Below are 288,358 nucleotides of genomic sequence, written 5' to 3' on the forward strand. Positions count from 1 at the left end.
ATTCGTTTCAAGGTGTCGTAAAGTGTTGGAAAGTGCTGTGTAGTTCCTATTCGGTACAGAATAAAAATCATTGTTATAAAAATTGATTAAATAAATCTTGGTCTTTCGCTTATATTCGAGAACCTGAATGTTTGGGTTCCCTTCTGACAGATCCTTAATAGTACCGCCTGCCAATATCCTGATTCCAATAAAAAGGCCTCCCACTGCACGACCAAAAGCGGGCTTGGGTGCAATTACGCTAAAGCAATGATAGCCCTCTAAGTGTAAGTTCCCCACGGCCCATGTCTCTTGGAACATAACAATATCTTTACCATTCAATAGCTGGACCCATTGAGGGTCAGACAGTCTTGGTTTTAAACCGGCAACGTTCCAGCTAAGGATTGATAAATCAGAGCCGCTAGTGGAACCTAGAGGCTTATCCCCTACGCTCTGTTCAGGTTGAGTTGGTAAACCCATTTTGTCCTTGTACATAACTGAGGGTGGGACAATAGCATCATGTGCTACCATCGGCTTTGTAGTGTTGGTTTGTGTTAAATGTAGATGTTCCCCAGTGGCATCAGCCACCTCTGCGCATTCAGTGTTGCTTACAATGTTCCCCAGTCAATCCTGATCTTCTAGGTTTGAAAAGGCATATTCAAACCGATTGTGAGTTGGGATATTATACATATACCTCAACTCATTCTGCGTCATATTAGGGTTTTGGTTGATCCCTGCATGGGGCCTGTCCTTTAAAATATGCTGGGGTACAATAGGAAAAAATGGATGGCCAGTCCTATAGTTAGGGTTTTGATCCTGGTGGTACAATCGGCTGTCATTTCTAGTGTTAAAATTAGAATCCGAACGATATCCAAAGGGATTAATACCAAAATTAAAATTAGAGTCTATTAGGTGCCTGTAGAAGTATCCAAGAGGGAGGAGAGTAGTATTATATTCCCATGGTGAGGGTTGTGGGGCTTTTGCAAGCGTGGATTGTGCCCATTGCGCGGACCTAAAATTTATGATTATGCAGTCCCCCTCAAACTTTTTTCTCAGCGGGCCCACCCAACCCACTATTTGGGTATGAATTATCTCCCCTGCGCCTTCCATCGGAAAATAACAATTTCTAGATAACCAGTGGAGGGTTCTGTTTTTAAGAGTTGTGAAATTTTCCTCTTGGTCCTTCCTTAATTTAGGCACATTAACTAGAACCAGTACGTAGGGTCCACACTCTGGGGGCAATGATGCGGGCCGGGATCTGTCTTGTATTAATTAGTGTAGATTGATCCGGCTTAACTGAAGGGGAAGTTGGGCAGGTTCGATTGTCGGTACTGTCTTGTCTAAATTGTGCCTTTTTATTTTTAGTACCTTCAGGGGTGGCAGCCTTGGCTATTTTCGATTTAAGTACCCATTTGGCTAGAGATTCCGCATTTGATGGGTTTTTGTTTGTACTTAATTTGGTGAGGGCAAGGGGGCGCTGGTGTGGGCTTTGTTATTCGTATTAGCCACAATTATTAGAGATTTATCTACAGAGGTTGCCCCCAAATCTGATGTACATTTTTGACTGCGCCCTATGCCCAGTTTTGTTACATGGTCATCTAATGCTCTCAGCCTCTTTTCTATATTCAGGACTTGTTGATTTAAAGGCCCTAAAAGGGTAGTTATCAATGTCTCCATTCTCCCCCAAAAACCCTCGTCCCCTGACGCTGTGTTGACTTCTATAATTGGGGGGGACTATCTCACCAGGATGGCCGTTCCCCTTACCCTTATTTTGCTCTAAGGGGCAATATTCTTCCGAGATTGAATGTGTCCAACCTTATATTTATTTGGTGCTGGCTCTATGTGTTTTCGTTTGCTCTTAGCCTTTTGCCTCTTAGCCTTCTGCCCCCTGGTTTACATTGATACACTGGTGCTTTTATCCCCGTCTATGGCCAGTGCGTCAAAGTCAGCATCTAATCCTACCCCCCCTGAACATGTCTGGTTGTTAACTGGGGATAGCAAAAAGTCAGAGTCCCTATTCATGCTTGACCTTAACATGGTGGGAGTCGACGAAAGTCTGGTAGCCATAGACATATGACCTTGGGGGGCTACATCCTCGGCTGTACAGTTCTCATTATTGGCAGCACCAGGGAGTCTCACATAAGATGTAGCAAGCAAGGACTCCAAAGAATTTTCTTGGTGCATAAATAGAGGCAGACTTGATGGAAGCGATAGGCGCCTTTCAGTGTTCTGGATAGCCGTGGCGACAACGCCGATAGTCTTCTGTAACATTTTGTCTATGGCTGTCAGGCTAGGCAGTGGGGTAGTCGGGGTAGATACGGGTAATTTCTGTTTACCATTTCTTCTAGACACAGCTGGTATCCTTTTCCCCATGATAAAAGTTTCAACAGGTAGGCAAAACAACTAATCGACAATATCCAAGAGGCGCGTGTGGAATGGGAACATATAAACCAAAATCCTACCAGCACGATGTTGGGGAGTAGGCCCGACCCGACCTCAATCGTCCTCGTACGGCTTCAGACGGTCCCGCCCTTGTCCCGGGCTTAACCCGGCGCCGCCCGTGCTCGTCCCGCGGAGGAAGCCGCATTCTTTTGTGCGCCTCGGGGCGCGTGGGTGGCGTCGGCGGCCGCTATGAATCCTGGGAGCTGTAGTCTCCCCCTGCTCTCGGCCGCGAGATGGATTAGCGGCGGCAGGGGAGACACACAGCGTGAGGGGCCCAGGAGTGGCGGCGGCAGCGCAGGCAGAACAGGACAGCAGCGAGGTCCCCCAACAGGTGAGGCGAGCTTGGTTCCTCTGGTTATGGTTCCCGCTCCCCCGAGGGAGCCGCGTTCTTTTGTGCGCCTCTGGGCGCGTGGGTGGCGTCGGCGGCTGCTATAAATCCTGGGAGCTGTAGTCTCCCCCTGCTCTCGGCCGCGAGATGGAGTAGCGGCGGCAGGGGAGACACACAGCGTGAGGGGCCCAGGAGCGGCGGCGGCAGCGCAGGCAGAACAGGACAGCAGCGAGGTCCCCCAACAGGTGAGGCGAGCTTGGTTCCTCTGGTTATGGTTCTCATATCAAAATTATACCAGACATCATAAAATCTTAGGAGTAAAATAGAAAAATAAACGTAGCAAACTTCATGCGATACAATTGTGAGCACCTCATAAATATTACATCAAACAGTACATAATCACAATACATAGGCATAAAATCAGTGTTTGTTGCGAATCTTTAGAGTACCTAAAATATAGTTCAGAATGGTATATATAACTTCTGGGGTACCCAAATCATAAAGGTAGGCCAGTGCTTGTTCATGAGAACTTGTTCCTAATATTAAGAGCTAAGGGCTAAGAAACTGCCTTCTCTCTGGTGATATAAAGCGCTTAGTGCATTGCTATGCAAGAACATCACAGGGACAAGGAGAAGAGATAGGAACCAAGTATCCTGTTCTGGGAAGGCTACCAAGAAATGTAAGTTTGGAGGCAAAGCATCGTCAATAAAAAAGAGTTGCCTTTCGTTGACAATTATCTGTAAGTAAGGTGCCGGCCGAAGAGAGAAAGGTCAGGGGAGTTCTCTAGCTTCAATACTACTGGTTACCCCCGGAAAGGATTTACATGGTTATACAAAATTCTTTGAATTCAGCTAGATGAGACACATTCAAGACATCTTGAGTTGGAGAAATATCCTGAAACGCCCATTTTTGTGAAGCTAATGAAATACACTTCAGCCAAGGATTTTCTAGAAAATGTTTCGGGGCCAAGCAATCACTCAGAATTTGCCTATAGAAGTGCGCTTTGGGATTTTTCCAAATTTTAAGACAACGTAACAACGACTGCAGTTTTAAATGGTCTTTCATATTTGATTGTGGAACAGCCAGAAGCCTCCTTAAAAATGTATTTTTGATTATTTGAAAGGATTTACTACTGGTATAACCCCAGACACCAGCACCAAAGGAAACAATAGAAAGACATTTGCTTTTAAACACACAACAATTCTTCTATTGGCTTACTGTTAGACTTGGCATCCTTTGGCGTGTTTCCCTTGAGTTTTTTGCTTTCTGACCTCCCAATTTTGACTCTGTTTTTGTTGCCTTAGTGTCTTTGCGCACTTATCTCACTGCTGATCAGTGGTTAAGTACAAGTGCTCCTGTTGTAAACTGTGTTATGGATTGGTGTTTCCATGATTGGCATATTTGATTTACCTGTCAGTCCCTAGTATAGTGCACTGAGCGTGCCAGTGCCTGTAAATCATCAAATGCTGTTCGTGGGCTGCAGCACTGGATTGTGCCACCCACGCAAACAGCCTGTAAATGTAACTCTGGCCTGCCATTGCAGAGCATGTGTGCAGTCTGGGACTGCCATGTCGTCTTAGCAAGTGTGCCCACTTGCCAGGCCCTTACCGTCCCTTTTCTTACGTCAGTCACCCCTAAGGTAGGCCCAATGAACCCCTGTGGGCAGGGTGCAATGTGTATAAAAGGTAGGACATGCCCTGGTGTGTGTGGCATGTCCTGATAGTGAATGACTGCCAATCTCGTTTTTCACTATTGCAAGGCTCCCTGTTCCCATAGGTCGGAATGGGGAGTTGGTTTATAACATCTTGTAAACATAACTGGCCTTGGGAACTAGGTAGAAAGATAAAGTTTAGTACGCCTAAACTCAGAATCTAAAGATGCATGTTTTAGTGAAGGTGATTTTTACATTCTGTGTTTGAAAATACCACTTTTAGAAAGTAGGTATTTTCTAGCTCAGCCATCCAATAGGTCTCTGCTGGGTTGTGGATTGACTGTCTGGGTTTTGGATGACAGGGGCTGGGGAGGAGCCGTGGTTCCAGATAGTCTAGGTGGGTCAGGAAAGGGGTGAATAGACCTGGGCTGCATTTAGAGTATGGGGAGGAAATTTGCTTACACCTGAATGGGCCTGGTCTGCCTCTGACAATGCCATCTCCACCTCCTGCCAGGAAGCCACACCAGAGAGTGCATAACTGGTTCTGGCTGGACACAGACACTCTCTGCCTGAGAGGACAAAGGATCTTGGGCTATAAAAAGTAGGGCCCAAACCCCTGAACTTTAGAACTCATTTGGACCAAGAAGACTGCCAAGAAGAAGAGCTGGAGAAGCTGTGAGGAGGAACTACCACTTTGCTGTGTGCTTTGCTGTGTTGACCTGCAGTGGCTGCTTCTGTCTTGGGCAGTGGTGAAAGGACTGGACTGATCTTTCTGCCATCAATGTTTATGAGTTTCTCCACTGGCTTGAGGTAGAGTTTGCCCCCTACTCAATTAGTGTCAGGAACAGCAAATACTTCAAAGTTCTTCTGCACTCGGCACTGAGGACTGTGTGTTTTGTGCTGCAACAGAAGAAAAGCAACCCGACACTGCTGCCGACTCTGTGTCCTTAAGGCACTGCAGAGGGCACCGCCGCAATGCCGGATCGCAACCCTAGTCTCACCGACGATGCCTGCTGATGCCACTACCAAGTCGCTGCTTGCACCGCGACCTGTGGGCACCGCACTCCACACTGCCTCGTTTCACATCGTCGCCCTGGTATACCCGACGACGCCGATTCACAACAACATTGATGCTGCTGCTTGCACCGTGGTTTGAGGGCACTGCTCGTATGTAACACGACACACCGCCCTCATCCCACACCGCAGTTTTGGCCTACCGACACCATCAACTCCAGTTCATCAGCCAACGACAGCGCTTCAGTAATGACGATGCAGCTGCTTGCACCGTGACCTGCCAGCACCACAATGAGCACCGCATCATTTCGCACCGCAGCCCTGGTCTCACGACGCCGCTGGATGAGCATCACCGAGCCACTGTCTGCACTGCGATTAGAAGGCACCACATGCCGCACCGCAGCACCTGATGCCTGCCGACTCCGGTGCTCCTGACTTCAACCGCGATGTGCAAAGCATGTGACTTCAAGGGCCCAAAGACTCCTGCACCCAACTCCGGAACCGACGCCTGTGGATGCCGTGCTTTTGCAGTTCAACAAGAGGTTGCTGGTGCCCTGCATTTCTAAAGATACAGTTTAGCGGGTCTTACTGACACCGTAGCTGGCCCGAAACGCTGCGGTTCGCCAGCACTGTTTGGATTCATTTGTTCACGACGCCGTGATCGCCCCAGAGGGAACTATCAACTACAAGGAACTGTTTTTCAAGGTTATTTTGATAACTGAAGATTTCTAAGTACTGTATTGTGGATTTCTATTGGTTTTGGTCTTGTCTTGAGTATATAAATATAATGGATATTTTTCTAAACTGGTGTGGTGCCCTTTTGTAGTGTTTACACTGTATTACTGTTGGTTATGTGCAAATGCTTTACAAACTGCCTCTAAGATAAGCCTGACTGCTCATGCTAAGCTACCAAGGGGGTGAGCAGGGGTTATTTTAAGAGTGTAACTCCCTTGTCCTGACTAGGAAGAAGGGTCCCTACTTGAACAAATGTACCTACCTCTGCCAACTAGAGACCCCCATTTCTAACACTTACTCTCTAATCTTTTAGAAAATCTAGAAACAGTGTCAGTTGACCTTAACATTCAAGAGAAATTTCCAGTTAAAATCAACAGCCATAGGAACGCCTAAGTGAATATGTCTCTTTACACTGCGAGCAAATACCACGCGGTAGGTTACAACGTGGACGTTACATCTTCCGCGTTGTTACCACGCATGGCTTTACATCGCAAGCCGTTTCTACGACTTGCACTAGATGGCGCCCTGTACTTAGGAATAGTATAAATTACTATTCCTACTGCAGTTAGCGCAACAGCAGGGAATGTGTTGGATTTAAAATCCAACACATTCCCTGGTGTTACGTGCCATCTAGCGCAAGTCGTTGAAACGACTTGCGATGTAATGCCATGCGTGGTAACAACGTGGAAGTAACCTATCCGCGTGGCATTACCCACGTTGAAACCGCTGTTTCCCCGCATAAGTATGTGAAATGTGGAGTTTTTAAAAATGTCAGTACCCCTAAGGAAACTTTCTTTGTTTTGGCAAACTTTGGGCCACATTTGATTATGAACTATTTAGTGAGGTTTGTCTTAAGTCTCAAATGTCCCATAAAACTACTAAAGGCGTCAAGTAAAATTTGGAGTCCATTGGTAGTTCTGGCAATAAACAGTGTGCAACGTTGTAAAGAATGTCTCAGAAATGGTAAGATTTCCAAGTGCCCACAGGCCATTTATTCCACGGCACCCATACAGCTCTCTTTTTTAACTGCTGACACATCTTGAATCAATAGTCCACGCTCATGTCACATTACGATATAGAACCTAGCTACATCACACTTATCCTTTGTTAACCCCTTCGATGCTCATGACGGAACGGTTCCGTCATGAGCATCGGTTGGGCTGTGCTCATGACGGAACCGTTCCGTCATGAGGACAGCCCCTGGGGGAAGCGCTGGCGCTCCCCCCCTTGTGCCTCGATCTTGCCCCCCTTTACGGGGGTGGCAGCGGAAGAGCTTCCGCTGCCACCCCCGAGCCCCCCCGAGCCCCCCCACGCTTTCTGATGACGTCAGCGCGCACAGCGCGCGCCGGCGTCATCAGGAAGCGTTGGACGCGCTGGAATCCATTTCTTCCAGCGCGTCCAAGGCAGCAAGAGGTAGGTTCCCTTGTCCGGTGGGGGCCGCGGGGGTGATTTCTTTTGTATTGAGGCATCGGGGGAGAGGAAAGAGTATTTCCTCTCCCCCGATGTCTCAATACTGGGCATTCCTGCTCCACGATCGCGCACAGCGTCGCGATCGTGGAGTAGGGATGCCCCACTAGACACCAGGGATTTGTTTATGTTGAGTTTGGGAAGCGACCCCTTAGGCAAGGGTCGCTTCCTGGGGGGCAAAATTTTTCGAAGTCTTTTCTGCCCCCCCTGGGGGCAGATCGGTTCGCTTTCTGCGCGTTTCTGCCCCCAGGGGGGGCAGAAAAGCCCACTAGACACCAGGGATTTGTTTATTTGAATTTGGGAAGCGACCCCTTAGGCAAGGGTCGCTTCCTGGGGGGCAAAATTATTCGAAGTCTTTTCTGCCCCCCCTGGGGGCAGATCGGTCCGCTTTCTGCGCGTTTCTGCCCCCAGGGGGGGCAGAAAAGCCCACTAGACACCAGGGATGTTGTTTATGCTATGTAGGAAGCGACCCCTTAGGCAAGGGTCGCTTCCTTGGGGGGCCCAATAATTTCGAAGACTTTTCTGCCCCCCCTGGGGGCAGATCGGTCTTCTTTCTGCCCGTTTCTGCCCCCAGGGGGGGCAGAAAAGCCCACTAGACACCAGGGATGTCTATTTTGTTATGTAGGAAGCGACCCCTTGGGCAAGGGTCGCTTCCTTGGGGGGCAAAATAATTCGAAGACTTTTCTGCCCCCCCTGGGGGCATATCGGTCTTCTTTCTGCCCGTTTATGCCCCCAGGGGGGGCAGAAAAGCCCACTAGACACCAGGGATGTCTTTTATGTTATGTAGGAAGTGACCCCTTGGGCAAGGGTCACTTCCTAGGGTGGCAAAATAATTAGAAGACTTTTCTGCCCCCCCTGGGGGCAGATCGGTCGTCTTTCTGCCCGTTTCTGCCCCCAGGGGGGGGCAGAAAAGCCCACTAGACACCAGGGATATAAATATTATTGTAGGAAGCGACCCCTTGGGCAAGGGTCGCTTCCTTGGGCCCCTAAATTTTTTGAAGACTTTTCTGCCCCCTCTGGGGGCAGATCGGTTTTATTTTTTTGCCGTTTCTGCTCCCATTGGGGGCAGAAAAGCCCACTAGACACCAGGGAATTAGTTCAATTAGAAATAGAAGTGACCCCTCGCTTCCAGGGTGCAATTTGTTATATGTATTTGGCTCACCCGCCCCGGGACTGAGTAGCCTTTTTTTTCCTGCTGTTTTCTGCCCCACCTGGCACACAACCCGATTGACCATTTGGGTAGTGACATGGCATGTTATAATGTTTATTGTTATATTTTTTGTGATTTCCAATTGTAATGTTTTTTTTTTGTTTACTTTTTTGTTCTAGGTGAAGGCTTTTCTTCTTTTCACGTTGACGTTTTGGTACCGGTGGTTCTGCTGTTTGTGTAGTTTGGTAAGAGACTGTTTTTTTGTACAATGCAAATGTGTTTGATTTCTCTGCCTGTTTTTTTTTTGCAAATGGTGTAATAATAGCAGTATGTTTGGTTTTTGAGTGTCAAAAACTTTTTGCATTGGTGCTCAATGTGAATTTTGTTGTCTTGTAAGTAATTTGTTTTTTTTTCTTCTTTCTAGTTTGATATCGTTGGTCTTTGCTGTGTCACTGCAGAGTTTGTTTCTGGTGAGTGCAGCTGTCTCTTGTAATTGGATTGTATAGTTTTTGAGTACATTGATCTTTGTGATAAAAGGTACACATTTCTTTACTTACTTGGTTTGCACATTGTTGGTTGTTGTTGACTTGTTTGTGCAGTCTTCTATCTTAGTAAGAATAATGGCTAGCCGCAGGATGACTGCTCAGCAGGTTGTTGGTTTGCTGTTTGAGTCTTCCTCTGATATTGGGTCAGAGACTGACTCTGCTTCTGAGGGAGAGGAGGCAGGGGACGATTCTGGCAGTGAGTTTTCTCTCCGTATGGGGTCATCGGATGATGAAGATACTCTTAGTGCGGATGAAGTGCCTGTGTTAGAGGAGGAGACTGATGTGCCGATAGTGCGGCAAGAGGCATCTGGGCTGCAGCCTGCAGCTGCAAGGCTTCCCGTTGGTGTAGTGCGGCAAGAGACATCTGGGCTGCAGGCTGGGGCTGCAAGGCTTCCCGTTGGTGTAGTGCGGCAAGAGGCATCTGGGCTGCAGGCTGGGGCTGCAAGCCTTCCCGTTGGTGTAGTGCGGCAAGAGGCATCTGGGCTGCAGGCTGGGGCTGCAAGTCTTCCCGTTGAAAGTGATGACCTCTGGGTTGCCCCTGGCATGGTGCAGCCGGAATTTCCAGAGTTTACTGGTGTTCCAGGGTCTAGAGTGAATACTGAGAACTTTTTGCCTGTAAATTTTTTTCAGTTGTTTATGGACGATGTGTTTTTGGCAGAGATTGTTGAGCAGACTAATTTGTATGCCGAACAGTTTTTGAGGGACAACAGTGCCAGTCTTAAGCCACACTCTAGAGCTACCCGGTGGACTCCCACAAATGTTGAAGAGATGAAGAAGTTCTTGGGTTTAACTTTTTTGATGGGCTTGCTAAGGAAGCCATCATTGGCTTCATATTGGTCTAGCAGTCCCTTGATGGCAACGTCTATTTTTCCGGCAGTCATGACTCGTGACAGGTATTTGCTTCTGCTTCGGATGATGCACTTTGTTGATAATGGTTTAGCGTTGCCACGAGATCACCCTGATTGTGACCGTCTTTTTAAGATTAGGCCTGTCCTTGATCACTTTGTTGATCGATTTTCTGAGATTTATGCCCCTGGTAGAGAAATTGCAGTGGATGAGTCTTTGGTGTTGTTCAAGGGCCGCTTGGTTTTTAGGCAATACATTCCTAGTAAGAGGGCACGCTATGGAATAAAGCTGTATATGCTGTGTGACAGTAGGACTGGATATGTCTCTAATTTCAGGGTGTACACCGGTAAGGAATCTAGGTTTAACCTCCCTGGTTGTCCGTCCACTTTTGGAGTGACTGAGAAAATTGTTTGGGAACTTGGTAGAGGATTTTTTAACAAAGGCCACCATTTATATGTAGATAACTTCTACACTGGTGTGCGGTTGTTCAGGGAATTGGCCAAAGTGGACACTTTTGCTTGTGGCACAATCCGCTGTAACCGTAAAGGTTTTCCGAAAGAACTTGTTTGTCAAAAGCTTGTGCGGGGACAGTGCAGTGCGTTGCGTTGCCAGGAGCTTCTTGCTGTGAAGTTTACAGACAGGAGAGATGTCTACATGCTGACTTCGATCCATGACGAAAGCACTGCACCTGTGACTGTTTGGGGTCAGGTCGCTGAAGCGCGCAAACCTGTGTGCATTTTAGACTATAATAGGCACATGGGTGGTGTTGACAGAGTAGATCAGAGGTTGGAACCTTACACTGCTCTTCGTAAGGCTTACATTTGGTACAAGAAGTTGGCTATCCATCTTTTCCACATGGCAATGTTTAATGCCTTTGTTGTGTTCCAGGATTCTTGCCCTGAGTCAAAGATGACTTTTGCTAAGTTTCAGGAGTCTGTAATAGGCAGCCTTGTTGTAGTGGAACAGGCAAGTGTTCCTAGAGTTGGACTGGTGGAGGATGTTGCTAGATTGAAAGAACGCCACTTTCCAGATCACATTCCTCCCACACCCGCAAAAGATTTTCCCAGTAGGAGATGTAGAGTCTGTTGGCGAAGAGGTTTGCGGAAGGAGAGTCGTATGTACTGCCCCGATTGTCCCTCTCATCCTGCACTGTGTCTCTCTGCTTGTTTCAGAGCGTACCACACGCGTAAAAATTTCTGGGAACATTCATGAGTGGTAAAGTGAACTGCCTGGTCTGTATTCTTTGGAAAATATGATTCTGTTTCAAGGTTGGTGTTAGTGCAATGTATTTAGTTGCTGATTTTCTGTTAGAAGATTTGTATCTATTTGCAATTTGTTTGTGTTTTTATTTTTTTCTAAAAAAATCCAAAATGTGATGGTGGTGTGTGTAGGCTTGCGCTTGGCTGTTGGTCTGTGTGGACTGGCACTTGGTTGGTGGTGTGTGTGGAATGGTGCTTGGCTGACGGTGTGCGTGGACTGGCGGTGTGCGTGGACTGGTGCGTGGCTGGTGGTGTGCGTGGAATGGTGCTTGGCTGGCGGTGTGCGTGGAATGGTGCTTGGCTGGCGGTGTGCGTGGAATGGTGCTTGGCTGGCGGTGTGCGTGGAATGGTGCTTGGCTGGCGGTGTGCGTGGACTGGTACTTGGCTGGCGGTGTGTGTGGGCTGGTGGTGTGTGCGGACTGGTGTTTGGCTGGTGGTGTCCGTGGACTGGAGCTTGGCTGGTGGTGTCCGTGGACTGGAGCTTTTCTGGTGGTGTGCGTGGACTGGAGCTTGGCTGGCGGTGTGCGTGGAATGGTGCTTGGCTGGCGGTGTGCGTGGACTGGTACTTGGCTGGCGGTGTGCGTGGACTGGTGGTGTGTGCGGACTGGTGCTTGGCTGGTGGTGTCCGTGGACTGGAGCTTGGCTGGCGGTGTAGGTGGATTGGCGATTGGCTGCCGGTGTGCCTGGACTGGCGATTGGATGGCGGTGTGCCTGGACTGGCGCTTGGCTAGCGGCGTGCATGGACTGGCGTTTGGCTAGCGGTGTGTGTCGACTGGTGCTTGGCTGGCTGTGTGTGAGTAGTGACTTTCTGCTGGTCACTACACACACTGCTAGCTGAGTGCCACTCCACGCAATCCTTCAGCCTGTGTAGTTGCTGTGTCTGGATTGTGGGCGTGTGAAAGTGATGGGCCCTTGAATGGCGCTGTGTGCTGGTGTGAGTTTTGTTATGTGATGGGCCCGCGGCTGGCGGTGTGAATGGTTTTGTATGTCTCACACGTATGAAAGGTGTATGAATGGCCTGTAAAGAGGTTGGTGCCTTGTCGTGGCTTTACAGCTCACGAGCTGTGAGTCAATGGTTCAGTTTCTCGCCCTTTCAATTATTACCAGTGCATTTCATGTTTTGTGAAATCACTTGCTAATACAATTTTATCTACTGAACCATCACTCACCCTCGTGCCAAATCCAACCAGTATGTGTGTGTGCTTGCGGGTTAGATGGCTGTGCAGTAATATTTGTCTTTCTGAAGCAGGGTGTACCTTGTCCCTTTTTGGTGATTTTTGTACTGTGTTGCTTTTGTACCTGGTGGTGCGAATGGTCTTGTTTGTATCACGTATGAAAGGTGTGTGAATGGCCTGTAAAGTGGTTGGTGCCTTGACGTGGCTTTACAGCTCACGAGCTGCGAGTCATTGGTTTGGTTTTTTGTGAATTTAATTATTGACAGTGCATTTCATTTTTGTGAAATCTCTTGTTAATAAAATTTAATACACTGAACCATGACTCGCCCTCGTGCCAAATCCAACCAGTATGTGTGTGTGTTTGAGGAATAGATGGTTGTGCAGGAATCTTTGTCTTTAGTTTCTCTGCCAAGGTACACTTTCCATGTAAGAATAACCCACCAACTGTAGATATTGTCGAAAACCCTTGGGAGTTCATGGTGATGTCTCTCTAGTGAATTGAAAAATATTTTTTATCCCCATTGTCCTGTAAACCTCAAACTGTCTGCCACATTTTCTTTGCAGTATTATTCCTAAATTCTCACGCTGTAGTAACAATAGTTAATTTGGTTTTGCAAGGGGGGTTACTTTGGTTTTTTGCCCAGGGCTCGGCGGCCATCTAGGGAAACCTACCAAACCCACGCATTTCTGAAAACTAGACACCCTGCGGCTTCCAGGGAGGTACGGCTTGCGTGGATCCCCCAACGTTTCCTTACCCAGAATCCCCTGCAAATCTCAATTTTTGCTCAAAAAATCACTTTTTTCACACAATTTGGGGTGGGAAAGTAGTGGCATCACCGGGCTCACACAAATTTACCACCACCCAGCGTTCCCCCAGGTCTCCCGGTAAAAATGGTGCCTCACTTGTGCGGGAGGCCCAAGTACCCGCGGCAGGCAAGGGCCCAAAACGCAGTGAGGCGACATCAAAATGGCCTGTCGCCAAACCACCTGGTATTGCAAGGGGGGTCACTTTGGTTTTTGGCCCGGTGCGCGGCGGCCATCTAGGGAAACCTACCAAACCCACGCATTTCTGAAAACTAGACACCCGGCGGCTTCCAGGGAGGTATGGCTTGCGTGGATCCCCCAACGTTTCCTTACCCAGAATCCCCTGCAAACCTCAATTTTTGCTCAAAAAATCACTTTTTTCACACATTTTGGGGTGGGAAAGTAGTGGCATCACCGGGCTCACACAAATTTACCACCACCCAGCGTTCCCCCAGGTCTCCCGGTAAAAATGGTGCCTCACTTGTGTGGGAGGCCCAAGTACCCGCGGCATGCAAGGGCCCAAAACGTAGTGAGGCGACATGAAAATGGCCTATAGCCAAACCACCTGGTTTTGCAAGGGGGGTCACTTTGGTTTTTGGCCCGGTGCGCGGCGGCCATCTAGGGAAACCTACCAAACCCACGCATTTCTGAAAACTAGACACCCGGCGGCTTCCAGGGAGGTATGGCTTGCGTGGATCCCCCAACGTTTCCTTACCCAGAATCCCCTGCAAACCTCAATTTTTGCTCAAAAAATCACTCTTTTCACATATTTTGGGGTGGGAAAGTAGTGGCATCACCGGGCTCACACAAATTTACCACCACCCAGCGTTCCCCCAGGTCTCCCGGTAAAAATGGTGCCTCACTTGTGTGGGAGGCCCAAGTACCCGCGGCAGGCAAGGGCCCAAAACGTAGTGAGGCGACATCAAAATGGCCTATCGCCAAACCACCTGGTTTTGCAAGGGGGGTCACTTTGGTTTTTAGCCCGGTGCGCGGCGGCCATCTAGGGAAACCTAGCAAACCCACGCATTTCTGAAAACTAGACACCCGGCGGCTTCCAGGGAGGTATGGCTTGCGTGCATCCCCCAACGTTTCCTTACCCAGAATCCCCTGCAAACCTCAATTTTTGCTCAAAAAATCACTTTTTTCACACATTTTGGGGTGGGAAAGTAGTGGCATCACCGGGCTCACACAAATTTACCACCACCCAGCGTTCCCCCAGGTCTCCCGGTAAAAATGGTGCCTCACTTGTGTGAGAGGCCCAAGTACCCGCGGCAGGCAAGGACAACAAACGTAGTGAGGCGACATCAAAATGGCCTATCGCCAAACCACCTGGTTTTGCAAGGGGGGTCACTTTGGTTTTTGGCCCGGTGCGCGGCGGCCATCTAGGGAAACCTAGCAAACCCACGCATTTCTGAAAACTAGACACCCGGCGGCTTCCAGGGAGGTATGGCTTGCGTGGATCCCCCAACGTTTCCTTACCCAGAATCCCCTGCAAACCTCAATTTTTGCTTAAAAAATCACTTTTTTCACACATTTTGGGGTGGGAAAGTAGTGGCATCACCGGGCTCACACAAATTTACCACCACCCAGCGTTCCCCCAGGTCTCCCGGTAAAAATGGTGCCTCACTTGTGTGGGAGGCCCAAGTACCCGCGGCATGCAAGGGCCCAAAACGTAGTGAGGCGACATGAAAATGGCCTATAGCCACACCACCTGGTTTTGCAAGGGGGGTCACTTTGGTTTTTGGCCCGGTGCGCGGCGGCCATCAAGGGAAACCTACCAAACCCACGCATTTCTGAAAACTAGACACCCGGCGGCTTCCAGGGAGGTATGGCTTGCCTGGATCCCCCAACGTTTCCTTACCCAGAATCCCCTGCAAACCTCAATTTTTGCTCAAAAAATCACTTTTTTCACACATTTTGGGGTGGGAAAGTAGTGGCATCACCGGGCTCACACAAATTTACCACCACCCAGCGTTCCCCCAGGTCTCCCGGTAAAAATGGTGCCTCACTTGTGTGGGAGGCCCAAGTACCCGCGGCAGGCAAGGGCCCAAAACGTAGTGAGGCGACATCAAAATGGCCTATCGCCAAACCACCTGGTTTTGCAAGGGGGGTCACTTTGGTTTTTGGCCCGGTGCGCGGCGGCCATCTAGGGAAACCTAGCAAACCCACGCATTTCTGAAAACTAGACACCCGGCGGCTTCCAGGGAGGTATGGCTTGCGTGCATCCCCCAACGTTTCCTTACCCAGAATCCCCTGCAAACCTCAATTTTTGCTCAAAAAATCACTTTTTTCACACATTTTGGGGTGGGAAAGTAGTGGCATCACCGGGCTCAGACAAATTTACCACCACCCAGCGTTCCCCCAGGTCTCCCGGTAAAAATGGTGCCTCACTTGTGTGGGAGGCCCAAGTACCCGCGGCAGGCAAGGACAACAAACGTAGTGAGGCGACATCAAAATGGCCTATCGCCAAACCACCTGGTTTTGCAAGGGGGGTCACTTTGGTTTTTGGCCCGGTGCGCGGCGGCCATCTAGGGAAACCTAGCAAACCCACGCATTTCTGAAAACTAGACACCCGGTGGCTTCCAGGGAGGTATGGCTTGCGTGGATCCCCCAACGTTTCCTTACCCAGAATCCCCTGCAAACCTCAATTTTTGCTCAAAAAATCACTTTTTTCACACATTTTGGGGTGGGAAAGTAGTGGCATCACCGGGCTCACACAAATTTACCACCACCCAGCGTTCCCCCAGGTCTCCCGGTAAAAATGGTGCCTCACTTGTGTGGGAGGCCCAAGTACCCGCGGCAGGCAAGGCCAACAAACGTAGTGATGCGACATCAAAATGGCCTATCGCCAAACCACCTGGTTTTGCAAGGGGGGTCACTTTGGTTTTTGGCCCGGTGCGCGGCGGCCATCTAGGGAAACCTAGCAAACCCACGCATTTCTGAAAACTAGACACCCGGCGGCTTCCAGGGAGGTATGGCTTGCGTGGATCCCCCAACGTTTCCTTACCCAGAATCCCCTGCAAACCTCAATTTTTGCTCAAAAAATCACTTTTTTCACACATTTTGGGGTGGGAAAGTAGTGGCATCACCGGGCTCACACAAATTTACCACCACCCAGCGTTCCCCCAGGTCTCCCGGTAAAAATGGTGCCTCACTTGTGTGGGAGGCCCAAGTACCCGCGGCATGCAAGGGCCCAAAACGTAGTGAGGCGACATGAAAATGGCCTATAGCCAAACCACCTGGTTTTGCAAGGGGGGTCACTTTGGTTTTTGGCCCGGTGCGCGGCGGCCATCTAGGGAAACCTAGCAAACCCACGCATTTCTGAAAACTAGACACCCGGCGGCTTCCAGGGAGGTATGGCTTGCGTGGATCCCCCAACGTTTCCTTACCCAGAATCTCCTGCAAACCTCAATTTTTGCTCAAAAAATCACTTTTTTCACACATTTTGGGGTGGGAAAGTAGTGGCATCACCGGGCTCACACAAATTTACCACCACCCAGCGTTCCCCCAGGTCTCCCGGTAAAAATGGTGCCTCACTTGTGTGGGAGGCCCAAGTACCCGCGGCAGGCAAGGACAACAAACGTAGTGAGGCGACATCAAAATGGCCTATCGCCAAACCACCTGGTTTTGCAAGGGGGGTCACTTTGGTTTTTGGCCCGGTGCGCGGCGGCCATCTAGGGAAACCTAGCAAACCCACGCATTTCTGAAAACTAGACACCCAGTGGCTTCCAGGGAGGTATGGCTTGCGTGGATCCCCCAAAGTTTCCTTACCCAGAATCCCCTGCAAACCTCAATTTTTGCTCAAAAAATCACTATTTTCACACATTTTGGGGTGGGAAAGTAGTGGCATCACCGAGGTCACACAAATTTACCACCACCCAGCGTTCCCCCAGGTCTCCCGGTAAAAATGGTGCCTCACTTGTGTGGGAGGCCCAAGTACCCGCGGCAGGCAAGGCCAACAAACGTAGTGATGCGACATCAAAATGGCCTATCGCCAAACCACCTGGTTTTGCAAGGGGGGTCACTTTGGTTTTTGGCCCGGTGCGCGGCGGCCATCTAGGGAAACCTAGCAAACCCATGCATTTCTGAAAACTAGACACCCGGTGGCTTCCAGGGAGGTATGGCTTGTGTGGATCCCCCAACGTTTCCTTACCCAGAATCCCCTGCAAACCTCAATTTTTGCTTAAAAAATCACTTTTTTCACACATTTTGGGGTGGGAAAGTAGTGGCATCACCGGGCTCACACAAATTTACCACCACCCAGCGTTCCCCCAGGTCTCCCGGTAAAAATGGTGCCTCACTTGTGTGGGAGGCCCAAGTACCCGCGGCATGCAAGGGCCCAAAACGTAGTGAGGCGACATGAAAATGGCCTATAGCCAAACCACCTGGTTTTGCAAGGGGGGTCACTTTGGTTTTTGGCCCGGTGCGCGGCGGCCATCTAGGGAAACCTACCAAACCCACGCATTTCTGAAAACTAGACACCCGGCGGCTTCCACGGAGGTATGGCTTGCGTGGATCCCCCAACGTTTCCTTACCCAGAATCCCCTGCAAACCTCAATTTTTGCTCAAAAAATCACTTTTTTCACACATTTTGGGGTGGGAAAGTAGTGGCATCACCGGGCTCACACAAATTTACCACCACCCAGCGTTCCCCCAGGTCTCCCGGTAAAAATGGTGCCTCACTTGTGTGGGAGGCCCAAGTACCCGCGGCAGGCAAGGGCCCAAAACGTAGTGAGGCGACATCAAAATGGCCTATCGCCAAACCACCTGGTTTTGCAAGGGGGTCACTTTGGTTTTTGGCCCGGTGCGCGGCGGCCATCTAGGGAAACCTAGCAAACCCACGCATTTCTGAAAACTAGACACCCGGCGGCTTCCAGGGAGGTATGGCTTGCGTGCATCCCCCAACGTTTCCTTACCCAGAATCCCCTGCAAACCTCAATTTTTGCTCAAAAAATCACTTTTTTCACACATTTTGGGGTGGGAAAGTAGTGGCATCACCGGGCTCAGACAAATTTACCACCACCCAGCGTTCCCCCAGGTCTCCCGGTAAAAATGGTGCCTCACTTGTGTGGGAGGCCCAAGTACCCGCGGCAGGCAAGGACAACAAACGTAGTGAGGCGACATCAAAATGGCCTATCGCCAAACCACCTGGTTTTGCAAGGGGGGTCACTTTGGTTTTTGGCCCGGTGCGCGGCGGCCATCTAGGGAAACCTAGCAAACCCACGCATTTCTGAAAACTAGACACCCGGTGGCTTCCAGGGAGGTATGGCTTGCGTGGATCCCCCAACGTTTCCTTACCCAGAATCCCCTGCAAACCTCAATTTTTGCTCAAAAAATCACTTTTTTCACACATTTTGGGGTGGGAAAGTAGTGGCATCACCGGGCTCACACAAATTTACCACCACCCAGCGTTCCCCCAGGTCTCCCGGTAAAAATGGTGCCTCACTTGTGTGGGAGGCCCAAGTACCCGCGGCAGGCAAGGCCAACAAACGTAGTGATGCAACATCAAAATGGCCTATCGCCAAACCACCTGGTTTTGCAAGGGGGGTCACTTTGGTTTTTTGCCCGGTGCGCGGCGGCCATCTAGGGAAACCTAGCAAACCCACGCATTTCTGAAAACTAGACACCCGGCGGCTTCCAGGGAGGTATGGCTTGCGTGGATCCCCCAACGTTTCCTTACCCAGAATCCCCTGCAAACCTCAATTTTTGCTCAAAAAATCACTTTTTTCACACATTTTGGGGTGGGAAAGTAGTGGCATCACCGGGGTCACACAAATTTACCACCACCCAGCGTTTCCCCAGGTCTCCCGGTAAAAATGGTGCCTCACTTGTGTGGGAGGCCCAAGTACCCGCGGCATGCAAGGGCCCAAAACGTAGTGAGGCGACATGAAAATGGCCTATAGCCAAACCACCTGGTTTTGCAAGGGGGGTCACTTTGGTTTTTGGCCCGGTGCGCGGCGGCCATCTAGGGAAACCTAGCAAACCCACGCATTTCTGAAAACTAGACACCCGGCGGCTTCCAGGGAGGTATGGCTTGCGTGGATCCCCCAACGTTTCCTTACCCAGAATCTCCTGCAAACCTCAATTTTTGCTCAAAAAATCACTTTTTTCACACATTTTGGGGTGGGAAAGTAGTGGCATCACCGGGCTCACACAAATTTACCACCACCCAGCGTTCCCCCAGGTCTCCCGGTAAAAATGGTGCCTCACTTGTGTGGGAGGCCCAAGTACCCGTGGCAGGCAAGGCCAACAAACGTAGTGAGGCGACATGAAAATGGCCTATAGCCAAACCACCTGGTTTTGCAAGGGGGGTCACTTTGGTTTTTGGCCCGGTGCGCGGCGGCCATCTAGGGAAACCTAGCAAACCCACGCATTTCTGAAAACTAGACACCGGGCGGCTTCCAGGGAGGTATGGCTTGCGTGGATCCCCCAACGTTTCCTTACCCAGAATCCCCTGCAAACATCAATTTTTGCTCAAAAAATCACTTTTTTCACACATTTTGGGGTGGGAAAGTAGTGGCATCACCGGGCTCACACAAATTTACCACCACCCAGCATTCCCCCAGGTCTCCCGGTAAAAATGGTGCCTCACTTGTGTGGGAGGCCCAAGTACCCGCGGCATGCAAGGGCCCAAAACGTAGTGAGGCGACATGAAAATGGCCTATAGCCAAACCACCTGGTTTTGCAAGGGGGGTCCCTTTGGTTTTTGGCCCGGTGCGCGGCGGCCATCTAGGGAAACCTAGCAAACCCACGCATTTCTGAAAACTAGACACCCGGCGGCTTCCAGGGAGGTATGGCTTGCGTGGATCCCCCAACGTTTCCTTACCCAGAATCCCCTGATAACCTCAATTTTTGCTCCAAAAATCACTTTTTTCACACATTTTGGGGTGGGAAAGTAGTGGCATCACCGGGCTCACACAAATTTACCACCACCCAGCGTTCCCCCAGGTCTCCCGGTAAAAATGGTGCCTCACTTGTGTGGGAGGCCCAAGTACCCGCGGCAGGCAAGGCCAACAAACGTAGTGATGCAACATCAAAATGGCCTATCGCCAAACCACCTGGTTTTGCAAGGGGGGTCCCTTTGGTTTTTGGCCCGGTGCGCGGCGGCCATCTAGGGAAACCTAGCAAACCCACGCATTTCTGAAAACTAGACACCCGGCGGCTTCCAGGGAGGTATGGCTTGCGTGGATCCCCCAACGTTTCCTTACCCAGAATCTCCTGCAAACCTCAATTTTTGCTCAAAAAATCACTTTTTTCACACATTTTGGGGTGGGAAAGTAGTGGCATCACCGGGCTCACACAAATTTACCACCACCCAGCGTTCCCCCAGGTCTCCCGGTAAAAATGGTGCCTCACTTGTGTGGGAGGCCCAAGTACCCGTGGCAGGCAAGGCCAACAGACGTAGTGAGGCGACATGAAAATGGCCTATAGCCAAACCACCTGGTTTTGCAAGGGGGGTCACTTTGGTTTTTGGCCCGGTGCGCGGCGGCCATCCAGGGAAACCTAGCAAACCCACACATTTCTGAAAACTAGACACCGGGCGGCTTCCAGGGAGGTATGGCTTGCGTGGATCCCCCAACGTTTCCTTACCCAGAATCTCCTGCAAACATCAATTTTTGCTCAAAAAATCACTTTTTTCACACATTTTGGGGTGGGAAAGTAGTGGCATCACCGGGCTCACACAAATTTACCACCACCCAGCGTTCCCCCAGGTCTCCCGGTAAAAATGGTGCCTCACTTGTGTGGGAGGCCCAAGTACCCGCGGCATGCAAGGGCCCAAAACGTAGTGAGGCGACATGAAAATGGCCTATAGCCAAACCACCTGGTTTTGCAAGGGGGGTCCCTTTGGTTTTTGGCCCGGTGCGCGGCGGCCATCTAGGGAAACCTAGCAAACCCACGCATTTCTGAAAACTAGACACCCGGCGGCTTCCAGGGAGGTATGGCTTGCGTGGATCCCCCAACGTTTCCTTACCCAGAATCCCCTGCAAACCTCAATTTTTGCTCCAAAAATCACTTTTTTCACACATTTTGGGGTGGGAAAGTAGTGGCATCACCGGGCTCACACAAATTTACCACCACCCAGCGTTCCCCCAGGTCTCCCGGTAAAAATGGTGCCTCACTTGTGTGGGAGGCCCAAGTACCCGCGGCATGCAAGGGCCCAAAACGTAGTGAGGCGACATGAAAATGGCCTATAGCCAAACCACCTGGTTTTGCAAGGGGGGTCCCTTTGGTTTTTGGCCCGGTGCGCGGCGGCCATCTAGGGAAACCTAGCAAACCCACGCATTTCTGAAAACTAGACACCCGGCGGCTTCCAGGGAGGTATGGCTTGCGTGGATCCCCCAACGTTTCCTTACCCAGAATCCCCTGCAAACCTCAATTTTTGCTCCAAAAATCACTTTTTTCACACATTTTGGGGTGGGAAAGTAGTGGCATCACCGGGCTCACACAAATTTACCACCACCCAGCGTTCCCCCAGGTCTCCCGGTAAAAATGGTGCCTCACTTGTGTGGGAGGCCCAAGTACCCGCGGCATGCAAGGGCCCAAAACGTAGTGAGGCGACATGAAAATGGCCTATAGCCAAACCACCTGGTTTTGCAAGGGGGGTCACTTTGGTTTTTGGCCCGGTGCGCGGCGGCCATCGAGGGAAACCTAGCAAACCCACGCGACATCAACATTGCCTATCCCAAATGTCGCCTCACTACGTTTGTTGTCCTTGCCTGCCGCGGGTACTTGGGCCTCCCACACAAGTGAGGCACCATTTTTACCGGGAGACCTGGGGGAACGCTGGGTGGTGGTAAATTTGTGTGAGCCCGGTGATGCCACTACTTTCCCACCCCAAAATGTGTGAAAAAAGTGATTTTTTGAGCAAAAATTGAGGTTTGCAGGGGATTCTGGGTAAGGAAACGTTGGGGGATCCACGCAAGCCATACCTCCCTGGAAGCCGCCGGGTGTCTAGTTTTCAGAAATGTGTGGGTTTGCTAGGTTTCCCTAGATGGCCGCCGCGCACCGGGCCAAAAACCAAAGTGACCCCCCTTGCAAAACCAGGTGGTTTGGCGATAGGCCATTTTGATGTCGCCTCACTACGTTTGTTGTCCTTGCCTGCCGCGGGTACTTGGGCCTCCCACACAAGTGAGGCACCATTTTTACCGGGAGACCTGGGGGAACGCTGGGTGGTGGTAAATTTGTGTGAGCCCGGTGATGCCACTACTTTCCCACCCCAAAATGTGTGAAAAAAGTGATTTTTGGAGCAAAAATTGAGGTTTGCAGGGGATTCTGGGTAAGGAAACGTTGGGGGATCCACGCAAGCCATACCTCCCTGGAAGCCGCCGGGTGTCTAGTTTTCAGAAATGCGTGGGTTTGCTAGGTTTCCCTAGATGGCCGCCGCGCACCGGGCCAAAAACCAAAGGGACCCCCCTTGCAAAACCAGGTGGTTTGGCTATAGGCCATTTTCATGTCGCCTCACTACGTTTTCGGCCCTTGCATGCCGCGGGTACTTGGGCCTCCCACACAAGTGAGGCACCATTTTTACCGGGAGACCTGGGGGAACGCTGGGTGGTGGTAAATTTGTGTGAGCCCGGTGATGCCACTACTTTCCCACCCCAAAATGTGTGAAAAAAGTGATTTTTTGAGCAAAAATTGATGTTTGCAGGGGATTCTGGGTAAGGAAACGTTGGGGGATCCACGCAAGCCATACCTCCCTGGAAGCCGCCGGGTGCCTAGTTTTCAGAAATGCGTGGGTTTGCTAGGTTTCCCTAGATGGCCGCCGCGCACCGGGCCAAAAACCAAAGTGACCCCCCTTGCAAAACCAGGTGGTTTGGCTATAGGCCATTTTCATGTCGCCTCACTACGTTTGTTGGCCTTGCCTGCCGCGGGTACTTGGGCCTCCCACACAAGTGAGGCACCATTTTTACCGGGAGACCTGGGGGAACGCTGGGTGGTGGTAAATTTGTGTGAGCCCGGTGATGCCACTACTTTCCCACCCCAAAATGTGTGAAAAAAGTGATTTTTTGAGCAAAAATTGAGGTTTGCAGGGGATTCTGGGTAAGGAAACGTTGGGGGATCCACGCAAGCCATACCTCCCTGGAAGCCGCCGGGTGTCTAGTTTTCAGAAATGCGTGGGTTTGCTAGGTTTCCCTAGATGGCCGCCGCGCACCGGGCCAAAAACCAAAGTGACCCCCCTTGCAAAACCAGGTGGTTTGGCTATAGGCCATTTTCATGTCGCCTCACTACGTTTTGGGCCCTTGCATGCCGCGGGTACTTGGGCCTCCCACACAAGTGAGGCACCATTTTTACCGGGAGACCTGGGGGAACGCTGGGTGGTGGTAAATTTGTGTGAGCCCGGTGATGCCACTACTTTCCCACCCCAAAATGTGTGAAAAAAGTGATTTTTTAAGCAAAAATTGATGTTTGCAGGGGATTCTGGGTAAGGAAACGTTGGGGGTTCCACGCAAGCCATACCTCCCTGGAAGCCGCCGGGTGTCTAGTTTTCAGAAATGCATGGGTTTGCTAGGTTTCCCTAGATGGCCGCCGCGCACCGGGCCAAAAACCAAAGTGACCCCCCTTGCAAAACCAGGTGGTTTGGCTATAGGCCATTTTCATGTCGCCTCACTACGTTTGTTGGCCTTGCCTGCCGCGGGTACTTGGGCCTCCCACACAAGTGAGGCACCATTTTTACCGGGAGACCTGGGGAAACGCTGGGTGGTGGTAAATTTGTGTGAGCCCGGTGATGCCACTACTTTCCCACCCCAAAATGTGTGAAAAAAGTGATTTTTTGAGCAAAAATTGATGTTTGCAGGGGATTCTGGGTAAGGAAACGTTGGGGGATCCACGCAAGCCATACCTCCCTGGAAGCCGCCTGGTGTCTAGTTTTCAGAAATGCGTGGGTTTGCTAGGTTTCCCTAGATGGCCGCCGCGCACCGGGCCAAAAACCAAAGTGACCCCCCTTGCAAAACCAGGTGGTTTGGCTATAGGCCATTTTGATGTCGCCTCACTACGTTTGTTGTCCTTGCCTGCCGCGGGTACTTGGGCCTCCCACACAAGTGAGGCACCATTTTTACCAGGAGACCTGGGGAAACGCTGGGTGGTGGTAAATTTGTGTGAGCCCGGTGATGCCACTACTTTCCCACCCCAAAATGTGTGAAAAAAGTGATTTTTTGAGCAAAAATTGATGTTTGCAGGGGATTCTGGGTAAGGAAACGTTGGGGGATCCACGCAAGCCATACCTCCCTGGAAGCCGCCGGGTGTCTAGTTTTCAGAAATGCGTGGGTTTGCTAGGTTTCCCTAGATGGCCGCCGCGCACCGGGCCAAAAACCAAAGTGACCCCCCTTGCAAAACCAGGTGGTTTGGCTATAGGCCATTTTCATGTCGCCTCACTACGTTTTCGGCCCTTGCATGCCGCGGGTACTTGGGCCTCCCACACAAGTGAGGCACCATTTTTACCGGGAGACCTGGGGGAACGCTGGGTGGTGGTAAATTTGTGTGAGCCCGGTGATGCCACTACTTTCCCACCCCAAAATGTGTGAAAAAAGTGATTTTTTGAGCAAAAATTGATGTTTGCAGGGGATTCTGGGTAAGGAAACGTTGGGGGATCCACGCAAGCCATACCTCCCTGGAAGCCGCCGGGTGCCTAGTTTTCAGAAATGCGTGGGTTTGCTAGGTTTCCCTAGATGGCCGCCGCGCACCGGGCCAAAAACCAAAGTGACCCCCCTTGCAAAACCAGGTGGTTTGGCTATAGGCCATTTTCATGTCGCCTCACTACGTTTGTTGGCCTTGCCTGCCGCGGGTACTTGGGCCTCCCACACAAGTGAGGCACCATTTTTACCGGGAGACCTGGGGGAACGCTGGGTGGTGGTAAATTTGTGTGAGCCCGGTGATGCCACTACTTTCCCACCCCAAAATGTGTGAAAAAAGTGATTTTTTGAGCAAAAATTGAGGTTTGCAGGGGATTCTGGGTAAGGAAACGTTGGGGGATCCACGCAAGCCATACCTCCCTGGAAGCCGCCGGGTGTCTAGTTTTCAGAAATGCGTGGGTTTGCTAGGTTTCCCTAGATGGCCGCCGCGCACCGGGCCAAAAACCAAAGTGACCCCCCTTGCAAAACCAGGTGGTTTGGCTATAGGCCATTTTCATGTCGCCTCACTACGTTTTGGGCCCTTGCATGCCGCGGGTACTTGGGCCTCCCACACAAGTGAGGCACCATTTTTACCGGGAGACCTGGGGGAACGCTGGGTGGTGGTAAATTTGTGTGAGCCCGGTGATGCCACTACTTTCCCACCCCAAAATGTGTGAAAAAAGTGATTTTTTAAGCAAAAATTGATGTTTGCAGGGGATTCTGGGTAAGGAAACGTTGGGGGTTCCACGCAAGCCATACCTCCCTGGAAGCCGCCGGGTGTCTAGTTTTCAGAAATGCATGGGTTTGCTAGGTTTCCCTAGATGGCCGCCGCGCACCGGGCCAAAAACCAAAGTGACCCCCCTTGCAAAACCAGGTGGTTTGGCTATAGGCCATTTTCATGTCGCCTCACTACGTTTGTTGGCCTTGCCTGCCGCGGGTACTTGGGCCTCCCACACAAGTGAGGCACCATTTTTACCGGGAGACCTGGGGAAACGCTGGGTGGTGGTAAATTTGTGTGAGCCCGGTGATGCCACTACTTTCCCACCCCAAAATGTGTGAAAAAAGTGATTTTTTGAGCAAAAATTGATGTTTGCAGGGGATTCTGGGTAAGGAAACGTTGGGGGATCCACGCAAGCCATACCTCCCTGGAAGCCGCCTGGTGTCTAGTTTTCAGAAATGCGTGGGTTTGCTAGGTTTCCCTAGATGGCCGCCGCGCACCGGGCCAAAAACCAAAGTGACCCCCCTTGCAAAACCAGGTGGTTTGGCTATAGGCCATTTTCATGTCGCCTCACTACGTTTGTTGGCCTTGCCTGCCGCGGGTACTTGGGCCTCCCACACAAGTGAGGCACCATTTTTACCAGGAGACCTGGGGGAACGCTGGGTGGTGGTAAATTTGTGTGAGCCCGGTGATGCCACTACTTTCCCACCCCAAAATGTGTGAAAAAAGTGATTTTTTGAGCAAAAATTGAGGTTTGCAGGGGATTCTGGGTAAGGAAACGTTGGGGGATCCACGCAAGCCATACCTCCCTGGAAGCCGCCGGGTGTCTAGTTTTCAGAAATGCGTGGGTTTGCTAGGTTTCCCTAGATGACCGCCGCGCACCGGGCCAAAAACCAAAGTGACCCCCCTTGCAAAACCAGGTGGTTTGGCTATAGGCCATTTTCATGTCGCCTCACTACGTTTTGGGCCCTTGCATGCCGCGGGTACTTGGGCCTCCCACACAAGTGAGGCACCATTTTTACCGGGAGACCTGGGGGAACGCTGGGTGGTGGTAAATTTGTGTGAGCCCGGTGATGCCACTACTTTCCCACCCCAAAATGTGTGAAAAAAGTGATTTTTTGAGCAAAAACTGAGGTTTGCAGGGGATTCTGGGTAAGGAAACGTTGGGGGATCCACGCAAGCCATACCTCCCTGGAAGCCGCCGGGTGTCTAGTTTTCAGAAATGCATGGGTTTGCTAGGTTCCCCTAGATGGCCGCCGCGCACCGGGCCAAAAACCAAAGTGACCCCCCTTGCAAAACCAGGTGGTTTGGCTATAGGCCATTTTCATGTCGCCTCACTACGTTTTGGGCCCTTGCATGCCGCGGGTACTTGGGCCTCCCACACAAGTGAGGCACCATTTTTACCGGGAGACCTGGGGGAACGCTGGGTGGTGGTAAATTTGTGTGAGCCCGGTGATGCCACTACTTTCCCACCCCAAAATGTGTGAAAAAAGTGATTTTTTGAGCAAAAATTGATGTTTGCAGGGGATTCTGGGTAAGGAAACGTTGGGGGATCCACGCAAGCCATACCTCCCTGGAAGCCGCCGGGTGTCTAGTTTTCAGAAATGCGTGGGTTTGCTAGGTTTCCCTAGATGGCCGCCGCGCACCGGGCCAAAAACCAAAGTGACCCCCCTTGCAAAACCAGGTGGTTTGGCGATAGGCCATTTTGATGTCGCCTCACTACGTTTTGGGCCCTTGCCTGCCGCGGGTACTTGGGCCTCCCACACAAGTGAGGCACCATTTTTACCGGGAGACCTGGGGGAACGCTGGGTGGTGGCAAATTTGTGTGAGCCCGGTGATGCCACTACTTTCCCACCCCAAAATGTCTGAAAAAAGTGATTTTTTGAGCAAAAATTGATGTTTGCAGGGGATTCTGGGTAAGGAAACGTTGGGGGATCCACGCAAGCCATACCTCCCTGGAAGCCGCCGGGTGTCTAGTTTTCAGAAATGCGTGGGTTTGCTAGGTTTCCCTAGGTGCCGGCAGGGCTAGGGTTCAAAATCTACAGCTAGTCAATTTGCCAAAAAAAGGGTCATTTTTCACTGCAAAACCACGTTGCGTTTTGCGCCGTTTCCTGTCGCGGGCACTAGGCCGACCCGCACAAGTGAGGTACCATTTTTGTCGTAGGACTTTGGGGAAGGCGGGGTGGGTGGAAATTTGTGGATCCGCGCAGATTCCAGAACTTTCCAGCACAGAAATGTGGGGAAAATGTGTTTTTTTTGTCAATTTTTTAGGTTTGCAAGGGATTCTGGGTAACAGACCATGGTGGGAGGCAGTCAAGTCACCCCATCCTGGATTCCCCTGGGTGTCTAGTTTTCAAAAATGTATAGGTTTGCTAGGTTTCCCTAGGTGCCGGCAGGGCTAGGGTTCAAAATCTACAGCTAGTCACTTTGCCAAAAAAAGGGTCATTTTTCACTGCAAAACCACGTTGCGTTTTGCGCCGTTTCCTGTCGCGGGCACTAGGCCGACCCGCACAAGTGAGGTACCATTTTTCTCGTAGGTCTTTGGGGAAGGCGGGGTGGGTGGAAATTTGTGGATCCACGCAGATTCCAGAACTTTCCATCACAGAAATGTGGGGAAAATGTGTTTTTTTTGTCAATTTTTTAGGTTTGCAAGGGATTCTGGGTAACAGACCATGGTGGGAGGCAGTCAAGTCACCCCATCCTGGATTCCCCTGGGTGTCTAGTTTTCAAAAATGTATAGGTTTGCTAGGTTTCCCTAGGTGCCGGCAGGGCTAGGGTTCAAAATCTACAGCTAGTCACTTTGCCAAAAAAAGGGTCATTTTTCACTGCAAAACCACGTTGCGTTTTGCGCCGTTTCCTGTCGCGGGCACTAGGCCGACCCGCACAAGTGAGGTACCATTTTTCTCGTAGGACTTTGGGGAACGCGGGGTGGGTGGAAATTTGTGGATCCACGCAGATTCCAGAACTTTCCATCACAGAAATGTGGGGAAAATGTGTTTTTTTTGTCAATTTTTTAGGTTTGCAAAGGATTCTGGGTAACAGACCATGGTGGGAGGCAGTCAAGTCACCCCATCCTAGATTCCCCTGGGTGTCTAGTTTTCAAAAATGTATAGGTTTGCTAGGTTTCCCTAGGTGCCGGCAGGGCTAGGGTTCAAAATCTACAGCTAGTCACTTTGCCAAAAAAAGGGTCATTTTTCACTGCAAAACCACGTTGCGTTTTGCGCCGTTTCCTGTCGCGGGCACTATGCCGACCCGCACAAGTGAGGTACCATTTTTCTCGTAGGACTTTGGGGAACGCGGGGTGGGTGGAAATTTGTGGATCCACGCAGATTCCAGAACTTTCCATCACAGAAATGTGGGGAAAATGTGTTTTTTTTGTCAATTTTTTAGGTTTGCAAGGGATTCTGGGTAACAGACCATGGTGGGAGGCAGTCATGTCACCCCATCCTGGATTCCCCTGGGTGTCTAGTTTTCAAAAATGTATAGGTTTGCTAGGTTTCCCTAGGTGCCGGCAGGGCTAGGGTTCAAAATCTACAGCTAGTCACTTTGCCAAAAAAAGGGTCATTTTTCACTGCAAAACCACGTTGCGTTTTGCGCCGTTTCCTGTCGCGGGCACTAGGCCGACCCGCACAAGTGAGGTACCATTTTTCTCGTAGGACTTTGGGGAACGCGGGGTGGGTGGAAATTTGTGGATCCACGCAGATTCCAGAACTTTCCATCACAGAAATGTGGGGAAAATGTGTTTTTTTTGTCAATTTTTTAGGTTTGCAAGGGATTCTGGGTAACATACCATGGTGGGAGGCAGTCAAGTCACCCCATCCTGGATTCCCCTGGGTGTCTAGTTTTCAAAAATGTATAGGTTTGCTAGGTTTCCCTAGGTGCCGGCAGGGCTAGGGTTCAAAATCTACAGCTAGTCACTTTGCCAAAAAAAGGGTCATTTTTCACTGCAAAACCACGTTGCGTTTTGCGCCGTTTCCTGTCGCGGGCACTATGCCGACCCGCACAAGTGAGGTACCATTTTTCTCGTAGGACTTTGGGGAACGCGGGGTGGGTAGAAATTTGTGGATCCACGCAGATTCCAGAACTTTCCATCACAGAAATGTGGGGAAAATGTGTTTTTTTTGTCAATTTTTTAGGTTTGCAAGGGATTCTGGGTAACAGACCATGGTGGGAGGCAGGCAAGTCACCCCATCCTGGATTCCCCTGGGTGTCTAGTTTTCAAAAATGTATAGGTTTGCTAGGTTTCCCTAGGTGCCGGCAGGGCTAGGGTTCAAAATCTACAGCTAGTCACTTTGCCAAAAAAAGGGTCATTTTTCACTGCAAAACCACGTTGCGTTTTGCGCCGTTTCCTGTCGCGGGCACTAGGCCGACCCGCACAAGTGAGGTACCATTTTTCTCGTAGGACTTTGGGGAACGCGGGGTGGGTGGAAATTTGTGGATCCACGCAGATTCCAGAACTTTCCATCACAGAAATGTGGGGAAAATGTGTTTTTTTTGTCAATTTTTTAGGTTTGCAAAGGATTCTGGGTAACAGACCATGGTGGGAGGCAGTCAAGTCACCCCATCCTAGATTCCCCTGGGTGTCTAGTTTTCAAAAATGTATAGGTTTGCTAGGTTTCCCTAGGTGCCGGCAGGGCTAGGGTTCAAAATCTACAGCTAGTCACTTTGCCAAAAAAAGGGTCATTTTTCACTGCAAAACCACGTTGCGTTTTGCGCCGTTTCCTGTCGCGGGCACTATGCCGACCCGCACAAGTGAGGTACCATTTTTCTCGTAGGACTTTGGGGAACGCGGGGTGGGTGGAAATTTGTGGATCCACGCAGATTCCAGAACTTTCCATCACAGAAATGTGGGGAAAATGTGTTTTTTTTGTCAATTTTTTAGGTTTGCAAGGGATTCTGGGTAACAGACCATGGTGGGAGGCAGTCATGTCACCCCATCCTGGATTCCCCTGGGTGTCTAGTTTTCAAAAATGTATAGGTTTGCTAGGTTTCCCTAGGTGCCGGCAGGGCTAGGGTTCAAAATCTACAGCTAGTCACTTTGCCAAAAAAAGGGTCATTTTTCACTGCAAAACCACGTTGCGTTTTGCGCCGTTTCCTGTCGCGGGCACTAGGCCGACCCGCACAAGTGAGGTACCATTTTTCTCGTAGGACTTTGGGGAACGCGGGGTGGGTGGAAATTTGTGGATCCACGCAGATTCCAGAACTTTCCATCACAGAAATGTGGGGAAAATGTGTTTTTTTTGTCAATTTTTTAGGTTTGCAAGGGATTCTGGGTAACATACCATGGTGGGAGGCAGTCAAGTCACCCCATCCTGGATTCCCCTGGGTGTCTAGTTTTCAAAAATGTATAGGTTTGCTAGGTTTCCCTAGGTGCCGGCAGGGCTAGGGTTCAAAATCTACAGCTAGTCACTTTGCCAAAAAAAGGGTCATTTTTCACTGCAAAACCACGTTGCGTTTTGCGCCGTTTCCTGTCGCGGGCACTATGCCGACCCGCACAAGTGAGGTACCATTTTTCTCGTAGGACTTTGGGGAACGCGGGGTGGGTAGAAATTTGTGGATCCACGCAGATTCCAGAACTTTCCATCACAGAAATGTGGGGAAAATGTGTTTTTTTTGTCAATTTTTTAGGTTTGCAAGGGATTCTGGGTAACAGACCATGGTGGGAGGCAGGCAAGTCACCCCATCCTGGATTCCCCTGGGTGTCTAGTTTTCAAAAATGTATAGGTTTGCTAGGTTTCCCTAGGTGCCGGCAGAGCTAGGGTTCAAAATCTACAGCTAGTCACTTTGCCAAAAAAAGGGTCATTTTTCACTGCAAAACCACGTTGCGTTTTGCGCCGTTTCCTGTCGCGGGCACTAGGCCGACCCGCACAAGTGAGGTACCATTTTTCTCGTAGGACTTTGGGGAACGCGGGGTGGGTGGAAATTTGTGGATCCACGCAGATTCCAGAACTTTCCATCACAGAAATGTGGGGAAAATGTGTTTTTTTTGTCAATTTTTTAGGTTTGCAAGGGATTCTGGGTAACAGACCATGGTGGGAGGCAGTCAAGTCACCCCATCCTGGATTCCCCTGGGTGTCTAGTTTTCAAAAATGTATAGGTTTGCTAGGTTTCCCTAGGTGCCGGCAGGGCTAGGGTTCAAAATCTACAGCTAGTCACTTTGCCAAAAAAAGGGTCATTTTTCACTGCAAAACCACGTTGCGTTTTGCGCCGTTTCCTGTCGCGGGCACTAGGCCGACCCGCACAAGTGAGGTACCATTTTTCTCGTAGGACTTTGGGGAACGCGGGGTGGGTGGAAATTTGTGGATCCACGCAGATTCCAGAACTTTCCATCACAGAAATGTGGGGAAAATGTGTTTTTTTTGTCAATTTTTTAGGTTTGCAAAGGATTCTGGGTAACAGACCATGGTGGGAGGCAGTCAAGTCACCCCATCCTAGATTCCCCTGGGTGTCTAGTTTTCAAAAATGTATAGGTTTGCTAGGTTTCCCTAGGTGCCGGCAGGGCTAGGGTTCAAAATCTACAGCTAGTCACTTTGCCAAAAAAAGGGTCATTTTTCACTGCAAAACCACGTTGCGTTTTGCGCCGTTTCCTGTCGCGGGCACTATGCCGACCCGCACAAGTGAGGTACCATTTTTCTCGTAGGACTTTGGGGAACGCGGGGTGGGTGGAAATTTGTGGATCCACGCAGATTCCAGAACTTTCCATCACAGAAATGTGGGGAAAATGTGTTTTTTTTGTCAATTTTTTAGGTTTGCAAGGGATTCTGGGTAACAGACCATGGTGGGAGGCAGTCATGTCACCCCATCCTGGATTCCCCTGGGTGTCTAGTTTTCAAAAATGTATAGGTTTGCTAGGTTTCCCTAGGTGCCGGCAGGGCTAGGGTTCAAAATCTACAGCTAGTCACTTTGCCAAAAAAAGGGTCATTTTTCACTGCAAAACCACGTTGCGTTTTGCGCCGTTTCCTGTCGCGGGCACTAGGCCGACCCGCACAAGTGAGGTACCATTTTTCTCGTAGGACTTTGGGGAACGCGGGGTGGGTGGAAATTTGTGGATCCACGCAGATTCCAGAACTTTCCATCACAGAAATGTGGGGAAAATGTGTTTTTTTGTCAATTTTTTAGGTTTGCAAGGGATTCTGGGTAACATACCGTGGTGGGAGGCAGTCAAGTCACCCCATCCTGGATTCCCCTGGGTGTCTAGTTTTCAAAAATGTATAGGTTTGCTAGGTTTCCCTAGGTGCCGGCAGGGCTAGGGTTCAAAATCTACAGCTAGTCACTTTGCCAAAAAAAGGGTCATTTTTCACTGCAAAACCACGTTGCGTTTTGCGCCGTTTCCTGTCGCGGGCACTATGCCGACCCGCACAAGTGAGGTACCATTTTTCTCGTAGGACTTTGGGGAACGCGGGGTGGGTAGAAATTTGTGGATCCACGCAGATTCCAGAACTTTCCATCACAGAAATGTGGGGAAAATGTGTTTTTTTTGTCAATTTTTTAGGTTTGCAAGGGATTCTGGGTAACAGACCATGGTGGGAGGCAGGCAAGTCACCCCATCCTGGATTTCCCTGGGTGTCTAGTTTTCAAAAATGTATAGGTTTGCTAGGTTTCCCTAGGTGCCGGCAGAGCTAGGGTTCAAAATCTACAGCTAGTCACTTTGCCAAAAAAAGGGTCATTTTTCACTGCAAAACCACGTTGCGTTTTGCGCCGTTTCCTGTCGCGGGCACTAGGCCGACCCGCACAAGTGAGGTACCATTTTTCTCGTAGGACTTTGGGGAATGCGGGGTGGGTAGAAATTTGTGGATCCACGCAGATTCCAGAACTTTCCATCACAGAAATGTGGGGAAAATGTGTTTTTTTTGTCAATTTTTAAGGTTTGCAAGGGATTCTGGGTAACAGACCATGGTGGGAGGCAGGCAAGTCACCCCATCCTGGATTCCCCTGGGTGTCTAGTTTTCAAAAATGTATAGGTTTGCTAGGTTTCCCTAGGTGCCGGCAGAGCTAGGGTTCAAAATCTACAGCTAGTCACTTTGCCAAAAAAAGGGTCATTTTTCACTGCAAAACCACGTTGCGTTTTGCGCCGTTTCCTGTCGCGGGCACTAGGCCGACCCGCACAAGTGAGGTACCATTTTTCTCGTAGGACTTTGGGGAACGCGGGGTGGGTGGAAATTTGTGGATCCACGCAGATTCCAGAACTTTCCATCACAGAAATGTGGGGAAAATGTGTTTTTTTTGTCAATTTTTTAGGTTTGCAAGGGATTCTGGGTAACAGACCATGGTGGGAGGCAGTCAAGTCACCCCATCCTGGATTCCCCTGGGTGTCTAGTTTTCAAAAATGTATAGGTTTGCTAGGTTTCCCTAGGTGCCGGCAGGGCTAGGGTTCAAAATCTACAGCTAGTCACTTTGCCAAAAAAAGGGTCATTTTTCACTGCAAAACCACGTTGCGTTTTGCGCCGTTTCCTGTCGCGGGCACTAGGCCGACCCGCACAAGTGAGGTACCATTTTTCTCGTAGGACTTTGGGGAACGCGGGGTGGGTAGAAATTTGTGGATCCACGCAGATTCCAGAACTTTCCATCACAGAAATGTGGGGAAAATGTGTTTTTTTTGTCAATTTTTTAGGTTTGCAAGGGATTCTGGGTAACAGACCATGGTGGGAGGCAGGCAAGTCACCCCATCCTGGATTCCCCTGGGTGTCTAGTTTTCAAAAATGTATAGGTTTGCTAGGTTTCCCTAGGTGCCGGCAGAGCTAGGGTTCAAAATCTACAGCTAGTCACTTTGCCAAAAAAAGGGTCATTTTTCACTGCAAAACCACGTTGCGTTTTGCGCCGTTTCCTGTCGCGGGCACTAGGCCGACCCGCACAAGTGAGGTACCATTTTTCTCGTAGGTCTTTGGGGAAGGCGGGGTGGGTGGAAATTTGTGGATCCACGCAGATTCCAGAACTTTCCATCACAGAAATGTGGGGAAAATGTGTTTTTTTTGTCAATTTTTTAGGTTTGCAAGGGATTCTGGGTAACAGACCATGGTGGGAGGCAGTCAAGTCACCCCATCCTGGATTCCCCTGGGTGTCTAGTTTTCAAAAATGTATAGGTTTGCTAGGTTTCCCTAGGTGCCGGCAGGGCTAGGGTTCAAAATCTACAGCTAGTCACTTTGCCAAAAAAAGGGTCATTTTTCACTGCAAAACCACGTTGCGTTTTGCGCCGTTTCCTGTCGCGGGCACTAGGCCGACCCGCACAAGTGAGGTACCATTTTTCTCGTAGGACTTTGGGGAACGCGGGGTGGGTGGAAATTTGTGGATCCACGCAGATTCCAGAACTTTCCATCACAGAAATGTGGGGAAAATGTGTTTTTTTTGTCAATTTTTTAGGTTTGCAAAGGATTCTGGGTAACAGACCATGGTGGGAGGCAGTCAAGTCACCCCATCCTAGATTCCCCTGGGTGTCTAGTTTTCAAAAATGTATAGGTTTGCTAGGTTTCCCTAGGTGCCGGCAGGGCTAGGGTTCAAAATCTACAGCTAGTCACTTTGCCAAAAAAAGGGTCATTTTTCACTGCAAAACCACGTTGCGTTTTGCGCCGTTTCCTGTCGCGGGCACTATGCCGACCCGCACAAGTGAGGTACCATTTTTCTCGTAGGACTTTGGGGAACGCGGGGTGGGTGGAAATTTGTGGATCCACGCAGATTCCAGAACTTTCCATCACAGAAATGTGGGGAAAATGTGTTTTTTTTGTCAATTTTTTAGGTTTGCAAGGGATTCTGGGTAACAGACCATGGTGGGAGGCAGTCATGTCACCCCATCCTGGATTCCCCTGGGTGTCTAGTTTTCAAAAATGTATAGGTTTGCTAGGTTTCCCTAGGTGCCGGCAGGGCTAGGGTTCAAAATCTACAGCTAGTCACTTTGCCAAAAAAAGGGTCATTTTTCACTGCAAAACCACGTTGCGTTTTGCGCCGTTTCCTGTCGCGGGCACTAGGCCGACCCGCACAAGTGAGGTACCATTTTTCTCGTAGGACTTTGGGGAACGCGGGGTGGGTGGAAATTTGTGGATCCACGCAGATTCCAGAACTTTCCATCACAGAAATGTGGGGAAAATGTGTTTTTTTTGTCAATTTTTTAGGTTTGCAAGGGATTCTGGGTAACATACCGTGGTGGGAGGCAGTCAAGTCACCCCATCCTGGATTCCCCTGGGTGTCTAGTTTTCAAAAATGTATAGGTTTGCTAGGTTTCCCTAGGTGCCGGCAGGGCTAGGGTTCAAAATCTACAGCTAGTCACTTTGCCAAAAAAAGGGTCATTTTTCACTGCAAAACCACGTTGCGTTTTGCGCCGTTTCCTGTCGCGGGCACTATGCCGACCCGCACAAGTGAGGTACCATTTTTCTCGTAGGACTTTGGGGAACGCGGGGTGGGTAGAAATTTGTGGATCCACGCAGATTCCAGAACTTTCCATCACAGAAATGTGGGGAAAATGTGTTTTTTTTGTCAATTGTTTAGGTTTGCAAGGGATTCTGGGTAACAGACCATGGTGGGAGGCAGGCAAGTCACCCCATCCTGGATTTCCCTGGGTGTCTAGTTTTCAAAAATGTATAGGTTTGCTAGGTTTCCCTAGGTGCCGGCAGAGCTAGGGTTCAAAATCTACAGCTAGTCACTTTGCCAAAAAAAGGGTCATTTTTCACTGCAAAACCACGTTGCGTTTTGCGCCGTTTCCTGTCGCGGGCACTAGGCCGACCCGCACAAGTGAGGTACCATTTTTCTCGTAGGACTTTGGGGAACGCGGGGTGGGTGGAAATTTGTGGATCCACGCAGATTCCAGAACTTTCCATCACAGAAATGTGGGGAAAATGTGTTTTTTTTGTCAATTTTTTAGGTTTGCAAGGGATTCTGGGTAACAGACCATGGTGGGAGGCAGTCAAGTCACCCCATCCTGGATTCCCCTGGGTGTCTAGTTTTCAAAAATGTATAGGTTTGCTAGGTTTCCCTAGGTGCCGGCAGGGCTAGGGTTCAAAATCTACAGCTAGTCACTTTGCCAAAAAAAGGGTCATTTTTCACTGCAAAACCACGTTGCGTTTTGCGCCGTTTCCTGTCGCGGGCACTAGGCCGACCCGCACAAGTGAGGTACCATTTTTCTCGTAGGACTTTGGGGAACGCGGGGTGGGTGGAAATTTGTGGATCCACGCAGATTCCAGAACTTTCCATCACAGAAATGTGGGGAAAATGTGTTTTTTTTGTCATTTTTTTAGGTTTGCAAGGGATTCTGGGTAACAGACCATGGAGGAAGGCAGTCAAGTCACCCCATCCTGGATTCCCCTGGGTGTCCAGTTTTCAAAAATGTATAGGTTTGCTAGGTTTCCCTAGGTGCCGGCAGGGCTAGGGTTCAAAATCTACAGCTAGTCACTTTGCCAAAAAAAGGGTCATTTTTCACTGCAAAACCACGTTGCGTTTTGCGCCGTTTCCTGTCGCGGGCACTATGCCGACCCGCACAAGTGAGGTACCATTTTTCTCGTAGGACTTTGGGGAAGGCGGGGTGGGGGGAAATTTGTGGATCCACGCAGATTCCAGAACTTTCCATCACAGAAATGTGGGGAAAATGTGTTTTTTTTGTCAATTTTTTAGGTTTGCAAGGGATTCTGGGTAACAGACCATGGTGGGAGGCAGTCAAGTCACCCCATCCTGGATTCCCCTGGGTGTCTAGTTTTCAAAAATGTATAGGTTTGCTAGGTTTCCCTAGGTGCCGGCAGAGCTAGGGTTCAAAATCTACAGCTAGTCACTTTGCCAAAAAAAGGGTCATTTTTCACTGCAAAACCACGTTGCGTTTTGCGCCGTTTCCTGTCGCGGGCACTATGCCTACCCACACAAGTGAGGTACCATTTTTATTGGGAGACTTAGGGTAGTTCAAATTTGTAAAGCAACTGTTATTACCTATTGATTTTTGATGCATTTCTCCCTTCCAAATGAAAGACATTGTGCAAAAAAAAAGTCATTTTGAAAAATGACCAATAATTGTCATGCAAATATGAGTATTCCCAATTTCGAAAATGTGCAAATATGCACTGTTTCTAAACTCTGTAATTTGTTCCCATTTCAGAAATACATAGGTGACTTTCATACCGATTTTTCCATGTATACATTTTCCCACAATAATTGCTATATACCCGGACCAAAAAAAAAAAACATTACAAAATGCTGCTCAGTTTTCTACTCTGGGTTCGTTGGGCTCTTGGTGAACCTACAAGTCCTATATGTCCCCACAACCAGGAAGGTCTACCGGATGTAACGATACATTGCTTTCAAAGAGATGTCATAATTCGAAGAAGTTACAGGTGAAAACGTTGACTCAAAAGGCTGCTTTTTTCAACAAATTTTTAATTTTTCCTACATTTACCTGTAAATTTCTATAAAGAAACCTTGATGGATCTACACAAATGACCCCTTGCTGAATTCAGAATTTTGTCTACTTTTCAAAAATGTATAGCTTTCCAGGATCCATTATTGTTTTTGTACCCATTTCTACCGTTAACTGGAAGGAGGTTGAAAGCACAAAAAATAGCAAAAATAGGGTATGTCCCAGAAAAATGCCAAAACTGTGTAAAAAATGTTGGTTTTCTAACAAAATTCTGTCATTCCCTAAAAGCTGGAGAAATGGTGATTTCAGCCCCACAAACCCTTTTTTGATACCATTTGCAGAGAAAAACCCAGAAGCTTTCATTTGCAGCCCGTTTTTCCCATTTTTCACAAAAAAAAAAGAATATTTGCTGTATTTTGACTAATTTCTGGGAACCCTCTAGGACAATCCTCAAACCCTGGGTACCTTTAGAATCCCCAAGATGTTGGAAGAAAAGGACGCAAATTTGGCGTGGATACCTAATGTGGTCAAAAAGTTACAGAGGCCTAAGCGCGCACTACCCCAAATAGCCCAAAAAAGGCTTAGCACAGGAGGGGAAAAGGCCTAGCAGCGAAGGGGTTAAATAAATAAATATACATAAAGGTAGGCTCCTAACCCTCCCACATACAACAGTAATGCCACGCAATTAAATGGCAACTGAAAACATCAAATGAAAATTAACAGAAAGATCAAAGAATAAATACAGCTCCTAATGTAATCATTTAGATAAATAGGCAATTTGCAATCCTTCTTACTCCTTCTACCCTCTTCTTTTTATCCTGACTTCAAGAACACAATTGCTTTTATTATAGTAGACAATCTCCTTTCCGTATTACATTTTCTACATGTTGAGTATGCACCATTCGATTATGATTCTAAATTCTACCATCATCTGTCTTTACAGCATTTTTTAACAATTTCACAATTTATTTTTCTTTTATAAATTTGGACCACTTTGACACCCTACAGGTGCCTTGATTTTCACCCAATCTCCATTGTGAAAAGTTGCATTCTTAACACACTTATGAGCATCAAAATGCGTCGTTCTATTCTGTTGATGGTGGAGTTATTTCTCTCTAGTTCCATTATACTTCAAACCATTATCAAGAAACATCCACCCTCAAAGCTTGGTTTTGGCAGATCTCCCTTTGAACAACTCAAAGGGAGTTTTCCCCATGGTGGCATGAGATGACAACCTATAAGCAGTTATTCTCTTCTGTAACTCTTTTTTCCAGCTTAAACTGTTCATCCTTGCCAATTTTATTCCTTCCTTCCAAGTTTTGTTCAGTCTCTCAACTGCTCCATTAGACTCTGGATGATAAGGAGAACTCTTTTTATGACAGATACCACATTCCATTAAGTATTGCTCCATTTCCTGTGAACAAAATTGTGGACCATTGTCTGACACAATGTTACGAGGATAGCTCTCTCTTTCAAATTATTGTATACCTCAAAGTTTCAGGAGGGATTAATCTTTTACCCCTTGTTAACACACTATCATTTACCACCAATTCCTCCTTCAGAATTGACTATGTTTTTTCCAATTTTTCAGGCTTGCCTGACAACAATAACTCCACGATGTTGAGTAAAACCCTTTCTTTTCCTCTTTCAGTCTTCCATTCATTTATAGCACCAAGTGTGACCTCATAAACTTTTACACCCTGCTCACCCAAATCGTCCAACTCAACCAGGGGTCCCTGTGTTTCCACAAAATCAATAAAGCGTGACAAACCAGTCAGTCAAATACTTTATTATGATCACACATATCCACACAGTAGGAATTATATAAAACAATAAGAGATAAACAAAAACAGACCAGATGTTATCATAAAAGAAGATGCAGTGTTAAAACAGAACAATCCATTATAAGAGCAGTGCACAATTAAAATATATACAATAAAGAGGGTCCAAATATTAGTTCCACTAATCGCTACCTGCGTTATTTGCTCATGGGATCGGGCTGGTGACCACCCCGCAGCTACCACATTTTGTTGACACTTAGAGCAACTTATCCAGATTGCCATAAGATATTTTGCCACATCAAAGACATGGAGCTGGTGTGTACCAGTGCTCAAAATTTGAAAAGCAACCAGGTGGTTCCTAATACCTAGAGTCTTGCAAAGCGGTACAATCCACTTTTTCTAAATTTACTGTGCTGGTGGCAAAAGAACAAAACATGCAGGGCATTGGGCATCACCCTCTCTATCAGTAGACCAATTAGAAGTAAAAGATTTGACTAGGAGGATGCCATATCTGAACTGCAGATATAATTTACGCAACAGAGGGGGTTCAATTTCATCTATGGCTGCAGCCTCCCAATATAGATCTTTGCTCTAGACAGCTGGCAGAATTGCTCAGGGGAATACCAATATATATTTAGGCTCAAACTCTGCAAGAGTGTTTTAATAGCGTAGAACCATTGAATTTTTGATTCACCCGGGTACGCCATTAGATATCTAACACCTTCTCAATAGGATTCGATTACAACGGTCAACCACAGACGATACCAAAATAAAAACATTCTGCATTGAATTTTGTGCAGAATTTTCCTTTGTGCAAGGTCAATGTATAGGGGTACAAGAGGCGTGCTCATTGGGAGAGAGAACAGAGACATCATGAACCTATGCTAAGCCTTGGTAAAGCTGTTAGTGTTTTTGAGCCCCATATTTCAGCACCATACAACACAGGCCCCATACCTTTGACATTAGAAATCTACAGAACAGGAGGCAACCTCCTAGAGGAAGTTTTGCGGTGATCCTTCATCAGGTTTGAGGATGGCTGGATAAGGATCAAGTTTACCTTTTTGATCGGGGGGGTCTAACTCATATAGGGTGTCATACGTAAACCTTAGTAATCAAAGGTGGGCACCCGATCAATACACGTGTTTCCCACCCATATCTGTCTGCTACAATGGAAATCACTGGTTCTGGGGAAAAACATACATTTTGTTTTAGCGCCATTTAGCTCAAGGACCCTGTCTGCGCAAAACAGGTTGAAATTGTGCAGGAGCAATTGCAGTCACTGTGGTGTCCTAGAAATCAATGAGGTGTCATCGGTGAAGAGGAGGGCCGGGACCCTCCTCCCCGCTAGACTCTGCGCATCACACCCCTCTTTGCTAAGATGGTCAATATTGATATATGCATGAGAAGCAATCTGTTGCAAAGTTTTTAGGTTCAGGAATCAATTCCAGAGTAAAATCAAACTCTTAAACAGAGATGAGCCATCTTTCAGTTCTGGAAGAAATCAAATCCAATCCTTTTTTAAAAATATTTAACGGTTTGTGGTCAGATCTGACCCATACACATTCACCCAGTATACCTGATGCGCTGGGGTCAATTTCTTCATTCCATCAAATATTTATTTTTATGAATCCTTTTAGACATCCGTTAAATAACTAATCTCGATATCAACTTTCCTTCTATTTGGTCGATGGACCAATTAGTTGAATAGTTGATAGCAACGATGAATACTAACTTACTCTTGGTAAGGTTAATAGTAAAAATGTTATCTCAATTTAAAGGTAAATGCTCATCTGCATCAGGTCACAATTACAAACATCAAATCTCATGAGAGGAGAAATTATGCATTTTATACAGACTCATTATGCAATGACATTATGCTATGAAGGAGTGGATAGGGTAAGAGACAAAAGTTTAGCAAAAAGATCATGCCAGATAATAATATATCTAACGGAAGGATAGATGAAGGGACAATATGAAATATTTCAATCAATATCTTGTTGACGGAGTGGATAAGTGGAGAGACAAAAGATTCAGAGATAAACACATTAATGCTGAGATTCTGAGAACGATATAGGCTAAATACAAACCTATCGGTCTGTGGGAAAAACCACCCCCTGGACCCAGGAGATGATGGAGGTTCCCCAAAAAGAAATCAGAGAACAAAGGATATAAGGACAGAATAAGGACAGGAACAGCTAGGCCTCTCTTCAAACCGACAGACAACTACGCATCTCCCCTCTTCTCTCCTGTCAGCCTAAGCTTCTTGACCAAACTCTTAAAGGCACCCTAATTATAGTCTAAAATTTACATGTCCATCCCTCAAATGTTGCATTTTACCCTCTAACTCACACAGGGATTGGTGGGCTGGGAAGGTGGCGTTGTCACGCCACCATGACTTCACATTTATTCAACAATTGCATTGTAGAAAACAGTTCCCATGGTCCGAATCCGAGCTTATTCACATGTTCCCCACATAAGTTACAAATTCACATTCTTCTTCTTATGAATTATAGTTATTCGCAGACAACATCTCCGGTCCCACTCTCGGGTACAGTAGTTGGTAGGCGACTGACACACTTGTCTTCACTCCTTCATGTCATCTGTGGTGCACAGCACATCCTTTTCTCTTCATGGCAGAACAAACTTGCTCCTAACAGCTCTTCCCTCTCACCATAGCCAAGTTAAATAAAAGGGTGTCTTCATTCAGCACACTAAAGTAAATAGAAATGAACATATATTAATTGTGTGATAATAAAACCATCACTGTTTACCTCCCACCATTAACTACTTCCCATTAATGTTACCTAGCAAAAGTTTAGTGTTTATAGCGGCATTAATCATTACTTTATAGCATTATGCAATAGGCAAAATACAGGAGCACATGTGGCCTATTCATGCAATTTCATTTAAACCACAAAGTTATTTCATTATTATTCATTGACGTGTTAGTTCAAGCATGTGCAACGGCGTTTCCCCGTGTTTATGTTGGGTGTATTGTTAATTTTACTGCATCTACTTACTGTTAGTACATATTACGGGGTTCTCGATTCAAGCAGGTTACATTTTTGCGAAGCCCTGCCCATCAATTTCCCCCTACGATGGCTTTTAGGAGCCATCATAAAATACCATACCAAGTACCACTCTCATTTAGGTCTTCCATTAAGTCATAGTATTCTCCTTTCATCTCTTCTAACTCCATTTATTCTCTTTTTCTCTTTCTTGCTCTTCTTTTATTCTTACACTCTGTTATTTCCTTCTTCCACTTTTCCACATACAACATTTATATGTTGTTATCATTAATAGAACTGATTGCTATTGAGACTATTGGCATTATTATTTTTCCTAATAGACTACTTCCAAAGGTCGAAAACCATTTACTTATTGAGGAGAAACTCTTACCAAGTCTCTCCCAAACACCGTCATCCACCAGTTGGGTCAAATCTTCATTTAATTTTGTAATATTCTTTATATATCCCTCGATTCCTTTACTCTTATCAGGGATATAAGTGGAGCAATGTTGGACTTTCAACATACCACAGAAGTCGATTTTGCAAAACCATTAATCTGATTGCAATCATTTCTGTGTCAATCATCAAGAACCCACCAGCAGTATCCGTAGTTAAACGATCAACCACTGTGGACAATTTTTGAATTTTGTGTGAATTCAAAACGACTCCAACCGAGGGTATCAGTGCATCAAAAATATCACCCACCATTTCTGAGAAACTTGCTCTTTAGTTATGTGTTAGTCCTTTCTTTATTTCATTCAGTTTATGATTGCTTTGGTCTATATGATAAAGCCTTAGGAAAGACGATACCAAATAGCAACTTCAATACCAATGTGCAGGCAACCTATAATAGGCTTTCTTGCCACACACATAATAAATTCCCGGAAAGACAGGATCAGTTCCATCCTTCAATCCCCAACCTCCAGTAATTTGTAAGGTATGCTCACATTCATTAGATCCAATAAAGTAGTTATTATAGTTAGTCTTTTTTCTAAGCAGACAAATCTTCCCTTTCTGTGACCAGTCCAGAGACATTGCAGCATATTTTTCTCCCTTTTTATAATTTCCTTCTTTAAAGTCCCATGGTGCTATTCGGGACTTTTATTCAGCAGCTTTGTTTGGGAAATTACCTCTTTTATTTTCTACCATTTCTATGAAAATTTTCTATTCAACCCTTAAACTACAGGTTAAATTATTCTTATAAGCATATTCTATGTCTAAAGTTTTAGTAATATGGAAAAATTCTCTCATATATATCGTGCATTCTTACCACTTAACACCTTATTTAATTCTTTAATAACAGCAATTTTGGAAAATATTAAGTCTATATTGGAAAAGTGATACTCAAGTTTCCCTGTTACATAGAACAGGCTGGTAAGTATAGTACAAAACACACCATAGGTTAATGGAAGGTGGTGATAAGTCAACCCTTCAGAAGCAGATGAAGGTAATTGCATGCACACATACAAATTATTTACATTCATTGTTGCAACATACTCATAAAGTAACTTAGAAAAGACGTTTAACGAGAAATCACTAATTGATTTATCATGATGGAGTATGCTTCCATCGAAGGGTATTATTATAGTATTTGGGGTTTCGTCAGTGACATCATTCATTCTTTAACTTGTTACTTCATTAGTATTGTTTCTTTTGTCAGTAACCATTAGAATAGGTATAAGGACAGTTAATAGTATCCACATAAAGGTTAATAATAAGACACAAACAGCAAAAAGGAAGAGAACCGGTCAATATGTGAAGAAACTGGGAGTAAAAGAAAAGAAGATAAATACAGCCCACTAGGTTGAGATAAATCCCATCAGCCCACCGCTTTGGCGGAACATAATCATCTGGGAGTAAGGTGGATCAACTCAATGCAATGCCCCCTATTTAAAGGGAACCATCACTGTGTATATGCAATGAGTTTGCAACCTTCCAGAGAAAGAATCTCAAAATATAGTGGTGCTGAGAAAAGTGCGAAATGCAGTGCAAAACAGAAGAAAAGTGTGATAAAAATGGCTACTTGATAACACCACCCAACTTTATTCGGTGTCAAGAAAAGTGCCAAGATTAAAAAGGCATGTGGAAAATTGATAGTTTGAAAAAATAGCTATCTTATAGACATGTTTCAGCCAAAAGGTTACAGTTACCTGGCTTTCGTCAGGACCATTTATGGTGGAATGCTACTGCAGAAATGTGTATTTACAAAAAATACTTTAACAAGAACATCATTGTGACAATACCCTACCAAAATCAAACAGTCATTGATTTGTCCAGTTGTTTAAGGGATGTCAGAGTGTTCCTGAAAAGAAAAAATATGTGTTTATAATTTGTGAGATACAAATAATTCACTCTCAGTTTCAATACAACACTTTGCCTACATATCACAAAGGCTAATAGGTCCATAAATTCTGGATCCTCAAACACACGACATAAGCAAGCTTTAATACAACTATGTTTTAGACTAGGTTTTGGAAGTTCAGTCACTTCTGCTTCAGTCATTTTTCTTTCTATAAAAATAAAAATCTATTTATACCTTTAAATTTCTAAAAAAAAATAATCTAAAGGAAAAAAATAGTAGTGTAATCCTACATTTCAAGGCTTTCTTCTTCACCCCTTTCTTTTATTCTTTTCTTTTATCTGTTTTGAGTTTTTAATTTGTTTTTCTTTCAAACATCAAGGTTGCACCTTATATTGTCACAGTTCTTTAAAGGAGGTCTTAGTTTGCTTTCATCAACTTGCTCAGTGTCAGAATTTTCTTTTTCTTCACTTGGATCTGAACTTTTTAATTTCTTCCAGAATCACATAGGTCCATCCAGGTGCTCTGAATTTTCTACTTGGAATTCTTACTCATTGTGTCTTCAGTACTAATTATTTTCCTGACTCTTCTTGGTTTGTTTGACTGGAGAACTCATTACTTTGTTCTGGTCTTTTTCTTAACCTTCTTTTCACAAGAGTGTACTTTAGTATTTCCACTCCACTGGGCCAATTATCACCTTTTCTTGGTTTCTTTGCTTTGACCATGTTTTCACCTTCTACATCTGGTTCACAGCTTATTTTGCTTGCCCTTTCTTCTGGCTGGTTTTCTTCTTGATTTTCTGTTTCTGCTGGTTCTTCTGTTCCTACAATAACTTTTCTTTCAACTGTGAACTCACTTCCTTCTGGTTCAATTACAGTCTAACCTGTTTCAGGTGCAGCTGGAAGTTCACTTTCTTCTGGATCATCATTGGACTCACTTCATTCTTGTTCAACGACAGTCTTCGGAAACCTAGAATCTCTTGTCCACTCTACTCAAATTGTGCTTGGCTGTTCACCATCTGTTGGTTCGTTAGAATCTGTCACTGTAGATTCATCAGCTTCACACACTTCAGCCACTGACCTTTGATTTTGATTCACCAGTTGTGGCTCTTTCCGTCTTTCAGGTGGATCTACGGTTTGTTTGGTGTGGCTCACGTGAATCAAATTTGGTAAGCCAGCACACTTCACTGCTGTGGTCGTCACCAGGATGATTTGATAAGGTCCTTGTCACCTGGGGTCTAAACACGATTTTCTTACGTGTTTCTTGAGCTAAACCCTTTCACCAGGAGTCAGATCATGAGCTTGCTTTTGATGTATTGTTGCGGCATCTTCTCCAACCTGGTGGGACACAGAACTTACCAGTTCAGCCAATCCTCTGCAATAGTCAAGCCCCAGATCATCAGATATACTCATCAGTTTTTTCGCTGGTATATATGCCTGTCTCATTGCTCTTCCAATGAGGATTTCATGGGGACTCAATCCAGTCTTTTTGTCAGGAATGCTTCTCAGACTCATCAGCACAAGGGGTAAAGCATCAGGCCATTTCAGTGATGTGGATGCACACACTTTCCTTAACTTGGATTTTATAGTGCCATTTATTTGCTCGACTACCCCAGATGCTTCAGGTCGATAGGCACAGTGCAGCTTCTGTTCAGTTTTAAATGCTGCACACGTAGAATGTGGGGCAAATGGGTTGGGGTGGTGGAGGATTGACACTCCTAATGGGTGTTCGAGGACTGGAATGGGTGCAACAGTGTATTTGCCTTGTCTATTGGTCTAGCTATGCAGATGTGATCTTCTTTTGTAGATGTCTTGCACAACTTACTCTACGTACAGCTGGTGTTGATATCCCTTGATGGTCTCTCCTAAAATCAATAAAATTGGTTAAAATAAAAATAAAAGAAATGCTGCACAAATCAGCCGAATTATCTCATTATTAAAATGTGTTCCTCTATCTGTCTCCAGAGTGACTGGAATTCCAAACCTAGGGATCAGTTCTCTCAAAAGTAGCTTGGCTACTGTAAAGCTGTCATTTCTCCTGGTGGGGTAGGCTTCCACCCAGCGAGAGAATAAGCAAACAATGACTAGTACATATTTCAGCCCATTGCAAGGGGGAAGCTCAATAAAGTCAAGCTGAAGTTGAGTAAATGGACCTCCTGCTTTCCCAATTCATGACATATAATGCAACTCTGGCAAAGGCTCTCTGCAATGACCCTGAACTTAGGATTATACCATGTCTGCTTGAAGAGTCTGATCATTGCATCTCTTTCAATATGTGCATGTCCATGGTACACCCTGGCCATATGAGAAAGCAAGGAGTCTGGGAAAACTGGCCTTTCATCCTGATAAACCCATAGTTCATCATCTACTCTTTTTCTACAGCCTGTAAGTTTCCAAATTTCCTTTTCCTCCTCACTTGCCTTTTCCTGCATCTGTCTTACTTCATCCCAAGTCTCAAATGTTGCTGTAGTTATATACATAAGATGGCATTCGGTATTTCCTCTTTCAATTGATCTGTTTAAAGCCATTGTATTTTGGGCACAATAACGTGCAATTTGGTCTGCATATCTGTTGCTTTTTGTCACATAATCATCTCCTGATTGATGTGCGGCACATTTGACTACTGCAATTCTTTTGGGCAATTGTAAAGCATCCAATAGCTCTATCACGATTTTACCATTTCGAATAGGGGGAACCCAAAGAAGTCAGAAATCCCCTTTGCATCCATAGCTGGCCAAAATCGTGCACAATTCCGAATCCATATTGGCTATCTGTGAATATGGTTACTTTCAAACTTGTGGCAACTTTGCATGCTCTAGTCAGAGCTATCAGCTCAGGTATTGGGCGGAGTTTACTCCTTTCAGACAGGATGCTTCAATAACTCCTTCTAGGTGCTCTACAGAGACTGCTTCTCAATTTTATGAAAGCATCCATACCTTCATCATCTAAAACAATGGGATCTTTCACATCCTTTCGTGTCAACCTCTGTAGAGGTTTTGCAATCAGCATCCAACCATTCCCAAAAACATTCGCACCTCTTTCTGAGTTTCGGGTGGTCATCTGTTTAATCACACGGATTCTTTCTGGGGTTATTTTTCTAACTCCCTTTTCTATTGTGTGTCTAAGATACTGTACTTCCTGTTTACAAAATTGTAATTTTGCCGGGGACACCTTGTGTCCTCCCTTTGCCAAATGGTTCAATAGAGCAATTGTGTATGTTGCACATGCCTCTCGTGTCTTTGATGTCACCAGTAAGTCATCAATATAGAACCAAAATCGAATTTCCTGCCAGGACTAATGTCTCTAGGCATTTTTTCAAGATCTGATTAAAGATTGAGGGGCTCTCTGTGTACCCTTGAGGGACTCGGCACCATGCCAAAACACGGTCTGCGAACCGGAAAGCGAAAAAATACTGACCGTCCAGAAGCAAGAGAATCGAGAAGAATGCTTGGCACAAATCAATCACTGTGTACCATTCAGCATCACATGGGAATTGATAAAGAATTACTGCTGGATTTGGCACTACTGGGCAACAGGGCACTACAATTTTATTTATCTTGCGTAAATCCTGCACTATCCGGTACTTCCCACTGGGCTTTTTGATACCTATGATAGGCGAATTACAAGGACTGCTCATTATTTCTTTTAGGATTCCCTGTTCAATCATTTGGTCGATTGCTGGAGCCACTCCTGCAATCACTTCTGGACTCATTTTGCCTTTGGATACACAGCACCATTCTTCACTATTATCTGAATCGGATCTAATCTTGTCATTAGACCAATATCCTTTCCTGTAAAATCCCACACATCTGGATTCACCGCACTTTTTAATTCTTCAGGCAGATTGTCTTCAGTGAGAAGTGAAAACAATTCAACTCAAGGTGTCCCTCAAGGCTCTACTCTGTCCCCTACCCTCTTCAATCTCTACCTCAAACCATTAGCTGAAATTCTTCACACGACCAACATCTCCTTCCACATGTACGTTGATGATACTCAGATATCCATTAAAATCTCTTCTCTTGAGGAGATTACCCATCTGAATGCCGCCCTGAAACTGACAGTCCAATGGCTCGCCAATAACCAGCTCAAAATGAATGCCCAAAAAACAGAGTTCCTTCTCATCTCCCCTCCTAATAACTCCAATGTACGTTCACGCAGGTCTTTGAAAATTGAGTAATTCTGTTTATATACGCATTATGCACTTTAAAGCCTTATCTGCACAAATCCAATGCATTGTATCTGCTTTGCCCTTATAAAGCTAGTAGCTAACATTATTAACTTGCGGCCTAAAATTGTAGATGTTTAAACGTGTATTTTAAACTCAGGTTTCGTGCTTTTATGGATGTTTTTTTAAAATCCGAATAAAGACTATTTGAATTGAATTGAATTGAATAACTCCAATGATATCCTGGAATGGATTAACTCGATCACAGCACTCAACTGCACACCGACCATAGTGGATTCTGCCAAATCTCTCGGTATAACCTTGGACAGCAACCTGAATATGTGCGAACACATCAACTTAGTAGCCATAACGGCCAGGTTCCATCTGAGCTACTTGAGAAAACTAAAACCCTTCCTTGAAACTGCCGACCTAAAAACAGCAATTCAGGCAGTAGTTATCTCCAGAATTGAATACTGCTGCTCTACCCTATCTGGCCTACCAAAGACTTCCACGGCTCCTCTAAAAGCTTGCCTCAACACAGTAGCTAAACTCTTATCTGGCTCAAAAATATTTGACCACATTTCACCACATCTGAAGGCCTTGAACTGGCTTCCTCTTGAGGCCAGAATCCAGCTCAAGCTGGCCTGCATCTCACACAGAGCCCTGTACACGAACTCCCCAGCTTACCTCACCCAGAAAATTGTGGTATCTGGGAAATTGAGAAACTCCCGGTCCACCAGAGACCTTGTGCTCTAGCTACCGTGCTTCCACAAGGAAAAAACCTATAACCGTGCGTTTTCTGGGGCTGCACCAAGAATCTGGAACTCGCTACCATCCTCCATCAGAAGAATACATTCTCTGTCAATCTTCAAAAAGGAAGCTAAAACCTTCCTAGTGAGCATATTCCTCTAATAACACTCCTTTGTCGCACATACCGCCTTTTATCATGACTTTGTTTCTGTGCATAATCTCCTGTACTACTTGGCACTCTCTGTGTACCAATTCTCACTCCTTCAATTGTTCTGCCATTTCTCTCTGCCTTTTGCTATCATTTATCCCCTAGTATACATTTGCTGGTTTTTCCCTTTTTATCGCTGACATGTCGCTCGCTGATTCTGACACTGCCCTGATTATTGTATATAACTCTGGCTTTTGTCCTATTGTGTTCAATTCCATAACCCCCATTCTCTGTATTTTGCGTATGCCTAACCTGTACATAATATGTTTATCCCTGTAAAGCGCTCTGATACCCTAACGGGTCATATTCGAGCTCTATAAAACCTCAAATAAAATAAAATAAAAAAACTCATTCACTTCTGTCCCTTGCTTTGCTAACATCATCTTAAATTCAACATCTTCATCTGAGGTCTGAAATGCAATTCCATCTGGGGTGCAATAGATGGTGCAGTTCATATTGCACAAGAACTTAGATAGTTTCTCCCGAGAGGGGTAGGTTAGGAATTTCTGTTGCTCTCACAGCAGAACAGGTAGCACCAGTGTCCACTAAGAATGTAATATCATTACCTTCCACCTTACCGTCAACAAATGGACCTGACTGATCTACCGCTAAGGATGCACCAAGTACACACTCTTCCTCCCCCCTCAGGCACCGTCATTGAGATGAGTCTGACTCATTTCCATTACATTGCATCCAATACTGCTGACTCACACCTTGATTCTTACGAAGCGGGTCTCCTCCGTGATATCCGGTGTTCACATTGTACCTTAGCACTTGAGCATTCACATTATTTGATGGGGAGCTTGTGGCACCTTTAACTGTTGAGAACCTATCTGCTGCTGCTGCTGTTAATTTACACCCACCACATTCTGCATCTGTGAAATAAAATTTTGATTTCTCCCGTTATTCTTTTTAGCAGATCTACACTCATTTCTCCAATGTCCAAACTTTCCGCACGCATAACAAGGAAATTTCTTCATAGCTTCTTCCTTACTCATCTTTCCCTTCCCATTACCTCCACTGTCAGAGCACTACTACGTAAGCAAGTCTCAACCAATACTAGCGTGGCTCACACCAACCAACTAATCACAGCACAGTACACGCCCGCAGCCTGACCAATGTCAGCGCTGCTTTTTCTGACATCAGTATTACTCCTTCCATTGACCCTCCCTTTACAAAACTTTTTACGGCAATATTTTTCTGAGCTTTCTTAATCAAAATTATGTTAGTAACTACATAAAACAATGCTACTTTGTCCACTCCACCAAATAAAGAGATGGTTTTTACTCTTCAAGAGATTTTCTCACTATGGGTCCTAATAACGACCAGTGCTATTTTTACCCTTCAGACAAGCTCCAGGTTGACATATTACTCTTCTAGGGATAAAACCAAGATTTCACAAGAGGACTTTTTGGTGTGAAAAGGAGTCTTGCTATTTTACTTGAAATAAGGCTAGAATTTCAGAAGTGGACCCTTCACTATTCAAACATTCTTCATTTATACGAAATTCCCTAAATGTAACACCTACAGCCCTCCGTAGCTTTTAGGTATTATTTCAACAGACAAAGTACTTCTGTAGTGTGATTTCTTTACCACACTCTTCTTCTGCCTACTTCCAGCAGATTCCTTCCCGGGATTCCTCAGGTATCTCCGTACCAGTACTTATAGACAACATAGAACATGTCACTAATTTTTCTGGTTAAGAACATAGAATCAATCATTAATAATCATTACCAAACTAATCAATAATTAAACCATCTTCTGCTACCAAGAAACTGATCCAGCGCCTATACCAATAATTGATAGGGATCGATACTCAACAACATTACTACAATGGCCCATACACATTCACCCAGTATACCTGATGCGCTGGGGTCAATTTGTTCATTCCATCAAATATTTATTTTTATGAATCCTTTTAGACATCCGTTAAATAACTAATCTCAATATCAACTTTCCTTCTATTTGGTCGATGGACCAATTAGTTGAATAGTTGATGGCAATGATAAATGCTAACTTACTAACCATTAGTAAATTAATTACAGACTCTCTGTAAGGTTAATAATGAACATTTTATCTCAATTTAAAGGTAAATGCTCATTTGCATCAAGTTACAATTACAAACATCAAATCTCATGACAGGAGAAATTATGCATTTTATACAGACTCATTATGCAATGACATTATGCAATAAAGGAGTGGATAGAGTAAGAGACAAAAGTTTAGCAAAACGATCATGCCAGATAATAATATATCAAACGGAAGGATAGATGAAGATAGAATAGGCTGATCTAAAATATTTCATTCAATATCCTGTTGGTGGAGTGGATAGGTGGAGAGACAAAAGATTCAGAGATAAATACATTAATGCTGAGAGTCTGAGAATGATATAGGCTAAATACAAACCTATCAGTCTGTGGGAAAAACCACCCCCTGGACCCAGAAGATGATGGAGGTTCCCCAAAAAGGAATCAGGGAACAAATGATATAAGGATAGGAACAACTAGGCCTCTCTGCAAACCGACGGACAGCGACGCATCTCCCCTCTTCTCTTCTGTCAGCCTAAGCTTCTTGACCATACCCCTAAATGCACCCTAATTATAGTCTAAAATTGACATGTCCATCCCTCAAATGTTTAATTTTACCCTCTAACTAGCACAGGGATTGGTGGGCAGGGGAGGTGGCGTTGTCACACCACCATGACTTGACCTTTATTCAACAATTGCATTGTAGAAAACAGTTCCCATGGTCCGAATCTCAGCTTATTTACATGTTCCCCACATAAGTTACAAATTCACTTTCTTCTTATGAATTAAAGTTATTCTCAGAAACAATTTCCGGCCCCACGCTCAGGTACAGTAGTTGGCAGGCGACTGACACACGGGCCTTCACTCCTTCATGACATCTGCGGTGCACAGCACATCCTTTTTTCTTCATGGCAGAACAAACTCTCTCCTAACAGCTCCTCCCTCCCACCATAGCCAAGTTAAATAAAATGGCGTCTTCATTCAGCACACTAAAGTAAATAGAGATGAACATTTATTAATTATGTGATAATAAAACCATCACTGTTTACCTCCCACCATTCACTACTTCCCATTAATGTTACCTAGCAAAAGCTTAGTGCGTAAAGCGCCATTAATCATTACTTTATAGCATGATGCTTTAGGCAAAATACAGGAGCACATGTGGCTTATTTATGCAATTTCTTTTAAACCACAAAGTTATTACATTATTATTCATTGACGTGTTAGTTCAAGCATGCGCAACACAGTTTCCCCATGTCGGGTGTATTGTTGATTTTACCAAGACTACTTACTGTTAGCATGTATTATGGGGGTACTCGATTCGAGCAGGTTTCATTTTTGCGAAACCCTGCTCCATCACTGACCAGCAGGAAAATCAGGCGATAGCAGTGAGGTTGACTCTTGTCAACCTTGTGTGTGTGTGTGTATGTATATATATCTATATACATATCTATATATCTATATCTATATTCAGTGAAAAAACCATAGGTTTCACACATGTTATAGTTAGCTGGACATTTTACTCGTAAAAAACCAATGAAATTGCCCCGTTATAGTTAGTTCAGCTAACTATAACTCGCGCTCCCGCAATGCACTGCTGATGACGTCACATATTACATCACTCATGACATGGTCAGTGACATCACTCATGACATCACTGATGACATCTCAAATGACATCACTGATGACCTCACTGATGACATCATCCTTGTGATAGAGTGGCAGACCTCCTCTCACCCTAATATAACCTTTGACACACACATTCAAAAATAGACAGTAAAATTTTCAAAAACAATGGACATACCAATATCAGTTACAACAACCTATTCAGTAATTCTAAGATCCACATAAACATCCACTCATTCACCAACAGTCCAATACAGTCACTCATACATGTACTCACTCAACACATGTACTCATACACCTATACATCCTGTTACACAATGCCACTCATCCACAGAGTTACTCACACACATAGTCACTCATGCTAATAAAGAATCAAACATACATTTACTAGCATATACAGTTATACACACACCACCACACTTACTTCTACAGAAACTTACACATACTTAGTCTTTTAAACAATCACTTATAGAAACACATACTTATTCATACAGGAACTCTTTCAATCTCTCACATATACTCACATATATACACCAATAGTCACATATACTAGTTTTAAACATATGTAGTTACTCATAAAGACACTATTGAGACAGTCATTCACTCACTAACACACCCATACACACACTCATCCACCCATACAGTCCTGCACACATGCTTTGTTCAACACACACAAAGAGTGAATCATTCATTCATGCACCTATGCACTACATAATACCCCCCACCGAACCATACAGACACTCAGACTGATACTCAAAAAAACAACTAATAACCTATATAGACACCCATGTAGCTACTAACCAACCCATGCAACCACTTATACACAAAGTGAGAGACTGATACAGATATTTTCATATTTAAACATTACACAGTAAGCCATGTATTCACTATGATACACTTAATCAGTCAGTTACACAATAAATTTTTCAAAAACAAAGCATCCATTTAGACACTTATATACCCATTTATTCTTCCATTGACCTTGAGAAATACATATATAAAACATATTTAATTTTCAGAAAAACACACATTCACTGGATGATGTCATCAGTGAGGTCATCAGTGATGTCATTTGAGATGTCATCAGTGATGTCATGAGTGATGTCACTGACCATGTCATGAGTGATGTAATATGTGACGTCATCAGCAGTGCATTGCGGGAGCGCGAGTTATAGTTAGCTGAACTAACTATAACGGGGCAATTTCATTGGTTTTTTACGAGTAAAATGTCCAGCTAACTATAACATGTGTGAAACCTATGGTTTTTTCACTGAATTTCTAAGGTTTTTTAAATGCTAATTCCTAACTATAACGTGTGTGAAACCTATGGTTTTTTCACTGAATTTCTAAGGTTTTTTAAATGCTAATTCCTAACTATAACGTGTGTGAAACCCATGGTTTTTTCAGTGAATTTCTAAGGTTTTTTAAATGCTAATTCCTAACTATAACGTGTTTGAAACCCATGGTTTTTTTAGTGAATTTGCAAGGTTTTTTAAATGCTAATTTTTTTTTTATTCTTCAATTTTTTCTAACATATTTTTAATTTAATTTTCTTACCTTTTATAAAGACTATGCTTAAATTTTTAAAATTTTTTAATATGTTTTTTTTAATATATTTTTTAAAATAAACATGTAAAATTTATTTCCAGTTTTTTTTTTGTTTTTAAATTTTTGTTAGTACGCGTACCGTAAGCTCACGGTAAGCGTACGGTTTACGCAACGCCCGTAATCTTTCTACGCTGCTTGCGTATAGTTACGCACTTTGCGTAGCCGCACGTACTGCGCGTGGGACGCGTGCGCGCTTACGCCACGCGCGCACGTTACGCGGAAGTGTCGGGGAGTGACTGTTATGCGCATGCGCGCAAGCGCGTGTCTTTTTTACGCGCATGCGCACTTTTGCCGTAAGCGTACCGTAAGCGTACCGTAAGCGTACGGTTGGTCATGTGATCATGAAACACAACTTTTGATTGGTTGAAACTACTTTCAGTTCTAGAACTCTCCTACACCACACCCATTCCCCTCATTTCTGCTTGTGATCCCTTAGGAGAAGGAGCTGGTTTGTCTTTGGGATACGATGGCAGAACAGCAGAGCCCTTCTGAGAGTGAGGCTAGCACCAGCAGCACTGTCTTGAGGCAGAGAGCGAGGAAACAAAAGCCTTCTTATGTTTGGGATTATTTTACTTTTCCTGAAGGCCAGCAAAAGGTGAATGCACCCTTAGTTACTTGCAGGCTGTGTCAGCGTGTACTTTCTAGAGGTAATCCTGACAGTTAGTATTCCTTTGGGAATCACACCATGAAGAGACACCTCCAGGATGTACACAGAAGGACACATGGTCATCTTTTTGGAGGTAACTCTTCAGAAAGACGAGCCAGTACATCCACAGCAGCTCAGCCTGGACCATCATCTGCAGGGCTGACTCCTTCTTCTGCAGGTCAGGTGAGCCCTTCATCTGTGGGGGGAGAATCTCCTTTTGCTGGCCCTCTGGAAATTAACCCTCGGTTTGCGAGGGTTGAAGTACGGTGCGCCCATTGTCATGATCTAATTACTTATAGGGAGACCAGTGTTTCCCTGGTGAACAGTAAAATAGATCAGCACACTTGTCGTACCGTCTAATATTCCCAATCTTTCTTTCCTCTGTCCCTGCATGAACACAACGGTTCTTTTAAGAGCCAACCTTACCTTTCATCTATTTTTTATATATGTTTTTAAAAACTTTTTTTATTTTTTTTTACCGTACGCGTACGGTGCGCGTACTTTTTTTTTTTTTTTTTTAAAAACACTAAAAATCATTTATGACATTACATTGACCTTGAGAGACTACAATTATTATTATTGACTTACCATACTCACTGAAAAAATATTTATTCATTTCTTTTTTTAAAAAATAGTTTTAAAAATGTTTGTAGTTTTCGTAAATTTTCTATATCTATCTGGAAAAAAAGTAAAAAGTATTAATATTTTTAAAACTTTTTATAATACAGTACACATATTTACATTTTTTCCCAAAAAATATTTTTGCCTTATTTTTGCTGTTTTCAGAATATATTGCATTTCACTATAAATTGTGAAAGCAATTGCATTCATCATTTTACAGCGGGCAAAAAAAAATACAAATCACAAAGATTGTATTAAAAAAGCCCTGATTCTTTTTTTACTTAAACTTAACATTATAGAAATGCATAATATTGTAAAAAAATATCATCTAATACCAATACTTATTCCTTTAAAATACCATCTGATATGTTTGTTTCAGAAGTATAATCACAATATTATATCTCAAATAACTCCAAAAAACATCTGATTTCATTTCCTTTAGGCCAAATAGTAATTTTAAATTTTTGTTTGGATTAAATTACCAACGGTAATCCAATAAAATTCTAAAGTTTAATTTGTCCAGATCTCACAGATTCTCTGTAACATTTTGGTTCACGATAATTTTTTGATTAATTTATTTAGTCCACAATAGAATTGGTTACTTTTCCACATGGCCAAATAGTAATTTTTTAAAAAAATTGTGAAAAAATTTCCAATGGCAGTCCAATAACATTCCAAAATATAAAATGTGCAGAAGTTACCGATAATCTCAAAATTATTGGTTTTTCAAAATTTCATTAAAAATTAAAAAAGTCCACATTACAATTGGTTATCTTTCCATTAGGCCAAATGATAATTTAAAAAAAAATTTTTTTACAAAATTGCAATGGTAATCCAGTAAAATGGTAAAATTGTTTTGTCCAGATCTTGCCAAGTCTCTCTAAAATTTAGGTTTCAGGAAGATTAGATATGAATTTGCTAAATCAAAAGGCAAACGTTGTTTGAAAATCACTTTTACAGACTGACACATTATGAAACCTTTTTTTTTAATTTATTTAAATGCACATGTCCAAACTGTTTTTTCAGACCACCACCATGTGTATTCTCGGTGACTGCCTACACTCCAGCAAGGGCAACCAGCCTTAGTGATGCTGAATGTATTTGCATTACAGACTTAAACCTGAAAACCCCACTCGCTTGTAAATACTGTGCATGACTATACATGGCAAGCACATGGGTGTGTGCTAAGACTCTGCTTCTTCCCCCAAAAATTCGCTCCCCCTTTCCATCTAATGCAACTGTGAAATCACCAGAGCAAGACGCAATAAATCTCTGCCTATAATTCCTCTCTGCACACAGAGTCATGTTTTCACATTAGTCCCAAAACGAAATTTCTTTGCCAATTTGAAAGCACACTTACTGCTCTTTTTTTTTTCGGCGCAAGTGAAAATCACTTTTTACAATTGGAAATCACTTTTACAGACTGACACATTATGAAACTTTTTTTTTTGATTTATTTAAATGCACATGTCCAAGCTGTTTTTTCAGACCACCACCATGTGTATTCTCGGTGACTGCCTACACTCCAGCAAGGGCAACCAGCCTTAGTGATGCTGAATGTATTTGCATTACAGACTGAAACCTGAAAACCCCACTCGCTTGTAAATACTGTGCATGACTATACATGGCAAGCACATGGGTGTGTGCTAAGACTCTGCTTCTTCCCCCAAAAATTCGCTCCCCCTTTCCATCTAATGCAACTGTGAAATCACCAGAGCAAGACGCAATAAATCTCTGCCTATAATTCCTCTCTGCACACAGAGTCATTGTTGGAAGTCCCCCACTCCCACGCCTGAAGAGGTTGGTGGTAACGGGGAATTTCCGGGACACACTGTGGTAGCTTGGCTCGAGTGGTCAGGAAACAGGCACCGTGCTAAGCATACATTATACCCATACAATAACCATGCGTGCATCCATTCCAAAAACGACTCTACACCGTAAAAATTATGAAAATAGCTTTCTTTATCTTTTTCTCTTAGTTGCTGATTGGAAAAATAAATAAGACAATCACAATGTACAAGGCTTCTTAAATAGTGCAGGTCAAATAATTACTGGCTTACTGATTCAATAAATAGGGGAGATCATAAATACTAAGGACATAAATACAAGTGCAGTTAATACAGGCAATTAAATATTCTGAGGCAATAAATACTGTAACCAATAAATATTGTGCATCAACAAGTCCTGTGGACCAATAAATATAGTGAAGCAATAAATAGGTTAAACACAATAAATACAGTGCCCCCAATAAATAATTAAAAGCATACAGTGACACTCATATAATCAGATCACAGTTGAGATTACTATGGGCTAATTTGGCCCAGGCACAGCTTGGGGATGTGGAAGGCTTGAGGGTGCCTATCCCTGGCTTGGACAAGGCTGAGGCCTAAACTGAGGTAGAACAAGGGGGGAATACCAGAGACCTGGCTCTCTCACTCTACACAACCCCTTCAAAGTAGTCTCAGCTCACCCCTGGCACAGTCCAGCTGGTTCCAGCACCTCTCTAACCCCTAGAGTAGTCTCTGAGGATTCCACAGGGCCTTTGGCGCCCTCTACTCCACTTACTGCCCTTTTTCTGCTGTTCCGACGCCGCTGGAGTCGTGTCGACGCCGTGAGGCGGATCCGGTTCGACGTCGGCGGCCTCGGCACAATGTCAGTTCCTGACGACGCCGGTAGGCGGCTCCGGTTCGATGTCGGCGGCCTCGGCTCGATCTCGACCTCCGATTCGAAGGCGTCGGGCAGTCTTTACTCGATGTCGACCTCGGGCGGCTCCGGTCCGATGGCGCTCTCGGCTTCGATGACGTCGGCCGGCCTGGCCTCGATGTCGACTTCCGGCGACTCCGGAGTGCGATCCTCACTCCCGACCTCCGGTGCTCCTTTCCTCAGGTTTCCGGCGACTCCGGAGTGCGATCCTCACTCCCGACCTCCGGCACCCTTCACCTCTGTCTCCGACGACTCCGGAGGGCGGACTTCACTCCTCCGATGACGCCGCTCACTCGACCTTGGTTAACTTCCTCCTCGACCTCTGGTACTCTCCACGACCTCCATCGGCGCCCTCTCACGATCTCTGGCGGCTCTGGGCACGACGTCTGCTTCTCCAGTCAGCGCCGCTTCTCCACCTCAGGCACCAGGTATCCAGGCTACTCGACGTCCGGCTCCAGGGAAACCAGTATCCAGGTCAGGATCTTGCTGTTCTTTGGTTCTAAGGCCTGTTCCTGCTGTCCAGGTCCTTAGGATGGTTTTTCTGGCTTCTTCCCACACAGGGCTCCAGGCTGGGATCCGTCAGTAGGGACTAGTATCAAGGGTGGGTTTATGGACCCCACTCCAGGCACAAGTTTCCACCCCTGCTGCTTCACTCCTTCCTCCTCCAAGTTTCTGCTGCTCACTCTTCACCAGTCAGGTGCCAACTGCCAGCTCCAACTGCCAACTCTCTGTCTTAGCTTCCCAACATTCTAAACCGCCTCCAACGGTCACCGGGTTCTGGAATGTTCTGGAAGGTGCTAGTAGGTTCCAGTGGATGCTGGTGATGTCACAGGTGGCCACCATTTTGTGCTCCTGGCCCTCAGACAGAAGTTTCAGGGGTAGCTAAAATGGCTCCCTGAATCTGTAGCAACACGAAAAAGTCTGGTGGTTCCCAAAAAGGAAAAATTCAAACAGGGTTTGAGGCAAAAGTGGGACAAAATAAATAATGATGAGGAGGGACCACCCAAAGGGCTGACAGGTCTAACACGCGTCCCCCCCAGCTGAAAGTGGGGAGAGCTACCCAACCCCTTGGGAGTTCTCATCACTAAGGCGGAAATACCTTGAGAGACCGTCTGCATTGGCGTGGTCCACTCCAGGCCGATGTTCCACCTGAAAGTCCATTCCCTGTAGGGAAATAGACCACCTCAACAACTTGGGATTCTCCCCCTTCATTTGCATCAGCCAACGAAGGGGTCTGTGGTCGGTCTGAACCAGGAAGTGCGAGCCAAACAGGTATGGCCGCAACTTCTTCAGAGCCCATACCACTGCAAAGGCTTCACGCTCTATTGCACTCCACTTCTGTTCCCTGGGAAGTAGTCTCCGGGATAGGAAGACCACGGGTTGATCCAGACCCTCTTCGTTGAGTTGCGATAACACTGCCCCAATGCCATGTTCTGATGCATCTGTCTGGACAATGAACTCCTTGGAAAAGTCTGGGGCCCTTAAGACCGGGGCCTCGCACATGGCTTTCTTCAATCTCTCAAAGGCTTGCTGACAAGCCTCCGTCCAGACTACCCGTCGAGGTTGTTTCTTGGACGTGAGCTCCGTGAGGGGGGCTACGATGGTACCGTACCCCTTCACGAAGCGGCGGTAGTATCCCGTGAGGCCCAAAAATGCTCGGACCTCAGTCTGTGTCTTGGGGGGTTTCCAGGCCATGATAGCCTCGATCTTCGCCTGGAGGGGTTGCACCGCTCCCCTACCCACCAAGTGTCCAAGGTACACTACCGACCCCTGCCCGATCTGGCACTTGCTGGCCTTGATCGTCAATCCAGCTTGTCTCAGGGCCTGGAGAACGGCTTGCAGGTGATGCAAGTGATCCTCCCAGCTGTTACTGAAGACGGCTATGTCATCCAGATAAGCAGCAGAGAAACTCTCCATTCCGGAGAGGATCTGGTTTACCAGGCGCTGAAATGTGGCAGGTGCGTTCTTGAGCCCAAAGGGCATTACACAGAACTGGTAGTGGCCATTGGGCATGGAGAAGGCTGACCTTTCCCTTGCTCCATCAGTCAAAGAGATCTGCCAGTACCCAGAAGTAAGGTCAAAGGTACTTAGATATTGGGCAGCTCCCAGCCGGTCAATTAATTCACCCGCCCTAGGGATCGGATGAGCATCAGTTTTGGTCACTGAGTTCAGTCCCCGGTAGTCCACACAGAACCTCAGTTCTGGTTGGGCACCCGGTGGTGCAGCTTTCGGTACTAACACCACCGGACTAGACCAGGGGCTGCTAGAAGGTTCAATCACTCCTAGCTCCAGCATCTTAGTGACTTCACTATGAATGCTGGCCTTCACCTTGTCTGACATCCGGTAGATCTTGGACTTCACAGGTGGGCTATCTCCTGTGTCCACGTCATGGACGCACAGGTGAGTCCTACCCGGGACAAGGGAGAACAACGAAGAGTACTGCCCCAAGACCTGGCGACAGTCCTCCTGCTGTTCAGGAGTTAGAGATGGGGAGAGAATCACTCCCTCCACCGACCCATCCTTTTCATGAGACGCAAACAGATCAGGGAGAGGCTCGCTTTCCACGTCCTCTCCTCCGTCAGTCACCATCATCAAGATGACTTCGGGCCTCTCGTGGTGGGGTTTGAGGCGGTTGGCATGCAGCACCCGCAGGGGCTGACGAGGGGTCTTCAGGTCCACCAAGTAGGTAGCCTTACCCTTCTTCTCCAACACCTCAAAGGGTCCTGACCAGCGATCCTGGAGGGCACTAAGCTCTCCTGGTTCGATCACCCACACCTTCTGGCCAGGCTCCAACTCCACCGGGTGAGCATTGTGGTCATACCACGCCTTCATCACTGCTTGGCTGGCTTCCAAGTTGTCAGAAGCTTGCTTCCACAACTTAGCCATTTGGCTCCGGAAGGCCAGCATGTAGCTCACCACATCCTGGGGAAGCTTTCTGGGAGTTCTTTCCCATCCGTCTCTCACCAGGTTGAGAGGTCCACGTACAGGGTGCCCATACAGAAGCTCGAAGGGGCTGAAGCCCACTCCCTTCTGTGGCACTTCCCTGTAAGAAAAGAGTAGACAGGGTAGGAGGACGTCCCATTTCCTCCGCAGGCTTTCAGGCAGACTTCTGATCATGCCTTTCAAGGTTTTGTTAAACCTCTCCACCAGACCATTGGTCTGGGGGTGGTAAGGAGTTGTGAACCGGTAGGTCACTCCACACTCCTTCCACATCGCCCGCATGTACGCTGACATGAAGTTGGTCCCCCTGTCGGACACAACTTCCTTGGGAAAACCCACTCTGGTAAAGATTCCCATCAGGGCCCTAGCCACAACAGGTGCTGTTATGGTCCTCAGAGGTATTGCCTCTGGGTACCGTGTGGCATGATCCACCAGAACCAGGATAAACCTGTGACCAGCTGTAGTTGGTGGATCTAATGGACCCACAATGTCGATGCCCACCCTTTCAAAGGGGGTCCTAACGACAGGAAGTGGTTCCAGGGGAGCTTTCAGCTTCACCCCTGTTTTCCCACTGGCTTGGCAAGACACACATGTCCGGCAGTAGGTATCGGACGACACTTTCATCTGAGGCCAATAAAAGTGTGGGACAAGACGGGCGAAGGTCTTGTCTTGCCCCAGGTGTCCTGCCAATGGTATCTCGTGAGCCAACTCCAGAAGGAAGGCTCGATAACGTTGAGGGACTACCAAGGCTCGTGACGATCCGTGTAGGGGTGCCTTGGGTTCACTGTAGAGGAGGCCATCCTCCCAGTAAACACTGTAGTTCCCTTCAACGTTCCCTGCTGCCTGGGCTTCGGCCTGTCGCCTCAGCCCCTCAAGGGTAGGGCACTCCCTCTGGCCCTGGCAGAATTCCTCCCTGGACGGGCCTCCCTCCACGTGCCACTCGGCCGGGATGGGTAGGTCCTCCAGTTTGGTAACGTCCCCCACCGCAGACTCCTGGTCCACCACCTCCGGTGGCCTATCCGTCCTACGGGGTGGGGACGCCGAGGCAGGCTCCTCCTGTCCTCGGTTCTTCCCTTGACTGGCAGCTGGCGGGGCCTTTGTTCCAGGCTCCAGCCGAAATGAACTCCCTCTTCGGGTAGTCGCGGACCTTGTGCTAACACAGGCCCAGTCAGGTGTACCCAGCATCTCAGTGTGAGTCCGGTACTCCACCTCCTTCCAAGCGTTGTGCTCCATGTCATTCCCCAGCAGACAATCGACTGGCACGGCAGGGCTTACGGCAACTCGAAGTGAACCTGCAACCCCCCCCCATTCAAAGGGAACCTCGGCCACTGGATAGTGGCCTGTTCTGCCGTCAGCCATCGCGGCTGGGTGGAGTACATCGGGAATTACCTGCTCTGGAGACACCAGTTGGCTACGCACCATAGTCATACTGGCTCCTGTGTCTCTCAGAGCCTCCCCTCTTTGGCCGTTGATGGTGACCCACTGCCCATACTTTGCGGTATTTGCGGGCACCTGGATCTTAGGAACCATCTCCCGTTCTCCCAGGGACACTAAAGTGACACCCGCCCACTCCCTTCCCTTAGTTAAGGGCATCTCCTCCCCGAGCACTACACTAGCTACTCCGGGGGTCTTTCCTCCAATGGGAGGGGGTGGTCGTTTCTGGCACTTCGGATCTCCTTTATAGTGTCCAACGCCACCGCACTTGTAGCAATGGACAACCCTTGGCTGCTGACTCTGGCCAGGATTAGGGTTTCTGGGTGGGTTAGCCCTAGGGGTGAATCCTGTTCCCTTCCCTTGGAAGTTATTTTGGGGGCCTTTGGAGAACTCCTTTTTCTTTTCCCCTCCCTCTTTCTTCTGGGGGGCGCCCTGTCCGGCCTTTTGAGTATCCCCTCCAGTCCCCCTTGTGGACACCCGGGTACTAGCCCAAATGTCCGCCTCCTCAGCAAGCTTCCGGGGACTGGTCAGCTTGCTATCCACCAGGTGTTGCCGCAGTTCAGGGAAACATTTCTCGAGCAGGTGTTCCTTCAGTACTAGGTCAAACAACCCCTCGTAGTTCCTCACTTCACTGCCCTGAATCCAACCTTCCAGTGCCTTCTTTGCATAGTCCAGGAAGTCCACCCAATTCTGTGTGCCCAGTTTGTGACTACCCCTGAACTTCTGTCTGTACTTTTCGGGTGTTAGTCCAAACTTCCTTATGAGCGCCAGTTTCATGGTGGGGTAGTGGGTCTGCTCATCCTCTTCGAGGGCCAATAAAGCATCCCTACCAGCTGGAGGCATGTACTTGTACAATCCCCCTCCCCAGTACTTCACTGGAACCCCATGGGCCCTTAACGAGACCTCATAGGCCGCTAGCCACTTGGCGATATCGTCACCCACCCCATAGCTAGCTACTATGTCCTTTGGCAGGTAGGGTTTGGGTTCCCTGGTGATTTCTTGGTCTTTGCTGCCACCATTAGGAACAGTATGTGCCCCGATTCTTAGGATCTGAAGATCTATCTCTTTCAGCCTTAATTCATGGGCCATCCTCTGCTCCTCCTTCTCCTTTTCCAGCCTTGCTAAGTCCCATGTGAGCTGTCTTTTCTCCCTCCGGTCTGCTAACTCCACTTCAGATAAGCCACCGCTAGAGGCACGGCTGCCCACCCTAGAAAGTGTCCTGGGCCCTGCTGACAGGTTCCCCACCTCAGGTTGGTACATCTCAGCCCCCTCGGGGTCAGGCTCTCCATCCCGGTCTTCCTCCTCAGCCTTGCTTTCCCTGCGTGCCTCCCCCCAAGCCCTTAAGCTGGTTTGGAGTGCACCCTTCTTTGCTCCTGGGGGACAGTACACCCCCTCCTGCTGGCAAAACTCCCTGAGTTGGGCCACAGTGTACGTTTCTAGATTTTCTAGTACAAACTCCATCTTGCCCACTCAGGTTAGAGGACAGGTTTTGTGCAGTAACAATGCAGGGGGGTACCTTTAATAATACCTCCTCCCACCACCAGAGTAAATTTGGAAAAAAACAAAAACCCACAATTAGGAAGGCCGCTTTGAGAAAACTCCCGGTGTAGGCCTATGGACTACCCACAGTTATTGTTGAGTATACGTAGGCACAGCTCTATCCCACCACTGAACACCAATTATGTTGGAAATCCCCCACTCCCACGCCTGAAGAGGTTGGTGGTAACGGGGAATTTCCGGGACACACTGTGGTAGCTTGGCTCGAGTGGTCAGGAAACAGGCACCGTGCTAAGCATACATTATACCCATACAATAACCATGCGTGCATCCGTTCCAAAAACGACTCTACACCGTAAAAATTATGAAAATAGCTTTCTTTATCTTTTTCTCTTAGTTGCTGATTGGAAAAATAAATAAGACAATCACAATGTACAAGGCTTCTTAAATAGTGCAGGTCAAATAATTACTGGCTTACTGATTCAATAAATAGGGGAGATCATAAATACTAAGGACATAAATACAAGTGCAGTTAATACAGGCAATTAAATATTCTGAGGCAATAAATACTGTAACCAATAAATATTGTGCATCAACAAGTCCTGTGGACCAATAAATATAGTGAAGCAATAAATAGGTTAAACACAATAAATACAGTGCCCCCAATAAATAATTAAAAGCATACAGTGACACTCATATAATCAGATCACAGTTGAGATTACTATGGGCTAATTTGGCCCAGGCACAGCTTGGGGATGTGGAAGGCTTGAGGGTGCCTATCCCTGGCTTGGACAAGGCTGAGGCCTAAACTGAGGTAGAACAAGGGGGGAATACCAGAGACCTGGCTCTCTCACTCTACACAACCCCTTCAAAGTAGTCTCAGCTCACCCCTGGCACAGTCCAGCTGGTTCCAGCACCTCTCTAACCCCTAGAGTAGTCTCTGAGGATTCCACAGGGCCTTTGGCGCCCTCTACTCCACTTACTGCCCTTTTTCTGCTGTTCCGACGCCGCTGGAGTCGTGTCGACGCCGTGAGGCGGATCCGGTTCGACGTCGGCGGCCTCGGCACAATGTCAGTTCCTGACGACGCCGGTAGGCGGCTCCGGTTCGATGTCGGCGGCCTCGGCTCGATCTCGACCTCCGATTCGAAGGCGTCGGGCAGTCTTTACTCGATGTCGACCTCGGGCGGCTCCGGTCCGATGGCGCTCTCGGCTTCGATGACGTCGGCCGGCCTGGCCTCGATGTCGACTTCCGGCGACTCCGGAGTGCGATCCTCACTCCCGACCTCCGGTGCTCCTTTCCTCAGGTTTCCGGCGACTCCGGAGTGCGATCCTCACTCCCGACCTCCGGCACCCTTCACCTCGGTCTCCGACGACTCCGGAGGGCGGACTTCACTCCTCCGATGACGCCGCTCACTCGACCTTGGTTAACTTCCTCCTCGACCTCTGGTACTCTCCACGACCTCCGTCGGCGCCCTCTCACGATCTCTGGCGGCTCTGGGCACGACGTCTGCTTCTCCAGTCAGCGCCGCTTCTCCACCTCAGGCACCAGGTATCCAGGCTACTCGACGTCCGGCTCCAGGGAAACCAGTATCCAGGTCAGGATCTTGCTGTTCTTTGGTTCTAAGGCCTGTTCCTGCTGTCCAGGTCCTTAGGATGGTTTTTCTGGCTTCTTCCCACACAGGGCTCCAGGCTGGGATCCGTCAGTAGGGACTAGTATCAAGGGTGGGTTTATGGACCCCACTCCAGGCACAAGTTTCCACCCCTGCTGCTTCACTCCTTCCTCCTCCAAGTTTCTGCTGCTCACTCTTCACCAGTCAGGTGCCAACTGCCAGCTCCAACTGCCAACTCTCTGTCTTAGCTTCCCAACATTCTAAACCGCCTCCAACGGTCACCGGGTTCTGGAATGTTCTGGAAGGTGCTAGTAGGTTCCAGTGGATGCTGGTGATGTCACAGGTGGCCACCATTTTGTGCTCCAGGCCCTCAGACAGAAGTTTCAGGGGTAGCTAAAATGGCTCCCTGAATCTGTAGCAACACGAAAAAGTCTGGTGGTTCCCAAAAAGGAAAAATTCAAACAGGGTTTGAGGCAAAAGTGGGACAAAATAAATAATGATGAGGAGGGACCACCCAAAGGGCTGACAGGTCTAACAGTCATGTTTTCACATTAGTCCCAAAACGAAATTTCTTTGCCAATTTGAAAGCACACTTACTGCTCTTTTTTTTTTCGGCGCAAGTGAAAATCACTTTTTACAATTGGAAATCACTTTTACAGACTGACACATTATGAAACTTTTTTTTTTGATTTATTTAAATGCACATGTCCAAGCTGTTTTTTCAGACCACCACCATGTGTATTCTCGGTGACTGCCTACACTCCAGCAAGGGCAACCAGCCTTAGTGATGCTGAATGTATTTGCATTACAGACTGAAACCTGAAAACCCCACTCGCTTGTAAATACTGTGCATGACTATACATGGCAAGCACATGGGTGTGTGCTAAGACTCTGCTTCTTCCCCCAAAAATTTGCTCCCCCTTTCCATCTAATGCAACTGTGAAATCACCAGAGCAAGACGCAATAAATCTCTGCCTATAATTCCTCTCTGCACACAGAGTCATGTTTTCACATTAGTCCCAAAACGAAATTTCTTTGCCATTTTGAAAGCACACTTACTGCTCTTTTTTTTTCCGGGCCAAGTGAAAATCACTTTTACAGACTGACACATTATGAAACCACCATGTGTAACTACAACAAAAACAATTCCCATTTCTATTATTCATTTCTTAAGTTACCACATACATCCCCTCTCAAACTGTAAACTCACCTTTAAAATTAGTTAGTTGTGAAAGAAATGTGACACTCAAACAGCAGATTATCAGAGCCAGGATCTCTGTTGTGTTCACCTCTCTCCTCTCAGCAGAACCAGATAATGGCAAACTTTCCCTCTTTTTTTCCACACATATACTTGTAAGTTTCAAATCTCAGTGCTTCCCCCTTTTTTTCAAATGTAATCACACATTTCTATTGGTTGAAAACCAACCCTTTTCCAAAAGTACCCTTCCCCCAACTTGACTTCTGCCTAGTACCCTTCCCCCAACTTGACTTCTGCCTGCTACCATAGCAACAGCTCATGGAACACTGCTGTGTGCAGTTAGGTCAGAAGTTTGCCAAACAATGTTTCAATTCCACAGAGCAAGAGTGCTTGACTTTTCAAACCTTACAGCAAATCCATAGTACTGTTCTTTGGTTACACATTTTTTTGTACCAATACAAAACATGCTTCTATTAATTTACACATACAGCCTAGTTTTTTTTCTAGAATGGTATGAAACAGCCAATCAGTTCTTTTTGTTTTGAAAAAAATATGTATGCCTCCATTTCCAAACTGTCTTTCTTTTCATATTGCCATTCTACTGAAAGACACCTCCTGAGTGCATCCAGTTCTCCTTTGAAGATGTTCACAGTGTGGATTGTAGGGCACAGCTATGTCTTCTGGAGTGAAAAGTTTGCAGAGAAAACAGGTATGGTGAGAGACCTTGCTTTGCCAAATGTAGACATTAAATGGATTGGTCAGAGAGGGTTAAAGTGGCACCAATTGATGCCATTGGTGAAATCCTTCATTCAAATCCAACACCCTGACCTCATAATAGTGCACTGTGGTGGCAATGACCTAGGCACTTTGACTGGGGTAGGTCTGGAAATGCTTATGAAGGACACCTTTGCACAACTGTTTACACTTTTCCCTAAAACTGCCTTTGTGTTTTCCAACATATGCCAAAGGCAAAAATGGAACTGGTCCAATCATTTCTGTCCGCAGATTGACAAAGCAAGAAAGCACGTCAACAAATCTGTTTCTGCTTTCCTCCGTGACTATGGTATGGGTGCCATTTACCACAACAACTTGCGTTATGACATGCAAGACATTTATAGAGGAGATGGTGTGCACTTCAATGATGAAGGGAACAGAGTCTTCCTCTTGAACCTTAGACTCTGCATCGGTACTTACTTGTAGGTACCACTAAAAAAATGACTTCATAAACACAACAGCTCTTTTTAGAGCTCCCTAATTTTTAAACTCTTGATTCGTCATTTAATTTATTCTTTTTTTTTTTTTTTAACCGTACGCTTACCGTAAGCTTACCGTACGCGTACCCCGTGTTTTTTTTAAAAATCAATAAATGATTTTTTTGTACTTTTCTGTCCTTCTTTGACCCCCTTACAAATGTTAGGGGGTCTGTAACTCTCCTCATTGCCCCCTTTCCTTGTTTTCACTGTTTTTTTTCTGAGTGAAACACACAAAATGGCGGCCGCCGCTTCCTGGTTTCGGCCGATTCGAATGTTTACTAAGATCTAAGGGCCAATCAGAATCTCGCTCGCGCACGCCATTTTTTTTAGCGTACGCTTACCGTAAGCTTACCGTACGCGTACCCCGTGATTTTTTTAAAAATCAATAAATGTTTGTTTTGTACTGTACAGTCCTTCTTTGACCCCCTCACAAATGTAAGGGGGTCTGTAACTCTCCTCATTGCCCCCTTTTCTTGTTTTCACTCTTTTTTTTTCAGAGTGAAACACAGAAAATGGCGGCCGCCGCTTCCTGGTTTCGGCCGATTCGAATGTTTACTAAGATCTAAGAGCCAATCAGAATCGCGCTCGCGCACGCCACCGTACGCTTACGGTAAGCGTACCGTAAGCGTACCGTAAGCGGGCTCAGATATATATATTGATTTAAAGGCTATTTTCTCAGAATCTACTGAACAGATTTACACCAAACCTACAAAAGGCACTTCCTTGACCTAGGGACTACCTCTCTGCCAAATTTTGAGTAATTCTGTTCAGCCGTTCGGGCTGTAGCTCGTTCTAAAGGTCCTATGGAAAAATGCATGGGAAAAACGCGTTTTGGGACCCCCCTTTTATCTCAGCCCCCGCTTGACGGATCCCCCCGAGACTTTCAGGGTAGGAGCGGAGCGTAGCGCCCCACCTATTTTGAGAAATTCGCGAGGATTCGTCGACCGGCGCCAAAGTTATTCAAAATAGAATGTTGAGGTTTTCCTATGGAAACGTGGTCCTAACTATAACTACCTACTGGCGACCGCCAGTAGGTAATATATCTATACATATCTATATATATATATTCACTGAAATAAAACAAAGCTTAAAGTAATATTATGGTTAGGTGCGATAAAAAAATCATTTTTGTTTTAAAAAAACCTTTGAAATTCACTGAATAACCCAAAGGTTAAAGAAACGTTATAATTAAATAAATATGTCAGTGACAACATTAAAGTTTTCAACAAAAAAAAATCAGAAATTCACCTGTTATATTTAGCAGAGCTAATTATAATTTATACCCCCGCCATGCACTGCATATGACCTCACATATTATATCACTCATGAAATGTTCTATGACATCACTGATGACATCTCAAATGACAGAGGTTGAGATGTCCTCATATTCCTCTGCATCAAGAATGCACCATCATAATCAGCGGCAAAAGTGTTTGGTCCCTTTGGCAAATTGAGCTGTCTATCAGCCTGGAAAATGGCAGCAAGACCATTCCATAGTACTAACATGGATGGGGCGGGGGGGAGAGTTTGTGGGTGATTTGGCGACTTTGCACACTCAGCAGCTTAATAGAGAGAATCAGGGATTCTTCTCTCAAACCAGAAGAGGACAAGAAAGAACACACTCCTCTTGGACAGTCACTACAGAAGAGATTGCGCTCCAGGAAATTCAAGATGGATTCACCTCCATCAAGGATATTAGATCATTTTTCAATATGCAATTGTAGAATTGTAGAGAAAACACACTGCCCATCAGTCTGGAAAGTGGTGGGAACACCGTTGCATAGTACTAAACGTGGAAGGGGCGGGCTAAACAGACCTTGTAAGTGATTTGGCGCCTTTGAATACTCAGCAGCTATTAAACGGGAGAACCATGGATTCTTGTCTCAGACCAGGAGATGACAAGAAAGTACCCAGTTTTCTTGGACAATCAATATAGAAGAGATTATGCTCCAAAAACTCAACAATGCATTCACCTCCATCAAGGTTTTCAGATCGTTTTTAAATGTGCAATTGTAGAGAAAACACACTGTCCATCACCCTGGAAAATGGCAGGAACACTGTTGCTTACTATTAAAGTGGAAGGGGCAGGGGCCAAACTGGCAGAGTCTGTAGGTGATTTAGCACCTTTGCATACTCAGCAGCAATTGAAATGGAGAACCATTGATTCTGCTCTCAGAGCAGGAGATGACCATTAGGAACCCACTCATCTTGGGCAGTTACCACAGCCCCCTACCCTCATGGAATGTGGCCCAGAGGATGGGCTCGCCGGGACCTATAATGGTTCGGGGTGGGGAGCCAGATGCCCCCTTCCCCTTAAATAAAGAATGTGGCTGGCACCTGACCGCTATTTATTTATTTTCCGTGATCTTGCAGCAAAAATTGCTGATTTTCTTTTTCTTTTGGTCCAAGGGGGATACCTATGGGTCTCCCGCATGGGGATTAGGTGAGCAGGGTATCCCTACCCTGCTCCCTGATGTAAAAAATTGTTTTACTTTAGGACAGGGACTAACTCCCTGAGTCCTGTAATGCTCAGTTACTCACTGGTTATCTTCATTACTCCGAGCCCTGGTGTTCCTGTTCCATTCCTTAACAATGAGCAGATTGTCTGCTCTATTGAAACCTTATACCTAGTAGAGCTTAAACACTTCCCCAAATATGTCAGTATCTATCCAGTATTCATAGAGCGGGAAGTGCGTCTCCAAAATAACCTGAGACTGCCAAGGAAACTCACAGAAGTAAAAACACAAAACAATCACCAGAATCAACAACAGGGAGGGAGGGAGGGAAGGACTCACGAATGGAACGGGAAGACCAGGACTCGGAGTAATGAAGATTACCGTGAGTAACCGGGCATTACCTCCTCGTCTGTCTTCCTGTCCCATTCCTCAACAATGAGCCCATACCCAAGTGCATGGTGATTGAAACACAAAGACCAGCAATTCAACAGGTCCATTTAATAACAAGGAAAGCAGTAATATTCACAAATCATGTACAGCAGACAAAACATTAGTGCCAAAAGCAGCCGAGGCTGCCATCCCCAACTGAAGACTTTAATGGGAAACAAAGATATGGGGAGAGGCCCACATAGCACCATTACAAACATTGTGTAAGGAGGCACCCTTAAACATGGCCCAGGAAGAGGAAATACCCTGAGTGAACCTGCCCTGGATAGAAGAAGGAGAAGGACAGTGAGCAGCCTCATTGGACAAAAGAACAGCACTCTTCATCCATCGAGTCAAAGTGGACAAGCAAGGCCTGAGACCCTTCCGCGAGAGACCGTACGTAACAAATAAGGAATCCACCTTCCAAAAAGCATGGATCATATCCAGATAGATGCGGAGAGCCCTCAACACATCCCAACAATGCAAAGTCTCCTCCTCGACATAAGAGGGATCAGAAAAAAAACAGGAAGGACAATATCCTACTGACCGTGGGGAGAAGACAAAACTTTGAGCAGAAAAAACTGACTAGAATGCAAAACCACTTTGTCAGAGCAAATCTGCAGGAAAGGGGGAGAAGCAAGCAAAGCCCCAAGCTCACCAACCCATAGCCCAGAGGAAATGGTCACCAAAAAAAACCTTGCACAAAAGAAACTTATGGTCAACAGAAAGCAAGGGTTCAAAAGGAAGACCAGTCACGCCTGTAGGAGCAAGGGAAGATCGTGAAACAGGATGCTGAAACAAAAAACTCTGCCAAAGGTGAGCCACCAAGGGAGAGACAGACTACACTGCAGAAACCCTGGAGGCAAGAATGGCAGCCCACTGAGCCCTTTGAGTGGAGAAAGCTAGACCCATGACAAACCCATCAGGCAAAAAGTCCAATACCCGGACAGGATCACATGAAGAAGAGGACAGACCCTTCCCATGACACCAAGAGTCACAATTCATCCATTGTCGACCATAGTACCTCAGGGATGACGGCCTGCAAGACCATTGGATGCTCTGAGCCACTTCAAGAGAACAACCCTGATCCAAAAAACCTAACCTCTCAAGTGCCAAACCCCAGCCAGAGGCAGAGCAGAGATGACACGCTGAGAAGAGGAGCACACAGCGGAGAGGGATACAGGGGAAACCGCCAATGGTGACACACTGACATATCCAGAAGAAGGGGAAACCAAGCCCACCGGGACCACTCTGGAACAACCAGAAGAACCTCTGCCCGATCCACATGAATCATCCTGAGGACCCTGGGAATCAAGGGAAAGGGCGGGAAGGCAAACAGCAGCCCCTGGGACCACGGGACAGAGAAAAGATTGTTCGCCCAAACCCGCTGTGATGTAACCAGCCTGCAGAAATGCAGAAGAAGGGCTGTTTCCTCCAAGGCAAAGAGATCCAACCAGGGAAGGCCAAACCGGGAGAGAATCTGCTGGAATAGAAGAGGGGACAGACACAGGGTCACAGATGATGGAAACACCTGGCTCAAAGAGTCCACAGACCCATTCTCCCTCCCCGGAAGATAGACCGCCGATAGAGAACGGAGTATATTTTCGGCCCACAGATGGATCTTCCTGGACAGGACAAACAGAGACTGGCATATCCCTCCTGCTAGTTGACATAAGCACGAACAACCTGGTTGCCCGTCCAAACACAAATACCACGGCCCAGAAGGAAGGGAGCCAACCAAAGAAAAGCCAAACAAACAGCCTTCAACTGCTGCCAGTTTGATAACTAAAGAGCCTTGACAGAGGACCATCTGCTCTGGGCCTTCAAAACCCCCAGAACTGTATCCCACCCGTGGCACTGGCATAGGCTGACAACACCACCATAAGAGGACGAAGATTGAATCCCCTAGAGAGATTCTGAGGGGACAACCACCACCGAAGGAAAGCCAGAATCTCCAGAGAGACAGGAATAAGGACATCGTAGGCCTGAGAGGCAGGATTCCAGTGGTTCAGATGTGATGCAGGAGGGTATACAAATGAAGATGGGCCCAAGGGAGGAGATGCAGGGTGGAGGCCATCTCCCCTTGACTCAACAACCAGAGCCGGGAAGACACATGAGACCGAGAATGCACGCAAGAAAGATGTTTGAACAGAGTTAATTGTTTTCCTGGGATAGAAGCACCATCCCCAGATCCATCCAAAAGAGAACCTTGAGGAACTTCAGAGTCTGGAAGTGGTGATTGAGCGTTTCCTCTGGTTGGTGAGGAACCCATAAGACTCCAAAAGACGACAGACCTGAGGCACATCCTCCTTAGCCTGAGAGTAAGAAGGAGAAACAATTAACCAATCATCAAGGTAAGGAAAAACCTGAATGGATGGGAACATGCAGGTAGGTGTCCATCAGGTTGAGGGAGGCAAGAAATCACCCCTGGTGCACCAGCTAACGGATAGACTGCAAGGTCACCATTTTTAAAGGATGACTTGGAATGTAGAGATTCACCCCCTAAAGATCCAACACAGGGCGCAAGTCCGTGGTATACCTCTTGGAGGCCAGAAAGAGGATGGAATATCAACCGAGCCACCTTTCCAGGGGTGGAACCTCCACTATCGCCGCCTTCTCCAAGAGAAGTTGAATGCCCTCCAGCAAGGCCACACGCTTTAGAGGATGACGTGGCAGAGGAGTCTTCCTGAACACTGGAGTGGGCTGAGATGAAAACTTGATCCGGTAACTGGAGCTCACAGTCCAAACCGCCCAGGCATTGGAAAGACTCAGCTAGAGATGACAAAAGAAGCAAAGATAACTGTTATATTCCATATAGGTACCATAGTATAGGTCCCGGTAACTTCATCACCCTTCACCTATATTCTTCCCTACATTAAACTTGTCACGGTTTACAGGGACTGACCTTTTACCTAGATACGACACTACATTCAGAACACAAGTTTTCCCTAGTTCGAGATCTCATACATTATGCATGAGGATTCTTGGAAGCACAGGAGGATGACAATCTCCCGTATAATATCTTTGTATAAAGTTCATGCCCGATGTCATCTCTAGGCCGACACAGTAATATAGTGAGGTAGGACCCCTGGGGAGACCTATGGGTATACATACATCACGTCTTGTTAAGATAGGCTAGAGGAGACTGAGAATTCTCAGCCGACACACTGACCAGAGACGCTGAGGTTCCTACATGCAGACAATCCAGCTCGCAGTGGTCTAACATCCCTCGTGGGGTGTCCAACTCGAGACCAGGACTGGGTCCCACAGTCTCTCACTTCAGGTAATGGGGTTGACTAAATCCTAGAGGGATTCTTGGCTTAATACCTACACACATGCTAGGTACATTTAGGTACATCTAGATAGGGAAGCATTGTAGGAGTATGCATCTTTTATCATGTGTTTTGGATACTCGTATATATTCATGACTATTGTAAGATGGCAGAGCTATACGATCCGTTTACCTTCATAATACTGCTAATCATTTATATCTTATCTTGCCTAACGGTTGTTGCAGCTCATCTTTTCTACACCAGAATAACAACTGTTCAATAAATAATTATCGAAAACGCCCAGCCTGTTTATTCTGTGTATCTCTCTGAGAAAAACTAAGTAAGCATGAGTGACTGAACGAAAGGTAGTATATTGTTTCCACAGTCCTGAGGGATCAGGGTTGTCATGTTCGATGGTTGCCAAGAACTATTCTCTCTTTGGTAAGAGGAGTTCTAGTGGCACTGTGAGCTACTTGGTACAAAAAGCCAACATACCCGGTGGTGATGTCCGGAATCAGTCAGACCCCAATCCTACAGTGTATGTTGTCTAAACAAGCAGATCCTGTATACTTTTATAGGAGCAACACGACATGACGCCACCAACATTGGTTGGGTACTTATTTAACAGTAGAATCTGAGTAGTTCAGTTGTGCTAGTCTTAGAGACCCCTACTCCCAAATCGCCAGAGACGTCTGGAGTGGGAGGGCACAAACTCCACCATAGCTGAGTAGGCGAAAAATACTATTTATTGGCTGTTGGTTAATTAAGCTTGAAAGACACAGTGTTCCTAAAAATTGTTCAAAACACCTTATCTTAGTTACATTGAAGAGTGATTTCGTGTTCCAAACACAATGACTAACCAGGACCTAAATCCACTAGAGCAAGCACTACCGCTCTCGGAAGACGATGAAGATGCAAACGCAATACTTATTGCGACAAACATTAGAAATGCAGTCACCCTGAAACTGCTTGCGCATGATCTAACACCTAAAGGTGGCTTAGCAGCTTTTGTGATCGAGGCACACGAATCATACAGAACATAGGTATTTTATTCGTGGGTTACATTCCCAGCAGCAAATGCAAGAACAAAAACATTTCATTACTACACAGAAGATGAACCACCAGCGGAATATTGTCCGTATGAGGACATTGAAGTTCTGTTCATGTACCAGGAATACTTATACTGGTTTAAAGGTGCCCTACCCCATACAAGAAGTAGACTAAGACTCGGTCTGCTTGGAAGAGAAGGAGCAACATGGCCAATATTAGCGGCCTACACACCACATCCTGCCATCGAAACAATGCCAGGAGGAGACTTACTCATACTTCACAAAGAATTAATAAAAAAATTACAGAAACATGACGGAGTTTGTCATGAGGATACTTACAGTCCAGCTGGCAATGGTTACAACAAATACAACGCCAGTTGAAATTACAGCAACTAAAATAACACCACAAACTTTACACACAGTAATGGGTAAAATGTCCACAAAACGTGAACAAATACCATTCTGGGTAGCTTAGAAAATAACACAGCTAGAAGCAGTATTTCTGAATACTAGCCCATATGAAAAACACAGAATGCTGACAATCTGCATGCCCATGAGGATAACACCACAGATAGAGGATTGTACCTCATGGGGTACAGTCTTCGCTGCCATATACACCAGAACTTATGATATCCCATAATTAGTAGTAATACCAGATGTATTACGACAAATACAAAATGAGTACGGAGCAGAGCCTGCTGTGAATTTAGGGATGAAATTACTAGCTAATTATGCCCAGGTATAAGCCATAATATTAGCAAATATTAAAGGGGAGGCAGCATCAGTGGCTATCCACCAACACCTAAGGGAGTTCAGTCCATTACAACAGGAGCACAAACTGCCTAACATAATTGAAACTGCAGATGCAGAATTAGACAGGGACAGTTTGGGTGGAAAAGCATTAAAACCACAACTGATGGGTAATCCCGTAAAGGAAACCATCAAGCAGACACCTGCTTCATCAAAAAAGAAGTGGGACAATAACAAAAAACAAAAAGTTAAAGAAAACAGATCTCAATCCAGAGGTAGATCTCCACCAGAGGAGCCCTCCGAAAGGAGGTATAACCTTAGGAATAGGGTGTTCTAGGCCTGAACGTATCCTTAGGGGTTCACTTCGCGACAGCCACCAGTCTGGATATATTTAGATGCGGACTTTAGGATGGTCAAGCAAGAAAAGGGAAGGATGGGGACAGTGGGGAGGGAGACCTGTAAACACAAGCGGAAATAATATCAGTCACGTTCAACCATATGAGATGACTATCACCACTCCCTCAATGACTATTTGTACCCAACCTTCCATTAACCTGTAAAGAAAGAAAATGCTGCTGTTCAGAAATAGGTGGTGAGCAGGTGAACTCAAACACCGTATACTGCAATGAACAAAACAGAAAATCCTATAAACTTTATATAACCTATCTCACCTTAAGAACCCTGTAGTTGTGAGGAAACTAACCCTGCGTTTTAACACCTACCCTTGATATCAGTGTAAGTTGGCCGGAAACACAAACAACAAGGACCACCTGCATCTGACCACCCCTGTGGATATGTAAACACAATAGGTAGAAAGCATCGAATCAATGTTTGGTGAAAAGAGGTGCAGTCGAAATCATAGGCAAGCAAGCAAGTCATAAACAATCATGGCATTTTTCCAGATTATTGATTATACAGTATCTTGAATGAGATAACAAAGTAAAAGTCTTGAGAGTTCGATATCACTCTCTGCGTGGTAAATCACTAATGGAGGCTACAAGGACCTTCCCTGATTGAGTCACTGCCACGTACTCACCAACAGGGAAGGAATGACCATAGCCCCCTGTTGGACTTGGCCCTTTTTGCAGGGTCATCCCTGAACTTTTTGCCTTCCTCCTGTATTTTTTCTGAACTGTTTTTGTTGGTTTTATGACTCTGGGCACTTTATCACTGCTTATCAGTGCTAAAGTGCATATGCTCTCTGTTGTAATGGTTTAGTGACTCCCTGATTGGCTTATTTGATTTACTTGTCAGACCCTAGTACAGTGCACCATGTGTTCCCAGGGCCTGTAAATTAAATGCTGCTGGTGGGCTTGCAGCACTGATTGTGCCACCCACAGAAGCAGCTTGTAAAATGTGACTCAGGCCTGCCATTGCAGAGCCTGTGTGCAGTCTGGGACTGCCATGTCGACTTGGCAAGTACACCCACTTGCCAGTTCCTAAACCTTCCCTTTTCTACATGTTAGTCACCCCTACGGTAGGCCCAAGGTAACCCTATGGGCAGGGTGCACTGTATGTGAAAGGTAGGACATACCCTGGTATGCGTGGCATGTCCTGATAGTAAATTACTGCCAATTTCGTTTTTCACTATTGCAAGGCTAGCTATTCCCATAGGCCAGAATGAGTAGTTTGATTATAACATCTTATAAACATAACTGACCCTAGGAACAAGATGGGAAAATAAAGTTTAGTATGCCTGAACTCAGAATGTTAAAATACATCTTTTAGTGTGGGTGATTTTTACATTCTGTGTTTGAAAATACCACTTTTAGAAAGTAGGGATTTTCTTGCCTAACCATCCATCATGCCTCTGCTAGATTTGTGTATTCCATGTATGGTTTGTGAGTGACAGGGGGCTGGAGAGGGCCTTGGCTCCAGCAGTGTGATGGGTTAAGGCTGGGCTGAATAGGACCTGCATTGAATAGGGAGTAGGGGAAGGAGATTTCCTTTCACTTGCCTGAGCCTTCATAGAATAGAGAGTAGGGCCGAAACCTAGGTGAAACGGAAACACAAACAGGAGCTGTGTCAATTCCGGAACTGACCTGGATGCTTCTCCCGGGGACCAGGCCCGACTCGGCACACCCCCTATTGGTCAAAGTGGCCAGATCCTGCAACCTCGAATCCACCGTCTATCTAAGGCGATGCCAGTAGACTCCCCATTATTGCCAATTGTGGGCCTCCCCAAGGGGAAAGGGGACTACACCCTGGGGGAACTGCAAGTGTGTACAGAGCACGGGCTCACCGAGCTCGAAGCCCTGTTCGCTGACAATCAGCTGAGGTTGTTCGCAGGGTTGTCTGAAGCGACCGGGCTTCCTGCTGACCAGTTCCTACTACACCGACAACTGGTTGCCAACTGCAGAAAGACATGGGACCTCACGGACGGAGAACCCAAGACGCACCCGGTACTGCATACGCTCCTAAACATGGGGAAGCACCTTGTCGCATGGATCTATAAATCCATAATGGAACTTACAGGTGCCCCCCCTAACACGACTGCGACTCCACTGGGAGGAGGAATTCGGCTGGGCTCTTCATGACAAAGAATGGCTCACAGCACTAGAACACCACAAAAAAGTGTCCCGCAATCAGAGGTTCAAAAACATCCAATTTAACATACTACACGCTGGCGCAGTTTAAGCGCTTTTTCCCAGCGACACAGTTCGACTGCCCCCGCTGCCACTCCCCTGAAGCCCCATTCATGCACATGTTCTGGACCTGCCTCACGCTGCAGGTTCTCAGGGCAACAGTACACACTACACTGCAGACGGTCACGAGCCTGACGGGACTCACCACATGGGAGGCATGTGCCCTAGGCATCTTTAAGCGACACAAGCAGAGAGAGGTAGAAACCTGATTTGCATTACTAGCTATACTCCTCTCAAAGCGAAGCATCACAATGTACTGGCGCTCACCGGGCGGTCCCCCAATTGCCGCATGGTGGGGGGCGGTTAAGAAGTGGGGCGTGACTGAGGAGGACATCATCAGACAGGAAGAGGTGTGCGGCACACAACGACACCCCATGTCGATGGACTGGTCAATGCTCCTTCATAACTTTATACAAACACATGCTGCCCCAGAGGAGACCCCGCAGCCCACCCAGGCGGAGCCAGGTCCAAATACACCTCAATCCTCACAAGGCCCCCCCGAACTAGGCTAGCCCCTCATCAGCCATGAGTAGATCACCCCCCTTACGCTGATGGGAAATCACCGTTTGCTGTTAATGGACATGTGAGGAGCTTTGCCCCTATCCCCTGCCCCCATCTCCCCGAGTTCTGCCTCCCCAGTTCGGTTGTACATATAGATCGTCCCCCTAAACCATCACACATAGACGACACAGGTCCAACACTCGCTCCCGGGGAATGGTTACTCCATAAGGCCTCCTGATATCCCCAAACAGGCATGCATCTAGGCCTGCCCCTCACACGAAGAGCGGAATCCACCCCTCAATAGACACGCAGTTATCCTTTATGGAAATGTTGCTAATGTATGTTGTGCAATGATAAACACTATGGACTGTTATATAACCTGTACGATAACTGTAGAATCCAATACAAAAGGTTTTTAAAAATAAAAAAAATTGAATAGAGAGTAGGGGGAGGCGATTTCCTTTCAGCTACCTGGGCCAGGTCTGCTTTCAACAATGCTGTCTCCACCTCCTGCCAGGAAGCTGCACCAGGGAGGACAGAACTGGTTTTGGCTGGGCACAGACACTCTTTGCCTTCAGAGAACATAGGATTTTGCAGTATAAATATTGGGGCCCAGACTCCAGAACTTTAGATCACTTCTCGGAATCAAGACGGACCCTTTGCCAAGGAGAAGAACCGAAGAAGCTGAAGGAAGATTACTGCCCCTGAGCTGTTTGGGGTTGGCCTGCAGTGGTTACTTTGTTGCCAAGGAAAGGAGAAAAGGAACTTTATGTGAACTTTTACTATCTTGAGGAAGATCTCCAGGGGCTTGAAACTGAGCTTGCCTCCTGTTCTGAGGTCTCAGGGACACAAAGACTTCACCACCAGCTCCCCCCTGAATTCCCTTGCTGGGAATTCTACCTGCAGAGAGGTGCCTGCTGTTGTTTTGGGGCCTCTGGAGACTGCGTGTCACTGGGAGCGCGACGCAACGAGGAAGAAGTGTGTCACCGCCGCAGAAGTTGCCGTTGCATCGCCGAGGAAGCTTGTCACCGCCGCAGCTGTTTGCCGTCACATCGAAGAGGAAGCGTGTTGCATCACCGGAGAAGCGTGCTGTCGCCACAGAGGTTGCTGTCGCATCACTGGAGAAGCGTGTCGCAGGGGCTGTCACGGCTCCAAAGTTCATCAATTTCGGCGAACGGCTGTCGGGGGTGCACGCATCACATCCATGTTGTCACATCGCATCAAAGACGCCATTTTGCTGCATCGCACTGGATCGTCGCATCGCTAGAGGTACTATCTTGTTGCATCGTAACACAGTAAGAAACTGACACATCACCTCCTCTCCGGTAAGGAACCGACGCATCACCTCCCCTGCGCTGCAGTAAGGAACCAACGTGTCACCTCCCCCTAGCATGGAACCGATGCATCACCTTCCCTGTTGCCCTTTTGTTTGTATTGCACGACGCATCCAAGGTACTTTGAGAGTAAAATGTCGCTTTTACCATCTACATTGAACTAAGCTATTTCTACCATCTGAAAGTCATATTTTTATTACTGTATTGTGGATTTTTGTCGTTTGGTCTTGTGTTAAGTCTAGATAAAGATTACTTATTTTTCTAAACTGGTGTGGTGTCCATTTGTAATGTTTTCACTTTATTAATGTATGTGTTCACAAATGCTTTACAAGCTGCCTCTGAGATAAGCCTGCCTGCTCGTGCCAAGCTACCAAGGGGGTGAGCAGGGGTTATTTAAGGAGTGTAACCCCCTTACCCTGACTAGAAGCAAGGGCCCCTACTTGGTCAAAGGTACCTACCTCTGCCAACTAGAGACCCCATTTCTAACAACCCCCAACAGGGTAATGCATTATTTCAGATGAGCAAAAGTTTATGCACCAAAACAATAATACTATTCCCTCACATGATTACCATAAACAGAATGACAAAAATAAAGGACTCACCAATGCATGGAAAATATGTTAATGAGCGCCGGCACAAGCAGCCACTCCGAGCGCGTTAGAATAATGCACTTCCTGGACTCAGAGTAACAATGGAAATAAGTGGTGCCCAACGGCACCCTTACCCGACCAGGGAACACACGGTCTGCTGTAGATCAAGATCACCAAGAATAGGAAACCAGGAATAATCAGCAGCATCTCCTGCCGGTTCCTCTCTCTTCACTGGTTACAGACGTCACTCACGACGGTGCGTCTGACATCAGACATCTGCTGAGGCCACTGGGAGTTGTAGTTCTCCTGTGAAGCATCTAGCAACCAATGCCTGGCAGTGTCGGTGTCCTGTGTTCCCTGACAGTACATCCCCTTTCTTGGAGAACATTGACAGGCACAGGGTTTGTCTGGGAGATGTTTGTGGAAAGCAGAAACCATCCTAGGATCATGCACCGACAACTCAGGTTCCCAAGAGTTCTCCTCAGCACCATACCCCTTCCATGCCACCAGATACCAAAGGCTTTTGCGCTGAATTTTAGAGTCAAGAATACCAGCAACCTCATATTTCTTGTCTTGATCAACCCACCAAGGCGCTGGTCTCTTGTACTGTGCCATGTGATGGTTTGAGTAAGGAAACATGAAACACCGGGTGGATTCTCAAATGTGAAGGCAAAACAAGTTTCACCACCACTCGTTTTACATGCTTCAATACTCTGTAAGGACCAATGTATTTTGGGTTAAACACAATATATCGTTTGAAAATAATGTTGCGTGTTGATAGCCACACCAAATCCCTTTTTTTTATAGGTAGGCCCTGATCTACGATGTTTATCAGCCTGCCTCTTGTATTGTTCCTTAGCGCGGACTAACTGTTTTTGTGTGTCCTTCAAGATTCTTCATATCTGTGAGATCCTATCGTGCACCTCTGAAAGACGCTCACTGTTGCTAGGTGTCAGAAATTGAATAAAACTGGGGTGATGACCATATGTGCTATAGAAGGAAGAATGTTTGGTGGAGCTATGCTGGGCATTGTTGTAAGCTATTTCTGCAAGCCATAACCACTTCACCCATGCTTCTGTCTTATTGTCTACATAGCATTACAGATACTGTTTTGGTGTTTGATTAAGCCTCTCTGTCTGCCGATCCGTTTGCGGGGGGAAACTGGTGGACACAGTGGAGGAGATTCGTAATGCCAAACGCCATACCCGCCAGAACTGAGCCATGAATTGGGCCTCACGGTCAGACACGATCACTTGAGGGAGACCATGTAATCAAACCACATGTATCAACAGCAATTTAGCTAACTGTCCTGCTGTAGGGATCTGTTTACAGGTGATGAAATGTCCCATTTTTGTCAAGTAATCGATTACCACCAGGATAACTGTTTGTTCTTTATCTTTAGGTAGTCCCACGATGAAGTCGACAGAAAATCTTTCCCAGGGTTTATCCGGAGTGGGTAGAGGTTGTAACAGACTTTGCGGTTTTCCCTTGACAGATTTCATTTGGGCGCAAACTGTACAGTTCTTTACCCACAATAGGACATCTCTTCTAAGGGTAGGCCACCAAAACTGTCATTGAATTTTTTCACATGTCTTTTCACTTCTGTTATGACCTGCACTAGGATGTACATGACACTATTGGAAGACCCTCTGTCGTAATTCGGGAGTGGTAAAGAGAACCATGGGTATGCCTTGTCATTTCTTGCATTCTGGATGTCCTTTCAACCAATGCTTCCATCGAAAGGTCTGGAGTCCTCTAACTACCTTTTTTAAAAAGGTATGAGTGTGGATCACTCCGATAACTTTCTTTGGTTCGATGATTGCTCTTTTGGGACCCTGAAGTGGCACCACCGTGGACTCTTGTCTTGACAGAGCATCCGCCTTCTTGTTCATACTGCCAGGGAGAAACATCACTATGAAAGTGTATTCCTCAAAAAACATCATCCATCGCAATAACCAAGGTGTAAGCTGCTGGGTGGTCTTTAGGAACTGAAGATTGCGATGGTCCGTGTATACCGTAACCATATGTCTGGCTCCCATCAACCAATGCCTCCATTCCACAAAAGCTTCTTTTATGGTCACCAGCTCTTTTTCTGCGATAGTGTAGTTTTGCTCAGCGCTGTTCAATTTCTTGGACACGGAGGCCACTGGATGCAACTGACCTGTGGTAACATTTCTCTGAGATAACATGATTCCGATTGCCACCTCAGAGGCGTCCACCTCCACAGTAAATGGCAATGCCGGAATGGCATGGGTCAGGTTAGGAGCTGTAATGTATGCCTCCCTCAGGATGACAAACCCTGTTTGTGCCTCCTTGGTCCACTGGAAGAGTGTGTTTTTCTTCACCAATTTCATGATAGGTACCGACTTGTTGGAGAACTGTGCTATAAAACGCCAAAAAAAGTTCGCAAATTCCTAAAAACACTGGATGTCCCAAACTTTTTTGGGACACGCCCATTCGGTAATTGCTCTCCCTTTCCTGTCAGCCATTTCTTGTCCGATTGGTGTGAGCATCACTGCTAATAATTCGACAGTGGAAACATGGAATTCGCAATTGTTGATGTTGCAAAAGAGATGGTTGTTTTTCAAGGCTTGGAGAATCAATCCCACATGTGCCATATGTTCCTCTTCACTTGATGAATAGATCGGGATGTCATCTATGTACACGACTACTATCCGATTCAGGCATTCCCGTAGGACATGGTCAAGAAAGAACTGAAATGCGGCTGGCGCATTACATAATCCAAATGGCATGACTTGATACTCGTATAATCCATAGCGAATTTTGAAGGCAGTTTTCCATTTGTCTCCCTGATGCATCCTCACCAAATGGTACGCTCCTCTGAGGTCTAGTTTGATGTATATCACAGCTCCTTTGACCTGCTCCAACAATACCGATATCAATGGCAGAGGGTATTGATTCCGTACGGTGATGGTGTTCAAGGCGCGAAAGTCAATACATGTCTGAAGCTCACCTTTAGCCTTTGGTATAATAAATAAAGGAGAGGCCGCAGGAGAGCTGCAGTGACGTATAAACCCCAAAGCCAGGTATTTATCAAAGTACTGACGCAAATGTGTGTTTTCCGGCTCGGTCAGGGCATAGATCCTGCCACAGGGAACCACAGTACCAGGCATACGATCGATCCGACAGTCATAAGGCCTGTGAAGAGGGAGTTCTTCAGCCATTTGATGACTAAAAACATCTGGGTACTGGTGATAACAAGAAGAAAATACCATCTCCTTCTAGGCTGCTGTAGTGATAGGATGGCAACAAGCAAACACCTTGGTAGGAAGGTCGAACGACTTTATACAATGATTTTTGCAATAGTCTGACTCCATGGTTAGGACTTTCTGATCCCAATCTATGGTGGGGTTATGTGTAGACAGCCATGTTAAGCCCAGAATGATCCCGTATAATGGTGCTTGAATTATGTTGAAGGAAAGTAATTCCTAAAGGTTCCCATCATACTGGACAGTATATATTTTGGTCGTGTGACTAATCGGATTCCTAGCGTTTACCATCAACTGCAAACAGCACTTCTGGTAAAGGCTTAGGTACGAGTTGGACCCCAACCTTTGGGCTTCTTATTTATCCATGAAACATCCTGTGGCTCCTGAATCTACCATGGCCTGAGTGTAGCAATGTTCCTGATTAATGTAGAACACCAACGGAATAAAGAAATGTTCCTTGCAAACAAAGGGATCATTCTTAATGGAAGGGATATACATAATGCTCAAAGACTCCCCTTCTTCATGTCCTGAGCTTGTTATTTTTCCATCGAGGATTTGGTTGCACTAACGACAGCTGATGCCATCCGTGGGCGACTGAATTTGGGTTTAACTGTACACTCTCGTGAGTAATGCCCCTTCTCCCACAATACAAACATAAACCATTCTTTCACCGGAAGTCCCTCTCATCTGGAGTAAGAGAAGCACGAACCATGCCTATTTCCATGGGTTCAGGGGAAATGGTACCAGGATCCTGTGGTTTAGGTCGGTCAAAGGGTGGGGTATATTGTTCTTTCCTTCTAGTATCCCCCTTTCATTCGCTTAATCGATGATCCAAACGCATCGTTAACTAGATAAGGTCGGAGCAAGTACGAGGTTGTGGATCCACCTGAGCAATCACATAGTTTAACTCCTCCCTAAGACCTTGGTAGAAAATAGCAGCCTGTTTACTTTCGGGCCAGTCGGTTTCCACCACTAATCTCCGGAAGGTGTTCAGGTATCCAATCAATTCTTTACTGCCTTTCTTCAGATCAAGCAGTTCTTGGTCTGCCGCGAAAGTGTCAGCCCTACGATCAAAAGTTTTTTCGAACTCGCCCTTGAATGAGTCCCAGTCATATAACATCGGATCATCTCTTCTTACGAAAGGGACTACCCACTGGGCTGCATCCCCTGCCAGATACGAAATGAAAAACGCCACTCATGACTGATTAGTGGAAAACGTCTTGGGTTTACAATTACAGAGGAGAAGGATCTGAGTAAGGAAACCCTGTACCTTGTGTATGTCTCCTGTAAATTTTTCTGGTGGGCGAGAGGTATAGGGGTAGGAATTTCAACGACCATCGAACTAGTCGTGGGCTGAGAAGGAGTACCTATATCAAAAGTATTCCGTTGCATCCTTTCTACCTATGCCTGTAATGCAGCCAACACATCATCTAAGGTGGCCATTCCAGAATCAGCTCGACCGGGAGGATAAATCTATTCGTGGGCCGATTATTCTGTCCCAGGCCTGAACGTATCCTCAGGATCGAACGAATGCTCTTAGGGGCCCACCTCTCAACAGCCCCAAGTCTGGAAAATTATTACACACAGACTTTGGGATGGTCAAGCAGAGGAAGGGAAGGATGGGGACAGCAGGGAGGGAGACCTGTAAACACAAGAGGAAATAATGTCAGTTATGTTCATTCATATGAGATGACTATCACCACTCCCACAATGACTATATGTACCCAACCTTCCACTAACCTGTAAAGAAAGAAAATGCTGCAGTACAGAAATGGGTGGTGAGCAGGTGACCTCATTCCTTACACCGTATACTGCAATGAATAAAACAGAAGATTCTATAAACTTTATATAACCTATCTCACCTAAAGAATCCTGTAGTGTGTCAGGAAACTAACCCTGGGTTTTAACACCTACCCTTGATATCAGTGTAAGTTGGCCGGAAACACAAACAACAAGGACCACCTGCATCTGACCACCCCTGTGGATATGTAAACACAATACGTAGAAAGCATTAAATCAATGTTTGTTGAAAAGAGGTGCAGTCAAAATAATAGGCAAGCAAGGAAGTCTTAAACAATCATGGATTTTTTTACAGAGTAATGGTTATAAAGTATATCTTGAATGACAAAACAAAGTAAAAGTCTTGAGAGTTCGATATCACTCTATGCATGGTAAAACCACAATCACTAACGAAGGCTACAAGAACCTTCCCTGCATGAGTAACTGCCATGGACTGGCCAACAGGGAAGGAATGACGATAGCCCCCCAACAGGGTAATGCATTATTTCAAAAGATCAAACGTTTATGCACCAAAACAATAATACTATTCCCTCGCATGAGTCTCATAAACACAACAATAAACAACGTCTGCGGAGGCCGCTGGGAGCTGTAGTTCTCAAACGCAGCGTCTAGCACCCGATGCCTAGCAGTGTCCGTGTCCCGTGTTCCCTGACATAGGGACAATATTAGGAAACCTGACAGGTATCAGGATACTGGGACGAGAATGTGGGTACCTGATCTTGATTGTGAAGGCACAGTGGCAGATGAAAAACCTTTTGACATCCATAAACTGCCACTGGGGAAGTCAAGTCTGTCACGGCAAGACCTGTCTAGATCCCTAAAGTTGGGAACCTGGTCAGAGAAAAAATAGCGGACAAAAAAAAACAATTTGGGCCATCATACAGAAAGCCTGTACCTGTCCTGGCAGTTGAAGGAACAAGAAGAGTATTTATGTCACCCCTGGCCGGTAAAAAGGAGAAGATATTTATCTCAATTGTCTTAACCAAACCACACTATGTGGCCGATACTGAATAGTAGGCCACGTGGACTACAGCGTAACAGACACCCTCCTCTCGCAACTATACAAGAAGTTCAAACATAAAGACTCATCACGTTTGAAGACTCACCTGCAAGGAATAATGGACTATGCAACAATGAGGTGGAACTCGTTCCTCTTGAAACTGAAGTTCAAAATCAGAGCTCAAATGAAAGACACATTTCTATTCAACCAAACACAGATATCTACGTCAACATTCCCCAGCAAGAGAAAGCTACAGCTTTCACAAGACCTGCAGAATTGCCGAAAATTAATCGAATTGCATCTGGCTATTTTATTGACTTTGATATGTTTTCATTGGAACCACGTGAACCTGAAAAGATGCCAGCCCTAAAAACTCCTCTAAATCGATTTAAAGATTTTCTGAGCTTTCTTAAAAAGACTTACCTGGTATCACCTTGGGTAGAACCCTGGGTAATCACTGGGATACTTTTATTTCTTTTCTGGATAGGCTTAGTAACTGACTTTAGTATGCTTATAAATGGAACTTATCTTCGTGAAAGCTCTGCAGCACAAAAAGTGAATGTAATTCTGAAACCGCATCTATCATCACATTGTGAAAAAAGAGACCTATCATCAGTGAACATTACAGCAGTTCCTATACCTGACGGTATAGTGTGGGACAAGGTTGATTACGATATATTTGGCCCAACTGAACTTTTAAAAATACCACATTTATTTAAAATTTCATTGAGTGATATCATTACCTAGAGTACATTTTCCGATGATTGGGATTATGAAACTATAAATATGTTGTCTGATTTAGAAAAATCTGCTGCTTTTTCTAATAATGAAATGTTAGAAGACACATCAGACTTTGATACAATGTATTGCTATCAACATTATGGTCATCACCTTTTGCATAAATCTGCTAATCTCAGAAATATTTTCACATACCACCAATGGGAACATTGCCGACACCACCGAAAAAGCAGTTCAAAGACATTTGCACAGAAATTTCCATATTTTTCATGGTTTAACATGTTGGACCTAGCCTCATTTTATTATAAGGTTGCACCTACACCAGCACAGAAAAATAATTTGACAAACACCAAACTTTATACACTCTTTATTTGGAAGCATTTTTGGAGGGCTGCCGCTGATCCTGTTTCTAATAGCAGATATCCTGATTTTCATTTTTCTGGTACGCAATGGATGTCCCAGTCACCAATGAGATGGAAACAGTACTCCTGGAGCGGAAATACCGTGATAGCATGGTACAACATCTAGGCACGCCTAGCCTAAGAGAACTAAGTGTGTCTTGGTTCTTGTCATTTAGACCAGTCTGGATGGACTGTATCTTATCTGTCCTCCGATGCCTGTTTTGTGGAGAAGAATGCGTGTTGGATCTCTGTCTGACACGTCCATCATGTGCGATACCGGACGTTGATGCTTTACTTGACCAGATAACGGCCCATGTTCTGCAGTGTCCCCAGCGTTGATGGCAGCATTCCTAGAGCCACCACAGGTAGTATCAGCTCCTGTTGGTATGGACATCGGCTGCTCCTCTGACACCCAGGCCTTGGATGGCGCACAGGCTGCCCCAGCATCGGTTGTGGACAGTACAAACGATCATCTGTGCTCAATTGACATAATCTGCGGGGTGTTACAGGGACCGTCATCTGTGGAGGCAGGCAACGAGAATGTTGCGCCTACCAGCCAGGACAAATAAACATTTGACTCATTTGGCCTGTCGTGTGCTGGGAGAAATTCGACCTTTTTATTATTGAGAAACAAAACTGAAAATTGGAACTCCATAACAAAATTGACATCCTTTTGAGCATACATGGCTTTCAAATGCTAATAGTAGTTTGAACTATACCTATGGACACTTTAGGGCTAAATCTTGAGTGACAATTTCCTTTTGAAACTTTTTAAAGATTTTTTTAGAACTATGTTGTCCATTCTGAAGAGGAGTGAGTGGTAAATTCCATATAGGTACCATAATATAGGACCCGGTAACTTCATTGCCCTTCACCTATATTCTTCCCTACATTACACTTGTCACGGTTTACAGGGACTGACCTTTTACCTAGATACGACACTGCATCCAGAACACGGGTTTTCCCTAGTTCATGATCTCATACATTATGCATGAGGATTCTTGGAAGCACAGCGGGACGACCATCTCCTGTATAATATCTATGTATAAAGTTCATGCCCGACGTCATCCTTAGGCTGACACAGTAATACAGCGAGGTAGGACCCATGGGGAGACCTATGGGTATATATACATCACATCTTGCTTAGATAGGCTAGAGGAGACTGAGACTTCCCCACCGACACACCGATTAGAGACGCTGAGGTTCCTGCATGCAGACACTCCAGCTCGCAGTGGTCTAACATCCTGTGTGGGATGTCCAACTCGAGACCAGGATGGGGTCCCACAATCTCTCACTTCAGGTAATGGGGTTGACTAAATGCTAGAGGGATTCTTGTCTTAACACCTACACACATGCTAGGTACATTTAGTTACATCTAGATAGGGAAGCATCGTAGAAGTACGCATCTTTTATCATGTGTTTTGTATACTCGTATATATTCATGACTATTGTAAGATGGTAGAGCTATACATCCATTTACCTTCATAATCTGCTAATCATTTATATCTTATACTGCCTAACGGTTGTTGCAGTTCATCTATTATATAACAGAATAACAACTGTTCAATAAATACTTATCAAAAACGCCCAGCCTGTTTATTCTGTGTATCTCTCTGTGAAAAACTAAGAAAGCAAGAGCGACTGTGCGAAAGGTAGTATATTGTTTCCATGGTCTTGAGGGATCAGGGTTGTCATGTTCGATGGTTGCCAAGAACTATTCTCTCCTTGGTAAGAGGAGATTCTAGTGGCACTGTGAGCTAGTTGGTACAAAAAGCATATGTACCCGGTGGGTGTGTCAGGAATCAGTCACACACCAATCCTACAGTGTATGTTGTCTAAACACGCAGATCCTGTATACTTTTATAGGAGCTATACGACATGCCCCCCCAACTGGAAAAGGCGGATAGTTACTGTTTTGGAGAAGGAGTGGTGGCAGAACCACCAGACTGGGACACAACCCCTTCCATGAAAGGGCTGCTGAGCAAACCCTAGCTGAAGGAAAGGCAAAAGCGTGACAATAACCAAACACCTGAAGGCGGTCGAACGGGAGCCACAAGCTTTCAATTCTCAGCCGACTGCTTGACCAAGTCCTCCAGCTGGGGGCCAAACACTTTGGAACCCTCAAATGGGAATTTGAGCAGGACAGACTTTTGAGAGGACTCCGCCTTCCAAGTCTGCATCCAAATATGATGACATGCAGCAATGGGAGCCCTGGAAGCCCCTGCCGGCACACATATATTATCAAATAAAATGTCTAAAATGTATCTCAGCTGGAGTTCTATGAGAGCCAACAGAGAGGATGCATCCTTCCCCTCATTCAACAGAAGAGCCAGAGCCTGGAAACTCTTCAACAGGGACTGGACCATATAGATGGAATAGGCCGTAGCCCGAACAGAAAAGTTGGAAGCGGCATAGGACCATTTCACAGCACCCTCCACCTTCTGATCTGACAGAGCCATGCCCTGGGAGGAAAGGCCAGCCATCAAATGACAAACCTTGACTGACTGAGGGAACACAACATAAAAACTCTCCAAAGGATAACGTTTACCTAAAAAGCGAGAAAAAATATCCCGCCATTCATGGGTCAGTACTTTGCAAACAGCATCGTGCAAAGGCAACGAGTCAGGGTCAGGTTGGTGATACTGTATAAAAAATTCATCCTCCAGGTCATCAACCACAGGAGGAGGAAACCACAAATTACTCCTGACATGGCTGAATAAGTCAGAGAGCTCAGCTCCCTGAACAAAGTAACCCCCCACACCATCCTCCTCTTCAGGATCCACCGCATCAAGCAAGGGAACAGGGCGAGGCACCTTTGCAGGAGGACTGTCCACCTCCTGTGCCCTGAAAGCAGCCTTCACAGCCTCATTGATTAGGAGGTGGAGAGCATCCAAGATAGGCAAAGCAGACAAGAAGCAGCTTGCTCCATGACTGAATACCAGAAGACAGGCGCTTCCTGCAATGGACTTGTTACTAAGCAACAAAGTCCTGCAGCCCACAGCCTCTCACAGGAGGCACTGACAAGTAGAAGCACCCGCTACCACAAAAAGAAGCCAGTCAGGTGGGCAAACCCTGTAGAGGAGGAGGCAGACCCAGGGCTCAACAGGCAAATGGATGCTTAGCACTGCTGCCCGAAATGAAAACAAAACATCCGCTGAAGCAGGGTACGAGCAGGAAACCAAAAGAAACACGGCCACTTATGCAAGCCGCAGACACATACAGAAAAAACAAGTAACCTCAGCTAAGGCACAGAATACTGCGAATGCAGAAAAAAAAATGGTTATTTTGGTTTACACACTTCTCCCTTTATGCATACCGGGTAGGTAGCGCCATATTGGGGGAAGTGTTTAAACTCTATATACCCCAAGCCAAAACCCATTAGATAAAAATTTATTTAAAAATGCATCTGCAGGGGGTGTGGCTAGCTGCCAGGCAAGATGGCCGCAGCCTGAAGGAGCTCCGGGGGTGAGGCCGACTCCCCTACCATCCGCTCAATAATCCAGATTGAAAATCGAGTCCAAGCGCACGAAGCCACGGCAAAGTGGCACCATTTGATGTAACTTGGCTGTCCCCCCATGACCCGCAACACAGTCATCGCCGGGCCGTTCATTGAGGCCTGTGCCTGCGGCCGAGACAGGGGCCTCGATTTTGCAGAGGGGCCCGGGCGCTGGGCGAGAGACCCGGGACCGCCAGGAAGGAGCGCCGGAAGCCTAGAAATACGGCAGGGGACCCCGGTGAAAGAGCAGACTGTCATACGGACCCAGGACCACCAGGAAGGAGCGTCAGAAGCCTAGAAATACGTTGGGGGCCCCCGGTGAAAGAACAGACTGTCATACGCAGGTAGCGACGCCACAACAGCGCAGCGGGTGACGCGCGGCGGGACCGGCAAGGCTCCGCTGCAGAGTGGCGAAAGGCGGACTCGACGCTGCTGTACTGGTTGTTGGGGATTGTGCTGTGGGCGGCAGGAGACACCCCAGGTGAGGCGCTTGAGGAGATCCCGTCCAGAATTGCACTGACGGCCCACGCCGCCTTTGAGCCTCGAGTGGCAGGCAGAGCGGAGGTGACCCGGCTGGCAGTGGCACACTGTGCGTCTTGGGGCAGAGCACATGACTAGGAAGGATATACGGGCACGAACAGCTGCTGTGAGTACATTGGTGTGACTGTGGGTGACCCAAGGGTGTGCCTGTGGAGGCGCCTCCTGCTAGAAATAGGTGCCAACCATCCAGGTCTGAGGCAGTGTTGCGCCTAGTGCTAGGCAGCGGGTGGAGACATTGTTCCAGGGTTCTACACTCCCCCACTTGGCTTAAGGTGCACAAAGGCAATCAAGGAGAGTACTTATCTGCCTGGCAATGAGTGGGAAAGGGAATCGGGCGCATCAGCAAGGAAAACTGGACAAGTATGCTTACACTAAAGACTCTCCCCCAATGTCGGAACACACCGGGCGCACGGAGAAGGTCTCGGAAGACGCTGGAGTGCCTAAAGTGACGCTGGAGGATATCATGGCCGCCCTTAATAGTGTAAAAACGACAGTGGGGTCTATTTCCGCAGATGTGACTTTCCTCAGAGCGGACTTCCAGAAAATGTCCGCTAGAGTCACAGAAGTTGAACAAGCGACGGCTACCCTGACGAAGGACTCTAACTTCCTGCTCCAAAAAGTGTTGCAACTGGAGGCGGAAAACAAGCGCATGGCGACGAAGCTGGATGACCAGGAAGGGCGCTCCTGCCGCAACAACGTGCGAATTACAGGCATTCCCGAGAGTGAAGGGAGCCCCGCCATGGATCTATATGTGGAAGAACTCATAAAAACCAGACTGCAACCTAGGGGACTTTCAACCATCTTCTCTGGAACGTGCACACAGGGTGCCCGGGGGCAGACCTAAAGTTCGGGCGCCCCCCCAGGCGGTCCTGGCTCGCATTTTCAACTTCAGCGACAGGGATGCCATTCTCCAGATGGCCCGGGTGGTGCCGCCCCTGCGCATACAGAATTCGGTGGTGTCCTTCTTCCCGGACTATACGGCGGCAGTGTCGTTGCGTCGGAGAAGCTTCCTAGAGGTCAAGAAGAAACTGAGAGCCCGAGAACTACCTTATTCCATGATATTTCCGGCACGGCTGCGAGTAGTAGCGGATGGGAAGACATGGTTTTTCGAGTCGCCAGAGGAAGCTCACGAATGGCTTGAGGGGTGGCAGCAGGTGGAAAACTCTGGACACTCAGACAGGCGGAGGCGACATCCTGAAGGGACGGAGGACCTCAATGACCACGGTCGAAGGGTGGAGGAGGAAGAACGGTCACAGAGGGAAGCTGGATAATGGGGCGTTATGCGTCTGTTCTTTACTAAAGATGTACGGTAGGGGTGGATGATTGCTGGGACATGCGGTGACTGCTCAAATATGCCACAACATATGAACATTTGGACTCTATGACAGGGGATGTTCTTGGTCTTCCTCAGACCTCCCGCTCCTTACACGCAAGTAACGTATCGGGGTTTGGGTTCTAAGCACTCTGCTGAGTTGGGGTGGCGGGCAGTTTGGAGTCCGTATGGCAGGGAGGCAGGGAGGGGGTTGGAGGGATGGGATTGTTTACATGTTTTCTTCAATGTTAATGATGGAAGTAGTAACCAGAAATGCAGTGCACACACCCAGTGTAGAACACACGACGCACGCCGGTACTTCCGCAACACCAATTACTTGCAGCACCAGCCATCGTAATGACTGATACTACAAAAGGGGTGCCCGCCTCTCTCCCTGCTCACATGGAACGTGCATGGCTTGGGAGACAGAATTAAACGGGGTCTGGTCCTGCATGGTCTCAAAAGGTGTGCCCTGGCGGTGGTCTTATTACAGGAAATCCACCTTACCGGTACCACTAGTAAGGCGATGGACAGATGGGGTACAAAATGGTGGTACACTCAGAATTCTCCTCAGGGTCCAGGAGGGTAGGTATACTGGTGCGAAAACAGTACCCTTTAATCATACATAAAATTAAAACTGATGGGTCAGGGAGGTTTGCAGCGATGGCCACCCAGTGGGAGGGGCGGCCCCTAAATATAGTCTCCGTTTATGTTCCTCCCGCATTACACGCCACAGCGTTACCGGCGCTTAGTGAGTTGCTACTTGACCTACCATAAGGGGAACTGATCCTTGGCGGAGATTTTAACGCTGTTGTCGACGAATTAATTGCTAGGTGGTACGGGAGTATCCCGCCTCGGGAGCTTTATCGAAGCACTAGGGCTGACAGATTTATGGAGGCTACAGCTACATCACCCAACAACGCAACAGTACACATATCACTCAGGGGTGCACAATAGTTTAACAAGGATAGATTACTTCCTGCGTTCGGCTGGTAGTCTTAGGAACGAAGACAGCATAGAAATTAGACCCAGGGGTATATATGACCATTCTCCGATACTCCTACAGTACACACACTACCACCTAACACGTCGTCGTATCCCTCCAATACACCCCGGCTACCTTCAGGTCCCCGCAGTCCATAAGACGATCATGAAAACGACAAACCTTTATTTCCAGGAAAATGCCCCCTCTGTTGCCTCACCGACAATCTTATGGGAGGCATATAAAAGAGTCCTCAGAAGACAGGCCATCGCCGCCATTGGAGCGCACAAGCGTGAAAAACTGTTACAACTGCAGGCGATCAAACGAGAGCTGCACACGGCAGAGGCCCAGCATGCCCAAGACCCCACTCCTGGGGCTTCTCATAATCTACGAGTTGCGCAGGCAAAATATAGGGCGCACCTCACGGAGCGCACCAAACAACAGTTGGAAGCCACACGGCACAGGATATATGACCTCGGTGATAAGACTGGGAAGTTGCTGGCATGGCTCGATAGACGGGAGAGAGGCGTAAGATTGATAGCACAGCTTAGCTCCGGGGAGGGACAGGTAACAACTGAACCGCACAAGATAGTACACATTCTTGCAAGACACTTCCAAACAGTCTACTCCTCCGCCTCCTCCATGACAGTGGAGGAGGCGCGGGTATATGTGAAAGATCTTGCTATGCCCAAACTTACCCCAGAGGCGGTGAACACCCTGGAAGCCGATCTCACAGTAGAAGAGATACAAACGGCAATCGGAGCACTGCAATCAGGTAGAGCAGCAGGACCGAACGGCATACCGGTCGAACTCTATAAGAGGACGGTCGGGACTATTGCCCCTCATTTGCTCAACATGTTCACTGAGAGTCTCCGAATGGGTGAACTCCCGCCGGATCAACGAACGGCCACCATAGTGGCTATACCGAAACCGGGCAAAACTGCTGCTAAGTATACCTCCTACCGTCCTATATCACTGCTCAATGCGGAGGCAAAGATCCTTGCGAAGCTCCTGGCGACTAGGCTAATCATACTTGCCGGAAATCATACACCCGGATCAGTCTGGTTTCATGCCCGGCAGAAGCACAGCCCTCAATCTGAGACGCTTGCATGGCACACTGGCTCAGGCGGAACAATTACAGGAACCAGCGGGGCTGCTCTTACTGGATGCGCAAATGGCGTTTGACATGGTCGAGTGGCCCTTCCTATTAGCAGTACTACTGCACCTGGGCTTTGGACCAAAATTCTGTGCCTGGGTCCGTCTCCTTTATACCAGACCAATGGCTCACATTGCTGCTAACGGCATATGTCCGAAGATTTCCCCCTGACGCGTGGTACACGCCAGGGATGCCCCCTATCGCCCCTGCTCTTTGCCCTGGCACTGGAGCCTCTGGCGGCGTGGATACGCTGGGAGCCCATGATACGGGGACTCCAGTGGTCGGATGACTGAGAGGACCGTGTCTCCCTTTATGCAGATGATGTGTTGCTCTATCTGTCCTCCCCGCGACGCTCTATACTGACATTGCTTAACATTTGCAGGGTCTTTGGAAGAGCGTCCGGATACACCATAAACTGGTCCAAATCAATAATGCATGTGCTGCGCGGCCCTCCACCACGACTCCTGGCGGACTGTCCACTCCACACAGTGGAGGGAACATTTAAATATCTGGGTATCCACATCACTGCGGATCCAAAGGACTTCCTCAAACAGAATTTGCAACCCCTAATGGACCGCCTCAAGCGAGACGTGCGTCACTGGGGTGTGCTACCACTAACTCTGCTGGGGAAAGCAGCGCTATTTAAAATGATGGCCCTGCCCCGCTTCGTATATGTACTGGAAAATACGCCGTATCACATACCACCCACGTACTTCCGCACAATTGCGGCGCAGGTAACTAGCCTTCTGTGGGGTAGCGGGCCCCGCGGCTGGTACGATGGAGGGATAGCGCTCCCCAACATCCAACTCTATTACTGGGCGGCACAGCTGAAGGTAATCAATCAATGGCTTCATGCTCCACAGTCAGACCCCGCATTTAAGGCAGATAGGGATGTACTGGGCACGAGGGGTTCGCTGTCACCCCTGTACGACGGAAAACTGGCCCCAACGCTCATCAGTCCTCTTAGGCAGACCATCGCCATCTGGCATGCGGCCCAGGCCAAGCTAGGGTGGCGCGGGGTTATGACCCAGCTTACGCCTCTGTGGGACACAAAGCAATTTGGAAAACTCAGGAACAGCAAAGGCTTTGATAATTGGGACAACATCGGGATCTCCACGGTGGGCAACATGTGGTACAAAGGTGAAATAATTACATTCGCGCGCCTTCAACAGCCCTCAGAATGGTTTCGATATACGCAGATTAAACACGCCTTACTATCAAAACTACCACCCGACACTGGGGTACCGGAGGCTTCGCCCATGGAAGATAGGTTATTGACAGATTATATGCCAAAGAAGGCCACGTCACTCACATACCGCAAACTAGTGAACAACCTACCGGACCCAACGGGTCCTCTCCGGGAGAAATGGCCCCGTGATATAGGCGAGTTTTATGAGCCGGAATGGCGGGAGGTATTGGCTTCACCGCGAGAGGTGGGCATACCCTCAAGGCTTCGGCTGGTACAGCTCCGTATTCTACATCGCTCATACTACACCAGACACACTCTGCACAGAATAGGCAGAGCAATACATCCGTTCTGTTTGCGCGGCTGCGGGGAGGTGGGAATTTTTTTTCACACCATATGGGAGTGTCCTGTAATCCAGCGGGTGATGTGGACATTGTCACAGTCAGGGGGAGTGTCATTAGTGCCAGAACCTAGACGCTGCCTGCTGAATGTATGGGAACCTAACGACCTCACTCGTAAAGCTCAGAGCTGGGCTACGTTGGGGATTATGATAGCTAAACGAAACATAGCCCAAAAATGGTGGACGGGGGAGGCACCATCGTTAACTGCATGGGGAAAGGACATGGACGGGGCTATGCTAGCTGAACGATCTGCGTTTATTAGACGGGGATGCCCTCGTAAGTGGGGTAAAGTATGGGGGGCATGGAATAAATTCAGAGGCGACATATGCGACCCACCATCAGAACAGGAAGATGAAACCTCGGACACAGACTGATGGGGGAGACTTCAGAGTGGGCATACAGGGCGTTGATATCAGAGATGTAAAGTTGCAGGAAGGTGATTTCAAGGGGTTGACTCTGACATCCTATATTGTATTGTTCTATACTGTGAGAAAACTGCGTATTCAACTGCTATTCTGTACTACTAACATAAAGATAAATATTAAAATTAAGAAAAACATTTTTTTTTAAAAAATACATCTGCAGACTACCATAAAAATTTGAAATCAGCTCGCAAATCACACATCGCACAACAGATCGATAAAGCAGTAAACTCTCCCCGCACACTGTTCCAGATACTGAACTCATTTACCAACCCAGGAGCATGCAACACAGAAGAGGCTCCATCTCAAATCCTTTGTGACAACATCTTGAATCTCCTCTCTCAGAAAATAGAAATTATTTACAATAAAATTACCTCCGTGTCTGCTCGCCATTCCGATCCTCACATAGATCTTTCCTTCCTCGTAACTGACACTTCTGCCCTCGAAATCTTCCCAGCTCTCACTACTACCGAAGTAGACTCTCTCCTAAGAACAGTCAAATCTGGATCCACTTTAGATCCCCTACCTGCCAAGACCTCTGCCATGCTATCCAAAACTCTTGTGGCACCAATTTGCTCAATCCTCAACAGCTCCTTGGAAGAAGGCATTCTCCCCTCTGAATGGAAAGCGGCACAAGTTATCCCCATAAGGAAAAACCCAAATGCACCAATAGAAGATGTCACTAACTACCGCCCCATCTCTCTGCTTCCCCTATACAGTAAAATTTTGGAAAAGCATATAAACAAACACTTATCGGAGTTCGCCGAATCCGCTAATCGCCTTGACCAATCACAATCTGGTTTTCGCCCAAGGCACAGCACTGAAACGACACTGGTGGAAGTCACTGATAACATCCGAGTGGCAGCTGACAGCCGCTGGGCACTGCTTCTGGTGCTGCTCGACCTGTCTGCTGCCTTCGACACCATCTCCCACCAGATTCTGCTCAAACGCCTCAAGAATATAGATATTCGGGGTCAACCTTGGCCCCTACCGCTCCCAGACCACCACTGTCACCAAGGGGGTTCCGCAGGGCTCCTGCTTGAGCCCCACATTATTCAATATCTATGTTACCCCCTTGTCAGAGCTACTAAGGAAACTAGGCGTTATCCCCATCTCCTACGCTGATGACACACAACTTCTCATTTCCTTTGATAAATCAGATCCGCACATTCAAGACACCTTTTCGGAAGGGATGAAATGCATTGCGCAGTGGATGAGGGACAACTTCCTCCAATTGAACACTGAAAAATCAGAGATCATGTTGTTTGGAGAAGCAAAATTGAGATGGTCCCCCAACTGGTGGCCAGGTGAATTGGGACCAGCCCCTCCCCCGAAGCAGATAGTAAAAAATGTAGGAGTGCGAGTTGATCAGGAACTAACGTTAGGAGAACATATTAACACTACAACCAGGCTATGCTTCCACACGCTCGGCATCCTCCGAAGAGTTTTCCCCTTGCTGCCATTGGCTACCCGAAAAACCCTTATTCAGGCATTGATCGTCAGCCGCCTAGACTATTGCAATGCTCTGCTGATTTCCACCAAAGAAAAATCCTTAAATAAACTGCAAATAGTCCAGCTGCTCATTTGGTGAACAATCCCCTACCAGAACCCCTTCTGCTCTGCTCCTTCGTAAACTTCACTGGCTCCCTATAAAAAAGAGAATTAAGTTCAAAATTTGCTGTATGGTGTACAAATCATTACACAATATGGGTCCCAGCTATCTAGCCCAAAAATTGGTTAGATACACACCGGCCAGGCCCTTGAGGTCGAGCCACCAGGCAATCCTTCCCATTCCCCGTGTCAAACTGGCACGCACGGGAGGCAAAGCCTTCTCTCATTTGGCCCCCCGCTACTGGAACCAACTACCCATACAGATACGCCAGCGTACTAACTTCTTGGCTTTCAGAAAACTTCTGAAAACTGCACTGTTCTAACTCTTCCTAGGTAGGACCACAAGCAGTCTCAGCGCAGAGATACCCTTTTGGGGTGATTCACGACCCACATGGGGAATACAGTTTTCAATTTCACCTTCCCGCTGGCACTCACCATGAGCAAGTTGAAGGACTACCATTCCCAGAAAGTAGAGCGTTGAGCACGAAGTCCCAAGGGGGCGGGGCATATGGTATTTAAATCCACTTGGCTATCGGGACTGTTGCAATTAGCCAGTGAACAAGGGCATGGAGCCCGAAATGCATATGGCGCTTTGGGAGAGCGAACTACACAATTGCAGCCTGAAATAAATTGCAAGGAGGTACTTACCGATGGTGTTGGCGTTCTGAAAAGGGCAACCTTCTTTGTGTGTAATGAATTTGCGGTGCGCCTCGTCGCAGGAACGCCCCGCCGCCCCACACAGCGGACCAGCGGCACTTTGAGTTCCTGGTGCCAGCAGGAGTCGATAATTCCACTATTTCAAGGTGTATTATGGAGCAATTTGTGTGTTTCTCCCCCACGACCCACATGGGGAATACAGTTTTCAATTTCACCTTCCCGCTGGCACTCACCATGAGCAAGTTGAAGGACTACCATTCCCAGAAAGTAGAGCGTTGAGCACGAAGTCCCAAGGGGGCGGGGCATATGGTATTTAAATCCACTTGGCTATCGGGACTGTTGCAATTAGCCAGTGAACAAGGGCATGGAGCCCGAAATGCATATGGCGCTTTGGGAGAGCGAACTACACAATTGCAGCCTGAAATAAATTGCAAGGAGGTACTTACCGATGGTGTTGGCGTTCTGAAAAGGGCAACCTTCTTTGTGTGTAATGAATTTGCGGCACGCCTCGTCGCAGGAACGCCCCGCCGCCCCACACAGCGGACCAGCGGCACTTTGAGTTCCTGGTGCCAGCAGGAGTCGGTAAATCCACTATTTCAAGGTGTATTATGGAGCAATTTGTGTGTTTCTCCCCCACGACCCACATGGGGAATACAGTTTTCAATTTCACCTTCCCGCTGGCACTCACCATGAGCAAGTTGAAGGACTACCATTCCCAGAAAGTAGAGCGTTGAGCACGAAGTCCCAAGGGGGCGGGGCATATGGTATTTAAATCCACTTGGCTATCGGGACTGTTGCAATTAGCCAGTGAACAAGGGCATGGAGCCCGAAATGCATATGGCGCTTTGGGAGAGCGAACTACACAATTGCAGCCTGAAATAAATTGCAAGGAGGTACTTACCGATGGTGTTGGCGTTCTGAAAAGGGCAACCTTCTTTGTGTGTAATGAATTTGCGGCGCGCCTCGTCGCAGGAACACCCCGCCGCCCCACACAGCGGACCAGCGGCACTTTGAGTTCCTGGTGCCAGCAGGAGTCGGTAAATCCACTATTTCAAGGTGTATTATGGAGCAATTTGTGTGTTTCTCCCCCACGACCCACATGGGGAATACAGTTTTCAATTTCACCTTCCCGCTGGCACTCACCATGAGCAAGTTGAAGGACTACCATTCCCAGAAAGTAGAGCGTTGAGCACGAAGTCCCAAGGGGGCGGGGCATATGGTATTTAAATCCACTTGGCTATCGGGACTGTTGCAATTAGCCAGTGAACAAGGGCATGGAGCCCGAAATGCATATGGCGCTTTGGGAGAGCGAACTACACAATTGCAGCCTGAAATAAATTGCAAGGAGGTACTTACCGATGGTGTTGGCGTTCTGAAAAGGGCAACCTTCTTTGTGTGTAATGAATTTGCGGCGCAACTCGTCGCAGGAACGCCCCGCCGCCCCACACAGTGGACCAGCGGCACTTTGAGTTCCTGGTGCCAGCAGGAGTCGGTAAATCCACTATTTCAAGGTGTATTATGGAGCAATTTGTGTGTTTCTCCCCTTTATTAATAAATAATTAAAAAAAAAAAAAATATCCACATTTTCACCACCCCGTGTGTGAATGGTGCCCGAAGAGCAGCATTTGTGCATGGCTTATTAATTCATGAACAAAACATATATTTTACCTGTCACAACGATGCTCATCATATGTCCTCCATGTGCGCACGGTGCGCGAAGCGCACCGTGCATTCATGGCCCATCTAGCATAACGTGGGCTCACTGTGCGCGCACGGTGCGCAAAGCGCACCGTGCGCGCACGGAACGAACTGCGTTAAGTGGGCGCGCACTCCACAAATGGCGTAAAGTAACTTAGCATTTAAAAAACCGTACAAATTCACTGAAAAAACCATAGGTTTCACACACGTTATAGTTAGGAATTAGCATTTAAAAAACCTTGCAAATTCACTGAAAAAACCATAGGTTTCACACATGTTATAGTTAGCTGGACATTTAACTGATAAAAAAACCAATGAAATTCCCCCGTTATAGTTACTGTAGGCAACTATAACTCACGCGACCGTAATCCTCTGCTGATGACATATGTGTCTTTATGAAAAAAAAATATTTGTAATATATGTATAGCTAAAATTTAATGGAAGAAGACATGGGCAAATAAGTGTCTAAATACAGTATTAGCATCAGCAGAGGATTACGGTCGCGTGAGTTATAGTTGCCTACAGTAACTATAACGGGGGAATTTCATTGGTTTTTTATCAGTAAAATGTCCAGCTAACTATAACATGTGTGAAACCTATGGTTTTTTCAGTGAATATATATATATTCCTTCTCCACGTTACTTGGATACGGCCACCGCAAACTCCAGAACAGCGGGTGCGTCGTGCAGGCGAACCTCCAAGCTTGGTTCGCTAAAATACGAACAACCACTCCTCTCGAAACAAAAGGACACGACGCAGTGTCTTGTGACAAGTACAGCCAGGGTTTAATCAGTGGCTCTGTCGGAGCCTATAACATGCAAAAAATCAGTAAAACGGCATCAGAGTAAGTGTAACAAAAATAAATATAAAGCGCAATACCTAAAATGTGGCCAATATTACTTGATTAACAGATTACAATTGTATTGCGTCATTACTTTATCACGCCCGGTTCCCTATTTTTAGGAAAACGGCGTACATCTGATTGCGATTACAATAACGCCCATGTGGGCTTAAATTGCTGCAAAACATTTTTCAAAATTTTGCCATTTTAACCTAATTCAGCCCCAGTGGGCATGCCTAATATATCTGGTTCACCATCTAATGTAGTACAACACATATTAAAGAAATAAAGTGAATTGATTCAGCCAATCATAACCTTATTAACAAAACAGAAAAATATATATACATAAAAAATAATAATACATACTATGTTATAATATGTAGATTTAAAAACGGAAATTTCAGGAAGAGTAATTTGAGCTCAATAAGGACCTTATAGATGTGTATACAAATCTTCTTCAATATTAAGGCCCATTGGTGCTTTACTATTTAATTCCACAATGTAACGTGATTCCAGTTTTCTCAAACCTTTCTATCTGTCTCCACCTCTCACGTTGGGTGCAATCGCATCAATAACAAAGTACGTCAAGCCAGTCACATCAATGCTATGGCAGGCTGCAAAATGCCGTGCCACCGGGTATGTTCTATCAACATGTTTGATGGCCCTTAAATGTTGAAGTATTCTCTGATGTACAGGTAGGATTGTGCTGCCCACGTACTGAAGATTACACGGGCAACTCAGTACATATACGGCAAACTCTGTTTTGCAATCAAACTGCCCTCTAATATTTTTCTCTATTCGAGAGCAGCCTGTTGTGAATTTTTTTTTTATTTCTGCCATGCTGGCAAGCTTTGCACTTCGAACATTTAATGAATCCATCTTGACGTTTCAACCATGATGTTTTAAGGGGCTGCTTCAAAGATTTGGGTGCCATATTGCTTACCAACATTTGCTTAAATGGTTTAGCTCTCCTGAAAGTAATCAAAGGTTTCTTTGATACAATTTGACCCAAAATAGGGTCATTCCGTATCAAATGCCAGTGTTTCATCAAAATACTGCGGACTTGCCCATGCTGTTTATTGAATGAAGTTACCATTCTACACTCATTTGAGTCCTGTAGTTGATTCTGTCTGCGTTTGCTCACTTCTGATGGTTGAAATTGAATTTCTTCTCTTGTTTTTTGCTTGACCTTATGGATTGCACTCTGAATGCAATCTTCCCCGTATCCTCTTGATTTAAAATGGGAACGTAAGGTCTGTATTTCTATTTCTCTAGTGGCAGCTTCACTACAGTTACGTACTGTTCTTAAACATTCCCCATAGGGGATGCTTCTGATAAGATTGCTGGGGTGGAAACTTGTTGCATGAAGCAACGTGTTTCCTGCTGTCGGTTTACGAAATATTTGAGTGTGCAAATGACCATTCTTGGCATATACCGTAAGATCTAAAAAGTTCACTTCATTCTTACTCACAGTACTTGTAAACTTCAGATTAAGATGATTAATCTGGAGTTTTTTAACAAAATCAATGGCTGCTGTTTCAGTTCCTCTACATATGACAAACAAGCCCTCCCATAAAACAAAAATAAAAATAAATAAATAACGGAAACTCGCCGGAGGCCCCGCCCACTCCTTGCATGACTCTGCAAATGCGCCTCCAGGTGCGCTCTGTGTTGGGGGATTAAGTGCCCATTGCTAGAGAGGGTCCCTGGGGGCCAACTAGGCCACCAGGAATCTCGAGTAAGCCCCACACAGTGGGATTGCTGAGAGGTGGTACGAGGCCACGTCCCTTTGTACACCACTCTGCAAACGTGCCTCTTGGCGCACTGCTGGTGGTGTGATGAGGTCCCCTTGTGTCCTGAGGACCTCAGGAGTGAAGTGGATTTCATCCCCCGAGCAGCAGTGCGCCAGGCGGTGCGTTTGCAGAGATGTGTAAAAAGGGGGTGTGGCCTCAGACCACTCTCAGCAATACAGCTGTGTGGGGTTTACTGGACGTAACAGGAGGGCTAGTTGGCCCCCAGGGTCCCTCAGGAGGCAAGGGGACTTCACTCCCTAACCAAGAGCGCGCCAGGAGGCGCGTTTGCAGAGTGGTGGACAAATGGGACGTGGCCTGTGTCCACCTCTCAGCAATTTCACTGTGTGGGGCTTACTGGAGATAATAGGTAGGCTAGTCGGCCCCAAGGTCCCCCAGCGGCAAAGTGGACTTTAATCCCCATGCAAGAGCGCACCAGGGAGCGCGTTTGCAGAGTGGTGGGGAAAGGGGTCATGGCCTGCTATGACAACTTAGCAATCGTGCTCTGTGTGACTTACAGGGATACTTTTAAACTGACCTCAGGCTCAGCAATGCACACATGCAAGTGCAGAAAATGGCTGCTGGCCTCTAAACTGCTATGCCCTATTATATGCTAGGGACTTAGAGGTAGTTTTAATTCCCCTGCCCTATTTTGTACTAGCGCCTTACAGGGGAGGTCATGCCAATCACAGGGGTACCCCAACCCATAGTGTACCATGGTGTATGTAGGTGTTTTCACTGTATTCTAAGTGTCTTTCAGCATAGCACTGGCTCCGGGCCTGGTTAGGTAGAGCCCAGGGTCAGTCAGTCAGCTACCACCAGTACCAGTCAGCAAAAAGTTGGGGGGTACCCAGGGCACAGGATGACTTTGCAACAAGGCCTCTTTCTGCACGTCTGTTGGTTCTTTCTACATATCTCTTGCTTCTTTTTGCGCCTTTCTTCCTCTTTCTGCACATGTGCTACCTCTGTAGGCATAGTTAGAAATTAGCATTTAAAAACCTTGGAAATTCACTGAAAAAACTATAGGTTTCAGGGACGTTATAGTTAGTAATTATCATTTAAAAAATCTTTGAAATTCACCGAAAAAAACATAGGTTTCAGGGACGTTATAGTTGGTAATTAGCTTTTAAAAAACCTTTGAAAGTCACTGGAAAAACCATAGGTTTTAGGGACGTTATAGTTGGAAATGAGCATTTTAAAAACCTTTGAAATTCACTGAAAAAACCATAGGTTTCAGGGATGGTATAGTTAGTTGGACATTTCCCTTGTACAAAACCAGTGAAATTTGGCCGTTACAGTTAGTTCAGCTAACTATAACTCGCACCCCCGCAATGCACTGCTGATAACGTCACATATTACATCATTCATGACATGATCAGTGACATCACGGATTACATCACTGATGACATCTCAAAGGACATCACTGATGACATCACTGATTACATCATCCACGTGATAATCTGATGCACCTCCTCACACCCTAATATAACCTTTGATACACCCACTCTAAAATACAGACTACCATTTTCAAAACCATACACACACCAATACCAGTTACTATATACCCACTCACTGATTCCTAGGTCTACACATACATCCAAATATTCACCCATGCAGTCACTAATACATGCAGTCACTCATCAATACAGCACTATCATATGCACTTATACACCTATACAGACACTCACACACCACCACTCACCCATAGAGTTACTCACACACCTAGTCAGTCATGCAAATAATCAATCAAACTCCCATTTACTCACCTATTCAGTTATGCACACACCACCTCACTTATTCATACAGACACTAACACATACTTACTCTCTTATACAATCACTGATACAAGCACACACTCATCCATACAGCCACTCTCACAATCACTCACTCTCACATTTAGTCATTTATATACTCCAACACTCACATATACTGCCTTTTACATATGTAGATACTCACACATGTACCACTGAGACATCCATTCACTCACCAACACACCCATATACACACTCACCCACCCATACAGTCCATCACAGATGCACTCTTGAACCCATACACCCAGTGAATCACCCACTCACACATCTATGCATAGAGTCACACCCACCCCCACCCACCCTCCCACACAGACACTCAGGCATCCATACAGATACTCAGACAACCATTCAATAACCCATATAGACACTAATTTAACTACTCAGCAACCCATGCAACCGCTTACACACCAACTGACAGACGGATACAGACATATACACAGTTTAGTCACTAACCCATGCATTCAGTAAGACATGTTTAATCAATCACTTATACAGACAGTCACGCACCTACTAAATTCTCCATTCAGACACTTATACACCCACTCATTCTTCAATACAACTTGGTGTATATATATATATATATATATCACTGAAAAAACCATAGGTTTCACACACGTTATAGTTAGGAATTAGCATTTAAAAAACCTTGCAAATTCACTTAAAAAACCATAGGTTTCACACATGTTATAGTTAGGTGGATATTTCACTCATAAAAAACCAATGAAATTCCCCTGTTATAGTTAGCTCAGATAACTATAACTCGCGCACCCGCAATCCACTGCTCATGACGTCACATATTACATCACTCATGACATGGTCAGTGGCATCACTCATGACATCACTGATGACATCATCCTTGTGATAGAGTGGCGGTCGCGCGAGTTATAGTTATCTGAAGTAACTAGAACGGGGGAATTTCATTGGTTTTTTACGAGTGAAATATCCACCTAACTATAACATGTGTGAAACCTATGGTTTTTTAAGTGAATATATATATATATATATATATATATATATATATATTCACTGAAAAAAACATAGATTTCAGAGATGTTATAGTTAGAAATTAGCATTTAAAAAACCTTAGAAATTCACAGAAAAAACCATAGGTTTCAGGAGTGTTATAGTTAGCTGCCCATTTCACTCGTACAAAACCATAGAAATTCCTCCGTTATAGTTAGTTCTGCTAACTATAACTCACGCGCCCGCAATGCACTGCTGATGATGTCACATATTGCATCATTCATGACATGGTCAGTGACATCACTGATGACATCACTGATGACATCTCAAATGACATCACTGATGACATCATCCACTTGACAATCCGATACACCACATCATACACTAGTATAACCTTTCATCACTCACTGTAGAATACAGAGTACCATATTTGAAACCATTGACACACCAATACCAGTTACTACATACCCACTCACTGATTCCTAAGTCTACACACACAACTACCCATTCAACAACAGAATCATCTATACATGCAGTCATTAATTAATAGAACACTATCAAATGCACTTATACACATATATAGACATTGACACATCAGCAGTCATCTTAGTTGGTTATGCAGTCATCCTACTCACTCATGAAAAAAATGTATCGCACTTAAATTTACTCACTTACACAATTATCCAACGACACCTCATTTATTCAAACACATAGTAACTGATCGTTAATATGTTAAAAAAGCACCATTACAATTATACACTCATTCATATATTTACTCTCACAATCACTGACTCTTACACAAACTTATTTATATACACTTACTCTCACATACAATGCCTTTTATTTTTTTACTTTGTTGAAGATGTACAACTAAAACATATATTCGCTCACCAACACACAAATAAATACACTCAGTCACCCAAACAACTGTTTTCACATGCACTCTTAAACCCATACACCTAGTCAATCAACCATTCACACATCTATGCATAGAGTTACACACACTTCATCCAACCACACACAAACTCAGTGTCCCATACAAATACTCACCCAACTAATCAATAACTAATATACACACTCATGTAGTTAGTGACCAACTGAGGCAGCATGTTATACAACAACAGAGACAGTGCTGCACACATTCACATAGTTTAGTTACTAATCCATGTATTAAGTGAGACACTTTTAATTACTCACTCAAAAAGACAGTCAGACAGCTACAAAATCCTCCATCCAGACAGTTATATATCCACTCAATCTTCAATACAGATTGGTATATATATAATACATATTTAAATTTCAAACTAAACCACATTCAGTGGATGATATCATCAGTGATGTCATCAGTGATGTCATTTGAGATGTCATCAGTGATGTCACTGACCATGTCATGAATGATGCAATATGTGACATCATCAGCAGTGCATTGCGGGCGCGTGAGTTATAGTTAGCATAACTAACTATAACGGAGGAATTTCTATGGTTTTGTACGAGTGAAATGGGCAGCTAACTATAACACCCCTGAAACCTATGGTTTTTTCTGTGAATTTCTAAGGTTTTTTAAATGCTAATTTATAAATATAACGTCTCTGAAACCTATGTTTTTTTTCAGTGAATATATACATACATATATAAACATATATATAATCTGCATATCTATATAAATACAAATATAAATGCATACATATACATATATGCATGTTATGTACGTGAAATTTTGAAAAACACTAATAAAAGCAAAGCTAAAAAGCCACCTAATTACAAACAGAATTGCTTTAACTTAAACGAGGGCGAGACCTATTACATTTTCAATGCTTGTTTACTTTGGTTCCATCAAGAAGGCATTCAGATGTGACACATTTGCCATAAATTCTGAATGGTAGCACTCTAGTTCCTCATTAGATCACTGTAGCAAAGCTACTGCTAACCAGGGAAGTCTGCTGCTGGTATTCAAAGTGCATGTTTCAGTCTGCATGTCAGAACTTTTTAATGAAATGAAAGAGGATTTGAGAAGTCAAAATGTGCCCTAAGTTTTCTTACTGCAGCACTAAAAACATAATATCTATTGCAAAATGAACCCCCCTCATGTTGTTCCTTTGCAAATTAAATGTTTTAAATGTTACCACTTTATTCCAATCAAGATGGCTTCAGGTGTGCCATACCTTTGTCATAAGTAAGACTGTTAGCGCTATGGTCATTAAGGATGGTTTGGCTTACACCTCGGATGACGAAATTAGAGGGGCGTTTCACTCTTTTTTTCAGGGAATATACACCGAGGATGGTGACTCAGATCGTGTGGGGATCCAATCTTGGTTAAGCAAGTTAAATCTTCCTGTGCTTACCTCGGGACAACAAGCTGCCTTAGACCTCCCGATCACCCAAGAGGAGGTCCAATGTGAAATAATGAGATCAAAAATGGGCAAGGCAGCTGGCCCGGATGGTCTCCCCACTGAATTATACAGATCTCTTGTTAAGGAGGTCGCTCCGATTTTGACAATTCTGTTTAATCAAATCCTTCTAGATGGCCTGATTCCTCCTCCCTCTTGGAATAAAGCAACCATAACCTTAATATTAAAACAGGGTAAATCTCCCACGAGCTGTGAATCTTATAGGCCCATCTCTATATTAAACGTTGACTATAAAATCTTTGCTTCCATTCTGGCTAAAAGGCTTAGTAGGGAGGTCGGAGGTCTATTGCATCAGAATCAAAAGGGCTTTATACCAGGGCGTCATCTCTCAGAATTGACCCATGACTTGATTGGGGCTGTAGACCTAGCCTCAGCTTATTCTCTCCCACTCGCTGTTTTGACTCTCGACGCCGATAAGGCCTTCGACAGGGTCAATTGGGTGTTCCTGTCGGAGGTCCTGGCCAAGTTCATGGTTGGAAAGAAGTTTAGGCGGGCTGTTGCCCTTTTGTACAGCAATCCTTCGGCCAACTTACTTATAAGCGGCTTCCTTGTAGAATCCTTTGAGATTTCCAGAGGTACGCGCCAGGGTTGTGCCCTTTCCCCTTTATTATTTAATCTGTATATCGAACCTTTTGCCCAACTACTGAGAGATGATCTTAGAGTATCATCCTTCAGATATGGGGAATGGGAAAAAAAGGTGGCTCTCTATGCTGATGATGTGCTTATATTTACATCTGATCTGAACACCACATATAATTTAATGCTAATAGCTAGAGAAACTCGCAAACTAATGAAGTCTTGGGCTCCTTTACCGCTCTCAATACTCGGTCGAGTCAATCTTATTAAGATGTCCATTATGCCTAGATTTACTTTTCTTTTTGGTGCTATCCCGTTACACTTTGACATGAGAGCTTTGGAAAAGCTCCAGAGTGATTTAAATACCTTCGTTTGGGCTTCTCGACAGTCTAGGATAGCGTGGAAAAAAATTAGAAGGCGAAGAGAAAAGGGAGGTTTAGCAGCTCCTGATATACAGTTGTATGCCTGGGCCTTTCAACTTTCTTACTCACGTATGTTGCTAAAAACTCCCAGCAGTGAGGGTGTTGGGGCTATGTTTTCGGCCATGTTGAGAGGTTCGGGTATATCTGAGCAAGGTTACCTATACAAATACGGCAAAGCAAAATTTTTCAAAAAAGTCAGGCTGAAGGTGTTACAGGGGCTGGCTAAATCATGGGCTGGCCTTAGAGCTTCATTAAAACTGGGATACTATTCAGGATTAGCCCCAATTTGGAACTCCCCTGGGACTCCGGAGTGTTTGTTGGATAGCTTATCAACTCCCCTCAGGGTGGCTGGCATCGAGAGATGGGGTGACCTTTTTGTGGAGGGTACCCTGGTCCCCTGGGAGGTCCTTAGAGATGTGGTCGGCCCTTCCCTCTCTAGATTTAAATACCTTCAACTAACTAGCTGGGCTAATGCTGTTCAACTTCCCCGTAATAAACATCTAATGGGTGGTACAAATCAATTTGAACATTTGGTCATACATAAACCTCCAGCAAAGAAAGAGGTGGTGATTTGGTACCGCTCTATTATGGAAGGGCAGGATGGCGAATTCCTACTACCCACCTCTCTCTGGGAGAGCAGCATCAGACGGCACGACCTTCAGTCATTATGGTTAAAATCCTGCAAAATGCTGTATAACATCGTAAAAGCAGCCTGGCTTCGAAGGAATCATCTGTTTACAATACACAGAGCCTATTACTCTCCACTGAGGCTAACAAAATTTTCAAATGGGCCACCAGTATGCTGTGCAAAGTGCGGGGCAGCGGAGGCTTCTGACATCCACATGTTTCTTCATTGTCCCGCCCTTGTTGGCTTCTGGCAAGCAGTTATTAATACACTTTCTAGAGTTCTGGGGTCACACATTATTGTTAACTTGCCTATGCTGGTGTTTGGCCTTACAAACGACCTAGAAGTGGCATTTGAGAAAATCTTATTTCACGCCATTTTGCTTGCCAGGCGAGAGATCTGCATCAAATGGAAGGACACGCTACCACCTATGCACCAAGTCTGGCTGTCCTCTCTATCTCTATTAAAAACATCGAGGTTAGACCTCTCAAGGGCAGGAAACATGAAGAAGCGGGAGTTTTGGAACTTGTTGAGATGGAACTAGGGTTTTTTTTTTTGTTTTTTTTTCCCCTAGTCCAAGGATTATACAACCCTCTTTTTCTCTTGCTTATCCTTTATCCCTTTTAAGGATTTGATTGAGGCGCTCTAATGATCTTAGTTGAGCGATGGGTACCCCAAGTCGGTATTGTTCCTAAGTTGTTGATTGAGATAGCGCCGGCAGTCTTGGCCCAACAGGGCATAAGGCAGCAGATCCAGTGTCCTGAGACGGTTGCTTTTTCTCAATAATCTTCAGCACGGACAAGCCTGACTGGGTTGTAAATGAGGACAAAAAAAAAAAAAAAAAAGACTTTTAGCGCTCTAGTTGTTCTTTAGAACACTCTGGGATTTCTCTCGTTGGGCTATACTTGGGCTACATCTCGGTGATGTTTGTGCTACATTTGGGCTCTTTTGTCTCTGGTGGCCATCTTGGGAGACTTGTTATGAAGTTTCTTAATTTCCTCATTTACTGCAGTCTCCTCAGTAGGCATACTGTCAGTTTTTTACTTTGATTCAATGAAGAAGGCATTCAGATGTGTCACACATTTGCCATAAATTCAGAATGTTAGCACACTAGTTGCTCATTAGATCACTGTAGTAAAGCTACTGCTCACCAGGGATGTCTGCTGCTGGTATTGAAAGTGCATGTTTCAGTCTGCATGTCAGAATTCTTTAATGAAATAGAAGAGGATTTGAGAAGTCACTCAAAATGTGCCCTAATTTTTCTTTCTGCAGCACTAATCATACATTCTATGGCAAAATGAACCCTCTCATTTTGTTCCTTTTTAAATTAAATGTTTTAAATGTTACCACTTTATTCCAATCAAGATGGCTTCAGGTGTGCCATACCTTTGTCATAAGTAAGACTGTTAGCGCTCTAGCTGTTCTTTGGAACACTCTGGGAAGCTGCAGTAGAACACAAAGGAATCAACTGACAGTCTCTGCCCTTGTTGGATGTACATGTTTTACTGAGAATGTCAGACTTCATTCTCACATGACTGAGAAAGATAATGTGAATTTACAGAAAATATGCTCTCAGTTTAGCTTATAGATCACCTTCCAAACCTCTGTGGGAAAAGCATGTGAAAATAGTTTTCTCTCAAAGATGATTTATGATATCCCAGCAGAAGGCTTTTTCACATGGTAAAATCACCTTAGAACATACCACAATTCCTAAAATGAGTATGGTACCATCAACAAATGATTTATGATGTAACTAAAGTCTTAAAACCTTCTATAAACTGCAATGCTTTTTAATGAGGTGCTATCATGTATATTGGTCCCAAGATGGCTGCCAACACTTCTTGGATGAAGTGCTGACAGCCAATCAGATCTCACAATGAGATGTGTGGTTAGGCTCCGCCCAGATATGTATATGATTTTACTTTTGATTTTCTCAGGAACTACTGAACGGATTTACACCATATATGCAAAAGGCACATGCCTGACCTGAGGACTACCTCTTTGCCAAATTTCAAGTAATTCTGTTCAGCCGTTCGGGCTGTACCTTCGACTAAAGGTCCTATGGGAAAATGCATGGGGAAAACGCCTTTTGGGACCCCCCTTTATCTCAGCCCCCGCTTGACGAATCACCCCGAGACTTTCAGGGTAAGAGCTGAGCAGCGCCAAAGTTATTCAAAATAGAATTTTCAGATTTCCTATGGGAACTCGGTCCTAACTATAACTATCTACAGGCGACCGCCAGTAGATTATATATATATATATATATATATATATATATATATATATATATATGCCAAGGTGTATTGAGAAATGAATGGGTGTATGAGTGTCTGTATAGATGATATTGTGGGTGTGTGAGTAACTGTATGAGTGAGTGATTAAACATGTCTTACTGGATGCAGAGGTTAGTGACTAAACTTTGTGAATCTCTGTATCAGTGTGTTACTTGGTGTGTAAGTGTCTGCATGGGTTGGTGAGTAGCTACATGAATGTTTATATCAGCTATTTTTTGGTTACCTGAGTTATTGTATGGGTGCCTCAGTGTGTGTGTGGGTGGGAGGTGTGTGATGTTCTGCAGAGATGTGTGAGTGGTTAATTCACAGGGTGTATGGGTTCAAGACTGTATGAGGAAACAGCTGTATGGGTGGGTGAGTGAGTGTATGGGTGTGTTGGTGAGTGAATGGATTTCTTAGTGGTAAATGTGCGAGTATCTACATATGTAAAAGACAGTATATGTCACTGATGGTGTATTTAAATGACTATATGTGAGAGTAAGTGATTGTGAGAGTGGCTTTAAGGATGAATGTGTACTTGTATGAGTGATTGTAGAAGAGAGTAAGTATGGATTAGTTTCTGTATGAATAAGTGAGTTGGTGTGTGTATAATTGTACAGGTGAGTAAATGGGAGTGTGATTTATTCTTTGCCTAACTGACTAGGTGTGTGTGTAACTCTGGATGAGTGGTGGTGTGTGAGTGTCTGTATAGCTGTATGAGTGTGTATCATAGTGTTGTATTGATGAGTAACTGCATCTATGAGTGACTGTATGGGTGAATGACTGGATGTGTGTGTACACTTATAAATCAGTCAGTGTGTATGTAGTAACTGGTATTGGTGTGTGTATGGTTTCAAAAATGGGAGACTATTTTTTTGAGTGGGTGTTTGAAAGGTTACATTAGGGTGTGAGGAGGTGTATCAGATTTTCACGAGGATGATGTCATCAGTGATATCATTTGAGATGTCACTGACCATGTCATGAATGATGTAATATGTGAACTATAACGCCAGAATTTCTATGGTTTTGTACGAATGAAATGTCCAACTAACTATAACATCCCCGAAACCTATTTTTTTTTCAGTGAATTTCAAAGGTTTTTTAAATGCCAATTTCTAACTATAACGTGCCTGAAACCTATGGTTTGTCAGTGAATTTCAAAGGTTTTTTAAAAGAAAATTTGTAGGTCTAGTGTATCTTAATCCTATTTTTTTTATTTTCTCTAAATATACATATATTTAAAAAAAATGTAAATAATTTTTATTTAGGAAAACTATATCTATTATTTTCTTTGTTTCAATATTATACATAAGTCGCGCACACTTTGCGCACCCTACACGATGTCTCCGCGCATTCTGGTAGCCATTTTGAAAAGTCACGCTGGGGTCACGACTTCGGCGTAATTTGCAAAGTATGAAATATGTTTAAATTAATTATAAATAAAAGTTTTCCTTTAAGTGTTTGTCTACATTTATAAAGTATTATTTTTAATATAATTTTGACGAAAATACAGTTATGAAATATGCAGTTTCGCCGCTTACTGTGCGCAACGTCTCCTCGCACGTATTTCTGGGGTTGCACCGCGATTGCGCCGACATCGCGCCGAAGTCGCGACTTGGGCGTATTTTAAAAGTTGAAAAAATGACTATAGAAAGTTAGAATATGATGTTACAATGAACAGTTTTGCTAATATACTTATTAAAGGATTATAAAAATTTCCATTTATAGTTTATAATAATATATATGATTTTCGCCGGTGCGTGACGGGTGCACGCATTCTACGCGACTTCATGTCAGCAAAACAAAAAAGGAATCTGATTGGTTCAAATCAATTTAAATATGGCAGAGGGAGGATTCATCCTTCTGATATTTCTCTTATTCTTTGAACTTCATAGAGAGAAGACCCGTTTGTTTATTTTCTAGAAAATATTAGTTTTTTTTTGTGTTTGTGTATTTTGAATCTACTATGGCTTCAAATTTTGCACTTGCAGTGCAGGAGGAGGTACAGAGACTGCAGCAAAGGAGGAAGAGAAGAGAGAGTATTATTTAGGCGCTTTTAGTGTTCCGGAGGGAGAGAAGAAAGTTAATGCAACAAAAGTAACATGCATCATTTGCCAAAGAGTGCTCTCCAGAGGGTCTGACAAGAAATACTCTTGTGGAATAAGCAGTAGGAAGAAGCACATGGAAACCATCCATCCAGTGCACCTCGCAAGAGAGGAAATGAAGAGAAAGTTGGATGCTGATAGTGAACAGGACCCCGGTACATCTTCAACTTCTTCGACTCCACCTACAGCAAGGCCTCATATTATGCCAGAGTTTTTAAACGCATCTGTCAGCTGCATTAAGTGCGCCTACTGAGCTCTGCTTTGGTGAACAATGTAGAGAAGTGATCTCTGCTGCTCTGAAAGTGCACAAATGTTTTTTTTTTATACCGCGCTTTTGTTTTTCTTCAACAAACCATTTTTTGTTGTTTGTTTTTCAAAGTTGTTTTTAAAATAAAAAACACAAAAAAAGTTAAAAAGGTTAGAAAAAAATAAATTAAAATTGTTCTAAAAAAACGGTTCTTACGGGACCACATCTACTGGTTAAAAAAGAAAAATGATCAGAGTGATTGCTTGAGAGTATGTACAGTATGTGGGTGATTGGAAAAATGCAGGTGTAGTGCATGGTTATTTTACGAATGTTTAAAACTGGCAACGTGATTGAATGAGTTCATGGATAATAGCAGGGTAATTGGAGCAGTGCATGAGTATTGTATAAGTGATTAGATGAGTCCATGTGTAGTGCACATTTGATTGTAGTAGTGCAGAGTTATTACCTCGGTCATTGCCTGAGTATATGGCTACTGACTGGAGTATTATAGTGTTGTAATCAGAGTTCATGGTGAATTTATAAGTGTTTGGGTATTGGCACAGTGATTGGATAACTACATGGTGCTGGATGGGTGATTGGAGGTGTGCATGGGTAGTGACAGGGTGATTGCTAGACTGCATGGGTAGTACCTGGGAAAATGAAGGTGGGAATGAGTAGCGTGTAGATGGTTAGTGGACTACATGGATAGTGCACATGTAATTGTAGTACTGCATGTGTTACTGTCTGAGTCATTTCATGAATACATCGGTAGTGAGTAAATGATTGGAATACTGCAAGGAGAGTGTATGGTGAATTTATAAGTGCTTGTGTATTGGCGGAGAGGTTGGATTAATATATGGTACTGGCTAGGTAACTGGAGGAGTGCATGGGGAGTGACAGGGAAAATGAAGCTGTGAATGAGCAGCGTGTAGGTGGTTAGAGGACTGCATGGATAGTCTACATGTGATTGTAGCACTGCATGTGTTAGTGTCTGGGTTATTGCATGAATACATGGGTAGTGACTGGATGATTAGAGCACTGCAAGGAGACTGTATGGTGAATTTATAAGTGCTTGGGTATTGGTGGAGTGATTGGATTAGTATATGGTACTGGCTGGGTGACTGGAGGAGTGCACAGGAAGTGACAGTGTGCGATGCCTGGACTGCATCGGAAGTACCTGGGAAAATAAAGGTGTGAATAAGCAGCGTGTAGGTGGTTAGAGGACTGCATGGATAGTCTACATGTGATTGTAGCACTGCATGTGTTAGTGTCTGGGTTATTGCATGAATACATGGGTAGTGACTGGATGATTAGAGCACTGCAAGGAGACTGTATGGTGAATTTATAAGGGCTTGGGTATTGGTGGAGGGATTGGATTAGTATATGGTACCGGAAGGATGACTGGAGGAGTGCACAGGGAGTGACAGTGTGATTGCTGGACTGCATGGGTAGTACCTGGGAAAATAAAGGTGTGAATGAGCAGCGTGTAGGTGGTTAGAGGACTGCATGGACAGTCCACATGTGATTGTAGCACTGCATGTGTAAGTGTCTGGGTCATTGCATGAGTACATGGGTAGTGACTGGATGATTATAGTACTGCAAGGAGAGTATATGTTGAATTTATAAGTGCTTGGGTATTGGTGGAGGGATTGGATTAGTATATGGTACCGGAAGGATGACTGGAGGAGTGCACAGGGAGTGACAGTGTGATTGCTGGACTGCATGGGTAGTACCTGGGAAAATAAAGGTGTGAATGAGCAGCGTGTAGGTGGTTAAAGGACTGCATGGATTGTCCACATGTCATTGTAGCACTGCATGTGTTAGTGTCTGGGTCATTGCATGAGTACATGGGTAGTGACTTGATGATTATAGTACTGCAAGGAGAGTGTATGGTGAATTTATAAGTGCTTGGGTATTGGCAGAGTGATTGGATTAGTATATGGTACTGGCTGAGTCATTGGAATAGTGCACAGAGAGTGAAAGGGGGATTGCTGGAGTGCATGGGTACTACCTGGGTAATTGGAGGAGTGAATCAGTAGTGTATAAGTGGTTAGAGGTCTGCATTGGTACTGCACAGGGTATTGTAGCAGTGCATGAGTTAGTGCCGGGGTCATTGTATCGATACATGGAAACTGACTGAATGTTTACCGTACTGCAAGGAGAGTGTGTGGTGAATTTATAAGTAATTGAGTATTGGTGGAGTAATTGGATAAGTACATTGTGCTGGATGGGTGATAGTAGGCGTACATAGGGAGTGACAGTGTTATTACTGGAGTGCATGGGTACTACCTGAGTAATTGAAGGTGTGAATAAGTAGTGTTTAGGCGGTTAGAGTATTGTATAGATCAGTGGATCCCAAACTGTGCGCCGTGGCTCCCTGGGGCGCCGTCAAACCTAGCCAGGAGAGCCATGGACCCAGCACTTAAATACATTTAATGTTGAAGGGTCTGTTGGATTCAGGTAAACTAATTAGACTTAAACGCATGATGTCGATGATTTGTAAGTGGCATGCCTAAATCTGTAAACGTGGTGTTTAATTGATTGCATGTCAAGGGAGATGACCTCCATATTTCACTGGATCCCCATGTTCCCACACTCCCAAAGTAAGCAGAAGATGCCTGATTTATTTTGTTAGACTCGTTAATAATTTTGTTTTTTTCCAAATGCATTTTACACCAATGCAAATTATCAGGAAAGTACAGTTGTCCTGTCTATTAAACACACTAAGTATTATTAAGTATTGACGTTTGTACTTTAATCATAGGTACTTCCAGTGCACATTTCTTTCAGTACAGACACATTTCCAGACAGGCCTGCTCTCTACTTGAGCACAGGGAAGTGAAACACCATATACGGCATAATGCCAACATTTGGAAGCAAGAAAGAGGGCCATTTAAATAAAAAATAAATCTGAGGAATTTATTTTACATGCATTGATTTGGAGGCAATTTTAGGGAGTAGACAGCAAACATAAAGCTGTATGTGGTTTAAAAAATCATGAGTCACCCTGCTGAGACAGGTGTGTTGGCACGTATGACATGGGTAGAAATGGAAGTGCATGCAAATATTCTTCAAGTGCAGAAACACTGTGGCAATGGGGCCTACATGCATAGGGGTGCTATCTAGTACTGTAAGTATGATGAAAATAATTGAGAGGGTACTCTAAAAAAAGGCATGGGCAAAGAAGTGTAACTAGGAATATTTTAATAGAGGTGCCGCCTTAGTAATACGAAACACCCTGCGTATATGATTATAACACCTTCATCAACTTCATCCCAATAATTTTTAGGGAGAAAAATGAAAGTACTCCCGAGGCCAAGCTTACATCACCCCCCCTCCAAAAAAGTAACAGTGGGGGGCCACGGGCAATGGCCGATTGGTCAAGGGAGCCGCGGGTCAAAAAAGTTTGAGAACCACTGGTATAGATAGTGCACAGGTGATTGTACCAGTGCATGGGTAGTGCTTGGGTGAGGTAATTTTATCTGTTTTCAAGTAGAGATTAACCTAATTGAAACATTTTTTGACTTTTTTCTGTAATGTAAATTTAAAATATTTTAAACTTTAGTAGTAGGGTCTGTAAAAGAGAAGAAGAAAATTCTGTTATTACATATACCTTTATAGTTTTAAGAACATGACAATTATACAATTACATCACATATTCAATTTGCCTTTTTTGCTACATTGATTTCAATATTGATAATCAGGTGACAGAGGGCAAAAAAATACAATCAATAAAATTATTTAGAAAAAACATATTTGTCTTTAAAATATCTACAAGAAACTCAACTCTGTATTTACATTTTCACAAATTAACATCCTTAGTAACATAGTATATAATACAAAGATGAAATATATGACCACCTTCTTTCGAACACAATTTTCCAAATGCAATATAAAAGAACAGAATCAATAATTCAAACCATAATTATCAACATCTTCCCAATTGCCCGAATGGCGTTTCTTAAAATATTTCCATTGATTATATCCAAAATAAACTTTTGAATTCATATTCACACCTTCCTAATAGGCCGAATGATGTTTCTGAAAACATTTGCAATGAGGATATCCAAGATAGACTTCTAAATTCATATTCACATGTTTCCAATAGGGTGAATGATGTATCTAAAATCATTTGTGGTGGAAATATCCAAAATATACTCATTAATTCATGTTGACATCTTCTCAGAATTTTGGCATCAAAAATAATAAATATGAATTTGGTAATTCATAAGGCAACCGACATTTGAACTCTCAATGTTCATCATTGCATAGTGTCTATCCTTTATTGCATTTTAAATACACAGTATAGTGTCCAGATGTTGAAGTTGGTCCATCGTGGAAAACAATAGCCACTGTTTTAAAAGGTCTTCCTGAAATAGACACTTGACCTGCTACAAAATTACTAATTTGGGTTTCCATTTTTATTCCATCTGGTCTACAACGTTGCAGCATTAAAAGGATATATTGTCCAAATCTTTCTATAAATAATGTTGACAACATTTTCGATTTGCAGTGAGTACATTCCATATCTTGATTAGCTGATTTCACTAATTCGTTGAAAGACACTGTTTTGCAATCTGGTAATATTAAATATATAATTCGTTCAGTGTCTATTTTAGTGGTAGATGAAAATGAGCAGCTGTCACATGTATGATCCCATTTGTAATGTAGTCCAAACAGTTTTTCAATTTGTATTCTTTGATCTTCCAATACTGCAAGCATAAACATAAGAAATTCCTGAGCATCTTGCTGTACATTCCGTGTAAATTGTGCAGAACCAGAACATATATCCAGAAGATTCTGAATACCAGAAACATTTTGGATTTTAGTTTTATCAGTTGTTAACTTTTCACAAATAGCATGTAATAAAGAAAAAAATCTTTCTTCTCGATATTCCATAATTTGTTGTTGGAGACTTTCTTGAAGAAGTACGACATTCACAACTACATTAGCATAGCTGTTGATACCTGAACTGTTTTCTAAATGATATCCTACAATCTCTTGAACAGTTTCCTTTTTCTTTTTGTTTGCAATCTCAACATTCTCTTGATTTCTTTTCTTCTTTTCAACCTCACTACAGAGTTTCTCATAAGTTTATTTTCGGCATACTACCCGCTTTTCATATACAGGATATTCACCTAAGTTGGGAGCATACAGTCTTCTTAATCAATTATACTCTCTTACACAATTTGCATCTGCACTAATCTTTCTCTCATCAAAATCAATCAAATACAATCCAGATAAAGTTCTGACTCGGGACAATGCAACATATGCCATACCCTCTTTAAACACGGTACTTCCAACGTTTACCAAAGCACTGTCTACACTTAAAGCTTGAGATTTATGAATGGTCACTGCATATGCTAAACAAACAGGAAACTGTTTTCTACGAACATACAAATCTTTTACAAGCAAGCAACGAACAAAGCAACGTGCAATCTGTTTCATCTCTTCAATCTGATCAAATTTAATCTTCAAAAATTCAATTCCATCTCTATTTGCATAACTAACAAAGTCAACAACTTTCCCCATGGCTCCATTTACTAAACCTTTCTCAACATCTAAATTACGCCGTAATATTACCCAGCAGTTTACAGATACATATAAGATCTTTTCCAAACGAGCAGTTTTAGATATTGATTTTTCCAAAGAGTCTAATTTTAACTGTAATTTCTCTGAAAAAAGAATAGTTACTTCTTCATGTTCGAGTTTATCAGTGGCTACCATTTTCATTATCGGTTCATTTTCCAGTTTCAAGAGTTCTTCATTGAATGTAGAACATTCTTTCAGTGTTGGCATAAGGCAAATTATAGGTTTTTTTCTGCAATTTTTCGGTAGATTGTTTCAGGTGCAATATTTTCTTTTGGAAACTAGTTTCTTAGTAGCCGACTTTCTAAAGCATTATTTCCATCCTTTGTTAAGACACCAATTCTAATATTTTGAAGAATGTTTCCATAATCTTCATCATTTGCTGTCGCATGTTCCTAATAAGTTCCTTATATTAAAAAAAAGTCCAAATGTTTACATTTCCAATACTTCCATATGATTTTTTAGTGTCTTCATGAAGAAGGGTCTTAAAAATCGGTTGGCTTTTCACAGTTGTGAGTTGTAGTAGATCACCAAATACAATTACATGTTTAACTCCAAATAAAACGTCGTAATTTGTTTTTAAAATCAGCTGCATCCTCAAATGTGCAAATGCATGCATTAATTTTGAAACCATACTTACTTCATCAATTACCAGAAGTTTCATTTTCTTCAGATCTCTTGAAACTTCGAAACAAGCTTTTCCAGATAGCTTGTGATATTCCAACTTATTTTCATGTTCTTCTGGTAATATAAGTAGACGATGTAATGTGATCCCTTTAATGTTGTGTGCTGCTAACCTAGTTGGAGCAGTTACAACACAAGACAAATGTGAATCCTTTGTTTTCTGTAGATAAGTTGACAAACATTTGATCAAGGAACCTTTCCCCATTCCAGCTGTCCACTGATGTACATAAGAATAGGTCTAAATGATGTACATTGGCAATCATTCTTTTCATGCAGTAATCCATGTTGTATCCGTTGTGTAACTTGGTGATATATTTCTTTCTGTTCAGTATTCAGATGTTCCTCTAAGTTTTCCAAATCAATATTCTCCTGTTATGCTAGCTGCATCACCGTTTCCAATTCACTCACTGCTATTGCAGCTTCATTTTCAAGTATGGCTTCTCCTAGTGGATCTTAACTTTGTGAAGCAGAACTCTGACTATCTTGAGAACTATCTCTAGCTATTTCAGCTGCAATAGTACTTTCTTGATTAATCTCTTTGTTCAACATTTGGAGATAATTTGGAAAAATGGTACATTCAATGCTATCTTTACACGCATTGAAAGAATCTTCATATCAGTCAAAATCTCCAAGTAATTCCATTTCAGTCCGTCAAGGTTTGATGAGTTGCAGAAGAACTAAATAGAAAAACTCTCTTTTATCTGGAGTATCGTAACTTAGTTTCCTGTGATTAATCAGAGTTCCTTTGGCATGCTTTACCAAACAACCTTCGGATCCAATTACAGCATATTTTCCTTCATTTATATTTTCCGTAACATTTTTTTTGAAACTATAATGTTGCAGTATTTCATATAGACATATCTTTTCCAGGTGTGGACTTCTATTTGGATAGTATGTATCCAACATATTTGTTTTCAGAATATCTGTACTTTCCGGTTCATTCAGTGCCAAGTATTCAATTTCTTGTACAGATTTCAAAACACGATTTTGTGTCCAGCAAGACCTAGACTTATCCAGATGATTCCTTTTGACTTTGAATATAAACTTGCAGATGTCAATCGATCTGAACATTCATACGATCCAATTTCTCGATGTGAAAGCATCTTCAAGCTGAAGCTGCACAATTGTTTGCTAAGTGCCTTCTCTTGTGAAATTTCCTCCCACATTTCTTTCAATTCTGTCTTCTCAGATTTCGTAATATATGACGTGACATAGCAAGCAACAGCAATTGAGTTATCTGCAACATATTGTATGTCCATATTTGCATTTCACATCTTTAAAATCACTGGATTGTAATCATTGATGTATTTCGATTCTCCTGTTCTTTTTATATTATAAGTATTTTTGGGTGATTTTCGAGAGATAGTATGCCTCACGGCTGACATAAAACTGTTCACTCTTCCTTTGGAAATTACTGGACGTGGAAAACCAAATCGGCATTTTGTGTGAAATATTTCCTTTGACTTGTATTTCCGTCGACAATATTTTCCACATCAATGACTTTGAAACCGTAAAACTTGCTGTCTTAAGGCATTTTCTACTCCTGTTTTCAGAATCGCACAGGTAACATAGTCTTCAATAAAAGATAAAACAGTCCCATCGAATCAGTTCCAAATTTGGGTGCATCCTTGATCCATAAAAGCATATGTATATGAGGAGCACCTCTAGCTTGGTATTTCTTTCTCCAAAAGAAATCAATAACTTTGCCAATAGGTGGATTCTTTTTATTACAGATGAAAGACATCATAACTTTAAACCTATGATCAAAATATCTGCAAACATTTACAGGATCCAGGGAACACAATTCTCCAGCTGTCTTCAATTCAATATTTACTATATTTGAATTTGCTTCTCATAGAAAATCCAGTAAATCATCCCATGCGTACTCAGCGCAGCTAAGTGTAACAAACCACGTAGGGGTTCCTCAGTTCCTTAACATACATTTTAGTTCCCTATGACGTCGATACCAATATTCATTAGTTCCACGTTGACATGCCATCAAATTAATTAATAGTGATTCTAAATGTTCATCTCTTTCTTCAACTTTGTCCATAAATTCCTTTGCAGAAAGATGTGAAAGATGAGTTCCTGTTTTTAATATATGGTTGACTGCATATGAAAGTGCAGACAGATCACTTTCAAATATGGAATACACTGGCAAAATCTTGGTTCTTCTGAGTATAGTCGTAAAGTACGATATTCGGAAGCTGGAATCTGAACTGATCGTTCATCATATCGTCCACCTTTTCCAGTAGGAAACAGCTGTGGAAAACAACGATCTTCCAAACTTTTTTCCCATACACTCATGGGAGTTCCTTTTGATTTTTTCATCTGGAACAATTCAATAGTATCTCCTATCAGTTCTTTTGAATGTAGAGGGTGTATAGTATATTGTTCATAAATTTCTTCTTTTCTTGAGTTCTCCACTTTTTCTACTTGTCCACTTGAAATGTGTATTTCATCTTCTAAACTCATTTCTTCTTCTTCTGCATTTACATTTTTTAGTAAATATTGTTTTGCACCAGATATAATGTAGCCTTTTGGACTTTCGGAACATCTACTAACTCTTGCCATATTTTCCGACTCTTTGTGGGTACACCATTAACATGAAAGTCTGCTGGTTCAGTATCCTCTCTTTTTACACCAACAGTTTCAACATTTTTCTTAAAATCTAAAGGTTAATACACAACTCTTCATTGTAAACCTCTTTTTAGATCTGTTGGAGGCAGCTTACCTGTTTTAGGCTCTATACGAATCATAGCCTGTAATGGGTGCACAGATTGAATAAGGATGGCCTCATGTGTATTTAAATCTTTAAGTTTTGGAGGTATAGTTACTAATTCTAAGTCATTATGGACAGCTCTAGCTGGCATTTTGTTATCTTATAATTTATTGTAACAATATTTACAAATACATTGTACAGTACCTAACTCAAAATGACCTTCCACAAACAGCTAAGTAGCACATTTTCTCCATTTATCATTGTTTTCCTTTTCACTTTTTAAAAACACATCTACATTCCTAGTTTGAATTTTATAGTGAGTACGTCTACAACAAATACAAATATAGCTGGGATTTTCACCAGAAACTACTTTAAACTTTCTTATTTCTTTTTCAAACTTCACATCAGTAGTATCTTCCATCTCTTCTTCAACACCTACACTTATCAAACTCTCACTTTCTCTACACTCCTCTTCACGAGCAAATAAACGTAACTCTATATCATCACAAACCTTTTTTACATCCAACACTGAACCATGCAAAAGAGCTGTATTAATTTTGTTTAGACATAATGAAGGACTTTTCACATAGTATACTCTTCTTACTAACTTCCACATTTCAGAATGATGTACTGCTAACATTCTTAAATGATGGAAACGACTTTGACACACTTTCCTAGAAAGACAAGCCAGAGAATGACCTTGCAACCCTGTATTTTTTCTCACTTTGCAAGGATCCAGTCCTTGTAATATCTTAGTCTTCTGTTTCACAGTTTTTTTCCCATATTCTCTTAGGAAATTTAGTAGATATCAATAGATTCCTGACGTATACTACAAATACTAATACAATCCCAAGTAAACACTGGAGCCTGGGTACATCTCTCTTGAACTTCCTCAGCTATTACTTCTTCAACATTTCTAGGAACCATCTTTTAATTTTCAATTGGATAACTATTTTTCAGTTCGTAACAACAACCACAGGTATCAACTGCATGCACTTATGAATTTTGTTGAAAATAGCTTTCTTCATTAAAAAAAGGTTCTGTACTAGAAGTATGCTTCCATTCCACGGAAAATATTTTGCAAAAATTAGTTCTATTTACAATTCTTTTTCTTTTACATTTCTCCTTCATAGACTGCATTATTGTATTTAAAGTTTTCAATCTTTTTAAAATTAAGATGAACATTTTTCTTTTCAATTCAAATGATTTTTCAATGACATTTAGAATCTCCTTTTTTTGTTTGTAAAATGCTGACCTTTTATGTTTTTTACATTTTTGTAGTACATTTTGGAATACTCTACTTTTATACAATCTATTTCGAATTTCTGAAAATTGTTTCTTCCTGCTTCCAACATAATTCTTTTTCTGATAATCCAATTTTGCACTTTTTTGTAAATTTTTCTTTTCCTTTCATGTCACTGTTGCTGTTGTATCTCTCTCCTCTTTATTTTTAGAATTTGAAACACTCTTTACAAGTTTAAAAAAAAAATCTTTAGTTCTCTTCCAAAAAGGCTTTTTCTTTAAAAATCGTTCTCTTTTTCTTTGCTGTTTTCTTGTCATTGTAACTCTTTCTTGATAATTATGCAAACTCTGTATAAAAAGAAACGCTTTGAAAACAATTTAATAGAATTGAAATAATTATATAAAAATATTCACATGTATAACTATAAAAATACATATAAAGAAACTACATCAATGATTTGAGCAGTGGAACAGTGCTACCTGCATATTTGTAGGAGTAGTGTGTAAGATACAAGAGCACAGCATTAGTAGTACACATGTGATTGTGGAACTGCATGGTTAGTACCTGTATCATTCCATGAATACCTGGCTAGTGACTAAAAGATTACAATACTGCAAGGAGAGTGCCTGAGCGCATTTATAAGTGCTTAGGTATTGGCGGAGTGATAGGATAAGTAGATAGTGCTGGATGGGTGATTGGGGAAGTGTATGTGACTGACTGGAGGATTCCTAGACTGCACGGGTACTAACTGGGTAAGTAAAGGTGTGCATTAATAGTATGTAGCTGGTAAGAGGTTTGCATGCAGAGTGCACAGAATATTGTAGCTGTACTTGTGTTAGTGCCTAGGCCATTCCATAAGTACATGACTAGTAACTGGAATGATTACAGTGCTGCAAACAGAGTGCATGGTGAATTTATAAGTGCTTAGGTATTGGCAGAGTGATTGAATACGTAGATAGTGCTGGATGGGTGATTGGGGAAGTGCATGGGACTGACAGGAGGATTCCTAGACTACATGGGTACTAACTGGGTAATTAGAGGAGTGGATCAATAGTATGTAGCTGGCTTGAGGTCTGCATGGATAGTGCACAGAATGTTATAGCTGTACTTCTATTAGTGCCTAGGCCATTCCATAAATACATGAATAGTAACTGGAATGATTACAGTGCTGCAAACAGAGTGCATGGTGAATTTATAAGTGCTTAGGTATTGGCAGAGTGATAGTATAAGTAGATACTGCTGGATAGATGATTGGAGAAATGTATGGGACTGACAGGGGGAATCCTACACTGCATGGGTAGTACCTGGGTAATTTCAGAATTGAATCAGTACTGTGACTGTGGTTAGGGGACAGCAATGTTAAACTAAACACCAAAAATGATGTGCCATATTTCAACTGTAAATCTCTAAAGACTTATAAAAACTAGTCTCATCAGAAATACCTTAACTCAACATATGCAAGTACAGACATACTTCACACACACGTCCATGCACATTTTAAAACTTGACAGACTGCACTTCTATTTTGAAATGCATGGTTACTGCCTGGGTTATATTATGAGTACACACATACTGACTGGATGATTAGAGTAGTGCTAGGAGAGTACATGGTGTATTTATAAGTACTTATGTTTTGGCAGACTAATTTGATAAGTACATGGTCTTGGCTGGATGATTGGAGGAGTGCATGGGTATTGACAAGGTGATGGCTGCACTGCAATAGTGATCCTCAGGTTCTTTTAACACTGCATGAGGTAGTACTTGGGTCATTGCATGATTATGTGGATACTGACTGCATGATTAAAGAAATGCAAAGAGAGTGCAGGGTAAATTTATAATTGCTTGTGTATTGGGAGAGTGATTACATAAGTACATAGTGCTGGATGGCTCATTGTAAAAGTGCATGGGCAGTGATAGCGAGATTACTGGACTGCATAGGTACTACCTGGGTAATTGCACAAGTTAATCTTTAGTATGTAGGTGGTTAGATATGTGCATGGATACTGCACAGAGAATTTGTTAACCGTGCATATCTTAGTGCCTGTACCATTGCATGAGTACGAGTGTACTGACTTATTTTTTGACAGTGCTTGAAAGAGACTGGATGGTGAATTTATGTACTTGAATATAAACACACTGATTGGATAAGTGTATGGTGCTGGATGGGTGATTGGAGGAGTGTATGAGTACTGAGAGGGCAATGGCTGCTCTGCAAGGACAGTGCTTATGGGATTGAAGTAGTGCATGAATCTCAGCTGCTACTTTACCATTTTACAACTACTTTTAATGTTACCCCTAGCCAAATACAAAGCAGGAACCATTCACATTTCTCTGCAATAAGTCTCACCATATTACTGAAAAACATAAATGGATATCTCCCTACCACAACACTATCTACACCTCATAAATTCACAGAACAAACTTCAATTTTAAACCAAGCATCAAAAATGATGTGGCATATTTCAACTGTACCTCTCTAGAGACTTATAAAAACGAGTCTCATCACTAATACCTTAACTCAACATATGCACTTCCAATTTGAAATCAACACCTAAAATTACGCGGTATACTACTAATGTACATATCCACACACTGAAACAAACTACCATAATCGCCAATCGCTATTCCAACACACACATAATACTATACAGAATTTAAATGAAACAACATTTAAATACATTACAAAAACTGCAATAAACATTTCTTCATTTCAAAATATATCTCAAACTTCAAATTTCATGATTTATATTTTATCTTTAAAAACAAAGGCACCACATATTACACCTCACAAATTGATAACTCACCTTTCAAATAGATTTGTAGATTATGAATAATCAGAATCTCATACCAGATTTTCTTATGCACACAATCAATATAATGCACTGCTCTTAGATAATGGAAAACTTTCCCTCTCTTTCTCTACACATATAGATGTAAATAACAAATCATATTGCTTCCCAGATTATTTCAAATTCTAAAACACATTTCTATTGGTTACACATATCAACCCTTGCCAACTGACTTCTAACTGAACTCAAAATGCTTCTGGAATTTTCTGGAGTCGTGCCTGCACCATGAGCAATGGCACAGCGAATCCAAACAGGAGTTGAAAAAAATATTACAAATAATTTTACCACTTCTTTTAAATAATACACTACTTTTAAAGATAGCACGGACTTGGGAAATCTCACTGTAATAACATATTACTTTAATATTGATAACAAATTCACATTTTATTGCCACAGTTAAGTTTCAAACCTACCCCCATTCTCCTTAATGCCTGTTTCCATAACAACAGTTCATGGAACACTCAACTGAACTCACAGGTCACAAGTTCAGCACACAATGTTGCAAATACAAACAGCAAGTATGCTTGACTTTCCAAAATATGAGCTTATCCTATCTAATGTACCTTTCAAAATGTTTTACTAACCAATAAGAAACATGCTTTTTAAACACAGAAACATGCACCCTATTTATGACTATATAATGTTCTTAAACAGCCAATCATTTCTCTTCTTTTTTTAAAAACTGCATCTTGTCCACCATTTTGGATACCTCTCATTCTACCAACTGTCTACTTCAACTACACACATCTTTTCAGTGCATCCAGACTTCCCTTCAGAGTATGGATTGTGGGACACAGCTATGTTTTCTGGTGCAAAGGGATGCTGAACACAGAGGTATTGACAAAGATCTAGCTTTGAAAAACGTGGAGATTAAATGGATTGGACAGAGAGGATTAAAGTGCACAAATTGGTGCCTTCTGTAAATCCTTTTTACATCTCCAACCCCCTGACTTCATGATTGTGCACTGTGGTGGCAATGACCTGGGCACATTGAGTGGGGTAGGTCTGGAATTGCTAATGAAGGACACCTTTTCAGAATTGATGTTGCTTTTCCCCCAAACTGCCTTTGTAACAATACTCTAACATATACCAAAGACAGAAATGGAACTGGTCGAATCAATTTGGTCCTCAGATTGAGAAAGCTACAAAAAATGTCAGTAAGGCTGTTTCTGCTTATCTCAGAGTCCATAGTGTGGGCTCCATATACAACAACAATCTGCGTTTCAATATGGATGGCATCTACAGGAGTGATGGTGTACATTTCACAGATAAGGGAAAAAGAGTCCTTCTCAACAACCTAAGGCTCTGCATCAGCACTTACATGTAGCTACAAAAATCTCCCAATAAATACAAGGGCTCTTTTTAGAGCCACATTATAACCCAACATATAATTTCGTTTTTGAAAAAATATATTTATTTTTTCTTGCTTGGCGTCACACACCCAGTGCGACTTAAAGCCGGGCACCCATCCCGTTCACACGGGGGGCGTGCTGAAAGCCACGCACCCATCGCGTTCACACCAGGGGGCCGTGCTGGGAGCTGCGCATCCATCGCGTTCACACAGAGGGCCGTGCTAAGAGACGCAACTCAATTTTTTTTTAAACGTCCACTTTCACTAATTTACATTTGCCTCGGGGACCCCATCCCCTGAGGCATGCCAATATGTTCATTATTGCTCCCGTGAATAATTACTAATTACTATAAGGCCCGGGGGTGACGGTCCCCGGGGCTTGGGAAACATTAAAAAGGAAGCTTAGGGGGGTGGCGGTCCCCGGGATTGCGAGGCCCCCGCATATATTTCTTAGTAATGCCCCCTGGGTCCTGGCCACTAGGGGGCCTCAACTGAATGGAGCGCGGGAGCCCGCGCTTCATTTAAAACGAAAATTTCAGCGGGATTCGCGACTCTAGCGCGAATTTCGCCGAAATTTTCTTTTTTTTTAAATGCTTTTTTTCACCCTGGGGGTCCTTGTGGGACCCCTATGAGCAGGCCTAGGGGGTCAGGGTGTTTCTACCCTGCCCCCTTTTCATTTTTTCACCTTTGTTTTTCTGACTTCTTGTGACTCGGTTCTACCGAGTTACAAGATGGCTCCCAACACTTCCTGGTTTGGAGTGTCAGCAGCCAATTAGAAGCGCGTGGTCGGGAGGAGTCTCGAACCCACTGCGGCCATAGATATCGATATTTTTATTTTTTGATTTTCACAGCAACTACTGATCGGCTTTTGCACCATTTTACAAAAGGTCGCTTTCTGAACCGAAAACTACCTTTTGGCCAAATTTGAGGTAAATCCGTTCAGTAGTTTCGGCTCTAGCCTTGCCCAAAATTTCCTATGGGAAATTGATTTTTTGACTCTTATTTCTTGAATTTCTCAGCAACTACTGAACGGATTTACACCATTTAAAAAAGGTTGCTTTCTGAACCAAGCTCTACCTTTTTGCCAAATTTGGGGTAATTCCGTTCAGCAGTTCGGTCTGTAGCCCGTCTCGAAATTTCCTATAGAAATTAACATGGGGAAAACGTGTTTTGGGACCCCCCTTTGTTCTCAGCCCCCGCTTGACAAATCACCCCCAAACTTTCAGGATAGGAGCTGACCTGGATAGACTTTGTTTTGGAGATTTTCACGAAAATTCGTCAAACGACGCCAAAGTTATTGGCAAATCAAAAAATGCTTTTCCTATGGAAACTAGGTTCTAACTATAACTACCTACTGGCGACCGCCAGATGGTAATAAATATATATATATATATATGTATATATTATCTACTGGCGGTCGCCAGTAGATAGTTATAGTTAGGACCTATTTTCCATAGGAAATCCGCAACATTCTATTCCCAATAAGTCTGGCGCCGGTTGATGAATCCTCACGAAAGTTTCGAAACTTTTGGCCAGCTCCGCTCCGCTCCTACCCTGAAAGTTTCGCTGTGATCCGTCAAGCGGGGGCAGAGAAAAAAGGGGGGTCCCAAAACGCGTTTTCCCCATGCAATTTCCCATAGGATCTGTTGTCCCAGCTACAGCCCGAACCGCTGAACGGAATGACACCAAATTTGGCAAAGAGGTAGTCCTCAGTTCAGACTCATGCCTTTTGCATAAATGGTGTGAATCTGTTCAGTAGTTCCTGAGAAAATTAGGGTAAAAAAGTTAGTGATATCTATGGCCGGGGAGGATCTGCGGACCCTACCCGCACCGTAAGCGCACCCTCCCCGAACCGAGCGCGCACCCTCCCGATCGCACGCTGAATGCTAATTGGCTGTCGATTGTCTGTCTACATTCAAAACCAGGAACTGTTGGTGGCCATTTTCTGTCTCGGTAGAAGCGAGGCTGAAGAAGCAAGGGGAATAAGTGTGTAAAACATTATAAAGGGGGCAGAGTGGAAATACTCTGACCCTCTAGAGGTGCTTAGGGGGTCCCAGAAGGACCCCCTGGGGCCCCCTTTTAAAAAAAAAAAATAACGGCGAAATGCGCGCACGGTACGTGTATCCTATCGCGTTGGGTGCATGGATTCTCTCGCGTTGGGTGCGCGGATCCAAGTAAAAAAAAGTCTAAAGTTGTTGAGGAAGACTCTGTTTCCTTCATCAGTAAAGTGTACTCCATCTCTCCTATACATCTCTTGCATATGAAAGCGCAGATTGTTATTGTAAATGGACCCCATTCTATAGTCTCGGAGAAAAGCAGAAACAGATTTATTCATATGTTTCCTAGCTTTCTCAATTTGTGGACAAAAATGATCGGACCAGTTCCATTTCTGCCTTTGGCATATGTTAGAATACACAAAGGCAGTTTTGGGAAAAAGTGAAATCAGTTCTGCAAAGGTGTCCTTCATAAGCATTTCCAGACCTACCCCAGTCAAAGTGCCTAGGCCATTGCCACCACAGTGCACTATTATGAGGTCATGTTGTTGGATATGCATGAAGGATTTCACCAATGGCATCAATTGTTGCCACTTTAACCCTCTCTGTCCAATCCATTTAATGTCTACATTTGGCAAACCTAGGTCTTTGTGAATGCCTTTGTTTTCTGCATACCTTTGGCTCCAGAAAATATAGCTGTGTCCCACAATCCACACTCTAAGCATCTTGAAAGGAGGTCTGGATGCACTCAGATGGTCTCTGTAAATGAAATGGCAGTTTGGAAAGTAAGATTCTTCTAAAATGGTGGCTAAGATGCAGTTTTGAAAAAAGACAAGAAATCATTGGTTGTTTGACAACCTTCTACACTGAAAGGTAGGGTGCATATTTCTGTTTTTTAAACGCATGATTCTTATTGGGTAAAAAAACTGATTGTAAGGAACATTATATATGAAAAGCTGATATGTTGAAAAGTCAAGCACACTTGCTGTCTTGATTAGCAACATTGTGTGCTGAATTTGTGACCTATGTGCTCAGTACAGTGTTCCATGACCTGTTTCTATGGTAACAGGCAGAAGGCATATTGGGGGAAGGGTTCAAATGTATGTCATTTGGAAAGGGTTGAAATGTTTAACCAATAGAAATGTGTGTTTGGTTTTGAATTTATGTGGGAAGGAATGTGATTTGATGTTTACATGTATATGTGGGGAAAATGAGAGGGAAACTTTGCCATTCTTTGGTTCTGCTGACAGGTGCACAGTGCAGAGATTCTGTATAAGAAAATCTGGTGTGTGACTGATATCTGGTGTGTGACTGATATACTTCTTAATCTACAAAACAACTTGAAAGGTGAGTTATTTAATTGTGAGGGGATGTATGTAGACTATTTTGATTTTAATCAGACTAATGTATTTCTCCTGCTAAAGTGTAGGGAGTACTTTTTTTTCTCTACAATCTTATTGACAGTGTGTGTGCATGTAGAAACCATTCTGTGATAAGCATTGTGTTTTTCATGTGGTTGCAGACAGATAACTGTGCTGTTTTTATATTTTGGTAGAATTAGAAACCAGTCATTGTTTATGAATTTGTGAAATGAGTTATGTTTCTACACTAAAATGTAGTACTCCTTCTAGATGAAGAAATGTGTCTTGGTATAGTGCAAGGGATAGTGTTGTTTGTCGAGAATCACACAGTGAGTCTGTGTGCATTAGGGAACCACTGTGAGAGAAGCATTTGGTAACATTGTGTATTTGCTGACAGATAACTGTTTTAAAACCTGTCTTGTTGTCAAGTTTTAGTAGCATTACAAGGCAGTTTTTGACTCTAAAGTGCAGTTCTGAAATATGTAGTTTGTGTGCATTCCCCTTACCTCTTCCACTGTAGTGAATGAGTTTTGGTAAACTCCTAGGGATAGTGGTGCTTGTCTAGAATTATACTGTGAGTGTGTGAACCATTGGGAGAGAAGCATTTGGTAACATCATGCATTTTCTGACAGATAACTCTTTTAAAACCTGTCATGTTGTTATGTTTTAGTAGCATTAGAAGCCAGTGTTTGCTTATGCATTGATAAAATGAGTCATGCTTTGACACTAATGTGCTGTACTTTAATATGTAGATTGTGTGTAGTCTCCTTACCCCTTGCACAGTATTGAATGAGTTTTGGTAAGCTGCTAGGGATAGTGTTGCTTGTCTAGAATCACGCTGTGAGTCTGTGTGCATTTGGGAACCACAGTGAGAGAAGCATTTGGTAACATCGTGTATTTGCTGAAAGATAACTGTTTTAAAACCTGTCTTGTTGTCAAGTTTTAGTAGCATTAGAAGGTAGTTTTTGCTTATGCTTTGATTAAATGAGTGAGGCTTTGACACAAAAGTGCAGTCCTGAAATATGTAGATTGTGTGCAGTTCCCTTACCACTTTCACTGTAGGGAATGAGTTTTGGTAAACTCCTAAGGATAGTGGTGCTTGTCTAGAATCACACTGTGAGTGTGTGTGCATTTGTGAACCACTGTGAGAGAAGCATTTGGTAACATCATGTATTTTCTGGCAGATAACTCTTTTAAAACCTGTCATGTTGTCAAGTTTTAGTAGCTTCAGAAGCCAGTATTTGCTTATGCGTTGATTAAATGAGTTAGGCTTTGACACAAAAGTGCAGTCCTGAAATATGTAGATTGTGTGCACTTCCCTTACCATTTCCACAGTAGTGAATGAGTTTTGGTAAACTCCTAGGGATAGTGGTTGTTGTCTAGAATCTCACTGTGAGTCTGTGTGCATTTGGGAACCACTGTGAGAGAAGCATTTGGTAACATTGTGTATTTGGTGACAGATAACTGTTTTAAAACCTGTCATGTTGTCAAGTTTTAGTAGCATTAGAAGCCAGTCTTTGCTTATGCATTGATAAAATGATTCATGCTTTGACACTAATGTGCTGTACTTTAATATGTAGATTGTGTGTAGTCTCCTTACCCCTTGCACAGTAGTGAATGAGTTTTGGTAAGCTGCTAGGGATAGTCTTGCTTGTCTAGAATCACACTGTGAGTCTGTGTGCATTTGGGAACCACTGTGAGATAAGCATTTGGTAGATCGTGTATTTGCTGATAGATAACTGTTTTAAAACTGGTCATGTTGTCAAGTTTTAGTAGCATTAGAAGCTAGTCTTTTGTTATGCATTGATGAAATGAGTGAGGGTTTGACACTAAACTGCAGGACCATGTAGTATTCTCTTCACTGCACCAGTCCTGAAAATTTAAAAGTTTTACCCAGGCACTGTCCTAGCAGTAGTGTGATGATTTAGTCAGTTTCCAAGTACTCATGTTGTGAACCATACATTACCACACTCCAGCAAACACCCTGTCACTCTCCTTGCACTTCTCTAGTGAGCCATTCAGCACCATGTACTAATCCATTCACTGCGCCAAAACCCAAACATTTATAAATTCACCCATGCACTCTCCTTGCAGTACTGTAATCATTCAGTCAGTACCCAAGTACTCATTCAGCGATCCAGGCCTTAGCACATGGACTGCTTCAAACCCCTATCCACTATGCATGCAGTCTTCTAACTACCTACACACTTGTCTTTCACACCTTCAATTCCCTAGTCAGTATCCATACAGTCCATCAAACACCCTGTCACTCCTTTTGCACTCCTCTCGTGACCCATTCAGTACCAAGTACTAATCCATTCACTGCGCCAAAAGCCAACCACTTATAAATTCCCCCAGGCACTCTCCTTGCAGTACTCTAATCATTCAGTCAGTACCCAAGTACTCATGCAGTGAGCCAGGCCTTAGCACATGGACTGCTTCAAACGCCTATCCACTATGCATGCAGTCCTCTAACCACCTACACACTTGTCTTTCACACCTTCAATTCCCCAGTCAGTATTCATACACTTCTAGCAAACACCCTGTCACTCACCCAGTGTGTTTCCTTATAGTACTGTAATCATTCAGTCAGTTAGCATGTAGTCTTTTAGGGCCTCATGTAGGAAGCCAAATACCGGTCGGTAACGGCCGATTTTCGGTAATTATACCGTTACCGACCGGTATTTTGCCTTTTGAGATGTATGGGGAGAATTTCATGATACGGTATTTACCGAATCGGTAAAATTACCGAATCGGTAATATTACCGATTCGGTAAATTTACCGATTCGGTAAATACCGAATCATGAAATGAGATGTAGGGGGAGTGTGTGGTGGGTGTGGGGATTCGTTATTTACCACCAACTAAAGGTTGGTGGTAAATGACGATTAGGTGAAAAAAAGCATTTTGTGCACGTTTAAGTGTGCAATGTGGCAGACATACATGCCCTTAGGGCATGTATGTGCGCCACATGTGCACACATGGCCGAATCAGGGGTGCAACAGGGTGTCAATGTGACACCCTGCCACCCTTGCATGTGCTCCCCCATTACCGAATCGGAATTTACCGATTCGGTAATGAGGCATACCTTCCCATCAATGGGAAGGTATGCCTCATTACCGAATCGGTAAATTCCGATTCGGTAATTACCGAATTTTTCCGAATCGGTAATATTTACCGACTCATTACCTACATTGCATTTACCACTTCATAAATACCGAATCGGTATGATTCGGTATTTATGAAGTGGTAAATGCCAGCCCACCTACATAAGGCCCCTAGTGAGGTAGGCTTTAGGGTATGAACTGCTTCAAAGTAGTATGCACTATGCATGTAGTGTTTTAACCATTGTCACACTTGTGCCTCAGGACTATAGTTTCTTAGTTAGTTGTTATATAAAATGTGTTTCTACAGTAATAGAATAGTATAAATTTGAAGGTTATTAATATACTTTTAGTTGTGATTCTTTTTTACAGATACTGTTTTTCAACGTTAAAATAGAGAAATCATGCCAGAAAGAAAAAGAAAAAGAAAAGAACAGAGACAGGAGGATTACTTGAAGAAACATCAACCACAAGTATTGAATGTACAAGATAATGTGGCTAAAAGGAAAAAATCTTCTGGTAAGATTACAAAGCAATGTATAAAAAATGTTTGTAGGACCAAACCGAATGTATATAATGCTGGAACTACTGAGAATTTTTCAAGTAAGAAAAAAATTCAAAATAAGAGGAAAAGCAAAAAAGCAAATGGTCAGTCAAAGGAGACAAAGTATGGTAAAAGAAGACAAAATCAGTATAAGGAATTACACCAAAAAATATTTTACAAGAGAGTAGTGCATAATTTGATGAAAGATGTGAAGAAATATAAAAAGAGAGCTTTATTTTATAAAAAGAAGAAGCATATTGAAAACATTGTGGAAAAGGCTTTTGAAATAAAAAGGAATCTGTTTATTTTAGTATTAAACAGAATTCGATCACTAGATAAACCAATCCATGTAATGAAGGCCAAAAGTAGGAGGAAAAGAGTTATTAATAAAAAAAAATTGTGATGTTTTTTTGGGAGAATGGAAACACAGTTCCAGTACACTTGGGATTGCAGTAGTACTTGCAGTGTACGACAGGAATCTATTGAAAAATTATGTAGTTTTTTACGAGCCTATACTAAAAAAAGTGTAAAACAAAAGATTAAGCTGCTGCAAGGACTAGACCCTTGCAGAGTGAGAAAACATACTGGTTTGCACGGTCATTCTCTGGCTTGTCTTTCTAGGAAAGTTTGTCAAAGTGTTTTTCACCATTTCAGAATGCTGGCAGTACATCATACTCAAATGCGGAAGTTAGTGAGAAGGTTGTATTATCCAAAAAGTCCAGCATTAAAGTTAAGTGAGTTGAACAGTGCTCTTTTACGTGGGTCAGTATCAGATGTGAAGCAGGTCTGTGATGATATGGAGTTTTGTTACTTTGGTCCTCAGCAAGAGAGTGAAGAAACTGACACATTAGTAGAACAAAATGTTGAAGACAATGTACAACCCGTAATTACAGAAAAATTTGAGGATGAAATCACAAAGTTTAAGGTAATTTCAGGTGAAAGACCAAATGTTTCTTGTATTTGTTGTCGGCGAAGTCACTATAAAAATCAGACTAGGGGTGTCAATCTGTATTTAAAAAGTGAAATAGAAGATAATGATAAGTGGATGGAATTTGCAACTTATTTGTTGGTAGAGGATTGTTTTGATTTGGGATCTGAGCAGCGTATTTGCAAATATTGTTATAACAAATTAGATGAGAATAAAATGCCTGCTAGAGCTGTTCATAATAATCTAGAGTTGGTTGCTATTTCTCCAGAGCTGATAGATTTAAATAAGTATGAGTCTATTCTCATACAATGTGTTCACCCGTTTCAGGCTATTGTTCATATGGAGCCCAAAACAGGTAAATTACCTCCATCAGGGTTGCAAAGAGGATTGAAAGGAAGAGTTGTGTATTTACCATTAGATTTAAGGAAAAATATTGAAACTATTGGTGTAGACCATGCAGAAAATGAGCCACTAGTCATTCTAGTTAATGGTGTTCCTACTAAGAATAAGAAAATTTGGCAAGAGTTAGTGGATGTTAGAAAAGTGCAAAAGGCGTCATTGTATCTGTTAATAAATAATGAGTACTATAGAAATGTGTTTGTAGGAGAAGAATAAATAGATTTAGCAGAAGATACTGTAACAATAAGTGGACAAATAGAAAAAGTGGACATGTCCAGATGTGAAGAGATCTATGAACATTACAGTGTACATCCACTTCATTACAAAGAGGTGATGGGGAATACAATTGAGTTGTTTCAAATGAAAAAAAGCAACAGGAAGTCCCATGAGTGTATGGGAAGAGAGCTTGGAAGCTCGTTGTTTCCCCGCAGTTGTTTCCAACAGGAAAAGGTGGAGGATATGATGAACGTCCTGTGCAGATTCCTGCATCTAAATATTGGACAACAAGATTATATGCAGAAGATCCAAGATTTCAACAATGTATCCCTTATATGTTTCATCTTCTGTTTGAAAGTGACTTGTCTGGACTTTCATATGCAGTAAATCACATTTTAAAACTGGAATGCATCTTCAAAATGTAACTGTAAAGGATTTTATGGATAAAGTGCATCAGAGAGATGATCATTTAGAATCTCAGTTGATTAATCTGATGGCATGTCAGCGTGGGACTAATGAATATTGGTACCGTCGACATGGAGAACTGAAATGTATGCTACGGAACTTGGGAACTCCTACATGGTTTGTTACACTAAGCTGTGCTGAGTATGCTTGGGATGATTTACTTGAATTTCTTTGAGAGGCTAATTCCAATATAAAAAATATTGAATACAAGACACCTGGAGAATTGTGCTCTTTGGATCCTGTCAATGTATGCAGATATTTCAATCATAGATTTGAAGCTATGATGTCTTTCATCTGCAATAAAAAGAATCCTCCTCTTGGAGAAGTTGTGGATTTCTTTTGGAGAAAGGAGTATCAAGCAAGAGGTGCTCCTCACATACATATGTTGTTATGGATCAAGGACGCCCCCAAATTTGGAACAGATTCAGATGAAACCGTTTTGTCTTTCATTGAAGATTATGCTACATGTGCTCTTCCCAATAGCAGAGAAGATAAAAACTTAAAACAACAAGTCTTACGATTTCAAAGCCACAGGTGTGGAAAATACTGTTGACGAAAGGATAAGTTCTATACCAAATGTCGTTTTGGATTTCCACGTCCTGTATTATCCAAAGGAAGAGTGAACAGTTTTATGTCAGCTATTCGACATACCGTCACAAGAAAGTCTCCGAAAAACACCTACAATTTAAGAAGAAGCGAAGAATCAAAATACATAAATGACTACAATCCAGTTATTTTATCCATGTGAAACGGTAACATGGATATTCAGCATGTTGCGGACAATTCCATTGCTGTTGCTCGATATGTAACGTCTTACATTACTAAATCAGAAAAGACTGAATTGAAAGAAATGTGGGAAGAGATTTCTCATGAGAAGACTCTAAGTAAGAAATTATACAGTTTCAGTTTGAAGATATTATTGCATCATGAAATTGGAGCATATGAATGTTCAGATCGGTAATCATCTGCAAGTCTATATTCCAAAAGTACAAGAATCATTTGGGTGAGTCTAGGTCTTGCAGGAATGCGAAATCGGGTACTGAAATCTGTTCAAGAAATTGAATATTTAGCAGAAAATGAACCAGAAAGTACAGATATTTTGAAAACGAATATGTTGGATACATACTACCCAAATAGAAGTCATCATCTTGAGAACATGTGTCTCTATGAAGTGCTACAAAACTACACTTTTAAACGGAATACTACAGAGAACATCAACGATGTAAAATATGCAGTTATTGGTTCCGAAGGAAGTCTGGTGAAACAAAGGAAAGTAAATTTAATTAATCACAGGAAACTAAGCTGCAACACTGCTGACAAAAGGGAATTTTACTATTTAGCCCTTTTGCAAATGTTCAAACTATGGCGTTCAGAACTGGAATTACTTGGAGATTTTCTCAGCTATGAAGATTCATTTAATGCTTCTAAAGATAGCATACAATGCAGTGCTTTCGCAAATTATGTCAAAATGCTGAGTGGTGAAATTGATCAAGAAGCTACAATTACAGCTGAGATTGCTAGAGACAGTTCTCAAGACAGTCAAAGTTCTGCTGCACTGAGTCAAAATCCACTAGGACAACCAATTGTTGAAAATGAAGCAGCGATTGCAATGAATGAGGTGGAAACAGCAATGTATCAAGCTCAAGAAGATGCAATACAGTTAGGAAACTTGGAAGAACAACTAAATGTTGAACAGAAACAAATATATCAGCAGATTGACCATGGATTACTTCATGAAAAGAGAGGGTGCTCATGTACATCATTTCAACCTATCTGGATGTATGTGAGTGGTCAAGCTGGAACAGGAAAACGTTTCTTAATTAAAGTAATTACAAGTTATCTACAGAAAACAACTGATTCACATTTGTCTTGTGTTGTCACTGCTCCAACTGGGTTGGCAGCACATAACATTAAAGGAATTACTTTACATCGTTTACTAATGCTGCCAGTAGAGCATGAGAACAAATTGGAATACCACAAGCTATCTGGAGAAGCTTGTTGTGAAGTTTCAAGACTCCTGAAGAAAATGAAACTTCTCATTATTGATGAGGTGAGCATGGTCTCAAACTTGAGGCTTGCCTTTGTGCATTTAAGAATGCAGCAAATTCTTAAAACAGAGTATGACGTGTTATTTGGAGGAAAACACGTCATAGTTTTAGGAGATCTACTGCAACTGACTCCGGTAAAAGGACAACCGGTATTTAAAACACTAGCCCATGAAGATTCTAGAAAGTCTCTTGGCAGTGTTGGTAATGTGAACATTTGGACTCATTTTGAATACAAAGAACTGACAACAAATATGCGACAGGCAAATGATGCTGAATATGGAAGTATTCTTCAAGATATAAGAATTGGAATTCTTTCAAAACAAGGAAAACAAGCTTTGGAGAGTCGATTACTTTGCAATGTCTTTCCAAATGAAAATGCAGTTCCTGCAAAAGTGTACGTGGAAATTGCTAAAAATAAATCCGTGATTTCCTTAATGCCAACACTGTGTGAGTATTCCATATTCAATGAAGAATTACTGAAACTGGAAAATGAAGAAATTGTAAAAATGGAAGCCATCGATAAAATACTGCATGAAGGAATCACTATTATTTTGACGGAAAAGTTGAGATCAAAACTGGATTGTTTAGAAAAAAAATATCTAAAACTGCTGGTTTAGAAAAGACACTATATGCGTGTGTAAACTGTCGGGTAATTTTAAGGCATAATTTGGATGTAGAGAAAGGTTTAGTTAATGGTGCAATGGGTAAAGTGGTAGATTTTGTGAATTATCAGAAAAAAGAAGTAATTGAATTTTTAAAAATTAAATTTGATCAGATTGATGAAGTTAAAGAAATTGGTCGTTGTTCAGTTCGTTTTTTGCTTGGTAAAGATTTATATGTCCGTAGGAAACAATTTGCATTTTCTCTGGCATATGCAGTGACTATTCATAAATCTCAAGGATTAAGTGTAGACAGTGCATTGGTGAACATTGGATCTACTGTATTTAAAGAGGGTATGGCATATGTTGCTTTGTCGCGAGTCAGAACATTATCTGGTTTGTTTTTGATTGATTTTGGTGAGACAAAGGTTACTGCAGATGCAAACTGTGTAAAAGAGTATAATAGGTTAAGAAGGGCATATCCACCAAATTTAGGTCAATATCCTGTATTTGAAAAGCGTGTGGTTGGTCGAAAAAGAAGGTTAGAGAATATCTGTTCTGAAGGTGTGAAGAAGGGAAAAGAACAAGATAATGTTGTGATTGCAGGTAAAAAGAAATTGGACACTGTTGAAGAGATTGTTGGTTATCAGTTTGAAAATAGTTCTGGTTTCAACTGCTATGCTAATGTAGTGGTCAATGTTTTTTATCTGGAAGGTTTGCAAGAACAAATGATGCAGAATCAGGAAAAAAGATTTTGTTCTCTGTTGCATTCTGTTTATGAAAAATTGTCAACAGATAGAAGTAAAATAAAATATGTTTCAGATGTTCGTAGTCTTTTGGATGTGTGTTCTGGTTCTACACAATTTACACAAAATATCCAACAAGATGCTCAGGAATTTTTAATGTATATGTTTACCATTTTTGAAAATGAAGGTGTAGAAATAGAAAATATGTTTGGCCTTTCTTACAAATGGGAACATTATTGTGAAAACTGCATGTATACATGTAGCACCAATGTAGACACTGAGAGATTTCTGTATTTAACATTACCAGACTGTAAATCAGTGTCTTTCAATAAATTAGTTAAAGGTGCAAATCAAAACATGGAGTGTAGCCAATGTAAATCAGAAATGTTATCCACATTATTCTTAACAAAATATGGAAAATACATAATTTTAATGATGCAACGTTGTACAGCGGACGGAAAAAATTGGATACTTTAATAAAGCAATCTGTAGCAGCACAACTATCAATATCAGGAAGGACTTTTGTAGCAATTGCAATAATTTTCCATGATGGTCCTTCCACCACATCTGGACATTACACAGTCTATCTAAAATGTAAGACAGGGTGGACACTTTGTAATGATTCCCAGTTGGCTTTTAAACAACGTTTGCCTAGGGAATTACAAAATTCCTACCTAATATTTTTAAAGTCAAAGTTTTAGGAAGATAATTCACTCTCAGAGGAATTTATTATTATAATTTAATAGGACTACCATTGGACAATTTACATAAAGAAGGAGTGTAAAAATACCATTTGGCCTCAAGGAAAGGTATATTTTTGAATTATGAACTTTTTGGAGGTCATTGATTCGGTGAATATTTGAATGCGGCAATATTTACAGTTTTTATAAGTTAAACTTATAAAATTTTGTTAGTCCGAAGCATTTTATATATCTGTGATTTGTATCTTGTGGTATTTTACTGAGAATAACATGTTTTTTTTTTAACAATCTTTCTGATTGTTTTTTTTTTGCCCGCTGTTAAGTGATGAGTACGATTGAAATCACTATTTCTAGTGAAATTCAATATATTCTGAGAACAGCAAAAAAGGCAAACAAATTACTTTGTGGAAATTATGCTGTGTTGTTAAAAATATATTTTTACACGTTATAATTTTTTTTCTTTTCTTTCACAGATCCAAATTTTAAAATAAGCAATTATATGAATATGAATTTAGATTGCAATGAAAATCTGAAAAAAATGTATACCATTTTTTATTGCTATTACTGTGAAGGTAAGTTTAACTACGTCTCGATATGCAGAATGAAGAGGTCTGCAAGAAGCTACAAAGTTGAAACACGTTTGTAAAAACACTCTGTCTATACCTATGTAGTTTTAAAATCTGACCATAATCAGATATCATGTGACCAGCAAAAAAAGAGATTTGAGGGGTTCATAATATTTCCCATTGTAGCTATTGAAGGACCGCAATCATTTCAATCATTCTTCTTTGAACATCTTTGGAGACAAAACTCTGTGCTTACCTTCTATCATTCACAAGGAATTTTAAAACTGGAAATTTGTCACTTTTTGTAACATAGTTATTGCGCAAGACACTCTTTCATATTTACAAAGAGAGGAAAAGGCACTCTGTGCACTTTTTATACTCCATGTAAATACAACCTCATTATGCACACCAGTTTGCGTTGAAAGGGTGTTCTATAAGTGTTGTTGTGCATGATTGCACTGAATACTCATAGAACAAGACCGATGTCTAGATTTGTCATAAATCATAAATCTCGATATGTGTGTGAATGCTGCACTATTCTAACATTGGTGTAGGAAAGCACAACAAGGAGAATTGTTTTCATTTCTTCACATTTTTATATCTTCAATGCATGCTACAATGCTCAGCATACATTGAAGGAGAAAAATGCCTTTACTGATTGTTTTTGTGCAGGAAGGTGTGTCTTCCTGCACAAAAACAAACAGCACATGACACAGATATCCTTGCACTATGGTGCAAGGGTGCCTGTGTCACCACATGGCTGCAGTTTAAGCAGCCGTGCAGAGAGAAGCATAGATTTGCAACATACTTATGTACATATGTTGCATCCCTGTTCTTCGGAAGTACTACAGCACACTGTAGTTAAAGAGGTTACTGTGTGATGCTGCAGCACTTCCTCATAGTTCTGCACTTATACATTCACCATACGCTACTAATGCATTCATTCAGTCAATTACGTACTACACATACATTCATCTAAACTTTCACACACTAACAAAGAAATTTAGCTCTTTTTTTAAACCAGGAAAGTTAGTTCTTACAAGAACTTTTTTTTTTCTTATTTCTTCATTTATATTTTTTTGGGGGGTTTTCTGAACAATTTTTAATTTTTTTTGGTTTTTCTGCAAAAAAACAAAACAAAAAAAAACAAAAAACAGGAGGAACCAAACAATGAACTTCAGGGAACAATAAAAATTTTTTTTTTTAAAATAGCAAATGTGACATTCTTGCCGGCGGCAGATCAGATCGATCGACTGCTCACCGTAGCACAAAGTCGCATTGCACTTAGTGCCGAGCACTTTTAAAAATTGAAATTGAGGACGGATGTCCAAATTTTGGGCTGATGGATGCACTCTTGAAGTGCTCGGCTGCAATGAGGTAGAAGGCGCAGGAGCAGGAGTGTCTCTCATCCGTCGGCATTCTTCTCGTGCAAGATTGTTTGGATGAAGGGTCCTTAGGTGCTTCATCATACTAGCCGTGCCACACGAGCATTTCTTGTTAGGATCCCGTCGCGACAGCACTCTTTTGCACATCTTGCATGTGACCAAGGTGGCATTGGTCTTATTCTGCCCCTAGGGAAAAGTAAAAAATTTCCACACCACTGAAGAAAAACATTCTTTGCATGGTGCCTCCTCCAAAAATTCATCCTCAGATGTATGTGGAGATGCAGGTGATGCCTGCTGCCCTGAAGCCATTTTTAGTTGAAAAAAGTTAGAGCTAAGTGTAAACTTAGTCTGAAAAAATCTTCTTCTCTGCAAAGAGATGCTCCTCCAAAGAAGGTCAAAGAAGAATGATTGAATTGGATGGGGTCTTTCAATAGTTAGAAGAGGAAGTGTAATGAACCAATCAAATCTCTTTTTTTGCAGGTCACATGAGATCCGCGCACCCTGCGCATAGGCAGCACGCACCCAGCGCGCATCTGCGAATTGAATAAAAAAAAATCATAGGATTAGATGTAAAAATATATTAGTTTTAAGACTAGTTTAGAGTATGTCTTCAATTAATATTCACATGAAATACATATATATGGTTTTTTAAATGATTGATTGATTGATTGATTGATTGATTGATTGATAGGGAATTTGTAGTGCGCTACTTTGCCCGAAGGCGTCAAGGCGCAAATGATGGAAAACAATCAGCCGAATCCAGGAAAAAGAAGGACTTTAGGGGTAAGCTTCAGAGAAAAGGAAGGTTTTGAGGGCTCGTCGAAACAGGAAAAGACATTCCTGATTCCTGAGATCAGGGGGAAGCTCATTCCAGAGTCTGGGGGCAAGGGCAAAGAAGGCCCTGCCTCCCCACCTTGCTTTCGCAAAGCGGGGGACAGTTAGCAACTTCAGACTGGCGGATCGCAGGGCCCTACCTGGGGTGTAGTACGACACCAGAGACCTAATGCCCTCGGCCCCTGCGTCATGAAGAGCCCGATGGGTGATAATCAAGGTTTTGAATTTTATCCTGGCATGGACCGGGAGCCAGTGAAGATGTTTCCTGATAGCAGTTCCAGAGGAGCGTCTAGGGGCGTTAACGACAAACCTTGCTGCCGCGTTCTGAACAACTTGCAGCCGATGGACCAGATTGTTGCTCATCCCAAGATAGAGGGCATTACAATAGTCCAAGCGCGAAGATAGAAGGGCAACCGAGACTTGTTTCCGGGCATCAGGGGTAAGGTAGTGGGTGAGCTTTCTCAGCACCCTTAGAACCCCACAGCAGGTGGAGACGGTCCTATTCACTTGCTTGTCAAAGGCAAGTGAAGTGTCGAATAGGACTCCCAAATTACGGGCGACGGAGGAAGGCTGTGGGCATACTCCCAGAGCCGATGGCCACCAGTCGGCTGACCAGACCTCTTTGTTTCCCCCAAATACAAGGATCTCAGTCTTCTCCCCGTTAAATTTAAGAAGTTTGACGTCATCCAACCTGCCACGGCCCCCATGCAATTCCTAAAGTTAAGGGCCGTAGACCCAACAGATTGTGACAGGGAAACCATGATTTGGGTGTCGTCGGCATACGAGAGTACCTCCAATCCAAAAGATCTGACAAGCCTAGCAAGTGGAGCCACATAAACGTTGAAAAGAGTGGGGCTCAAAGAAGAGCCCTGAGGGACCCCACACTGCAAAGGCTTGGCGGTGGAGAGGAAGTCACCCAGTTTAACCCTTTGCTCCCTATAATTGAGGAAGGAGGTGAGGAGATTGAGGGCCAGACCCTCCACCCCCATCTCGCTAAGTCGGGAGGCCAAGATGGTAGGGGACAGGGTGTCAAATGCGGCTGTAAGGTCGAGCAGGATCAGAAGCGTAGTCTGCCCCCTGTCGACCTTAGCGCGGATGTTATTGACCACCACTGTAAGGGCTGACTCGGTGCTATGCTCCTTTCTAAAACTGTGCTGAGATGGATCGAGCAGGCAGGTTTTATCAAGAAAGGAGCTGAGATGGAAATTCAAATGAGCCTCCAACATCTTGGCCGGGGCAGGAAGATGGGACGAAAGTTCTTTAGAGTCCCAGGGTCCAAAGTGGCCTTTTTTAGGAGGGGCTTCACAATAGCAGTTTTCCAGGAGGCTGGGAAAGTCCCACTGGATATAGCCCTGTTCATAACCGCCAACATGGGGGGAATTAGAGTAGCCCTACAGTTTTTTAAGACTTTAAGCGGACAGGGGTCAAGAGGAGAACCTGACCTAAGGGAGTCCAAAAGTCTCTCAAGGTCAAAGGCCATAAGAAGAGGAAAACTGTGGAAAGTTTTGATAGAGGGAGTCATATTCACCGAGTCAGAAGAGAAAGGGCGAGTGAGATTATCCGCCTGGAGGGCTGTGTAAATATTTAAGATTTTAGTGTGGAAAAAGGAAGAGATCTGATCACAAAGATCTTGTGAGGGGACTATGGGGTCAGGGTGATGGATAAGGGATAGGGTATCCACAATTTTAAACAAGTCTCCAGAGGAAGTAAGGGAAGAAGTGAGATTGGAGAAATAAGTTTGTTTTTCAGCCAGCACCGCCGCTTTGTAGTTCTTAAGGAGGGTTTTGTGCTTGGTCCGGCCTTCCACATCGGGCTGAGTTCTCCAGAGCCTTTCTTGCCTCCTACATACCTGCCTCTGAGTTCTCAGGGAGTCAGAGTACCAAGGTGCTGGGGGAAGTTTCCTGGCACTGTATACAGATTTAAGAGGGGCCAGGGTGTCCACTGCCTTTGCGATAGTGCTCGCAAGCTCCCGTGCTGTTAAATATTTCGTGGGATCCGCGCACCTACCGCGTCATAGACGCAGATGACGCATCGCAGAAGCACGTAAACGTCGCGTTACGTACATCGAACGTGTAGCGTATAGGCTGGGAGTCACGTACCTGTCGCATTGCGATCGCGCAATAAACACGTACCCAACGCATACCATGCGCGGATGCTAACGCGTAGGGATCGAGAACGGTGCGCATAGGGTGCGCGGATCCAAAAACATGGGAAATATATATATAAAATAAAGTTTTGAACATATAGTTAAAGAAATATTTTTAAAAATAAAAAAAAATATTTGAAAAACTCAATAAAAACAAATAATATTTTTACATTTTTAAAAGAATTAATTAAAAACAATAAATTTAAAAAATGGTGATAAAAAAGAATTTCAAAAAAACATAATTAATGAAATTGACACACTGAACTGGAAAAATATAGAAATCCAATGAAAATCATTAAACATGATATCTTTAGAGATAAGTTATAGATAAGAATTAGCATTTAAAAAACCTTTGAAATTCACTGAAAAAACCATAGGTTTCATGCACGTTATAGTTAGGAATTGGCATTTAAAAAACCTTTGAAATTCACTGAAAAAACCAAAGGTTTCTGGGGCGCTATAGTCAGCTGAACATTTCCCTCGTACAAAACCCTAGAAATTCCCCTGTTATAGTTAGTTCAGCTAACTATAACTCGCGCCCCGCAATGCACTGCTGATGACGTCACATATTACATCACTCATGACATGGTCAGTGACATCACTGATGGCATCTCAAATGACATCACTGATGACATCACTGATGACGTCATCCATGTGATAAATTACACCCTAATATAACCTTTGATACACTGACTCAAAATTTCAGATGGCCATTTTGAAAACCATAGATACTCCAATACCAATAACTACACACCCACTCATTGACTCTTAGGTCTACATACACCTCCACTCACTCACCTGTACAGTCACTCATACTTACAGTCACTCAGTACAGGACAATCATATGCATTTATACACCTATATAGACACTCACACACCGCCAATCATCCATCGAGGTTCTGACACACCTAGTCAGTCATGCAAATAATTAATTACAGTCCAATTTACTCACCTATACAGTTAAACACACTGAAGTTCACTTACTCATAAAAATACTAGCACATTCTGATGCTCTTATACAATTACTGATACAAGCACACACTCATCCATACAGCCACTCCCAAAATCACACACTCTCACATATAAATAGTTATATACTCTTACACACATATACACTGTGTTTCACATATGTAGTTACTGACACATGTACAACTGAGATATACATTAAATCACTAACACACCCTTACATACAGTCACCCAACCATATAGTCCATCACAGATGCACTCTTAAAACCATGCACCCACTGAATCACCCACTCACACAGCTATGCACAGAGTCACACACACCCTACCCACACAAACACTCAGGCACCCATACAGATACTCAGACAACCAATCAATAACCCATATAGACACTCATATAGTTATTCACAAAACCATGCAGCCACTTATACACCAACACACAGACACATACAGACATTCACACAGTTTAGTCACTAGTCTGCAGTAAGATACATTTAATGACTCACTTATAGAGTCTGTTACGCACCTAGAAAATCACCCATTCACACACTTATACACCCACTCATTCTTCCATAGGCCTTTCACTATAAATATATAAAACATATTTAAACTTTTCAGAAAAACACACATTCACTGGATGATGTCATCAGTGATGTCATCAGTGATGTCATCAGTGATGTCACTGACCATGTCATGAGTGATGTATTATGTGACGTCATCAGCAGTGCATTGCGGGGGCGCGAGTTATAGTTTGCTGAACTAACTATAACAGGGGAATTTCTAGGGTTTTGTATGAGGGAAATGTCCAGCTAACTATAACGCCCCTGAAACCTATGTTTTTTTTTAGTGAATATATATATATATATATATATATATATATATATATATATATCACCACCAAATGCTGACCTTTGAAGAAAATCAGCGGGACACATGCTCTGGGCACAAATAAGGATTTATTCAGCATGATAAACGCATTCCTGCAGTCCGTGAAACACCCATGGCAGACACGTTTCTGGCCGGAATGGCCGTCATCAGTGCCGGTCCCACAGGCTGTTGATTCCTCGTGGGCTTGAGAGACCACTCCCTTTGAAGTGGACTCTAAGCTCCTCCTCCCACAGGCAGGTGTGTTAGTTGCGCTTGGAATCCCAGGTCCAATGCATGATGGTAATTGCAGTCCACTTGAGGTTCCTAATCCAGTGATATGGAACTCTGGATAGCGATATTGTCCCCAATTTCTTGGCGCTGGGCTGCACTCCACCTCAGAAGTCCTGAAAATGAGGATCCCGCTGAAACCTTAGATTGTGCCCTTATCAGGCAGCACAGTGCCGCCTCCTCTCTCCCCTCGCTTAAATAATGTCCAAATGGAAATAACTCTGCTTGGGGGGGCGCCGCGTTTGTACTCCTCGTACTGCACACTTATACACCCACTCATTCTTCCATAGGCCTTTCACTATAAATATATAAAACATATTTAAACTTTTCAGAAAAACACACATTCACTGGATGATGTCATCAGTGATGTCATCAGTGATGTCATTTGAGATGTCATCAGTGATGTCATCAGTGATATCACTGACCATGTCATGAGTGATGTATTTTGTGATGTCATCAGCAGTGCATTGCGGGGGCGCGAGTTATAGTTAGCTGAACTAACTATAACAGGGGAATTTCTAGGGTTTTGTATGAGGGAAATGTCCCGCTAACTATAACACCCCTGAAACCTATGTTTTTTTAGTGAATATATATATATATATATATATATATATATATATATATATATATATATATATATATATATATATATATATATATATATATATATATATATATATATTAGGGGTGGGCGGAATTTGCGAAATTCACTTTCGCAAATTATCGCGAAAATGTTACAAATCTCCGCAAACACGCGGAAATATTGCGAAGATGCAGAAGTTTTTTGTCCCGCCCGTTCGCGGTATTTTCTGCGTGGTCGCGGCTGCCCACCTTACCCATGCGGTTGCTCGCGGGCGTGGCCATTATGTTTTCACTTGTCTCGCGGTGCATGATCGCGAGAAGAAAGACGTGATCGCGCGACGAATGACGTTACTGCGGGCGCAAACTTTCGCGAGACAGCGCAAATGGCTACCAACAATCCAACATCTCGTGGAGAATGCGACCGGATCGGGAAAACTTGTCGGCGAACGCGGGGATTCAGGTAAGGGGATCGCGCGCACGCGAAAATGTATTATTTTACAGCGCGAGGAAGCAAAAAATTGACAGTAAAATGCGGATTGCGGAAATTTTGACATTTTTGCGCTCTCCGCGGAACGCAAAAATGTCAGAATTATCGCAGTTTCCGCGAGCGGAACGGAATTTTAGCCCAGGCCTAATATATATATATATATATATATATATATATATATATATCAATTGCTTCTCCGCTGGAAACAGGATACATCCAAGTACGGACACAGACCCAGATTCGTGCTGTATTAATATTTTATTCCTCTGTTGTTGTCATTATGCATTTCGGCTCATCCAAGCCTTGATCACATGACAGTGGCAAGTAAAAACTGTGCAAAAGTTAAAGTGACTGGTGCTTGCTTAATTGCATCACATGACCAGAAAAGCATAGACAGAGAAAAATTACAATTAATACATACCCGTCTCTGAAACAATTTAAGTAAAAATGTCATTATCATTCCGTTAACGAAATTGTTATTTTAATTACATGGTCAGCATGAAATGTAAATATTTACAAATCCTGAAGTTCATCGCCTGTTCATATTTTGCTGATTAGGCTTATATTTTTCAACAATGTCAGTTAAATACCTAGTGTTCCCCGCCTATATATCCGGTTTATCGAGAGGTCTTGGGATTAATCCCCTAAATGTAATTACTTGGATATTTCTCTGAGGCTAGTCCGTATGTGATGCCTAATAAAGTGCTAAGTGTGGAAAAAAAGTGAAAAATGTGCTAGTGCTAAATTTAACCGTTCATTAAGAGAACAGTGTGGTGGTTTTCATTCTTTGACAGTTATATTTTTTTGCATTATTTTGGTTTTTTATGATTCCTTGACAAAAAGTTTCAGTTAGATGTCATTGTTAGCAACTATATCTATAACATTATACAGAATATGAAATGCATATCAGGTCTCAGTATATTTTTTACCATGGGCGTGATTAAGGAATTTATATCTTAGATAATCTAATAACTGATTCGATAACAGGGGTTATGTGCAAGGTGACGCATGTATATATAAATAAATAAATATATCAAATAAATATAAGTGAATCTCATAAATACTTGACCATAAATACATAAATACATATATCAATTACATTGTACACACTATAAAAACCATTAAAATTGCCTTGTAATAAATAGTTAAAATCACTCCATAATGGTTAACACTTCAACATAACCCTGAATAATGTTCCTATTGATCATCGTTTTCTGAATTGTGCCTTAGATTAGGTTAAGCAGGTATGCAAATCCTCTGTTACATTAAGTCCACCTGGGTGTTTGGAATCTAGCTGAACATTATATCTTGTTTCCCTTTTTTTCAATTTTTTTTCCCTATCACCACCTCTCCTACTTGGGGGGACAGCGTCTATCACATAATATTTCAGGCTGGAATTATTAGAGTTATGTCTCTCCCTGAAATGCAGTGCTAGTGGTTATGTATTATCCTGGTTTGTGATGGTGCGTAAATGTTGCAAAACCCGCTTGTGTTCCAGTAATTTGGTGCTGCCTATGTACTGTATGCCACATGGGCACAACAGCACATAGACAGCAAATTCCGTCTTGCAGGTCAGTAGTTTGGAGATTTTGAATACCCTATCGCTAAAAGGCGTTCTGTAAGTGCTTTTATTAATACCATGAGAACAAGCCTTACAGGTTTTACATTTATAAAACCCTTTGTTGGATTGGAGCCAGCTATTGCTCTCAATGACTTCCGGACTGGTCTTAACTATTCTGTCTCTCACTGAGGGTGCTTTACTGTAGGTGATGGACACCCTCTGCGGTAGCAGCGGTCCAATCACCGAGTCATTTAGTACCAGTGGCCAATTCTGTTGGATAGTTCTGTGAAGGGACTTTTGTTGTTTGCTGTATCTCATTATTAGTCTGAATTCTTTACTCTCTTGATCTGTTTCAATGTTACTGTTATTAGTACCAGTATCCAGTTGTTTTTCCCTAAGGGCTTCATCTCTGGTTAACAACATGGATTTGGTTATTGCTCTGTTAATAACCTTTGTGGAATACCCTCTCTGTTGAATTCTGATTCTACTATCCATCTGTGCTGTTTTAAGATCATTGTCATTGCTGCATATTCACCTCAACCAAAGCATCTCCCCATACCGAATGCTGTTGATGAGATGCTTGGGAATTGAACTGCTGGCGTGGAGAGTAGAATTCCCCACTTTTTTTCTCCTGAATAACCGGGTTTCTATTCTGTTGTTATTTATATACACTTAAGTATCCAGAAACTCAACACTAGTGTGACTGATGGTAGCTGTAACATGCAGATTGATGGTGTTGGAATTAATAACATTTACAAATTCCCTTGCTTGTTCAGTTGTCCCTTGCCACACTACAAACAAATCATCAATGTAGCGTAGCCACATTTTCACATTGTTGTTCATGTAATGACTATGTGATTCTTTGAGGACCAGCTCCTCCCATCTGCCCATATGCAGGCAGGAATAACTGGGTAAGAAGCTGGCCCCATGGCTACTCCCCTGTTTTGTTGATACAATTGGCTGTTGAACATAAAGATATTGTTGTGCAGACAGAACGTTATCATCTCAATAAGTATCTTACTGTGCTCGCTGTACTTGCAAGATCTATGAGCTAAATAATATTCTACTGCTTTAATCCCATCAGTGTGTTCAATACTTGTATACAACGATGAAACGTCTAAAGCCATGAGTAAAAAATTATCTTGCCAGACAAAACTTGAGATTTTCCTTAAAAAGTCGCTGGTATCCTTAACATATGATGTTAAATCTTTAACATAATCTTATCTATATATAATTGTCTAAAAGCAAAACTATTTTTGGTTTCCAAAACCACGTATTACCATAGTAGTCCCCGGCACTGAAAGATTCTACTTTCTGTGCGGATTTGCTCCTAGTGAAAGAGCAAAAAGCTGTCACTCACAGTGCAGTTAGATAATGGATGTAGAGAGCTGACCCATTGTCCCAAGATGTATGCTGCAGTAGGTGGAAGAAAAATGTGAATGACAACAGATCAATGGATGAAGAGGGCTGGCTGAAAGCCGCTATCAGTAAGCATTTGATATATATAATTTTAATACAATCAAAAGGTCTTAGCTAATGCCAGACCTAAAACGTCTGCTCTTCACAAATATTGTCATTTTGTTAAATAGGTTTATTTGTATTTTTTATTCCTATTTATACAGCAAAGTCTAAAGAGATGTCAAAGCCGAGGTTCTTGTTTGGCACAATCCAAAATGGCTTGGTTGAATGGTTGATGGCTGCCTGTTCTTGGTGCTCTACTAAATCCAAGCACTGCTGTAAACGATCTTGCTTTCCATCTAGATAAAGCCCTTAAACACTTGTGTGAACAAAGTAACTTCTGCATGCTTTCTTTTCTTTAAAATGCTTACTATTTCCCCTCTTTTACCAATAGAATGTCACAAGTATTTCAAGCTAAGATCAGCTCCAGACGTGATTATTGCAACAGTTCATATATTGGCGTATATAATTACGGATGTTATGTGGTGGTTCAAAAATGCAAACCTAGCCAAAAGGTAGAGCCAAAAGGTAGAGGAATCTGTACAGGACTAAAGACAAATATAACGTCAACATGTGATAGGAGAAGTAGATGATTGTGGACTGTTTTTTTTCCCCAAAACACATTTTTATTAAAACAGCCTGGGGTATAGCAGCATGTCTGATGACTTCCATTGCAATATAGCAACATTTCAAACCTAATAACAACAGTCTGAAACCATATAACAGCCTGTGTCATGAACATACTAATGATCCAGCCATCGCTTTCATCGAGTCTACTTATACATGATATAGTCCTCAGTACCATCCTCATTATATAACCATCATTATCACAGTGTTTCTGCATCTGTAGTTAGTGGTGTGGGGGTTCCAAAATTAGGACTCTATAATCAGTCCACCATTACCAAATTTTGTGGTGTTTCTGTGGGCGGCCCCTTGCCTTAAATATAGTTTGTTCATGGCCCATGCATCAATCCAGGCTTGCCTTCCAGGCACCCAGCCTGGGTGGAACCTGGGCCTTCCAGGCCTTCGCTATGTCTCACTTGGCCAGGGTAAGACACAGAAACAGTAGGCATTTTGTATTGATTTCCTCCCATGTCCTCCACAATATGGAGTAGAACAAGTTTTGGCAAGAGGGGTATATCCCAACCCAATACTTCAGACAACACTGGAGACATGCAGGGGAAGGTCTCAGTCCCGCCCTCCAGTGTCTGTGCCTAGTGAAGTAGGCACGGTGTAAATATTTGAGTTGAATAAGTCATAAGCTAGAGGCTATTGTAGCTCTCTGTGGGGATTCTAATGCTTCTGACCAATTATCATTGTTGAGGGGACCAAGCTCTGTCTGCCATTTCTCTCGGAGGGAATCTAGTGTAGTGAAAAGATTCGTTACCAGGGTTTGATAAATCTTTGTTTGAATGAATACCTTTGCCTCGATTGGATTAAACTCAGGCAAGAAGTCCAAATGCATAATATGTGGGGATATAGCATGGCAAAATTGTAAGTATTTGTAAAACTGGATATGGGGCATACCAAATTCCACACAAAGCTCTTGGAAAGATTTTAGGGTAGTGCCGTACATAACAAAACCTACTGTGAGATGCTGATGGCATCCCAACCTTGAAATACCAATAAAGTGGCCAGTTAAGGTAGCAGCCCATTGTGCCATAGGGGCGTCTCTCTCGTTAATCGACCACGCCATCCCATTATGCACTGCGACCCCTTCCAGACCTCAATAACCACTTGAGTAGCAGGCCGGAGACCTCGAAGTACCCGTGCTTTATGCAAAAGTGTATGGGGCAGCATATCGCTCATCAGTCACTGTTCTACATGGTAGGCTTGGTCACTTCTATTCCCATACCATCAATCATTCAAAACTAGGAGGTGTGACACTGCATAATACGACTGAATATCAGGGGCTGCCATCCCCCCACAGTTTGTGGACTGAAAGCAAATCTTAAGCGCAATTCTAGCAGTTTGATCAGCCCAAAGAAAACAACTCAGTCCCCAATTAATTTGTTAGAACCACAGAGGTGTGATCTGAAAGGGGTAGTTTTGCAACTGATAGAGGAGGCGAGGGAGCGACACAATCTTAAAAATTGCCGGCCTCCCGAGAATTGTGAGCGGCAGGCGTGCCCATGACGTAATTTCTGCCTGAGTTCGCGTCCACACGAGGATGATATTTTTCTCCCAAGGTAAAGATGGGCAAGAAGATAGATATACCACGAGATATTTAAACCCAGTTGTAGTTAGTGTTACCTCCTCTGTCCAGGTACCCATCTAAGATTCTCCTTGCAGGGCCCACAGTATAGATGTGTGGGTGTTCAGGTGTAAGCCAGAGGTTTCTCCAAATATTTGCATTATGTGGCGCAGTCTGGGTCCTGACCTACGTGGTTCTATGAGAAAGAAGAGAACGTCATCCGTATATAAGGAAATCCTGTCCAAAATCCCTCTGGGCTACTCGGATCCCTTAATCTGTGCATCTCTACTTACCCAAGAGGCCAGGAGCTCCATGGCCAACGCAAATAAGTATGGGGATAGGGGGCACCCCTGGCGAGGACCGGGTCCTATAGAGAAGGGGTCAGAGACCGCACCCATCACTTTGACCGAGGTAGTGAGATCTGTATACAGCAGCCGCAAGTATAAAAGAAAAAGAGGCCCTATATTGAGTCGCGACAGAAGGGCGAATAGATACGTCCACCCCAGCGAATCAGATGGCCTGTATATATCTGCAAATAATAACGCAGACGGTCCACTGCTGCCACTGCATTATGAACGCACCAAATATTAGAGTAGGCCCCGAAGCTTGATGCAATTTGGACCGGGTCCATGAGAATCTGGCAATCTGTGCCCGGAATACAGGGTGTAGTTGGTGGGTGTAGTACATATTGATACAGGCGATGTAAAAGAGAGCTTGACTTATCCCCCCACTTATAAATCCTGCTTTCGGAGGCTACCAAGCCTGCCTGCCAGCGTCCTGCAATATGTTAGCATATGTTTGCTGTTGTTGAAGCAGTTGGCGGCGTATCTGTCTCCCACCCTCCCCCTACTGCGTTCCTCTAAATCTAGGAGCTGTGCCTCTGTCTGGAGCAGCGCCTCCCAACGCTTCTTACGCTGGGCTGTGCAGAGGGATATATCTATTCCCCTAATAGTTGGCTTCATAGCCTCCCAGACAGTCTCTGCTGAATCCACTGGACCTAGGTTAAGATTAAAATACTCTGTGATGGCCTGGTGCATGTGTGTCTTGTGTTGTGGGTCATGCATATGCCATGTAGACATGCGCCAGCGGAAGGGAGGGCGCTCAACCTCTAACCTCAACCCCAGCACTGCGGGGGAGTAATCCGACGGGCCCCTTGACAGTATGTCTTCCGTCGATATTCTGTAATAATAGCTTGCTGGTACAAAAATATAATCAATGCGGGAAAACAAATTTTGAACTGTTGAGTAGAATGTGAAGCTCTGTGTGGTGGGGTGAAGATGCCGCCACGTGTCCATTAACCTGTGGCGCTTACAAACGACTTTAGTCGTGTTTCACAAACGTCCCCGCCTCCCCATGTGATTGCCATCTCTCTAGGGCTAGGTTTACAACATCGTCCCAATCGCCACCTATTATTGAGAGGCCTTTGGGTGTTTCTAACATAATCCCAGTCAATCATTCTATAAATGTTTCCGACAGTTGAGGGGGGCGCATATACACCACCTATTACAATCTGTTTCCCGTGTATTGTGCCGATAATGATGTATCATCCTGGGGGTCGGGCCATGATTTAACGGGACCCTCTGATGAATCAGGACCGATACTCCACGCGAGCCCCTAGTAAACCCTGCATGAAAAACCTGCACATACCCAAAACGGGAAAGACACTGTGCCTTAGAACCAAGAAGATGGGTTTCCTGTAATAATAGACATTCGCGGAAATGTATTTTGCCTGGCGAAGTATAGCCCCCCTCTTTATCTTGTCCAACCCTCCTTGGATATTCTAACTATTTTCAGTGTATGATCCATTACCATCATAGTGCCGAGGGTGAGACCCATCATCAGGAAGCGACTCGATTGTGGACATGAGAACATGAAAGGTAGAAAAGCATGACATAGCACATACAATGAAACTAAACAATCCCATAACCCCACGCTCCCTCCCACCCCAATACCTCGAAACCGTTCAAGCATCTGTCGCCGTTGGGGGTCCGTCCGAGTCCCAATGGGGGCACGTCCGAATTCCACACCAATGGATCACCATTAAACTATCCCAACTGTGTGTAGAGCTCTCAGATACTGAGAAGAAAAGTGTTCGTTCCGGGGGGAGGTAGGAAACGTCTCGTGAGGCCCCCATAAACTGTCATTAGCCAGGCATAGATAGTGTCAATTATGCTCTCATTCTTCCCGTTGTGGTAGTGGCGATTTGTATCTGGTCTCGGTTCCTCGAGAGCAGGATCTTTCTCGGACCCTAGAGTGATGTCGCGAGCGTGATCTGTGGTTGGATTTTCCCTTGAGTTTCACATGTTTATTAGTGGCTTCTACAGATAATGATTCCGACTCAAAGCGTGGTGGACTGTGCGCCTTGGCTTCTCCCTTTCGTCTGTCCAAGCAAAGTCTTCTTCCGGCGTGTCGAAGAAGATGGATCATGTCTGGCATATGACTCGCAGCCGGGCTGGGAACAGCAGAGCATACTGGATTATAATTATCAAAGTCGGGCATTGGCGGCCGTGAAGGACTGTCTGTGCTGCTGTACCATTTTAGTATAGTAATGAAAAATTAAGATTTGTTGCAAGTCATGTTAGAGCTTGCCCGCCAGTCTGCATTATGATCGTGTATCGATTGTGAAAATTCAGGAATCTGGCTATGACGGGTCGCGGCCTGAACCCCAGAGTAGGTTTTTGCGTCAGGGTACGGTGCGCTTGTTCTATGATGAAACAATGGGATAGAGAACCCGGGGAAAGCTAACCCGTCAACCAGGTTGTGAGGAACTATTCCATATTCCTGCCTTCGCAGCCCTCCAAGAAACCAACAAATCGGAGATTGTTCCTACGGGCTCTACCCTCAGCATCTTCCACCCGGGTCGCAAGGCCTTTGGTAATGGATTTGAGCGATGATATTCTCTGTTGAAGAGATATGACCGTGTCTTCCGTTGTCGAGATCCTGGTTTCGGCCTCTGTTATCCGATCGACCGCGTTATGTAGGTCCTGGCAGATTAACATGTCATCCGAACCCACTACCCCTATTTTGGCTTCCAGCGTGTCTCTGGATTGGGTTATCGCAGCCAGTAGCGTTGCGTTATCTCATGTGGTAGAAGCCGAACCTACCGAGTTGGTTGCCTGGGCTCCAGCTCTCCCATATCTATCCATTGGGCTCTAGTATTGTGGGGCTTGTCCAGAGTCATCTTAGGCGGGGATATGGAGGCTGTGTATGCCGGTCCTTCCGTACTTAAACATTCAATTAGTAGGGTCGTAGGGTCTGGTCTGGGTCAGCTGCTGCAGCGTTATCGTCTGAAGGAGCATGGGCCTCTCCAATTGTCGAGCCCAGCCTTCAGCAATGCAGGTATGGGGGCTGGTGGAGAAGCGGTATACACACAGACCATACCAAGGCCTAGCCAGGCCGCCTTCTTGGGCCCACACCTCCCCACCCCCATAGTGGATGCCCCTGAATTGCCACACACCACAGTGCCTGTGGGCTCTGTATAGGGTTTTGCCTGGGTAAGATATGGCACAGCAACAGTCAACTCAAGCAGGCGGCAAGAGGTTGAATCGACTACTCTCTGGAAGAGATGGAGTGGTGCGGGCTTCCCCCAACAGGCCTGAACTAACTGGGGGGAGGGGGGTGCCCTCCTTACACACAGCCGGAGTTGAGCATCGGCCAGTGAGGCCTGGTGGAGCATACGCTCGATCACTGCAGTGCTTCTCCCGCCCTTGCCCAGGCCCCCTACAAGGATTTGTATTGCCTTCTACTGCCCCGGCGGGCCTGGGCTGCTTAGAGAGGCGCTGGTGACTTCCTTCTTGTGACCTGGACAGGTGCTGGCTGACACCCTAGGGCCCCACACTTCACTCGGCCACACGGATCGGTGAGGGGTCAGGGCTGCATCCCGCCCAGTGTCCCCAAAGACCCACTGAGCTTCTACAAGCATTCCCCTTACTGCCTCCTGTGCAGCCGGAGGCTGCGGGCTTCAGCCACTTTGCTGCACACTGCCACGGATGGTGACTCTCTTCTAGGTCAAGTGGGGTCTAATCAGGGTCCGTCGCCTGACTACGCTGCACAGATCAGTGCAGGATAGGTGTGGAGGCCCACACAATGCCCCACCGGAACCACCAGCTGGTGACTGCCACTTCCCCCACATCCTAACTAGCATCCTGAGTTCCCGTGCCTGACAGATCAGTGCAGGGTCGGTGGCGGGGCCTGCACAACACCCTAACAGGCCCACTGGGCAACAACGGCAACTTCCCTCCCCCTGAAACCCAGCACAGCCACATCCTTCACCACAAACAGGGGTCCAACCCTCCCCTGCTGAGAGACAATGGCTGCAGCATCGAGCTCTCTTGTGAGGGACCCTACAGACCTCAGGTACGAGGGATGTAGACCTGCCCAAGATTGAGGTCCCCAGTGGAGGCTCGGAGATCCAACCCAGACTTGGTCCTCAACAACCACGCTGCATGTGTCACTGCAGGGTTGACATCGCTGCTCCTGCCCCCTCCTGGAGCGATTAAAGGCGCGCTACCTTGCTGGGGGCCCAGAAGCGGGGAGCAGACCCGACAGGGCTGGGCGAGTCCCTGACCATGGGGAAGGACAAGGTCCCACATGCTGCATCATCACAGATGCCAATAGACCACTACACCACCCACTCCAGCAGTCCCACCTCCAGTGTCTTGGGCACCTCTGACACGAGTAAGGATCAGGCCCCACCCAATGATGTCTCTGTTATCCTACAAGCAATCCAAACCTCCCAAGTGGCGGTGGAGGCCAGAGTTGGAGAGGTGACGATGAATGTGGCGTTGCTTAGCCAGGACCTATGTAACACCATAACTCAGATCGCAGAGACAGAGTCCTGGATCTCCACAGTCGAGTAAGATGTCTCAGCTCTCAAAACCCAGGTCTCCTCGCTACTGACCCGTACCCACGGAGCAGCAAGCGTGGGTGGAGGATGCGTAAAACCGCTCGGGCAAAATAACATCTGAATCGAGTGAGTCCCGGAATCCTTTGGAGTCACAACTCCGCCACAAATGGCAGACCTCATGGAGGAGTGGCTCAGATCCTGCATGCAAGAGGGACTTTTGTCTCCATGGTTTGTGACTGAACTGGCCCATCGCTCCCTGGCCACGAGGCCCCCGCCCGGGGCTCCCCCAGGACCAATCATTGTCCGCATTCTAAACTTCTGCGATCGAGACGCGGTCCTGAATGAGGCCCGAGCCAGACTAGACCTCCAACATGGCAGTAGCAAAGTCATGATCTTCCAAGACTATACCAGGGAGGTCCAACAGCGCAGGGGATCCTACCAAGAGGTCAAACAGAACCTGGGGTAACATGGGTCTAAAATACCACCTCCTCTTCCCAGCCCGCTCCGAGTAATTTTCCAGAACAAGTCCATCTTTTTCGATACACCTGAGGAGGCCTGGCAGTGGCTGACAGAGGAAAGACCACTGCAAGAGTGCCCCGCCTACACTGCCGGTCGAGGCCCGCCCACGGTCTCAGCCGCATGCTCCCAGCAGCATCCCAGCAGACGGCGCTGCTGCTCTCAGAGGCGTCGCGTGGGACCCGCTCAGCCTCTCCACCAGGCACCCCCTCATCACCGCGCCACACTATGAGCGCCCCATCCAGAGAACATTTGGAAAGGAGATCCCGGACTCCTGTGACGTGGCACACCCATCACCCCCCAATCGGACTTGTATCACAGCCCTGTAAGCCGGGCCTCAGACGTGGACCATAAAAACTGAAACAGCGATGGGGGACCCCTCGGCCTATAACAAGACACAGCAACCTGGTGACACTTCTCCTTTAACTGGACCTTTAATTCTCACTTTTGCAGCAGCTGGCGCTCTAAATCCTACCTTCACTTTGGTTCTCTCCAATCCCTACTGTAGAACTATCACAGCAAACCTATGTGAATCCAAATGTTCTATTTCCCTTGGGCGAGAGATGCTTCTGGGATAGAAGTATGGGGTGGGTGGGAGTTGGGGAAAGGGTTTTAATTCTGAGTTGACTGTTCAATATGTTTCTCTCCCTACATGCACCAACACGCGTTCTACTCTTTCAGGCATCCATAGACAAGTGATTCAAACCATGTTTACAGCCTCCCGGGCACCCACCTCACAATCATGCAGGCCTTCCCCGTGGCCCTCACCAGGTATACAGCCCATCCAGCGAACACCCTTGACTCCACCCATTGACGTTCAACGTATTGTCATGGGACGTTAACGGTCTGCTGGACTGGATCAAGTGTTCAGCGGTCTTCACATCTGTCCACCGCCACCTTCCAGAAGTCCTACTCCCACAAGAAACCCATCTCTAGGGTAGGTGCCGTCCCTTTCTCTCTTGCAAAGGCTATGACAGGGTCTTCCATGCGGGGGGCGATGGCGGTTGCCATACTTCGCCACCGCTCCTTCCCCCTGGTGGTTTACCAGGTCTCTTGTGACCCCCAGGGGCGCTTCATAGCACTGGAGTGCACCCTGGACGGGTGAGTGGCTGTGTTATTGTCTATCTATGTCCCCCTGACCACCATGAGGGGCTCCATGGCTGACCTGTTGGCGCTCCTCACCACCTCCCGACTGGCCTCACCATGCTGGGTGGGGATTTTAATACAGTATCCGCACCGGTCCGTGACTGCACTGGTCCCGCTACTTCTAGACGTCCTGGAACCACACTTCTTGTGGACTGGTTGTCCGCCTGGGGCCTCTGTGATGCCTGGCGATTCTGGCACCTGATGCTCCAACAGTATACACACACACCTCTGCCTCCCACCACACTCACTCGAGCATTGACCTTTTCATCTACCTGCCCTGGACTGCCAAACACTGCCCAGGTAGATCTCAGATCATTCACCCATACTCCTTGATCTGGTAGGCCGCCACATGAAACAGAGACAAATGTGGTGCATCAATGCATGGTATATTCAAAACCACACCTTTGTCCACGCCCAAGAGAAGAACTTAAATCCTACTTCCATACCAGCTCCAGGACTCTGGCCTGAGTGATTACACTCTGGTACACCAGCAAAGCCACCATCCGGGGCTTCCAGAGGGGCTTGGTCAGGTCGCGAGAGCACAAACGCCTTTCCCTCATCACTCAATTAGAGGCCAAAACCGTCCGTCTGGAACACCGCCTTCTCTTTGACCTACGAGAAGCCACTGCCCGCCAACGACTCCTTCTCCAAGAAGACATACAACTGCACTTCTTTGAAGTGGCCAAACAACTTTGGCATGCATCCATGGCTAATATTTATGGTTGAGGCAACAAAAACGAGAAAATGTTGTACTGGCTGGTCTCCCACCAACAAGCCAATAGAATAGTTTCAGAGGTCAGAGACGAGGCTGGCCATGTGCACCAGGCCCTGTTGGATGTCGCCAAACCTTCGCCGTCTATTATAAGCAATTACATTCTGTTCCACAAGACAAAGATGAGGGGGCCAGAGATCGCCTCCTGGACGTGGTCAGCCTCCCTTTCTTCCCGCGGGGGACTCCCAATCGCTGGAGGACCTCATCACGTTGAAAGAAATCGGGGATGCCCTCTCAGGGCAGACACCCGGGAAAACACCAGGCCCAGATGGATTCCCCATGGAATACCTGGTGAAAAACCAGGACCTACTGCTCCCTCACGTCCTTGAGCTTTTTAAGGAGACATGTCAATAAGGCTCATTCCTGGAGGACCTCGACTCTACCACCATCGTGGTGATTCCCAAAACGCAACCCCCTTTTAGCTCCTGTGCCCACTACTACCCCATATTTCTACTTAACTGCGAGATTAAAATGGAGCTTTATGCCGCAAAGAAGCACTCAACACTGCATCCAATGGTTACATGAGGCCTATCTCACCGCCTCTCTTTACCCTCTGACCTGGCCTTGCTCTTAGTTGACTTTGAAAAGTAGTTTGATACCGTGGACTGGGACTACCGTTGCAAAATACTGGCCCAGATTGGCCGTGGCCCATGTTTTCGAGGCATGGTCGATGTGCACTATTCCAGCCCACTGGCCCAAGTGCGAGTGAACGGGGTCCTCTCCGAGTCCTTCCCCATCCAACCTGACATGAGTCAGGGCTGCCCCCTATCACCATTGCTCTTTGCCTTAGCGATGGAGCCCAAGCTCAATTCATTTGTGGAAATCAGTTGTACAAGGGATGGCAATGGGACACCAATCATGAGGACCACATCGCCCTTTATGCAAATGACGTCCTCCTATATCTAGCGATCCCGACACAGAGAGGCCTGCGCTCCCTCCTCCTGCTCGAGATCTTTGGGTGTGCTTTGGGTCTCAGGGTGAACCCAGCCAAATCGGTGCTGGTTTCTCTGGCCCCATCAAAGGACTGTTTTGATTGGCAGTCATCCACCCCCCTCCACAGGCTGAGCTTCAAACACCTGGGCATATGGGTGGCACTCCACCCGGTACTCACCTGGCCCCTAAATCTACACCTGTTGCTCCGGAAAGCCAAAGCAGACCTGCCCAAGTGGCAAAATCTCTCCCTTAATATGATGGGCTGCACAGCCCTGTACAAAATTATGATCTTACCCCACTTCTTTGACATTTTCCTCAACTTTCACCTCCCAATCCCAAAGTCCTGGTTGTGGGGGCTAGAGAGCGACACCCACACCTTTCTGTGGCGAGGCAAGCGATCACGGCTATCACTCAACCACTGACAGCAAGGCCCCTATAATGGTTAACTAGGCATGTCTAATTTCTACCTCTACCACCTAGCCTCCCAACTCCTTGTGGCTTATGACTGGTTCAACGGGGGTGGTCTGACTCGGCCTATAGGCTAGAGCTCATTCACCTTGGCTTCCCAACTTTGAGGGCACTGCTATATGGTGCCCCAATCCGCACCCAGATGCCCATAGTTACATGAGCGGTACTCCTAGCCTGGCGTGCCACCCTCCACCACACGCAATGGAATACTAGACTTACACAACAAAACCCATTATGGCATGGCACCTGGCTAAGGGAGGTGACCTCGCTCACTGGCTTCCAGACCTGGGACTCCATTGGGATCTCTTAACTCGGGGATGTTTAAAAATCCTTTGCCCTCGCAAACTCCCAATTCTATAAATACCTTCAGGTCTGACATGCCCTTCATGCTCACATAAGCGACCCTGACACCCTCCCAGAGTTCATCCCACTTGAAGTGAAAAACCTCATGGGAAACCTAGGACGTGGCGGTGTCTCCCAAATTTACCATACCCTTATAATTAACTCCACTTACACACTCTGTCTTCTACGGACCCAGTAGGAGGGCTGGAGGATGCAGACTAGCGTGACGCCCTGATGGCGCCCGCTAGCTCACTCTCTCCTCCAAACTGAGACTCATACAGACCTATTACCTCCACGCAGCATACCTTCCCCCAGCACCTGCACAGAGCCAGCCTCAGACCTGATGTTTCCTGCCATGAGATGCGCAGCCTCTGGTGCGGACTTTTTCCATATGGTTTGGTCTTGCACCCTAATACAAACATACTGGGTGACGGGGATGAGTGAAATGACAGAGGCCCTGGAGTGGGCAGCTCCTGTGTCCCCTAACTTGATTCTCCTGGGGAAAATGGAGGGTGTTGGTGGCACCAGGGCTGGGAAAGCCTTCCTAAATACAGCCCTCTCAGTTGCAAAGCGTGAAATTGCCACAAAATGGGTGAGTTTCACCCCTCCTACCATTAAAAAGTGTTGTGGGGATTCTGCACATATACAGAACTACGCGCAAGAAACCAGGACCTCGGTGTACAGTGGTGTACCAACCGCCCACCTTAGTGCCCGGAACCCCAATCCGACTAGCTATAGTGTCTCATTTGTTCTCCATACTACAGCGAAGCTACCAATAATTAGACATCCTAGAACGTGTAACTCAGACTCTCTCAGTAATCGCGGGAGCAAGAACACTCTTTCGCCAACTCCCTTATACTTGTCCACAACATAAGTAATCAGAGACACAGTATAGTTTAAAATGTGTATTTTAACTAACGTGCTCTCTAATGCAGTACACGAGCCAATACTAGTAGCAAAATGCAAAAACTCAATATAGTGAGCATTATTACAATTCCATAAAATATGAACGGGGAAATCATTTTATAAAGCTAGTGGAAAAAAGGCCTAATGTGCCCTGCCACCCTCCCCATGCTAGGAACTAGTTTATGATAATTATAGAAGACCTCAGGGCTTTGTCAGGGGGACCCCATACCTCCAGGTTTAGATGCAAGGGTTTACATCTCCGGACAAAAACAGCTCTTCTGTTCAGAAGGTTCAAGTGTCTTAACATGCCTACACGCAATATTAAAAGCACTCAATTTTCAGTAGTGCACCTGTGGCAGTATTATGTCTAACATGCGTGGAACGGAGCACACTGTTTTTCGACCTTGAACACGCTGTGCAGACAGAGCCTCAGAGTACAGCAAGAAAAGTGAAAGGTAGATGGTTCTCGTGTGAACGAGCACAAGCAGAGGATTTGTGAAAACAAATGAATGTAGAAACGTGTGCAAAAAGTGGCAACATGGCAGTCAAGCTAATATTTAATTATGCGAACTTAGCAATGTACGCAGTCAATCCATAACTTCACTAAAAGTGGTGAGGTAGAGTCGATTGGTGCGCTCAGCAGGAGAGGGGGCTGTTCGAGGCCAGAGGTTGTCCCCAAAAACACAGGCGGGTATGGGGAAAATGGCTTTACTTGTGATCCGTATCACTCCTAATGTAGACCCTGAGAGACTCAATGACTCTAAAAAAAAAAGGGGGGTTAAAATGCAAAGCTACTATAAGGTAACTGTACATAAGTAACTTTGTGCAAAAAAAGGTCAGATTAGAAACAACACATAAAGAATTTGACATGCGGGGGGATGCAAAACTGCGGAGGGCCTCCTGTTGCTAGTAAAAGTTAGTATAGTCGGTAAAAGTATTAAAAGTGCAATACTAAGCAGTTGCCAGTGGTCCTTGAAACATAATTTATTCAACTATCACTTCTATGGCCCATCATAATAACATACCAGCAGCCACATAAAACTTCCCAATTAGTGCCAGTTCCATCGGGACTATAGTGGTATAAATGTGCCTTAAGGCCTCCTTACATGTTCTTACGCCGCAATGTACGAACATGGTTCTTAAATACAAGCGCCTTGGGGACAGTAAAGCTGGGCAACAGCAAATGAAATGTTCTGCGGATTCTGTGTAGTATTGGCACAGACTACAGCGGACCCACTTGACGACCACCTTTTCCAGTGGGCTCTATATTCTTGTAATGGCAAAGTTAAGAGCCTCACCCTCATGACATTTTGTAGGGCTTGCCTTCCAAGACCTGCTTTTAAATAGGGTTGGCATACAGTAGTTTCATGTGAATTACTAAGACCGTCTGCACCAAGAACAGGTCTGATCCGTTCAAGGTCTTGTTCCCTCGAGATGTTCTTGCCACTCTTTTTTAGCAGGTTCTTTACACTACACTTTGTTAATGATATGTCTGTTGAGGGTTCGATTGATAGTCCCAATATTTTTTTGGCCATCAAGAAATACCTCGCCCAGCGACTGTTGTTATCTGTAAAGACCACCTGTAGAGCTGCCCTGATTGTGCCCGGACATGCATTAATCACGTTGTGTTGAAATTTGAATAAGTCTTTTTTGCATTCAATGTCCATTGCTGTGATGTTGGACTCTAGTCTGATCAGTGAGCGCCTAGTCGTGTATGGGAGCTTGGCGACTTTTCTATATGCCATTATTTATAGGCCCTCCACTTTTTTGGTCAACAAACCAGGGAAGACAAGGTGGCTATAGCTGAGTGTAGACATTAGCTTGGCTTGCATTACTCGTCGGATCCCTTCCGTTGAGTGGCTTACAAGCTTGTGGTGTAAATTACAAGCCGTATGTTAGCTACCAATAATTAGACATCCTAGAACGTGTAACTCAGACTCTCTCAGTAATCGCGGGAGCAAGAACACTCTTTTGCCAACTCACTTATACTTGTCCACAACATAAGTAATCAGAGACACAGTATAGTTTAAAATGTGTATTTTAACTAACGTGCTCTCTAATGCAGTACACAAGCCAATACTAGTAGCAAAATGCAAAAACTCAATATAGTGAGCATTATTACAATTCCATAAAATATGAACGGGGAAATCATTTTATAAAGCTAGTGGAAAAAAGGCCTAATGTGCCTTGCCACCCTCCCCATGCTAGGAACTAGTTTATGATAATTATAGAAGACCTCAGGGCTTTGTCAGGGGGACCCCATACCTCCAGGTTAAGATGCAAGGGTTTACATCTCCGGACAAAAACAGCTCTTCTGTTCAGAAGTTTCTAGTGTCTTAACATGCCTACACGCAATATTAAAAGCACCCAATTTTCAGTAGTGCACCTGTGGCAGTATTATGTCTAACATGCGTGGGACTGACCAACTCTGATTAACGGAGCACATTGTTTTTCGACCTTGAACACGCTGTGCAGACAGAGCCTCAGAGTACAGCAAGAAAAGTGAAAGGTAGATGGTTCTCGTGTGAACGAGCACAAGCAGAGGATTTGTGAAAACAAATGAATGTAGAAACGTGTGCAAAAAGCGGCAACATGGCAGTCAAGCTTATATTTACTTATGCGAACTTAGCAATGTACGCAGTCAATCCATAACTTCACTAAAAGTGGTGAGGTAGAGTCGATTGGTGCGCTCAGCAGGAGAGGGGGCTGTTCGAGGCCAGAGGTTGTCCCCAAAACCACAGGCGGGTATGGGGAAAATGGCTTTACTTGTGATCCGTATCACTCCTAATGTAGACCCTGAGAGACTCAATGACTCTAAATAAAAAAAGGGGTTAAAATGCAAAGCTACTATAAGGTAACTGTACATAAGTAACTTTGTGCAAAAAAGGTCAGATTAGAAACAACACATAAAGAATTTGACATGCGGGGGGATGCAAAACTGCGGAGGGCATCCTGTTGCTAGTAAAAGTTAGTATAGTCGGTAAAAGTATTAAAAGTGCAATACTAAGCAGTTGCCAGTGGTCCTTGAAACATAATTTATTCAACTATCACTTCTATGGCCGATCATAATAACATTCCAGCAGCCACATAAAACTTCCCAATTAGTGCCAGTTCCATCGGGACTATGGTGGTATAAATGTGCCTTAAGGCCTCCTTACATGTTCTTACGCCGCAATGTACGAACATGGTTCTTAAATACAAGCGCCTTGGGGACAGTAAAGCTGGGCAACAGCAAATGAAATGTTCTGCGGATTCTGTGTGGTATTGGCACAGACTACAGCGGACCCACTTGACGACCAGCTTTTCCAGTGGGCTCTATATTCTTGTATTGGCAAAGTTAAGAGCCTCACCCTCATGACATTTTGTAGGGCTTGCCTTCCAAGATCTGCTTTTAAATAGGGTTGGCATACAGTAGTTTCATGTGAATTACTAAGACCGTCTGCACCAAGAACAGGTCTGATCCGTTCAAGGTCTTGTTGCCTCGAGATGTTCTTGCCACACTTTTTTAGCAGGTTCTTTACACAATACAGTTTGTTAATGATATGTCTGTTGAGGGTTCGATTGATAGTCCCTATGTTTTTTGGGCCATCAAGAAATACCTCGCCCAGCGACTGTTGTTATCTGTAAAGACCACCTGTAGCGCTGCCCTGATTGTGCCCGGACATGCATTAATCACGTTGTGTTGAAATTTGAATATGTCTTTTTTGCATTCAATCTCCATTGCTGTGATGTTGAACTCTAGTCTGATCAGTGAGCGCCTAGTCGTGTATGGGAGCTTGAAGACTTTTCTATATGCCACCCAGGTTCCAGTGAAGAGTGATAAGATGGCCGCAAGGAGTTTCCTTGGTATACCCCACTTAGCCAATTTTGACCACAGTATATTTCGATCAACACCATCAAAGGCGGCACTGCAGTCCACAAAACATGCATATAATGGAGGGAAGGTGGCCCCAGTTGCCTTGGTTACCAGATATGAAAGTGCGATGGCATTGTCCATGGTCGACAAGTTCGGCCGAAAGTCAGTCTGGTATTGCGGGATTACGTGGTTTTTCGTGATCCATGACTCTAGCTCTTTCAAGAGCCTTTTAGTGAATGCCTTTCCTTCCACGTCCAGTAGTGCAATCAATCTATAGTTCCCCGGGTCGGAAGCATCCCCCTTTTAGTGAATGGGTTGTAGGATGGAGCCTTTCCATGAATCCGGAACTGCAGAAATATTATAGCAATGATTGAATAAGCCCTGAATGTGGGGTGCCCAGTATTTACGATCTTCCCTGAAAATATATCCAGGCAGCCCATTGGGCCCTGGCGCCCCATCCTTCCTAATGCCCTGAAGGATAGTTAGTATTTCCTTTTCTGTTTGGTAAGGATCCGCCGCATTGCTCTCTTCATATTGGTTGTCTTCTGCCTTGACAATGCTTGCTATGGATATTTTTTGATCAACGTATAGGCTGGTAGCATGAGCAGCCCAATTGTTAGCAGGTACAGCATTATGGGTATGGCTGCCCCCATTTAGACCATTGACATATCTCCAGAATTTCCTACTTTTGTTGGGTGCTAGTAATACATAGATATTTCTCAATTTTTCCTCTATGCTAGTTTGTTTTAATTGCCAGGCAATTTTTGTACGCGTTTTTCTTGCTGTCTTCAATAGTCTTTCCCTCCTGTGCTTTGACTCTGCCAAGCGGTATCTCTTTTTGCTCTCAATGAAGATTTTGTTGTCGGTGAAGTTAAATTGTGAAATATGTTTGTAATTATAAGTAGGCTGCTTTCCTAAAGCCAAGGCATCAGATAACAAAGTCATGATTTCAACCCAGCTGCTCTGTGGGCCAGTTATGCATGTGTTCTGCTTCCATTTATTATACTTCGCCCGGCTTATGTGACTGCATTTGATGCGTTTAATTTAAGCTGTTTCATTTTGTAGAATGAGCATATTGCCTGCAGTTAGATGTTCCTCATGCATCATGCTGCTAGTGTTGACAAGAACAGAGATTGGTTGGTGATCACTACCGGGAGTGTGCAGTACCTTAAACTCTTCACATCTCCTCAACAAGTTTTTAGTCAGGAAGATGTAATCAAGCGTGGAGATGTTTTTAAATGTAGGTTGTGGGGTCGTTTTCAGCTGCCCTACGTTATTCGCAGACCCCAGATTAAGTTCATTAATACAGGCTTCCATTAGATTACGACTGCGATCCTCCTGATTTTGTTCAGGGCCACATAGGTCTCTAATGTTAAAATCCCCAGTGATGATGCATTCATGTCCTGGGTTCTCCTGGAGATATTCTCTAATTAACCTAATGATCCTTCTGATGTTTACATTTTTATCCTTTTTATTTGGATTGACATAAAGGTTAATTACTCCAAGTATGAACGGAGTGCCCTCTACTCCAAACCCATTTATAGTTATAATCTGGACATCTGGTGCATACGTGGGCCATTCCTCGATTTGTAGTTGCAGATTTAATTTTGCGAATATCGAGATCCCGCCACTTGGTCTTCCGAAGATGTTTTTTTTGCAGGCCATTGTATGGATCGCCTGATAGCCTTTGATGTAATTGGCTGTTTCCATCCAAGTTTCCTGCAAACATAAAATGTCTCCTGTCTTCAGTGATTCCATAGCTTCTTTATTGATCAGGATCGACTTAAACCCTGCCACGTTCCAGCTTATTAGCCTGAACTTAGTGCTTTTAGTACCTCTATGTTTTATTTGTTTTAACCCTCCCTAATAGACCATGTTGTTGCAGTCCGTTTGAATTTGGTGTTTTCCTTATGCTAGGAATTTCCCCATTCCTTGGAGTGCAATGCGGAAGTAAGCCATGCCCAATCTTCTTGTTTGTCGACCTGGGGAATGCTCATCTCCTTGCAGTGTCTGATAGTGGTGCCCTTATGTAGCTCAATTTTGATATCATTGTTAAATATCTGGCTTGAATTTGACTTGGTGCCCCTTAATGTACTACGCTGTGGGAGAGGCACCTCTTGGTTTTGTAGCCTCTGAAGTAACACTTGTGTCCGGATACCCCAGTCATTAAGTGTGTCTGTTTCTGCCGTAATGTTTTGGATGTCTGACTTAGTGAGCCACTTTGTTAGGGTCGACTCCTTATTCCCTATCCAAGCGTATTTTTTAAAGTGCACCGCTATGAGTTGGGCAGATGTTAGATAGGCCAGTGAGGGTATACTTGTCAGAAGATACAGAATGTTTGAATGATTTAGAATATCACCTGGGCCCCTTGTCTCAAATTCAGGGGTAAAAATCAATATGTACTCCACGTCTCCCAGAAGATCTAGAGCTGCAACATTATCCATACTGTGGTAAATAAAAATACCGGACTGAATTTCATACGGAATCTTAAAATAAAGTAAATAGCTCAAAATAACAAGAGGCAGAATCCGTGGTATAAGAGGTTTTCTAATGGGCTTTATTCCATTCAAAATGGCCGACTCGAGTCACGGCCTTCAGGTTCCGTCACCACGAGGGTTCAGGAAGTGAAGTACAATAATTTATTGACATACATGCATTTTTATAATAACTGCATTACAATGAAACGAATGTAGAAGGCGTAACATTTGATAAGAAAAGTGACAAAACAGTGACATAATCGAAACTAGGCGTAATAAGGAATAAAAGAAACATGATTGGTTTGCATTATCAGACATAGGTGGATCTATAAGATAATACTTGGCATAGATGCGCGCGCAGCAGTATGACGTGTAATTGACGTGCAACTAGGGGGTGAAGGGGACTTGACATTTAGCTCTACATGTGGAGACGAGAAGTCTGGGGGTCAAGTCAACCTAATCCCAAATCATATCTAACATCCTATGTTTAAAGAACTATGTTATCCACAAGGAAGAGACTCTCGGACAGAATCTATTCTATACTGACTGTGTACGTGTACAAGCGTCTAAGTGTCTATATGAGATGCGAGGGATAGAAAACTTTCCATGGCAACAGGGCTATGAATCACTTGCAGGAGGACGGAAAGGCTGAGTCCCTTGCTTGTGAGCTAAAGGAAATGTTTACCTAAATCACTGGACAGGAATGCATCGGCTGGAGAGCAAAATAGATAATTCGAAGGTGAAATACAACTTCTTGGCAGACAGGCGAAAACTGGCCGAGGCAGGCACCGTTAGCTGCACAGGGAGTAGGACAAAGTTCATGGATACAGATGCGAGCTCAAGCTGAAGCTGTCAGAGACAGAGAGCAGGGAAAGGCTTTGAGGACAGAATCGGGCCTACTTGCCTGAACTGTAAAAATGAAGTAACTTAGCCATATAAAATCGGTGGCCTTTCATACTTAGGAATCGAATATCCAACCCTGTGATGGCGGATCTGACAGAGAACATGTCGACGATAGACACACATATGTTTGCGTCTTAGAAACTGGAACTGGAGGGAACATACATGTACTTGTAACATGTATATAGAACCGTTGGGGTCCAAGATAGGGGACATAACTGATCAGGAAAATCCACATTTCCACATTCCCTCCTTGTCCCCTTCTTGCCCTTCACGAGACATCAATCTTCATCATTCCATTGATTTGCTCATGGAGCATCATTTCTTCTTCCTTCCGGCATTCTGAACGGGACCTGTGATGTGGAATGCATGATGTGGCACACAGACCACAAATCGCTGGTCCACCTTGCAGGCATAAACAACAACTGAAGAGCATAAGAAGGCCAATACCTAGGAAGGATAGAACTCTCCATCCCCAGGCTGATATCACACTCCAAAACCACCCGGACCACGTCCAAGTGCCTGGATTCTCGTGTATCTGGCTTACAATCTTATGAAGGCGTGTTATAGCTTTATATACAGATGGCGAATTTTCTGGTATGAATATGCAGCAGCTGGATCCGATGACCCTGCAAGCTCCGCCCCTATCGGCCAGGATGACGTCAAGGACAAGACGATTCTGGAGAACAACAATTCTCATCACTGATTGTTCCTCTGTCAGATTGCCTAGGGCGGCTATAGTCTCGTTTACTACAGCTTCAAGAGTCTTGGTGAGTCTGCGTATCAGCTTACTATTTGATATTGTACCTATATAGGGAAAGATACCTTTATTGAAATCTACATACTTGTCCCATGCTGTCTCAGTATAATCGACAACTGGGAGATCTCTTTGCTCTCTATTGTGTACTAAATGAACATTTCGATAATAATCAGGAGGAGCTAGGAAAACAGGTGGCAAAAGGAATGCGATGTAACAGGTACCATCCCAATCTAGAGGCAGACGCATATATGCCGTCTGACCACATATGAAGTAAGAATGGCGAGAAGCTCTAAATGAAGATTTACCTTGATCACTATATTCTACTGTAGTAACGCATTTGCTATGGCCCATGTGTATGGAACCAACTTTTCTTACACATAATTCACCCTTAACTGGAAATACTGACATAGTGGGCAGAATTAGTTCAACTTCGGATTTGACATTCAAAATCATAAGATTAGGCGTAAAATTACCTAATTTATACACTTCATTTTCTAAATCAGTTCCTGTTCTACTGGGGTGACCCTCCTTATTAGGGTGACAGACTTTGAATAAAACTAGATTCAGATTTCCCCATATCCAATGTTGTTGATAAACTGCTGTGTCTGGGTCTATGGAATTTAATAAACTAAACCATGCTCCACAGGTGCCATTGTGTGTGAATGGATGTGGAAAGAAAGGCAGAACTCCTTTGTTATTCTGATAGGGAGGAAGTCGGCCACACACCCAACAATTGGTCGCATTACTAGTCTGATGGGAATGATGTAACATACTAATGAAGGTGTTATTGCGCAGCGCAAGTCTATAAGATAATTCATGTGGCGGTAGGTCACTAAAAGAATGTTCTGCAGCAACATTATAAACATGTCTAGAGATAGGATGATATATGTGCAAAATCACACTCGTAATAATTACTAAAATACTCAATAAAAACAAAATTAATAATGTCCTCATACAGTAGTTACGCAATGATTTACAATACGCCTGTCGTTTCAACATTTCTCGGGTATTTTCTCTACTCAGGTCCAAGGGATACATGTCGGAGACAATTCAACCGCTTCACCTTGGAGAGGACTTAAACAATCAAATTGCTCGACTGTTTGGGCCTAAGCTTTAATTTATAGTACTGAGAGTCATTCTGTTCAACAAAAGGAAGTTTTGAATCAGTCTGTGAGGGAGTGCAGGGCACAGTGTCTATATCTGAAGGTAGTCCATGAAATTTTTTGACGTGACTTGAATGAATCCACCCTTTGCGTCCCTCGATCTTCACGGCTGTTCTTGTGGTCAACAGGACCAACTTGGGTGCTTTCCACCTGGGCTCCAGTTGACTTTTCCTGTCGAAATTTCTCACAAAGACAAGATTACCCGGAACAACGTCATGGGGTTTCGCCTCAGTGTTGTCGGGAAAGGCTGCAGCTACCTGTGAACGAGAAGATTGTAGTGCAGACATCAAGGAAGCCAAGTAATCTGTCAGCATGTTACAGTCAATGTCAGTTATTTTGCGTGGTATAGGCGTCCCCCACATATTCGGTGGTCTACCAAAGATCACCTCATACGGGGATAGCCCTGTTCTAGAGTGTGCTACCATTCTCATGTAAAAGAGTGCAACTGGTAATGCTACTATCCAGTCGACACCTTTCTCTCTACATATTTTGGACAGTCTGATTTTCAGTGTCTGGTTATGTCTTTCTACGAGACCTGCTGCCTCGGGGTGTCGGACACAGTGGAATTTCCACTGATATCCCAACAAGAGTGAGACATGTTTCATTAATTCGGATGAGAAAGGCTGACCGTTATCTGAATATACAACACGTGGTAAACCGTACCGTGGGAAGAATTCTCGAACTAGCTGCTTGGCAGTAGTCGGGGCAGTGTAATCTGATACGGGATACGCCTCTGTCCAACGGGAGAGAGCGCAGACAACTACGAGGACATATTTGAATCCTCGACAACGTTCCATCTGAATATAATCCATCTGGAGGACTTCAAAAGGATGGTCAGGAGGCTGAAATCCACCCTGCTCTACGGAAACACTCTTTCCTGGATTAAACTGACAACATATCATACAGGTACGAACTTTTTGTTTAGCTGCTGCTCGTAAATGTTTGTTGAACCAAATGTGCTGAATGCTGTCTAGCATAGCCTTCTCTCCTAAATGTGCTGGACTGTGAACTGTAGCTATAATGGCTTGAACCATGGAATCAGGGAGAAACCATACAGATTTCTCCTTCGTCATCCACCCTTGATCTGTCTGGATCCCTCCTAGTTCAGTCCACTTCTTTATTTCTTCTGCTGTGGCATGTGTCTGTATGTCAATTACGTCAAGTGCGGGATCCTTAATTGTCATACACTGTGTTGGTGTCTGAACTATTGGCTTTGTCATGTCTAATGTGCGATTCTGAGCAGTCTGTTTAGCTGTTTTGTCAGCTAAATCATTGCCTTGAGAAATGGTATCAGTAACCTTCGTGTGTGCTTTACATTTCATAATCGATATAGCAGTGGGTAGATGTATTGCGTCTAACAAAGCATGAATGAGGGGCCCGTGCTGAATGTGGGCACCATGGGACGTTAGATAACCTCTCTCTCGCCACAGCACGCCGAAGTCGTGTACAACTCCGAATGCATAACGTGAGTCAGTGTATACATTAACTTTCTTATTTGTGGCTTGAATACAGGCTTGCGTTAGAGCAATAAGTTCTGCTGCTTGGGCTGACAGAGTATCTATACAATGTGTCTCAATAACTTCAGTGTCTGTTGTGACTGCATACGCGGCCACTAAATCTCCTGTACTTGCTCTCATGCATGATCCGTCTACATACAACGTCAGGTCTGGATCTAACAATGGAACGTCTGTCAAGTCTTGTCTAGGTTTCGTCTTTATTTCAATGATTTCAACACAATCATGAGCTAGTGGGTCTGTTCCAATTACAGGTAATAGTGTAGCAGGATTCAATGTATTACACCGTCGGATCTCTATGTGTGGTTGAAACAATGTCAGTTCATAACCGGTAAGTCTTGCTATGGTCAAGTGTTGTGTTTGTGTTCGGTTCACAAGAACCTCTACTGCATGTGGTACTTGAACTGTCAATGGGTGTCCTAATACTATGGCATCGCTTTGTCTGATTGCTAAAGCTGTCGCTGCCACTGATTTCAGGCATGCAGGCAAAGCCTGAGCTACGGGATCTAATGTACTGGAAAAATAAGCACATGGCTTGCGTGATCCTGCTTGATCCTGAGTGAGTACTGACAAGGCAGTACCTTCGCGTTCTGTAACAAAGAGTGTAAAAGGTTTGCTATAACATGGTGTTGCTAAAACAGGTGCTTGACATAAAGCTTCCTTTAGGCTTTCAAAAGCTTGTGTATGTTCCTGAGTCCAAGGGAGAACAGTCGATGTGGCTGCCTCCTGTGTGGTTAACTGAATGAGTGGTTTTGCTAGAAATGCGTACTGAGGGATCCACTGCCTACAATATGAAGTGAGGCCTATGAAAGCCCGCACCTCCTTTTGTGTCTGGGGTATTGACATGTTAGCAATTAACTGGATGCGATCTGGTGTAAGCTGCCTTCCCTCCTTGGACAGCGAGTGACCAAGATAAATAACTCGCTGAACACAGAATTGCAGCTTAGAAGGGGACACCTTGTGCCCCTTGTCGGCTAGGAAATGTAAAACTGTCAGAGAAGCTTTTTCACATTCTGGCTCGCTTCTCGCGGTGATCAGCAGATCATCGACATATTGAAGCAGTGCAGTATTGACTGGCATGTGGATACTGTCAAGTTCTCGTTTCAGTGCTTGGCTGTAGATGCTGGGGCTTTCTGTAAATCCTTGGGGAGCGCGTGAGAATTTAAAACTGCGCCCATTTAAACTAAATCCGAACAAGTATTGGCTTTCCGGATCTATTGGGACGCTGAAAAAGGCATTCTTGAGATCAATTACAGTAAAGAATGTTGCTTCGGAATCAATTGCTGTCAACAATGATGATATATCAGGGACCACAGGGAATTGTGGTACAATACACTTGTTTAGTTCACGCAAATCAATAACCAATCGGTATACTGGCGGAGCAGTAGGATCAGTTCGTTTAAGAATCGGAATTATCGGTGAATTACATACATTGGAGTCTGTTTCTACAACTACTCCCTGGGCAATCAGCTCATCAATGATTTTCAACAAAGCCACTACAGCATCATGCGGTAACTTGTATTGTCGCATTCGTGGTAGTACCACTCCTGCTTTCAATGTAACTCGATAGGGTGTAATGTTCATGCAGCCAACATCCGTAGGGCCTTGTGCCCATAGATGTACTGGTAAAGTCTGTAGTCGGGGATCCATGTCTCTGGACACATAGTGACCTTTAAAATCACGTAAAAACAACCTTACTCCTTCCGGAGAACAACATATTATGGCTCCTAGTGCTTTCAGAGTCTTAATTCCTAACAGATTTTCTGGGCATGATTTAGTAAGCAATAAATCTGTAGTTCGTGTCAAAGGTCCTATCGTAAGTGGTAGAGGCTGTGATACTTCATTAACAATAGGTTTTCCTGAAAAACCAAGGGAAACATTTTGAGAGCCTGAGAGGGGTGCCCCTGGAACTTCACTACGTTTTATGGTTGTTCGACTTGCCCCTGTATCGAGTAAGAATTTTCTATCTTGACCTAATAATTCACTATGTACATAAGGTCCTTCTTGATCTACAGGAATCTCGATAAGCGGTAAGTCAACTTCCCTCTCTAGGCTGGTTCATGCGTAACGCTGATACTCAGGGTATTCATACTGTGCAGTCTGATACATTTGTCGTGTTGTGGTTTGTGTGGCAGTAGCAGGCAACGGTGGTGCAGCTGGCACAAACTGTATGGGTTGCTGTGAGGCTGGCATAGACTGTTGCTGAACTGGCATGGACTGTCCATGCTGCATAGCTCCTTGTTCATTCTGATCTTGTCTAACTAATCGTGGTCTCTCTTTTGCAATACCTGTAGCTATATTACGTTTCAGGACTGGACAATCATGTACATAATGGCCTAGTTGTTTACAGTAATTGCAGGTTCCTTTTACAGGAACTGCAGAATCACCAGAATGTGTCACACCCTTTTTGTGACCATCTGCTGGTACTGTCTGAGAAACTAGCATTTTCATTTTTGTATCCTTCATGCGTCTATGCTCGTGTTCTTGTTCATCCCTAATTCTATTGTGATGATACTGTAACATTTGTAGCATTTGCGACGGAGTGTTACTTTGCCAGGTACTCTCGAATTTCAATATTCTATTCTTCACTGGAGGCAATGCATTTTCCACTAATTTTGTCACAAATAAATGTGGATATGAGTCACTACTTGCTTTTATACCACTATTTATACCAAAACATTTTTCAAATCGAGCATAATAATCGCTTGTGTCTTCATCTTGCTTTTGTTTACAGGCTGTGATTGCACCCCAATCTTCCTTTTTTGTAGTTAATAAACGTGGTAGTACCTGTACTAGTAAACCTGGTAATAGTTTAACTTTATCCCCGAGCCCTGAACCTGCAGCTCGGCCCCTTTCTTCCTCTGCTAATGCTGTCCAGTCTATCTTTTGGTCTCCCACTTCCCACTCTTTTTCTTTCAGTTTTTCATATATGCCAGCAGGCAAAAGCACCTTTAATATCGTCATAATATCAGGAAAGGTGTACTCTCCCATCAGTAACATGTCTTTAATTTCTCGGTGGAAACCCGCTGGGTCTTTGTCATGACTAGGTACTACTTTTTTCATTTCTAATAATTCCATTTTTGATATGGGAGTGTAAACAAATACACGGTGAAACTCATTGTCTTCGCCTTTTATTGGGTGCACTTCTCGTAGGGGATTTTGTCTATCCATATAGTACGGCGCTCTTTCTCTGTGGGGCAGCGAGAGAGAATCTGGATTTACAAAAAGGACGTACTGCTTACGTGACACTAATATCTCTTTAATTAGCTTGTTACTAGAACCTCTCCATCTGTACGTAAGTAGTTCCGTTAATATATCAGGTAAAGGACCAGGGTCAGCATGTTGGCTCTTATATAATATGAGGAGTTGCTGAATCATATATATTCCAGCTAAACGTTGTTCATCTGTACTGAGGTTAAAAAACGTGTGTGCTACGGTCTCATCACCGTATTTTTCAGGACTGTCAATCCAGTGAACGGCTGATCTGGCTAATTCTTGCTCATCCATGGAATCGAGGAGGTGGTAACCTCTTCGTTCTCGTAGTATTTTATCTGCGGCTTGAAACGAATGTTCAGGAGATTTCAGATCCCTTCTGATATATTCTGACTCCATCTTGTAAGAATAAGCATTGCATTCGGGTCTACCCCCGGACGATCTTGATTTCTGATTACACAGTTTATGAGGAAACGTAACAGTTCCCCCTGTATCTCTACTTTCTGGAATTCCATAGCTCTGTTAATACATCCTGGATCTCGTCCTGTTTGAACAAAATGATATATGTTATCTAGATGCGTAGTCATCCCTGGTAACCTTGCTAAATACTCTGCGGCTCGTCTGATACGTAATGATGCCAGGACCATTTCGTCCTCTTTACCGACCACGGGGTCATATCTACAATTTACAAGGAGTTCCTTAAGCGTACGTTCATTTACGAATTTTGGTGTACGTAAATGTGTTGACTCTTGAAAGACAAGTTTATTTATTCTAGGTGGTGTAAAAGTACTGCTAGCACCTCCCGTGGCCCCATCTGGGGCGTCGGGTGTGAATGGATTCGTTGAACGTGACACAGCAACTATGGGTGTCGATACCCCTGTAGAGTCGACTGCGGAGACAGATGCGGAAACAGATGTGCTTGCCGAAGCTTGTATCGGGACTTGCTGTTGCACGGGGACAGATACCTGATCCTGACGTTGAACCCCTCCGCCAGACGGTCTATGTGGTGTGGCGTTAGCATACTCGGGAGCTGCATCGTCTAGATATGAGGAAAGAAAAACATCTTCTGCGGTTCTGGGATGCCCCTTTTGATGTACCTTAATTGGAAATAATGGGGGTGGCAAGTCTTTTGGCATCTCTGTAACAGCCTTAGGTAGTCCTTCGGCTAGAAGGGGATACATACCATTCATAAGAGCATTTCTTTGTCTATTCACTTGTTCTGATTTCACTCGGATACCTTCCTCAATTAATAGATTTTCTTGAACTTTATTTGAACTTTCTTTACTCCTCTCTTCTTGTCTACGTGCTTTTTCTGTTCGTCTATGAGATTCTTTACGCCATAACTCAACAGCGTCTTTCTGTGACTGTCTGACCTTTCTTTTCCATAACTCTTCCTCCACTTTCATGATGCACTCTGCATCCCAGGTTCCCGCTATGGGCCACCTTTGACTTTCCGGTAACCCCTTGGTATAATCTACCCATAGATCAAGAAACAATATGGCATCTAAGCCATGCTTATGGTACATGAAATGTCCTGGAGTGTCTCTAGGAGGAATAGGAACTGCTTCTTCAAGCACCCCTTTTCTGGTAGTAATCTGTCTTAACTTCGAGAAGAGCGGCATATTGACAACTGATCTGATACTTACTCTTGAATTTTCTTAATACGAAAAACACCATAAATGAACAGTGAACAATGAACAGTCATTCATACCACAATATGCAAGACATTTCTGAATACTTTAAACATTAAACATTAGACATTATAACAATGATCGACAATGATGACAGTCTGCCTAACTAATCACCACGCTGAATTCTTGACAATAACTGAATACTTCGGAATACTTGATATACTGCTAAACAGTACATATACACTGCTAAACAGTGCAGACCGGATTTGTGTACCCAAATCCGTCTTGACCGGCACAACCTATGTGCGCGTCAACACGCCTCCCCGGCGATGGTACTCACCGAGTAGCTCCTTGAAACGGAAGGCCTCAGAGAATGGACAGGACTCGATAACTGCGGACATCGGACCCTCTGGACGTCGGGATTTCGGAAAACCTGGTGGGCCTCTGTATACCTCGGATCTTGCTCTCTCAGCTAGGCTCTGGTCGGGATACTTCGCACTTCTCACCGCCTCGTCTGGGTTGATCGCAGCCTCAGTCGCCCCCGCTTGACCGGAGGGAGCTTACAGGAAATCCTGCTGGTACGCGTTTATGGTCCGTCCAGCTGTGGCAGGAGACCGGGCCTGCAACGCACCGCCGGCGCGTGAGATGAGAAAGTGTCCCTGTTCGGGCGCCATTATGTGGTAAATAAAAATACCGGACTGAATTTCATACGGAATCTTAAAATAAAGTAAATAGCTCAAAATAACAAGAGGCAGAATCCGTGGTATAAGAGGTTTTCTAATGGGCTTTATTCCATTCAAAATGGCCGACTCGAGTCACGGCCTTCAGGTTCCGTCACCACGAGGGTTCAGGAAGTGAAGTACAATAATTTATTGACATACATGCATTTTTATAATAACTGCATTACAATGAAACGAATGTAGAAGGCGTAACATTTGATAAGAAAAGTGACAAAACAGTGACATAATCGAAACTAGGCGTAATAAGGAATAAAAGAAACATGATTGGTTTGCATTATCAGACATAGGTGGATCTATAAGATAATACTTGGCATAGATGCGCGCGCAGCAGTATGACGTGTAATTGACGTGCAACTAGGGGGTGAAGGGGACTTGACATTTAGCTCTACATGTGGAGACGAGAAGTCTGGGGGTCAAGTCAACCTAATCCCAAATCATATCTAACATCCTATGTTTAAAGAACTATGTTATCCACAAGGAAGAGACTCTCGGACAGAATCTATTCTATACTGACTGTGTACGTGTACAAGCGTCTAAGTGTCTATATGAGATGCGAGGGATAGAAAACTTTCCATGGCAACAGGGCTATGAATCACTTGCAGGAGGACGGAAAGGCTGAGTCCCTTGCTTGTGAGCTAAAGGAAATGTTTACCTAAATCACTGGACAGGAATGCATCGGCTGGAGAGCAAAATAGATAATTCGAAGGTGAAATACAACTTCTTGGCAGACAGGCGAAAACTGGCCGAGGCAGGCACCGTTAGCTGCACAGGGAGTAGGACAAAGTTCATGGATACAGATGCGAGCTCAAGCTGAAGCTGTCAGAGACAGAGAGCAGGGAAAGGCTTTGAGGACAGAATCGGGCCTACTTGCCTGAACTGTAAAAATGAAGTAACTTAGCCATATAAAATCGGTGGCCTTTCATACTTAGGAATCGAATATCCAACCCTGTGATGGCGGATCTGACAGAGAACATGTCGACGATAGACACACATATGTTTGCGTCTTAGAAACTGGAACTGGAGGGAACATACATGTACTTGTAACATGTATATAGAACCGTTGGGGTCCAAGATAGGGGACATAACTGATCAGGAAAATCCACATTTCCACAATACCCTCGTAACTCGGTGCATGAGTTATTTGTGCTATGGGCCTTGTTTGGCCATTATTCCGGCTGGACTCAGCATTTGCTTCCTTTTCGGTATTAATATTAGGCTAACTAGGCTACTCTTGCATCTGGCTCCTTTGACCAAGCGATGGAGTCTTCCTTGCTTGTGTTGTCTTCCTTATTTGTGTGGGAAGAGTACTTGCTGTATTTTGGGCTTTGCATTGGCATTCCATATGTAGTTGATGGATTTTCACTAAGCCGGGTTCCTTCTCTGTTGCTAATGTCAATAGCTCCATTTTATCTCCTTGTTGCTTTTCGATGAGCATCTGACCTGTTGAGTGGGAAGTCATATAATTGCTGATCACTGGCCTAAGCCTTGGTTCCTCATTTTCTTTCCCTCTCAATGGCTCTACTGTAAGGTCACGGCTTTCTGGTCCATTGGCTGTGTTGCCAAAATTAGTGTTCACCACCTCAGCATATGTTTTTGCTTGTAGATTTAAGGGGGTTTGGATGTTGCAGGGTAGTAAATTTTCCTTGTGTGGGCCTTCCGTATGCTGCAAGGTCGGACATATCTGCCCAGGGATTTCCTGGCAGTTATTCTCATAGGATACTTTGGATGAGGAACCATTTCTCATTTGGAATATGGGATAGATCATAGGACCCTTTTTAGTACAGGCATTGCCAATGTCAGCCTGATTACCGGGTTGGATTAAAGAGTGTGTTATTTCATGCTTTTTTTGCATAGATAGCATCCCACCTTTCCGTTTGTTTGTTTTTAAGGCTTTCCGAATTCTTTTGTTTTTTGCCGTCTGGATAACTGCCCATCGGTTGCCTTTTGACCTGTGTTCTTGGTTTGATTAATCCCCTCTATGCTGGGTGCAGAGCTGACGCTTTTGGCTGGGGTCATGCAGATTTGTGTAGCTGCTTTATCATTTGTAGCCTCTGAGTCCATAGCTGTAGGAATATTTGTAACTCCGGGGCAGCTGCCATGGTCCCATTTTTCGGAATATTTCCTGTTTAGTGTGGAATTTATCCATGCTTCACTACATTGTTTTTTTAACATTGCCAGCAAATCTGGTAGTGTGGTTAATTTCTCCACTATTGCTTCACTGGAGCTTTTTGTTGGACTTGTGATGCTCCCTTTACCCTTTTCACTGACAACCAGCTTATCAACTTTGTGGCTGATCGCATCCACTTTTTCGTTAATTGTCAAGACAGTTTGTGCCAGCATGTGTGTTAAATCCACTTGGGTCTATAGTTTATGTGATTGCCAGGAGAGTGCCTTTACAGCTGCCAGTAAGGACAAATTTATTGTGTACAAGATGTATTCAGGACCATTCTTATCGTTTATGTCTTGTTCGTCAGTCTGGGTCCCGCAGTATCTGCCAGTTGTGGCACCTACAGAGCCCTCTACCAGTGGTTGCAGTTTAGGAACTGCTGTAGGTGTTAAAATGTTTGTTAATTCTGGGGATACTGAATCTGAAGTGCCAGCTGTACCAAATTGTTGTGGTGTTTGTGCCCTGCCTTGGTTTCTGGGCGTGGAGCAGCTCTGAGTGCTCCCCTGACCCCCAGGATTGATAGAGGCATCCAAATTGTCCTGGAGCTGGTCAATTTAAGTGGTGGTGGACTAGAGCCTCTAAGTCAAAAGCGTTCTTATTCCAGGTTAGCCCACTGGATTGGTGACCCGGTGGTGGGCCCTGATGTATGTTTAATGCTTCAACATCATTTAAAGTCGATGATATCTCAATGATTTGCTGCGGCCCATGTTCCTCCAGGTCATGGTTTTTATATTTAGCAGCGGTATTTTTGATGACATTGCTAGCCGCGTGACAGCATGTGACTGTACGAGCAGTGTGTGCAAAATGGGCAAAGCTGAAGGAAATCGGAGCTAGTCTGACCCTTTCCAGGCAATACGGGTATGGTTCTTTATGTGGCAAGAGGCTATTCAAGAAAATGACCAAGCCCCTCACCTACTGTAGCTGATCACGTCCAGCCGCCTCCTCTCCTCTGCTGCTCCCCTTTGGCTGCGGCAGTGCGATGGTGTGATGGCTGTGATGGTGGCCTGCTTGCCTCACGCTTTCACTTCACTGATGCCCCCCCTCGCTGCAGTGGTAGCGATGGTGTCAGTGGGGGCGGCTTAGCAGCGGGGGCGGCAGCTGTGCTTAAATCGCCCCCTCGCTGCGGTGATATTGGTGGTGACAGTGGGGGCAGCTTGGCGGCGGCAGCTGTGCTTTAATCATCGAGCACGCCTCACGCTGCTCCCGGCTCCCCTCGCCCCGCCACGCCTCACCTGCCTCGCGTTCACTGCAAACGCCGCCCATTCTCTTGCGGCGGCTCATGGCTCACAGCTCAGGCGGCTTGCAGCGCGGGAGCTACAGGAGCGCTCCGGACACAGCAGAGGTGCAGCAAAAACACAGAGTCTGGATCCAGAAGTGCTAAAACGGGTACCTGGAATGGCTGCGTCCTCTCCTCGAGTAAAAGGTTCCCTCCACTCAATGACTCACTACTGCATAGAACTTGGCTGGCCCAACTTTTTGTATATGTATGTGTAACCCGAAAATTACCTTGTGCCTTAATCTGGTTAGCTACTCTGTGGCGATTTCAAAAAACCTAATAAAGTTGTTTATAAAAAAAAACAGGGTTCTCAGACCCACTCTTGAGAACACTTCCTGGACCAGTGAATACTATTGAAGAAGGGCTGTCCCGCTGCCAGAGCACTTCCCTGTTGCCTGAGGCCTGCCCTGCTGTTTGAGTTAGGAGACTGGACATCCACCCTTCATCCCAGCCTACCTGAGTGACTCCTAGGGCAAGTTAGCTGGTCTCCTGTTCTGACCTACAGGGACACAGCAAGCTCCAGAGGTCTGCCTACAATTGCCCAGCTGACCTGCGGCACTGGACCTGACTGGACCTGCAACTTTACCTGCCTAAGCCCTGCTGGCATCTGCTTCAGTGAGTTCCTGACCCCCAAGAGGTGCCTCCCAGGTCCTAGACCCTTGATGTCACATCTGTTGAGCTCCTCCTTGAAGAAAGAAGAAATGTTGAAGTTTTGGACTCTCATTGACCGCTCATGGACAGTTTGTGCCAAGATCTTGTCGCCTGTGCTGACCGTGAACATGAAGCTCCAGTGAACCTGACACTCCGCAGTACAGCGACCACCAGCAATGACTACTAACACAAGATCTGACCAATAACAACTCGTGGTGACCACCGATGAGAAGTTCCAGCAATGACAATCCGCTACGCCCAACAGGATTTTGTGCTACAGTGACAATTGTCTGCAATGCCTGGCCTGATCTTTGCCATACAGCGATGACTATCTGCGGCGTTGTCCACTGCGAATGAACTCTTTGCGCTGGATTTAAAAAGGTCATTTTTTCAGTGGGACTAACCTGGTCCCTGTATCTGGCCTGCACTCCATCACAGTCAGTCTGAACGTGTGACTTTCACACAGTCTTGCACGACTAGAAAACCACAAGTGGTATGTTGTGCTTTTAAGTGCTATATTTACCTTAAATATTTGAAATTGTACATCTCTAGTTCTACTGAGTGGATTTTGTTGTGTTGGTGTCAAATAATTGATTAAATGTTACTTTATTTTTCTAAATTGATGGGGTTTTTTTTAATGTTGTGTTTCAACTTAATTACTGTTTGGGTGCTGGATAGATACTTTACACATTGCATCTAAGATAAGCCTGCCTGATTTTGTGCCAAGCTGTCAGAGGGTTAAGCACAGGTTAATTTAGTGACTTTTGTGGCTCACTGTGACAACGATTGTGGCTGTTGCTTGAGAAGTGCGTTTCTCCTGAACTGGGGAGAAGGACCCAATTAGGCCAATTAGGCCTTTCCCCCTTCGTGATGATCACCAGGTAACACCTCAGAGGAGGAGGCAATTGCAGACTTTTTTCTGATAACCTCATTTTGGAGACCTAGTTTAGTTTCCAGTTCTTCTGGAACTTTCCTTGAATTCTCCAATCCTCCTTCACCATTTTCCCAAACATTCTGAAAGACTGTCAGAAGAAGTCTCTTACTGGTACTGGAGATCGCTGAGCCTGGTGGTATGGAGGATTTCCAGACATGGAAAACTGCATTCAAAGAGCATGGGTGGAGTTTATGGACACACAGTACAGTTCAACCCTGAAGACATTGGACAGGTTGGTGTATGGGACAGTGTCTCAATACCCTGGGGGAAGATATTCTCAACAATCTTTCGAAGATTGCAGACAGACTTTTGACTTTACAGAACAATCAATGTATGCTGTTCCATCATTTTGGCAGGCAAGTTTTCTATGAATGAAGGGACAGTTTTGGAGCACCTGCTAGTATGTAGACTGCTCAAAGGTATCATGTTGGTGACCCCCCCCCCCCCCCCCTTGAATCGAGGAACTCGAAACCTTTGGATGTCATTTTGGTCATGAATTTCCTTTGTTCCTAGCGAGTTTTTTTCTAGAAAAGAGCTCTCTGCCAAATTGACAATGCTCGTTTGCTATCCCGTAGGAGAATATCAGATGTTCATGCCCTAGAGATCACTGGTAGGGTCTTGATGACGGAATAAGCCAACTTGAAGGTGGCCAAAAGGACTAAGCCTAATAATAGAGCTATCTCGTATTCAGCCTTTCTGTACACATACCAAAACTCTGCATGGTTAGATGCTTTAAAGTTTACAAGGAGATCACCCACTGGAATATGGGGACTGGCATCTTCGACTATGGAGCCTACTTGGAATGGAGAAAATCACTGCCTACTTGGAGAAACATGCAACACAATTTGAAAAGACCTGGGGGCCTGGCCTTGATTTCTTGTATCTTGAGTACAGAGAACTCTCATGTTCCAGATATTTAAGTCTACTACATCTAATGAAGGTACATGTACCCTAACTCACCTTACTAGAATCATACCCACCACTGATGCAGTTACAAGACATGTGACTTTCTGAAGCAAATCAAGTGGGGTAGGGCGGTTGAAGGGGCAGCACATGGTGAAGGTGGAGTTGAGGGAAATCTCTCATTTGATATCACTGCATACCTTTTTTATAAGCTGCTTAGTTGAAGGATAGCACATCTACTTTTGAACATTCTGAAGCTATGGACTAATACGACACTGTATACCACTCAATAAACAGAAATAAAAGATAAAGCTTACACGGATCAAAACAAGAATGTTAGTCCCCTGGGGTTCAACAACTTCTTCTCTCTGGAAGCCTTTCAGGGCTGTGATATCACCCACAATAAGCAGGTGGGTGAAATTGATTATGGCAGAAGCCAGAATCAAAGTTTCCGAGAAGAGTTTTCGAGAAGAGGGGCCAAGGCCTCAATGGTGTTTGTGATGGGAGGCCCCTTGGAGGACATCATGATGGCTGCAGAAAGGTAATCAGACTTAAACTTTATTTCAGACTAGTGACAGGGATGGCATCTTTGGTGGGGAGTCAGATTTGAAAATACATAATCCTCACTCCAAGTCCTGACATAGAATATAAAACTCCTAACTATAGAGATGGAATGTTTTAGTTATGTTAAGTACATCGAGTGGAGGATTATCCCCACCAAAGACAAGTTATTCTGGACTTACCCAACAATGTTTGCAAGGATGATAATTCCACAACTTAGTATAAGTATACGATTATATTTGATTTTTATTACAAATGTATAGTAAGACATTGGTTAAAATTTTGTAAAAAAGTTATGGTGTAAATTTGTTTTCAGTTAACAGTTATAGTTGTTCCTCAATCACAGTTAGGGGCAGTTTTAATGTACCATGTCTGAATTGTTTTGAATCGGAGCAAAAACAGGAGTGAAAATGTTAGAAGATGGCTTCAGTTCCAGAGGTAGTCAGGCATGAAGAAGGAGGTAGTGCTGTTCTCCAGTAGGCTGATGTCTTACCATTCCTCACCCCCTTCAGTGTCTCCCATAGAATTGAAACTTTCTTTCACAATAGCTAGGAACTTATAGATGCAACCTCTATGAATACAAGCTACAGGTAGAAAGATGTGCTGATTGATATGCTGGTCACTACAGCGTGGGTATTCCCTAGGACAGCAAAGTGTTTGCAAGTGTTCATCGAAAAACTCCGGCCTTGGTGCATGTGGGTGTTATGAGTGGAAAGAGTTTATCATCAATCTCTTCAGTTTCATGAAACCTGAGTGTTTATTGTACTAACTTCATGATTGTCATATAAGAACTGATATCTGAAAGTCTTATTTTGTTCTCAGTAAGAGATTCTGGGCCATATGTATCAAGCAAAATTGCGATCGCAAACGCCGAAATTCACAGAATTCTGGCGTTTGCGATCGCAATTTTGCTAAGTGGTATGTATGAAGGCAAATCTACGTGCAAAATAAGGAATCGCAAATTTTGCCATTCCTTATTTTGCAATTGCATTTAAGGAAACAAAAATGTTGCGATTCCTTAAATGCAATGTAAGAAGCACCAAAAAAGTGCAATTTGGCCTTAAGGAATTGCAAATTACCACCAACTACAGGTTGGTGGTAATTTGCGATATCTTTAAAAAAAAAAGACACATTAGCATTTTTCAAAGTGGCATGTGGCGCACACACATGCCCTTAGGGCATGAATGTGCGCCACATGTGCACCCATGCTCATTTCAGGGGTGCAACAGGGTGTCCTTTTGACACCCTGGCACACTTGAAATTGCATTCTCAATTTGCGATTCTCTAATTGAGAATCGCAAATTGAGAATGTCTTCCCATTCATTCCTATGGGCCTCTAGGCCCATAGGAATGAATGGGGAGGTATTCCTTAATTGAGAATTGCAATTTTCAATTCGCAATTAAGGAATATGTAGGATTCGCAAAATGTATTGCAAATCCTACATACATGCGTTGCGATTCTCAAATAGCGATTCCCAGAAATTTGCTATTTGAGAATCGCAAAACCTAACATTGATGCATATGGCCCTCTGATGCTTTATTTGCTCAATATAAGGGAAAAATAGAAAGGGTTACTGTCTGCATAAATAATTGTTTGAAACTGGCAAAATACACGCTGCATTACAAATCCCCAGAAAGAAAAGAAACATGTTATGCTAAACAGCCTCTAAAACGTGCCTTCGCATCCACACATGAAAAACTGGGTGAGGATCTCCATCAGGAATAAATTGTACATGCGACAACCGTTTACGCGTGCACACGTGCATTCTAGAAAAGACAAGCGGTGCGTGAGGGTATTCAAACCGCACCTGCTCGTTCAAATGCGCTTCGCTTCGTTCCCGCCCCTGGTACTCACCCGTTTCCAGACCTGCTCCAATATCCATTCATCTTCCGGCCCCCTCGAGGAAGGTGTTCCAGTGTTCTGGTGTTCCCCTGAAGCAATTCCTCCGGTGCCTCTTCCGATGACCTGCAACTAGAAAAGCAAGGGTTTAGAACCTGTTGCCTAGCAACGCCAAGAAACATTTTGGTAACATTCTTTGAAAGCTTCAAACTTGGCTGTAAAACTGTTTATTACTTCCCGGATTATTTCAAAGACAGTAGAAGGTTACTTGGAATCGGAAGCACTTAAAATCAAGAACTCTGCAGACTATTTTGGTATTTTTTTAAGACGATAATTCGCATTTGTAAAAGCCTGTTCTTGAATGTGTTTAAATAGTGCTATTTGTTAACTTGTGATAAGCAACAAAGAAAAGGGGCATTGGTAACTATTTCTAACCCACAATTAACAGTGGATTAATCTGCGTATTATTTGGTCACAATTACGAAGGATTGTTTGAGCCATTATATATGCACTTGTATGTTGTGTCTTCTTTTATTCTGTTATATTTTTTTAGTTAATGGAACGTTTGTCGTCTATTACAAGACACTCAAGGGTATGTTGAAATACTTGTTACATGTAATATTAGTGAAGTCAAAGCCAGAAGAATACGCTGTTCTGAAGTCAGCGTCTAATGTATGTTCTAGATTATAATACCAAAGAAATTGAATAAGGCAGTCGATATTGAAGTTAAAACAATTGGAAAGTCAACATAGACAAAACTGGGTAGGGACCTATAAAGATGTTATAATACAAAAAGGTTTGAAAACATAATAAAACGGAATGTATGAGTAATTCAGTTGTTTTTTCTCACATAATTGAAGTCGGACACCCATTACCCAGGAGACCATTCATAGTTCAGAACATTCATTACCCCTTCCCTCTCGAGAGACATTCCAAGAACCCAGCACAGAACAGGACAGGACGGAATTCAGTCTCTGTTTTTTTTTGTCCCTCACTCCCATCCCCCTTCCCCCTTCCCCCTTCCCCCTTCCCCCGGGGAGTTATTGGGTTGGAAATAGTAAATCTTCCTTGCCATTCTAGTAATTCCCAGAGGGATTCAAGAACAATCATCATCAGGGGAGGAACAAATTGGAGTACAGGTGAGTGACTAGCATAACAGAAAGTGAATCCAATAATCCAATTACTGTTCCTTTCCTGATCGTGGTAATTATGGTGTTTGACCAAGAAAAGTTGGATTCATTCCAAGTAACAGAAATAATTAATAAATTATTAGAAGAGATGCAACAAGTTAGGCAGGAGAATCATGCACTTAGACAAAAAGTACTTCAAACAAAATCAGAATTTACTTGTTGGAGGGATCCTATACTGTCAGATACTCGACCTATTCTTGCTCCGCCCAAAGTCGGTTTACCTACCTTTTCTTCGCCAACTTCCTCTACTCAACTAACTGACCAAAACCTTCGGGTTACGGTGATTTTACCCAGTCCGGTCCCTTTGGCAAATCCTGAACGCTTTATGGGAAACAGTAATCATTTTGCGTCTTTCATGAGTCAATGTCAATTGCACTTTTTGTGAAAGCCACAGATTTTTACCACTCACACCACTAAAGTTGCTTTCATCATTTCATATTTAGGAGGAGTAGCAGCCGTTGGTTGATATTAATGACACTCTTCTTCACAATTTAGTTGCCTTTAAGGTGGCCATTTCACGTCTTTTTGCAAAACATGTTTTTATCCAGGCTTCTGATAATGAGTTATTAAACCTGCGTTAGGGACCTAAAGACCTAATAACTTACATAACAAGTTTTAACAGACTCCTTTCCGAAACTCACTGGCCCGAAGATAAAATAATCTCATTATTCTATTGGGGTCTTAGAGACGAGTTGAAAGACTCTTTGGTCCACATTGTAGATCTGCCAGAAGATTATGCCGACTTTCTAGACCTAGTGGTCACGCTAGACCATAGGCTAGGGGAAAGAAAGAGTGAAAAACCCTGAGGAGAGGCAAGAGTACTAATTTTCATATCAGATAAGAAAGAGGTTGAGGATAAACACAGTAGTATAGAACCAATGCAAATTGGAGGAATAAAAGGCCCATTGTCCCCAGAAGAAAAAGATAGACGACACAAGGGAAACTTGTGTTTGTATTGTGGCAAACCCGGTCACTTTGCAAAGGATTGTCCAGTCAAACTTAAGAAGAAGAAGACTATTGCCCTTACTGACAAATTGACTTCTGAGCCAGAGAGCTAAACCTCTCAAAGGGTTACGAGGTTGTCCCTTCAAGAAAAGTCAAGATACAGATCTCACAATATGCCACCAATGTAATCAATTGCATTCCTAAACACATGACAATTAGAACAACACTCATTCTCTCTGCTCAACAAAGGCATAGTCTGGCAGTACAGATTGATTCTGGCGCAACAGGCAACTTTTTTGATATGGACTTAGCTAGAAAGTTGGGAATAACACAAGTTCCAAAATCAGAACCTGAACCCGTCAGAGCTGTTTTACGGGTCAGCTCTTTCGTCTGGGTTGATAACATTTCACACTGCTCCATTGACTTTTGTGGGCGAGAATGGACATACAGAAGAAACTGTTTTTGATTTAATAGACATACCTACTTTCGGGTTAATACTCGGGGTACCTAGGCTAAGGCTACACAATCCCAAAATAGACTGCATTAAAAGAACTGTCACTCTAGACTCCTCTTACTGTAGGATCCATTGTTATAAAGAAACTCAGGACCCAATTGTTCCATTATTCTGTTCAGTTCTCCAAAATGAAGTTCCTCAATTACCTAAGGAATACCAAGAATTCGCTGACGTTTTTGATCCTGTCCAAGCCACTCAATTACCACCACACAGGGTGTACGATTGTAGAATAAACTTGATTCCAGGTGCCGTTTTACCCTGTAGCAGGATTTATGCACTAACAGAACCTGAAACCCAGTTCTTAAAAACGTATCTGGACGAATTATTAGAAATTGGTTTTATAAGGCATTCAACATCTCCTGTCTCATCGCCACTTTTTTTTGTAGCCAAAAGGTCAGGCAATCTCAGGGCTTGCATCGATTATCGTGCGATTAACAAAGCAACCATTAAAAATCGTTATACATTGCCCTTAATTCCTGTCCTGCTAAATCAGATTAAGGGATCTACCATCTATAACAAACTAGACTTACGGGGCGCATATCAACTTATTCGTATTAAGGAAGGAGACAAATGGAAGACCGCATTTCGCACAAAGTACGGTCTTTTTGAGTATACAGTCATGCAATTTGGTCTCTGCAATGCCCCGGCGGCGTTTCAATATTCTATTAACGAAAGTGCTCCAAGACGTGCTAGATGTATACGTCATCGTTTACATCGATGACATATTAATCTTTTCTAAAACTGAGGAGGAACATATTCAGCATGTTCGCTCTGTTTTACAGAGGTTAAGAGAGAACTCTTTATAAGCTAAACTTGACAAATGTGTTTTTAACGCAAACAGAGTAGAATTCTTAGGTTATTGGCTCTCTCCAGAAGGAATAACTATGGATCCCATGAAAGTCAACGGGTACTTGGATTCGCAAACTTTTATAGGCGATTCATAGCTACATTTTCTGAAATAGTTACCCCTATTACACAACTTCTTTGTAAAGGTCAGGATTTCCAGTGGAATCCTGAAGCTGAGAATGCTTTTCAAAGACTAAAACGGGCTTTCACTTCGGCACCCATATTAATTCATCCTGATGCTGGCAAACCATTTTTTGTGGCGGCAGTTGCCTCCCAGAATGCATTAGGGAGAGTTTTAATGCAGAAAGACGCAGACAATAGCCATTTGCATCCCATTGCCTTTTTTCACGGAAATTATTACCAGCCAAACAAAATTATACTGTAGCTGAATGTGAATCATTGGCAATTAAAGCAGTGTTTTTAGAATGGAGACATCATCTGTTGGGGCAAAACACACCATAACTATATTCACAGATCACAAGAATCTTCAATTTTTCACATCAGTTAAGGCACTCACTCCCAGACAAATGCGTTGGTTGCGTTTCTTTAGTGAATTTGACTCCCTAATCGCTTACCATCCCGGGCAGAAACTTTACGACAATAGGTACTCAAATGGAACCACAACTCTGGTATTGCTGGACATCCTGGTATGAATAAAACCTTAGAATTATGTCCACGAAGGAAAAACAACAAGTCTGCGCGAGGGACGGTTGCAGAGAGCCCCGCCTTTCCATAATCTCTGATGGCCATGGCTCCTCCCCCGTAATGGAGGGTGCAGATTTCCGGACCTGGGTGTCGTACAGCTAAGGCTCCGTCGGAAAGAAGGACCAAAAGAAGGCTGAAGGTTGGCCAGCCTATTGGCGTTTTAGAGTGACCTGACTTGGCGAGGGATTAACGTAAGCGGGTAACTGCGTTTCACTGCTGCGGCTGCAGCTACTTTCAGCGGCTACAGGCATGCTGTTGGCTTTCAAGATAGCACGCCTGTAAAAGGAGCCGCAAGTACCGATGGCGCTCTGATGAAAGCGAGCTGTGGGCAGACTGGCTAAAGGGTGCTGCTCATTACTGCATGCTGTTGCTTGTTGGCTGCTGTATACCGGAGACTTTAGGAGTTTTAAATTAAGCTCCTTTTCATTTTTTACCTTTGTCGCAACTGGAGCTGGAGGGATACTTGTGACAAACGGGACGGCAATAATGCAGCCGAGCTATCGAAGGTGAGCCCGCCGCGCGACGCTTATGCCTGTTGCCTGAGTTTGTCAGAGTGGGTGTCGTGGGATACCGGGCTTTTGCAAATTCATATCACAGGAGTCTGATGGTGTCAGAAGCTACCACTTCATTCCCTCAAGGGTTAAGCACAAAATTGGACTGCTGTTTACTAATTGAGGCTTAAACCACCTGGCGAGCGGGGTTTAGTACCCAAGGGGGAAAGACGGGTGAACATCTAAAATAGGCGAACGCCATTTCAAAAGTTAATTCTGCGGCAGGCTTCAAGGCCAAAACTCGACTAGCCCAGGCAAAAGCCGCATCTTCAGCGATGAGAGCTGAGAACTCTCTGAACCAGTCGGGTTTAAATTCAAGTCGTGAGAGCTCCAAAGAAGAGCTACATGAAATTTGTCAAGAGGGGGTCGATCCCGCCACACAGAGGTTAACAGAGGGGTCAATCAGCATGCAGAAGGAACTAATTGCTGAGCCTACAGCCAATGCAAATAAAGATGCGATAAGAAACCCCAAAGACTTTCCGCTATTCTCCAAAAAATCCTTGCAGTCAGCCCCAGCTCCGGCTAAAATTACAGAAGACCTGATGCAATGGACGGAGGGGGGATCGGCACCAACTAACCGCTCTCGGCAGACTCCACTTTTGTCACCTCAGATTCAGACATCGGTGTCAGCGCCAGCTCCCTTCGTAGCCACTTTACAACTTCAAGGCCCGGTCTTTTCCTGGACAATCAATCAGTTCGATCAGAATTACCAACCCAGGTGTTACCACTTTCCCCTTTCTAACCCTGTTACAGAAGCCATTATCTGCCTATCTGTCTCTCTTTCTTCCCTGTCCCCTGTAATTGGTCGTAGCCCATCAGGTGGTTGGGGGTGGTGGCTACATAAGACCCTTCAACACCTGACAGCCTGAGAAAACCCTCGAGGGGACGCAGGAGTGTGCCTCTCTCGTCTATTCAAACTCCCCCTACTCATTCCTTATGAGGGCGTTGGAGCGTGCCTCCTTTCATTCCCTACCTCCCACCCTTCCTGGAACGGAAAACAACGTGGCAGCAGCCGCAAATTGAATCATTGAAGCGGCCGGAGCCACCAAATATTTCAGCAACGCGGCAGACGCCGCGAAGGGTATTCAAAGCGGCAGGAGTCGCTAAAACATTTCCTCTACGCGGCAGAAGCTGCGAACAGCAATTCAAAGCGGCAGAAGCCGCGAACAGCAATGCAAAGCGGCAGGAGCCGTTAAACCTTTCTTCAACGCGGCAGAATCTGCGAACAGCTATTGAAAGCAGCAGGAGCCACTAACATTTTCCACAACGCGGCTGAAGCCGCGAACAGCAATTATAAGCGGCCGGAGCCGCTAAACATTCCACAACGTGGCAGAAGCCGCGAACAGCGTTTCCCAAGCGGCAGGAGCCGCTAAACATTGCAGCCGTGAAGGGAATTCACAGCGGCAGGAGCCACCTAACCTTTCCCCAACACAGCAGAAGCCACGAATCCAAGGATTAAAGCGGCAGAAGCCGCGAATCAAAGAACTAAAGTGGCAGGAGCCGATAAAGCATTCTGAACCCTATGGAAGCCCTGAAAGAATCTTTTGTGAAGCAGCAGAAGCCGCTGGCACTTCTCCCTACACTAACTGCGAGTGTCGTTGTGTGATCCTTTTGGTTTGTTTTCTAGATGCGCACGGCAGGAGCCGGCAGCACCGCCTCAAACGTGAGGGTATTTTGTTGGTTTACTGCTGGTTTATTGGTGTGTCTTGGTTGTACTCTGAAACAAGCACCAACAAGAGTTGCCAACATTTTGGTTTAGTTCTTCCTCTTTCCCCCCGGCACAAACATCTCTTCTAATAGAGATTATGGAGAACCATAAGGCCTTCTGGACCAACACAGCTGTACATATCTGGATCGTACTACTTCTTACCTCACTGTGTGACTCCATGGTGAGTGTATTATCTTTGTCTCCTATAACCCTTCAGGACAACCACGTAGAATAGAATGTCTGTATCCCCCGTAGGTTATTCCTATTAGTAAAGTCCTTCTACGCCTTCTGTCTTACAGATGTAGGTTCTTCCTACCCTCTCTACGGCTATCCTATTGTTACCTTACAGACACTGACTGTATCTCCCTTCAGCTCAGCTTACTCCAGCCACGATTTGACAAAACATTCAGTATCTTCCCTTCAGTTCCCAACACACCAATGGTGGTGTAATATTTCGTCCCTTTCACCTTGGGACCAATAGCCCATACTGTGGTATCAGTGTGGAGGATTGATCCAGAGGTGAGAGGGGTGACTCTCTTCATTCCTGCGGTACCTGGTATTCAGGTGAGTGGGGGGCTTGTAACAAAAAGCTAAGCCTACAAAATTGATACCGTCCAAACAAAGATGGAACAGAACGGGGCTGGCGAGGACCAGTTCTCCGTAGACCTGACTCCCATTCCCTCTGTTAAAGAATTAGCGGCAGCGTTGGTAGCGCTGCAATCCGAGGTTCAGACCCTCAGACAATAGAACCATTCTTTGAAAACCGAACTGCACAGTAGGCAAGCACACCCCGCCTGGGGTTCTGTGTCTGTGTGAGAGGACACCCCCGTTTCCCCCCCAAACTACTTCCTTACCTCTAAACACGCCACGGAGGTCCGCATTGCTGCCTGGCCTCGATGACGTCAATAGGGACTGGGAAGTGGAGCCACAAGTGAAGACGAACTATTGTTCTCCCCTACAAGAGAAGGAGGGACGAGACGGGAACCAATCAGGAGGCGGAGAGGGAGGAGAAAAGGAGGTAGGAGCAACGACGAGGGATGACGGACACCGGAAGGAGAACGCCGATATCCAGGAGGGTGCTGAGAGGACGAACGCGGCGAACGGGAGAAGAAAGAAGGACGACCACCTCATACAGGGAGACAGAGAAGAAGACGAGGAGTCTCCCGACAGCTGGTCCGAGAAGTGGTGGTCACTGGAGGAGGCGAGCAGTCCGCCGCAACTCAGGAGAGTTGCGGCCATACACGGTACGTGACCCGGGGAGGGAAAAGCTGATTTAAAGAGAGGGTGAGAGTAAGAGGAGTCTGCTGTTCGGAAGTTAGTGCTACTCACCCCCCCTTTTTTCCATCGGGTCTGGTGCGCACTATATACGTGTGTTTTCTGTTTCATTAATTTTGATTCACCGCTGCACAAGATTCCTCAACCCCAGACTTACCTCACCAAAGACAGAAGCGAGAAGGGGCACAAGGAGAAGTGAGACCGAGAGAGAGAGAGTGTGTCTGTTCCACACACGGCATGTGCCTACCTTATTGAGATCCCTTTTTTCCCTCACTATTCCTCACACACTATCACTTGGGTGTGGTGAAAGGATAGCCAGGAAGAGAGATCACCATACTTACCGCCCCTCTGTCTTTTTGTTTTATCCCACTGCAAGCTACCCGGGACCCCTCTTTGCTGACGAAGAACAACCAGAAGAATAGAGAGGAAGAAAGAAGCGCCCAGTGAGGCAATTGTGGATACCATAATTCTCTGCCACATGACAGTACCTTTTTGATGTAGTTAGACACCACGTGTTTCCATGACATTGTCCTGTTTTGACTCAGGCGCCACCATAAATAAAATCCATTATTAACCCCATAAGGCCTCCTCGCTTCTGTTTCCGCCCAAGCCTCCCACAGTCCAGAACCATTCCTAGGACACCCCGTCATCTTTTACAACCAACCACCTTCCATTTTGACAAGACACAAACAGACACTAACATTACCGTTGTTACTCCCGTTCCTTTCCCCTTAGCTAATCCTGAACGATTCAGTGGAGAAAGCGGCAAATTTCGCAGCTTCATGAATCAGTGTCATCTGCAATTCATGTGTCGGCCCACTGCCTTTCCGGATGACACTGCCAAAGTAGCCTTCGTTATATCCTGTTCGTCAAACATACATTTATGCAGGCAAGTGACACGGAACTGTTGAATCTAAGGCAGGGCAGAAACCCCCTGCTTTCCTGTGTCACGGACCTCAATAGGTTAATGGCTGAAAACCGTTGGCCTCTAGATAAAAGGACACCTTTGTTCTACAGAGGGCTAAATGGCGAGTTAAAGGACATACTGTCCTAAAAAGTCAACCCCCCCAGAGGAGTGTACAGAATTCATTGGGACTTGGTTATTAAGATGGACCATCGACTACGTGAACGCCATGGAGAGAAAGGGAGGTCTGAGACTCCTCGTGTCGTGGTCTATAGAAGCAATAAGAAAGAAGACCATAAAACCGGATCAGAGAACCCATGCAAATAGGAGGGGTTTGGGGACCTTTGACGCAAGAGAAGAAAGAAAAAAAAGGACGCTCTCTTAACCTTTGCCTAGATTGTGGTAAGGGAGGACATTTTGCAAAAGAATGCCCTGTTCGCCCAAAAACCTTAGGACCAAGAAAGAGAGTGGCGTTGGCTTGGACTATTCAGAGTCCCTGGGTAGCCAGGGTGCCTAAACACTTCACCATAAGGGTGACTCTGATTTTGACCAATAGCAACAGGCTACAGGGAATTTCTGGGATAATAAATTAGCCACTTCTTTGGGTATTACCTGTATACAGAAGAAGGAGCCTGAACCGGTGAGAGCGGTAGATGGGATGACTCTATCTTCAGGGCTCATTACAAGCCATACTGCCCCTTTAACACTGGTGTGTGACAAGGGACATTCTGAGGACATATCCTTTGATCTCATAGACACGCCAGCCTTTGGAGTAATTCTTGGAGTCCCCTGGTTGCAAATGCATAACCCTAAAATAGATTGGGTGTGGAGAACGTTGACCTTGGATTCTAGTTATTGCATCCAGTACTGTGATCAGGAAGCTATTGACTGGGCTTCTCCCTTGGTATGTGCGTCCTGTAGTAGTTTGGATGTAGACTCCCTACCCGATGTGTATAAACAGTACGCTGAAGTATTTGATAAAGGTAAAACCACGGCATTACCACCCCACCGCAGTTTTGATTGTCGCATAGACTTAGAACCCAGGGGTGTGTTACCTTGTAGTCGGGTATATGCTCTAACTGAACCTGAAACTGCCTATCTCAGAGAGTACCTAGATGACATGCTGAAATGTGGGTTTATTCGGCATTCTTCTTCTCTCGTTTCTTCCCCTCTTTTTTCTATATCCAATTAGGAAGGGGGCCTTCACGCTTGTATAGATTATAGAGTGCTTAACAAAGTCACCATCAAGAACAAATACCCTTTACCACTCATCCCCATGTTGTTAGACCAAATTAAAGATGCCACTGGTTAACTTATGTTGAAACCACATTGAAAGCAGTAGGGCTACATCATCTTTTTTTGGATCCTACTACTTGTTGTTCCATCTCTAAAAATGATCTAAAAGCGCAATTACTTCCTAGCAGGCAGATAAGAAGGGAAATTAAAAACATCAATGGCTTCTCCGAGTATAACGCAAATGGACAAAAATACAATATACCTTTCCTTCGTCACTAATTTACAGCACAGGTACATTCAAGTGAGATTTTGATTAAACTATATTCCGCTTATGTTGGGCTCCCCCCGTAATGTTTACGTTGTCTCTGACCTCCCATTTTGTCCCTGTGATCAGCGATCTGTCCAGAACGATTTACACTTTTTGTTTTTCTGCAAATTTTAATCTGATGAAAGGAAACGATTTATTATTCCCATTATGCGTAAAATGAACTTCAAACAGTGTAGCCCTTTATTACCTGCAACTATTACCAGACCCTTTCATCTGTTTCTCTTTGGCGTCCTTTCTGTTATCTGCCTTAAAAAAGAGACGTTCAATCTGCTAAAATTATATTCCGAATAATGAACCAATTTTATTGTATTGTATAAATAACTATGAATTTAGATTTTAATGTAATAATTTTTATATGTTTTATACTTTATTGTAATGCTGTGAAATGTCTATTTTTTAACTGTAGTATACTTTTTATGCCTACATTGTGTTGGCGAAATAAAGTTGTTCTGACTGACTGAGAGATGCCACTGTGTTCAGCAAGATCGATTTGTGATGAGCATACCATCTTATCTGAGTGCGGAGCGGGGATGAGTGGAAAACGGCTTTTAGGACTAAATTTGGGTTATTCGAATACTGCGTAATGCCGTTCGGGATGTGCAACGCCCTGGCGGCGTTTCAGTTCTTCATCAACGAGATCTTTCGGGATTTTCTGGATCGTTTTTTAGTAGTCTATATAGACGATATTCTGATTTTCTCAAAGGATCGTAGCGAACACGAAGAACATGTAAAACAGGTATGCAAAGGTTGTGAGATCATCATTTATTCTCCAAACTAGAGAAATGTTCGTTCTATGCCTCTAAGGTAGACTTCTTGGGTTTTGTTATTTCTGAGAACGGAATACAAATGGATAAAAAGAAGGTTGTGGCCAACTTGTCTTGGCCAACTCCCACTTGTGTCAAGGACATACAGTCTCTGTTGGGTTTTGTTAACTTCTACTGGCGTTTTATTACGCACTTCTTAGAAGTGGTAATACCCATAACAAGACTCGTTAAAAAGGGGGTGCCTTTTGTTTGGTCATCAGAAGCACAAAAGGCGTTTGGCACGTTAAAAGCAAAGTTCACTTCCGCTCCTGTCTTAATACATCCTGATCCTGCTCTCCCCTTCTTTGTAGAGGCAGACGCATCCCAATATGCAGTGGGAGGGGTTCGGTCTCAGAGAGACGTCAATGGGCAGATGTATCCTATTGCATTCTTTTCGAACAAACTATTGCCCGCAGAGCAAAATTATACCGTTGCTGAGAGGGAACTGTTGGCTATTAGGAAAGCATTCCAAGAGTAGAGACATTATCTTTGGGGAGCAAGACATCCTATTACTATATATTCAGACCATAAAAATCTGGAATTCTTTCATACTGCTAGAGCCTTGACCCCCAGACAAATGCGTTGGGTATCCTTCTTTAACAAATTTAATTTCATGATCACCTACCGGCCAGCAGCACAACAAGTAAAAGCTGATGCCTTATCGCGCTTATGTGTATCTCTTCCTCACAAAAGGAACGATCCGAATCTAGAGGCATTCATACCTTCTGACAAAATTCTAGGATGTGTCTCTTTTTATCAATTCTGTAGTGACCTGGGGAAAACGTTAACTGAAATTGATATGTCTCCATGGCTGGAACAACCTAATTTCCATATGACAGGAAGTCTGCTTTATCACGGCAACCAGTTATACATACCCCGCAAACATCGAGACCAGGTACTTCTGTAGGTTCACTCCTCCGCTTTGGTGAGTCACCCGGGTATTCTGAAAAATAAGGAGATCTGTAGCAGATGGTTTTGGTGGGAAAACATGGCAAAAGATGTACAGCATTACGTTTCCTCTTATCCCATATGCGCTACACAAAAAACACCTCACACCACACCAGATGGACTATTACAGCCTCTTCCTGTTCCTCCTTATCCTTGGCATACTGTGAGCTTGGATTTTATCACGGATCTCCCCCCAAAGAAGGATTCACCACTATACTCGTGATAGTGGACTCCTTCACTAAAGTAGTGCATTTTGTGCCCCTGCCCAAGGTCCCTACTGCTAGCGAGCTGGTGTCCATATTTATACAAAACGTAATCCGTCTGCAAGGTATTCCCTCGGTTTTAGTGTCCGACAGGGGCCCCCAATTTGTTTCCAAATTCTGGCAAGAAATAGGCTCCGCTTTACATATATACCTCCGTCTGTCATCTGCTTACCACCCGTAGACCGACGGTCAGACAGAGCGGGTGAATCAAAACCATGGAGCAGTATTTGCGCTGCGTGTTGGCCACCCTAACAAGTAGTTGGGTCAAAGCTTTACCAGTAGCAGAATAACAACAGTGTCCACTCTGCTTTAGGTATGTCACCTTTTTTTTGTGCATGGGTTTTCATCCTAGAACCGAGCCTTTGCAACCCACTCTTAAAGTCCCTGCAGTGGATTCCCTGAGTACCAATCTGAAAGAAATATGGAAATCCGCTCATTCTCAGTTACAGGTGACCTAAGCAAACATGAAAAAAGCTGCTGATAAACATAGACGCCCTGTTCCGTGTTATGCCATCGGAGACAAGGTTTGGCTGGCCACAAAAAATCTGAAGTTAGCAGGACCAAAGAAGTTGCAACCTCGTTTTGTAGGTCCGTTTGACATAAAACAGATTGTTAATCCAGTGGCCATGAAACTAGAACTACAAGACGAATATTGTATCCATCCCGTGTTCTATACATCCCTTCTCAAGCCTTATATTCCTTCCACACATTCCGTGACACCACCCCCTCCTTTAATCATTGATAACCAAGAAGAATACGAGGTAAACCGTATTATAGATTCCCATAGGCAGAGAGGGAAATTGTATTACCTAGTGGATTGGAAGGGATACCCTCCGGAGGAGCGAACATGGGAACCTGCCGCATTTGTCCATGTACCCCTATTAGAGCGAAGGTTTCACGCTTGTAACCCCACAAAGCCTCGCCCTGTTAAAAGAGCCTTAAGGGGGAAGTAATGTTACCACTTTCCCCTTTCCAACCCTGTTACAGAAGCCATTATCTGCCTTTCTGTCTCTCTTTCATCCCTGTCCCCTGTCATTGGTCGTAGCTCATCAGGTGATTGGGGGTGGTGGCTACATAAAAGCCTTCAACACCTGACACAGGTGCTTAGCTTTATAGAGTTTCCCTGAGAATAGCTTTGAGGGGACGCAGGAGCATGCCTCTCTCAACGATTCAGACTCCCCCTACACATTCCTTATGAGGGCGTTGGAGCGTGCCTCCTTTCATTCCATACCTCCCACCCTTCCTGGAGCGGAAAACAACGCAACAGCAGCCACAAATTGAATCACTGAAGCGGCCAGAGCCGCCAAACATTTCAGCAACGCGGCAGAAGCTGCGATGGGTATTCAAAGTGGCAGGAGCTTCTAAAACATTTCCCCTACGCGGTAGAAGCCGCGAACAGCAATGCAAAGTGGCAGAAGCTGCGAACAGCAATGCAAAGCGGCAGGAGCCGTTAAACCTTTCTCCAACGCGGCAGAAGCTGCTAACATTTTCCACAACGCGGCAGAAGCCGCGAACAGCGTTTCTCAAGCGGCAGGATCCGCGAAACATTGCAGCCACGCGGCAGAAGCCGCAAAGGGAATTCATAGCAGCAGGAGCCACCAAACCTTTCCCCAACGCGACAGAAGCCATGAATCCAAGGATTAAAGTGGCAGAAGCCGCAAATCAAAGAACTAAAGCGGCAGGAGCCAATAAAGTATTCCGAACCCTACGGAAGCCATGAAAGCATCTTTTTTTTTTTTTGCAAATCTGTTTTTATTGAGTTTGAGTTTAAACATTTGTACAGGAGGACCATGCACGGCATCATGTTTCACATTCAGTAAGTCATAAACTTATACAAACTTATAGGACATGCCGACTGACAGGACGGGGGAGGGGGAACAGCCTGGTGTCTGCGCGCGCACCCACCACCACCCCCCCGGGAGCCAGCCACCCCACCCTTAACAATTCCGGTGTCCTCTATGCAGGGGGTGCCAGCACCACCACCCACCAGCCATTGAGCCGTACGAGGGCAACTGATCACGCCTACACAACTGAGGCGTCAATAAAGTCGGGAAGGTTACATGTAATACAAAAGGAAGAACCCATAACAATGGCAGCGGTGACAACGATTCGCTTGGTGCGCTCCTACCCCCTTCCCACCCCGACCCCCCCCCGAACCCCAGGAGTACCCCTCAAAGTCCCAGTGGGCGCAGTTGTCCCCGCGCGTCCCCATACGCCCCATCCGTGAGCCAGCGGTAATGGGGGCCATGCTATCCCGTCAGCGGGTCTGCCTGCACTACGCCGCCGCCTGCGCCAGTGTCATCCTGTCTGGCCTCGCCTGTGCAGCCTGTGGCACCCTCCCCCTCCGAGCGCCAGAACTCAACAAGCAACTGTTCCCAGCGGTCCGCCATGGGCTCCCTCCGCAGCCCCAGGGTGTCCTCCCTACGGATAGCCGTCCCCTCCGCTCTGGCCCATGCCTGAAACGATAAACTCCAGGCCCGCACGTGCGGCGGGTCGTGTGCCTTTCATCTCCGGGTGATGAGGCGCTTCGCCACCACAAGCCCCAGATCCAGGAATCGGGACGCTACCTTATCCTTGGGCGGCCTGGTAAATTGGTGCAAGACGTGCTCAGGCCAGTCGAAGGGAATGCTGCGCCCTGTGCTCCCCCGCAACTGCCCACTAACCGCCCTCCAATAGGTGTGCAACTCTGGGCAGCCCCACAGCAAGTGCAGCAGCCCCGCCCCTAGCTCACGGCACCGAGGACAGTGTGCGTCAGCACGGTGGAAGTATCTATTAATCAGCTCGGGTGTGAGGTAGGCCCTGTGAACTATGAACAACTGGATTTGATGGAACCGCATATTACGGGGGATACGCGCTGGGCTCTTGAGGACTCTCTCCCACTCCCTGTCCGTCAGCGGCCTCCCCAGGTCCAGCTCCCACTTGCCGCGGAGTGGGCCCAGATCAACCGCCGTGTGCTCTCGCAACGAGGCGGCGAACCAGCGAACCAGGTGTCCGCCCCTCCCCATGACATGCAGGTATTGCATGGTTAGGTGTTGGGCAGGCTCTGTGGCCATGCTTCCCCATTTGGTGGTGAGGCTCGCCAGCAGTGAGCGGTGTGTGAGGAACCCGCCGGGTGGGAGCCCGTCCTCCGACACCAAGGTTTCGTACGGTATCAGCTCACCGTCCCTGTACAGGTCCCCCAGCTCGTCAGTGCGGGTGCCGCGAGCACCCCCCCACCTCCAGGAGAGCCCTCTAGGGGTATCGCCAGCGCATATGGCACCACCGCGCGTGTGAGGTATAAGGCCCTCCGGAAGCACCTGTGCGCCACCGCCAGGAGGAGCGGTCCCGGGACCGCAGCCAAGGGGTGGAAAAGCCCGGTCACGCGCTCCAGCGAGTAGGGGGCAGCCACCGTGGCTGTGTCATCTCTGCCCCTGTCTGCCAACCAGCGGGCGATCCATTGCAGCTGGGCCGCCAGGTAATAATGCTCAAAGCAGGGCGCCGCCAGACCTCCCCTGTCCGTCGGGAGGAAGAGCTTCGCAATCGCCAACCTGTGCCTGGCGGTGCCCCAGACAAAATCCCGCAGCATCCGGTTGAGTCTGCCAAAAAAGGCGGGGGGGACGTACAATGGCAGGTTGACAAAGTAGTACAGGAGACGAGGTAGCATGACCATCTTGGCGAGCGCCACCCTGCCCGTGGTCGTCAGCGGGAGCGTGTTCCAAAAGGCCACTTGCGACCCAAGCGCCGTGACCACCCTCCCCAGGTTGCCATCAAACAGGTCGACTGGGCAGCGGTAGATGTGTATCCCCAGGTATCGAAAGGTGCCGCCCCTCCACTGCACCGGCGTGCCATTCAGGCTGTAGCCCGGGTCCTCAGTCTCCTCGCCGAAAGCGTACAGGCAAGATTTACCCGCGTTCACGCGGAGCCCCGAGATAGTGGCAAAGGACCGCAGCAACGGGGCCAGCCGCTCCGGCATACTACCGACATCTCTAACGTACACCAGCAGGTCATCCGCGTAAAGCGACACCTGGTGAACCGCGTCTCCCAGTGGTATACCATCTCCCAGGGTCGTCCGCAGAGCCTCCGCCAGCGGCTCCATCGCCAGGACGAACAGCAACGGGGACAAGGGACATCCCTGGCGGGTGCCCCGGCCCACCGGCACCGACTCCGAGACATGGGGGCCCAACCTAACACGGACCGTGGGGTTCCTGTAAAGTAGGTCAACCATCCGGAGGAAGTCCCCATCCAGCCCGTACTGCAGCAACACCGTGGACAGATAGCCCCACTCCAGGCAGTCAAACGCCTTCTCCAAGTCTAGGAGGAGGCACCCCGCTCCGGGCCATCTATGCACTGCCTCACCGGCCACCCTAAAGTATCGCCTGAGGTTGAGCGACGTGGACCTCGCAGGCACAAACCCGTTCTGGTCAGTGTGCACCAGGTGCGGGACCACCGTCGCTAACCGGTCCGCTAGGACCTTCGCCAGTATCTTGTAGTCGACGTTGAGCATCGCCAAGGGGCAGTAGGAGCCCAGGGCCGTGGGGTCGCGGTCCGGCTTCGGCAGGGAGACCAGGAACGCCTCACGCATGGAGGGTGGGAGCGACCCCTCCTCCAACGCTTTGCGGTAAAGCTCGCGCAGCAACGGTACCAGGGTCTCGCGATAGGCCTTGTAGTACTCTGCGGGCAATCCGTCCGGTCCCGGAGTTTTGCCCGTCGCCAATGATTGGATCGCCTCCCCAATTTCCTCGAGGGAGAGGGGGCCACCGAGTGCCGCGTTATGCTCCCTGGTGGCCGCAGGGAGGCGAATGGAAGCGAGGAACTCCCCAAGAAGGTGTCGAGAGCCCGTCCCCTGAGCCGCGTACAAGCGTTTGTAGTGGCCTACGAAGGCCCTATGGATTTCACGCTGCGTGTGAACCATCACTCCGTCCTCCCCCCGGAGTGCTCCAATCGGGGTCCTGCGATCCCCCTGCCGGATGAGCCAGGCCAGCAGGCGGCCCGCCCGATCCGCCCTGGCATGCGTTCTGGCGGTGTGCGCCGCATAATTGTGGCAGCGGAGCCGCTCCAGGAGCTCCGCGTGTCGCCCGCGGAGATCCTCCAGGCTGCGCGAGTGCCTGCCCCCACCTTCTCCTTCCCTCTCATTTTCAAGGCGCGCCAGGGAGTCCGAGAGGGTCCTCCGTATGTTCCACTGGGCCCCCAGGCAGTGCCCCCGAATGGCCACCTTGTGGGCGTCCCACTCCACCAAGGCACTGCTCGCCGTCCCCTCGTTGGCGTCGAAAAAGGCCAAGACGGCCGTACCCAGGGAGGAACGGAACTCCGGGTCCTCCAGTGCGCTCGGTTGGAGTCTCCAGGTGGGCACCGGTGAGCGGTCCGCCACCCAGTCGAGCCGAAGCCATAGGGGGTTATGGTCGGAATGTGTCCGCCCCAGATATTCCGACTGTACGATAAGCGGGAGTAATGAGTGGGACCCCACTATCCGATCCAGCCGCACATGGAGATCATGGACCGCCGAGTAATAAGAATATAGCCGGTCCGTCGGGTGGAGTGTGCGCCACAAGTCCGGCAGCGACCAGTGCGTGAGCCAGTCTCCCAGCGCCCGGGCGTTGGACTCCACCCCCGCGGCACGGAGGGGGGGAAAGGATCTGTCCAGCTGGACGTCCAATACCATGTTAAAGTCCCCTCCCAGTAGCCAGGGGAGCCCAGCATATGGGTGCAGGAGCTGCGTCAATTGCGCCAAGAAAGAGGCCTGGTCCACGTTGGGCGCATACAGCGACCCCAGCAACAGCTCTTGGCCGTTCAACTTCCCCCTCACCAAGGTGTACCTCCCCTCCCGATCCACTACCACCTCCGTGCACTCGAAAGGGACACCTGCCCGCACCCAGATGAGCGTGCCCCGCGCGTGCGCCGAGTAAACGGTGCCATACGTGTGCCCCCTCCATCGCCTAGAGAGCCTGCCCAGTTCCGTTGGGGACATGTGCGTCTCCTGTAGGAGGGCAATCCCGACGGAGTGTCGCTGCAGATAGGAGAAGATGGCATAGCACTTGGACGGTGTGTGCATGCCCCGTATGTTCCAGGTCACGATGTTGGTGTGCGTCATTGCAAATCTAGGTGAGCGATTCGGGATGGGACCGGGGCGCCCGCGTCAGGGACAGGGGGGGGGGGCCGCAGTCGGGGGGGAGCATGTAAACGCGCTGCCATGTAAACAGTAGAACCATTATAAACATTGCAACAACAAACAGGGCGTATTCCCAACGGGGCATCCGTCCAAACCTCAGTAGCGCCATGAAGTATTAGGCTATTGCAGTGTGGCAGCAAATGGGGTCCGTGCAACCGCAGCAACCTCCTGACCCTAGTACCCCTCCCTTTATCCCATCTGGAAGAGGAAGGAGCAGCATCTGGTCCGGAGCTGGACCGCCACGTAGGTCCGATGTGAGCCCCCAGCAGAAGGCCTTCACAGGTGTAATGTCAGGTGGTGGTCGCATCATCCAGCCCGCCCCCGCAGGGTCAGGCTCCCCCAAGTCCGGGCCCGCTGGCCCCCGGAATCATCCGGTGTTGCGCCGAGACGGCCGCGCGACCCCGGTTCAGCACCTGCAGAGTTTGTCCAACCTTCGGCAACCTGGCATCCGGTCACGCAATCAGGTCCGCCGTCTGCGGGGTCACCACCGGCAGAAGCAGGTCCTCTGAGACCACTGGGCGAGCAGTCCTCCCTGCGGTCCCCGGCAGGCGGCGTCCCAAGCGTCGCCACCGCCTCCAATGCCCCCTGTCGCTCCATCCGGATCCTCTCCGGGCTAGGCGCCACCGGTCCCGGCCGCGCCTGCTGCCGCGCCCCCCAGCGCCCTCGTCTTCTGGATCGCCTCCCCGGGCGGCCGGCGACCTCCGAGTCAGTCGGCCGCGCCCCCGACCACTGTCCCGACTCCTCCAGCCAGTCCCACACGTCCTCCGGGGAGTTGAAGAAACGGGCCCCTTCTTTCGTCACCACTCGCAGGCGAGCCGGGAACAGCAGGGAGTAGGGCAGAGCCATCTCCCGCAGTTGTCGTTTCACCGCCATGTAATTGCTGCGGCGCCGCTGGACGGCTGCGGTGTAGTCGGGAAAGAGCATGACTCGGCTACTGCCCACAGTGAGGTCACCAGTTCTTCTAGTTTCGCTGAGGATCGCGTCCCTGTCCCGGTAGTTTAGGAGCTTGAATAGAAACGGTCGGGCCGAGCTCCCGGCTGGGGCCTCTGTGCAGGCACCCTGTGCGCCCTTTCCACCACGAAGTGCTGAGACAACACCCCCTGGGGCAGGAGGCCCCGCAGCCAGCTCTCCACGTATTGCTCCGGGTGCCTGCCCTCCACTCCCTCCGGAAGACCCACTGCGCGGATGTTGTTGCGCCTCGAGCGTCCTTCCGCATCATCAACCCTGTCTTCGAACGCATGTACCCGGTCCAGGACATCCTGCAGCGCCGCGCCATGGCTCCGCACCATAGGCGGTAGTTCTTGAAGCGTCTGGCCATGCGACTCCACCCTCTCGGCCAGCTTGCGGTGGTCAGCATGGAGGAGTGTGAAGTCGGACGTGACCTTGTCCATCCGTGTTTCCAGTGACGCCCGCGTCTGATCCAGGGTGGCGCCCAACCTCTCCACCGCCGCTAGCACGGTATCCATTTTGGTCGAGAGGGCCGCCGCGTGCGACTCTGCGTCCCCCCCCGGCCGGCTCTGCGTGGTGTCCGCTGACCCAGCCCGCGGCTGGCCCTGTCTTGTCGCGCAGCCTGCCCATCACGTACTGTTGGGCGGTCGGCATTCACAGTTCGTTGCCAGGCGCCGTGCTCTCCACCCGTCGCGGGTCCTCCAATCCACACCGGCTCCCCGCTCCGCTCTGCCACCAGGCCTCTACTTAGACCCGGGGTCCAGCCGCCGGGTCGAAGACAGTGGGGGCGGATCAGGGGCACCCCGCAGCCCGCAGTAGCGACCGGCCTTGGCGTGGTGTACCCCACCGGCAGCAGTCCTCCAGTACCCGTCAGGGCTCCGCACCGCCGCGCCCCCTCGCCAATACTCCAGCCGGCCGGTTGTCAGTCTGGGCCCTCGCCGGCCCCGCTGGACGCGCCTAGGCGCGAAAGTCCTCGCCGGTCAGCACCGCATCCGGGGCCCGCTCAGTGTCCAGGGCACTGTCCTCCGTCGGGGCCACTCACGGCGAGACGCCTCGCAGGTGGGGGCCTCAGTCCCAGGCCTCAGCGCCCGCTCCTCTGCCTCCGGGCCCTCCCACGTGGCGACTGTCCTCTCCCGGCCGCTCCCGTTCAGTCTCTGCTGCCCAGGCCCCGACAGCTCAGGGTCCTCCGCCACACGCGGCTCACTCCCATGCACACCGGACTCACCACCGCAGGCCCCGGGTCACAGCACTCCGCACCACCTCGGCGTCCTAGGCTAATGCCACCCCAGTGGCGCCGGGTACACCCGACAGGTGCCCGCCGGCCCGTCGCTGGGTCCCCAGGCACACGAGGTGTCACCAAGTCTTCAACACGGCCGCCGGGGGGGCCCCATCAAGCGCGCAGCACCCAGGCCACGTAGAGGGTCTCCTACCTCCCTGTCGCCGAGTCGTCAGCACTCGTTCAGAGCGGCCGACGCTCCGCTCTCAGGGGCTGCCAGCGTCGCTCCCAAGACGGCGTCGCTCTCGGAATGGCGCCCGTCACCGCCTTCGCCGGTCCACAGGCACCCAGCAGCGAGCGCTCCACAACAGGGCCTCCGGCCTGCACAGGTACACCTCCACTCCGCCTCTGCGCCCCGGATGGGCCGCTCCTCTCCGCCTCTCCCGAGGTGCGCCTGCCTCAGGCACCACCGTCCAAGCACCTCCATTCTCGCCGCACCACAGGCGCAATCGCAGCGCCCCCAGGCCTCCGCTCTCTCCTCAGCAGCGGCGCAGGTCGCTCCGCAGGCTCCACGGGCTCCAGCAGGTCACGGTGCGCCCCCGCGCCCCAGTGCTCGGCGCCGTCTTGGGGCCCATGCAGTCCCGAGGTCCCAGGCTCTCCCTCCGGCTTTTCCTCAGCAATGGCTTCAGCTGCGGTACTAGTCCCCTCAGCTCCGGGCGGCGAGCCTTCTCCGCGTGCAGATAGCACAGGCCTCCGGACCTCGCCTCTCCCCTAGGCCTCGGCTCCACCTCTCACAGCCACCAGTGTCCTTCCAGGTCGCGGCAGGCCCCCGCAGCTCGGTCCCAGGCTCCGCCGCTCCGCAGCTCTCCTCCGCAGCCGGGTCTTTCGCCGCACCTCAGCCTCCGGTCGGGAGCCCCCGGGCGGCCCCCGCAGCGACCGCACAGGTCTCTCAGCTCACCGCCCTCCGCTCGCCCTGTTCGTCCGCGGATCGGCTTCCGGCCGCGCTGCTGCTTCCGGCCGCGCTGCTGCTCCCGGCCTCGCGGGCGGCCACACACGTCCTCGCTTTGCGGGCCCCCGCCAGGGATCGGCTCCCTACAGCTCCCGGACCCTGGAGATCGCCCCCGCCACTGCCCTGCACCGGACCAGCGCCACACAGGCCAGGGCTGCTCCTCACACAGGAGAACAGGCAGGATTTAGCAGGGGTATCAGTCGGAGCCTCAAGCACTGGCGTCCGCCATGTTCGGCGGTTGGCCACGCCCCCCCCCATGAAAGCATCTTTTGTGAAGCAACAGAAGCCGCTGCCACTTCTCCCTACACTAACTGCGAGTGTGGTTGTGTGATCCTTTTGGTATGTTTTCTAGAGGCGCACGGCATAAGCCAGCAGCACCGCCTCCAACATGAGGGTATTTTGTTGGTTTACTGCTGGTTTATTGGTGTGTCTTGGTTGTACTCTGAAACAAGCACCAACAACAGTTGCCAACCTTTTGTTTTAGTTCTTCCTCTTTCTTCCCTGCACAAACATCTCTTCTAATAGAGATTATGGAGAACCATAAGGCCTTCTGGACCAACACAGCTGTACATATCTGGATCGTACTACTTCTTACCTCACTGTGACTCCATGGTGAGTGTATTATCCTTGTCTCCTATAACCCTTCAGGACAACCACGTAGAACAGAATGTCTGTATCACCGTAGGTTATTCCTATTGGTAAAGTCCTTCTACCCCTTCTGTCTTACAGATGTACATTCTTCCTACCCTCTGTATGGCTATCCTATTGTTGCCTTACAGGCGCTGTCTGTATCTCCCTTCAGCTTGCTCAACCACGATTTGACAACACATTCCGTATGTTCCCTTTAGTTCCCAACACACCAATGGTGGTGTAATATTTTGTCCCTTTCCCCTTGGGACCAATCACCCATACTGTGGTATCAGTGTGGAGGATTGATCCAGATGTGAGAGGGGTGGCTCTCTTCGTTCCTGCGGTACCTGGAATTCAGGTGAGTGGGGGGGTTGTAACACCAGGCCTCGGCATTGGCTTCGGCATTGGTCCTGCCACCTTCGGGAGAAGCAACAGTCCAGTTGCCTGATTTATTTATTTAAAGTTTTGTATAGCGCAAACATGACCCAGATGGGTATCAGAGCGCTTTACATAAGGGTTGCGGGAGACATAGAACAAACGCTATCGGATCACTTTAGGTCAGTATACATCAGTTACAGCAGTGACAAATTGGACTGGACCGTGACATTGTCCAGTTAGCTATTACAACAAGATAGATCGTGGTAACAAAGTCAGGTCAAAACAGGCACGGCGACAAAGGAGCAAAGCTTCTAGTTCAGGCTATTGTTCATCCATATAGCTTTCACTTCCCTTTTGAAGGCAAGAGTTGAGGTAATTAGTCTAATTTCCACAGGTAGGTTTTCAGTTTTTTGAATTTCTTTGGCTTGAGGAGCAGAGTGCTGGAGCTCCTTGAGGGCCTGGCGCTACCCGATAGCTCGAGTTTATTTTTCAGGTAGATAGGGTTATTGAAGTGTAGTGCGCTAATAGTCATACACACCATTTTTAACTGGATCCTTGCCTCTAATGGGAGCCAGTCGAGCGCTTTAAGGTCAGGAGAGATGTGATTGGATTTCTTGGAACCCGTGATAAGTCTAGTCGCAGCGTTGAGAGATGCTCTGAGTGGGGCTAAACTGAGTTTCGGGAGACCGCATAGAGTGGCACTGCCGTATTCAAGTCTTGAGATGACTAGTGCTTGCACCGCTGATTTGTGGTCTTCTTGTGGTAGGTAAGGTTTAAGTTTTCTAAGGATGCTCAATTGGAAGTTCGCTCCTTTGGGAGATGCTCTGATGTGATCTTGCATGTTTAGGTACTTTTCCAGTACAACACCCAGTGATTTAGTGGAGTCAATGATGTGTGGTGTGCAGTTGAGAGCGGTGAGGTTTGATAGGAATTGCCCCACAGTGGAGGATTGCCTAGTCAGAGAAATGAGGAAGAATTCAGTTTTAAGGGCATTTAGTTTGAGGTGGTTGGGAGTTAGCCAGTTTAGGGTTTTGTGCAGGGTTCCGCTGAGTGACTGGTTGTCTTCAGGAGAGGATAATTTCATGTACAGTTGGGTATCATCAAGATACATGTGATATTGGATGTTGGAATCTTTTAGGATAACAGTCAGCGGTTCAATGAAAAGGTTGAAGAGCGTGGGGGAGAGTGAGGACCCTTGAGGGACACCCTGAGTGCAGGGACTGGGGTCGGATAGGGTTTGATTGGTTTTTATTTTTTGCTTTCTGTTGTTGAGAAAGGAGGCAAACCATTTTAGGACAGTGCCTGAGAGCCCCATCCTACCTTCAAGGAGGTTAAGTAGGTTGTCATGTTTGACGGTATCGAAAGCAAAATTTATGGGCAGGCTTCATTTTGATCAAGCAAAGAGAGGGCATCGTCCACTATATGCGTGATGGCCTCAGTGGTGTGTCCAGCGCGTAAGCAAATTTGGAAGAGGTCGAGGAGTTAGAATTGGTCAATGTGTTTGCGCAGTTGTTCATGAAAATATTTCTTGAGGAGTTTTGCCAGGGTAGGAATGTTTGTGATAGGACGATAGTCATTCAGGAGGTCTTCAGGGTCAGCCGTGAGTTTTTTGAGAATAGGGAGAACTAGTCCTGCCTTCAGGGAGTCAGGGATCTCCCCTTGGAGAAGCAAAGCGTTAATGATCTTGGACCAGAGCGGGGCTAAAGTTCCTACCATTTCTTTGAAGAAGTTGTGTGTAGGGGGTCATTGAAGTGATTGGAGGGTTTCGGGGTCGAGAGTATGCTGAGGATGTCAGTGTCATTGACAGGCGTGGAGTGGCTCCACGAGGCATTGTTTTTTGGGGAGGGGCAGCACAACGTAGGAGGGGGGCAGGTAATGAGGATTCAGGCGAGGGTGAGAGATTGATTAGAGCAGACTTGAGGTCCGATTCGATCTTTTTTGCTTTTTCGAGGAAAAAGTCAGCAACGGCATCACAGATGGGCTGAGGGCAGGAGATGTGGGGTGACTGGCCGGAAGTGTTATTAGATTGCGACTTAATCAATTCAAAGAGTCTTTTCGGGCGATTTTTGGCTTCGTCAAGTTGGGATTTGAAGAAGGTTGTTTTTCCGTTCTGATGAGTTTATTGTATCTGTTCCTTTTTAGTCTAAGAGTTTTGAGTAGATCAGTGGACGGAGCAGCTCTCCAGGCGCGTTCTGCTAGTCTAAGGCGGCGTTTGTCCGAATTTAGGCTGTCGTTGAACCATGGTTTGAAGTCTTTGATGGGCTTTCTTTTTAGTTTAAGGGGGGCAGTTGCATTCAGGGCAGAGAGCCTGGCATTGTTGTGATCAGTGAGGCCTTGAACGTTGGCCATGTTAGCAGGGGGCAGTAGGGAGGTAGTGCAGTGAGATTTGAGCTCATTAATGGTGGTATTATGGAACGCTCTTTTCCAATGTTTCTATTTTAGAGGTTGAGATCTGTTGGATTTCCAACTTTCGAGGATACGGAAGGTGATATAGTGATGGACTGACCAGTCACAGGGGAGAATAGAATCAAGTTGGATGGAATTTTGCATTGGCGATGATTAGATCAAGGGTCGCGCCTAGGTTGGGAGTGGGACTGTCACAGTATTGGGTCAGGGAGAGATAATTTAGGATGTTTTTTTGAGTATTAACCGCCTGATCATGTGGGTCATTCCAGTGGAGGTTGAATTCTCCAAGGAAGATCTGGGGGTAGTGTCGTCCCAGGTTGGAGGGGATGGTTTCCATAGTATGCTCAATAAAGGGGGGAATGTCTCCCGGCGGGTGATAGAAGATGTGAAGGCTACAAATGGGTCTATGCTTGCTGGGGATATCTATGCATAAGTATTCGCAGGATGAAAGCGTAGCTGAGGGGGACTCTTTAACTGAGAGAGAGCTGAGGTAGATGCAGGCTATGCCTCCTCCCATTTTCTTAGGACGATCGAGTCTGATAATGCTGTGGCTGGGTGGGACTAGAACGTCCAGGATGGGGCCCGATGAGTCAGTGAGCCAGGTTTTGGTGAGGATTAGGAGGTCCAGTTCCTGAGCCAGGATGAGATCAGCAAGGTCTGTGGCATGTTTCACCGCTGATCTACAGTTAAGTAGCAGGCATTTCAGGTGTGTTTTGTGTTCAGTGTGTGATGGTAGCGTGATGGGTATCTGCATGAGATTGTTGTAGATTAGGGTATTGGTGTTGAGTCTAGGGGCTCTATGCGGGTTAGGTGTGATGCATTTAATAACCTTCGTGCAAATCATGTTTGGGAGTTTCTGTTTCAGGGGGATTTATAGGGGAGGGTTGTGAGGATCCATAGGGGTCAGGTACGGTCGAGGGGGGGGGGGGCGTTGTTCGCTTGAAGGAGGGCGAAAGTGTCTGATTCTGAAAGCGGATTGTTGGCTCTGGCAGGTCTGGATGGGTCATTGGGGTAGGGGGTGGTATTCATAGAGTTCTTGTCTGGGGTTTTGAGCTTGTGGTAGGTCGGTAGCATTGTGGGTGGGGAAAGGGGGGTATGGTGGTGCTGGAGTGGATGCAGGAGGTCCTGCGATGACTTGTTGTAGGTGGGTTCAAGGGCCAGGTCAGCGGTGGTGTTAATGAGATTTTGAATGGCCGTTTTGAGCTTGAGAAGTTCTTGATTTATTTCCTTGAGCTTAGCAGCTGGATCTGCTGGTGGTTTGTGTTTCGTGTGGATGGGATGGGAGGTGGGGTTCACTATGGTGGATGTAATTGAGTTCACATAAGGGGGATTGGGTGGGACAGCTTCAGAGGAGGATTTCCGACTCAGATGGAGAGGAGGAAATTGTGGCCGGAAGCTAGGGTTAGGGGGCATTGCTATCCTGGAGGAGAGAGTGCCAGCCTGCTGTGGGGAAAGGGAGTTATGTGGGGGAGAGATCAGAGGGAAGGGAGAGTGGGGGTGTGGGCAAGGAGGTTGGGGCTAGGGATAGAGGCTTCTTCGACAGTGCTGGAATGGAGTTGGGAAGATTTTGGTGGTCAGGGTACGGTGGGGGAGTATGTGGTGCCTAGAACTGGTGTCCTATGCAAGTTGTTCGAAGCATGAGGAGCAGTTGATCATTGGTGGTGAGGCGATAGCGCGTGCTCAGGTTGGCCTTGAGTTGGGGATAGTGAAAGGTTATTCCTCAGGTGAATAGGGGTGTCACTATGGTCAAGTGATTTTTAATGCGGTCGAATCTTTCATCAAAGATGGCCAGGTTGTGGTCAGTGGCCTGAATTAGTATAATCCCATCGTTATAGATGGATATAGTATCATTTGCTGTGAATCAGGGCGATGTCACACCCGAGAGTTTAAGACCGTGGGGAAATTTCTTAGCTGCGGCGATGTACAGGCACAGCCTCTGCTACACTTTCAGACGGTCTGCCAGCCTGTTTTGGATTTCTCAGATATGCTGAATCTGATTATGGGTGAAATCCGAGAAATTAAGAAGTCTCAAGAAAGTGAGATAGCCTCCCTTCATCTCCGTCTAGAAAAAATTGAAGAAGCTGTGGCCTGCTTTCCGGACAGAATTCAAGAAGCTGAGTTGAGGATTTACATTCTGGAGGATCAAATGAACACAATGAACCTGAAAGTAAAGGAGGCCATAAAAGATAAAGCTGTTTTGGAGAATAAACTTGAGGAACTCGAAAAATCATTCTCAACGTTCAAATTTACACCTTGTTGGAGTACCGGAGAGGGGCGGGGGCTCTCAAACTCTCCAATGGGTCGAGTCTTTTATCAATCAGAAGGTCCTGCCAGAGTTCCATCACAACCCCTACCCAGTTCATCAATCCCACGTACAATTCTTGTGAACTTTGCCGATTATCGGATCAAAGAGAGGATTTTGAACAAGGCTATATAGCAGAAACAATTCTTTGTAAACGAGGTCTCTAAATGCCGGATCTTCTCAGATATGTCTGTGGTAGCCGCACATAAGCGGAAAGAGTTTGTTAAATTCCTGTATCTTTTTAAAGCACAAGTGGCGCAAGCCTCAGTAACCCAGCTATCAAAGCTTCGAGTCCTTATTAAAGGGAAATTTCATATGTTTTCTTCAATAGAAGAAGCCCAGGGCTTGCTGAAAGAGATTTCACTTGCAAAATCATTTTGTGCTGAATTAAATGTTATGTATCTCCAGAGTCAGGGAGAGGAGCGAGAGCCACCCAGGGTGCGATAACAAGGCACCCCATTGTGTATCAAGGGAGGGTGAGATGTGGTTGGTGAATGTTTTCCACATTTCTGGTGGGGGTCACAAGGGAGTGATGGGGGGTTATATAGCAGTAAAAAGAGCAGTGGCAAAGTGAATAAAGAGAGGAGAAAACAGGATTTTGCATCTGATCGAATATTATGGCTATTCAATCAATAGACATGGCTAGTAAATGTAGTTTTTGGTCAGTAAACGTGAATGGTATGCTTAACAAACAGAAATATGGTGGGCTTATAAGATGGCTGGCCTCCTTTACACCCCAAGTTCATTTTCTCCAAGAAATACATCTTAAGTCAAACTCACCTAAGGTTTTTCAGCCGAGAGCATTTTCAGACACCTTTCTTGCGTCAGCTGGGTTAGCCATGAGAGGTGTAGCCATTTACTTTTCCAGAAATATGTCTTGGGAATTTGTGCAAGTTCGGAGAGATCCCCAGGGAAGATGGCTATGGGTAGTGGCGAAATTAAATGGAAGTATTTTGAACTTTGTCGACTACTACGGTCCGATTATGAATGATGCTTCTGTGTTAGCAAAGAACAACGAGTTGCTAAGGGGAGACCCTGGTCAGATCATTGTTGGGGGGATTTTAATTATATCCAGGACTTAAAAAAAAGATACCTCTAATAAAAATTAAAAACAACTGAAACCAAACACAAAAAAAGTTCTTGAGGTTATAATCCATGACTATCAGCTGATGGATCCATGGCGTAATGCCAATTCGGCCACAAACAGCTATACATGTAATTCTCGTCAATACCAGACAGCACCCGTATCAATTTCTTTTTAACAACCAGGTCACTAAATATCTTAAAGGCAGAAATCGGGGCTAATTCCTTCTCTGACCACTCATATATCAAGCTTGACCTAGAAATTGATGAGGGGAAGAGGGAGAGATCCAGGTGGCAGATGGATCGTCTTCTTCTTCAAGATCAACAATGGGTTGAAGGTTTAAGAGAATGGATTCTTGAATATTTTAGGATTAGCGAGGGGACGGTAGAACCATTCTCAGTATGGGGGGGATTCAAGGCTCCTGTGCGCCAGCAAATCATCTCCTACTCGGCCGCTCAGTCGAAAATACAACGGGTTAAAATAGGTTAAAATAGCAGAACTCCAGCAGGCAGTTGAAAGTGCGAAATGCATCTTCACAACATCAGTTTGAAAAGGCTTAAAGGCGCTGAGGGAATTCTTTTTATTAGAAGAAATTACCAGCTCCTGAACTTTCCAACAACGGGTGTATGAAGACACCCAAATGGTGGGCAAATTGTTAGCCGGTTCCACTAAAACCAGGCAGGAAGCAGCCTTAACTCAGGGGTGGTTGATCCTACGACCGGATTGGTGGTGTCAAATAGGAATGAGATTGCTCTGGCTAATATGGAGCATTACCAACAGCTCTACACAATGGAATATCCAGTTGGGTAAGATGCCATACAGAATTATTTTCATGGCGTAAATCTCCAGAAACTGACTAATTCCCACGTGGAACAGTTAAAACTAGATATATCAAGTGCCCATAGAATTTTATAAGGTATTTGCAAAGGAGTTGACCCCGCCCTTGACTAAGCTATTCAATCATATTAAAAATGGTGGTGCTGTGCCCTCGCCTTTCAAAGAGGCGATCGTTGTTAGCTTTGTGAAAAAGGTCAAGAATCCTAGGATGTCTATTCCTATACATCCATTAGCCTCCTTAACGCTGATTACAAGATTTTAATGAAGACTTGGACTCAGCGTTTTACACCAGTAGCACAGGAAGTAATCCATAAGGATCAGTCTGGGTTTATTGCCGGGAAATCGATGTAATCGAATACTGAGTTTTTAATATAAGCTCTTGATTATTGCAATACTAACTTAACTCCGGCTTGCATTACGATGGTCGACGCCGAAAAAGCGGTCGACCTGGTAAATTGGTATACCCTTTTTAATAGTCTTGGCAGGTTCAGAATTCCTCCTCAGGTTATTAAAATGCTTCGAAAAATTTATCAGGGGGCTCAGGCACAGGTCGTAATTAACACAAATTGTGTGGGCACAGTATAAATAAACCGGGGGACAAGACAAGGGTGTCTGCTTTCCCCTTTACTATTTACATTTTTTATTGAACCCCCTAGCCATCCAAATTCGAGAAAATGTTGCAATTAATGCTTCAATTTTGGGTATGTCCAAACTAAAGTTATTTGTGGACAATATTATTTTATATCTTAGTCCCTATAGCCAGAATTTGGAAGAGACTATAGCAGAATTCAGCAAATTTGAATTAATTGGGGGCTATAAAATAAATCAAAACAAAACAGAAATCCTCGTTTTGAATTCGGATACCAATTTTCTTCCAGTCAATCTTTAGCACCAAGCCGCTAAGCCCGACCCAATATGTCATTTGGGGATCTATGTCTCTGATCAACATCAACAGCTATATAAGCTGAATTATGTAGCTATACAGGGTAAAATTAAGAAACAAATGTAAGTCTTGTGAGATGCTTGAATGTGAATCCTTCAACGTTGCTGCCTGATGCTGAGAATGTGGAAGTCAGAGATGAAGCAGATCATGATTGTCTGGATGTACTCGATTTCTGTACCAAACCACGTCCTGACATAAAAGATGTACCATTACCAGAAAGTGATTTCGTGATGTTTGTAGATGGGTCTTCCCTGAGAACAGACAATGGAATGCTGAGTGTAGCATATGCAGTTTGCACAGTTGCAGCAGTAATGGAAGCATCCTACCTGAAAGGAGTAACATCGGCCCAAGTAGCTGAACTTGTTGCTTTGACTAGAGCATGTAAGATTGGGAAGAGTGTGAGAGTGACCGTGATAACTGACAGCCAGTACGGATTCGGTGTGGTGTACGATTTCGGCCAAATATGGCTGCAGAGAGGGTTTTTTACATCAAGTGGAACTCCCATTAAGAATGCTGGGGTGGTTGGAAAATTGCTTGAGGTGATACAGCTGCCTAGGCAATTGGCTGTTGTGAAGTGTGCTGCCCACAGTCAGTCTGGCGATTACATCGCCATCGGCAACAAGTACGCCAATGATATGGCTCAATACTGTGCACGTAATCAGAATTCAATAAACAGGGCGAAGGAGAAAGAAGTGATTTCTTGCACCTTGATGTTTACTAACACTGTAGGTACCTGGGAAGAAGTAAGGTGATTGCAGGAAGAAGCAGGAGATGAGGAAATGAAGGAGTGGGTAAAACCAGGATGTGCACCAAGGGAAAAGGACCATGTGTGGGTCTATCGGGATGGAAGACCAATTATGCCTGATAGCATGATGTCTGCCATGGCACGGATGTATCATGGCCAGGGACACATAGGGAGAGATGCTATGATCAGGTCGTTCAAGCAGACCTGGTACAATGCAAAATTTAGACTTGTAGCAGAGAGTCTTTGTCAAAGATGCCTTATATGTCAGCAATACAACCCTGGAAGAAAGACAGTAGTGAGCACAGGGACAAAAGGTCGAGAAGGAGGGCCTTTTACCAGAATGCAAGTGGATTTCATTGAGATGCCTCCCTGTAACAGGTTTGAGGTATGTTCTAGTTATGGTCTGTTTGTTTTGTAGATGGGTGGAAGCATTCCCTACAAGCAGAAAGGATGGAATCACAGTGGCAAAATTACTTTTGAGGGAATTTATCCCTAGATTCGGGTTACCAGTAACAATTGAATCAGACCGAGGCAGACATTTCCATAATGAGATCATAAAATTGATTTGTGAAGCATTGAATGTACGACAAAAACTACATTGTGCCTATCTCCCAGAGGCTTCTGGTGTGGTGGAACAGATGAATGGTACTATCAAAAACAGGATAGGGAAAATGTGTTTAGCCACAGGTATGAAATGGCCTGATGTCTTGCCTCTAGTACTCATGACTATTAGATCAATTCCAGACAGAACTACAGGGTTGAATCCCCATGAAATCTTCTTGGGTAGAGCAATGCGTCGTGTGTTCATACCAGTCAACAAGCTGATGCCTATAACTGATGACATGGTGTTGAATTACTGTAAAAGCCCGGCTGACGCAGTTAATTCTGTGTTTCATCAGGTTGGAGCGGATGCCACCACCCTTGAAAAGAAGCAATCCCATGATCTGAGCCCAGGGGACTGGGTAGGATTCAAAGTACACAGAAGAAGAAACTGTCTGGTTCCAAGGTGGGGAAAACCACGACAAGTAATTCTGACCACAAAAACAGCTGTGAAGTGTGCTGGACTGGAATACTGGATTCATGCAAGTCACACATTGAGAATTCCAAATCCAGTGGATAGCACAGAAAAGGAATATTTTGACGAATCAGAATCTAGTACTGGATCAGATGACGAAGAGACAAGAACCAAAGAAAGCCCTGAAAGGGGGGAATTGGAGTCAAATCTAACTTTCGTCTCCAGAAGTATTTCCTTGAGAAGAAGGCTACAGATTTCTGATACCAGCTCAGACTCAGAGACTAAACAAAGAACTCAATGTTCGAGAAAAGAAAAAGACAGTGAAAAGACAATTAAAGAAATGACTGAGAGAGAAGTTCCAGATGAAAGATTGAGAGAAATTCCACCTGAAATAACCAATTTAGATGAACAGGTGCCAGATTGAGAGAGAGAGGGAAAGATTTCTGCGGAAGACCCCCGAGGAGGTGTAGGGAACTCCAACATCCAGTTAGAAGTAGGGACAAGTAGTCAGCAGGAAGATTGCGTGCCGGAGATTCGAGGAGGGACAGAAGTAGGGAAAACGAAAGAAGTGGTGGAAAAAGAAGCTGTTGAAAGTAAAAAGCAAGTTGAAACAGAGTCAGAGGAAAGCGAAGACGAAGTACCTGAAGGTCGAGTTCTAAGAAAGAGAGAGCTTGGAGAACTGAAAAGATTGATAAAGGAAGTAAACTGAAAAGAGCAGCAAAAGACGAAGTTTGGCCGAATAAAATAAAAAGACTGAGGTATCAACTGACACGAGTAAATTCACCCAGAGCTGACGGCTGTGTTCCTGAATCTTTGACAGACTGAATTGCTGTCCAATTTCTTGATGAACTAAGGACTTCCAAAAAATCTATGGGCACTAATCGATACTTGCACATCTCTGGTCCTAGAACCAATCTTTGGGACTGTAGCGTGCTGACGACTAAATTTGATGACTTAGAGGATGACCGATAGCCAGAATAGGTAAATATGGTGTTCTGTGATTTGCGTGATGATTAATAAATTTACTAGATGGAACTAAAATTCTTGCATTATTTAGATAAACAAAAGTATTGATTAACAAGAAAATGTGTTTGGTTGTTTATTGAAAAGGGGGTAGATCAGGATCTTTGAATATGCTTTAGCTGGACTAAATCATCAATATCAAATCAACTAATTAATCCATTGATCACGTGGGAGGAGTATCTTAATATTTAGGTTTATGATGTGTAGTGATAAGGGTATTAGTGCATACATGTGTAAATAATGTTCTCTCTATAGGTTATAAGGTATTCCTTTCATGTCAGCGCTTGAAACATTTATCTCTCCTGTAAGTGCAGACCAGTGAGAAGAGAGGTGTGAATGTTGGTGTTGTGGGCCCCACCAATGATTGTAGGAGTGAATGTGTTAATGTGATATTTGGTCTGTGACGAAGGGAGGATATTAGGTACGGGGTTTTGTCCTGATTCCCGTTACCCAGGTTTCCGCGCTCCAACAATAACATTAAAAAACCTGACAGGTACCAAGATACTGATACACGTTGCTCTCGCTCCTTTCAGAGTTCATAAAAAAACTCCGAGAGGGAAGGACGGTCAGAACACAGACAAGAAGAGCATAAAAAGTCCAAAAACACGCAACACACATCAGACAATACTTCCAAATAAGAAGAAAAACCTAAATCAAACCCTCAATTTAAAAAGAAAAAGTAGCAGGTCTTAAAGTTAGACATGCCCAGAATTCTGAGGACTCAACTTCTGAACGGGGAATGGGCTCTGACGATGCTAGACAGAGCAGCAGAAGTAACAATAACTCGCCAGAACCTGATGGATTTTCTGGTGTCAGCGGAGTTGAATGAACATATCACGATGGAGACACCTGGTACACAAGTAACTGTCCCACATAGGTTACATGAAATAACACTCCAGATGAATGACATCTTTTTAGCTGAAAAAGATTGACCGCCTGCAACTGAATTGCCCAAAGGGAGAACCGGCTATTTTAACGGCTTTTTCCGACCTCGTTCCCATATATTGAAAGCATACATACACGCAGGAGTGGACAGTAGCACTTGTTCCAGCACTATATTGCAACCATGTTGGGAGGGATGCTGAGTCACCTCACCATGTAATACCAGTAAAAACTACTCCAATTCCTCAGAGACAGTCCCCAATAAAACAAGAAGCGAAAAAACAGGCATGGGAGATCTTTAGATTAACTTGAATACCAAGGTGTAATTGAAACTTTCACCTCCTCAATGAATGCTTCTTTGTTTCCTGTAAAAAAACAGATAATTCATACTGTCTAGTTGTAGACTACTCAACATCTGAACACATGCACTAAAACATTTGCAGTACAGAATACCCACAGTGCCGCATTAATGAATAGCACTGTGCAGAAAAAATACAAAACATTAGATATCTCTATTGGATTTTTGTGCCAAAATATAGTGCCTGAAAGCAGATATTTGACAGCATTCTCAGCGCTAGGTTCCCAGGATCAATTTTGTCAACTCCCCCAAGGGTATAGGACTAGCCCTGGATTGTTCTCCGCTAGGGTAACAGAGTTACTTCAGAGGTTGGATGAAGAGGCATTGTCCTATGTAGATATTTCTCTGACAGAGGATGATTAGAAGGATAACTTGACCAGGGTGAGCAACATAATTTTGGGGTTCATCTCTGAGGGCTACAAATTCAACTGTAAAAAAATCAAAAATAGCCCACCTAAAGGTCCTATGTTTGGGATATGAGCTTTCAAGTGAAGGGAAAATCCTGGCAGCTAACTTTTTAGAAAAGTGTGCGCTGCTCCAACCTCCTAAATTGTTGAAAAACTTACAATCCATATTGGGATTCTTAAATTTGGGCAGAACATGCATTTTAGATTACGCAGAAAAAGTAAAACCTTTCTACGACTTAATAAGACCTGATTTTTCAGTTAGGCATTGGACACAGGAACACACAGCTATCCTTCGTTCGCTGACATGATAGCATATAAAAACACTTGCAGACATGCGTAAATGTATGCAACCTGGTGACACGGGTCGTCCCTGGGTTATCAGGATATATTTACCTAACCTTCAATGAAGGTGAAACAGTACCAATAGCATACAAATCACACTTGTACACAAACGCTAACATGTGTTTTGCTTCTATGGGAAAAAATCTGAGAGCAGTACAGACCCCTGTAATGAGAGAAAGAGCACTGGCTGAGGGGAAACGAATAATTGTCGCAACTCCAGTACCTGCCTTAGAGGCTGCTACAAAGGCAGGCTTTCCCAATGCTAAAGCATTATATCCATGATGGATACAATGGGCTAATTGTCTCACTGCAACGGACGTAGAATATAGATATGACCCTACACTGAAATAATGCCTCTGAATCAGTATGAATACATTATTTACACTGATGGTTCTGCTCAGCCAGCCATAGGTAGTAAACAACAATACAGTGCAGCGTGTGCAATTGTGAAGGGTCGTATGCAGTAAGGCAAGTTCCATACTAGCAGTACAGAGACACAGTCTCTAGGAGACTGCATGGCACAGCTGGCAGACTAAAAGCCCTGTTATTGCCACTAATAAATACGGATCGAGAATTCCCCACACTTATAGTGTGCAATTCTTTTTACTGTGTCCAGTCATACAATGAATATCTTCACTATTGGGGTCAGAATGGGTTTAAAGACTTAAAGGGTTGCACAATTAAGCATAAAATGCTAAGGGAACAGGTAGCTGAGTTGAAAAATGAACTACCAAGAGCTCACGTTATACACACGCTGAGTCATCAACGTGATGGCGTTCACGTTGAAGGGAATTCATTGGCGGATGAAGCCACAAAAGGGGCAGTAAGAACTGGTTCCGTAGCTGCAATCACTTGTTCAAAAACAAGAATAGACAGACAGATAATGTTAGCTGTCATTGCTTCACGCAAAAACAGCACAGCCTTACCGAAAGGTTTTCCACTCAAGTACTCCTACAAGTTAGGTGCAAATAACATTCCGTATGCTCAAATTCCAGGAGTCGGGGAAAGAGTAATACCAAACATGGATCGCAGATTAGGCTTAACTATATCTGCACACGAGGGTCTAGGTGTAAAGATCTTACCAGGAGAAGATTCTGCAAGAGCGCCACAGAGTTTCAGGATGCTGTTGCAAAGGTCCCAACCTTCCACCACCACGTGCCTCTATCGAACCCTAGAGTACACAGGTAATAGGGGAAAGAGGGGAAACAAAACAAGGAAAGAGGGGTAACAATCACTGGAGCTGCCGTCTTCACCTCATCCGCGTGTCAGGGGAACCTTGTTATCTAGGAGAGTACAAATAAAGGGTGAGTACAAAAGACAGGGTGATTAGATAAGTCCCCCAACCCAACTAGATAGAACATGAAATATCTAGTGATACCTAGCTCCCGAACAGTGACGACTGTTGTAGGGGTTTCGGAAGATGTATGCAGGAAAGGAACAGGGTTAACCGAGTTGAGGAAAGCACAGATGCCTTAAGGTGTATCCCATCTTCTAAATAGAATAATGTTCCTAAAAATAAGGACAGAAATAAGATAGCGCTGAGATAGAGCTCAACTATATACCCCTGATACCCAGTGCAATGTTACCGTCTATTTCAACTGAAGGAGTCCAGCGGTGAATCAGGATCACAACAGGTCCAGAGGCGGAGATCCTCACCAGGCCCATGCAACACACGGTGCTGTGATGAAGACTTGCTCCAGGGACGACAACGTAAGAAAACGATTTAAGGACTGGAGGCGGGAGTAGATAAGCCCGGCCGGCCCACGGGACAAAATCCAGTAAGGCGGGCGGAGCACACAACAACCCGCGGAAGCTCCAAACGAAGGGAGCCTGAAGTACTGCAAAGTACCAAGCGCGTAGCGCACTACACGTCAATAGAACAGAGGATTTCCCGGGGAAAAACAGAGCTCTGAATAATAGCTGTACGGAAGGTAAACAGCTAAGTTATCACAAAAACCGAACGGAAAACGGAGGTTAGAGATGCAAACTCCGAGAGGCGTAGGAAGTTCAAAGTCCGAGTTCAAAACGGGAAGTTGCAAGACACAGCCTGCGGGGCAACACTGGAACGCGAAGCCTCGAGATTACCGGAAGTCAGGCTTTTCTACTTGCCTGACTTTGTCGCGCATGCGCGATAGCGAGCCGCCATGTTGGATCCAATCTCGGCATTCCGTGCGCTTTCTGCAATCATGACAGTGCACTCCTCCCAGAACACCCCCCACAGGCTTGGGCTTGTGAGGATGTCGGTTATGAAATTCGGTCGTGGAGAGGAAAAATCGAGACTTAAAGCAATCTTCAACAACAAGAGTATTAGGTTTGGGTGGTAGATGGATCAATCACTTATACGGGGTCCAACAAGCCCTTAACAATATGCTAAGAAGTTCCCTATGATGTGTCACTCCTTAAGAAGTTCTATTTGGGATGAGAATGGGGGTACCTAATCTCGATTGTGAAAGCACAGTGGCGGCTGGAAAACCATTTGACATCAATAAATGTTTGGCTGTTTTATAGGATCTCAATGAATTCCGGGCAGTAAAATCAGTCAAGGCAAGACCTGCCTGGATCCCTAAAGTTGGGGATCTGGTCAGAGAAAAGATTGTGGACATGAATTTGGAGTTAAAATGTTTTTTCTCTTTGGACTAGTATCGAGAATTGCACCATATATAACCCACTTACAACATTCTGCCAATTACACACTATCACACTCTATATAGTCACTCCAGATGAAAAGTTATCACTAAGAAGATTTGCATTAGTTAAAAACCATCAAGTTAAGTTTATTAGCATATTAAAAAACCCTTTATGACAATGGGTCAAGCAAGAGAATAATAAAACCAGTTTGCACAAATCAATAAACATGAAGCAAAACTTGATCATTAAAACAATAAAAAGAGTTTTTTTAATCTCATACAGAAATGACAATTAAACATTTGGACATTTATACAGAAGGAAAGACAACAACTGACACCAAAATTATGTTTTGACAGTGTTAATTTGTGGCTTCTGTGGACAAAAACAAACTGGTAATAATTCACCCTAGTTTCTAAAGTGCTGTCCCAAAACAAATTAAACCAAAAACGTATGCGTCGACGCGTTTCGGTGGTGTGAAATGATAAGGACCAATATTTTTCCTCCGTTAGTCAAATTTAGTAATCATTCCTAACATAAAGCATAATATGGAAATTAAAAACAAAGAAATAATACAAAGACACAATTTGTCTTCACACTTCGATAGATTAGAAAACCGATGTTAAAAAATGCAAAACTGGCAGTCTTAGTATTAACAACATGTCAATTTGACTCCTTATATTCTAATCTAGAATTTACAACATCCCTTTCGGAACGCTCTGTTTAGAAATAAATCGATCCTCATCCGTCACACTATCATACTAACACAATTTATCAGAGAGATTACTCATCATACGTCATACCTCACTCGTAGCTGTTTATTTTATAGAGAGCCAATTGATTATTCTAGAATCTCTCTGCCCATATCTACCATAATGATTCTCAATCGTGATTGTAATAGTACCTTTGATCCTGCCGCAATAACAATTACTAGGTAGTGGGCTTCTGGGATCAAGGGCGGCCAGAGTTGTAATGTTGACATATATCTATCCTTAATTAAGAAAAAGAGAGGAAATATCTAAATTAATTCATTATAAAGCAGACCTTCTGCATTTTTATACCTAGAGTGTATTCAAGGGACTGGTATCTCTGTGGCCTTTCACCTTAAGATGATCAGGTGGGGTCTCACTCCATATAGTGGTTCGAATTAATCGATAAATCCTCGATGGTGACACAATCTATATAAATAGAGGATAGGTCCAACAAATACCGCATTAGGGATGTGGATACTAAATATTATGTGCTTTTAGAGTTTATCACATCCACTTACCCACAGTTTAAAAAAACTTTCACACAGGTTTGTAGATATAGCCGTGCGTCATCTAAAAAGATGTCTTAATGGACAGGGGAATGGTTCTCTGTTCCACCCAGTATTATAGGGTAGGCTAGACAAACAAAAAAAATATAAAATAAATTAAATTAAAATGAGGGTGAGTCAATTAAAGATAAGCTCCTGTATGTCTATTAAGTTAGTAGACGCAGATTAATTTCAGCCCCTTGTATTGGATTCATTTAATCACATACAAAGAATTTGTAACATAACCGCCACTCGAAATATTGCGTTACAACAAACAAATGATGGACGGAATGCTGACAATGCAGACACTCTCCCCCAGTCAAGAGATCTGGGTTAAATCCATCGTTCTTTTGCCCACTACGCCACCCCAGTTCAGACATGGCCATATGCAAATCAGTCTTGACCCTGTGCCTCATGGGAACAGTCCAGCCCGAACTGCCAAGCCATGTCTTCCCTGGACCGAAATCAAGCATCCTAGGACCGGTTTCTGGCTATCAGCCGTCATCAGCCAGGATAGCTTGACTCCAGTGGCGTAGTGAGCACGGGTCCCACGTCTGGGAATACCCATCCCACTCAGGGCGAAAAGCGTTACAACAAACAAATGATGGACGGAATGCTGACAATGCAGACACTCTCCCCCAGTCAAGAGATCTGGGTTAAATCCATCGTTCTTTTGCCCACTACGCCACCCCAGTTCAGACATGGCCATATGCAAATCAGTCTTGACCCTGTGCCTCATGGGAACAGTCCAGCCCGAACTGCCAAGCCATGTCTTCCCTGGACCGAAATCAAGCATCCTAGGACCGGTTTCTGGCTATCAGCCGTCATCAGCCAGGATAGCTTGACTCCAGTGGCGTAGTGAGCACGGGTCCCACGTCTGGGAATACCCATCCCACTCAGGGCGAAAAGCGTTACAACAAACAAATGATGGACGGAATGCTGACAATGCAGACACTCTCCCCCAGTCAAGAGATCTGGGTTAAATCCATCGTTCTTTTGCCCACTACGCCACCCCAGTTCAGACATGGCCATATGCAAATCAGTCTTGACCCTGTGCCTCATGGGAACAGTCCAGCCCCAGGATCCTAGGATGCTTGTTTCCAGTCCAGGGAGGACCTGGCTTGGCAGTTCGGGCTGGACTGTTCCCATGTGGCACAGGGTCAAGACTGATTTGCATATGGCTGGGTTCAAACTGGAATGGCATGGTGAGCAAAAAAACGATGGATTTAGGCCCAGATCTCTGTACTGGGGTGAATGTATGACATTGTTCTGCATTCTGTCCATCAATTGTTATTTTTGCATTTGTCACCCCGAGTGGGAAGGGTATGCTCAGACGTGAGTCCCTTGCTCTCCATGCCACTGGAATCAGGCTATCCTGGCTGATGAGGGCTGAAAGCCCGAAACCGGTCCTAGGATGCTTGTTTCCAGTCCAGGGAGGACCTGGCTTGGCAGTTCGGGCTGGACTGTTCCCATGTGGCACAGGGTCAAGACTGATTTGCATATGGCTGGGTTCAAACTGGAATGGCATGGTGAGCAAAAAAACGATGGATTTAGGCCCAGATCTCTGTACTGGGGTGAATGTATGACATTGTTCTGCATTCTGTCCATCAATTGTTATTTTTGCATTTGTCACCCCGAGTGGGAAGGGTATGCTCAGACGTGAGTCCCTTGCTCTCCATGCCACTGGAATCAGGCTATCCTGGCTGATGAGGGCTGAAAGCCCGAAACCGGTCCTAGGATGCTTGTTTCCAGTCCAGGGAGGACCTGGCTTGGCAGTTCGGGCTGGACTGTTCCCATGTGGCACAGGGTCAAGACTGATTTGCATATGGCTGGGTTCAAACTGGAATGGCATGGTGAGCAAAAAAACGATGGATTTAGGCCCAGATCTCTGTACTGGGGTGAATGTATGACATTGTTCTGCATTCTGTCCATCAATTGTTATTTTTGCATTTGTCACCCCGAGTGGGAAGGGTATGCTCAGACGTGAGTCCCTTGCTCTCCATGCCACTGGAATCAGGCTATCCTGGCTGATGAGGGCTGAAAGCCCGAAACCGGTCCTAGGATGCTTGTTTCCAGTCCAGGGAGGACCTGGCTTGGCAGTTCGGGCTGGACTGTTCCCATGTGGCACAGGGTCAAGACTGATTTGCATATGGCTGGGTTCAAACTGGAATGGCATGGTGAGCAAAAAAACGATGGATTTAGGCCCAGATCTCTGTACTGGGGTGAATGTATGACATTGTTCTGCATTCTGTCCATCAATTGTTATTTTTGCATTTGTCACCCCGAGTGGGAAGGGTATGCTCAGACGTGAGTCCCTTGCTCTCCATGCCACTGGAATCAGGCTATCCTGGCTGATGAGGGCTGAAAGCCCGAAACCGGTCCTAGGATGCTTGTTTCCAGTCCAGGGAGGACCTGGCTTGGCAGTTCGGGCTGGACTGTTCCCATGTGGCACAGGGTCAAGACTGATTTGCATATGGCTGGGTTCAAACTGGAATGGCATGGTGAGCAAAAAAACGATGGATTTAGGCCCAGATCTCTGTACTGGGGTGAATGTATGACATTGTTCTGCATTCTGTCCATCAATTGTTATTTTTGCATTTGTCACCCCGAGTGGGAAGGGTATGCTCAGACGTGAGTCCCTTGCTCTCCATGCCACTGGAATCAGGCTATCCTGGCTGATGAGGGCTGAAAGCCCGAAACCGGTCCTAGGATGCTTGTTTCCAGTCCAGGGAGGACCTGGCTTGGCAGTTCGGGCTGGACTGTTCCCATGTGGCACAGGGTCAAGACTGATTTGCATATGGCTGGGTTCAAACTGGAATGGCATGGTGAGCAAAAAAACGATGGATTTAGGCCCAGATCTCTGTACTGGGGTGAATGTATGACATTGTTCTGCATTCTGTCCATCAATTGTTATTTTTGCATTTGTCACCCCGAGTGGGAAGGGTATGCTCAGACGTGAGTCCCTTGCTCTCCATGCCACTGGAATCAGGCTATCCTGGCTGATGAGGGCTGAAAGCCCGAAACCGGTCCTAGGATGCTTGTTTCCAGTCCAGGGAGGACCTGGCTTGGCAGTTCGGGCTGGACTGTTCCCATGTGGCACAGGGTCAAGACTGATTTGCATATGGCTGGGTTCAAACTGGAATGGCATGGTGAGCAAAAAAACGATGGATTTAGGCCCAGATCTCTGTACTGGGGTGAATGTATGACATTGTTCTGCATTCTGTCCATCAATTGTTATTTTTGCATTTGTCACCCCGAGTGGGAAGGGTATGCTCAGACGTGAGTCCCTTGCTCTCCATGCCACTGGAATCAGGCTATCCTGGCTGATGAGGGCTGAAAGCCCGAAACCGGTCCTAGGATGCTTGTTTCCAGTCCAGGGAGGACCTGGCTTGGCAGTTCGGGCTGGACTGTTCCCATGTGGCACAGGGTCAAGACTGATTTGCATATGGCTGGGTTCAAACTGGAATGGCATGGTGAGCAAAAAAACGATGGATTTAGGCCCAGATCTCTGTACTGGGGTGAATGTATGACATTGTTCTGCATTCTGTCCATCAATTGTTATTTTTGCATTTGTCACCCCGAGTGGGAAGGGTATGCTCAGACGTGAGTCCCTTGCTCTCCATGCCACTGGAATCAGGCTATCCTGGCTGATGAGGGCTGAAAGCCCGAAACCGGTCCTAGGATGCTTGTTTCCAGTCCAGGGAGGACCTGGCTTGGCAGTTCGGGCTGGACTGTTCCCATGTGGCACAGGGTCAAGACTGATTTGCATATGGCTGGGTTCAAACTGGAATGGCATGGTGAGCAAAAAAACGATGGATTTAGGCCCAGATCTCTGTACTGGGGTGAATGTATGACATTGTTCTGCATTCTGTCCATCAATTGTTATTTTTGCATTTGTCAACTCGAAATATTGAGCAGGCCATGTTGAAACAAAAGAGGTGGACCGCCTAATTTGTTATAATAGCAGCATAACCCCCGATGTTTTATGAAGTAATGAGAAGCTCATTACATAGTCGCTCACCATTTTCATTATTGCAACACAGGATTGGGCAATGAGGGTCAATAAAAACCCTACACATAGGTTGTTTAATAATATAAAGAAAAAGGGAAAAGATCACGGTTTGTGAACTATTACTCCCAGTGTGTATTTAAAGGCAGAGGATGTATCAGTACCGTTAGTTTTTGAAAAAACTAGGGAAATACTTTATTTAAACCATTTTTTCTATATAGCCTGATAATACCCGATTCCTTCTAGTGCGGGACCTAAGAGTTGTAAATGATACTAACTAGCTCTTACCTCAATGGCTCTGCACTCGTGTCTGTACGAACGTCGTTTAGTGTGTCACTCTCATCAAAAGACCGGCATTTGAGCACCACATTAAGTACTCGTGTCTAGTCACGTGGTGTCCGTCATGGAAATCGAGAGAGGGGAGAATCTGTATTTAGTAATTCACCTTGGTCTATTCACTTAAATGCTAGAGGTTGCCATCTTGAGATGGTCAAGAGTGCTCAACAAACGCATCATGATAACTGTAAAAATGAAAATAAAAATAAAAATGAAAAAAAAACACCGTGGTAGTTGAACTTTTAGGAAAATACGAGACCGCCATATTGAAATAATCAGCGAATCTCATAGAGGCGCTATCTATGTACCCATTAAAAAATACACGTGTATAATAAGCATCATACGTATTTTTCAAAAAAGTGGAACAATTGGATGTTAATCGGGTTAACAAAGTATTTATAGAAGTCGGTCCTCCAAAATATCGACAAAAGAGACAGAGATGAAAACCAACGTCATCGATGTAAGAAACAGGATAAAAACCACCGACTGTCATTAATGATGATGCTCTATGTATTGAAAGTAAATTGCAGATCATATGGCTGTCAACAGTTGTTTTTGTCTATTAATTTAGCAAGACCAATAGTAGTATAATGAATTGTGGATATATATAAAGGACATATAAGGGGAACTCCCTTAATGAAGACTAATATATAAACTAAATGATTACATTTTTATGTTTTGACAAATTCCTAATGTCAAACGCATTGAGGAAATGATATGTACCATGTATCAGTTAGATAATACTACACGCAAAAATCGAACGTGCATCAAAGGTTAAGGCGGGCAAAATACATAATCTAATCTAATTATGGTGCGAATGTATAGAAGTCAGATAGCCAAACACTTAAAACGAAAGTGGGCTACCCAATCACATAGAGCCACTATTGTATCCATATGATGCGGTCATCTCCCTATGATATAGTACTAACCAGACATTCCTGCTTCTAGTTTGGAGACTAGTATTGCCGCTATGGTTCAAACAAGATGAAGGGACAACCAATATGGTTGTCCAATAAGTGTACCAGATATGGCCCTAAAGAAACTTCCTATGTAATAAGTTTCATCCAGTCCTCTTTGGTATTAAGACCTTTGCTAATGGTATTAAGAATGGAAATATACCATTGTTCTGTATTTTTCCTTTCAATATCCATGTTACCCCCTCTAATGTTACCTGTGATTTTTTCGATCACAAACCACTTAAACTCTGTATGTTTATGTTTCACTAGATTGTAATGTTCAACAAGGGGGGCATTTTGTTTGTTGGTTTTGAGAGCCGATCGATGTTCCAATAGGCGTAGTCTAAGTTCTCTTCCAGTTTCACCCACATACGCTAGTCCGCAAGGACAGCGTAGAAGGTAAACAACATTGCAACTTCTACAGTTACTCATACTTTTAGATAGCATTGTGAATCCATTATAAGTGACAGATTTCGTGGCTTGACAATATTCACAAATACTACATGTGCCACATGGAAAGCTGCCTAAAACCTTATGCATGGTTAGAGAAGATTGTATTTGAGGCTTGCTGACTCTGTAGGTAGTGACCAGATTTTTGCGTATATTATCATTGCGTTTGAATGCAAAAAGGGGTCTCGGAAGCTCAATTTCCATCCCTTCATTTAAAATGTTCCAATTGGAATTGACCACATTCTTCAGTTTATTACTGATGTTAGAGAACTGTGTTACAAAGACCAAACGTTTATCTGACCCATCAGTCTTCTTCTTCTGTGCTGAGTGGTTCTGTTCAAGCATGCTCTCTCGGTAATAGAATCTAGCTCGTTTAAACGATTGTTTAATTAATTTTTTCGGAGATCCACGGTCTAGCAATTTGCTTTTAAGGGATTCAGAGTGTTTGTAAAAATCATCTAACGATGTACAATTTCTCCGCAACCGGAGACATTGACCAAATGGTATATTATCTCTCTGAGCCTTAGGGTGATAACTTTTGTGATGCAGCAATGTGTTTTTATCAGTGGGCTTCGTAAACAATTCAACAGTAAGTACACCAGTGGTATTCTTTATAGTAATATCTAAAAAGTTGACTGAAAAATTATCATATTGAGCTGTAAATTTGAGATTGGCATCACCAAGGTTAAGCCACTCCAAGAATTCCAACAATGATGTTTCCTCACCTTCCCAAATGAAGAAAATATCATCAATGAAGCGGCGCCACATCGAGATGTTTTCATAGAATGGCGCCGCCTCATTTTGGATATGTTTATCCTCAAAGCTACCTACATAAAGGCAAGCCAGACTCGGCGCACAGGTAGCCCCCATGCTGGTACCTTTGCGCTGGAGGAATAAGTCATCCTTAAATAAAAACATGTTGTTCTTAAGTACTAGGGTGATGCACTCAATGAGGAAATCCTTGTTCGCACCCCTGACTGCCTCTGGTGTCAAATGTTGGCTAACAACTCTAACTGTGTCATCCTGAGGGATATTTGTATATAAAGCTTCAATGTCAAGGGTCTCCAGCCATTGTTTGTTCACATAGAAACTGGTGCCCTCGAGCATGGAGATTATATGTGCTGAATCCCTAACGTAAGATTTTTGTTTGGTCACTAAGGGTTTCAAAAAAGAGTCCGCATATTGACTAAAGGGTTCTAAAAGAGAGCCTATGCCACTAACTATGGGGCGCATCGGGGGATCTATTTCATTTTTATGGATCTTTGGAAGTCCATAAATTGCAGGAGTTAAGGTGTTCTAATTTTTAAGAAATCTCAGCTCAGCAGCACATATCCAATTATTAAGCTCCGCTTCCTGGAGTACATTGCTTATATGTTTGTTTAAAACCTCCAGTTTAGAGTGGGGGACTTTGGTGTAGTGATCAGCTACTCCCAACAGTGGCGTAGCTAGGGGGGTGCGGTGGGGGCGGACCGCCCCAGGTGGCACTTTTTAGGAGGCGGCGGCCGCGCGGCACCGGTGGCCCGTTGCGACGGCCTTTATAATTTATTTGGGGACACTCACTGACACTGATGTCCCCAAATAAATTATAAAGGCCGCCGCAGCGGGCCACCAGTGCCGCACTGCGTGCGCGTGGCCCCATTTTTTTAAGTGCACGGACGCAACTGCGGCCTGCAGCGAACGCACGCACCACCACCTAGCGTGTGGTTGTGCGCGCGCTGTGACCGAGGTGACGTCAGAGGGCCCTGAGATTCAGTGAACAGGGGAAAACATCAACAGAGAGAATGGTGTACTGTCTCAGGGTCATCCGGGGAGCAGGCTGTAGTTACGCGCTAACCTTGCATAAGACCGAGGGCCCTTGGGTATACAAGAGACTACTGGACTTCACCCGAGCGTCTATTAAAGGAAATAGAGGCACAGCACCCGGACTGAAAACAAAGCTCCTCTCTTAGTATGTACAAGCCTTCTGTGTCTCGCCGTAACAGGTCCCGATTATGAACAGTTTTTCTTGCCTCTTCGGTTTATTGTGGACATTCTGCTCGTCTGTGTTTTTACTGTACAGCCTGCCCCTTTACACCGCTGTCCTTATCCTTACTTTACATTGACGCACAGTTTCCCTGGGTCAATTTACACTGCTCTCCTGCTGCCAGAGGCCTAGCCATGGGCCCTAGTGTGAGAACGGAAATGGGCCCTTCAGATCACTGGTCCCCACTGACCCTGCACGTGTACAGTATGTCCTCCACTCTCTTTACACTAATCTTCTGGTGTACACCCTACTTGTGTCTCTACACTGCTATCCTGTTATATGCAGTCTACTTTTTGGCCCGCTTTACACTGCTGTGGCTTGTTTCCATTTAGACGGGTGCTCTGAGGTGTACAGTCTGCCCCTTACCAGCTTTCCGCTTCTGCTGTATTGTGTACAGTCTCTTGTGGCCTTTTTTTTACACCACCCGATGGATTCAAGTATCTATGATGCGAGATGTGGCCTAACGCATAGAGCTGCCAACTTAATTGGAACGGAGGACTCAGGTTCAAGTCCCGGCGTTGGCTGAATATCCTGTGATTCTGGACAAAGCACTTAATTTCCCCGTACTTGGAAAAAACATAAATCTGGCGTTGTTTGGTATAATCTTGTGTTCACATGAAGTGCTATGATGCTTTTCAGCCAAGTTTGCATAATATGATATCTACAAAAGTGGGTAAAATGGGAGGTGATCACTGTGGGACATGTCCGAGTGCCTGGACTTTCCCTCCCCAGCCAGGACCTCTGTCAAGGCTCTCTAGCTCCCACTACTAGTCGCACCAAAGAGGCGTCGTCTAAGTATGCAGACTGTTTCCTACCTTTTAGACAAAATGTTACTGCTAAGTAATCATAGCAATCAACATATCCTTCCACTCAAGAAGGCACTCTCCATTCATATCAACTCTGGGCCCTTGTGCTCCATTTCTTTGTGAAAGTCTGATACACAAGGACCTAACCTGCTAACACTTTCTCTTCAGGCCTTCTAAAGCATCAATTTTCACCTTTTTTGCATTTCAATCTAGAAGCCTCATTTGTTTAATCACGGTGCACTGGCCGTGCTTCACATAGCCTTGCACCTGTCACTATATGCCGCACAATGCCTTGCAGCAGTGTGCGCCTATTGCACTAGGGCATCTCTTTCTATTCCTTTACTTTGTGTGCCTCAAATGCCTTTCTTGCTTTAAGGAATGTAATAAATACTACATTTACATCATGTATGCTCAGAGCGCCATTATCTGGGTCCACAAATAAGCATTACGTTAGTAGTGTTTTCCCTGCCTAAACTCAACACAAAACATTTGTTGGGGGCGCCGACCAAGATTGTCGCACAGGGCGCCACCAACACTAAAGCTGGCCCTGTCTGGGGTACATATGCGGAAGGGGGGTGCACAGAGGTTATAAATGTTATTTGCATTGCTGGACCAATTACTCATCCTATCTCTTCCTCTTTTGCCCCCCACCCCTCCCCCTAGTTTCCTCCGTCCAGATCTTTCACTCACGGCTGCAAGGCTGCGGTGTATTGTGGAAAATCTCAGTCAGTCCTAACTTCATTTCAGGTCAATTGGTTGTTCGTAGTTTTTGTGACGCACATACTGGGGGTGAGCAAAGTATATTTTACCCTGACAAAGTTTCTGATTTTTTCACCTCTGATTCTTTTTTGTACATTGTTAGATTATGCACATTGTTTTGCAAGTTAATGTACCTAACCAAGCTAAGCCAAAAAAAGTGCGACTAAATTCTCCCTCCAAGGGTACTTTTTGAGTACATTTTCTATGCACAGCGTCATTAAACAACAGAAGAAAGTATAGGTCCTCGATTTGTTGTGCCTGTACTTTTGGTGGTAATACCAAATGTGGTACATTTCACTACCACAGTGTGCAATATTTACCAGGTGCGCTTTTACCTACCTATCTTGAGGTTTGACAGTCAGAGTGAGTTACAACATATAGCATTGGTGTTAGTACACATATTTACTGAATATTTTTCTTTTTTTTCCTATTTTCCTTTATTTTTGGGGATTTCTTGTTGCAAAAAGCCCAGAAACACAGTTGATTATGTGGTAATTACTGCCAAGCTTGGGTTCTCAATTTAGGTGGAAACCTCCATTTAAGCTCGAATCAGGATTTACATGACAATCAGAATTGGGCCCTGTTTTCTGCAATTACATTTTGACAAAAGATTCAATCTCTGGAATGAGCCTTTAATCAAAGGCATGCCTCCTGGGGATTGTGAAAATATTCTAAGTCAGTGGTGTTAATTGTGAAAATAAAGGCCTTTGTGGATGCATCACTCAGAGACATTACCCAAAGAAACCTAACACACCTGGTGGCAATTCAATATGCTAAATGGATTTAGAAAACAACCAGGCTCATAATATGTGCTAGGAGAAGGAAACAGGTTTGTTCATACTACAGTATATTATCATCATGGTTTTTGGATCCCAGTTGCACTTCCCTACATTGCAAGCCGCACAAAAGGCCCAAAAATTGGCCCAAATCAAAGCAAAAAAAGTTAGATCTTCACCTGCAGTAGTACCTCAAACAAGAGCAGATTTACCACTTTTGGGAATTCAGAAATATTCTCAGTGTTATGACTTGAAAGTTGTGCCCGGCAAACGTTTCCAGGTATCCTACGGTGAACATCATGTTACATGTTTGTGGGGCTCCCATTTCCCAAATCATAATTCTACACCGTGTACAATTACGCACTGTGGAACTGCAGCCAGCATGTTGAAATTAGGCCTGGGCAGAATTATTAATTCCGCGAGAGGAATTGTAGGAATTTGGTAATTTCGAGTTAGTCTTGTAATGTGGAATTACTTATACCGGCAGAATTAATCTGCAGTAATTTCTAAAGAGGGAGCAGTCCATCTAAGTTTAAAAATCACTACAGATGAAAGTTTAATCTGCAGTGTTTTAAAAAACATATTAATTTAGAGGGACTGCTCCCTCTTGAGGCAATGTTTAGAAACCACTGCAGAGCATACCCCACAGCGCCCTTACATACTCTGCAGTAATTACTGTAGATTATGTAAGGGCAGCAAGGGGTATGCACTGCAAAGTGATATGCAGTGGTTTCTAAAGTTTAGTATGCCGTTACATACTCTGCAGTAATCACTGCAGAGTATGTATGGGCGGCGAGTGGTGTTTGGCCGCGCTATTTTGTTACCTCATAATGCATCCATCTTTGGATGCAAGGGTGAATTTTGCACTAAAAAATAGCACCAAATGTCCACTCTGCCCCGTCGTGAAATTTCATGGAATCTCACAGAATTTTTATGTAATCCCGCAGAATTCCTCAGAATCAAATTGTGCCAATTCCACCCATCCCTAGTTGGAGTTAACTTTGTGAATTGAGGTTGTAGGCTGCTAATGAAAAATATTTTAGGTTCTGTGATTATCCAAGTGTAATTTTCTATCAAATGTTCCCTTTGCTCATGACAGGCCCAGGCAATCTGGAAGCAATTGTCACAGTAGGTAAACCTTGCAAGCAGTGACCTCAAAAGATTTTTCTTTGTGTTTGTTTCAATAAGAATTTTTCATTGATCTTGGCACCCCCTTAATTTGTCACCTCAAGTGGCTGCTAGCTGTCTCTGTGGAAAGGCCATACGGAATTTGGGAGTATTTAGAATAAAATTACCTTCTGGCCCTGAGAGGTATATATGTGCAAATGTATTTGGTAACTGTATAGTGCAAATCTAACCAAAAGGCAGTGGAAAACTTTGAAGGCTAAAAATAAAAATACAATCAGCAAGTGATTGGAGAGGTAGCGGGGTTCTGAGAGCAGAAGTGCACTGTCACTCTATTGTGATGTAATGTTCTTTAAAGAGGATTGTGTTAGACGATTTCCTAAACTAGAGCATGAGTGGGTCATTCCTGATGGAAATGGCGATGTTAAAAATCCTGGATACATAGATGAAGGCTTGTTGCCTTGTTTTCTTGTTTTTCATACTCCTTTGCATCCATTTTGATGGTGGCTGACTGAGTATGTGCATAGAGCTAGCAGAGATGGCGAACTATGCAAGGGTGCTGGCTACCACAGCTTTGTAAATGATGCATATGGTTTTGAAGATGGTGCAGGCTGACAATGGAGTTCCATCAGGATGAGGGAGTGATGTGAACAGAATTCTTCAGGCCCTGGATGAGGCATTATGCTGCATGTAGGATGCCCTTAAAGGGGTGCAGTTGGCAGTCTGGGAGGCCACGGAACAGGGCATTTGTACCATCCTGGTGCAAGAATGTGAGAGCTCGAACAGCAGTTCCAGGTTGAATCCAAGTGGCTTGGAGATGGGTAGAATTTGGGATTTGAAGCCATCAAGGTTCATATCACTGAGCAAGATTTTCGCTGCGTGTTTCTTGCTGTTCTTGGCAAATAAAAGGAATTCAGTCTTGGTGGGTTGAGCATGAGGCAAGGTTTGAACATCCAAAAATGAAGCCAGTTAATTTTGGGGACCATGATATTTGGTCATTTAATGCCAGCTGTAGATGATGGATCCCCGAACAGTGTCATGTATGTGCATGTTTGCATTGTGTTGAGAGGATTACCAGGTATTCGTTCACGCAGCTCTCTGATGGATGTCACATGCTGTTTTTCTGAGTCCCCAGATAGATCATGCAGTCTGTGTGTCTGTGTTTTCTCCTTTGTACTTCCAGTCCCCGATGTATCCAACTGTGTAGCCTTGGACCGTGTCATGTATGTGCATGTAACTTGCATGATCGAGGTAACTATTAGCGGCGATACTGCGTGTCTCTCGGACCTCTTTCAAGTGCTCACCATCCTTTTTCTCAGCCATCCCCTCCCCACAGGGGCGGCAATCTGAGGGATAGCCCCGGGCGCCACAAGCTCTAGCTACGCCTCTGGGTAAGCATTTTATGGTCATAGTCTTTTGTATTGAAGACCACAATCCCGCCACCCTTATCTGCTGAAAAAAAAAAGACAAGAATTTGGGCCATCATACAGAAAGCCTGTACTTGTCCTAGCTGTCGAAGGAACAGGAACAGTACTTCTTCCGCCTCTTGCTGGCAAAAAAGAAAAGAGATTTGACTCCATCAATGAGATCGAACCACACTATGTGGCCGATACTGAATAGTAGGCCTCATGGGCTCCGGGCAGCCGACGTTCTCCTCTCGCTACCATACAGGAAGGTCAGATAGAAAGACTCATAACCTTTGAAGAGTCACCAATACCAAGTAATGGAATATTCAACAATACAATGGAACTTGTTCCTCTTGAAACAGAAGTTCAAAACACAAATGAAAGAGAAATTTCAATTTGGCCTAACACCGATGTCTACATAAATATGCCTCTACAAGGGATGTCTGCCAGTTCAACAAAACCTGTTGAGCTACCAAAAATAGATCGAACTGCATCCGGCTACTTCATCGATTTTGATACCTTCTCTCTGTATCCCAGTGAACCCGAAACAACGCCAGCACAAGTGTCCCGTAAGCAACTACTTAATGAATTCTAAATTTTTCTGAAAAAGACTTACCTAGTATCACCTTGGCTACAGCTCTGGATAATAACTGGAATTTTTTTGTTCAGTTCTGGATTGGCTTAGTGACTGTCTTTTGCTTACTCATGAATGGAAACCACTCCCAGAATGCTTTGCAGTATCAAATGTGAATTTGGTCCTGAAAGCTCCTCCATCTTCACATTCTGAACAAAAAAACCTGTCCTTCATGAACATTACAGCTGTTTCAATTCCTGATGGTATAGTTTCGGACAAGGTTGATTATGATGTATTTGGTCAAACTGAACTTTTGAAAATACCTCATGTGTTTAAAATTTCTCTGAATTATATCATTATCTCCAGTACATTTTCTGCCGATTGGGATTTAAAAACTGTAAATAATATGTTGTCTGATTTAGAGCAATTTGCTGCATTTTTAAGTCTTGAAATGTTAGGAGATACATCAGACTTTACCACTATGTACTGTTGCCCACATTATGGTCATCACTTTTTGCACAAGTCCAGTATCCCACAAAATGTTTTTACATACCACCAATGGGAACTTTGCCCAACACCACCAAAAGGTAGTTTGGAAATGTTTGCACAGAAATGTCCTTATTTTTCAGGGTTTAACACTTCTTACCCGACCTCATATTATTAGAAGGTTGCACCTACATCTGCACAGAAAAATATGCTGACTAACACCAAACAGATTTACTCTGAATCCTTTTTTTACCAGCTGTCTGAGCAGGGTGTCGACTTATGGAACGACACTATAGACATAAAATCAGTCTGGGGTTCAAAGGAATGGCAAGTCCAGGGAACAGATGGACTATTGACAGCAGATAATATTTCTGAATGACGCTATGCGTCAGACTTCCTGTCTTGGAATAGCCAAGAACAAGGATTTGAACACACCTCAGATTCCAACACCTTCACACTTTGAGGGGGTGCAAAACTTTACATCACGTGGAGGGGATACAATAGATGACATGATATAGTACAGTTCATCAGACCCCAATTGGAAGGGATAGGTAGTTTGGCCCACATACACAAACAGATGTCAAACAAGATTAAGAGGTACCACCAAAGGGTTTAGTATCCAAATGCCAGACCAATGCTATAAACAATGAGAACATCCGGGGGTGGTGACATCATACAGTGTTGGGAAGTTATGCCTCTATTGACTAAAAACCTCGACACTGTCCCAGGTGAAACAGCACTTATCCTTACTATCAAATGAGGTGGACCTAAGGGATTTTTTATTAGGTCCCCGAAAGCCATGTAAGAAACATTTCTTATACGCTGTCTATAATGAAATCTGGAAAATCTCTCAATAAGAAGCTGCAGAGAGACTTCATGAAATAGACAGAATTAATCTAGAAAAGGCTTTAGCTGTAGTTGACAATGGTATGACTATATTAACATCTAGGATTTATTCACTGGGCAACATTGTATCTTCTGCTATAGATATACTAGAACAGGATTTGTCCATACTACAACACGGACAATCTCAACTATGTTCTATCATGTTATTAAGCTGGACGCTGCAATCATTGTGCACTGGTTATGTGCCTTGGTGACTTATCAACAGCACGACCTTCTTCTCTGCATACAATTTAACTAAAAAACAGATAACAATTGCACAAGGGTGAGCAAAATATACAATGCTGCGTATTGGAACACTGGACCAATTATCCTTCACTGTGGAAGAGTCACCATCCATAGAATGGTTAATCCATAGCCATGTAGCATTACCGGTTACCACTCTCTAGTTTCAGTATTGCCTAGAACAACAACAGGCAGGCAGCTATGAAGCGATGGGTAGGGAATTCAGCAAGGAATCTTGGGAATTGCCATTCAGATTTCGATGTAGAAGTGGGGACATGGAACTGTTACTAAAGCCGTACGAACTGCGAGAACTCTCTCAAATGCCAGGATATCATGCTTCGGGGGCGTGTAATGGTTTAGGTGCAAATTTATCCTGTCTCCTGTCACTTGAAAGGGTCCACAGCTGCTGTGATTAATCCAGTTTTCAAGTTACTTTCAAATGGGAGTTACTTGATGCTGAATGATCAAATGTTGTTGTGGGATGCTCCCGGGCATCGCATATCTTGTCACTTTAAGCTCAAGGGTTACTTGCTGTATGCAAGCATTGTCTTCACCGACCCATACAGTCAGGAAGGCACCATTATGGCCTTCGTTGAATGTTTCCTTTTTAAGGTTTGATACTCTGAGCCTAATAAAAGCTATGCTTTTACAGAAAACTGTGCCCTTAACCTCCGCCTGAGAAACTTATGATGTTCAGGTCGCAAGGTCCGCAGTTGAGATACAGGCACCAGTACGAACGAACTGCCCTTTCCATATCACAGAAATGGTACAACGTATCTTCAAATATCTGATATGACGGGTATAGTACACCTTTTTAAGACCATAGGTTCACCGTATCTTCAAATATCTGATATCACGGGTATAGTACACCTTTTTAAGACCATAGGTTCTGGACTGTTAAGCACCTTTCAGAATGTCTTCGGAGTTATTCCCAACTTCATAACCTCCGTACTCTGAAGCATTTTTGGAGGGCTTAAGCTGATCCTGTTTCTATTAGCAGGTATCCTGATTGTCATTTTTCTGCTATGCAATGGACATCCCAGTCACCAAGGAGATGGAAAAAACGTTCTTGGAGCGCCTATACCGTGATCGCAAGGTACTCCATCTGGGCACACCTTGCCTCCGCGAACTGAGCGAGTCTTGGTGCCTGTCATTTAGGCCAGTCTGGATCGACTGTGTTCTGCCTATCCTCTGATGTCTGCTGTGGGGACGAGAATTCGTGTTAGGACGTTGATGCTTTACTGGACCCGATAACGGCTCATGTTCTGCTGTGTTCTCAGCATATTTCCATGTTGATGTCTGCATTCTTAGAGCCACCACAGGGTGCTTCTGCTCCTGTTGGAACGGATACCGGCTCCTCAACAAATACTCAGTTCTTGGATGGCACAAAGGCTTCCCCAGCATCAGCTGTGGATAGTGCAGAAGATCATCTGTGCTCGATTGACTTAATCTGTGCGGTGTTGCAGGGATCATCGTCTGCGATGGCCAGCAACAGCGATATTGCGTCTCCCAGCCAGGACACATAAACATTTGGCTCATCGTGTGCTGGGAAAAATATGGCCTTTTTCAAAACAAGCAAATTTGGAATTGTAAACAATAGACACTTTTGCTGAGCTGCATGGCTTTCAGCCACCCATAGTTGTTCGAACTATATATACAAACATATCTTAGTAAAGAATTCTATTGCTTATGCTATTATCTTAGCCTTTTTAAAGAATTTTTTTAATTTAAAAAGAAACAACTATTTTTATGGATCTATTAGTTGTTTGCGTGCAACACCTATAAATACGTTAGAATTTTAATATGTCGTCCAGTCGGATGAGGAGTGGGTGTTATGTTTCATATAGGTACCACAGGTAGTCACGTAACCTTTCACCTATATTCTCCCCTACCATTACACAACATAACTGTTCTTGGGACTGACCTTCTACCTAGTTACGGTACTGCTTACAGGACGTGGGGTTTTCCCTGAAAACTAGCTTAATCCATTATGGATGAGGATTTTTGGAAACTCAGCAGGACTAACATCTCCTGCACAATAACTATGTATGAGAGTTATTCTTTCCATCATCCGAAGTACCACAAGACACAGCAAGGTAGAACCCCTGAGTGTACAACTTTGGGTATATAAACACCCTATTTTGCTGAGGTAGTCAGAGTAGAAAATGACTTCCATGCAGACACACTGACGCGCGGTGCTGAGGTTCTTGCACGCAGACACTCCAGCTCGCAGTGGTCTGAAATCCCTTGCAGGGTGTCCATCTCAAGACCAAGACAGGGTCCCACAGTCTCTCACTTCAGGTAATGGGGTTGACTTTATCCTACAGGGATTCTTGGCTACCACCTGCATACATGCTAGATACATTTAGGTACATCTAGTTAGGATTGCATCATAGGAGTATGCATTTCTACTGTCCTGTATTTTAATACCTGCCTGTATTCATTGTTTTATCACTATGGTAGAAATCTACCATCCTTTTACTCTGTTGGTGCTCATAATCATTTATATCTGTTTCTGTCTTATGGTTGTTTCAGCACACCTATTTTACACTAGAATGATGCTGGTTCAATAAATGCTTATTGGAAAACGTCCTCACCGTTTATTCTGTGTATCTCTCTGAGACAAAGTGAGCACGAGTGACTCAGCGAAAAGTACTGTACTGTTTCCACGATCCATGATGGGACAGGTTGTCATGTTCGATAGTTGCCAGGAACTATTCTCTCCTTGGTAAGAGGGGTTTCTAGTGGTACAGTGAGCTAGCTGGTTTACAGGCAAACATACCCAATGAGGGTGAGTAGAATCTGTCTGGACACCAATCCCATAGTCTATGTTGTATAAACGTGCAGATCCTATGTAGGTTTATAGGAACTACACGACAGTATAAATTAGCAATGTTATGGACATGTAGATAGCCCTGTCGCCCCTTGGATGAAGATAGAAAGACATTTGTACATAGTTCATAAAAAGGCCTTGTACTTGGTGTTCGAGATATTGTGATAATGTTACGCGAAGCTAAATGTGTGAACAAAGTAGTTACAGAGAAAATAATCCGACATTGTCGTGCAAGCAAACGTGCAAAAGTTCACAGCAGAAATGGTATTGTGCAAAATTAGGACAATGTAAGAATATGTGTAGCTCCATTACTTAGGCCTAACCCGGGCACATAACAGTGTGTGATTGAGTCTGCTGGACCCTGTAGCTCATGCTTTCTCTGGAACAGCAGAGCTATTGCAAGCCTTGTTCATTCAAGAATTCTGGCCCTGATGCTGTGTATGAGCTTTTTATGGTTCAAATATCTTTATTAACATTTCACAAAAAAATAGTGACACAACGCTCTGCATTTGTATCATTTTGAAGTGTCATATAGAACAAAGCCAGAGGCAATGAAGCCACCAGTGATATGTTGGAGTACGCCCTGTAACCCAATGCATTAATATATTTTGGAGTGAGGCTCCCAATGCCAGCCCAGTTTTTCTCCCTCTACGGGATTTCAATGGGAAGGTAAGTGGGTTGGGTAGGCCTAGAATTGTGTAAGAAGGGAATCTGGGGAGTGGTGTAACTATATGTAGATCTTTATCATCTATAACCCCTTCCATGAGTCGGACAGCAGGGAGCCGTCCGACGTCACGGTGGGCGTGTGAGTCGAACAGCTCCCGGCCGTCCTAGCACCCACCCACGGGGTAAGCGCTGGCGCTCCCCCTGTTTGCCTCCCTTGAAGCTGCCCCCACCTGGGAAGGCAGCGGAAACCCTTCCCCTACCCCCCTACACATCATCTAATGACTTCAGCATGCAAGGCCGGATTCCGGATGAACTGGAAGCCATTTCCTTCCAGTGCATCTGGAGGAGAGGTGAGTTTCTCCTCGGGGAGGGTGAGGGGTATGTTTTAAAAGGCATCGGAGGAAAGGAAAAGGTTTTCCTTTCCACCGATGTCTTCTGAAAAGTATTCCTGCTGCATGATCGCGCCTGGGGCCCGGTCGTTCAGCAGGAATGCCCAGGTTTTTTTTTCAAATGCCCATTTTGTATCGAGGAGCGGCCCCTTGGACAAGGATCGCTCCCCATGGGGGAACAATCTGTGTAGTTAGTTCTGCCCCCCTTGGGGGGAGCAGATTGAGTTAAAAAAAAAGTACGTGTGCGCCCACTGCGCCACCAGGGATTTATTTATTTTAAATGCCCTTTTTGTGTTGGGTAGCGGCCCCTTGGGCTAGGGTCGCTCCCCTTGGGGGAGCAATTTGTTTAGTTGGATCGGGGGGGAGTAGATGGGATTAAAAAAGAAAAAATGAAAAAGTAGGTGTGCGCCCACTAGGCCACCATGGATTTTTTTTTTAAATGGCCATTTTGTGTCGGGGAGCGGCCCCTTGGGGGAACAATCTGTGTAGTTGGTTCTGCCCTGCTTGGGGGGAGCAGATCGAGTTAAAAAAAAAAAAAAGTATGGGATTTATTTATTTTAAATGCCCTTTTTGTGTCGGGTAGCAGCCCCTTGGGCTAGGGTCGCTCCCCTTGGGGGAGCAATTTGTTTAGTTGGGTTTTTGGGGGCAGATTGGATTAAAAAAGAAAAAATTAAAAAGTAGGTGGGTGCCCACTAGGCCACCATGGATTTTTTTTTTTTTAAATGCCCTTTTGTGTCAGGGAGCGGCCCCTTGGGCAAGGGTCACTCCCCTTGGGGGAGCAATTTGTTAATTTGCTTAGGTAGGACTGCCCCCCCCTTGGGGGGGGACAGATCAGATTTAAAATAAATAAAAAAGTAGCTGTGTGCCCACTACACTAAGCCACCAGGGTTTTTTTTTTAAATTAGGTTTTTGGGGAGCGGCCCCTTAGAGAGCAGCTCCCCTTTAGGGAGCATTTATTTGGGCTGTTTCTACACCCCTGGGAGGGCAGATCAGCCCAAGTAAAATATTGATTTTATTTTGTGCCCACTAGGCCACCACGGATGATTTCTTCCTTTTTAAATATGTTTGTGAGGAGCGGCCCCTTAGGCAAGGGTTGCTTCCCTTTGGATATCATTCATTTTGGCCGTTTCTGCCCCCCTTGGGGCAGATCGGCCTTGTGAGTCTAGGCCATTAGACACCAGGGATTGTTTTAGTGTTTTTGGGGAGCGGCCCCTTGGGCAAGAGTCGCCCCCCTTGGGGGAGCAATATGTTTTTGGGGAGCGGCCACTTCGGCAAGGGTCGCTCCCCTTTGGGGATCATTTATTTGGGCCATTTCTGACCCCCTGGAAGGGCAGATCGACCCAAATAAACAATTAATTTTATTGTATGCCCTCTATGCCCCCAGGGATTGTTTTAGTGTTGTTGGGAGCGGCCACTTGGGCAAGGGTCGCTCCCCTTTATGGGGTGAATAGTGTGGCCGTTTCTGACCACTTTGGTGGCAGATTGGCCATATGGTTTCAGGCCCATTTGCCCTCTAGGGGAGCAGAAGTCACTAGACACCGGGGCTTTTTAAATGTTGGTGTTGGGGAGTGACCCCTTGGGCAAGGGTCGCTCCCCCTTTATGAGGGTGAATTTTGTGGCTGTTTCTGCTTCCCACAGGGGCAGATCGGCATTATGCTTTTAGGCAGACCTACCACCTTTGCTTGGCTGATGGATAGTGTGTGGACTAGTGCATTATTTGATTATGTGATTGTAATGTTTTATTTCTTTTTATTCTAGTGCAAAGCTTTTGATTCTAGTTTGCGGTTTCGGCAGTGGTTGATCTGCAGTTTTGCGTAGTTGCATTTTTTTGGTAATTTTTGTTTGTTGTGTTTACTCCAAATGAGTATTAATGTCATGCATCAATGCATTTTTTGTAAGTGGTGTCATAATAGCAGCATATTTAGTTAGTGTTTTGAGCATGAAATTCTTTGTGATGTGTTTTGCGTTGTCTTATGTGTAATTTTCTATTCTTTTTCTTTTTTAGTGGGATACTGTTGGTCCTTACTGTGTCTGTGCAGTGTAGGTGGTGGTGAGTCTAGCTGCTTCTGGCAAGTGAGTGGTATAGTGTTGGAGTATATAGGTCTTTGTGATAAAGCCACATTTTGTTTATTACTTATTTTACAAAGTGTTTGTTGTTGTTGACGTGTTTGCCAATTAGTAAGGATTATGATTAGCTGTAGAATTACTGCTTAGCAGGTAGTTGGTATGCTTTTTTAATCTTCCTCTGAGCAGGAGGGAGAGGAGGGAGAACAAGAATCTGGCAGTGAGTTTTCTGTCCACGAGGAATCATCTGATGATGAAGCTACTCTCAGTGCGGATGAAGCTACTCTCAGTGCGGATGAAGTGCCTGTTTTAGAGGGGGACACTGATGTGCCAATGGTGCTGCAAAAGACAAGGGGATTGCAGCCTGAGGCTGCAAGGCTTCCTACTGGAAGTGCTGGACTCTGGGTTGATCCAAACATGGTGCAGCCGGTGTTGCCTGCCTTTAGTGGTGATGCAAGGTGTAGAGTGGATTGTGAAAATGTTTCGCCTATACAGTTTTTTGTGTTGTTTATGGATGATGTATTTTTGACTGAGATTGTTCAGCAGACTAATTTGTATGCTAACCAGTTTTTGAGGGACAACAGTGCCAGACTTAGGCCCCGCTCTGGAGTTACCACAAATCTGGATGAGACGAAGAAGTTTTGGGGTTTTACTTTTTTGAGGGGCTTGATAAGGAAGCGGTCCCTGGCTTCATATTGGTATACCAGTCCCTTGATGGCAACAGCCATATTTCCTGCAATTATGAGTTGTGATCGGTATTTACTTTTGCTTCGGATGCTCTATTTTGTTGATAATGGACAGGATATGTTTATAATATCAGGGTATACACTGGTAGGGATTCCACTATTGACCCCCCCCCCCCCCCGGTTGTCTGTCCACTTTTGGAGTTTCAGAGAAAATTGTGTGGGATCTTGCTAGAGGAATGTTTAACAGAGGCCACCATTTGTATCTTGATAACTTCTCCACTGCTGTGCAATTGTTTAAGGAATTGTTCAAAGTGGACACTTTTGCTTGTGGCTCAAACCGCTCTAACCGTAAGGGTTACCCAAAAGAGCTTGCTTGCAAAAAGCTTCAGAGGGGACAGTGCAGTGCCTTGCATAGTGAAGAACTGCTAGCTGTGAAATTTGTGGACAGGAGGGATGCGTACATGCTGACTACCATTCAGGATGAGAGTACATCACCTGTGACTGTTGGGGTCAGGTTGCTGAAGTGCGCAAACCTGTGTGCATTGTAGACTACAATAAGCACATGGGTGGTGTCGATAGAGTAGATCAGAGGTTGGAACCCTACACTGCTGTTTGTAAGGCTTACATTTGGTATAAGAAGTTGGCCATCCATCTCTTCAATTTAGCAACTTTCAATGCTTTTATTGTGTTCAAGGAGTGTTCTCCTGCGTCAAAGATGACTATTGTTCAGTTTCAGGAGTCTGTGATAGCCAGCCTTGTTGTTGTGGACAGGCAAGTGTTCCTAGAGTTAGAGTGGTAGCAGATGTGGCTAGATTGAAAGATTGCCACTTTCTTGATTTAATTCCTCCCACGTCCCAAAAAAACAATCCCTGTAAGAGATGTAGAGTCTGCTTGCGGAGAGGTATGCGGAAGAAGAGTCGTATGCACTGTGCCGATTGCCCTTCTAATCCTGGGCTGTGTGTGCCCACATGTTTCAGATTGTATCACACTCAAAAGAGTTTTTGGGAGCAACCGTGAGTCTAATAGTTTACTGCCTGGTCTGTATGGTTTTATATAGTTGTTGTTCAGTTTCACGTTTGGCAATAGAAAGAAGTCTTTAGTTACTGCTGTTGTTTTTGTAGTTATAGTTTCGTATCTAGTTGCAATTGGTTTGTGTTTTCTTTCTTGTTAAAAAAAATTCATAAAGGTGTGCATGGACTGGCGCTAGGCTGGTGGTGTGCGTGGAATGGAGCTTGGCTGGCGGAGTACGTGCACTGGCACTTGGGTGGCGGTGTGCATGGATTGGCACTTGGCTGGCGGTGTGCGTAGACTGGCGCTTGGCTGGCAGTGTGTGTGGACTGGTGCCTGGCTGGTGGTGTGCGAGGGCTGGCTTTTGTCTAGCAGTGTGCGTGGACTGGTGCTTGGCTGTCGGTGTGGGTGGGATGGTGCTTGGCTGGCAGTGTGTGTGGGCTGGCATTTGGCTGGCAGTGTGTGAGTAGTGACTTGCTGCAGGTCATTACACACTCTGCTAGTCAAACGCTACTGCAGACACTATGTCAACCACCAGCCAGTGTGATTCCTGTGTCAGTCATGTGGGCGTATGAAACTGATGGGCCCTTGAATGGTGCTGTCTGTTGATGGTGAATGTTGTAATGTGTTGGGCCCGCGGCTGGTGGTGTGAATGGTCTTGTGTGTCAAGTATGAAAGGTGTGTGAATGGCCTGTAAAGAGGTTGGCGCATTGCTGTGGATTTACACCTCACGAGCTGTGAGTCATTGGTTCAGGTTTTTAACCTTTTAAATATTAACAGTGCATTTCCTTTTTGTGAAATCTCTTGTTAATAAAATGTTACACTCTGAACCTTCACTCACCCTCGTGCCAAATCCAACCAGTATGTGTGAGTACTTAAGGAATTATTCATTTTGAAGGAATATTTGTCTTTTCTGTCTCTCTCTGCCAGAGTGTACATTGTCTCCACATTGTCTGTGAATGTGAGTGTTGTAATGTGCTGGGGCGGCAGCTGGTGGTGTGCAAGTGTGTGTAAAGTATAAAAGGTGTTTGAATGGCCTGTAAAGAGGTTGGTGCCTTGTCGTGGCTTTACAGCTCACAAGCTGTGAGTCATTGGTTCAGGTTTTTAACCTTTTAATTATTAACAGTGCATTTCCTTTATGTGAAATCTCTTGTTAATAAAATATACATTTTGAACCTTTCACTCACCCTCATGCCAAATCCAACCAGTATGTGTGTGTACTTGAGGAACAGGTGGATAGGCAGTCATTTTTGTCTCATTTGTCTTTCTATGCTAAGGTGTAGTCTGTCTATAGGGAAAATTTACCACCTTTAGATATTTCTGTAAAGTAAAAAAAAGGGGGAGTGCTGGGTGGTGTGCGCTTTCATTTACAGACCTTTTTTCACCCAAAAACATAATTTTGCTGTATTTTGGCTAATTTCTGGGACCCCTCCAGGGGAATCCACAAACTCTGGGTACCTTTAAAATCCCCATGATGTTGGAAGAAAAGTACGCAAATTTGGCGTGGATACCTTATGTGGTTAAAAAGTTTACCATGGCCTAAGAGCGAACTACCCCAAATAGCCAAAAAAAGGCTTAGCACAGGAGGGAAAAAGCCTAGCAGCGAAGGGGATAATCTTAGTCAAATATTCCTCCACCCGTCTGGGCTCTGGTTTGGGTTCTCTCTGAGAAGGCGAACCACCATGAGATATCAGTACGTAACTATCTTTACAGAAGTTTCTATGCTAGCAGCATTATATGCTGTATGTCATGCTCTTTGTTACACTTTCTCCCTTTCTGCTGTGGATTGTAAGCAGTCGATACTATGCAGTGAGGAGAAGCCGACGTGCAGCCTTACCTCCTTTGGTTCTCTATCTAGAGAGGAGGTATTGGAGCTGTTAAGCTCTATAAAATCAGGGGCAGTTTCATATCCTTGTCCCCCGTACATTATGCACTTGGTGGCTGACAGGATTACACCCACCCTTACGTCCCTGATCAATCAGGTACTAGCTGCAGGGACCTATCCAACCACCTGGAAAATGGCCAGTGTTAAGCCTCTTCTTAAAAAAGCTTCTTTGGAGCCATTTGAGTTTAAAAATTATCGACCCATTTCCGGTTTACCTCTGATGGCTAAGGTCACCGAGAAGGCCATAAACTTAACTTTGACTGACTATTTGGACAAAAATGGCCTGCTGGATAGGTCTCAGCATGGCTTTCGGCCTAAACATTCTTCAGAATCTGCCCTTATAACGGCAGCAGAGGGCATTCGAGCAGCAGTTGATGGAGGAGGGAGGGCAATTCTTGTCCTCCTGGATCTATCTGCTGCCTTTGATACTGTAAACCATGCAGTATTGTTACAGCATTTAAGGGAGGTAGGGATTGCGAATCGGGCCTTGGCTCTATTATCTTCATTCCTGGACAACAGAAGGCAAAGCCTAAACTGGGCCGGCTTACACTCGGCCAATTTTGCCTTGCCATGTGGTGTACCACAAGGTTCTGCTCTTTCCCCGGCTCTTTTCAATGTATATGTCAGGCCATTGGCCAGATTAGTCAGGAAACATGGTTTTATGCTAGTGTCCTATGCTGATGACTCACAATTGGGGATATCAGTTACGGACAATCCTGATTTAATAGCGGCTAAATTTCATGCCTGTCTTACGGACGTGATGGAATGGATGCGTTTGAGTTTTCTAAAAATTAACACTGAGAAGACTGAAGTTATGGAGTTTGGCAGAGGCCCTTCATTGTGGCATACTCTATGGTGGCCTCCTGAGGCCGGGCAATGTCCCCTACCGGTCTCTAAGGTGAGGAACCTGGGGGTGATTTTTGATGACAAGTTGAACATGTCAGCCCAGATTAATAGTCTAACCTCCTCATGTTTCTTCCTGTTTAAAAACTCTGCGGAAAATCTTCCCCTACATCCCTCGGACGTTACAGAAAACGGTGATGGACGCCTTATTCATGTCCAGATTGGACTATTGTAATGCCATGTTCTTGGGTATTGACAAATACCAGGTTGGTAAGATCCAGTCTCTACAGAATGCAGCGGTCCGTGTTATTCTGAACCTACCCAGGGGTCATTCTACTTCTATGGGTAGAAGATCTTTACATTGGCTCCCGGTTCAGCAGAGAATCGAGTTTAAGGCTCTCTGTCTGGTACACCGGGCCTGTTTTGGCGGGGGTGCCAATGATGGAACAGATAGGTTCAGGCATTACATCCCTTCTCGTGAACTTCGGTCGGCTAGCCTTGGCCTTATCTGTACCTCTAGATTCAGATTAGCCAGATGGGGTGGTCGCTCTTTTTCCATCTGTGCAGCTAAGTTATGGAATCAGCTAGCAGTGGACATGCGACTCCAACCGAGCTATGGACTTTTTAGGAAGGCCCTGAAGTCTCGTCTGTTTCAGATCTATCAGTAATCGCCCCTTGTTGCTGATTATGCACACTCCAGCGCCAAGACGCCGTTCTGGCATTCAAGCGCTTTATAAGCTTCTTTTATACTTATACTTATACTTTCCTTTGGCGTCAAAAACCTCCCCCACTCTGTCTCCCATCTCTATTGGCCTGCAGACTGGTGTAGTGGAGCAGAGTTTTGCACTATGCCATATACCTCGGAGATAAGTTGTTTGTCAGAGGTTTTAGTCACTAGACACTTCTTAAAAGAGGTAAGACATCTTTGACCTTCTAACCGGTAGGTGGACCAACCGCTAAGTTTGTGGTAACTCATAGTCTCTGCACAATTGGCTGAATGGAAATACCCCCTTCCCATCATACAAATGGCCTATTGAACGACATTTCATGTGGCTCCATGGCGCAAATGCCCCATGGGTCATCCCTGGGGAGAAATCATTGTTGCCCAAAATCAGTGTCATTAAGGAAGGAAATGAGGAAAGTCCTCTCTGCGGTCCCACTTGGTCCCAGACTTCCAATGTAGCTCTCGTGGTAGGGAATAGATAGAGACTCCTCTTGCATTGTGATTTCTCAAAAAGGAAATTTAGCCATAAAGGTTGACCAGCAACTGCCCTGTCCTGAAACAACCAATGCTTTTCAGATTCCTACAGATTACACTCGCTCAATTGTACTGCCCAATAATATTGTGGCAGATTAGGAAGACCCAGACCACCATTGGCAACATGTTGGTAGCTCCGTTCTTTCCGCATGCTCGGACGACCATCTGCCCAAACAAATAGGTTAATTTTACCCTGTTTGGTCTGAATCATCCCCGGAGGTTCTGGAATAAAAAAAAAACTTGGATAATGCTGTCATTTTAAGAGCAGCCACCCTACCAAGCCAAGATAATCTAAATTGATAGCATCAGGCCAAGTCTCCCTTAAGGTGTCTGAGCAGAGAGCCATAATTTAAGGCAGATGTCACCTGAACCGAGGATACTAGTTGAACCCCCAGATTTGGAATGGCTACAGAAGACATTTGTATTGGGAATTGCAGTGCAAGCTGTGTCACTGTTTTAGGGGAGGCAGAGAGATTAAGAGCTTGAGATCTTTTTCCATTGGATCAGAACCCTGCCACTCTGCCAAAACTCTCTAGCTCACTTAAGAATGCAGGGAGCGTAATGGTGGGAGTATTTAATACCACCAAGACATTGTCTGCATTTAGTCTAACAGTGGTCCCCACCAAGGTATCCCCAGTGATAGTTGGGTTGGCTCAAATCCATTGAGCCATTGGTTTCATATAAAGAGCAAGGGGCGATAAGGGGTATCCCTGCTGGGTACCTCTGCCTATGGGAAACGACTTTGAAACCGCCCGTTTACTCTAACAATGGCATTGGGATGGCTATAGTTACTCCGGACCCTAGCCTTGAATTGATCTCCGAAACCAAAGTGGGTAAACATCGCTTTGAGATAGGGGCCATTGGACTCGGTCGAAAGCCTTCTCAGTGTCAATCGTCTGTAGGATTATCTGCCTGTTTGAGTGTTTGGCCTTATTAATCACATGTAAAATGCGTTTGGTGTTGTTGCTACATTGTCCATGAGGGAATATTTCCGCTTGGTCTGGGTCAATCCAGTTAGGCATGAGAGGCCCCAAACGTGACGCAAGGATGCCGGTGAAGAGTTTGCTGTCTAATTTAAGTAGGGATATCAGGCAATAAGAGTTACATTGTCATTTGTCCTTCCCAGGTATGGGGACAACCACTATGGCAGCCTCCAGCACGGGGGGGAAGCGATCCAGATCCTTGGATTAAAAAGTCTGACAGATTTGGAGCTAGAGCTTAACAGAATGTTTGATAGAAAAGAGCAGGAAAGCCATCAGGGCCCAGTGATTTTCTCTCAGGAGATGGTGTATAACATCCTCAATACTAATTGGGCGTTCTAGGGAAGCGGACTGTTCCAAGGAGAGACGTGTCATGTGTGCCTCTTGAAGATAAGATGAAGGGCCTTCTGGGTCTAAAGTTTGTCCTGTGTAAAGGTCTGTATAAAAATCTTGGAAAGGAGACAGTATAAGACAGTCCTCAACTATCTCCGTCCCATCCAGAGCCTGAAGGGTGTGTACACCCATTTCTTACCTTTGCATGCATAATCTGTTGGCCAGTAGTCTGACACATTTATCTCCCCCACTATAAAAGGAATGCTGGAGATGTAGTGGTGCATATTCAGCTTTGTCAAGATCCAGGCCTGCTAGTTGAAAGAGGGCTGCCTCCTGTTGGCACCATACCCTTGGAGCCCCTGTGCGTTGATGCACATGTTCTAGTTCTTTTACTTATTGAGAGAGATGGTCTCTTTTCCAAATGTATTTTATTATCTGTGGCCAAGGTAGCAACGTGTTCCCTCACGGTCTCCCAAAGTGTACTGATGGTAATGTCAGGGGTGCTCTTGAGTTTCAGAAATTGGGCTATAGAATTGTGTATTTGGGTCAACACCTCAGGTCCATGTTAGAGGGTTGCCCGCATCCTCCATGTTCGGGTCAGACACATTACCGGGGGAGTGCAGTAGTAAGGGACATCATGGAAAGGTCCAAGAGAGAGTGAGGCTCTATCTCTGATGCTATAGACATTGAGTGTAAATCTTTTATCCCCAAGAAATAATCGAGACAAGGATATGTTTTATGAGCATGAGAATAGAACGTGTAGTCTTTAATAGGAAAGGAAAGTGTGGCTGACCATGGTTAAGCACATCGATTTCAAAAGTCACTTAGTAAGTTCTTGGTTTGTGCACGAGACGTCCGGAGCACGCCACACTTATGCTCCACTGTAGAAACAGATACAGAACCGTTAAAGAATAAGGACGGTGCACAATGTCGCACAATTCAAGAAGTTTTCAGTCTTGTGACAAAATCTTTATTGTCTTTCAAAAAATAAGGCACAGCCAACGCGTTTCGTTCCTACGGAACTCCGTCAGGGCTTTTGATACAATCTTTAAAGAGGAACTTCTGTCAATCCATTTCCAATTAAAATATTCCAAGCATACTAATAAGTCAAACTCAACGTATAGTAGGATAAAAATAATCCCCACGGTAGGGTAATTATTGAGTCCCACCCGATTGCATATTTCTTTTCTGGTACGTCTCCCTGGTCGCCTTAATATCGGTCCAACCGCAAACAGTTCCAAAAATGAGTCCGAACAGTTGGCTCAGGAGTAGGACACACCCAAGGGCAGCAAATGGGAAGTTACAGGGTGGAGGTCTCGACACTTCTTCAAAGTTATGGCTGCCAGATCCTGAAATAGCATAGGTGTATGTCCCTTAAAGGGAACCCTTTGCATCTTCCTTGCCTTGCGTAAGATTCTTTCCTTTAGTTGAAAGGTATGAATACAAACCCGAATATCGTCTGGGAGTGCAGATTCTGATCTAAGGACACCAACTTGATGCACTCCATCAAATTTGATCTCCGTATCCGGAGGTGCCTCCAATATATGGAGACAAAGTTCCTTTACAAAGAGACTCAAGTCCGTTCCCCCCGCATTTGTTGGTACTTCCCTAATGCGGATATTATTGCATCTTGAACTGTTTTCCAAGTCTACTGTATGAACTTGTAGGCCTCTCTGTTGCTCACAAAGGTGGCTAACTTCTTGTTGGAGTTGGTCTATTTCTTCATCGAGGGCCATTTTGTGGTCTTCAATGGCCGAAACCCGTTCTCCAATAGCTTCCATGTCGCAACGCACCTCCCTCAGATTACTTGATAGATCCCATTTGACCGCGTGCAGGTCCTCCCTCAGTTAACGCAAACAGAGCTTCAAGAAAAGCGCAGGTTGCAGAGCCTTCAGAATCTTTGCTTTCATGGGAGTCTCTTGGACTCGGGGTCAATAGACAGTCTCCAGCCGGAGTTCCGGTGTGTTTGGCCAGTATATCCTTCAAGTTGCGATCTTTCTTTACCCTTGCTGAGGCTATCATTATAAGAGTTTGGATATGGCGAAAAATGCAAACCAGCAGTTGACAGATCCTCCACTAGTATCAGGTGAATGAAGCGCGTTTGGACTTCAATTCAGTGCTGGCAGTTGAATGCACCAGTGAGGTTGTCAGGAAAGGCTAATTGCTGGATATGAGGCATTCACCCCTGCTGATGCCATAGAGAGTCACTGCAACGTTAGGCCAGAGTTCGGTATGGAGGAAAGTATCCTAACTGTACCTCCTAAGTTTGGCAGTCCCGTAATAAATGATGGGGTGGGGAGACAGTTCAAAAAACACACAAAAAACCCCTTTAAGAGAAATAGTCTATCTATCCCACAGAAAACAAACAGTCTGCTATACCATTCTTTTTGGTTTTATTATAAAAAACTATAAAGTTATGTATCAATTTTTCTCTTTGAATAAATCATTTAATTTTTCTGTTCAGAAACATAACAACAGGCCAGCTATTAATCAAGCTAGGATCGACGAAGCAATACAACTATTGAAAGGTACATCGACAATCACAACATCACATCAAAACAATAACAATTAGTGCAGTGTATACAAATGTGAATAATTCAGAGGAAACATACAAAACAATCAAATACAGATGAAAAAACAATACAAGAAACATTAAAGAAAATACAAATGCGCCGACGCGCGTTTCGGAGCCTTCCTTCCTCAGGGCGATGATGGCATTTCAAAACGGTGAGAACTCAATATAATTCAATATAATGAACCTAATCAAATAAATCATTCATTCAATTTCACAGATTTTCTTTTATGCCTCGCCAGTCTCATCTGTGGGGATAGTAATGACTGAGTTACATTTTGAAAAAAAAAATTTAATCATACATTAAATACATAAAAAACATTAAAGAAACTTCATTGGTGCTAGAATAAAAGGAGAGATATCTGGCAACCCACACCAAGATATAATGATAACAGGCTAGAGAGCCAATAGAAAAGGTATTATAAGACATAATCAGCCATTAGTGAAAAGAGAAAGAGTTCAAAAACCGCCAAGTGCTCCCACAGATAAATATAGATATATATAGATTACAAAAATAATACACACTTGTTAAGTCTAAACGACTTCAGGTCAGATGTAATCCCATGAAGTCGAAATCGATCTCGATGTAGAGTCGACAGGGGGATGGGGAGGAAAAAAACTTCCAGGAATAGTGTACACTCTAGTACAGCATAGGATGATACTGGTAATCCCAGGTCTATGGTGGAACTTCACCGAACTGATTCCACAATACGTTTAAAAATGACTGTAAGGAGAGAGTAATATCATTTGTCTAGATGTTCAAAAATTACGTCCTAACCAAATCTAGGGTGCACGCCTAAAGGCTATAGAGGATTTTAACATGTACATTAGACTTACTTAGTACAGTTTAACTTTACTTACGGTGGTGAAACTCTACCATTAAAACGATACATCAACAGGAATATTCACCTATTCTCTAGTCTCATAAGGTAAAGAGGATGGCTTTCCAACAGGGGAAGAAAAGAATATTGCATTTTAGGAGAGATATAGCTTCTCACACCCTGGTCCCTAGTTAATACTAATAGTGGAGCTCTATGGAACGAATCCATGCACGCCTGAAGACTAAAGAAAATTTTAAAATGTACATTAAACTTACTTAGTACAATTTAACTTTCAATACGATGGTAGTTTCTCTCGCTCCCTGTATCGAAATCCTTACGCAGCAAGCGGTCACTATCTTGCTTTCATAACCAATGGTAAATCTTTGTTGCGCAGAGTCTATAGCAAAAAGGAAGAAAAAACTCCTTACAACGATTCATAGTCTATAACCTAAAGTTAACATAAGAGATAGCTCAAAAGATGCCGCGGAGCACATAGAAAGGAGGCATATATTTATATCGAAAAATGAGCTAAAGATGTAGACCTAGTGAATAGCTAACATAGGCATTACTTAAATTTGGACAATAAAAGAAGAATAAGGGACTCCAAGTAGTATTAATCCGACCCACTCAAAAAATGCCAAGAAGCACGTGAAAAGGAGGCATATATTTATCAAGAAACGAGCTATAAATGTGGCTTCTGCGGGACATATGAAAGCATTATAGAATACAGGAATTAAGATAACACCTATAAACCCCCGATCAAGTGTCTAGTAAGGTATCGTGCCCAATAACTGATTGAGCCTCAGGTTAAATCCAGAGCAGAATTCAGAAGCGGAGGAGTACAGTAAAGTACGACCGTTTGGATGAAAAAGAATTTAAAAAGAAAATAGAACAAACGTAATCTATCTCACTTACAAATCCTGAGATACGAAAGAAAACGGCAAACTGTTCAAAGCACTTACTTAATCTGACGACAGAAGCTCGCGTGTACTCAATTGTCCTGGGTATACTCGGGGGCTCGCCACCTCGGAGTTATCACGTCCCTGGGTCTGACACAGCTTATATAATGGTGGGTTAATTGAAAGAGGAGGGAAAGAACCACACCTCACCTGAAAGCAAAAGAAACGAGTCGGGAAGGTTCATTACCGCACCTCGTAGGACGTAAAAAGGTCACCGCCATCTTGGAACGGGCAATTCAAAGATAAGGGAAACTGAAAAGGGACATAAGAACAACTGGCCTTATTTCTTTACGGGGCTGATAGAGTTGCCGAGAACCATAATAGTTAGTGGTAAAAACAAGCCCGCCATCTTAAGTAAGGTGGACTAACAATCCAAAACATACAAGGGAAAACGAATTAATATCATGTCCAGTCAGGTAGTAGGTGACTGATAAATGCACATGAAAGAATACAAACAGACAATACTCAGGAAGAAGCGGCATAGCGCCCACAAAAAGGAAAATGAGTAAAGTAAAATTAAAAAGAAAAAAGTTCTTTGGATGAAAAATCAGGGCACTCATATATAAGTAATTAATGAACCTGGGCATCAAAGAATCGCATTTTCCCAGGGGAGAGATTCGTTAAGTCCATCATCGAAAGTCTGGAGGGTAAATATCCAGAAAACTTCTCTTTTCTTTCTGACGGCATCGGTATTACCATCTTTGGGTGTGTTTACGCGTTCCAAAATCAGCCATTCCAGATCTTTAATAGAATGCTGTTTCTCAAGCCAATGTTTAACCAAGGGAGCTCCCACACGTTTGTTGTTGATAGCAGATTTGTGTTCGCTGAATCGAACACGCATCTCTCTACTGGTCTCCCCCACATAGCCTTTGCCACAAGGGCACGAGATCAAATAGATCAAATTTGAAGTCCTGCAGTTAGTCATTTCTTTAAAAGAAAAAGTCTTTTTCCCCCATTTTAATGTGGGGGTAGTTTTAACGGAAACACACGCATGACATCCGCCACATTTGTGTGTACCAGAAATAGGTAAGGCACCAGTAATGGAGCGCTGGACCATAGGATTTTTACCTGGCAGTATGGATTTAACCAGTACATTTTTCAAATTTCTATTTCTGCGAAAGGCAAAAATGGGTTTGGGCAAGTTCTGTTGATTACCTGAATTCAAGATATGCCATGAAGAGTTGATCGCTTGGCGGAGTTTGTTGTTGAAATTGGAGTGCTTGGTTACACAAACCAACTTCTCCTGAGTATCTCTGGTCTTAGGTGTCAAAAGGGCATCTCAACTGTAATATTTAGCCCTTTTATAAGACTCCTTAATTATTCTGTTGGGGTACCCTCTATTCCGCAACTTAATTTTAAGGGTCTCTGCATGATCTTCAAAAGATTGTATACAAGTACAGTTCCTGCGAAGACGCAGGAACTGGCTGAAAGGAATGCTGTCTTTTTGACTGCGCGGGTGGAAGCTATGATATTGAAGTAGGGTGTTGCGGGCCGTAGGTTTAGTGTATAGCGATACTTCGATATGCTCTTCAATGGCCTCTATCCAAATATCTAAAAACTCAATTTTGTCTTTACTAGTTTTGGAGGTGAATTTCAGATGTGGATCACAAAGATTGACCCAAAGAATAAATTCAGACAGTTGTTCCTCATTCCCTCTCCAAATAAAAAAGATGTCGTCAATAAACCTGTAATAATGGGTAATGTTCTCAGAGAAAGGTGCTACCTCATTGTAGATAAACCTCTTCTCAAACACACCCATATACAGGTTAGCCACATTTGGAGCACAAGTCGCTCCCATACTGATGCCCAGAGTCTGTTTGTATACAACTCTATAAAATTCAAAATAGTTTTCATGCAGGACGATAGCCAGGCATTCCAGAATAAAAAGATTGTCCGTGTTGTTCATACTTTCAGTCAACACACTTCTGACGGCTTCCAAAGCCCCAGTCAGAGGTATGTTAGAATATATAACGCCTCAATGTCCATAGAGACCAGGATATCTGTAACAGGGTTGAACTCGATACCCTCAATTTTAGTAATCAAGTGTCCCGTGTCCCTCACAAAAGCTGGCAAATTACTGACTAGTGGGGCCAAAAACACATCAACAAATTTAGAAAGAGGTTCGGTGAGTGACCCGATGGTGGAAACTATGGGTCTAAACGGGGGCCTATCAAGGCTCTTATGTATTTTGGGGAGACCGTATAGAACAGGGATCTGAAAATGTTCTTTATTCAGATATTCAAATTCTTGAATACAGATACTCCCCCTATCTAGGGCTCTTCTAGTGATATCAAGGATATTACTCTTGATTCTCTGATCAGGATAATGCATAACCTTCGTGTAGTTTTCCGGAACATTAAGCATGCTATAGATTTCAGTTTTATATTGGTCACAGTCCATTATAGCGATCCCACCACCCTTGTCACTCGGTTTGATAGTTAATTCCTTATTGTCCGCAAGCGATTTCATGGCTTTATATTCGTCATAAGTCAAATTATAGGGAGGTTTGGGTACAAATTGCATAATTTTCTTGATTTTTGTAGTCACAACTCTTTCAAAAATCCCTACCTCGGGGCCCACCTCATCGAGATTAGGGGTAAATATGGACTTAGGTTTAAGTCCAGATTTGTTCTCATTCTCTCGCAACTCCCGATTTTCAAAGAATCTATTGAGGCGGACTTTACGGAAAAAGGATTGAAGATCTTGATATAGTTCAAAATGGTTTAGACCCGTACTAGGTATTAATGAAAGACCTCTAACCAGGAGATCCTCAGTGTAAGAGTCCAACATGATCTTCGAAAGGTTAAAAATGGGAATAGGTTCAACTTGGAAAAAGGGATCTATTCTCTCCAGTATTGGTTCAGTCTGGTTTGGAGGAATTGTGGGGGATTGTTTTCTGTTTGTTGATAACGTCCCCTCTCCTGTGTTCTGTATCTCCCTCTCATATTTCCCCGTCGATTGCCTAAAAACGAGTGTTTCTTCTTTGTCCCTCAAAGGAACCTCTCCTATTACTATAGTTGTCAAATGAGCTTTGCCCTCCTTCCCCTTCAGACTCTGACGTATCAGAAAAAGTTAGAATCTTATTACTGGACCAATATTGATGATCTGACTGATTGGTATAGTTTCTAGAGCCATTATAATATTGAGCTCCTAGATAAGGATAAACTCTTTCTTCAGAAAAATATCTTATATCCTTACGAAGTTTTTCTGTTTTTTTCTTTATAAGATAATCACTGAAAGAGCTCAAATCAGTGTTAATGTCTTCAAGCCTCCTTTTAGCATCTTCCACTGGGTTGTTTTTCTTTATAGTCTCCTCTATTTCCGCAATTTCTTTCATGAGTACTTCAACCACCTCTCTGGCCGTTTCAATTATCAGGATCATAAGGTCTCTAGAGCATTTATTGGCTATGAGCGACCAACGTTCTAAAAACTTCCTGATTTCTACAAAGAGACCTGGTATGTTCCTGATTCTAAGACCATTGGCGATCACCCCCGCTTTCAAATATTCTATCATGAACTCCGCATGGGACTCGGTCCGTCTTGCTTTCTTTTTAAGGTTAAGTAGCTTAAACCACTCTTCATTCTCGCCCCTAGTCGTAAAGGCTGAACGACCAGGAGCAGAACTCTCACCTACTAGTCTGGCAAAATCCTCATCAGAGAACCCAAAAGTTTTGATTTTATCCATAGTAGCAAATACAACCACTGAAAAGTCAGTGGGTGTAAAACAAGCAGGTCTATATAATACAGTGTCAGAAGAAAAATAGAATAGATTCAAAGACACAGAAAGAAGAAGAATGAGAAATATAAAGACATAAAATAAAAAATTAAGACAGTGATAGGTGCAGATAAGGACTCTCTAAGATTAAACAAGCACCCTGAAGTTAGAACAAAATAACCCTCACAGCAACGTGCCGGGAACTAAACAGTAAATACATCAGAGGGTCCCTGTACTCAAAATATAACGGGGCAAAGTCGCAGGGAAGGTACAATTAAAAAAACAAACAAAAAACCCCTTTAAGAGAAATAGTCTATCTATCCCACAGAAAACAAACAGTCTGCTATACCATTCTTTTTGTTTTTATTATAAAAAATATAAAGTTATGTATCAATTTTTCTCTTTGAATAAATCATTTCATTTTTCTGTTCAAGTCAAGTCAAGTCAAAAAAGTCTTTATTGCGAATGTTTCATCATAAAAGACATGCTAATAATTCATCATATACAAGTTAAAAAGTACAATATGTTTTGAACCAGTATACATAAAACCAAATAAATAGATTTTCACTATTAAAAACATCAATAATAAAACGATATTAAATGTGCAAAATTAAAATGACTTGAACTATTTAAAACCTATATCTTGACGGAGAACACAGTATTAGGATCAAAATAATTAGGGACAGATACTCTGATTCCGTAAGAGCGATGCCCAACTGATATATTTTGCCACACCAATGATCACAAAACTTGAGGTATCAGACTTCAGTATTATACTAGCAGTCAGTGCTGATCTAACTCCTAGTTTGCGGCATACAGGGCGCAACCACAACCGTCTTGGACGGATATACTCCGGGCAAGCATAGAGAAAATGATCAACAGTTTCTGTCATATCCTCACAATGGGGACATTTATCATAACCCGGGGAGACCAACTTTTTGTAAAGCAGCGTAATGGTAGGGTACCAAGTCTGAACTGATGGTAGAGTTTACGGTCCTGCAATTTTGTAATTATGTCCCAGTATACCTCAAGATATGGTTCATCCTTATTAGTCAAATATGTTATAGTCAAAGTACCTCCAGTCAGAGAGGCAAAACGCTTATCTTTGACCCATTGCCAATAGGTATCCCTAAAGACCTTTTTCAGGGGGAAAACAGCCGCCTCAGGGTTAGTCCACAACTCACCCATTCCCATATCAGTCAGAATAATTTTAATTTCAGACAACCAACTGATTCTATGGGAACCCCCAAGAGTTTTAACTTCTAACAGTGCCTTGGCGTAAGAGGATAGTTCTGGTGTGGTCCACAGACATCGCCATAGTGCCAATGGCCTAAACCGCATCATATCCTCAACAGGGTGGCAACCTAGGTCATATAGGAGGGGTATACGTGGGGAGGATTGTGGTAACCCTATTGCAGACCTAAGAAATTTATTTTGAGCCACCCTCAGGGAGTCTAGTTTACCAAACCCCCATAATTCAGCACCATACATGACCGCTGGAAGGATTTTAGACCCGTAAATTTTAATCAGGGGAGCCATAGGTTTAGTTAGCGAGAGCCTATGTTCCCTAAGCAAGGCTCCACCTAATTGAATGTGTTTAAGGGTATAGAGGTCAATCTGGGGATTCCAGCTTAGGTTGTCGGAGAAGGTGACCCCCAGGTAGGTAAAAGTAGAGGTTTGTTCTAAAATTGCTCCTCCCATTTCAACCCTGGCCTTCACCGGTCTAGCACCACGTAAGACCATGAATTTGATCTTCCCCACATTTACCTCAAGCTCATGTTCGCGGCAGAATAACTCAAAACGGGACAGTGCTTACTGAAGCCCCTGACGCGTTTTAGAAATTAAAAGAGTATCATCCGCGAACATGAGCAGGGGGACCTTCATACCAGCTAAGGAGGGTGCATCAGTTGGAAAGTTTGAAAAATAATTTATTACCCCTTAATAAACAAGGAAAAGAGGGTGGGGGCCAGTACGCATCCCTGTCTTACCCCCTTAGACACCTCAAATCTAGATGAAACTTCTCCTGGTTTACCCCAACGAACCTGGGCATATGTATATATTCATGTAATCTAATCAAAAGCCTCAGTAATTCAGGTGGCATGGCCATCGCTCGGAGAACTTCCCACAGCTTAAGTCTTGGGAGAGAGTCAAATGCAGACTTTAGGTCCACAAAGGCGGCAAAAAGCATGCCACCCCCAAGAAATACTTCCTTCCAGTACAATAAAGTAAACCTGAAAGCTTGGTCAATGGTACCAACATGCGACCGAAAGACCGCCTGTAAGGGTGTTAAAATGTCAGTTTCAGAGATCCAACTCTGGATACGACCCAAGAGGAGGCGAGCAATAATTTTTTGGGCAGCATTTATGAGACTGATCGGACGATAATTGGCCGGGGCAGAGCGATCACCTTTCTTATAGATCGGCAATATCTCTGCCCCACACCAAGAATCCGGAACCGTCGCTCCACCAGCCAGGGCATTAGCAAGAACGGTCAAATAAGAAGTCCAAAGGTCCTGATCCTGCTTAAATAAGTCAGCAGGAATACAATCAGGACCCGGGGCTTTGCCACTTGGAAGGGATTTCTATATTGCCTTCACCTCACTGGGGGCAAACCGTAGCTCTTCTATATCAGTATCAGACCACAAAGCTCTTTCTGGCCTATCCCTGGACTTGAACTGATTTTCAAAAAAGCTGACCCACTGAGCAGGTTCAACATGATTTATCGGGGTCATATCCTGGGTGTTCTTGCCCCATTTAAGGAGGTGCCAAAATTGGCACATGTTCCTACCCTCGCAAGCCTCATATATCTCACTCCAACGATTTTTGTCCCATTTTTTCTTAGCTTTTATTTGGGCAGATTTATACGCAGTTCTGCAACTCCTAATACTATCTGGTAACCTAGATTTGATAGCTATTGAAAGGGCTTTACGCGAATCTTTACAGCTTGCATCAAACCAAGAGTTAACCCTCAGAGACTTGGTTTTACCATTGGCAGGGATGCTCTTGATAAACAGAGATTTAAGGCCCACAAATAGATCACTATGAATATTCGGGATGCTACACTTAACCCCTTCCTCTGACTCACATCTAGTTATTTTGTCCATAGCTATATTAACCAGGTTCCTAATGGCTTCCCGTGCGTTAGCATTAGAAGCAATCTTAGGCCAGCGAACCCTTCTCTGATCATTGGTCAAGATGGCATGCACTTGCACAACACAACCATCGTCAATTAGAGGGCCATTGAAGCTACTGTCTGATAGTAGCAACGTCAGGGGATTATGGTCACTTTCAATCCTATCAGTCACCACCATATCAATAACGGCCGGCCACAGCTCACAGTTAACCAAAATATAGTCTATTCTGCTGCCACTTCTACCATTGTTAAAAGTCATCATCCCAGACCTGTCTGATATCGTTCTGCCGTTGGCAGCCCTCAGGCCCTTATCAAGGCATAGACCCTTCACATATAAGGCTGCTTGGGTCCATTTCCTAATGGGGCTTAATTCCAACTGGGGGATTCCCCACACAGAATCCTCAGCCTCAGACAGTTTCCCGCCGCCATCTCCCAGAGGCTCAAAACATGTATTCAAATCACCTGCCACCACCCTATGGCCATCACTGGACACTGAACAGAGTAGTTGTTCCAAGAGATGAACAGTAGGGGAACATTTGCCACCTGGGAGTCCTCTCACATAGATGTTTATAATGAGGATATTCAGACCCCTTGTGGAAGTGATCCTGATAGCCAAAATATCAGGATTTTCAATCAGAACTTCCACAACTGTAATACCCTCACATTGGCGTACCCAAATAGCCAGGCCTCCTACCGGTCTGCCTCTGGGACCCTTAATGGCTGGGGACGCGCTCACAGCCTCGCAGATACTTTATTGGACTTTGAGCCTGCCGTGAGGGGAACGGCCAGCGTTGGGGGCATTCTGAGGCTCTTACCTCAGCTTAACTTTCATCGCCGACACCGCCACCGTGAGGGGAACGGACTTTAGGAAGACTTCATCCCCCAGCGTGCATAGCGCCCGGCGCCTGCCGTAAACGTCACTAGGCAGCGCCCGGGCTCCATTTAAGACAGTAGCTTCAATGGCCCTCTAATTAACGATGGTTGTGTTGTGCAAGTGCATGCCATCTTGACCAATGATCAGAGAAGGGTTCGCTGGCCTAAGATTGCTTCTAATGCTAACGCACGGGAAGCCATTAGGAACCTGGTCAATATAGCTATGGACAAAATAACTAGATGTGAGTCAGAGGAAGGGGTTAAGTGTAGTATCCCGAATATTCATAGTGATCTATTTGTGGGCATTAAATCTCTGTTTATCAAGAGCATCCCTGCCAATGGTAAAACCAAGTCTCTGAGGGTTAACTCTTGGTTTGATGCAAGCTGTAAAGATTTGCGTAAAGCCCTTTCAATAGCTATCAAATCTAGGTTACCAGATAGTATTAGGAGTTGCAGAACTGCGTATAAATCTGCCCAAATAAAAGCTAAGAAAAAATGGGATGAAAATCGTTGGAGTGAGCTATATGAGGCTTGCGAGGGTAGGAACATGTGCCAATTTTGGCACCTCCTTAAACGGGGCAAGAACACCCAGGATATGACCCCGATAAATCAGAAACATAACAACAGGCCAGCTATTAATCAAGCTAGGATCGACGAAGCAATACACCTATTGAAAGGTACATCGACAATCACAACATCACATCAAAACAATAAGTGCAGTGTATACAAATGTGAATAATTCAGTGGAAACATACAAAACAATCAAATACAGATGAAAAAACAATACAAGAAACATTAAAGAAAACACAAATGCGCCGACGCGCGTTTCGGAGTCTTCCTTCCTCAGGGCGCTGATGGCATTTCAAAACGGTGAGAACTCAATATAATTCAATATAATGAACCTAATCAAATAAATCATTCATTCAATTTCACAGATTTTCTTTTATGCCTCGTCAGTCTCATCTGCGGGGATAGTAATTACTGAGTTACATTTTGAAAAAAAAATGTAATCATACATTAAATACATAAAAAACATTAAAGAAACTTCATTGGTGCTAGGATGAAAGGAGAGATATCTGGCAACCCACACCAAGATATAATGATAACAGGCTAAAGAGCCAATAGAAAAGGTATTATAAGACATAATCAGCCATTAGTGAAAAGAGAAAGAGTTCAAAAACCGCCAAGTGCTCCCACAGATAAATATAGATATATATAGATTACAAAAATAATACACACTTGTTAAGTCTAAACGACTTCAGGTCAGATGTAATCCCATGAAGTCGAAATCTATCTCGATGTAGAGTCGACAGGGGGATGGGGAGGAAAAAAACTTCCAGGAATAGTGTACACTCTAGTACAGCATAGGATGATACTGGTAATCCTAGGTCTATGGTGGAGCTTCACCGAACTGATTCCACAATACGTTTAAAAATGACTGTAAGGAGAGAGTAATATCATTTGTCTAGATGTTCAAAAATTACGTCCTAACCAAATCTAGGGTGCACGCCTAAAGGCTATAGAGGATTTTAACATGTACATTAGACTTACTTAGTACAGATTAACTTTACTTACGGTGGTGAAACTCTACCATTAAAACGATACATCAACAGGAATATTCACCTATTCTCTAGTCTCATAAGGTAAAGAGGATGGCTTTCCAACAGGGGAAGAAAAGAATATTGCATTTTAGGAGAGATATAGCTTCTCACACCCTGGTCCCTAGTTAATACTAATAGTGGAGCTCTATGGAATGAATCCATGCACGCCTGAAGACTAAAGAAAATTTTAAAATGTACATTAAACTTACTTAGTACAATTTAACTTTCAATACGATGGTAGTTTCTCTCGCTCCCTGTATCGAAATCCTTACGCAGCAAGCGGTCACTATCTTGCTTTCATAACCAATGGTAAATCTTTGTTGCGCAGAGTCTATAGCAAAAAGGAAGAAAAAACTCCTTACAACGACTCATAGTCTATAACCTAAAGTTAACATAAGAGATAGCTCAAAAGATGCCGCGGAGCACATAGAATAGAAAGGAGGCATTTATTTATATTGAAAAATGAGCTAAAGATGTAGACCTAGTGAATAGCTAACATAGGCATTACTTAAATTTGGACAATAAAAGAAGAATAAGGGACTCCAAGTAGTATTAATCCGACCCACTCAAAAAATGCCAAGAAGCACGTGAAAAGGAGGCATATATTTATCAAGAAACGAGCTATAAATATGGCTTCTGCGGGACATATGAAAGCATTATAGAATACAGGAATTAAGATAACACCTATAAACCACCGATGAAGTGTCTAGTAAGGTATCGTACCCAATAGCTGATTGAGCCTCAGATTAAATCCAGAGCAGAATTCAGAAGCGGAGGAGTACAGTAAAGTACGACCGTTTGGATGAAAAAGAATTTAAAAAGAAAATAGAACAAACGTAATCTATCTCACTTACAAATCCTGAGATACGAAAGAAAACGGCAAACTGTTCAAAGCACTTACTTAATCTGACGACAGAAGCTCGCGTGTACTCAATTGTCCTGGGTATACTCAGGGGCTCGCCACCTCGGAGTTATCACGTCCCTGGGTCTGACACCGCTTATATAATGGTGGGTTAATTGAAAGAGGAGGGAAAGAACCACGCCTCACCTGAAAGCAAAAGAAACGAGTCGGGAAGGTTCATTACCGCACCACGTAGGACGTAAAAAGGTCACCGCCATCTTGGAACGGGCAATTCAAAGATAAGGGAAACTGAAAAGGGACATAAGAACAACTGGCCTTATTTCTTTACGGGGCTGATAGAGTTGCCGAGAACCATAATAGTTAGTGGTAAAAACAAGCCCGCCATCTTAAGTAAGGTGGACTAACAATCCAAAACATACAAGGGAAAACGAATTATTATCATGTCCAGTCAGGTAGTAGGTGACTGATAAATGCACATGAAAGAATACAAACAGACAATACTCAGGAAGAAGCGGCATAGCGCCCACAAAAAGGAAAATGAGAAAGTAAAATTAAAAAGAAAAAAGTTCTTTGGGTGAAAAATCAGGGCACTCATATATAAGTAATTAATGAACCTGGGCATCAAAGAATCGCATTTTCCCAGGGGAGAGATTCGTTAAGTCCATCATCGAAAGTCTGGAGGTATGGAGGAAAGTATCCTAACTGTACCTCCTCAGTTTGGCAGTCCAGTAATAAATGATGGGGTGGGGAGACAGTACCTCCTGATGTCCATGTAGTAGTTAACAGTTTCTGAAGCAGACACAAATAATATAAATTCAATAATACAATAATATAGAGAAGCAAAAAGATTTCTTGTGTTCTTGGGCTTGTCCAGTCTTTTAATTTTGCAAATTCTTCCACTCCCTTACACCAACGCGTTTCGTCGCATATGGGTTGTAAACCCGACGACTTCCTCAGGGCTGGAAGTAATATAAATGATCGCATTGTAAAACATCAAAAAACAATTCAATCTATTTACCTATAAGCCCAAACACCCCCTTTGTGCATCAAGGGACTATACAAGAAACGAAAGAATTGTGCCTTTTTCACATGCTGACAATGAATACCATCTAAATATAAATAACTTTTTTAACAAGTTAAGCTAATAATTATAAGAAGATTCTAAACTTATTATTTGCATATTGTTATAAAGTGAAGGTGATTCTGTGAAATGTCACTGTGATGGCTAAGGTGCAATTTGGCAATTAATACACCCTCAGTGAAATCTGTGTTTAAATCACACAACAATGTACCCCAAAATGTAATCGGACAATACATTCAAAGTAATATTTCAGCAGTTTATCTGTTGAATTAAAGAACAAACAAGAGGGAAAGAGTCCCCTTAGACTTGAGACGACAGGGGCAAGAGGCAACAGCTATTAATGATACTGCATTAAATTCACCAACTGTCAAACACTAAGTACTGAAGCTCACCTCCAGCGTTACAGCAATATTCCAAAACAAAGTTACTTCCTAATTATTCCAAGTCGTAAAAGATAAATCACAAAAAAACGAGCCTGTAACGCAAGGTGATAAAATTCTCACTTACAATTATTGAAGCCTTTATCAACAAACATGTAACATTTAAAGGGCTCACCCGTAGATCCGCAGATTTTCTCATAAATTAATCCAGTTTAGTCAGTTTCCATAGTCAAAATTCATTTCATGTAGTCTTTCCAAATTACAAAATTGACATTGAGCCTGTAACACAACATTATAATATTCACTACCAATTCATCTTCCCTTGATCAGAAGTGTATTAGCCTCTACAATGCTCACCCGAAGGTCCGTAGATTTGTCCCACCAAATGTTCGAGTCAGCGTAAGCATAAGCCGCTGACACCAAAACGGAACCTATTCTTCTGAATTTCCTAAACAACCCCTGCAGTACGGGGTAGCCTGTGTGTTAAAAAGAAAGATAGCCGAATTAGAATACCAGCTAGAATCCACGGGTTTGCAGTATACCTATATCCCACTGATATACATACCTCGGTGGGTTGTGTCTCGTACCGGGGACGGTGGAAACATGTTCCCGTTGCTTCACGGGATTACATAGTCACTAACAGAAAGTGAAGAGGTGTCTGTATGCACCATACAAGAAGTCGCACCATATTTGAATGGCAAATTCAAAATACTTATTTCATATTATGTCTTAATAACAATAATATCAGAATGCAATTCAATGAAATTTATCCCGCATAAAGTTATTCTTTTTTTGTCATATAAATCCTAAATTAAACGCTAAATACCAATTACAAAAATATTTAGCGCCAGCCTATAATGGCATAAGTATCTTTAGGGTTCTGCTGCATATAAGTATTTATAATAAATCGAATAAAAGCGCCCATATCAGTTACTCATTGCCTCTCATTCAAGTCCTAAATTATTAGATCATATTCACAAATCACATTTATAACCGCATACATTCAATCATGGTAAAAGACAGAAACAAAAATATATGCCATAAGAAGCTACAGCCTTCAATCACCAAGGAAGTATTGTAATTCCTGATCATAATTAAGCCCCTCCTCCACCGCTCGTAAACGCATGATCCACCGTGCCTCATGCCACCGTAGTCTCAACTCCCTATTACCCCCACGTGGGTCTTGTCCAATGTGTTCTATACCAAAAAACTTAAAGGTTTTGATGGGGCCTTGTGCACTACAGTTTTGCACATGTTCTGCGATCGGATATCTGTTGTCATTATTTTTTATTGCTCGCATATGCTATGCAACTCGTTCCTTTAGTGCCGTAATAGTACTTCCTACATATATTCTTGCACATTTTCACATTATAATATATATGACAAATTTCGTGCCGCAGTTAATATTGGATATAATGGTGTATACCCTACCCATACAGTCATTAAATTGCTTGGTCTTATGTTCAGCAGACCTACACATCCTGCAGTTACCACATTTAAAGAAACCCTTAGAGGCTTGTGTTAACCATGATTTTGATTCTGCAACAGTAGGATAACTGGGACTCAGTAGAGTACCCAATGTTGTCCCCCTCCTAAATGTAATCTGGAGTCTGTCTGTTAGAAATTCTCGTAGAGTTCTATCTGCCTTTAAAATGTGCCAGTGCTTGTTAAGGCTTTTACGTAATGTAGTATTTACATAAGTATAATCAGTAATCAATCTAATCTGCGTAGGAGATTGTTGGTCAATATTTCTCGGTCTCAAAGTGGTAGTTCTCTTAATCTTAATAGCCCTCTCCTTTGCTTTCCTAACCTCACAATGTGAATATCCTCTCTGGATAAAACGCCTTTCCATGTCCGTTATACAAGCAAATAAATGTGTGTCGTCACTACAATTACGTCTAGCTCTCAACATCTCCCCATAGGGGATCGCCTTAATCTGATGCTGAGGGTGTGCGCTTTTCACATGTAATAATGAGTTACAGGCAGTAGGTTTGCGATACATCTTACTCAATCAATCAATCAATCAAAAGACCTTTATTCGAATTGCTTGAATTCATAAAAGTACAGACATAAAAACAATTCATTATGACAGTATACAAAATACAGTGACTTTAAAAATTAAAAAGGAAACTAAAACAGCAATCTTTCAGGGGTTTTCCATCATATTACGTACACGAATTATTAGTCTTAAAAAGGTGCTAGTACGAAAGGTCAGTTCCTCTGAATCCAGGGAGAGTAACATCAAACAGGACTCCTCCAGGGAGAGGGGTCTATGTTTTCTAAAATAGGGTGTTAAAAACCAGTTAATGTATTTTAAATAAAATTTGCAGAAAAATAAAAAATGCAGATCATTCTGTTTGCTGGTGCCATCACAGGGGCAGGGGTTACATTCTGTGGTGTGATTATAGCCCAAGGGGAAGCCCAACAGGAATTTTATGGAACCTGCCCTTAATCGAAATAACAGAGACCTCTCCCAGCTGGACATAGGAAGAGTAAGATAAAGTGGGAGAGGTTGCCTGGGCAGGTCATTCTCCATGTATCTAACAACGGTAGATTTGGGTATTTCCCTTTCCATCCTTTCTGCTTCAAAGAGTGCATATAGTGCTTGTTTAACCTCTGCCTTATCTTGACATCCGATTCTGGAGGGATCTGAGAAGAGATCTCCTTTGTTCACGGCACTTAGTAATTTTAAAACTCCAGCTAGCCATGGGATTGAGAGGCCGTGATCACATTTAAGACAATCTTTGATTATATCTTGTGTTAGGGAGGCTGCATTGTTCCTCCAGATTCTCAACCAGAATAAAGCTGGTCTACATCTAATAAAATCACAGATGTAAGGGAGGTTTAGCTCTTTGTGACAGATAAATTCAGAGGACGAAATTGGGGCACCCAATACTTTCCTACAGAAACGTGTCTCTTCTCGTTGGATACCGGGGTTTTTAGCAGGGGCCCAAACTTCAGCCCCGTAAGTGGCAACAGGAATACACTGCAATCTAAAAAATTTTAAAATAGCACTGGTTGCACCTAATTTCTTAGGGCGTGGGAGACTCAATATTGAGTTGATGGCCTTCGAGAACTTACTCGTGGCGTGGGCGAAATGCCCACTCCACGAGTTGTTCGCAGCGAAAGCCACCCCAAGATATATAAAAGAATTTACAGAATCAAGTTTATCAGACCCGATATGGATGGTATTAAGTTTCTGTTTACCAGGTCCGCATGACATAACAAAAGATTTTTTGAAATTCACACGCAGGTCTAAGCCCTCCATATGATGTACAAATGTTTCCACAAGCAAACGGAGGGCGTTAGGGGTACGGCCCATAAGGACCGCATCATCTGCGTATAGCAGAACTGGCAAGGGATGCCCATGGACAATTGGGACATCTCTAGTTACTTGTTTTAAAACCTTTGCTATGCCATTGATGTAAATGATAAACAACAGAGGTGCTAAAACGCACCCCTGTCTAACCCCCCTGCCGATTTTTATGGCTCCGGAAACTTCACCTCCCAACTCAATCCTGACTTGCGCCCTGAGGTCAGTATGGAGATACGCCAGGAAGTGCACTAAGGGCTCGTCCAGTCCATAATTGAGAAGCATGGACCACAGTTTTGATCTGTTTACCAGATCAAACGCAGATGAAAGATCCATAAAAGCGAGATATATAGGGGAAGATCGAGCAACGGTATACTTATCAATTATTAATTTTAAGTTCAAACATTGCTCGACCGTGCCCACCCCACTCCTGAATCCCATCTGACATGGATCCAATAGGTCAGAGTCTTCCGCCCACTCTACCACCCTATTGTAAATAACTCGCCCAAGTATTTTTAAAGTGTTGTCCAAAAGCGAGATTGGGCGGTAGTTAGCTGGGTCTGACCTATCGCCCTTTTTATAAATTGGGACTGTTGTAAATTAAAGCAGAATGTGATTAAGCATTTACTGAAAACATTAATGCTTCCCCTTTAGATCATGTTTTCTTCGTTATGTTGACCGAAGTCTGGACTCCATTTTGTATTGACATGCTGCCACGTGTTCGCCACGAGGCGAGTCCGACCTCTGTGTTAGTTGCTCTGTAATCTGCCTAGTAACAGTTTATAAATAGCTCTCCCTTGTCCATTTGGCGCATGCCCAGACTTGACCACATCTGTTATAATTAGCCTTGCTTGACCATGTGTTTCGCGGGCTCAAGGAGTGTGTTGGCTCCGCCCATGTATTGATTCAGTATTGAGAATGACCATAAATGGTAATGTTCTTCGGCCTCATGTTGTATCCACCCACTTATGAGCCCCTGTGTTGTGTATAAAAGGGGACTGTGTACGAATGTTCTTTGTGCTACTCCATGCAATACTGAAGAGTGTTGTGTGGATTGTAGGACCACCCTTAAGGGTTAATAAATGCTGTGTTTGTACTTTGCAGTTTCCGTGCCAACTTCCTAATAGATTCCGTTACAGGAGAGCGAACCCTTGTGTCCTGCGGGCCTAGCTGGGGCCTGTATTCATCAATTGGCGCCCAACGTGGGGCTCATCGGCGACTCGGATGCTCGAAGGACTGGTCGCGACGAAGGTGAGGAGTTTGGCCGGGGACGTGATCACTGCCAGCGGCGTCTTAGCCCTGGCATCCCGAGGTTTTTCTTCCTTCCCTTCTGAGCTGACCGTCTGGGTGGCGCCGGTCCTCGACTGAGACCTCTTCTGTCGGTCCTGCCGTGAGAGCCGTTTGGGCGATTTTGGAGCTTGGCAGTTGGAATCTGGACTCTTGATTGGTAAGAACCGTTGTACGGTACTTGCTCCGAGTTTTTGAAGCCTGGGTTGGCTATTTGAGTTTGATTGATGATGACTAGTCATATTTTGAATTTGTCTTTGTGAAAATATATGCGTTGCAACACATATAGGCAGGTAATGTGGAGAGATTTCTCCAGAACTGTGTAAACTTTGAACGGCGCAACGATTAAGTGCCATTTTTTATAATATTGCATATTTTGCATTATTTCTGAGCATGCCTGCTTTTAGCGCACTCCGTAAGTGGTGCTGCTGTTTTGGTAACCGGTTGAACCTCGAGGAATCTGCTCCAGCTCCCCCAGAGGGGACGCCTAATAGGGATATGTATGTGAAGCATGGTCTTTCTTCCATAATGTACAGCACACTATGGAGGAAATACACGAAGAAGGATCCTGAGTTGCGATGGCCTTTGTATGGATCGTTTGATATACGTAAGATTGAGTATGTGGAACAGTGTATGTGTAAGCGACGTGCTCGTCAGGATATGTTTGAGTGTGTGCGATTATGGGTGAAGGAAGTGCGTGAGCGAGAGAAACGTGAGAAAGCGCTGTTTGATAAAGAGCAACGGAAGAATGATCATGTGCGAGCGCAGGAAGCGAAGCATCGGGAGGACAAAGAGCAGACGGATAGACAAGAGAAAGAGCGTAGGCTACAAGTTTCGGGCCAATATGTTGTTCGCCAGCCGCTTTATCCTGTCCTTAATAATTCTGATGATGATTTTTATTTGCTAGATCGCTCTCCGCCCCCTTATGTTGGCGCGTCTGCTCCACGGCCGCAAGATTCTGACCCGGTTTCGGGTAAAGTAGACACACGGTCCATGCTGTCGGCCGAGCAAATGGCTGAGCTTCGGACAATTTCCTTCCGTGCGCTTAAGGGCAAGGTATCCATGGAGGACTTATTTCAAACTTGGGGGCCGTGGCAAGAGAGAGATAAAGTGTATTTTCTGGGTCATTTCGCGGATGAAGTGATTACTGCTTTCCGAAAATATTCTCATGTCCTTGAGCCTGACGAAGTGTCTTCGGACGCTAGAGCAATACGTAACGGTGCTTTTTCTCCCTCTAAGGCTCCTGAGGCGGCTCGGCGGCTGTTCGCTTTGCGGGACGCGGTGCTGGCCCTTCGAGAGAAAGCACGCCAACAAGCGGAGGAGGAGAAGCAGTCGGATTCGGTTGCGGCAGGGGGTTACCCATCCGCCTCCCAGTCAGATAAGGATAATGTAGTGCATGTTAAACCAATGCGAGAGGCGGCGCCTTTGTATGTTCCTCCTAAAGGAGCGGGGACTAGCCCGGACATTAATTCCGCCGATGCTAGGGGATATTTTGTGTATAATTGGGTTTATACTCCATGGCATAGAGCCGATGTTATGGCGTTGAAGAATGCGTTGCCTGACCCCCGCAAGAATACAGCGGCCTTCTATGAAGAAGTCGAGGGGGCCTTGAATTCTTGCATTATGACCTTAGCGGATATAGACCTGTTCTTTGGCCTTATTCTACCACCGGACACGTGGAGGTCTGTCCGAAAGGTAGATGATGTAGTTGCCTTTAAGGCTCGATGGTCTGACCTTGAGGATGAGGATAGGGAACGGAAGCCCGCACAGAAACCACCCCAGAATATTTTAGATCTCCCTGCTGCTATTGTGGCTAAGTTGAAGACGATTATCCCCCCTAAAAAGATTGACTGGAATATGTTAGCAGCATGTAAACAGAAAGTTGATGAATCAGTTGCAGATTTCTTCACGCGCTTCGAAGAAACGTTTCATGATTTTAGTGGCCAGTCGCTTACTGACGACACAGGCCGCCACCTTTTCGCGGACAAATATGTGGCTAATCTGCTGCCGGCAGTTGCGGCCCGTTTAAAAGCGAGTGAGAGTTCTTGGTCCTCCGCGACACCGACGGCCCTTCTGACCATCGCTCAGTATTATGAGCGTCAGGAGCACGAGGCGAAGGGCCAGGAGGAGAAGAAATCGAAAGATCTCAAAACCAAGGTGATGTTAGCACAAGTATATGGCCCGCCCCGACGGGGTAATAATAATAGAGGAAGGGGCGGATCTTATGGTCCCCCTTCGGGCCGATCTGATCTGAATAAGAACCAGTGTGCGTATTGTAAGCAATTGGGCCATTGGGCCAGGGATTGCCCAGTGTTGCGTGCTTCGCGTCAGGGGCATACTCCGGGTGGCCCGAAAGGTAGAGGGGGTTCCTCGAACTTTAGAGGGAATTCTAACGATCATGTTCGTTTCGATACTGCTGGGCGGCACCGAGATAGCTCAAATGTTTTTGATCGCCAGCACCAGTATCATGTATCGGACATCGATCAATCGGGATATCATGATTCTCAGCATGCATAGGAATGCGTTGGATGGGGGTCCGAATCAGTTGAGGTGCCGGTCGATCAGACGGGTCCTTATGTATCGGCTGAAGTTTTAGGTTCTACTGATCAGTTCCTAGTAGATACAGGAGCGACCCGTAGTGCATTGTCTAGGTACTTGGTTCCGGGGGCTCCCCCATCCGGCTCAGTGGTTACATCGGTAGGGTTTGACGGTACACTCTCCCGAAGCCCTCTTTCACAGCCCCTTACATTTAAGGTTGATTCTTTTTCTGCGCCCTGTCCGTTTCTGCTTGCTCCGTATACACCGGATAACATCATGGGCCTTGATATGTTAAAACACTTTAGGGCTACAATCCGCTGCTCCCCTGAGGGTGTGAGGGTGATCTTAAATGACAACTAGCCCCGGTCAGGGCGGATGTGTACGATATCAGAGGATGCGTTGTTGGCTACCCTCCCTCGTGCTTTATGGGCGACTTCGGACACAGATGTGGGACAAATGGTGATTCCTCCGGTCCACATTAGTGTCCAGGAGGGGGTGGTGTTACCACGCCTCCCGCAGTATCGTATTTCCCAGGAGGGCGAGGAGGCTCTCATACAGATTGTGCGAGACTTGATCGCAGTAGGAGTAGTGGAAGAAGTTCCCTATAATATCTGTAACAGTCCGATTCTCCCTATTCTGAAAAAGGACACGGATGCAAAGGTCTATCGGTTCATAATTGATTTGAGGGAGGTGAACAAGATCGTGATACCTCAGTACCCGGTGGTTTCCGATATCACGACGTTGCTTACCTTGGTCCCGCCTACGGCGACCATGTTTTCAGTGATTGATTTGAAGAATGCCTTCTTTTCCATTCCCATTCATCCTGATAGCCGATTTCTTTTTGGGTTCACATTCAACAATAGATCTTATCGTTTTTGTAGGATTCCCCAAGGCTATACAGAAAGCCCTAGTATTTATAGTCAGGCTTTGAAGCGACAGTTGGACTCCTTTGCCTTACTCGAGGGGGTCGCCCTCATTCAATATGTCGATGACATCTTGTTGGCGGCTGACACCCTGGAGTTGTGTGAGAAGAGCACGTTATCCCTACTTTCCTTTTTAGCATCCCACAATCATAAGGTATCTAGGAAGAAATTGCAATTCTGTAGACCAAAGGTGACTTATTTAGGTCACCTTTTGTCTAAGGAGGGACGTGCACTCACACCAGATCGTATTCAAGTAATTCTGGACACACCGACACCATGCACGCAGAAAGATGTGCGTGCATTTTTGGGTCTTGTTTCTTTTTGTAGACAGTGGATATTGGGGTTTTCACACATAGCTAAGCCATTGTTAGCCCTTTTGACAAAGGACACGCCTATCCCAATCCCTTGGTCAGATGAGTGTGATGCTGCTTTTCAGCAATTGAGACAGGCCCTTTGTTCGGCACCAGTGTTAGGGACCCCTGATTATGCAAAACCCTTTTCGTTGTATGTGCATGAGAAAGATGGATGTGCATTGTCAGTTTTAGTGCAGATGCACGGCGACAAGCAGCGCCCTTGTGCATACTTTTCGGCTGTGCTTGATCCTGTCGCCCGAGCATTACCAGGGTGTTTTCGCTCGGTAGCGGCGACAGCTGTGTCAATACGCCAAAGTGAAGGAATTGTGTTGTCCCATAAATTGTTGGTGTTAGTTCCTCATGCTGTGGATGCCTTGCTTAATCAAACAAAGACGCAGCATTTGACCAGTGCCCGCTTAACGGGATATGAGTTGACGCTTTTGGCTCCTCATATTACATTGAAAAGGTGCGTGACATTAAACCCGGCCACATTGTTGCCATACCCCGAGACCCAGCCTGAGGCGCAGAAAGCGCATGATTGTATTCTTGTGACTGAGGAACAAACAAAGGGTCGTATTGATCTCCAGGATACGCCCTTTCTAGATGTAGATGGAGAACTGTGGGTGGATGGATCCTGTCTGAAGCTACCAGACGGTACGACTTCAGCAGCGTATGCAATTACCACATTACAAACGATAGTGGAGACTGCACGCATACCACAGAAATCAGCTCAAGCAGCGGAACTGATAGCATTAACACGAGCATGTGAGCTCAGTACAGGATTATGTGTGAATGTTTATACAGATAGCCGCTATGCCTTCGGAGTAGCGCATGACTTCGGCCTACTCTGGAAGGAGAGAGGTTTTTTAACGTCACATGGAGTACAGATAATGCATGGAGAGTTAGTTCATAATCTTTTAACTGCATTGACATACCCAAAGAAAATTGCTATCGTTAAGTGTAGCGCCCATAGGAAAGTGGTTGATAAAGTTGGAGAAGGGAATGCGTTAGTGGATCGAGTAGCACGGGAGACTGCGATGCAGCCCGGTACTACTGCCATGTATGTAGTAAAATCACAGGTGGAGAGATGGCGTGATGCGAAGGAGGAAGTGCGAGAAATGCAAAGGACCGCTTCTGATAAAGAGCGGGAGAAATGGGCTAGCGAGGGAGAGTTGGATGATGAGGGTTGTTGGAGAAATAAACAGATGGATAGATGGAAATTACCCACGGCCTTTGTACAACCTATGGTTCAGATGGCACATGGGCTAGCACATGTTGGAGCTTCCGCAATTGTGAAATTGCTTACCCAAGTCTGGGAGCATCCAGAGATTGCTAGCACAGCAAAGAGGGTGGTGCAGACCTGTATGATCTGTCTGAAGTATAACCCAGGGAAAGGCACTCGAACTCCAGCAGGAGGATTTGCGACACCTACTGCACCCTTTGAGGTTCTGCAGATGGATTACATCCAGCTTGAGCGCTGTAACAATTTGAAGTATGTTCTAGTAGTGGTTTGCGCTTTCAGTAAATGGGTTGAGGCGTACCCTACGAAAGACAATACTGCGATGACCACGGCGAAGCTACTGCTAAAAGAGTTTTTCCCTCGATACGGCGTCTGTAGACTTCTGTGGAGTGATAATGGCCCTCACTTTGTAGCGGATGTTATAAAGTATGTCTTGAAGGGCCTAGGCATCACTCAGAAGTTTCATGCCGTGTTTCACCCCCAGTCTGCCGGACTAGTCGAGAAGTATAATGGTACACTGAAGCTTAAGATCGCCAAAATCCAAGCTTCAACGTCTTTGACTTGGCCAGACGCCCTGCCACTGGCGTTATTGTCAATTAGGTCAGTGCCACACTCTCGAACCGGCCTTACGCCGTACGAAATAGTATTCGGACGCCCAATGAATATTTGGGGTCCACCAAGGCCTAAGGCTGTGTATGATGTACCTTGTGTAATGATGAGCGATTATCTGGCACAGTTAACGGATAACTTGGTTTCTATTCATCAACAGGTCCGAGAGGCGCTCCCTGATCGGTCTACCGGCGAAGGACATGGTCTCCGGCCTGGAGATCATGTTATGGTGAAAGTCTTCGACAGAACGAACAGTTTGGAGCCGAGATGGGTAGGACCTGAACAAGTCCTCCTTGCAACGAGGACGGCTGTGCGAGTCTCGAACCGAAAGAATTGGATCCATTCCTTGCACTGTCGAAAGGTACCGCCCGGATTGGTGGAGTCTGCCGTGCTGACCGATCAACGAGAAATCCTAGCAGCAGAGACAGGCTGTGCTGCGAAGCCGAATGACACTGAGGAGCTTTTTCCGGACCACACGACTTCTGGAGGAAGGCGATATCATCTTCGACCCAGGAAGTGAGGTTTCCAGTACCGGGACATACTGTCAGAATGGCCCTTGGGTTAGTGAAACGGAGAGCCGATGAGGCAAGGGGGGGGGGATCAGCCCTGCATTAGTGTAGTGACACCCGTCTTGGCCCGCTGGTGAAGAAATCAACCGCTGCCCAAGGGGAAGAGTTCTGACAGACTTTTTAGTTTCAGGAAGATATCAGGGTATTGTTTCCTTTGACATGGAGAAAAAGAAAATCCTTTGTGTGTTGGGGTTCATGGTAACAGTAGCTATCGTTGGTATAACCACATGGTTTGTGGAGGAGGTAACTCCTGCTCGGAAAACACTTGTGTTGACGACTCCGGTGCCTGCGGAGCACTACTTTTATACATTACCATATCAAGAGTTGAAGCATCGACAGTCCTATTTGAATAACACTTTCATTCAGATGCTGCATCATACCCACGTTGCTACGAACGCTACGAACTGTTGGATATGTGGGATGATGCCAGCCCATCAGAAGAAAGGAGGTACGCCATTCATACCACTTCCTTTCTCTCACAATGGCTCTTGTAGAGCATGGTACACTTTGCTGTTTGCCACTCGGAAACCGACAGTGGGACGATTGCTTTTCAGACTTAATAGAGAATGCCATCAAGACAAGAATGGGTATCCACAAGCGAATGGGACAATTTGGGAATGGGAAGAGTACCGACCGGACAATGAGTCCATTCCCTATATCTTCACGAACACAAGAGACACTGCGGGGAAGGACAAATTCGTGATCCAAGTGGCACAAGCTCAAGCGGACCTGTGTGTCCAGAGTGTGGGTTTTATCCCTGTTGGTGTCAGTGATTGCATAACCGTATTGAACATTGACGGGTTGAATAACAGTACCTTCCTAGCGTCCCATAATACCTACTTTGTGTGTGGAAATAAAGGTTATTACCGTTTGCCGGCTGGGTGGTCTGGGGTATGCTATGTATCCTTCCTATTACCTCCTGTATTCCTAGCACCTGCATTGTATCATAAAGACTTGAAATTGTTGAATAATGTGACTGTAAATAGGTATAAACGTACTCTATCAATTGATGATGTGGATCAGACCGATACCAGCTTGCAACAGTATATTGATTTTAACTTAGGACTGTTTTTCTTTGTTGGAGCCGCTTTGAATAGTAGGAAGATCCGAAGATTAACTAGAGTGGTAGAAGCTGTGACAAATCAGACTGCTGCTGCTCTTGGGAATCTTACGGAAGAGTTACAAATAACTAGGATTGTTGCATTTCAGAATCGTATGGTATTAGATGTAATATTAGCTGATCGAGGTGGAGCTTGTAAAATTATTGGAAGTAGCTGCTGTGTGTTCATCCCTGATCATACGCCATCCGTTTATAACGCCATTAACAAGCTGCATAAAATAGCAGCTGAAATCCACACAGAAAACGGCACTTGGTCCTTTTCTGGATGGTTTTGGGCATTGGTTACTGCCTGGGGATGGAAGGTCTTAACTGGTCTCTGTATTATTATAGCAATTCTGTTCTTTTTCTGTATGTGTGTTCAGTGTGGACCATTGTTCTGTTCCGTATGCATTTCATTTTGTATCCCGGATAAGAAAGCTATTGCCGATGTTGCTCATCAGAAGCGTCTAGCCAAAGAGGTCAAAGGAATGATGATAATTGACATATATGATGATTTTTGGAAACCGGATGTCTTCAGTAAATGCTGAAAGGGTCGTCTGTTGTAAATTAAAGCAGAATGTGATTAAGCATTTACTGAAAACATTAATGCTTCCCCTTTAGATCATGTTTTCTTCGTTATGTTGACCGAAGTCTGGACTCCATTTTGTATTGACATGCTGCCACGTGTTCGCCACGAGGCGAGTCCGACCTCTGTGTTAGTTGCTCTGTAATCTGCCTAGTAACAGTTTATAAATAGCTCTCCCTTGTCCATTTGGCGCATGCCCAGACTTGACCACATCTGTTATAATTAGCCTTGCTTGACCATGTGTTTCGCGGGCTCAAGGAGTGTGTTGGCTCCGCCCATGTATTGATTCAGTATTGAGAATGACCATAAATGGTAATGTTCTTCGGCCTCATGTTGTATCCACCCACTTATGAGCCCCTGTGTTGTGTATAAAAGGGGACTGTGTACGAATGTTCTTTGTGCTACTCCATGCAATACTGAAGAGTGTTGTGTGGATTGTAGGACCACCCTTAAGGGTTAATAAATGCTGTGTTTGTACTTTGCAGTTTCCGTGCCAACTTCCTAATAGATTCCGTTACAGGAGAGCGAACCCTTGTGTCCTGCGGGCCTAGCTGGGGCCTGTATTCATCAGGACGATGATGCTAAAAGACCACGTCTTAGGAATGGGCACTCTTGACAGACTGTTAAAAACATTGAGTAAAATTGGTGCCCATAGATCTGAGCTAAACTTTATGATATCTATGGGAAGACCATCTGGTCCAGGGGCCTTGTTGCCAAGGCTCTCTCTGACGGCTGTCAC

The 288,358-nt window shown here is 44.8% G+C and overlaps 1 long non-coding RNA gene across 1 annotated transcript; it reads right to left on the reverse strand.

Annotated features, from left to right (window-relative positions):
• Positions 1-41,861: 41,861 nt before the first annotated feature.
• On the reverse strand, positions 41,862-198,165 carry LOC146820984 (uncharacterized). Its single transcript, XR_014962649.1, has 3 exons — positions 197,849-198,165; positions 192,535-192,651; positions 41,862-42,536 (listed from the first exon to the last, which is right to left on the reverse strand). It is a non-coding gene; the product is annotated as an uncharacterized LOC146820984 (long non-coding RNA).
• Positions 198,166-288,358: the final 90,193 nt, after the last annotated feature.

The sequence above is a fragment of the Triturus cristatus genome, chromosome 6 (genome assembly GCF_964204655.1).
Source record: "Triturus cristatus chromosome 6, aTriCri1.1, whole genome shotgun sequence".
NCBI classification, from domain to species: Eukaryota; Metazoa; Chordata; class Amphibia; order Caudata; family Salamandridae; genus Triturus; species Triturus cristatus.